The sequence below is a fragment of the Ceratotherium simum genome, chromosome 18 (genome assembly GCF_057802395.1).
Source record: "Ceratotherium simum simum isolate JZ-2026a chromosome 18, ASM5780239v1, whole genome shotgun sequence".
Lineage (NCBI taxonomy): Eukaryota > Metazoa > Chordata > Mammalia > Perissodactyla > Rhinocerotidae > Ceratotherium > Ceratotherium simum.
In genome coordinates this window covers 29,011,284-29,299,641 of record NC_141917.1, presented here as the reverse complement: position 1 = coordinate 29,299,641, position 288,358 = coordinate 29,011,284, and the positions used below count along the sequence as shown (strand labels likewise).

At 38.6% G+C, this 288,358-nt stretch overlaps 2 protein-coding genes across 3 annotated transcripts; both read right to left on the bottom strand.

The window, feature by feature from the left end:
• Window positions 1–839: 839 nt before the first annotated feature.
• IL7R (interleukin 7 receptor) lies at window positions 840–28,041 on the bottom strand. Of its 2 annotated transcripts, XM_004422726.3 has the most exons (8): window positions 27,882–28,041; window positions 23,953–24,091; window positions 13,832–13,989; window positions 9,230–9,387; window positions 6,997–7,162; window positions 5,856–5,949; window positions 4,842–4,917; window positions 840–4,427 (listed from the first exon to the last, which is right to left on the bottom strand). In XM_004422726.3, exons 1-8 carry the CDS (start codon window positions 27,961–27,963, stop codon window positions 3,924–3,926), a joined length of 1,377 nt encoding a protein of 458 aa, XP_004422783.1. In that variant the 5' UTR covers window positions 27,964–28,041; the 3' UTR covers window positions 840–3,923. The 2 variants fall into 2 exon arrangements, with proteins under 2 accessions (XP_004422783.1, XP_087299305.1); XM_087443179.1 differs by lacking the exons at window positions 840–4,427; window positions 5,856–5,949 and having other exon boundaries at window positions 4,838–4,917.
• Window positions 28,042–63,294: 35,253 nt separating this feature from the next.
• On the bottom strand, window positions 63,295–245,045 carry SPEF2 (sperm flagellar and cilia associated 2). The gene is made up of 37 exons (XM_004422725.3): window positions 244,923–245,045; window positions 234,023–234,125; window positions 218,096–218,348; window positions 214,810–214,980; window positions 212,714–212,854; window positions 211,143–211,207; window positions 206,232–206,418; window positions 193,492–193,680; window positions 187,022–187,209; window positions 182,186–182,354; window positions 166,412–166,631; window positions 164,730–164,884; window positions 163,030–163,105; window positions 161,362–161,423; window positions 159,276–159,379; window positions 156,399–156,655; window positions 148,546–148,654; window positions 147,339–147,496; window positions 144,171–144,338; window positions 140,683–140,757; window positions 132,391–132,539; window positions 127,968–128,095; window positions 127,746–127,884; window positions 124,308–124,445; window positions 119,446–119,597; window positions 115,175–115,355; window positions 107,831–107,978; window positions 106,763–106,891; window positions 104,564–104,702; window positions 101,690–101,919; window positions 89,270–89,376; window positions 88,383–88,565; window positions 82,757–82,849; window positions 76,691–76,870; window positions 69,805–70,032; window positions 69,484–69,606; window positions 63,295–63,560 (listed from the first exon to the last, which is right to left on the bottom strand). The coding sequence occupies exons 1-37, from the start codon at window positions 244,978–244,980 to the stop codon at window positions 63,477–63,479; spliced, it is 5,439 nt and encodes a 1,812-aa protein (XP_004422782.1). The 5' UTR covers window positions 244,981–245,045; the 3' UTR covers window positions 63,295–63,476.
• Between the last annotated feature and the right edge of the window lie 43,313 nt (window positions 245,046–288,358).

Below are 288,358 nucleotides of genomic sequence, written 5' to 3'. Positions count from 1 at the left end.
CTGCCACATCAAGTGTGACTTCCTTCACGCTACCCCTTCTTGGTGCTTCTTCCCTAAGGCATCCTTGTTGTTCTTTTTTTTCACGCAGCAGCAGAACCTCCTTCCTCCTTGGGGAAAGGCCCACTCTATGAGCCAGAGCCTGCCTCTCCCTAAGATGAAAACAACAGCTATTCTCCTCTCTGCTTCCCATTGCTGGGGCCTAGGCACATGGGCTAGGGATAGTTGCTATCAACTACAGGCTCCAGCTCTGCCTTTAAACCAGCAGCTGGTGATGTGAAACTGCTAGACGCTGCTGCCGAGTCTGCTCTGGGGCTGGTGGTGGCAGTGGAGGCAGCTGTTTTCAGATTCTGGAGGTACCAGTGGTAGAGACAGGAGGTGGCTCTGTGGCCTCCAAGTTTGGTTCTTGGACCCTCCCAGATATTCTGTGAGCCCTTTAATAGCCTTGAATAAATTCCTTTTCTGCTCATATTAGTCAAAACTGGTTTCTATTGCTTAAAGCTAAGAATTGTGACTGACGTTTTGACTTAAAGTAATGGCATGACATCGTAACCGTTCCTCCGTGTCTTTGTCCCGACGTGATTGTGAGCTGGGAACATCCCATCTCATCTCTGTAACCCCAGTGCCCAGCACAGTGCAAAGTCATGCAAAGCAGATCCTCAACAAATCACTATTAATTTGCAAATTAATTAATTAATTGATGAAAAAAGTTTCCTCTGAAAATCCAAGCCCATAAAAGGACAGCAAATGACCCCAGAATGTTTCCAGTGACTGAGGAGAACTTTGGCCCATTCTGAGAATCCTTCTATCCATATTTCTCACAGAAGACAAGTACAGTCACAGAGAGTTCCATAGCATTTAATTAAATACAAGATGTTTAACACACATTGAATACTTGTATACTTAGCAGCTCCGCAAAATGTTTGTAATGCAGGTGAAGAGTACACAGTTCAATCAGAGACTATCAGTGTAGTGATGGATATTTTTAAGAATAACCCCAAAGAAAATCCACTGAGCTGGCAGAAACGTCACCTGATCTGCATCGTTCCAGCTGTCCAACCGCGTATTCTCATCCTCTCCCTGGTCAGTTCCAAGCCTTGCAGCCCCGCCATAAATGCTTTCAAAACACAATTCTGCACTCTGAAACAGCCCATGCTTGGCTTTTCTGAAGCAAATTTCCATGGAAATCAGAATTAAGGGAGAGGCGAAGTCTGGTAGAAAATCAATCAAATAAGCCAGGTTCCCCTAGATCCAGACACGGTTAATTGACCAAATTAGCCACCTATTTATCAGTTTTCCTTTCTTTTCGTGCTATATAGAACTATCCATTTACATCTCTGATTTATGCATTGTCTCTGACCAGGAGTTTTTCTTTCTTAGTGAAATACAAAAGGGGGTTGATGAGAACAAATTTGTAATCTTACATTATACATTGTCTCTGAGTATATAATCAAGCATTAGCAGCAGTTATGATTATGACAGTATGGTACACTAATTTTAAATGCCTCCAGTAACAGACAGACGTTCACACACTAAATTCACATGATAACCCGTGCCGAACAACATTGGAACAGAGGATTTTAGAGCTGGAGAGACCTTGATCTTCCTCTAGACTTATTTCCTCATTTCTTCAAGAGGTTATCTATTTATATCAGGGATACAAATTTATGGCTTCCAGTCCTGACCTAATATGTAAGGTTGAGTAACTGACCCATCTTCTCCATGTCCCAATTTTCCCATAAGCCAAAAATACTAATAATAAATACTTCATAGGACATCTGTGAATAAGGTACTAGAGAGCTAGGATGGGCATGAGGTTTCCTGTGATGATCTCCTCTTTGAGACTTGGCTCCCATTTCTAAAAAAGCTAAAGAACATATGCTCACCTGTGTGGAAAATGTCTTCTGCTACTTACACACCAGGCAGATTCTACTTTTCCTCCATGCAGATGTATATCACTTTTGTGGCATTTTTCTCTGACTGTCTCCAACAGGGCACTTCGAACATGCATCCATTATAGTATTTTGTGTTATTACAACCATCTGTTTACAAACCTGCCATTTTCGTTCAATTTTTTGCTTTATGAGGGCAGAGTCCCAACCTTGCTTGTTTTAGATACCCTGTGCCTAACACTGTTGTTGGCACATAGCAGGCTTTCCATAAATACTTGTCAAAGAAATGCAAGGGATAATGCTTATGGAAGTGCTTTGAAAATGACAAAAGCACTAAGAAATCTAAAGGATTATAGGAATATATTCATTACCACTGATTCAGAGGAAAGGACTTGGAAAGTACAACACCCAAAGGAAGAACAAAATGGTGTGATTATTATTAGGCCTCTAAGCCAACAGATAAGATCCATTAGTTCACTATTTAAAACTCGCTCCACAGACATCACAGACCAAAACAAATAAGAAGACTAAAAAATTAAAAACACTTAGCCCTCCCCCTAAACAAATTAAGAACAGAACAAAGAAAAAAATGCAAAATGTAAACAACAATGACAGACTGCAAACAAACCCCTATGTCCTTCATTACTTCCCCGTCCTGCCTCTGCTCTGCCTGGTTCTGGGTACACCAGGGTCTGGGGGTCTGTAGGAGAGGGGTTGGCTACACTCCCCCGAGCTGAGACCACTCAGCTGCCTTGACCTGATTTGAGATAGTCATTAGAAATTCATCTAGACCAAGAAATGCAAGAGGACACATGTCAAATATTCATAATACATTTCTTCTCTGTATCTTCGAGAACATGGCCACAGTCGGTTCACTCACTATATGTGCTTCCGTGTCTTCTTCCTGAAGTTTGTGGCAACATCCATGGCTGTAGAACTACGGACAGTTGTGGATGAATGCAGGGTGGGGCAGTCTTTACACACACAGAAGGGTTATTCCCCGACCATTGCTCAAATGCCAGAGTCAGCTACAGGTACGCCTATCATAGATGGATGTGGCTGAGTGGAGTAGTGGGAGTAGGATCGCGCTCTCAGTAACTAACAATAGAAATTCTGGGCTTCTAGTTTATCCCAGCTTGAACACTTTTTCATAAAAATGAAATTAAATGGGCTTTCTGGCTTTTTCTTGCCCTCTTCTCTTTTTGTAGACATGGCTGGCCATCGTGCCTCACATTTCATGAGACCATTTCTCCCCCACTTTCTTTGTCATAGCCTTCTTAGTTCGGGTAACCATATGTCCCCATTTGTCTGGGACACTCCCAGTTTACGCTTGTTGCCCTGGAGGGATTATTTATAACTTTCCCTTTCACTTTCAAAATTGACCCAGTTTGGACAGTTAAATTACATAGTCACCCTCTTATGAGTGAGGTTTGGCGCTCAAGAATGGGATAGTCCCTAGTTAAGAGGAAGGCACGTGGTTTGGAGGAGGCTGCAGTTAGACTCCTGGGCATCAAATCTGGGTACCACCTCTCGCTGAGTGGGAAACACGGACAAGTTACTTTAAGCCTCCATTTTATCATTGATAACAAAGAGAATAATAAAATAATTGCACCCACCTCCCAGGATTATTGTGAGGATGAGGCGAGACAAGATGTGCAGAGCACTTAGCACAGCACTGGATACAGAGTAAGTCCTAAGAACGGCATCTATTATTCTTGTTCTCCCTTCCTTCTTCATCCTTTGCTCCTTTCCTGCCTTCCTTACTCCTCCATCCTTTCCTCCATCCTTTCTTTCACTGTTTCCTGCTTTTTTTTTCTGAAATAATTCAATCATTTGGGTTGCCTGAAGCAGAATGCTCCTGCCTCATGCCAAACGCCATTGAAGCAGGGAAGAGTGGTCAAAGCGATGTTTCAGAGTCCTGTAGATTGTGTAGAGGGGTTGCCTTAATTTTGTCTTCTTTGTGCTGCGAGGGAGACTAGGAGCTCAGTCACCTTTTGTTGGTCACAATGGTTCTAGTCCTGGGTTTCTTATAATTCACTGGTTTTGGTAGAAGCTGGACATGGTGACGTATGCCTCTTCTTGACTTGATCCCAAGGAAGTGAGGAGGGGCTGTCCCTGGACAGCAGGATTCAACGTCAGGATTCCCGACTGGAAAGGAAATGAAGGGGGCAGCGTGCTGTTTGTAGTTCCAGTGCCAAGCAGCAGGCCCTGGTACACCTGAGGCCCATTCTCGCCACCTTCCCTGCAGTCTGGGGACCTGGAGGAGGCGAGAACAGGGGCGTCGCACACACTGACATTCCCAGCCAGGCATCCGAGGGGTGAATCTCCTCTGAAAGTTTTTGGGGTGATGACTTCATGCTGGGATGGCCAGTTGTGGCCCTGCACACCCCCTCCAAGCCTCTGCTTTTCAGAATCATCTAGTTGTGGAGGAAAGGTGTATTGCAGAAAGCCTTCTGCTTCATCTTTAGCTTGGATGCCATCCACCTTATGAATCTGGCAGTCCAGGAAACTTTCAGGATTGAAACTCACATTCAAATTCTGAACCAAAAAAGAGAGGAGGCATTAAGATTGCACCAGAGAGACACACCACCAAATGTTCTGTTCAGGAAAACATCTAAAGAACTTTCTGATAGGGGTTTACCAGGAAACATTAGAGAATAACCCACATGTTCTAGTTGACTCTTTGCCTCTGGAGGTGATGTGACACATCAGGGCCTGAAGTAACCACTGGCTGTGCCCTCCAGCACTGCGGAAGCCTGGGAAATTCTGAGACTTGTATCTAATTTTAGTTTCCTACCTCTGGGGACCTGCAGCTGAGATCTTAGGAGGGATCCTAATTATGGGATGCACAAAAGACCAAAACTTGAGGTTCAATCATTCTTTATCCTGCAACATCATTCTTGGCTACTGGGATGCCTCCAACATAGTGGCAGAAGCAGTAGAATCACTCACCTTTTTTGGTTTCTTGCACAGTTGTTCCAGAGTCTTCTTATGATCAGGGAGACTGGGCCATACAATAGGCTTAATTCTGAAATAAGAGGGCATTGATAGATGAAACAAATAGCACAGGGAGCAGGCACAACAGAGCTTTCCACATATTCTGAGTCAGGAATCAGAAGAGCAGATTTCTAGTTTTGGCTATGCCACAACTAGGTGAATGACCTTGGACAAATGACTTGCTTTCTCTGAGCCTCAGTGTCCTATCAATCCATGGAGGAGTTCGGCATGAGATCGTTGTCAGTGATCTACTCTGTGAACAAGACACAAGGATACACCTCTGGGAAAGAGCCCTGGAGAAAAGGAACAATGAGGCTTGGCAATGGTCTAGCTATGAAACCAAAATTTGACCTGCTCATCTATTCCCTATATTGGTGTTGTCATCTTATTCTTTCTCTTTATTGGCAGCAACTCCTCTGGTCTAATTTTGATGGAAATGAGAAATATTTTTTAAGTTACCCAGGGAAATTGCTTTAAGGTGGTACTTTGCAAACTCGAGTATCCAGGGGATATGTGGCCCTTTGCTGATGGCATCTTCCTGGTACATTAATAACTTGACTAGTATGTGTCTAAAACATCATTTTATGATGAGACAAACATGGACATATCATGGGATAGAAAGCAAAATTCCCATGAATTTGTGTGCTGAAAGTCAAGACTTCAAGTACATTCTGCATTTTCCATGGGTGCCTCAGCTGCATTCTGGAGGCAAGGCTCCTACTCATTTAGGAGACTTTGGAAGAAAGGTTTGGGGGGAGGGTTTGCCCTATGTCTAGTTCATGTATTTTCACCTCTCATGAAATTAACTATGGAAATTCACCAGTGCCTGAAGATAAGGAAGGATATTGGGCACCATAACTCCTGAAATGCCTTATTCCCCTTTGTAGTTTTCTTGTCAACAAATAGGGTTAGAGCTCTGACTGTCTGGAATCCCACATAACCACTATCTGATTATTTAAAGAAATTCACCTTTTTTTCCATAACACGCAGGCCAAAATGACCATCAGAGCCACAGAGAAGAAACTCACAATGCTGATAATTAGTAAAACAGGATCCATCTCCCCTGGAATGCAAGGATAGATCTTGGTTAGCAATCACTAAACATGCAGTGAGGAAGACTTTCATGACTTTTGAGTGTATTGAGTAACTTGGGCCCGTTTATTCTTTCTTGAAAGCTGTTCTTCAGTGAACAGGATGATGTACTAGCTTTATGGGGGGATTTTGGCTTCAGTAAGTGGCACTAACTTAGGTGACTAGGTCCAGAATATCTGTCACTTGAAATGTTAAAATGACCTAGCATTAAAGATACCAGCATCCCCTTCCCAGCTCCCATTACCAAGAGAAAGAAACTGAGCAGGGGGGAGATGAGACAAATGTTCTACCCTACAGTCTCAGCAATTTCTAGGGCGAGGATGGGAGGCTGGTATGGAGGAACAGTTCCCCTCAACCCCCAAAGGGAAGGTATATGTGGGATGCTTAGGGTCCACAGGGGCCTGCCTGAGCCATGTTCTTTGGCTCTTCTGGCCATTCTTACTTCCTAGACCCCCAGGATATCTTTATTATTCTGGAAAAGGGGGTACGGGAGAGCCACATCTGTCTGCCCATCTGCCATCAACAAAGGTCTTCTCCAGAGGGACCTTAGATACCAGCCATTGGGATCCCAGTCTAAATTGGTAAACTGGAGGTAGTCGGTGGGGATTTTGTTTAGAATTATTATCAGCTCCCAGGAGCACCCAAGGCAGTAGAGTCTAGATGGCTTACATCATTGATCAGCGACTAAGGACTACTCCCACCACTTCCCTGTTCTTCACAAAAGGGGCAAAGATGGCAGGTCCTTCTCCAAAGAAAGTGTAGGAATGCCCGTAGGGGAGTCAGTCATCTCTGTAGCTCTCACTCTCACTCGCACACATTTTTTAAAAATTATTTTACTGAGGTCATATTGGTTTATAACATTGTGTAATTTCAGGTGTATATTATTATATATCAGTTTCTGTATAGACTGCACCGTGTCTATGGCCATACCACCCTGAATGCATCCCATCCCATCACTCACACACTTTAACATGCAAATCACAATGAGGGGAGGGAAGACTCTATAATCACTTCTCACCGATGGTGGTCTCCGGAGTCCTGAAGTGGAAACTTGGACTCCATTCACTCCAGATGCCTTCAAAGTAGTTGGTGTTAGGGATGGATCGGACTTTAATCTCATACATCGCATCAGGTTGTAGCTTTCTCTGTAGGAGTGTCAGCTTTGTACTGGATAAATTCACATGCTAAAGAGCAAAAAGTGCCAGTACATTTTTAGGATGGAAAAAGAGGTGGTGCCCAGACCTCCCAAGTCATTTCAAGTTGAGTATTTTTAGTCATATGTGCTTCCTATCAAAGCCCTCTCACATTTGTTACAAGAAGGAGCTCTGACGTGGAGGGGTCAGTAGCAGAATTTGAGGCAAGGTCTGTAAGTTCATAAATGATACCACAAATGGTCAAGGGGGGCAGTGGTACAATGGGTCCTTATTCAGGTGACTTGGGATCTCTCACTGTGGAAGGATATTAATCATTCCCAGGATCCCACCTTCTTTTCCACACTTCCCTCTCTTCATTTTCTTTCTCTTCCCTTTAGTATCCCAAGGGAAGATGACAGAGGTTGATCAGGTTAGTGAGCAAAAATCACTTCCCTCCAGAAAGATACCATTGTACATTGTGAATAGCAAAATAGAGATGACATTCTCTCTAGTACTGTGTCTTCTCCTTAAGAAAAGAAGCAATCTATCAATTTGATAGGTAAAACTGTTATTTTACTGTTATTTGCTTTTATATTTATTTGATTTCTAGTTAGTTTTCATATATTTATTGAATTTACATATTTTTTATTTTGTGAAACATTCTCAAATTTCTTGCTAATTTTTCTATTGTTATATTTGTCTTTTTCTTAGTGATTTATAAGACCTCTTTATATATTAAGGATATTAAACATCTGTCAGTTGTATGCATGGCAACTTAATCCTAATTTTTAATGTGATTTACAATTTTGATTATTGTGTGCGCTGACATTTATAAGGCTTTCTTTTTATGCAGTCACATGTATCAATCTTTTGCTTTCTTTTATAGCTTTTACGCTTAGAATGTTCTTCATCTCAAGATTATAGAAACATTTACCTATATTTTTTCTAGCTTTTCTAGAGTTTCTCATTTACATAATTTCCTTAAATCATCTTTTATTTTATTGTTCTATGGAAGGACTTAGGCATTTAACTTATTTTATTTCCAAACAGTTAACCAATTGTCCTGGCACCATTTGTTCAAAATCTCTCCTTTCTCCACTGTAGTTGCTTTTCCATCAATGCAATTTTCAAATGAAGACTGGAAGAGGACGGAATCAAGGTCACCCACTTTGTGTGTATGTGGGGGGCGGGGCGAGGATAGAAGGGGGAGAAGGTGGTTTGGGGCAGGCATTGCACTTATGTAAGTAGCACGTGGCAGCATAGTGCAAACAAACAAGTCTGATCCTGGCCAGAGGAACAAGAATAGTATGGATAAGTAGGGACGTTTTTGTCTTGAGAAAGAAAAGCCACCATCTGTTTTCTGTCCATGTCGTACAAAAAGGATGAAAGTGAAGCCAGTGGGATCAGAGGAAGCTGAGAACCTGGGACCTTCTACTTTTCTCCCACTTCCTCGCCGGAACAGATTGCAGAGACAGCCAGACCACTCCAACTGCAGGGTAAATCATGAAGAGTCTAAATAACCCTTCAGAATATGAAGGTGAAACTTGAGTTTTTACTGCAAGAATTAGGAACTCAGGCTTAAAAAAAAAAAAAAAGAAAAATATTTTACCTCCTCTCCTCTTTTACTTCATGCTGCTCCCACAACTCCCATAAACCAAATTGTGGCTGTGCCTTGGTGATGTTTTCTGCCTGATTTGCTGTGAAAGTTGTGCTAAATGTGATACTTTTTGTAACCCCCAAATAAATAGGATTGATTTAGTCTCCGTCTATATTGGTAGTTCAACAGCCTAATTTAGAAACATTATAAAGACAAAAAACAGAGCAAGAAAAGAAAATCAGAGCTAGAACAGGAACGGGCCAAGGAAGATCCAGGTTTCATGGGGCCTGAAGCTTTTACACTTTGGGGAGCTTCTTTCAGTAAAAGGTACATTTTGAACCCAAAATTGCTAGGGGCCCTTGCTGGGTAAATGTACCTCTAGAACAATAAAATATGTAGCATTAAGAAATTTTTTTTTATAGTTTTACATATGATATATTTTTAACTTATATATGATTTATTTATTAATTATATATATCTTTATACATTTCATAATGTATAAATGTAATTGATCTACATACCATCCAATCATTTTCATTTTTTTCCTGGCGGTAGGCTACCTCATGCATTAAATCTTTCACATACTTCTTTTGCAAGTGCGATGTATTAAATGTCACCACAAAGTCATTTGCTTCCTCACGATAGATAACTCTTATGTCAAAAGGAGCCTCAGGTTTAACTGGAAAGGTAAAAGAAATGGGGTCAGTCTATAGAGCAGTCAAGGAGATAATTATAATCTTTACATTTCATCTACTCTGAAAATCACATTTCTTTTCTGTATCAGTAACTGGCTAACAGTCTAGAAAATCATTTCTTCTTCTTCCTGGTTCAAAGCCAGACTACATTTCCCAGCCTCCCTTGCATTTTGGTGTGGCCTTGCGAGCAATGTGGGTCGAAGTGATGTGCTCCGCTGCCCATTCTGGCCCAGAAACCCTGCATATGTTACTCCATGCTTATTGCCCCTTCCACCACCTGGAGTCGTATATTGAAGATAGTGAACCCACGGGATGAAGAACCCCCGGATCTTGCTTGGAGGAGCACCAGCCACAGGTTAGAAAAACCTATTTTCGCTCTTATGTGAGCAAGAAATAAACTTCTGTTGTTTGAGATATATATATTTTTAGGGCTTATTTCTTATAGCAGCTAGTGCTAATTATATACCAAAACTCATTCTCTTTGCCTTTCGATTCCTGGAGAACTTGTTACTAATTAGCCCCAAAGCAGGAATATTTAAACTTTGAGTCTTCATTATTCCAATACAGTCAGGTTATAAGCTGGGAGCTTTGCACCTCATCTCAGCTATATAGAAACTGAGGATCTGCATGCTGGCGCTGGCTCATAACTTGCAGCGTGACCTCATGCTGCTCCCTCCTTCAGTCTCGTTTGCATTAGCTGGAAACTCCTCTCTGGCCTCTTCCTTCTGCTTGCCTGTCTCTCAAAGTTGCTGTAGGATCACAGGCACCATATATGAAATGCTGTTGGAGGGAGATTATTATCGTTGGAGAGGTATTATTTCGGGCAGAACTAACCCTGAGAAAAATATCAAATTCCTAAAAAGTCATGTATGTCAGGCTGCCTCCCCACCATTAACTGGGGGCTTCCCTGTCTTGGCCTCTTACCTGCTCTTTCATCGGAGACTGGGAAGTTAGTTGTCTAGGGATGGGGCAGCCACTTTTTTGCATGGCTGATCTCAGACAGAGGTGGGGGATCATGTAGTTCAAAATCTAAACTAAACCTATTATTAACGAGAGAGTGTGTGTTCATCAAACTTTCACTCAGTAGACCGAGCTGGATTCTAGGCTAGAGCTGGGCTTTAAGACTGACTTGCCAACCCAGGAAAATCAACTTGTGTGGTGGAGTTTGACCCACTTACTGTAATCACGCTTATAGTGGTGACTGCCTAAGTTTCTCTGGCGTTGCCCCAGAGGTACTGAAAAAGAGGAAGCTCATTATCCTTGGATGTCTTGTAAAAGGGGAAGTTTATCCTTTCTTACTCTTAGCTGCACTGTGAAAAGGGAAGATGCCCTAAAGGGAAGCAGGAGAAAAAGGAGTGGGTGTAGAGCAACAGACCAACAGAGGTTATTGTCAACCCTCTTACACCTGCCAAGCCAGTTCTTACCCTTCATTCAAGGAAATAATTAAGATTTACATTCTCAACAAGACCTCTGACACGGAATCCCTGGCCCGTCCCCGTCTCCCAAGAACACTTAATAATGGGACAATTAAGGAAAGAACAGACTAACATTGATTATACACCTACTAAACGCCAAGTGCTTTACTTACACTTCTTCCATCAACGATCACTTATCACCACTATACTGATGAGGGAATGGGTCTCAGAGAGGCTGATTAACTTAAGTTCAGGCCCCTGTAGAATCTTTAACAGCATTTAAATCCAGTTCTGGCTGATTCTGACCCTTGATTTAACTTTTGTTTCTCTACTCCGTTATCCCACGCTGGCTTGTCCAAGCTCTCTCCAAGCAGGTCTGCCTCCAGCCCACATGGTGTCTTTGAGCACATTAGAAAAAGGTGCTCATGCCACAAGCAACATGTTAAAAAGTTAATTTATTCTTGCACGACCTGAATAATTATATAGATTTACCCTGCCAAGAAAAGTGGGAAGGCAGGAAGCTGCCCTGCCTGCCTTATTGGGGGGCCCACTCCTAATGGGAAGTGAGTGAGGGGGAAGGTGGTTGCAGGTGAGCTCTAGCTCTGGGGTTCAATCAGGAGCATCCAGTTTAAATTCAATTGAATGATAGCTCTATTGGGGAAATGTCACCTTAGGAACAAGAATAAGATGCTCCCGTGAGACACGCCTCTACCACTTCATCCTGCTTGGCCAGGGGTGCTTTCTAAATCTCCAAGGGACTCACTCCTCCCCTATCAGAGGGGCCCAGGCTACCAGCAATGTGCACGTCCTGACTCTCCCCCTTGCCCCTCAGATGAGGCATCTCAGGTTTGCAGTCTGCTGGGTGGTACAGAACGTGGGCCTGTAAGAGCACTGCGCATGTGCGATCTGGGGATTCAGGTGGGGCAGGGTGCCACGTGGAGCCTATGGTTATGCCATGAGCGTTCACATGCTCATTCTCTAAAATGCATTCAGGCCTCTGTGCTGGTATGGGTTTCTGTAAGAAGAGGCTCTCCCCTGATGCTCCAGGACTCTGTCAGAGGACTGAGAATCTCTGCCCTCTCTGCCTGCTCTCAGAGAGTGAATATATACTTGCAATATACATGGTGAACATTTAGATCTAGTGCCCTTGTGCACAAACTGAACATCCATCCATAACAGCCTAGTCTCCAAATGACCTGCTTGTGTCCCATACATAGAAATACCCTGCTGTCTCCATCCCTGCTCTAGACAGCACTCACACTGGCTGTGTCTAATGTCTCTTTTCCACTACCTCTGCTTTTTTAGAAGATAATTGCTGACGTATGGAACTTCTGTTTTACTATTTATTTTATCATCTTAGCGAAACAAAGCTAAGATTAGATTCCAAGTTCTCTATGTTGTCTCTAATGAGTATTACTTTCTTACCTTTAATTTCTTTCTGGAGGGTGAAGAGTGGGGGGGGGGCGGTGAGAATAAGGAGAGACAGAGCCATAGTATGTAAAACCAGCAAACGAATGTATTTCTTCAATCACTTTGAACAGTTTTTCCTCTATATATATTGTTTCACTTGTAAATCTCCATAGGTAGAATAAATACAAAGTATTATTTGTATATATATATGTTATATATATATATACTGTATTTATATGTATTATAATTATATAGTAGTATAGTTATTATTCCTTTGCACTGATATATCATAATTGGCTTAGACATTCTCCTACATCAGAGTATCTCTGAGGTTTTGAAAAAGAACTTTTTTCATCTCAAGGTCATAAATCTGAAGCAATGGAAAAAATCTTTTGTGTCTATATTCCCAATCTTTCTGATTGCTTTGATTTACTTGCTTGGTAACCAAATGGTGAATTGGTAATTAATATTGACTTAAAGCCAGATAATTGAGTGGATTCACTGATTCATGTTATTATATGTATGTATAATATATAGAGCTAAAGAAAACATGCAGATGAGTTTAGCAATTCAAATTATAATTTTATTTGAAATATAATTATTATCTTTTTTTTGGCAAAGTTTAATACTATATTCTAGGTCAAATCAGATTAAGCTATGCGTCACTCCTCAATAAGCAGTCTCTCAGGAAAGTGTGATGGTAATTTCATGTGTCAACTTGGCTAGGCTATGGTGCCCAGTTGTTTGGTCAAACACCAGTCTAGAAGTATTTTTTTAAAGATATGGAGAACATTTAAATCAGTAGACATTGAGTGAAACAGATTACCCTCCATAATGTGGTGGGCTTCATCCAATCAGATGAAGGCCTAAAAGCAAAGACTGAGATTCCCTAATGAAGAAGCAATTCTGTCTCAAGAATGCAATACAGAAACACTGCTTGAGTTTCCAGACTGCCTGGCGGAATTTGGATCAAGATTGCAATATCTTCCCCTACCTGAATTTCTAGCCTTCTGTCTTGCCCTACAGATTTCAGACTTGCCAGCCCCCACCATCACGTAAGCCAATACCTTAAAATAAACATCTTTCTCATATAAATATATATATAGGATATATATCTATCTCCTATTGGTTCTGTTTCTTCTGGAGAACTCTGACTAATACAGAAGGCCTATTTACTTTTTAAAATAACTTGATAATTTAGCTAAACACACTGAGATTATGGTAAGTATATGGGGAGAAGACTACAAGGAATTCAGGAGAAGGTAAGGAAGGAAGAAAATGACATATATGGTGGATGTCAGGAGGCCCAGCTCCAGTTAGATGCTTTCTCTAGATTAACTCTTCCTGAAATCTCTAGGTGCCAGTCACCCTCTTTCATAGCTGAGTTTGAAAACTCTCAGAATTCTCTCACAGTAGGAATTAATAGCATAAGCTTCAAAACTTTCATTTCTTTTAAAAAATTTGTATTAGAGAATTTGCTGTTCTCTATTGCAAATAGTTTTTATGATTTGTCTACTTTTAACGTACAGGAAGTCCAGACACAATCAGTGTCTTCAGATATCCAAAAAAAATGGCAACCATAGCCCCATATCCAACTTCTTACCTCTCTTGACTATGTTCATTTTTCTGCAAGTTATGTGCTTTCCTCCAAGCTTCACACAGATTTTGCTGTCTCCAATCAGTAAGAATTTCTTTGTCTTGACAAAGTACGTCTCTTGCAGTTTACTAAAATTCAGGCAGTTTACCTCCAAAAGGGCCCCACTGTAGAAGCAAAAAGAGAATCTGTCTTAATTCATGTAGGACTTTCCATGCATAGGGAATGGCATCATGTGTATGTTTCAGTGGTGCGACTCCAACTCTGTCCATAGGTATGTGAGCGAGTAGTTGTATGTTCGAGAGAAAAAATTAAAATAACATAGCTTTTGCTGCCATTACAATCAGTGATGATTTACTCAGACATTAGATGCAATTGAACCAGAAATAATCAAAGCATGTTCACGAAAATAATGGAAAATTTCTATTTTTTAAATAATTGATCCTTGAAAAACAAATATTTCACTTTTTATTTGATATCCTGCAGGAATGAACTGAAGAAACAAAGTCTGTAAGGAAACATTGACCAAAAAAGGGTTAAAGGAAATGATAAAATAGTCTAAAGAATTATATACAAAAAACCATATATATTTAATGGGTAATTTAGGAGTTTTCCATAGGTAATTTTGACTGTGCTTCCACTTTTAACTCACCAACAGACTTTAAAATCAACCATTCTCTCCATGCTCACTAGCTTAACATGCAATAGCAATGCTCTAGGAATTGAATTCTGTCACTTCCCAATTATTGTAAGGCTTTCAGGAAACTGAGGAAGAGAGAATCGTGCCTACTATGCAACTAACATCAAAAGCTTCAAACCGTACTCTTTTAAAAAATTCCTATTTAAAAAAAAAGTATAAGTTTTGGTTCCAGTAATGGCAGAGTAGCTTATATCACATTAACCCTCTAATATATAACTACTATAAACTTTGGACAAGGTATTTTTGAAAATCCTATTTAAAAACATTGGGTTACATCACAACATGAAAACATGATGTAATCCATGCAGAAATAGAAGTATAATGATGTACACCTGAAATTTATACAATGTTGTAAACCAATGTTACTGCAATAAACAAAATATTTAAAAAATAAATAAATAAATAAAATTTAAAAAATAAATAAATAAATACTCAGTAAAAAAAAAAAAAAAAAAAGCATTGGAGAGTAACCAAAAGCAGGCAGAAACTAGAGGGAATCTCATAGTTTAAAAAAGGGTGGATGAGATCCCTGTTTTTATTTTTTGTCTGATGTCACTCCTCAGGTCACACTATGATAGCCATCTAGAATCAAACAGAAAGCCATAGTTTTATTACCTTGAGAAGTTAGAGGACAGAGTTTTGAACTGCCTGAGTGGCTGGATATTTTTAAGGGGAAAAAGCCTAGAAATGAGGAACCTATAGAGAGGGAGACACCAAGTCTGCATATAAACTCTGTTCAAGTTATTATGTATATGTTGCCTTATTGTGTAGGTATGGAGGAGACTCCAAGGAAACCGTGGGATAACGGTAGCTAGAAGGTTCTAGAAAGAACTAAGCAGAGATTTTAGATGCTGCCTAAAAATAAAAGAGAATTTGGAGATTAGTCCAGCCAAGGCAACTGAGTAACAAGAGCTAAAATTAACACTTGCCAGGGGAAGTTAACAGAATCCCAAAAAAACCCCATTATCAATAGTGTCCTCTCTGTATTCATAAGCTACTACAAATAACCAAAAAAGAAAAATGTGACTCATGGTCAAGACAAAAAGCAGTCAATGGAAATTAACTCTAAGATGACCCAGATGTTGGAACTAACAGAAAAGGACTTTAAAGCAGCTTTTGCAAATATGTTCAAGCGCTAAACAAAAAATATCATAATAATTATTGAACAGATATTTAATCTTAATGGATGAGTGGAAACTATAAAAGAGAATAAAATGAAAATATTATAACTGATAAGTAAAAATCTAAATTCTTTTTTAAATGTACTGAATGTAAGGGATGTGCTTAACAGCAGATTGAAGATGGCAGAAGAAAGGGTCAGTGAACTTGAAGATAGATCAATAGAAATTATTCAATCTAAAATAACAGAAAGTCTTGGTGACCTGTAGGACAACATCAAGGGGATGAATAAATATGTAATTAGAGTTCCAGAACAAGAAGAGAGAAAAAATTAGATTGAAAAAAATATTTTAAAAAATTATGGCTCGAAATTTCCCAAATGTGGAAAAAATATCAACTTTTGGGTTTAAGAAACTCAGCAAATCCAACCAGGATAAACCCAAAGAAAACCATATCATAAAACCTAAACACATCATAGTCAAATGGGTGAAAAAAAAAAGCAAATAGAAAATCTTGAAAGCATCCAGAGAAAAATATCACTTTTCATCAGAAACTATGAGAGCCAGAAGACACTGGAATAGAATCTTTAAGACACTGAAAGAGAAAACAAAAGATATCCACCATGAATTCTCATATGCACAAAATATTCTTCAATAATGAAGGCAGGGTAAAGATATATCCAGATAAAGTAAGAGATCATTTGTTTTAGGAAATTCTTTAGACCAAAGGAAAATGATACCAGATGGAATTTCAGATCTACAGGAAAGAATTAGGGGTACCAGAAAGGGCATACTTTGATGAATATAAAAGACAATATATATTTCTTCTTAAATTCTTTAAAGATAAGTGATACTTCAAGTAAATATTATAATGTTATTGTGGCATTTGTAAGGTATGTAGATGTAAAATATATGATAGCAATAGTGCAAAGGATAAGATATGATAAGATATAAGGAACTATATCATTGCAAGTTTCTTATATTTTACATGAAATATTACAATATTAACTCTAGGTAAACTCTGATAAGATTAAATATTGTAACCCTTAGAACAATCCCTAAAAAGAGATAATGACCAAAAGTGAAAATAACGAAGAAATTGATCTCAATAGTTCTATTTCTTTCAAAGAAATTAAATTTATTATTAATAAACTTCCCTACAAAGAAAACTCTATGCCCAGATGGTTGGTGAACTCTATCAAATATGTAAGAAATAGTGCCAGTCCTACACAAATTCTTCCAGAAAATAGAGGAGAAATGGACCCTTCCCAACTTATTTTATGAATTTAGCTCAACCCTGGTATGAAAAGCTGGCAAAAATATCACAGAAAAGAGATTTACAGATAAATGTCCCTCTAGAACTCATATGCAAAGTTCCTCAAGAAAATATTAACACATTGATGTTAACACATAATGACAAAGTAGAATACATCCCAGGAAATTAAGGTTGGTTCAACAATCAAAGATCAATCAATATAATTCATCATATTAACAGAACAAAAGATAAGCAATCTGATTATCTCAAGTGATGTAGATAAAGCATTTGACAAAATTCAACATCCATTTATGATAAAAAATTCTCAGCAGACAGTTAATAGAAGGACACTTCCTAAGCCTGATAAAGGATATTTACAAAAAATCAGTGGTTAATATCATACTTAATGGTGAAATTGTGAACACATTTCCTCTAAGATAAGGACAAGACAGGGATATTCACTTTCACCATTTCTATTCAGCAGTGTACTAGAGGTTCTAGTCAGCCCCTAAGGCAAGAGAAACAAATAAAAGGCAGCAGACTGGAAAGAAATAAAAAGAGATTTCCTTTATTTGCAGACAACAATTTTGTTTACATAGAAGATTATAAAGATTCTCCAATACAATTACAGGAAATAATAAAGTGAATTTATCAAGGTCAGTGTACAAAAGTCTATTATATATCCACAGGCTAGTATCAAACAGTTGGAAAATTAATTTTAAAAACAACAGCTCCATTAATGATAGTGATAAAAACATAAAATGATTAGAACTAAAATTAATAAAAGATGTTCAAGGCCTTTGCAATGGAAATTACAAAGCATTCCTGAGAGCTATTAAAAGAGATCTAAATAAATAGAGAGCTACATTCATGGATTAGCAAATTCAGTAGGGAAAAGATGAAAATTTCCCCAAATTAGTCTATATAATATTAATCAAAATCTCAGTAGGATTTAAAAGAAATTGACAACCTGATTCTAAAATTTGTGTAGAATATAAAGAACTCAGAATAGCCAAAACAACATTGAAAAAGTAGAACAAATGTCAAGGACTCAGCACTTGATTTCAAACTCACTGTAAAGCTGTGGTAATCAGGACAGTTTAGCATTGGTATAAGGATAGATAAGTTGATCAATAGGGAATGTAAATGAATGCAGACAGTATAGAAAACAGTATGGATTCCTCAAAAAATTAGGAATAGAACTACCACATGATCCAGCTATTCCACTTCTTGGTATTTATCCAAAGAACACAAAAACACGAATTTGAAAAGATATTTGTACCCCTACGTTCATTGCAGCATCATTCACAACAGTGAGACTTGGAAACAACGTAAGTGCCCATCAACGGATGAATGGATAAAGAAGATGTGGTATATATATATATATATATATACGTATATATACACACACACACACACACACACACACACACACACACAATGGAATACTACTCAACCATAAAAAAGATGAGATCTTGCCATTTGCGACAACATGGATGGACCTTGAGTGTATTATGCTAAGCGAAATAAGTCAGATGGATAAAACCAAACACTGCGTGATTTCACTCATAAGTAGAAGATAAAAACAACAACAACAATAACAGACACATAGAGACAGAAAGTAGATTGGTGGTCACCAGAGGGGGAGCAGGAAGGGAGGAGAGTGAAAGGGGTAATAGGGCACACGTGTTCGATGACAGATGGTAATTAGTCTTTGGGTGGTGAACATGATGTAGTCTGCCAAAAAAAATGAAGTGTAAAATTCAATTTTTAAAAAGAGAAATTATAAAGAGTTCAGAAATAGACTCATACATATAAGTTTAATTGACTTTAAATATACGCACCCAATCAGTTCAATGGGAAGTGAAAAATCATTTTAGCAAATTGTCCTGGAACAACTGAGCAAATGTATGAAACATATGAACTTCAATCTCTCAAAAAATTAATTAGATATGGATTATAGACCTAAATATAAAGGCTAAAACTATAAAATATTTAGAAGAAAATATCTTACTAACTTTGGGAGTAATGACACAAAAAGCACTGAGAGATTGAAATAATGGAAAATATCTATTATTATAGATAATGGCAGAAAAAGGTATCTCTAAAATTTGCTTACATGAAAAGAATTCTTCTCATTAACCAGATATTTTTTTAAAAAATCATAAGGAGAATGTTCTAAAAAGGTCCTTTACTACCTACAACCCAGAATGTTTGTTGGTTTTCTTTGTTGAATTGGATGTGCGTACACTCTTCTCTGTATGTGCTCAAGTGAAACCTTTTGAGGGTTGTTCCTGGACTCCAAACAGAGAACATATTGGTGTGTCTTGAGGTGAGGTGGGCATGGGGTTATAATCTGAGAATGCCTCAAATTTAGGTGCAGACTCTCCCACCTTGGGGGTGTTGTGGTCTTTGAGTTACTGGTTAAGCTCCTGCAGTCATGAAAAACTAGAGATTGGCGAAGAAAATTTGTTTATTAATTGGCTAAATATATTTATTATTTGTGGGACATTCCTTAAAATTATTCCCCCAAAATAGCTTTTTCATTAACTGTTATCTTTTGGAGCATGCAATTGTTATGACTTTGAGTGTGTGTGTGTGTGTGTGTGTGTGTGTTGGAGTTTCTAGAGGGTTGTGTCCCTTGTTGAATTAGATGGGTTTTCCCACTTGGGGTAGAGTAAAAATAAAAAGCAAATTTTAAGGTAAGCTAGACGGATACCAGGGAACAAACTTGGGAAGACTGTCAGATGGACAGGTTTGAAGATGGCAACATTGTCATGATTTGTTGAATAAAGATACAAGAGGAGAATTGGGGCATGGTCCCATTTCTAAATTTTAGGTAAACATGTGATGTGGAGAAATTAGATAATGGCTTTTAGTTCAATCACTGAGTTTAGAATATATTTGTAAGTAAAGCATCTGTGGAATATTTGATTATAGATCCTTAATGTGTAGTGAGTTCTTGGTACTACTGGAAGTTTAAGAAGAATCTAAAATGTTATTCTTGGTTCATTCTAACTTTTCAGGGAATGAGATTAATGAGCAGCAAACAATGAAGGATGACCATATGACTGTCTTATGAGCCTGGGCATCCTTTTAAAGATTCTGAACTCCACGAGTTGCCCTATGTGGAGAAGAAGTCATGCCAGGAGACTAAGATAAACCTGTGGCCCAGAATAACCTTGCTTCTGGCCACCAACCCTGGCTTCAGGTGACTGGAGGAAACTTAGTGTCCCCCCGTGAGTAGTTCAACTCAATTCAATCCAATTCATTTCAATTCACTTAATTAAATTAAAACAATTTACTTGGTTGCTAGCTATGTATTGCTAGGGTTAGGAATGTTCTAGAACTACACTGTCCAACACAACAGCCACTACCCCACATGTGGTTATTGCACACTTGAAATATGGCCAGTCCAAATTGAGATGTGATCTCAATGTGAAATATGCGCCAGATTTTGATGATTTAGTATGAGAAAAGGAATGCAAAATATTATTATTTTTGTTTATACTGATTACATGCTGAAATAATATTTTAAATATATTAAGTAAAACATATTATTAAAATTAATTTCGCTTATTTCTTTTTTAAAATGTGACTATTAGAAAATTTTAAATTACATATGTAGCTCACATGTTTGGATCACATTGTATTTCTGTTGGATAGAGCTGTTCTAGGATATTTTGGGCGGAGAGAAAAGAACACTGCAAATATCCAAGTAGTACTATAGGCTAACACATTTGGCCATGTAGGACCTTCCCGGGGGACATCAACTCTAAGCCAATCACACAAATCCCCTTGCGCTGAAAATAGGGTGAGACTGCTGGGGACCATCCCATCTGCTTCTTCTTCCCACCTCCACCTTCCCAAATCTCCGGCAGTCTTCTGTGATAAATGCATTTCTTTCATTGGTGCAAACAGATATTGACATGGAAATATTAAAAACAAACTATAGCTTTTATTTCTCAGTTGGCCCTGAAAGGCAGAATCTAGCTCAAAAATATTGAACAACTTTGAAAGTTGGTATGGTTTACTGAAAAAGGACTAAATTGACACTTGACAGATATTGCTAGTTAAGCCTAGAATATGAGGACAATTTGTCAGGGTGCAGCCTGTGACGACGGTGGTAATTGATGAAAACAAAAAGCGACATATTTGAAGTGGTATCTGTAGGCGGTTCATGGGAGTGACTGTGGTGCCCCCAAGAATGTGGAAATAAAGGAAATATGATTGCCTTCTGACTACGAAAATTATGCAAACACCTAAAAAGCCGGGTCCCAAGTTCAAGTGTCTATGGTGTCTATGCAGGTAATATAAATGAGAGAAGTGAGCCTCCCCTTAGCACAGAAATTTACTGCCTCATCTGTAGAAGCAGTCAGAATTCTGTTCCGGCTACTTTTTGCTGTATGGGCTCCATATTATCAAATCTGAGTTTTTTTAAAGTAATACCCAGATTTTTAAATGATAGCAACTAATTAAAAAAGAAAATTTAACCACTTTGCGACCTGAACCAAATAACTCTAGTCTTAAAAATCAACAGATTTCCTTTGTTGTGCTTCTATATTAACGGAACAAACTTTGATCGCATTTTTAGTGAAAATCGGATTACGCTGAGAGAATTAAGTACCATTTACAAGCACTGACCGTAAGCCAGTCACTAATCCTTGTACCCCAATGCAGGGCAGCTGTTAAGATCAGAGAGCTTAAATAACTCCCCGGGTCACAGAGCTAGCTAAGTGTCGCTATTGGGATTCCAACCTACGCGCCTGTTTCCAGCACCTCTGCTTTGTCGCTCCAGGTACTTGAGAGCTGGTTAGAGTTCTGGTGAATGAAAAATTTTCAAATACACTAGTAAGAATGGATTTATATTGATATGCAACCCACTGGCCCTCGCTGTCTCTTCACACAGACACCAACTCCTGTAGGTCCTGAGCCATGTACGAATATTCGGGCCTCTATGATAGTTGCATCTGTCAATGTGAAGTAGTCATTTGGCATGCTGGTAATCCAACTCTGTGATTTTGGCTAACCCAAGTCCATCCCTGAGAGATGGATCTGCTCATTGAACACTAACTAACTTGGTTTCTAAGCCTGGAAGACTGGCAGCCAGATCAGGCAGGTAGGAAATACATCTAGAAAGATGCCCCCGGTATAGGAGACAGCATCTGGTTTCTATCAATAATCCCACTTGTGTAAGAATTTCAGCAGAATGCACAATTTTCAGTGATTTCCAGTTTCTTCTTTATAAATTTATATTAACAGAAAAAAACTCCAATAAAGCCAGTTTTATTGTAGAAAAGAAACTCAACCTAACCAGCAAATACAGTACTCTATAAAAGTGAGTTTAAATTGAGATACATTGCCTGCTGTGAACCTAAGAGTTCCACCAATCCCCCCTCACGGTACAGATACATTTATGAAAACAGTTGCTCTCCAGAAGCACCTTAACCTACTGAGGAGTTTATATTTGTTGTTCACACTGAAAACATGTTGTAAGACAATCTCTTTGCAATGGAAATATCTGAATCCAATTGAAAAACCCAAGTGGAGGCTCTGGACAAATTAAACTTTGACAGGAAAAAACAAGAGGCTTGTGAAAGGAGGTGGGCAAGTTTGTTCAAGTGGACAAGGAAATGGTCAAATACTGCGTGAGTGAAAGTGTACAGAAAGGTCAGCCTTGGCCTCCCCGAGAGAAACCACGAGGAACTCTGCAGTCCTCCAACCAGCTAGTTGGAGAAACCAAAGGCAAACCTCTGTTTGGGAGGGGGATTTGCCCACAAAAATGAGCACATCCTCTGAATGAGTTGTTTGGCTCTTTTAGCCAAACAGTCTATATGCAGCATAGATTCCAGACATTGTAGGTTCCTGTTCTCTCAACATTTATTCCTGGAAAGTGTGTTATAGAAGTGAACTAACAGAGGCAGACTAAGAACATACTACGCAATTCAAGTCAAAGACCATATTTGTTTATCCAATGACTGCAGCAGGAAGCACTACATGAACAGATGCAGGAAGCTTCTGTAAATTAATGTAAGACATGGAATTCATGGACTGTCTAGATTATATATTGTGGGGGATTGGCTAAGCGTCCATGGAATTTAAGAAGCCCTCTCTTATGTGTGGTGGACCTTGACTCACTTTCCTTACAAAGAAAATAACTAAAACAAGGTCATCTGATATGAATTGGGAGATAGTCCCAAGTCAGAATTTCACGTTTGAGTATTTTTTCAAGTCACTAGGGAGAGTGACCCTCAGCAACAAGAGATGATTTGTGGAGGAGGGAGAAGATAAAGCTCTCTGAGCTCTTTATCAAACTTTAAAACCAGACAGAGACTTTCTCTTTTTCTTTGCCTTTTCTCAGAGGCCTCATGAAACCAAGAGCCAATTTTTTCCTGTGGCTTTTTGGCAAATTGATATTGGGAGCATCATCCAAAGTTAAGTTGTGTCAAGATGGTAGAAGATTGGTCTGTAGACATAGATTTTTTATTTAATGCCTCTTTTTCATTACTCATTACACACTGGTTGTTTCTTCTAAGTGCTTTACATGTATTAAACTATTTAAGCATCACAATTTTACTATGAGATAGTATATGTCATTTAAAAGGTGAAGAAATTGAGGCATAGCTAAGTTACATAACTTGCTCTAGGTTAAAGAGCTAGTAAGTGCTAGTATTGGAATTAGAAACCAGGCAATTGTGCTCCAAAGTGCAGCTTAAAGACACTAAGCTGTCTCATGTTGGGCAAAGAGATTTTTTGGCAAGAGCATCCTGGGAGAACCAGCATTTAAATTGTACTATGAAGTCAAGAGAGATGTGGGATCTCCAAGATCTGTACTATCATTTGGCTGAAGCAGCAGGCCTGAAAGATGATCCCATGAGAGTATTTTCCTTGAGTCTGTTGGTGTAGGACAAGGAGTTTCAGGAAGTTTTTGGAATTCATTCGATTTTAATATTTGATAATTAGATTTTACCTTCCTTCCTTTGCAGCCATTGCTGCGTAGCACATGAAAAGAAAGACAGAGGATTTCTAAGCACCCACTGAAGCCATCATTACTCACCATATTTCAAATTCCAGATTGGTGCTGTTGACATCTGGGTCCTCAAAAGCACAGCTTAGCAAGTGCTGGGATCCATCCACTTCCAACTGGCTGTAGCATGAGAATGAGTAGTCATCCAGTTCTGCATCTTCAAAGTCTCCTGAGGAGGAACAAATCTGTTGCTTTTAATGAAGCAAATAAGTGCATCCTTTTGAAATCTGAAGTGACATTAATGAAATGGCAGCCTTTTGTAGCAGACGTGAAGGAGTGATTATAGTTTATCTAAAGAAGGAAAGCCCAAGGGCAAAGACTAGAAACAAGTTTCAAAATAACCAAAACAAAAACCAACAACAGAAAATAAAACCTAATGAGCACAAAGTTTTCTAATAGAAAAAATAATTTCATCACATTCAATAAATAACCTCCAGATATTTCTATTTCTACCATTGGGTTAGTGCATCAGAGATCAAGAATGAGACAATGAACACACTCTTTCCTTTATTTAAATGGGAATTTCTTCTGTTAGTTGGTACATTTCAAATGAGATACTATATCTCCATTACTCATATGTTACCTAATCTGAACTTTGACTTTATCTAATCCTCATTTGTTCCCTCCCAAGTATTTTTTTTTTTAATGAAGGAAGATAATAGCTATCTTACAGTTAGAAGTTCACTTTTTTAAGGGGTAGCTTTCCCTTGCCTAAATAGGGGTCCCAACTAAAAGTGCCATTGATTATCTCCATTGTCTGAATATTTACTTAAGGCAACTTGTCTTAAGCTGCTAACTGAGGCAAAAGTGATTAGAAAACATTAGATCTGACAGAACTAACATCTGGTGGACCTTCCTGCGAATCTTATAGATACTGCTTCTGTTCTTATAGATCCTTCTTCTTTGGATATTATATCTTACAGACACTGGCAAAATTCTAGAAGTTGTAGGGAACCAGAATTTTTTTGCAGCCACTTTTGGAAAGTACAGTCTGTCACAGATAGCATTCAATTTCTTAAGCTGGTTGAGGATCCTAAGATTAAATTGACATTTTGTATTTAATACAGAAAAATCTGTCAGCAAATATCTTCTGTCTGGGACATGAGAAAATCCATGGCAACCAAAGCCCTTCTCAGAGTTGTCAAGTGTGAGCCTATGACTGCTTCCAGGTCCACAGATACTCAAAATTAATCTTCTAGGGCTTTAAATAGTATACAGATGATAAGAAAATCAAACACCATTTGAATGTCCCAAAGGCCATGAGATGTACAAACAGCACCCTCTTTACTTAAATAACCCAGTAGGTCTATGGGAAAGTTAGTAAAGCTGGTTCTGAGTGGACCAACCAGTTGAGTGACAGGTCGGTTCAGTCAAAGCAACGAATCTTGAAAAGCCACATCTAGATAAGAGCTCTGAGCACTGCTCTTTCTGACCATTCCTGGACTCCATCCAGCTTATACAATTCTACTGCCAGCAAAGACTCCTTATGTGATTTCAGCAGGGTATGGCCCTCTTCCTGATGACAGTTTTAAAAAATGAGGGGCAGTCCATCATTTAGGGCTCACATTTCAATGCATGTTCATTCCTAATCTTACAGACTCAGATCTCATCTTCTAGTTGCTGGCACCTTTCTCAATGGAATGGTTCTGGGTGGTTTTAGCCTTTCCTGACATGGCAGTCTTCATGCTGTTTTGATGTTTTCTCTTCTTTGGAACTTCCACCAATCCCATGTAAGAGAACCTACATTACTATTTGAATTCAGACATTCATGGATCAGCTTTGTCTCCAAAATTCTTCAACATACAACGTAAGCCAGAGAGAGCACCGTCTAGCAGATGCTGGTCATCAGTAGGACAAACCACCCCCACTGCCCAAAGCTATCCAGTCTGGCAAAGCGTGTTTGCTGTTTACTCTCGTACAATACGCAAAGCACTGGTCATACAATTAAGGTTGCTATGTTTTGAGAAGCAGCTCACTGGCTCTTTAGCAGATGTTACTGAGTAAAGTTGCTTTGCAACCAAGAAAAATTCCCCTCAACAATTTGCAAAATTGCAAGGCATTTTACAAAGAGAGTGATCTAAGCTGAACAATTCTTAGTTAAGAATAATATACACAGTGGTTAAGACCTCCGGCACCAGAGATGGACAGATGTGGGTTTAAATCCTGGTTATTCTACTTTGTAGCTGTGGTCTTTCATCAGGTTACTCAACCTCGCTAAGCCTCTACGTTCTGATATGTAAATTCATGTTATTATGAGGAATGACTAAACAAATATATACAAAGACTTAGCTTAGAACACAGTAAGAACTCAATAAGGAATAGTTATGACTATTATCATTTTTTTTTGAGAAATAAGTAATGAAAAGCTAAAATAAGAATTCTAATTCTGAGATGATACACGAAATTTTGGGGGCTCATTTGACAAAGAGTTCTATGTCAAAGGTGTTATTATTACTATGGATTTGAAATGACATAGAGCTTTTGGACAGTGAGTTAACCTATTATTCTTTAAATGCCCACTATCTAAGCATATTTTTCGGTAAAAATTTAATTTTTTTATAATATGTATTATAGAAAAGGCAATGTGGTTTAGAAGTCTTCCTACCAAAAGAAATTAGTTGAATAAAAGTATAAATGGTTTGGATTTTTTAAAAGTATCTCTTTCTTCTCTTGATCACCCTTGTGGTCATCAGAGAACTAACTCATCTTTCAACAAACAGCAGCTGAATATTTTACACCCCAACTGGGAAGTATTTTGATCACGTAGATGGGTGGTTAAAAATCTCCAAAAAAAAAAATCTGAAATTTAAAAAGTTAAAGTGAAAACTCAGCTTTCAATTACAATTCTTATTTCTTTTAAAAATAGTATAGCCACCAGGGAGAAATAGAGGGAATATATTATACTCCAAAAAGTAAAATTTATGTGTTACCTACCAAGCATCTATCTGTGCAAACACAAGGCAACATTTACCATGGAATAATGATGATCTGCCACAAAGTGATTCATACATGGTCACACTGTGAAAAATGTCAACCCTCTGACAATTCCCTTAATAAAAATATTCTAGGGATTTCCATCCTTAGTAATTACATGACTTAAAATATCTAAGCTGAGTCATTCAGCTGCTGCGTTTGATAGGAAAACGCTTTTTAACTCTTAAAGTGAAAGAGTTTAATTTCCAGGAACAAATTGATGATCCAAGTTTCCAGTGGCTCCTGCTGCTGCTTCACATATGTGTCCGGTTTTGTCGTAGTTACAATATAGTTACTAAGTAGGCAGCATCTGCTTCTAGCTACTACGTACTTCAGTGAACCCAAAGAGAATTATTACATGATAGTAAATTTGTTGGAGGCAAACATTTCAATGAGACAACTCCAATCTTTCTCTATTCAGTCAGTAAGAATCTCACATGAGTCTATCAAAACTAACATATTTTGAAGAAATTTTCAAATATTTGTTGAATGTCTACTATGTTCTATATACTCTTTTAGGTGTTAGGGATATAGCAACAGTAAGCGCAAGCAAAGCTATTGTTTCTAGACATTATTTTATCAAGAAAGTTATGCTTTTGGAAACTCCTAAAAAGCTAAACAAAACAAATCTAGCTTGACTTCTTAACAAGGTAAAATTACCTTGGAGATTCTCCAACAGCACACTCGTTGCATCTATAAAGGTGTTCTTTTTGTAAGAGCAGAGGCATTGACCAATGTTAAGACCCACATTTGGAGAGTCAAATGCATTCCTTCTTAACAACTCTAAGATTTTATAAACCACCTACAGTATTGCCCCCAAGCTCCTTGTTCTTGTGGTTAGAACGTACAAAATGACTGAATACATAGTAATTTCTCAAACTGCATTCCAACCCAGTGCCCAGCTCAGGTCTGTTAAGGATCTGAGCAACATGAAGCATATGCTAGAGATAATATGAAATCCTAAAGAAAAGTTAGAAATGACTCACCATTCTGTGCATAGCCACTTTCTCCAGAAACGACTTGAAGTAAATAGAAAACCGTACCAAAAGCTATACTTAGAATTGTCATTCTGAGAGAGAAAGAGAGAAGAGAGCAGGCGTGTGAGCCTATGGTAGGAATGAATGAGAGAGAGAGAGAGAGTGAGAGCAAGAGCCAGAAAGACTTAAATCTATAGCTTTAGGGCTTTATACTTACTTAACCACAGACAGGGGGAAGTATAAACACAGCAAAAAAGAAGACTAGTGGCAGAAACAGGAAGTCTGAGTAAAAGTATTGCTGCTGTAAGCAGAGGTGGAGGAAATGAAAGGGTAGAGCATTTTAAATTAGTGTACCTCCCTAGTACTCCTGGTAGACCCTAGACTCACTGTGCTTATTTCCAAGTGTGGTGGTCAATTCAAGTGTAGGCTCAAGCTATCTCAGGCTAGAGTGCAAATGGGGTCCACTCGAAAAGAATCACAAGACAAAAATCTAAACTTACAAAGCCAATCAGTTAATTATCTGGGGTGAGCTTTGCTTTAAAAAAAGATTCTGTACCTTATGAAGTAATTTCTTGTAGGTTTGTTTTAAAGAGTTCACTTCCTATCTTTGAACATACACACTAGAGACTTTCACAAGAACAGCGGTTTTTCTGTTTAGTTCTCTATGTATCCCTAGTACTTACTTCTACCTCACCATCATAGTAGGCATTCAAGAATTATTTAATTTGGGAGTTGGCTAATTATAGCCAAGGGGCTAAGCTTGGCCTACCATCTGTTTGTGTAAATAACGTTTTATTAAAACATGGCTGCTTTGGTGCTACAACAGCAGAGTGGAATAGCTGAGACAGAAACCGTATGGCACACAAAGTGTAAAATATTTACTATCTGGTCCTTTATAGAAAAAGTCTGCTGAGCCTTTGTTTAATGGATAAAATAGTTACTTTCTCAGTGTATTTAAGACAGGATGCTATTTGTGAAAAGCTGATTGCCGCACAACTTTTTGGGAACGTATGGTACAAGCAAACCACACTGGTGCCTACATACAGAGGGCAGAAGCCTGAGACAATGACAGAGATAATTCACTCTCCCTAAACTTGCCTGTCAATCAAAATTGTTCCCAGTACGGCCTCGTGATTAAGCCTGGCTGGCTTCTTGGTAGTTTTTGGATTTTTTTACTTAAGCCATTATCAGTGTTTGAAGGCACAGGTTGACAGCAGTCCTGTCATCAACAGACAGGCAATGCCTCCCGAAGAACATACTTCTACTCAGGTTTTCTACTGAATTATCTAACCTGGATTCAGGCCATGAAACACCACTCCCCTGATTCATAGTGGCTCTCTTTTGGAAAAAAGTCACAAAACTACAATTATAAGGTGATCAGTACAGAGGTGCTGGGTAGACAGTGAGTTATGAACTTCTGTTTGATTCACTGTTATTGAGTAGAATTGGTCCTATGGGCTTGCAAAAATGGCTAGACTAACAAAGATGAACAACATCCTGGAGTGTGCAAAACAGAGAATCTTAGAAAGCTGCGTGAGCTTCTCTCATCATTACACTTATTGTGACTATCTCATAAAATGAGAAAAGAGGAGGTGGAGCATTTGTACCAGAATCTGGAAGCAGGGTTGAGGCAGGTGCAATGACAGAGATGAGGTGCCCTGGTTATATTGTCACCCTCCAGACTACAAGCTCAAGGGATATTTCAGAGCAAGAAGCCAACTGAACGGGATGTAATCTGTCTCCTCCATCTTCTGAGACCTTCTTTTGTTATTTTCAAACATCTTCCAAACAATATAAAGAGTGACAATTTTGTTCATCAGATAATAATTTGTGCCCTTGTTTCTAATCTAGTTTTGAACGCTTGGTTAGAAAATCATAAGCCTGACTCACAAAAATTGGTACGTTTTGAACACCGAGTTGAATATCCTTTCAAGAAAACTATAATTGTAAATTCCCATGAACTAAATAAGCGTTCAAGGAGAAATCACAGATTGTATCTATCCACCAACACAGATCTCATAAACTGCTCACATACTGTCACTCCATAGGTGAGTAATTGGGTCATGTCTCTTTAAATTCTCTTGTTTATCATTTAAGTGGACTATCATTTTGATTGTATCTCTTTCCTTTAGTTGTGAAGATGTAAAAGAACAAAGCCAAGACACAATATTTTGGTACAGCATGTGCTAGTTTGCTCAGGGGATTTCCACTAGTGTACTTATTCTCTTTGGGTGGGGCAGGAGATGCCGAAGGACCTCAGAGAGAAACCTAGATAAAGTGTGGGGAGCTCAAAGAAATGAGAAGTCTCACTAGTCCTTCTAGAGATTATGGGGAAACAATGGTACCTTCTCTACTTTCTTCACTTAGGTCTCGTTAGTCCTTTAGAAACTTAGAAAAGCTGAGGAAGAACCACCTTGCTCTGCCTATCCCCCAATAAGAGACATTTACCGTGTCGCTTTGTCATTATTATCTATGAGAGAAGGGGAGAGGTGAGAAAAGCAGATGAGGAAAGACGCTCAGGGCACCTGAGCCTCCAAGAGCGAAATCAGGAACCGAGCGTTGGACTGTGGGCAAAACAAATCCTCTGACGTGGCAGCTTGATTGGAGCAGACATCTTCTTCTCTTCTCTCATCACTTCCTTTTATCACTACCTTTTCTCTTCCCTCTTTTATATGTTGTCTTCCTTTAGTTTCATGAGTTCCTATGATGTGGTGAATCGTAGAAAAAGAAAGACACTGTATTGTTTCTCTTATGCAAGCAGACCTCAGAAGACTCCGGTACCAGTTGATCACTTCTTTCTTTTCTTCCTTTTTTTGTGATTGTTCAGACCATTTATGAAACAGATAAAGTACATAAAGAAGATTTTCTTTTGTTTTCATCCTGTAATAAGTTACGTGCCCTTCACCTGTAACTTGTAGCATCCTAAAGAGCTCAGAGAGCCGGCCTTTCAGCTGGATTTGAGATTCCAGAATGTTGGTGTTGGAGGAGTGTGTGCCTCTTTATTTGCTTGTTGTTCATTTACTGGGTAAAAGTCATCTTAGGAAGGCTCATGTTTTCTCTCTTGTTCCCAATCAGTAAGGACAAAGATTTTCCTGGGCAAATTCAGGCTGAGCATCTTAACTTATTACTAATCTTCACCATCTGGACTCATCTCTGAGGAATAGAAATTTCATCTCCATCCTTGACAGAAGTTATAAATTTATTGGAACAGATAGCAATGCATTGTCTCATTCAGCACCCTTGGGAAACAAACTGTTTCAAGCACAACAGTATTTCTCTGAGTCTGTTTTTAGATGAAACTTATAAAATAGCCCTTAAGCACTTAATAATTTGTCCTAAACAAGAGAGATTGAAATGTCACTCACCTTGAGATTGAATATTGAAGGACAATAAAGTGAAACAACCACAATAGCACTAGTAATAATAGGCAGTGTATGTTGCTATAGGAATATCCCAGGCAAAATCTGATGTTTGAAAAATACACAAAAAGTTCCAAAGCACATTCTATGAAGTCTATATTAACTGCCCCCCTCCTAGGGTCACTTACCTTCTTTAGTTAACAGATTTTATTCCTAAGGTGGAAAACAATCTTGGGCTCCTGCCTTCTGCTGGAAAAAACAAATCCAGGCCAGCTCAGTGGAATGACTGGGGACCCCCAAGAGCTATGGGAAAAGAGAAATAAAAACACCCAAGGGTGTCCAGTAACTGATAATGGTTGTAGGGAAACCCAACCTTGCTCTAGTCCTAAATGAACGGTCTTGAGCGTTTTATCAATGTGTGCTGAGTCAGTCCCTAGGGCTTTACGGGGGAGTCCCAGTATCATGAAGTTTCATTTCCAGGAGCACAATATTTTCCTTGTTGTGGCTCCTCTTTCATTTCCCTTTCCTTCTCACCCCGCATCTTCAACCCCACGTCTTGCTGTCATTTGGGTTTTTCTGGGCAGAGTTTGAAATGTCATAGCTGTTTTGCCTTGATAAGATTTTAGTCTCTCTTTGGATGCAACAAAAACAGAATCTTTGAGTGCCAACTGTCCACTCTTTGCTGAAGATGTTTCTCCCAGAAAGCAAGTATTCAGATGTCAGGACATGCCCAGATTTTGATAAAATCGTGAGCAAGAGTTTGATCCTTGGGGAATGTGGTATGCCTTCTGGCAGCGGCTGCAGATCCCTGTGCTTCTGCACGCAGCTGGAGGAGGTGTCAGTCTATCTGCAGCTCATAGTCTGCCTCTCAAGCCTTTCCCAGCAAAGAGTTCACCGCAGGCACCTGCTCACAACTCTCGTCTCAGGCACATCGCACCACAGTATTTTAGTTTTTTGTTTTTTTTTTGATTGGCCCTAGGCTAACATCTATTGCCAGTCTTCCTCTTATTGCTTGAGGGAGATTGTTCCTGAGCTAACATCCCTGCCAATCTTCTCCTATTTTGTATGTGGGGTGCTGCCACAGCATGGCTTGATGAACAGTGTGTAGGTCTGCGCTCGGGATTGAGCCTACAAATCCCGGGCCGCCAAAGCAGAGCATGTGAACTTAACCACTATGCCACCAGGCTGGCCCCTGCTCCTCAGTGTTTTTGAGAAAAGTCTGGATTAAGTGACACCATCCTGGGCCCTGGCCTATGATTGCACAGATTCCCTTGCCTCGGGGTGAGCTCCTATCCTCCTGCAGAAGACTCTCTGAGGGTCTGCAGTGCTGACTGCCACACCTGTATCCAAACCCAGACAACTGAGAAAGTTGGCAAGAGCCCTCAGTTCTACTTCATATGCGTCTCCTTAGAACCCAGAACCTCTGTGAATATTGAGTCCCCAAGAACAGCATTGGTATCCTATAATTTCCCAAACTGAATATGCAAAGTCAATACTAAAAGTGACCCTGAATGACACTCTTCACGGAATTGCCACAGAGAAGCAGCACGTGTTCCTAAAAAAAGAAGGAGCAAACTGTCTGTCTATTGCTAGACTACATGACCCTGGGCTAAGTTTTTAAGACATAATTGTTATTTCCAGAAACTTTCCAAGAAAATTGGAAAGTGCTGTCTGCTTTTGCTTACCCATGTGTAAACCTTTTTGCTTTTATTTATCAGTCTCAAGAAACTTTGGAATTTAATATAGGATTATTTAGTTGTTTTTGTTTGTATTCATTGGACAATGCTGCTGACACAAGGAGACCCAGAAATATAGTGGCTCTAACAAAGATGCACATTCATTGCTCTCTCGTAGTAGATGAGCCACGGCAGGTAGGCAGCTCCATGAGTTCCTCCACTTAGGAACCCAGCCTACTGTTTCATTTCCCAGGATGTTGCTCTTGTCTACATATTCGAGGTTAGCTTACCAGCACCAATAATCCCATTCTAGCCTTTGGGAAGTAGATACAATAAGAAAGTGAAGAGAAATCAGCTTCGTTTTTAAGGACACGGTCTCAAAGTTGCGTGTATCACTGCTACTCTTATCCTACTGTCCAGAAGGTAGTCACCATGGCCACTTTAGCTGCAAAGGAGACAGGAAAATGTAGTCTGAAAAGGGGTAACTGTGTCCCCAACTAAACTGGAGGTTTTGTTAGTAAAAGGACAAGAGGAGAATGAACATTGGAGAGAACAAATAGCTTCCACAAGAGTTGTTTGCAGGGTAATTATGCAAAAGTATGTAGTATGAAGAACGTAGGCAGTAGTAGCTATCTCCACCTACAGGAGGAGAGAGTAGGCATTTGATCTTGAGGTTAAAGGATGTAAAATGACCTATCAGGTGAGTGGGTCTAGATCTGGGCAGGGTAGAGCTTGCGCTTGGCCATTGGGAAAGTAAGACTTTTAATATTTATACTAGGGCCATATTGTCTAATCTCAGATCTCTGATCCCAAGAGGCTTTAAAGAGAATCAAAACTATAAAGCTAGCATTCCAAATCTGAGTACTCCACGAATCTCCTGAGACTGTAAGCAATATATAGGGGTACAGGTCTTTTTCTTTTATTAGACTCTCAAAAGGGACTGTGACCCAAAATTTTAAATTCCAATATGTTGACCCGGGGTAGACATTATGCCGAAGCAGTTGAGTTGTCATCACAGGGACCATGGACTATGAGAGACCCAGGCAGCTGTGTCTAAGACTCTTGATTTGAATTTCTGTGCTTTTTGAGATAATGCAGGATCCTGGCCAGCTCTCTCACCTCAGTCTTGGCAAGTGAGGGGAGGTATGTCCACCAGTGCAACTCGAGCATCGAGTACTTGTGCTGGTCTCTATCTTCCCTAATCAAGAGCAGATGGGAGCAGGCTGTCTGTTCTTAGTCTATTCCCAGTGACTGGAGGGAGGTTGGCCTTGCTCCTGAGAAGGCTTCTCACCATTTTTTTCTTTCCAAGCACTGTCTGTGCTTTTTCCAAAGCAACTCTCTTCCTTTCCACAAACAGAATGGTCTATTCCATAACTCTGTTCAAGTTGTGTGCTTTCTTAGCTAAACTCTCTTCCACTGCCGGAAGCAGAAAGGAGGGGATTTATTTCTGCTAACTGCAGAATTATAAGGGTGGCAGGGGCAGGCAGGGAACTTTAAACTTGTACCTGTGCACATCCTATACTTGTTTTTTTCATGAAAGGGCTCCGAGTTTCTCCAGTTCATTATGGGAAGCTGAATTTTGCCTGCACTGGTCATATTACAATGTGTTCCACAAAGGCAAAATCCTATTTTAAGTAAAATCTCAGGTCATTCTGGGCAGTGTTTTTTGCCTAAGTTTTCAGAGGGTCCTTCATAAAGACCTTAGGGGCCATCAAAGGATGTAGGAGGGAAGACAAGGAGGCTGAGCCAGCCTGGCGATGTTTTGGAAATATTATTCACTGCCCACCTCCTGCCCCTACTCAAGGGTTTTCCTTCCTTTTTTTGCTCTTCTCATCTCCCACTCCTCGTATAAGAGTCAGGCATTCTGAATTCTTGACTCAGGGAAGAAAGGTGCCAGTTGAAAACACTGAAGAAAAGAGTCTGAACCTTAGATGTAGTCAAAGAGAAGAGTGGCATAAATAGAAGATTCTCAGCTCCTCTGCCCCCTAAAATACCACTTCCATCATCTCTTAGGCTAGAAAAGGATTCATATTGGGGGAGATGAGAATTGAGGGGAGGGATGGGAAAAGAGGCCATGTTCTCAGGCCAGGAGGAACAACAGGGAGAGCTCAGGTGGGAATGGATGGAGCCCGTAGCTGCAAACCATGTGCCAACACGTAGGGCCTCCTTGCAAGGTGATCCAGAGCCCCATCTCTGCTCTGGGGGACCCCACACACCATCATAACTCAGAGCTCTGCCAGCTGTCCTTCCCATGGGGCCAGGGAGGATTTCACTTCACCATAGCAATCAATTTCTACTCTGTCTGCCCAACAGGGACAATGCTCTAATATGGTCTGACTTTTCTCCCAACAAAGTTTCAGGTAATTTCTAAGTCCCAAGAAGAAAAGTACAGCCTTGGACGTTCAGATGGGGCTGGAAATAGGCAAAAGAAAAGCCCTCTTCTCCTTAATCCCACCATGGACCTGTAATGAGGGGCTGAAGGAAAGAATGTGAGAGTACTCTGAGCCGGGAAAATGGTAAACTTCCTCCTGCTTATAATCTATTTTATAGTGTAGTTTTCTGTGTAGGATTTTGTTTGGAAAATAAATGAATTCTACTGCTTAAAATTTAAAAATCTCTGAATTCTAGTGAATAAGGCGTGGACTGGGAATCACACTTGAGTTCCGATTCTATCCTTGGCAGTGCCTCTCACCTGCACTTTCCTAATCTGCAAAATGGGGAAATAATATTTATTTCTGAGGGTCTCTCTGTGGTTGATGTACACGGTTCAGTGCCTGTCACATACGTATTTAGTGCATGAAACTTTTCTCTACCATCTGCTTTCATGAATGGGGTAACAAATGTGGCAAATGATATTGTAAAATGTTAACCCATGTATCTCCCCTCCCATTAACTTTTACCGCATAACCCTCTCCCAACAGGTCTCCATTATCCCTGGTGAAAATTGTGATACTAGAAAACAGAGACTTCAAATTCCTGGCTTTCCATTTCAAAAGCCACACTCCATAAGGGAGGAAAGATTTGGAACAGTTGTTTATCAGGCAAGACTCAGTCTTCATTCCCTACTTCATCCTAAGCCAATCCAGTACACACACTCTCTCTCTCTCTCACTCATAACTAGATAAAGACTTCTAACTGGGGAAGAGGAGGGGGCAAAAAAGAGTCAGAATGGAAAACAGATAGTTGAGTGCTGATGGGCACTTATGAGAAGGAGCCCAGCATCCTAACCCCTCCCCGCACTGGGATATACATCCAAGGAGAGGGAGAAGGTCCTTAGATAGGCTTGAGGGATGCAAGAGTTGAGGGGACCTGTGCTTCACTTCTTACTTGCGTGCTGGGAGGTGGCCATCCCCACAAGTTTCCCTGAACCACCAGAGCACTGGAGAACAGAATAGAGATGGCTACCAAGGGTGCCTAAGCAGAAAGGCTTGAGCTGGTCTCACAGAGTCCCTGTGTGCCCCAAAGCCCCAGGGAGAAACCTGATGTTTTTCTCAGCATTCCTGACAGTTGTGTGGATATGACACTGAGATGCTCTGGAGTAGGGGCTGCTGTCAACAGATTCCACATGCAGGCGGTGTTGGGGGCCAGGTGGGCCCTCGGATGCCTCAGCAGATGCCACTGTGGAGAGATAACATGAGCGAAGTCTAGATGAAATAGCACATTCCAGAAAATCCCGGAGAGGGATAAAACACTTTTGGAGGACCATGGGCTCAAGGGCCACACTAATCCCCTGATGATATGACTGCACAAAACCGTCACTCACGTCAAACCCCACACAAAACTAAAAGTCGACCATGGAAGAAGGGCAGGGAAAGGAGAAAATCCCAAATGAATTAATGTAGCTGAATTGTAGAATTTTAAAACTGGAAGTGGGGGGCAGTGTGCTTAGGAGATTGTTTATTTTGATCCCTTCTTACTAGAGAGAATTAAAGCAATCCCTGGAGAAGTTTAGCTGCTTTGCCCAAAGAATTTATTTCAGAAATCATGGGGCAATTTTAGAGGCGGAGCTCTCTTAACTGCTGCGGGTAGATGAACTAGGATGTTACCTAAAATTAGTTTGGCTCTGTGAAATCTTCTGTAAAATAAGAGACTCCTGATGAGCTCAGCGAGCCCTCCATGTCCAATTTACTCTATAGCAATTTGTCTCTGTCCCGGTCCGTGTAGAGATTGTGCTATTTTTTCAGCCACAGAGAACACTCAGATGTGCAAGAAACGTGATCCTTTATTTCTGTAACTCAATTTTGTTTTTGCCTTGAGTCCCTATTCTACCAGCAGCGAAAAGCTTGACCTTGCCAATTCAGAATAAAATGTACATATTTAAGTGACAGTTGGGTCACAAGCTTAACTATGGTCTGAGTTTCAGGAGATGGTGTGTCTAAAGAAAAGTAAATGTGGTGGAAGACACCAGATTCTTTTAAAGTGTGAAGAAGATCTGCAGCTTTCCCCAAATTCCCAAGAGGTCTGTGGCCTCAAAGATGTTAAGAACAACTGCCTGTCTGGCTTGAAGGAGGGAGGGGAGGACACAAAGAGGTCAGGCCAAGGGCTCAGCCTCCACAGTAGCTCCTGACTCCCTGACTCTAGAATCCTTTTCCAGTGATTCTCAATCCTGGCTAAGCATTGCACTTGCCTGTGGATCATGTAAGACTTGGGCTGCCCAGTCTTACCTTAGACCTACTGCCTCAGCATCTGCCAGGGTGGGGCTGAGGAGTCTGTGGGAGATTCTGGATGCAGGAATGATGGAGAAGCACTGCCTTTCTCTCTCTGCCACAGCCCCACCATCTTCTTCCACCAGGCCGAGCTGTGGTTGCACCTTTTACCACGGACCCTGAATGCTAGTGCTTCTGGCCCCTCCCTATCCACAACAACATGCTGCAAATCCCCTTGGTCTTTTGGTTTAGTGGAATTGGACTTTTTCAAAGGGATCTTAAATGGGAGATATTTTTTAAAAAGTAGTTAGGTAGTGTAGTTTTCTCTTCCTTATTTAGATTTCCTAATGAAGTCTAATGAGCAATTGACTAACAGCCACTCAACTCAAATTGCTTTCCCTTGCCTCCCTCAGATCTGACTGGCAGACACCACCCCCATACCCCATCTTCTTTGAAGGTCATTCCTACCTGTTTTCATTCCTCTGGTAATGGCCAAACCTCTCCGCACTCCCCCCATTTCCAAAACAAACTCCATCTGAAGAGGAATTGGAGAAACTATGTCTGTTCAGTGTTCCCAGAGAGCCTGAGCCCCCTGGACCAGCAGTGCAGGGCTGGTCCATCACCGTCCTGGCTGCTGTGTTGTCCTGCTCTTTCCTCCATCCTGTGTCACATGCATCATTGCTGTCACGTGTAACATTGTTACAGGCAATACAGTCACTCTCCCCAACAAGGAGAGAAGGCCCTTTCTGAATCAGGACTTCCAACTAAATTAGCCTACCTAACTTGATACTTTCTCTAGGCAGTTATGGAAACCCCTCCACAGCTTTGTTGGACAATAACTAAGTGTTCCTCACTACTGATAATCATCTGTATACTCTCTCTCCCTTTGCTCCATGCATGGTTAGGCACCTTCTCCATCCTTGTCCATCACCTTTTCACCACTGCTACCCTCACTCCAGGCCAGGCTGGTGACAGCCTTTGGCTCTTTTACTGGAAAATCTTGTCGCTGGAGACTCAGAGGATACCAACAGTCCTGAAGTTCTCCTCACCATTTCTCTAGGGAGAATCATACCATATACAAAATAAAAAAGAACTTCGTTCTTTTGCACGTGTGTATACAGTCATAAAGTCATTGGAAAGGCTACTTTTTGAAAAGACTTTCTCTTTTCATTTGCCTTCACACTCGTGTCTGAAATCAATTAGCCGTAAATGCAAGGTTACTCTTTAGGCTCTCAATTCTATTCCATTCTATATATCTATCCTTGAGTCAGTACTACACTGTCTTTATTACTACAGCTTTGTAATAAGTTTTGAAATCAGAAAGTGTGAGTCCTCCAACTTTGTTCTTTTTTTCAATTGTTTTGGCTATTTTGGGTCCTTTGCATTTCCATATGAATTTTAGGATCAGCTTGCCAATTTCTGCAAATAAGGAGACTGGAATCTGATAGGATTACAGTGAATCTGAAGATAAATTTGGGGAGTACTGAAGTCTTAACAATATTAAGTCTGCCAATACATTAATACAGGTTGTTTTTCCATTTTAAGGTTTTCAGTAATTTCTTTCAACAATGTTTTGTAGTTTTTAGTGTACAAACTTACACTTTTTTTTTTATTAGATTTATTCCTAAGTATTTTAATCTCTTTGATGGTCTTGTAAATGAACTTATCTTCTTAATTTCCTTTTCATATTGTTAATTGCTTATGTATAAAAATACAATTGCCTTTAGAATATTGATCTTATATCCCGCAATCTTTTTGAACTCATTTATTAGTTCTACTAGGTTTTTTTTTCTTGTGGATTTCTTAGGATTTTTTAATGTACAAAATCATGTCATTTGTGAATAGAGATAGTTTTACTTTTTTCTTTCTAATCTGGAACACATTTATTTCTTTTACCTGACTAATTGCCTTGATTAGAATCTCCAGCACAATGCTGAATAGAACTAGTGAGAGTGGCATCCTTGTCTTGTTCCTGATAGTAAAGGAAAGCATTCAGTCTTTCATCATTAAACATGATGTTAGCTGTGGGTTTTTCTTAGATGCCCATTATCAGGTCGAGGAAATTCTTTCCTATCCCTGCTGGGTTGAGTATTTTAATCATGAAACTGTGTTGTATTTTGTCAAATGCTTTTTCTGCATCTATTCAGATGGTTTTGTGTGTTTTGTCCTTTCTTTTACTAATATATTACTTCTATTAATTTTCAGATGTTAAACTAACCTTCCATTCCTTCGTCATGGCCTTATTATGTTGCTGGATTCAAGTTTGCTAGTAGTTTGTTGAGGATTTTTGCGTCCATATTCACACAGAACATTGAGCTGTAGTTTTCTTATGATGTCTTTGGTTTTGGTATAGGGTAATACTGTCATCATAAAATAAATTGGAAAGTCTTTCATATTCTATTATTTTTTTGGAAGAATTTGTGAAGGATTAACATTAAATCTTTAAATGTTTGGTAAAATTTATCAGTGAAGCCATCTAGGCCTGGGCTTTTCATTGTGGGCAGGTTTAAAATTACTAATTCAACCTCTTTCCATGTTTAGGGTTATTCAGATTTTCTATTTCTTCTTGAGTCAATTTTGATAGTTTGTGTCTTTCTAGGAATTTTTCCATCAGCTAGGTTATCTCATTTATTGACGTTCAGTTGTTTATAGTATTCCCTTATAATCCTTTTTATTATTGTGAGATCAACAGTGATATCTCTTCTTTCATTCTTTTTTATTTTTTTCTTGTGAGGGGGACTAGCCCTGAGCTAACATCCGATGCCAATCCTCCTCTTTTTGGTTAGGAAGATTGGCCCTGGGTAACATCCGTGCCCATCTTCCTCTACTGTATATGGGATGCCACCACAGTATGGCGTGACAAGGAGTGCATCGGTGCGCGCCCGGATCCGAACCTGTGAACCCTGGGCCGCCGAAGCGGAGCGTGCGCACTTAACCACTGTGCCACTGGGCCGGCCCCCCTTCTTTCATTCTTGATTTTATCAATTTGAATCTTCTTTCTTTTTTCTTGGTCAGTCTAGTTAAAGGTTTGTGTAAATTTTGTTGATCTCTTCAAATGTCTTGCTAATTTACCACAGGTATATATTTTTAAGAAAGTCATAGAGAAGAGAGAAGAGGGGAGGGCAGTACCTTGGTGAGAATATGCCTTATAGTAAAGCACCATTCTGATATCTGAGTGGGGAAAGTATTACTAACACAAGAGTCATACTTTAGTATTCTAGTATGATTAGTAGAATCACAGCTCAAATACAGGAAGAGATGAATCATAGTTCAGATGATGTGATTTGAAGAATTACATGTTGTTGATGGGACTCCAGTGAGATTGATCAAAAATCTCTCATTTCTCTTTCAGTGACAAGCTCACAGATGTACACAGGAGACGGTGATCTCTCTTCTCTGAAACTGCGTTTTATTTCATGGTAGCTACAAGTGTGGTGGAAAACATATTCAACTAATAGGACACTGAGGTGCTCTCTTCGGGTCTGAGAAGACCCAAATTGGACAAGATTAGTGTGTGGCTGAACAAATTGTAGCTGGCTGTCCAAGGGCATGGTTAGAGGCACGGGTGGTCACATGTGGCTAAAACCCAGGGTTTAATATTGGTGGACAGTTGACTTGCTTTGTTTTATTTAAGAAAAGAAATGGCGGATGTGTGTATGTAGGGGAAAATATGGGCATGGATGCAGAGAGCTTGAGTAGCTGAGAAGAGAAGGGGGTGAGGAACAAAAGGGAGAGAGACACTGAACTGATTGGCAACTACCATATGGTGTAGATCTTTGGGTAAATTGAGAGTCTTAGGCTATGTTATGGTGTGTTGTACCATAGGATAGCTCTGCTCCAAATTCCCAAGAAATCTGCAGTACAGTTTATATTAGTTATCAGTGCCTTTACTGTGTGTGTGTATGTATGTGTGTGTGTTTAATGTGACTAGTTTTAGACTGGCTGTATGGCAGGAACAAGGTCATGAAAGGTATTTGAAGGTTTTCACAGAGCTCTAGGCCTCTGTAGAGGTCCTCAGGGGACACTGGGAGAGGGTGGCAATGGTACCACCTGCTTCCTCGATAATTAGTACAGGTCCCTTGCTAATTTTTTAATATATTGAAACTCCTTTTAAAAGTTCACTTTGAAGAGAAAATTTCACTCTTAAGAGCTTTTGACTGAAATATGTGGAACTAAGTGGTCTTTCTTTAAAGTCATTTCTGCAGTTACAGAATAGGTGTAAATATATCAAAGAAATCAGAAGATACATCTGGCCTTTTGAATTTTCTAGCAGTTTTGTTGTTAGCAGTAGGTAAAGGAGAAACAGATGGGGGCAGTGAAAACTCAAGTGACAATTTAAAGTCTTAAAGAGGCAAAGTTTATTTCTGCAACTTCTTAATCCTATCCCTCAATTCTTTGGACTTTCTTCTTCATCTAACAGAAGCTGTGGCAGTGCCTTTATCTTCCTTTGCATTTTCTCATGTTATTCAAAGTGAAACACGGCAGTATCAGTAACCTATTAAACTGTTCCAAGAAGATAAAACTCAGCTGTCCTCTCTTCTCCTGACTATGGTGTTTAATGTATTCTGTCCTAAGCTGTGTGCTAAGAGAGAACAGACAATAATAACAACCTTCTATAACAGAAGCTTCCCATAACTGACCCTTCAGATTAGCCAATGGTCTCTGTTTCCTCTGTAAACATGCTGACTGATACGGATGGCGTGCTGACCACTCAAGGCACACTGCTCTGACGTGTGGAGTTGTTTATTTACCGAAGGTAAATTGTATTTGTCCCCAAGCTTGTTTATGTCAGATGTACTTGTTATCATAGTTACACAGGTTAGTTACATACTACATGAACTGATGAACTATTAATATAATAGAAAAATCATTTCTATGAAGACATATTTGCATTATTTGAAAAAAAGTCAATTCATTCATTGCATTAAAATATTGCAATAAAATTTGGTGTGAGACAATTGTTAATGATTAGTAAGAAAAAATAATAAACATCTGAACGCATTCTTCACTCAATTTCACAGATATCATTAATTTTTTAGTCAATTTAAAAGAAATAGAAACTGGAAATTATTGGATGAGGCCTTGTGAGTTACATGGAAAACAACATCAAGGGGCCCGGCCCGGCGGTGTAGTAGTTAAGTTCGTGCACTCCGATTCGGCAGCCCCGGGTTTGTGGGTTTCCATCCTGTGCATGGACCTATACGCTGCTCATCAAGCCATGCTGTGGTGGCATCCCACATTCAAAGTAGAGGAAGATTGGCACAGATGTTAGCTCAGAGACAATTTTCCTCAAGGGAAAAAAAAAGGAAGATTGGCAACAGATGTTAGCTCAAGGCCACTCTTCCTTACCAAAAAATACATCAAACTCCAATAATAGGACCTTAGTCTTGTATCAAAAATAAGCCCTTAGTCTTATATCAAGATGTTAGTAAGTGAATACACATTAATTTAAGTAAAAAATATTTAGGTTATGATTTTTTAATGATTTTACTCTTTATTCTATTATTTGCTGTTAACTGACCATTTCCCACTCCTGACAGGATAGGAGAGCTTCTGCAGTAATAGTTTTTGCTGTTGGTTACTTTGTGCAGGCATTTATTGTTTTATTTATGACTCACTACAACTCTTTCCAATGGTAGTATTATTTCCATGTTACAGATGAAGTATCTAAAACTTAGAAGGTTAAAAGATCTACTCAAAATTATACGGCTAGCATATTCATAGCAAGAAATAAATTGGAAAAAAACTCTTTTCTAGACAAAATTCTTGAATTGTAATATTCATTCATTCGTTCATTCATTTTCTTTAAATTTCATTGAGCAACAATTAGAGACCAGGTCTCAAGAATATGCATATTTAAAAAATACATGTGCTCTCAACATGGAAGGATAAACCAATGAAAACATAACCAAAATGCAACATGGAAAAGGCTAAGTGCCATTAGAGAGATCCTGATCAGATCAGAGAGAAGTTATAGGGTGGTGGAGAGAAACTGGCTGTGCAAGCCACTCCTCTGAGTCTCAGTTTTCTAATTTAAAAAATGCATATAATAATGCCTTTGCAAAGATATGAGCTTAAAGCATTTAGCAGGAACCTGGCATATTACATGTGTTTAGGAAATGGTGGCTATTATTGCTGGCTGGACCCTCAGATCTTTCTTTGTTGTTTTCTGCCCCAAAGGTTTGTTCTGCTATTTGGTTCACTTTGTTGGATTCCATTCAAACTTGGGCTCTTTCTACTCAGTCTCCAAAGTCGGGCAATTCAAATAAAAGCAGGCAAATTAATCTTTGGAGGTCAATCACACAATGCACTGAGCCTTTCCTCTTTCAGCCCCCTGTTCTGGTGCTATGTAGAGGCAGCCCTTGAGTGTTGTCTCCCAGTTAACCTGGTCCTAGGAGGTTGGAGGAGATGGGCAGCTGGGGAAGAAGAAACAAAGCTGCTGGCTCTCTGGAATGATTTAAAAAACTCATCTTGCTGTTGGAAGGAGGGATTAAAGTAAGCCATCTTCACCTCAGTCTGCATTTATTTCACGCTTTATGATAGACAAATATCCCCTATATTTATCTTTCTTTCTTACTTTATGTGAGTTTTTATTTGCCCCTCACTTGGGAGAAAAAAAGAAAAAAAGATGTTTATCATTGTCAGTTTTCCTGTCATAGTTGTAGGGTTTTTTTTTTCCTTTGTGTTCCCATCGATTTTGGTTTACTCTTGCTCAGAACGTTTTCTCCTTTTTGATCATCAAGATAATAATCCATCACATCAAACTGTGCTTCACATTCACAAATGAACTGAGAAATGGGATCCAAAAGTATATTTTGCTATGTTTAAAGTTATAGTTGTTTGGAAATTTAAAATTTCATCACTTGGAAAATTAAATTTAAAAATTTAGTCAAGCTAATAAAAAAGAACGTTGGAAGTGTATACTTAAGGCTAATCACTGACTCCAGACAAAGACTTCGCCAACTTGAATAGTCTCATTTCTTCAAAAGTTTAGTCATAAAGCATCACTTTCAGTCTTTCTCTGATTAACACTGAAAAAAGAAACCAGTGCCACTACACCTTTCCCTCAACTTTCTAGGTAGATGTTTTGCAATTACAAGAAATGTTTGTTTACGAAACAATTGAGGGAATGACTATGATGCAAACTAAGACTCCATTATGAATGCCAGCAGGTAATTAGGAATTGCTTGACCATAATTGAGGTGGGGGTGGGAGGTGGGGTTGTAAATCATGAGTACTTTTATCAAAAGAAAAGTCTGAAAGTTCTGAATGGTGAAAGGAAAGAACCCCAGGCGGGAGAGAGAAATACAGCTCCTAGTAGGAAAGCTACCAGTGAAAAAGCAATCCATCCAAGGGCTGCATTGCAGTTGAGGGAAGGGCAACTCTTAATAGACTTAAAGTTGGCAATAGCTCCTAAAAGAGCCAAGTAAGTAGATGCATATGAAGAGGCTCACTATCCTTCGTCATCATCATCACCATCACCATCATCATCATCATCCTCACTAATGTGTGTTGAACACCTTGTTTTATCTCATTTAATTATAACAACAACCTTACTCAGTAGGAAACTAAGACTTTGAAATGTTATATAACCTCCCCAGAGCCACATTGCTATTTTAGGGAGGATGCAGGTCTGTATGATTCCAAACCCATCTTCTTTGCTGCTATCCTAATCTGCCCCAAAGAACACAATTTAGACATACACACCTTGCAAGGAGCCAAGCTCTATAAGTTAGTTTAGACCTAGAAAAGTCTCTCTCAAAACCATCTCAGTAAGAGAAAACTCCTCAATCCTATCTCGGAAAAAGAGACTCCATAAGCTACTTTTACTTCAACGATGTATAGTTCTCCTGTGCTGAACAGGTACAAACTTTTTTTGTCCCTCTGCTGCATTCCAATAGCCTCCTGGGTGCTCATGGTAACGCGGAGTAATGATCTGTTTATTACTCAATGACCTTCACTAAGTGGGGAGTTCCTGAAAGGAAGCTTGATGTTTTGTCCATTTCCATATCACCATCCTAGTACAGAGCTGGTACTCAGTAAGTATTGAGAAAATGAATGCATGGGTGAATATTTGAGGTATTGATTATGAAGCAGGAGTCACAGAATCATAACCATACGGAGCTTCATTAGAGCTTTTTTAGTTTAATTCCTCACAACAGTTTGCTGAATGAAGAAAGCTTCAAAGTTAAGCTAAAGTGGTGTAGGCTCATCTTCTTTTGTTGAGGTCAGTAAACATCAAGAATTCCTACTCTTGGGTTGTCAGAGGAGCCCTCACATACATGGAGAACATTACTAAATTATAGGTAAATCTCATATCTTTTGTTTTTTTGCTACATCGTCTGCCAGCCTTTTAGCTGTCTGAATGGTTCTTCGAAGTCTCTCCAAGTTCTTCTGCTCCTGTTTAGTTTAAGACCACAGAATGGGATTTGGAATGCCAGCAAAAGTCTGTCAGCATTGACTCTCTTGAGAGCCCTACCATATTTTCTATAATCTGAAAAATGCTCCTGCCCCTTCCATGAGGGCAAATGCATATGTCGATGCTATTTCAGCGAAACAAACAAGAAAAGAACAGTCTATCAAGTTTTTTTGGACAAGGTAGCTTCTTATTTAAAATTTTCAAATATGAAAATGGGTTGACTTCAAGTTTAAAGAGAAGGTAGAATTAGTTAATCAAGCTGGCCTAATATGCCCTTGCATTCTTGTTTCAATTCACCGTGAAAGCAAGCCATAGTCTTAAACACGTTTATGTCCATCTTTCTTCCTCATTGGTCCCTTCCCTTTTTTTGTTGCAGATAACTCATAATTGGTTCGGTTCTTATTGGCTACAACTATTCCTGTCTTTGTTATCCTGTGGTGAGTTACTACGTCAAAGAAGCAATATCTTAATCATTGCAGGCAACATCTTGATATCTCCTGATGATTTACCATCAGGCTCTGCTGAACAACAAAAAAAGATGTTTAGGTAGGAAACTTGAAAGAGATTAGGTTTTCCTGTTTGTATAGTTTAGACAACAGTTCTGTCTTGACATGCCGGCTTTTATTTTTGTGATGCACCAGAAGTTGATTTTGTTTTGGACACTTTGAAGTAGTGGTGCGCTACGAGACTGAGTTCAAATGAGTAGGATTTGATCTTGTTTTCCAGGCAATAAAAGTATAGAAAAAATCTTGAGCCAATTTTGAATTGAAACTAAAGCATTCCCCACGCTCCTCTTCTGCTTGGTTTCTGAAGTCCAGTTCGTTCTAAGCCCTTAGTTTCTACAGACCTGTTACCTTTTGAGCTGTTAGCCAATATATGGTCTAAGTCAGCACTTTGGGCTAGTACCTTGTTGGTATCAATTTTTGCTTACTGATACAAATTGTTCGTGAACAAATTGTGGGAACAAAGAGCTTCGTTTAATCTGACACTCTGCTTGTGGTTTATAGGTGTTAAAAACATTTTCCCCAATAAGGGAACACCCAAAATACAAGTAATTAGCACTTTGGCAATTGTATAATAAAAATGAATGGGTGGATGATTTATCTGGGTAACTCTAGCACTTACAAATACTAGATCTCTGAAAGCTTAATCTAGTGCCATTTTGAGTTGTATTTCCATGTGTCCTAAATAAAGAATATTTTATGAGCAGCAGTGTTCACTATCAAAACATGATATCCAGGTAATGTCTTACATGATACTCCAAAAGCCTGCCAGATAATTTTGATCAAGTCCTGCAAACAACTTTTTAATTCAGAGATTTAAAAAAAATCATTCAGATATGAGTCATCATTCTAGTAAGATGAATTAAACTGGTCACTAAAGAGGAGGTAAGAGTTGACTTAAGGAGCAGTTTGGTTCTTAATGAATCATTAAGAACATTCCAGGAGAAAAAAGAGGAACAGGAAAAAAGATGTTGTTATCTGAACAGCAGAGTAGAATAAGATTTTGTAGTAGCATTTTCTGTCATTTTGCTCCTGTCTGATTGAAGAGGCAGTTCTATAATAATTTTAATTCATGTTGTTTCTCAATAAGTGTTTCAGAGAAGCTTATATAATTGGAAATAGGTCAGCCAGTGTTGGTAAGTGAATTGCAATTGTGCAATACATTCTCATCAAAGTAGGTCGGGTCAGTGTCCTGCGAAACATAATTCTACTTGTGTAAGAATGAGTCCAGCTCTCACAATAAAAATCTATGTTTGAAAACAAGGAGGAAAAATGTTAGGGTCACATTGCCCTCCTTCCAAAGTGATGAAATATGAGTTGCAATCCATTCAATGGGTAGAATGACAAGACCAGCCAGTCAGGCTTCAAGCCAGGATAGAAATAGACAGACAACAACAGTAACAATAAAAATTGCCTTTAAAGCAAACTATGATTGTTGTGGCACCAAATACTTCAGAATTCCGGTAAATTAGGTAAACTGAGGGATGTTTAATTAGGTACTAGCAATAAATAAAATACTTCCTAGGTCAAAACGTGGTTAAAAAAACAAACACAAAACTTAAGAGGGTATGATCGAGAACAACTTCTTTTACAAGTACTTACAATTGCTTTAGAACCGACTACATTGATATGTGAATTTGATATTGTTCTTATTTCCCACAACTCATCAACTCTAGATGACATTAATAGTAAGGTTCATTCCAATTTCAGAGATGTTAACTTGTGGAGGAAATAAAAGTCCATCTTATGAAAAATGTCCTTCGACCAAGAAGCACTTATGTCACTCTAGTTCCTGTAAATGCATGTCTTTGATATTTATAAACAATAGAATTATACTGCTTGGATAATATTATATTGCTTATTCTTGTCCTTAATTTAGAAGTATTCCCTATTAAATCATACAAATTCATATGTACCATGCTATGAAGTTATGAGACGGGGGCACTCAAGTTGCAAAGCACGTGACTTTGTGCCAAGTCTTATGTCTCATCATGCGGGTCCCTCCCAATCCATGGATTACCCTATATCCCTCAGCAATACCTTTTGGTTGCATTTCCAGGAACCAGCAATGGATGTAGAACCCTGAGTTTCCAACTGACTTGAACACTCTTAAGGTGCTGGGGAGGAGGCAGAGTGGGACTTTATCTGCCTGGTGCCTTCTTAACGCATAGAGGCAAATGCTTTATTGGGGAGCAGTGGGCCTGGACACTTACTGCCCTGTGGCAGTTCAATATTTGGCTGGAAGGGGAAGTTATGATGGATCAGGGGCTATGGTTCTCCCAAATGCCTTGGTCATGGCCCCCACCATTTTATTCATATAGGCTTGGGGACTCCTTGTCTACCTGGTGGATGACATTTGGTTCCCACAGATGGGGGTGAGAGGGACACAAAGTTATTTTCCAAGGAAGACTAAATGTTTACATCTGGTTGGCATCTGAAGCCCTTATAATACCAACTTTTGTAAACAGTACACCACCCATCAACACTTTTGTGAGAAAAGTTAATGCAGGTGACAAGAAAAATGAGACAAGGAAGACTGTCTTTGTCCTAACCCATGGCTAGAACTTTCCTTTGGGAAGGAACCTTCTCAGAAAAGAAGGACGCAGACAGCAGATGCCTGAATGTCTGGATGTCTCAGTGCTTTTCAATTTTCCTAAAAAATAAACACTTTGGGAGATGGTAACTGAACGTATTAGGTTACATATTTGTTTAGGTCTAATTACTTTGCCACTGAAGTCAAATTAAAATCTTTTCAGTATTTTACAAGGAGAAAGCTACTATACTTTGTCTTTATACTATATATCTATAGTATATAGTATACTTTATACCATATACCTATACTCTCTTCCATTTCTGAAATGGTTAAAGCCTTGCCCTGGACTATGAAACCAGGACTGTGGCTTGGAAACAATCTTTGATATTATCTGAAAATCTTCAAAACGAAATGCAAGTGTGGCCGTACTTTTTTCTAGCTGATGTGCCGTACACGTATCTTAGGTGTCTGTCTGATTGCGCTCAGATGTGGGTAAGCGGTGGGGAGGAAAAAATAATGTTTCTTAACTCTGTGGATAAAAAGACTTCAAATTGTATGCATCTCACATACTTTGGTAATCTGCCCCACATTCTGCACCGTGATGTGGGATAGATACTGCTAATTTGGTGTTTATTTCTTCCGGGAAAACAAGCTTTGAAGAGAATGCTGTTACAAATAGGTGGCAATTTCTGAGCTGTATGAAGATAAATTGTTGATACCTCTCAATGAAGACATCAAGGGGATTTAATCACAGTTACGATGCCTCCTCTTATGAGCAAGTGATTTTGGGAATCCCAAACCATCTCCTCCCTGGCCATTATTGAGATATCCATCTTCACTACCTTTTTTTTTTTTTTATTTTTCTGCTGAAAGCAACAAAACTAGGAGGTACCATGTGGACACCAAGGAGCTAAGCAGGGATTCTCAAACATTCATCCCAAAGAATTTTAAGGAAGTTAAGAGAGGAAGACCATGTTCTGAGAACACTGAAGTCTTATATTTTATCTTAAAATATATGTATAGATTATTCTTGACGCCATAAATAGGTGTTTGTTTAATATAAAAATAAAGTTTTTCCAATTTCTTCATGCATAAACATACTTACACACATGTACTTTTACATGAATATGATAATATCATACATACTATTTTAAACACAATTTTCCTCTTTTATTTTGTTTGCTCTTTTCACTCACAATCACCCCTTACCCCTTAAATCCTCATTAATCATTTGGTGTGTATCTTCTCATATTTTTCTATATACTCATAGAATCATATATAGCATACATAGATATATATATATATATACACTACACATACACACATAAGTACACTCATACATATGCATTTAGTTTTTTGCCTTTTATTTTGCAAAAATAGGATCATATAATACACACTTCACTGAATCTGGCTTTACTCATTCAACAATACCTTGTGGAAATTTCTCTAAATCAACTAGTTTCCTCTGAAGTCTTTCTTTCTCTCTCTCTCTCCTTTTTTTTAAATGACTGCACTGTATCCTGTGGTATGGATATATCACAATTAATTCAATCATTCCCTATATGTGGACATTTTTGCCTCATGTATTTCCACTGCAATAAACATAGGGGTCAAGGGGCACATATGTACAGTGACAGATGGCAACTAGCTATTGGTGGTGAACACAGTGCAGTCTATACAGAAGCCAAAATATAATGATGTACACTTGAAATTTACACGTTATAAACCAGTGACCTCAATAAAATAATAAAAAAACAAAAAAACACATATGTATGCATATCATTATTTGTATATCATTATATATTTGATGATGCTTTCCCCTGGGCTAGATCCTCAAGAAAGAGATTGCTAGGTTGAAGACTCCAGATGTTTTTAATTTGAATAAACATTGTAAGATTGCTTTTCAAAAAGCATGTATTCATTCACATTTCTACTAGGATGTATTAGAGTAAATATAATGTTCTAAATACTTGCTATTCAACGTGTAATACATGAACCAGCAGCCTTGGCATCACCTGGGAGCTTGTTAGAAAGGCAGAATCTTAGCCCTACTCAAGACTTACTGAATAAGAATCTGCATTTTAATAAGATTCCTGGGTGATTCAAACATACTTTATTATTTGAAAAATCACTGTTTTAAATCACTTGCAATCTGTGTTGGATTGGGAGGAGGTATATTTATCAAATATCTTCTCTGGAAGGAGAATTAAGAAATTAGCCATAGTAGTTGACTCTGGGGTTTAGAATTGTGGGCCTGGCAGACAGGACTGAGATGAAAACTTGCTTTACACCATATATTCGTGTAACCTTTGAACTTTTCCTTGCGTGTATATTATCTATTTAAAAAACTTTTAAGAGCAACTTCCTGCTGCAAATATAAAGATTACTTTCCACCCTCAAATCTCCAGGGAGATGGCAGCCTTGTGGTTCCACGTGTAATCTTCACACACCACTGCCAACTTCGTCATGTTAGTGTACTCCAGTTTAAAAAGTGTGGTTGGAAAGGAAAATTCTCCAAGCCACACAGCTTGTTTTTTGAGGATATGAAAATGTAATAATGTCAATGGGGGTTTATCTGACAAGGGAACATTTGACAGGGCAGACAGAGTGAGTCAGTGTCATAGGGAACCTTCGAAATTTTTCTGCAGCATCCCCATGGTTTGAACTGTGATCGTCATTCCAGTATTAAATTTGTAATACAATTTCCCAACACCAGAAAAATTGCATTAAAAATGTCACGATCGATTCAACTTCTTGAAATACGGGAGTTCTCAGGTTTCTTGTGAATCAGCGAGCTGGCAAACAGGTTTGGAACATCTCTGTTTCAGAGTCCACGCTAGATCTGCTGCCAGATGAGGGGAGGTCTGAAGGGTAGATAGCTCCGCCTCTTAAGGTTAGAAACGGATCATCCTCACCATCCTGTTGGTTCCTGGAAATTTTCCTAAGACAAGAATCCCCATCTACCCCGATGATCCATTATATATACAACTTATTCTTAGGAAACATTTCACACAGGCTAAATTGAAAATTTATGGAAGTTCTAAACAGACTCTGAAGTTTGAATTTTATGAATCTCTTAAATCTAGTTTCTCCAGGTGTTTCCAGCTTCCGGGTCTAAATAGCTCTAGACAATAGACAATTAGAGCAATAATTCAAACTTCTCTTGCCCTTGAACATGCCCACTCTCTCAGGACCACTAGCTTCTGAAACATGTTGCCCAAATATTTTGGGGAAACTTTGGGAGGATGGGGGTCATTCTCATATATATTCACGAATAAATAAGGTTGACCACCGAAGAATCTGCTATTTCTAACTTTTCACCGACTTTGACCCCTTCCTCTGGGCACCACCACTCTTGCCAAGAATTTTTTTCTTCTGCAGAGTCTCTTCTTTCTCCTAGTGGACATCTGTCTCCAGCTGCATCTGGGACACTGGAGTCCTAGTGTGTGTAGGGGGTGGAGGGGATTGGAGCTGCATGACATCCTTCTGGACGGGAGGAAAGAACCTAATTTGTCTTTGGTGTTATCCTCTTTAGAGGTACTGTGTCCCAGGGTTTTAGTGAAACAGCCCTTTAGCATTTTCTTACAGTCCCGTCTCTCCTGAGGCCATGGGCATGAGACGGCTTTGCCAGAAGACAAATCCAAGTAACAGAAAACACACTGTGGCCAGGATATTGTTGCTGAATCTAGCTGCTATAGCTCATTCTATGCTCAAGGTACATTTTGTCTCAGGATCTGCATATGGGCTTCTGAGTCCCAGATTAGGTTTATGTAGGGGGTCCTGCCACACCCCCAGCAGAAACTCTAGGTTCGTGAGAAATAATGGTTTACTGCCTGGCCTTCTTTGGGCCCTAGTACCTAAATAAGAGGGCTTCATGGCTAAGGAGATACCATCTACTCAACTCTTGAGGAGCTTCCAGCGACACAGGCCAACCAGCTGTTCAGTCATTGGCTCCATGGAAAGGCCAGCCCTACCAAGTCTTCAGCCACTTCTTCTTGCTCTCTCTAGCATGCAAATGGAGATCAGTTCCATCCTGTGAGAGAAAGAGCAGCACTCACTGCCTCACAGGAAAGTTGAGGGAGAGGAGATTGTTCTCTACACTCGGGTCCCATGATGCCTCAGAGCCGCTGCCCATGTGCAGCTCAGCTATGAGGATGTTTGGTATTGGTGGGTGGGTGCTGGGACAGAGGCGGGGGACGAGAGTATGGGAGGAGAACAAGGGTACTTGCTTCACCTAGAGGGCCCCTAGAATCAGTAACAAGGTTTTCAAAGGATACATCTTCTTTTCATCAAGTATTACAGTCATGTACTGCATAACGATGTTTTTATCAATGTCGTACTACATATGTGATGGTGGTCCCATAAGATTAGTACCATACAGGTGTGTAGTAGGCTCTACCATCCAGGTTTCTGTACACTATGATGTTGGCACAATGAGAAAATCACCACAATGCGTTTCTCAGAAGGTGTCCACGTTGCTAAGTAATGCATGACTGTATTTTATTTCCCCAAAGAGTAAAGGGGATGTGAAAGGAGACAGGGTGACAGGGTGGGCGTGGGGAATACATCTTCTGACCATGCTCTCCTATCTCTGGGAATTTCTGCGAGAGGAAGGGAGTGCCTTATGAAGTGAATTTGCAGCCAATTTGGAAATAGATCCACCAACTGCGATTTCCGGAGCAACAGCTTGATCACAATGGATATGCGTGTTGTTAGTAATCACCATCCCAGTGGCCTTGCCCTGTTCCTAGTCAGGGGGAGAGGTGGCTACAGGAAGCTGCGTTGGCTCTTCCATTTCGATTTAGCCTTGTAGGTAAAATTGAGAGTTAGGTAAAAAGTGCATTGCGAAACAACCTTCTAATGCAAAGGAACGTGTGGGCAAATGCATCAACAGACGGTGCAAGGTGTCTGTGCGCTTAGTCTCCGACCCGTCCTACTTTACCACTTCCAGGTTTCTTCAAGGCTCAGCCGCGTCCCACGCATATGTGCAAGAGCTCTCTTCTAGCCTTCTGTGTCTAGCATGGATGGGAGGTGCAGGCAATGAGAAACTCGGCTGGAGAGAGGGTGGTACCTCTGATTTTGGTCTAACTATGCACCCCTAGCCTCCTGAGGGGTCAAATGTCTGGCAGCCCGGGATTGCAGAGCAACAGCTGGAGAACCTTGGCTGCTGATTCTCTTCCTTCTTTGAATTATTTTATTTTTTCATCCACATGATTTGAGTGTTCAGATATGCTGGGTGAGGCCACATCAAGGTTGCTATACATGGTTGGGCAGTTTGTGCACTGCAAAAACGCAACCAGTTGAGAAGAGAATGGGGGCTGAACTCTATTAGTGGATCTGTTGTGCTCTGCCATGGTGCTGTGTCAGTCTGTCTGGAGGAAGGGACGTCTCCCAGAGGGGGCCTTGTGGAGAGTCACACAAAGGTGCTGTACAAGTTAGTGGTGGCCCAGGGCTCCTGGTTTTAAACTGGGAAGCCTTGGGTTTGGCAGCCTCTACTTTTGCTGCCATGATCAGCCTTTTTGACTTGCTTGGAGTGACCCCTTTGGGAAACCTGACAGTGGAAAGCTCACAGGCCATGGGCCACACACAAGGCCCACGAGTATAATTGTTTGGCTTGCATAGAGTTGGCCCACAAAACATTTCAAAATATTTGAATTAGTTGTCAATATTTACAATTTAAGAGACTTTGCATAAGGTTTGGAATTTCTGGCTTCCCACAGTACTGCCGGGTAACATTTGGTAGCAGCCAATGAGCATGCCACAGTCTTCACCAAGCCCTGCGGCCTCTCTAGCTCTGAGTACGAAGGTTAATTGAAGTTTGTCATAGAGCTTGTGCTCTGTTTTCTTCTTGTAGATTTGAGAGAAAAGTAAAATCTATCCTGTGCTCTCTTTTAAAAATGGGAAAATTAAAGATAGTCTGAAAAGCCATTTTTAAAAAAATCTGACATGCTATGTATTTTTTAATTGCCTGCCAAGTCCCTCTAGCATTTGCATTTGCAGCCTGTGTTCTCATGTCAAGTTGTCTCATCATCATGTAGCCGAAAAAACTGGAGAAATTCAGTTAAAGTGCGTGCTCCTTCATTTGGCCATTTAATTAAGCTACTAGGCTGACAGAAGAACCTGGATTTATCACGCCCCCTTCTGTAGTAGAGGACTTGGCTTGGGAAGTGTCTTCTGGGGGCTCATCTGTCCCACCGTCCTCATCTAAAGCGTTTGTCAGGACGAAGAGTTTAGACCCTTCCTGCTGAGCTGGGAGGCTTGAGGGTGAGTGGACCACATGCGGTCAGGTCAAGGGTCAAACAGAGGGATATTGTGATCAGACATATGGAGACCTAAATGGGGGGAGAAAGGACAGAGAGATTTGGAACACAGGTGAGACAAGCCAGTTGGCCCAAAAAAGTCAGGTACATAGGTCAATGAGGTCAGAGTTCACAAACCAAGGCCCCTGATGGCCAAGTTCTGTCAGTAAGGAGGCAAAGCTCACAGGGGAGAGGGTTGAAGAACCAATCCTTAGCTGATAGGAGCTAATGGGGATTTTACACACGTGGTTATACCTTGCGAGGCCTCTACCTGACCCACAGGTGATAGAGAGGCAGCCTAGTTGAAGGGCTAAGGGCAAACACTCTAGAGACAGAGTCCTTCCCTCCTAAGTAGGAATCCTGGCCTCTGACTAGCTGTGCAAGTTAGGTGAGCCCCTTGACCCCTTCACACCTTAGCACCTTTCGCTGTATAATGAGGATAGCAACATACATACCTTATAAGGTTGCCTATAGATGAGTTATTTATTTTTTTAATTTTCATAACACCCTATTTGAAGTAGGTAATTTTATTTTTTTTGAGGAAGATTGGCCCTGAGCTAACATCTATTGCCAATCCTCCTCCTTTTTTCATTTTTTCTCCCCAAAGCCCCAGCAGATAGCTGTATGTCATACATAGTTGTACATCCTTCTAGTTGCTCTATGTGGGACGCCACCTCAACATGGCTTGATGAGCAGCGAGTATGTCTGCGCCCAGGATCCGAACCGGCGAACCCTGGGCCGCAGAAGCGGAGTGCACGAACCCAACTGCTACGCCACCGGATGGCCCCTAGATGAGTATTAAGTGAGCTAATTCTTAGAAAGTGCTTAAAATAGTGGCTGGCACATGTCAGATACCCAGGAAGTATTTATTACTACCTGCTTGCTACCTCTCCCTCCTCCCTTAGGAAAATGCAATATTTAGAAACGTGGCTATCAGCTTGGAGGAAGTTGCCCTCTGAAAGAGATAGCAGCAGCATATTTTTACAAGCAGCACCTTAGCATTTTAAAAGAATTTTCTAAACAATCCCAGTGGCACAATGGTAAACTTTATGGAGGGTAGCTAACTTCAGAAAGAAATTGTGAAAATCTCCTGCAGCACGAGAAAGATACGCGATGCCTTCCAATCCAGGGCACTCTTCCTTTAGACACTTTTGCAAGGAGCATGGTGGCCAAGTCTCTCCTTGATTGACAAGGACTTTACCATGAAATGGGTTCAGAATGGTGGGAGAAGAAGAGTAAGCCCTCACCCTTCGGAGTACATGGTGAAGTCTGCCGTATGCAAGGAGGATGTTGTGGTTTCAGCCTGGTTTGTGGGGGCACAGCAAGGTGAGGCTGTTTCAGACAGTGCTCAGTGTCGCTGTCTCCCTGTGGTTAGCGTGAAGGGAGCAAAGACACAACAGCGTTTGCTTGGAGCTCAAGTGCTCAAGGTGCTGCTTGGAGCCCAGGGCGGCCCTTTGGGGGCTTTGAACTGCAGCCACAAGACTCTAGTGGCGTCTCTTTCCAGATTTGTTTTGACACAGGCTTGAAAACAAAATTTCACTCTGTCCTTGTGCTAAGAATCTGAGAGTGAATATGCGTGTAGATCTGTTTATCCTTAGCTCAACAGAATCTTCCGTGATGCCTCTGATAACAGAGGCTGCCCTGCTAAGTCTATGTCAGAGAATGTGGCAGAAAAACTATTGGAGGCAGAAGGAGCTATTCCAACAGCAACATAAATTTATTATTAAGTCATATATGCCAGAAAAATATGAGAGGAGACAGAATAAGTTGCAAAAGGTGTTGGGGGCGGAGTTGGGGCACACTTTGTTTGGATAAGAATTGGGTAGGCAGTGGGAGAGGGGCCTAGAGGGGGCCCAGATGGTGGGGGCTGCTGGGCTGACCTGCTAAGGCTACACCAGGCTCCAGGTCCTAAAAGGAGTTGATTATAATAGAATTCTTGGTTCTCATTAGCTTCCATGAATCAGTCAGCCTTCAGCAGATGTACCCTGATATTGCTCAGCCTCCGTTCTCCAGAGCTAGAGGGGGCCATTTGGGGAGGGGGAAAGTGACCCTCCTTCTACCTCCACACACACACTCACACACACACAAATAATCCTAAGAAGGTTAAATCAGTTCTCTCTACAGATCTAGCATAAAGGACATATAAGATTAGGAATACCTTTACTCTAAAAAGTTAGTCTCCACCTCCTAGAATTTCTGTTAAAAGGAGACATCCCTCTTTATTCATGAACCCATTCCATATTTATTGATTATCTACTAAGTACCAGAGGCTATGTTGAGTGAAGTTGTGTGAGGTGGAGTGTGAGAAAGAGATGACAAGCATAGAAAGATAGAGTCAGATTCTAAATAACATTCTAAGAGATGTGGAATTTATTTGATAGCAAGACGTCAGAGGGAAGGTTCTTAAGCAAAAATGTGACAGGCTTAAGTAGAGTTTCCAGAAGATGATTTTGGGAGTATATAGAGGCTGAGTTGGGGTAGCAAATGGAGGATTTGGAAGAAGATACCGAAAGTAGGGGGTTGTCAATTGAGGGCTAGTGCAACAGTCTAGAAGAAAGATTTTGAGGGCTTTTGGAATAGGGTGAGGATTGTAGGAACTGAAGGGAGAATACAGATGTGAGAGACATTTAAAAGGAGTAATCAGTAAGACTTGGGTGTGAAGGGGGAGAGAGAATGAGGAGGCAAGGACTCAGCCAACGTTTAGAGTATGGCAGACCAAGAGAACCACAGGTGCTGCCATTAATACAGAATGGGAAGATAGGAGGAGACGCTCTTCCCAGAGAACCTCAGAGATGGATGGGGCCATAAAGTCATCCAGCCAAATGTCCCACCCAATGTCTGTATTCCCTCAGCTCCCATTGCAATCCTCCCTTAGGGAACCACAGGCTGGCCTGGACGGGGTAATAACTAAGCGGCTGGAATATGGTATTGGACTCCATGAGTAGGAATTCTAGTGCAAGAAAATATGGGGTGCTCAAGCAGTGGGATAAGCCTAGTCAAAGTGCTCTAAAGAAAGGGGAGACCTGCATCTGATGAAGACCAAGCTGAAAGGGCCCCTTTGGGAAATGGGAGTGGGGGTAGCTGAGCTGAGAAGCTGATTGGGTAGAGATAGGAGCAGGAGGAGCAGGACAAGGGGGTAAAGTTCTAGGCTCCTGTCACAGCTGCCAACTTCCCTGCTTCATGGTACCCTGCCTCCGTCAGAATATTCTGGGAACAGGGAGTTTGTAGTTTCTCATGGTCAGCTGAAATCTGTCATGTGGCAACATTCACCACCAGTGTTGGTTCATCCCTGGGGACCACAGAAAAGATAGTTCATCTGGACAGCTTTTCAAAGAGTTGGAGATGGCTCTTTGGCCCTTAAGTTGGAAGCTTCTCTACTCAAGGGTAAGGTTAATGGGTTTTGAGTTTCCTCACTTCTGAATATATATATCAGTTCCTGTGCATATATTACAGTGTGTGGCCGTGAATGCACACAGAATTGCAGTTGAGGTCTGGCAACTGCAGATCAGAGGAAAATCAGCATCTCCCTTACTACCACTAATGCTCTGAGGACACTGGATTCTTTAGGAGCCACATCACATAGCAAATCAAGTTCAATTTTCTTTAAGCAAAATTTTTTGTTTTTATTTTTAAACACTGCTAAGCCATACTTCCTCCATCCTGTGCTTGTGCAATTGGTTATTTGTACCCAAGTTGAGCGAACTGGGTAAGAGAATGGCTTTGGGGGTTAATATTGGGTTCCTAGTCTGTGTCTATTATTTACCAGCTGTGTGACTCTTGGCAAGTTACATAATCTCTCTACATGTTGTTTTCCTTATATGTAAATGGCAATCTTAGGAGTATCTACCTCACAGGGTTGTGAGAACAAAATGAAATAATGCTTGTTGAGCTCTCAGCACAGTGCCTGACTCATAGTAAACTCTCAATGATATTAGCTATTATTATCTATTGTTACCTATTATTAATATCTTAACCTTGTTATTGAGTCAAATCTCTCCTGACATTGTGTCAACCATGATTATAGTTCGCATGGATTCTATATCTCTCTTTGTATTTCTTTGTTGATGTTTTGTATCACAGAGGTGAATAAGACAGACACGGTCAGTATCTCCTACAGCTAACAGTCCATTGAGGAAGAGAGAGAATCAAGAATTCATGTGATGAATCTTCTGAGTTTGCTAACATCACTCCACCAGTTACAAATTTACTTCTTTTTGCATTCAGTTCATATTTGTTTCCCTTGTTACCAAGGATATCATGAAGATATTATGACTAATCTTGTAAAATGCCACCTTGATATCCAGAGGGGAGCAACCAAGAGGAGAGACTTTAGGTCCATCTCACAAAACCAATAGCTGGAGGACAGATAATATTTAGTGTGGAAAATAGAGACAGTGCAGATGGTGGAAGATGCTGAAGAGGGTGACAATTTGGTGGGTGATTTTGATGAGGATGGAGAGAAGGTAGCCATAGATGGCATAAACTTCCAATGAGGCCAAAGTTATGTTGGCAGGAAATGATCTGGAAGTAGCTATTTCAAGCAATTCATGCTGACACCTTCTTAATCTATGATTTAGAAGAAATGGTGGCTCCCTTGCAGGTTTTTTCCAGGAATTAATCCAAAACATCAGTCTTTACGAAAGAGGAAGAAATGGATCTTTGAAATAAGTGGGCATTAAGAGTCAGATGTGAAGGAGGAAGAGACTATTCCAGGAAAGAAAGAAAAGAGAAAGAGAAATTCATGGGTAAAATAGTGAACGTCATCACCTTCGCCTCTCTTAGAGTGTGCGGGAAACAATGGAAGTAATAAGGGAGGCGTTTTTTGCACATACCATACATTAATGAATATTCTGCTTTCCTTTACCATCTTTTACCCAGGTAATACTTTTACTGAGACATCATCAGTGCTATATTTATTTTAATAGAAAATAGCATCAGCTTCTCTTTCTTTTCATAGGAAATACTATGTTATTTTTTTGACAGTTTTAAAAAGAGTTCTGGGTGATCCCCAAATTTTGTAATCTAAGATACACTAAAACTGCAATAGTACATCAGAACCATTGCCTGGTGGAGTGGTTGGCTCAGCTGTTTATCATATGACATGATGGTTTCTTTAGCGTGGGCTTTTCAACACTGGCATTTGGGTTGAATGTACAGAGTCCTGAAATGTACAGCCTTCTTTGGGAGATTTAAAATCTGATTAACTCTTTAGTTTTAAATTAGACAATGACTTGCAGGAGAGCAAAGGTGCTTCCACAGGAAAGAGCAGACAGCTGGAGGCTCCGGGGGTCCCCCAGGAGAGAGAGTATGATGCCTTCCTTCCCAGGGCCCTAGGACCAGGCCAGGTATGCTACCATGTAAGCAGACTATACACATGTGCTGGATGATGGAATCAGGTTTTTAACACCATGACAGAAAAAAATATGAGGATATATTTGGAGGATGAATTTTAATAGGGTTATATGTAAAAATCTGTACTTTTTTTTTTTTTTAAAAAGTGGTCACTGTTAAGATAGGTGAAATGTGGTTTAACTAAAGCACACGAAACAAAAGCTTAGAGGTTTTAGTTACTTGTAAGTTTGATGTAAGTCATCAGTTTCTTTTGGTAACCACGGACTTCTCAAAACCTGCACTGTGTATGTGTGTACGTGTGTGCACTCGAGCATGGGCGCACACGCACATGCACGCCCAATGGCTTTGACATCCTGGGCTGCATTAAGAGAGGTATCTTGACAGCGTATCCAGAGAAGAGCAACCAGAACAAGAGATTTCAGATCCATCTCACAAAAGCAATAGTGGGAGGACACGGTATTATTTAGTGCAAAATCATTATCAGAATGATTCAAAGGTGGTTGAGCATTCACTAGAATTATAAGACTTTAAAGTCCTTCAGGAAAATGAGCTTCTAGTACATTCTCTGGGAAATCCCATGCAACCTCTCACTTCAGTGTGAAGTTCCACTGCTTGCCTGCTCCAGAGTCTGCAGTGGGAAAGCTCCTCTTACAACTCCGGGTCATGTCCCATCACAAGATCTGCTCAATCCTGATGACGATTAAGCCTGTGACGTGGTGGCTAGTACCCATCAGGGAGACATTTCGTGTATGCTTTCCTACTGTTTAGATGAGTTAATGGGCCTCAGGAGGGAGATTCTGCAATTTAATTATTTAAAAACATTGTGCAAGAACATTATTACAGCAAGGAATGCTGTTTGTTCTGCTTTTATTTTTTTCCCAGTGCAATGTAAAGTTGCCTTGTTTTGCTCAATCCTTAATGACATGTGGATGAGTTTACTGCCTGTACCCTTATCATGATACTTTATTTCTTTGAAGTCTATTTTCAGGTATTTCTCTGCTTCCTTTTCCAGAATAACTAGCATTTTACGTGAATCAGCTAAGCTGAAATTTTGAAATCTCTGGCAAGAGTTCCTTCTCCATCTCCCAAGTATGATTCTGAGTCACCATCCTCCATCATCTTGAAGACAAGGTTCTGGGAATGGAGCCAACAAGAAGAAAATTTAGGAAATGTATCACTTTCTAGAAATAGAATATAATTCCCACTAACAATAGAAATTACCTTTGGATTGCTCATTGTTAGTGATCAACCTAAATGTGATATTTCCACACATTTTACACAAATGTATCAATACAACTTAAAGCTGGCTATGGTTTTAGTCTTAGGTTCTGAAGCATAGCAATAAAGAAAATACACAAAATCCTTGACTTCTTGGAACGTACAACCTAGTGGAATGACCAACAAACAAAAGAGTAAACACATAGTATGTCAGATGTGAAGTGCAATGGAAAAAAAATTAAAGTGGGGGTCAAGTGTGTGGAGGTGGTAGGTTATTTCTATTTTGTATTGTGTGTTGAGGGAAGGCCTTACTGACCACGTGTCATTTGAACAGAGACCTGCAGGAAGTCAAGCTATGCAGATATTTGGGGAAAATCATTCCAGGCAGAGAGAAAAGCAAGTGCAAAGGCCTTGAGGCAGGAGTGGGCCTGGTGTGTTCCAGGATCAAGGCAAATTTGTCACTTAGGCAGAGTGGGCAGGGGAGAATAGCAGGAGATGACATCAGAGAGGTAGCAAGGGGGTAAGATCAAGGTGAGGACTTGGACTAGACTCTGCATGAGACAGGATGCCAACAGAGGGAGCAGAGGGGTGACATGACCTGACTTGCATTATAAAAGGCTCCCTCTGTTGGCTGTGGACATGTTGACTTTGCAATGACCATGAGCCATCCATGTGGCAGTCAAGTGGACAGTAAGAGAGATGTTTGGATTTCAGGAGAAGATGGGACTACAAATTTCAGCATTAGCCTTTATCATACCCATAAAGTCATGGAAATGGATGAATCATCCAGGGATTGACTGTGGATAGAGAAGGCTGAGTGCTGAAACCCTCCAACTTTTAGAGGTTGAATATAAGAGGAGGAGCAGGGAAGAGATTCTCAGAAGGAGCAGCCAGTGAAGACATGGGGCAGGGGGTGGTTTCACAGAAGCCCAGCCACCAAGAATATATTATCACTCACTTAGAAAACACACACACACACACACACACACACACAACACTTTCTTGAGATAAGTATCATTGAATTTGAGTCGCTAATTTATACAAGTAAAAAGGTACAATTGTACAAGTACATCTATCTGTACAGGAAACATTCTATTCTATTAGGAAAGAATCATGAATAGATGATGGGACCCTGACTGTACTAGAAGTCGACAATGCAGTCTTCTCCTTGGCTAGTGGGATGAACCTTGGAATTTTACTGCACACAGAGCAAGAACTACAAAACGTACACAGCAGTACCGCCCGGATGTGGAGCTTTGGGGGAATTTTCACTGTATCTGCCTAAAGTAGGTACTTCCCATAGGGATCGTTCATGACTTACCTGTGTGTTTATTTTTGAACATATCATTCTAGTGCCTTCTATTTTCAGAATCACTTCAGAATGCACTCATTCTTACTTTGGATTTTTGCTCTGAAATTTAAAGTTTATTACAGAATATTCTCTGAGGTAAGGAAGGCTCCCAAAATTTTCAGTGCCCCTCATAACCTGGTAGGGGTCATTTCTACAATTACAATGATAACATATATGACAAACACCATGTTTACATTTGACATTTGGAAGACTCATTGTCAAGTTATAAAAATCACACTCTTTTGTCTTCATTTCTTTTCCTCTGTAAGTCTTGAAAGAGATCGCTCTCCATCACTTCCTTGTACACTCTCACTCCTTAAAAAATTAATATCCTAAGAGAGGAGATTTAAAGAAAAGTTACAAATATTAATAAATGACTTAGGATTAATGCTCATCTAATATATGGTATTGATTAAACAGTAAGTTATTTTTATTTTGATTTTTTTTCTTTGAGAAAATTGTTCTCGATTTAGTTTGAATTCTGCCCTGCAACTTACTAGTTGTACCCTTGGAAAGATAGCAAAGAACTTGGAGCCTCTATTTCCTCATCAAATGGAGTTGTCATATTAGATTAAATGGAGTTGTCATATTAGATTAAATAACATTTGTAAAAGCAGTTACACAGAGTCTGGCACATAATGGGCAAGCCAAAAGGTTATTTCCCTATCAATGCCAAATTAATCATGTACACAGATTCATAGAATTTCAGAACAACAGATTATTTGTGGGGGCAGGGAGAAATTGTCTCATTTCTCCATGTTTTTTTCATATCAGGGTTAGAATATCTGTTTTTCATCCACTTCAAATACCCAGCTATCTTACATTTTAAATCACAGATATTTTTAAAACAAATTTAAAATTTATTACAATATAGAAGGGGTACAAACACATGTGAAAATGTAGAATTTATGCAGTTTCTAGGGTTTTTTCCACAAATTTAGGAGAGTGCTTTAAGAATATAAGTTTCTTTTCTTCAGAGCTGAGTTCCAAAGGTTTCAACTTGACTTTTTCCTGTCATTTTCCTCACAGAGGCGTGAGTTAGTTCACTATCTGAGCTGACCCCTGCCAAGTGATACGCACATTGCTTATATCAGTCACTGCCAGGAAACATAGTGAATCATTTTCTTGAGGCACTTTGTTCTTTGAAAATATAGATCTATAGCCAAAGGTCAATCTTGAGTGAACTAAGCAAAAAAGAACAGTTGCTCACTATTGACCTTTCTGGTTGCACCCAACACACTTCTTAATAGCATGTCATCTTTGAGTAGTATGCATATATATAGTAACTAACGCTGACTATTACATGTTAACTTGGGGATTAAGCAACGAGCTGACCTGTGATTATCTGACACTCTATAGCGTGGGGAAAATTATAAGCTCCAGATACTTAAACCATCCTTGGCTAAGTTTATAGCTGAAATCAGCGGCCATAATTTTCAGTAGCAGTTAATGGAGAAAAGCCTGAGAGTCCAGAAATGTTTGACATGGGTGCACTGAAGCAGCCATCATATTTGTTATAAAGATAAAAGAGAAGTTTGGAGCATATTTTAAAGTCAGAGACCTTGAAGACAAAATGGGAGGAAAGTCCCTTATATTTATATTTACAGGTAGTGTGTCCTCGTGTAATTGGGTCCTGTCTCATTCGTTTATAAGAAATTCTTCTGTGACATTCTGATTTTAATACTAAAAGACTTATTGTTTTCTCCTATTGAATGGAAACCTTCATTTTAAGGATATATGCTTGATTTACAGGTTTGCTAAAAGAACTTTACATTTATTCAGCATGTATTCATTATAAGAAACTACATTTGTTAGGTTGGTATGGAAAATAGTGTGTTCAGTTACATTTGTCAATATATTTGTCCTACGAAATTAATTGATTTTACTAACAACCTAGTTACAGTATCCTCATTGATCTTGTTACATTTAACCTGAGCATTTTCTTAATAAAATTTAGGAACATTACCGGAAAATAACCTCTTTGTATAAGATCTATGAAAGCAGAAGTTAAATAAGTGACTTTACTCAAATAACTATAAAATTCAACACAAAATCTGGATCTTCCATGTAGATATTGACCACGTGGGGCTTCCTGGAACTTCAGTTTGAACCTCTGTCATCATGGCATTGCACCCATGAAAGCCTTCTTTCTTTCCAAAGAGCAGAAACTGAAGTCAGGAGATGAAATGCCAGTGTATTAGTCCATCTACATATAATTTCACACAGCTCAGAAATATTTCCTCTGCACTGCAACTACCAATAGTCCAGTAATAACAATAATAACGTCTAACATTTATGGAGTGCTTTCTATCTGCCAAGCACTGAGCGGAGCACTTTATGTGTATGAAGTCATTTAATCCATATAAGAAATGAGATGTGTATGATCATTAACCCTATTTTACAGATGGGGAAACCAAGGCACCATGAGGTCTCTTGCCCAAGGTCACACAGTTTGTGGGTGTGAACCAATCAGTGTGGCTCTTAAGCCCTCTCTCCTAACCACAAAGCCAGGCCACCTCCCATAGGAGCAAAAATAAAACATATCAAAATAATTACACATACTTGGTTTTTTCAAACACGTATTTTAAAATGTTGCTGCTTCCAAACATGAACTTTGTAAACACCAAGTGTTAGGCAACAACCTTCACTCCCACTGTTTGTAACAGCAAACAGCATTTTAACCTGAAAAACCACACTCTAGCTTTTGCTCTACTTATCTTGAAAGATCTTCAAATAACAGCACTGTGGTTAAAGTTCATTTTAAAATGTGGTCTATTTTCTTGTACATGGATATTTGGAGCAAAAAATGATGACAGGACGAGTGTGATGGTAACTGAGTCTTCAGAGATTTTTTTTTTTCTTTTCCTTTCTTTCTTTCTTTTCTTTTTTGCTTAGTGAAAATGAGAATAGAGTCCCTTACTGGAAAGGGAACCTCTTTCATTTTAGAACATCAGAATTTAAGCATTTCAGGTCATAGGCTCAACTCTCCTTGATTCACAATCATCTGGACAAGCCCCGATTATGGTGGTCCACCGTCCTTTCATTAGATTTCTCGGGGAAGTGACAGGGAGGAGATGTGAAGGATGAGGGAAGCGAGAGTTGAAGAAGCTCACTAAATAGAAACATTCTAGCAATGAAGGAACGGACAAATGGATGGACTGACTGACTGACTGACTGACAGACAGACTAACTCTCTTTCTGCTATTAGAGTGTCAGGTACTGTGACTGGTTCATTGGAGGTCAGACACCCTCCAGCTGGGTGGCTCTCAGTCAGAGGGGTCCTGCGCACCAGGGAAGATTGGAAGAATGTGCAGAGGCAGTTTTGGTGGCCAATATGTCAAGGTGCTCCTGAAATATAGTGGGTAGCGGTCCAGAATGTTAAGCATCCTGCCACACTAGAGATAGTCTTGTGCAAAGAGGAACCATGCTGTCCAAAATCCCCATAGTATTTCAGGTGAGGGGCACTGCAAGTTGATAAAACTCGTCCCAAAATGACAGAAATACAAAAATTAAAAAGAGCTCCGTCAACTCCAGTTTTCCCTGGGAGCCAGAACACCTCTTCAGGGGACTGACTCTCAAAGGTGGCCATCTGTTGGCTGTTCTCTTTTCTCAGGAAAATGCCAGATAGAATCTTCTCTGCAAGTTAATCACGTTCAGTCATTCTGGCCAGAGTAAGGATGTCCCCAAACCGTCCTGACTTTGTGACGGGAGCTTTTCTCTCATTATGGGAAGAAGGAATTGTGGCATCATTTCATGCTCCGACTTGTTCTTGGTAGTATAAGATAAATCCCATTAGGCATAATTCGGAGGGAATTTGAAAACTATTTTGTTGGTTCAAAATAAGAGGGCTGTTCCCTGAACCATGGAACAGAACGTGTAGTGTAAAATGCAGTCTAAAGCAACGGGCCTCTGGAACCCACCTTATGCGATGACATTTGGTGAGAGGAAAGCAGTGGAGGGGAAGATCCCGCAGCTGGTGACTCTCCCGGACCCTGCATGTGACACTGACACACCCACCTCTCTCCACCCCTTTGTCTCATTCTGACGTGCTCTGTCCTCACTAATTCTAGGGTCACGCTGCCTTATACCCTCCTAATCCTAAATGGGGAAGAAATCTGGTCTTCATTAACCAAGGCATGAAATACAAGATGCTGAAAACGGACATGTCACATATCAGTTTCAATGCGAACAGTAAATGCTGTGGAATGTATGAGTGCAACCACTTGGAATAATTACCAACCGTGTTTCCAAATATTTGGGGCCTATTTAAATAGAGACACAAAAAATTTTTAAAAGAGCCCTGTTGAATGTAGAGACCTAATGATATGATATGGTTAAGAGACAAAGACACGCTTAGGGATGAAGAAATTAATATCACATCATGCTCCTGCTCAGAAGCCTATCCATTCTCCATCGCTTTTCAAATAGAATCCAAGTTTCTCCATGTGACATCTGGGTTCTTTGCAGTCTGGCCTGATCTGACTAAGTTGATGGGACCACGCTAAGCCCTTCACTGACTGCTCTTCGACCCGTGCGTTCCCGCTCCTCCCCTGCAGTTCTGCTTCCACACCTGTGCCCAGGCCTCTCCTTTCACCTAGGATGCTGCCCTCCCCACCCTAACAGGAAAACCCATGTAGTCCTCTTCTCTCCCTGCGCTGTCCAAAACCCTGGCCATCTTAGAAGACTCAGCTTCTAGAACAAAAAAGTCCTATGTTTTGAATTTCTGTAATTTTGTGCTTGAGTGGTTTACTTTATATCATTCTCTTCTAATTCCTGTATGTCAAAATTCCCTTGCAAAGAGAAGCCGATTGCTCAAGAGCAGCAACCGAGTTTGGTACTCATTTTTCTGTCTCCCATGGAACCTGACATTATCAGCCTCAGGAGTAACTGCTCAGTATTGAATAGGAATCATAACAGCGATCATTTCTGCCGTACTTGCTGTGTGTCAGATACCGCGCCAAGTGCTTATGAGCACAATCTCTGTTAATCCTCACCGCAACCCTTTGAATAGGAATGGCTGTTATCCTCATTCAACAGACGAGACAGCCAGGATCAAGAGAGAGTTAGTCAGGTGTCTAGTGAGTGGTAGACCTGAGATCTAGTCCCATGACTTTCTGATTTCAGAGCTTGTGTTCTTAAATGCTATACTCATACCACACTAGTGGATGAGCTTAGTGTCTGCTAGCTTGTTAGAAATCAATTTCAATTATTACCAACATAGGTAATACAATTTATATTTTTTTAAAAGGTTAAGCAATTTAGAACAAATAAATTTAGATACAAAGATATTTAAGTCCGGATAGTCTCATTTCTGGGCACAAGTGGTTATCACTGAGCAGTAAGGAGAAATGCATCTTCGACCACCTTCATTTTATCAAAGTGAAAGTGCTTTTATCTTAAACTCAGCAAACTCTTTATACTTCAATAAACAATGAGCAGGAGCCAAATAGCGAGACTTCATGCTCTTGAACTGGTATGTGCGAGGGTTGTAGCAACTTGTCATGCTCTGAAGCAGGTCGGCCTCTGCCTTCCCTAGCCCTTGCTGTTAGAGACCTGGGACTTGCCACAGAGGATGCACGTTTGGCACATGTGGTTGAGACTTGCTTGGTTACTGTGTGAGCTCTGAGGTGCAGCTCTTTCGTTCTTCTGCTAGGTCGGTCCAGTCTCTATAGGTTTTGTCCTCAGTTTCCCCATTTTGCACACTGTTTCCCTGATGGAACTGGCATCCAATCTTTTGTATGCACTGTCATTGTATGCACTACATAGACAATGTGTACCATGATTAGAGCACAACGAATATGTCAGCACTTGGCTGGAGATCATGGTCTCCTTAGTTCTCTCTGGCAAAGGAGGATTCTATTCTCTACACTCTTCAATCATAGGCTAGAGTCATTAGATGGCTGGAATGATCCACAACACTAATACTGCCACTCATCCAGCTTTAACTATCACCTACCTCCCTCCAGCCTTCTGTTGTAGACCCAAGGTAGCCCCATAGTCCTGATGAAGCAGCGCCACAGTACTGACAGTACTATTCACAATACTGATAGCTACCTCTACTGTGCCTGCCCTGGCCACGCTTTGGCTATTGTGGGCTGGTCTTTCTGCCTGAGGCTGTTACCAGCTTATCTTCCTCTGACCCTGTTCCGGCCAAGTTCAGCTTCTTCCCCCTCTCTGCTAGTCCACATTAGAGATGCCCCATCGTGCCCTAAACCTGAGCTCAACTGAATTAGGACACCTTTGGGTAATACTCACAGGAATTTTATAGTCTGAATAACTTGAAATCAGGTCTTGAATAAAGGGATGCTTCAAAAGAACAGCAACTTCAATTGGCTCCAGATTCTTGGCACCTAGGTCCTGAAATACTTTTATGAAGTTCTTTAAAGAAGAAAAAAAATGAAGTTAATTAACTTTACAATCCAGCAGATGTTAAAAAATGGTTTTACTTAATAAAGTAATTTGCCATAATTTCTATACAATGATACATTTTGAGAGAAATTCCATGAAAACATGTTAAAAATTGAGGGCAACTTTTCTTATGTACAGGTTTCTCCTTTATGAGATAATCTAACCAACCTCTGAATAAATGTTTTCTATCTTTAGGTGGCCGGCAAATCTGTTAGCGTCCTGTGCTTCGCTCCCTCCTCGGAACACTTTGAGTAGTGTTTCCATGGAAATCTTTTCAGTGTTTGCATTCTCAAGGATTTCTTCTTCCTTTTCCTCCTTTTCCTCTCTTTCCTCACTTATAACATTTTCCTCAGGTTCGGGAGATTCCTCAATTGGACTCATAACAGTAGAGGAGGTCTATACCATTAAATGAAGAGAATATGAAGTCAGACTGAAGTCTTTCCAGTAGTGGAGACATCTAGAAAACACTAATTTTGTCACACACTTTTTATGCAGTGGAGTGATAATGCCTACCACAAACTAGCTAAACAAAGTGTAGAAGAGAATATGCTAGCTGCACTGGAACTCGTGTCAAAATCCTAGACCGTTTCTGCTGGTAGTTTACCAGTATGGGGTGTGTCTTATTCATCTCCATGCCAGGTGGATCGTATTCCTCAGTAAACGGACACTGGAATGAATTAGTGTAACTCGTGTCAGCCTTATACACATGAGTGTAGATTTTTAACAGAATTTTCCTTCAGAATTGACTTCAGTCGAGAGGTTATGGCAAGTTAATTTCTCAAGCTTGATAGATTCTAACTGCTTTGGGAACATTTGTTTGGCTTCTGGAGGTTAAACCTGACTAAACATTCAGAAGGTAAAATAGAAAACCACATGAATATAGAAAGTCAGCTTGGGATCTTATTGCTGCTCTTTGAAACTTGGCCAAGAGCCATGCACTCAGGCGCTGGCATTTTGAGCATGGTAAAGAGTACATTGTTTTTGAAGTCATTTCTTATGTATCAAAAGTCTGAAAAATAATCCTACCTTTTGACCCAGTAATTATAGATCTAAAAATTGATTCTAAAGAAATATACATATGCACAGAGGCTTTTGTATATGGATGTCCATTCAGGGTTACTTACAGCAAAAATAGAAAACCTATTATTCCAAAACTGGGGGACTGGTGACATAAATTACAGGATGGTTCTGTGATGGAATACTATACTGCTGTGAAAAATATGGTTCAGAAGAATACCTAGTGACACGAGAAAACACTCACATAATAAGTGCAAAAAGAAAATAGAACACAAAAACTATATTAAGATCCTCATTTTCTGAAGTATGTATACTTATTCGTGAAAAAAAGAAACAGATATTTTAAACAGTTACCAGTGGTTTCCTCTGGTTAGTGGAACAGTGATTTCTTTTTCACTTTGTTTTGTACTTTCCAAATTCTCTCCAGTACATTGGTATTTCTTGTTTTTACTGTAATAAATGTGTATATGTGTATGCATAGGTGTGTGTGTGTGTGTTTCTGCTGATGAGGTAATTGATATTTGATATTTTGCCATAGAAAAATGGGTGTTCTCAGAATGTTGACTGGCCCAATTTCAAAGAATGTCTGAATGTTGATTCTCTTTTATCCCAAGGAAGGAAAAATGCTAAGCTAGGCTTAAAATAAGAAGAGAGTGCCAATGTCTATAAATATTCAATTCAGTAGAAGCATTTAGTGCATAGACCATGAAAATTCTTTCCAAATAGTCATGTAAGTCCCATGTATAAAAATATTATGGCACAGTACAAAATTAAGCCTGTGGTAGTCGTAAGTCCCTGTAAAGGATTCATAGGGACTGTGGGTGATGTAATGAAGAAAGGTTGTATTTGCTCTAGCTCTATGTGGTCACCTCACTTTAGTTGGGTTTCTCTCATTTGGGAAATTGGGAGTTTAATCTAATCTTGGAGATAAAGAGAGAATGAGAGAGAGAAAGGCTCTACAGGTAAAGGTTTTGGAATTAAGTATATCTATCTATCTGTCTGTCTGTCTGTCTGTCTGTCTGTCTATCTGTCTATCATCTGTCTATCTATCAGTCAATCATCTATCTATCAATCATCTATTTATCTATCTATCTATCTACCTATCTACCTACCTACCTACCTACCTATCTATTCAGCCTCATCTCCATTTTAAGCAATTGAAATACTACAGCAGAAATGTAAAACTGGCCTTTTTGTCTCCACCTAGGAAGCTTGGGGATCATCACACTGGCTACCCATCAATAATTTCCCAGGGAAACAGAACGTTCAGTATAGTAAAAGGAACATAGTCGAGACATAAAACATCTTGCTGAGTGAGTGAAGGATGAATGAATTTCTATTCAGAGTGCAGCATAGACACTGCATGGACAAGAGAAAGACAGAACCAGGGGTGAGAAAATGACTAGTCAGGTTGGATGAGCAGGCGATACCAAAATTAAACAGAGAAGGAACCTGGTCTCTGCACTATTTCCATAACTAGAGAGGGACTAACTTCTCAAAGACCTGATATAATCATCATGGGATAAATGAATTTTTAATTTTAGCCAAAAGGTAACAACTTAAACATTTGAAATTTTAGAGTGAAGTATCCCTAACTTAATAATGACAGAGGAAGCTTTTAAATTTTTTGCTAATTTTGTTCTCTAAGGGGTTGGGAGAGAATAGACTTGGTGGGAGGGGGGGAAGAGGGGAGAGGCTGAGATGGGGAACAAAGGAGCAGCTCGGCATCCCGGTGGGACTGGCGGCTGTTCAACGGAAGGGGGCTCTCTCCAACAGACGCCTCTGAAAGACCACGATTTTGAACGTGGGTGTATGAACAAAACTAGGGACGCCAGTTTGGAGAAAAGCCAGTGCTTCTGAATGAGCAATTATTAGTGGCATCAAAACTCTGTGTGAGTCACATTATCACCTAAGCAGTGGGACAGATGGTGGCGCTAGCAAACACTATGTCACACTCCACTAACTCTCAAAGGCAGCCCTCAAGGACTCCCAACAAATGTGTCCCTGGAGTGGTGCCTGACTATGAATTTCTATCATTCAGTCAGTTCAGTCCTGCATCTCAGAGGCACAACAGAAGGTCAAACCTTGGGACTAATGCGAGCAAAGCGCCAAGAGTAGAATGGAATAAAAATTTATGTGTTTAAAATACCGGGGCTTCAAACACTCTGCCAAGATGTAACAACACTTTCAAAATGTGGGAGATCACAATTTACTGAATTCCAACATCATAACCCCACCCCACACAGGCCAGAATGAACCATTTACCCAAATGTATTTAAAGCTTCACTAGTCCTAGTGAATTACTCATGAATGCTTTGCTCTTGAGTTTCTTTTAAATTAACCAGGAAGCCATGGATTTAAACAGAAGGTCTGAACCACACTGAATAACACAATATGAGTTGCAGAAAAAGAGTAAGGAAGAATAAAACATCAGGGAGATTTCCAGTTGTTTATGCAGAAAGCAAAAGCAGGGATCTGATTAAATGTCTTGGGAGTGAATACAGATCTGTTGGAGGTGTTATTTCTGAGCAGGCTCATTATGGCTTCCTGGGATGAGGTTGCCCAGGAAACTAGAAAACAGTTGGAAAGGGCACAGAAATGGAGTGGCATAATTGGAGGCAGGATGGTGAGGTCAAGGCGTAGGCAAGAATGAGGGAGGTGGGTGGATCCTGTATTTCAAAAGCTCTTAGGGTTCACCCCAAGCCAGGAACAGGCTAGAATGTTAGACATGCACTCCATCTCCTGCCGTCTACCTCCGTTTCATCTCTGTTGTGCAGTGCTTGTGGGTCAATTCCTGCGCAGTGTCCTTGGACTTTAAAAGAGCTCTTGAGAGAAGCACTCCAGGGGAGCTGCTTCCTGGGTGGAGGCACTAGCTTATGGCAAATGAGTGGTTCAGGGACAAAAGGGATGCAGTGCCTTCCTGTGCCAGCTGGCCTGGCTGCTACCCACCCAGGCAGCTGTTTGTTGCTATGGTAACAGTTCTAGCACATGCTTCCTTTTTCCTGGTCCTTCCAACTCACTGCAGCCTCCTGGATTCTGCTATTACCCCTGCCTGGAACGTATGCTCTCCTCCTCTCTACCTCAGATACTGGATTCCTTTCCTCCCTCTCTCTCTTCCTCTCTTCTTTCCTGGCCATGTTCACAAACACTAATTGAGCACTTGCTATATGGCAGCTACTTTGGGGGGCATAAAGATGGGTAACATATGTTCCCAACTCAAGATAGAAATAACGTAGGGGCAGGATTCAACAGATAAACAAACCTCCCCGAATTACTAGCTCTCCTTACTTTCCTCCTTTGTGGGCCTAGAGTCTGTTCTCAACACAGCAGCCGAAGAGATCCTCATACACTGAAGTCAGATGGCCATGCTTCAATGACTTCTCATCTCAACTCTTGGCAGAGTCAGAGCTAAGGCCTGACAGTGGCCCTCAGGGCCCTCTGCCCCTCACTTTCCTTTCCTCCTACTCTCCTCCAGCTCGCTCCTCTAAACTACAATGGCTGACTTGCTGTTCCTTGCAATTCATCAGGCATGGCCTTACTTTTGGCATTCTCTGCTGCCTTTGCTTAAAATGCTCTTTCCCCCAGAATCTGCAAGGCTCTCTCCTTCACCTTCTCCAGGCCCCTGCTTGTATGTCTCTCCACAGAGAGACCTTCTGTGATCACTCTATTTAACACAGCAATTCCCACCCAAAATCCTGTATTTTTCCCCTATGGTCTTTTTTTCCTGTAGTATTTATTGCCATTTGATGTAGTCTATATTTTACTTATTTTACCCCCAGGTCAAGAATGGTTCCCAGCACACAGAGGTGCTGGATAAATATTTGTGAATAAATGCATGTGTGCATGCGATGGCGCTCAGCTCTGCTGGAGAGGATCTGAATGTAAAGGGGTCCCGGTGGAGAGAATGCTCAGTGCTGCTCTCGGGTGTCAGGGGAAGCTTCATGAGTGATCTGGCAGTTGAAATAGGCCCTAGATACTGGGGAGGCCTCAGACCCTTCAAGACGAGATGAAGGCACTCCAGGTGGAGGCAATAGCAGGAGCAAAGAGAGAGAGGTAGGAGAGAAGAAGGCACAATCCTCTCTTCTGATCAGTAAGGCCTCTGTTAATCTGTCCTTTATTCTATGTTCCCTCTATGCTTAGCACATCATGCTCTCATTCCTTTCTGCATGGATAGGGTCAGTTAGATAGACTCCTTTCAAGGGAACAAATTTGGCTTCTTCTATATCTCCTGCAGGTCCTAGGGCTATGCAGAGGGTATGATTAACCAACCTAATTAACTAATGAATTGGTTTATCCACTCAATGAAATATCTACTGAGCTCTGTGCCAGTAATTCAGGCTCAGGGATGCAAGTGCAGGGTCGCAGAATAAAACAGATGGCCCCTCCCTGCCCACAGAGTGCTTAGAGTCCAGAAGGGAAGCTGACCTTGAAGTAGCTACCCGTGAGGACTATTGTGAAGCACGCAGCACAGCATGCTATGAGAACATATCTCAGGGGGGCCTGATGTCATTCCAGGCCAGGGAAGGTCTCCCGGAGGACAGACATTTAACTGAGACCTCACAGCAGGCTATGATTCATGCCAGAGTTGGGTTAAGGAGGCCCAGTCTACAGAGGGATGCACAAACATCCCTGGAAAGTGGCAAATGCAGTCCAGGGAAGGCAAATACCTCACTTCTTATTTATCTGGGAAAATTTAATTTTGCCTTCTATTGCCTAAGAAGACAGTGTTCTTGAGTGAAAATAAACACTCCTTGCTGAATTTTCTGTCACTGTGTAAGTGTTGAAGCAGGATCTACAGCACCTCGGGTTGAAGCGCCCCGAGCTGTCGGCTTTCTAGGCATCTGTCTAGCTTGGCTCTGGCCCTGATGGAAGGGAAAGCACATCCTCCTGTCCATCTGCTCAGGGCCAAAATGTAGGATTATGTCTGAGAGAGTCTATTTTTTCCCAGAATGAAAGCTGTCACGGGAAATTCCCATTTTTTTTTTCAGATTTCCCAGAATAATCTATTTTGACAGATGTTTGTGAAGGAAAAAGAAGTGTGGCTAGGACATCTGAGGAGTTTGGACTGGGCAGCATCCCTCTCCCCTCTGTGTCCACAAAAGAAGAACAGAAAAAAGCGTTCCGTCATGAGGGCCACAAGTCCATCCCCAAAAGGTCAGGGGAAGACTAAAAAGGCATGCTGATGGGCGCCTAAGAGTACAGTAGTTAGTACGCTGTTCTGAGCTTTTCCATCTGAAAGAGCCAGGGAATGCCAACCCCTTGGAAGGCTCAGGGAGAAAGCGAGGTTTTATTAGATATTAAGCTTCTTTCCCCTTGGATGCAGGAGATACAAAGTGCCTGTAGATTTCAGCTGGCTGGCTTTGTCCTGAAACACGATCAAGTGTCACGTACATGTGGGATGTGTCTGAGGCCTGAACTTATTTTATGCAGAATTTCCACAGAGTATGACAAATAGATTCAGTGGATACTCAGCTCTTTTTCACTTATCAGGATCAGCACTTCATGCAAAAGAATGGCTGTCCTTTACAGAGCAAACTTTGATTCTACCAAGAAACTCTGAGGAAATTTTGGTTTTACTATAAAAGCATTTTTTGGATAGTGAGTTCTCAGTTCTTAAACCAATTGATTGAGGCCTTACTGAAGACCTAGAATGTGTAAAGCATTGTGTTCGGTACATGGGAAAATATGGCAATTAATAAAAACAGAGCCTCGCCAGCCCGGTGGCGTAGCAGTTGGGTGCGCACACTCCACTGTGTTGGCCCGGGGTTCGGATCCCAGGCACGCACTGACGCACCACTTGTCAAGCCATGCTGTGGCGGTGTCCCATATAGAGTAGAGGAAGATGGGCACAGATGTTAGCCCAGGGCCAATCTTCCTCAGCAAAAAGAGGAGGATCGGCATCAGATGTCAGCTCAGGGCTGATCTTCTTCACCAAAAAAAAAAAAAAAAAACCAGAATCTCTGTTGTTAGAAGTTTAGGATCTTCTGGCATCCCCCCTGCAGACCCCAATGCTAGTCCATTTCTGGAACACAATTACCTTTTCCTCAATAAGATTAGGAGTTTCAATTGGTTGGAAGACACGAGTCCCATTGGCCACACTGAGAGCCCTGTAGACCCCTTCCACAGGGTCTGGATGGCAAGCAAAATAAAGTAGCATCTGTGTGTAGTCAAGCTGGGGTGGCTTCTTCTCATAGTCAGCAAATAGCCTAAAGAAAAACTGTCACACAAAAAGAACTTCAACAAAAGACAAAATGCATATACTCTGGTGGTTAGTAGATGGACAGGCAATGAAGAATCCCTCTAGGAGCTTTGGAATAAGGTCACTTTCTAAGGACTGAATTCTTAAAACTAACATATAATGAATGGTAATAACTGAAGAGTATGCTAAGTAAAACAAACAAACAAAAAACAGGGCTCAAAATTCTAACATTAAAGACAATTGTATGCTAATCAATATCAATGGTATTTAGGAAAGAATGCGCTAATTAAAGGTGGCAGGGACTATGAGTTAAGTCCAAAAAGGGAGCCACAGGAGCGACAACACATCTGTCTGTCTTCAGCACCATTCCAACAAACTGGGCCCTGACTCCTAAATATGAAGCTTCTGGTACATCCTTCTCTGTGGGGAGTGGGAAGAGGGGAAGGGAACGATGCCCAAAGCCAGTGGGACTCTAGCCATTAAAACCTTTTAACTGGCCCACATTGCTCTGGACTTCATACTTAATCTACCGACTGTAATGTGACTTGTCCCAGTGTGGATTCACACCCAGAGAGAGAGTATGCCAACCACTAGATATCGGTTTGTTCAGCAAGTGTCTCTCATTCTGAATGGCTGAGCTGATGGCTCCATATGCAGTGTGTTGTGCATTTGGCAGCATAAGTAGTTAGTGCTTGGGAACCTGATATCCTCCTGGGCCCTACAAAGAGGAGGCCCAAACCGCGGGACACACAGGCCACATCTAAGCATCTATGCACCTATGTGACCCTGTCTGGGGAGGTGACTGGCTTCGTTGACCAGCTCTTCTCAAATATGTGCATTCAATGACCTGGAGAATCTTTTCAAAATGTAGATTCTGATTAAGCAGATGGTTCTGTGATGATCTAAGGTTCTGCATGTTTAGGCAGCTCCTAGGTGATTCCAGTGCTGCTGGGCCTGGCCTACACCTTGAGAAGCAAGTGCCTGGATCCAGAGATACCACGTTATTCTCTATTACTAACAATCCTTACGACTATGAACAAATTTAACTCAACGTACATGAAAATAACAGTTGGAAAAATAAATTTCTGATGTTTGACAAATCAAATAAAAATTTAAATAAAAATAACTTTGATAGGAAAATGCATAAAGTCTGTTATGCTACAAAGCAGAAAAGAATCATAGGGGTCAATGGGATCTGCAAGTTCATTCATTCAGTCGCCCTTTTATCAAACGTTTACTGAGTGCTATAAGCCAGGCACAGAGCTAGGCTGAGACGCTTAAAAACACTCTGACAGTAAGGCCTCCCGTGATTTTTCAGGAGTCATGATCCAGCTGGCGGGTTCCTTCAGGACCTCGTATTTTCTTCATCTTTCCACCTGCCTTTGAGGTACTCCAGGGATTTCCAGCAGGACTAGGAATAGAAGGGAGACTGATACTAACAGCTCACCATGGCATCTGCCTTGGGTGTTTATCTTCCATTTCTTTCACATAGAGAGTTGATCTTTAGTATTATTCCCATTGAACTGCTCTTATAAATGTTATGCAGGTGCAACACATCATTATTTCCATTAACAAAGAAGCTGAATATTATATATTGAAGGAAGATGTGCAAAAATAAAATCAGTTCATATGTGGATGCTTTCTGTAATTACACAGGCTTGAATTTAAATCAACGGATTGGACATTCAAAAAAGGTCAGGCTTGGTATGTTCTTAAGATTATTTAAAATACTGTGGTAGGTAGAATTCTAGAAAAGCTTCAGAGGCTCCCACCCTGGTTGTACATGTCTTGCATAATCCCATCCCCATGAATGTGGGTGGGCCTTATGAATGTGATGGGAAAGTCATTCCCATGAGTAGGTTACCTTATATAGCAGACATAAAGGGATTTTGCAAATATAAGTAAGGTCCTTAATCAGTTGATTTTGAGTTAATCGAAAGGGAGCCTGACTCCATCAGGTGAGCCCTTTAAAAAAGGACTCAGGCCTTAGGGGAGAGATTTGAAGCCAGAGAGATGCTCTCTTGCTGGCCATGAAGCAATGAACTGCCAATTGTGGAGAGGGTCATGTGACAGGAAACAACAGTTAGCCTCTCAGACCTGAAGGCCTCAATCCTACAACTGCACAGGTCCAAATTCTGCCAACTACCCATCTTGGAAGCCAAGCCTGGAGTTGGCCTCAGATGAGATTGCAATCCCAGATGACCCCTTGATTTCAAACTTTGAGACCCAGAGCAGAAGACCCTTCTGAGCCATGCCTGGACCTCTGACTTACAGAACTATGAGATAATACCTGGGTACTGACAAGTACTTATTGAGCACCTATGATGTGCTACGCATGGACTGTTCTAGGTGCTTAAAATGCATTCACCAGGAAAGAGATAAAAATGCCTGCCTTTGAGGAGCTTACTTTCTGGAAGGTGAAGACAGACAATAGTGAAGAAATAAATTAAATTAAGTAAATTAGATAGTGATTATGGAAACACAGAATAAAAAAGTAGGTCAAGGAAAGGGAATTGGAAGTGAAGAGTGGGGAGGGGGCCGATTGTAGAATCGAGAAGGTGAAATTTGAACAAAGATTTGGAAGAGGGCAGGGAGCTGGGCAGGTAGGCCATCCGGATGAGAGCATTACAGGTAGAGGGAACTGCTGAGGCCAGTGTCCTCAGGTGGGAGCCCACCTCGCACATTTTATCAACAGGAAGCAGGACCCTGTGGCTGAGGGAGGGAGGGCCAGGGGCAGAATAGCAGGAGACGAGGTGAGAGAGGGGAAAGTGTCAGAAGATGCAAGGCCAGGCTGGCTGCTTCAGGACTTCGGCTTTTCCTCTGAGTGAAACACAGAGCCATGGAGGGTGCGAGTGGAGGCTGCCATGATCTGCCTGTAAGCTGAGCCAGACAAGGGAGAAGCAGGGAGGCCTATTGTGAGGCTGTTCCAGTCATTCAGGTGAAGTTGACTGTGGCTTGTTCCAGAACAGCAATGGGGTTTGGAAGAGTTGGTCTGATCCTGGATATATTTTGAAGGTAGAACTACCAAGATTTCCTGAGGGATTGGATGTGGGGTTTGAAAAAAACAGAAGAACTGGGGATGACTCCTAGGGTATTGGCCTGAGCAACTGGAAGGACAGAGTTGCCACTGACTGAGATGGAGAGGGCTTTAGGTGAAGATGGGAGCAGTGGGGTGGCGGGGATGGGAGATCAGGTACCGGGTTTTGGACATGGTGAGTTTGAGATTCTACTAGAATATTCAAGTGGAGATGTCAAATGGGCAGTTGCATCTAGGAGTCTAACGTTGAGAAGAGAAGTTTGGGGTGGAAATTAGACATCTGGGGTTCATTAGCAAATAGCTAGTATTTCAAAGCATGAGCCTGGCTTCAACAAATATTAACAGCCCAAAGTAACGGAAGGATTTTGCATGGACAGAAGCTGTGGAGAAGAGATTAAGACAACACCTATGAATTTGAATACAGTAAGATTCAGTTGGCTTTTCTCAGGAAATTCCTCAAGATGTTTAAAATACTGCAATAGTTGCTCTTGGTGTTGAGTGTGTGGAAAGCTGGGGAGCCAGGAGGCGGCCTGCTGAACCTCTGTCATAAGCAAGTGCGTTGTCACTGTCAGGGGACAATGACTGATTGCAACACAGACATGTCTCAGGGTTCCTTTTTGGATGCAGCTGGACCTTTCACCCAGTGCCTGGGACTCTGAGGTCATTAAGCCCATGGACAGACATAATGGCCTGTTGCCAGGAGACCCTGCAGGTGTAGCTCAAAGGCAGGCCCTGGATCAGGGAGAGCACAGATGACAAAGCAGGGGAGCTGGGTGGGATCCTAGACTGTAGCCCCAGGCTTCCTCTTAAGAGGATACGGAGACCCCAGGAGGTGGAGGGGCCCGCTCAAGGTCCTACAGTGAGCCATGCCAGAACCGGCAGATAGCCCCGGGCTCCTGACCCTCAGAATTCCCTCTTCAGGGGGCGTTTTGTTTCTTGATTTGGTCTTTCCTATTCTAATTACAGCCTAAGAAATAAACTTGCTTTGTTGTTTTATGTTTTCTCTTTGCACACCTTTCTTTAGCACGCTAACCATTAACCATTGTTTGACCATGCAGCGTTAGCACGGTTAGCTTCTGTTTAGCTAACACTTACATAGGGTCACTGTTCTAAGAGTACTGCACATATGAAATCACTCCACAAAACAACCCCACCTGAGAGGGATTAAAATACACCACAGCACAGAGAAGTTAGCTAGCTTCATGAAGACCTCACAGCTTGTAAGCAGTGGAATCTGTGCTTTTCATCCCAGTTTAAGAGCACTGAGGTTTATGTAATGCTGAGCATCCAGTCCCTGAGGCAGTGAGGGATGGAAGACACCACTTCCTTCTGTCCTCTGGACATCACACACACCACACACACACATATACATACACACACACACACGCATGCACGCATCCTTGCTTGCTCACACAAATACACACACACACACCTGTCAGCCACCCTTTCCCCCATAAGAGCACCTCTTCCTCAGGCTTCCTTGTCCTGCCTCTGCCCCCATCTTAGTTTCTTTCCTCCATGTCATTTTCCATCAGTTTGGGTAGCGGCAGGTGGGAGCCATACTTTCCTCTGCACCCAAAGGCCCTGTCCTGGTTCACAGCCTCGAAGTCTTCAGGCTTTCCTCCATGTCATTTTCCATCAGTTTGGGTAGCGGCAGGTGGGAGCCATACTTTCCTCTGCACCCAAAGGCCCTGTCCTGGTTCACAGCCTCGAAGTCTTCAGGCTGACCAGCACAGTAAACCTTCTGGCTTTAGCTGCTGGGGAGCAGCTAAAAGCCTCTGCCCTAGACTGACATTTCTAAAAACTTCAGGCTGAAAAGGAAAGTGCTTTTTACTTGGCATCATATTCAGACTGCCAGTTTCTTCCAAAGTGAGAAGAACATGGTTATGTTGTTGGCAGATTCGCTCACAAAATCACATAGAGAACGCCTTCCAAAAGCTCTATTGATCTCAGTCCTCCAGTTTCACATTTAAAAAACCCCAAGAACAACCAAAACAAAAAACTGCCCCCATAACTGCCAACTTCATATCTTGGACCCTTTTGGTAACTCCCTGACCCCTTTCTCTTACCTGCATCCCTGCTAGCGTCTAGCAGAAGTACTCAAAAAATGTGTGTCCAATTGAAGGGAATTGCTCACTTTATGGGTATAAGCGGAGTCATGTTCAATTCTGTACTGCAATTGAACTAATGGCTGGCTGGAAATTGAACAATCCATATACCGAGTTTGCAGTGATGTCTAGATCTATCATTCACCTTTTCTCATATCTTATTGAATTTGGCTGTGTTAGGTATATTTTTATATTTTAAGCATTTACACTGAAGTCAGAGTGGTTTTCAGATTTTAAGCTCTTACTTTCTATTGTGGCCTCAGGGATTAATGCTAATAATAATATTGATAATAATATTTTTAAAATAATAATAATAATCTGATGAGTCATGGGCAATATTATATGCAAACCCTTGGTATGTTGCACAAGTTAGTCAAAATCAAAGAGAAATGAACAAAACATATTGGTAAAATGACAGTTCTTATCCTAAACTTTTAAAATTGGAAAGACATTTACAGATAAATGTGTTGAGTAGCATCTTAGCTTATTTGACAGATAAAAGCAGAGAAACCCAGAGAAGCTATGGAAATTGCCCGAAATCACACAGAGTTAACTGTGGACTTCTGTCTAAGGTTTTGGCCCTGCCTCCTCCCCCAGAGCTCCTTTATGCTGCTGCCTTAGGCCTTAGAAGTTACAGACTGTGCTCTGGGGAAACAGCAAAGGAACTGGGGGGTGAGGTGGAGTCTAAAAGAAATTACACAAATGGAAGAAATTGATCAGTGTTATGGTACTAAATTTTTAAAAGATCTCAGTAATTACCTCTATAAGATGCTCCTGCCTATTGAATGGCAGGGGTTCAAGAGGATTTTCTGGAATTTTTACATCTTCATCTCCCATAAACCACAGACCAGCCTATACAAAAATATAAAAATGAAAATCACTAATGTATTATGCTGAGATGTAATTGTTCTTCTAAAAGCCACAGAGATCGAACCCATTGTTCTTCTAAAAGCCACAGAGATCGAACCCATCTTGTTCAGGTCTCTAAAGCAGTAGTCTCCAAAGTAAGGGGCAGAAACCAGGGGGATGCAAGAAAAAATACTAGAACTTCCATTTACATGTATTTTGATCTCATTCTTTCGTAACTTTTATTTTTAAAAATTTTATAATATATACAATGTATTAGTGCGGTAGTATACATGTATAATTTAGAAATGAAAATCCACATATTGGGGGTGCTAGCTATATTTTAACTGTTGGAGAATGTGATGAATTTTGGAGTTCACTGCCCTAGATTTTGCTTGCATAGCAATATTTTGGAGCAGTCTGCACCCATAACACGAGCTCACCTTCCAAATGTCCTGTTTGTGTTGCTCTCTGTTCTCAGAGCCTACTGTGGCGCCAGAGCAGCCTGTTGGTGTTGGCAAATCTTTGTTCAGTGACTGACTGACTGACAGACTCAAGAGCTCAATGGCCTACTTTTTAATGACATCCCTCTTTCTCAGCCCATATCTGACACCAATTACCAAATCCCCTGATTCCCATTCAGCATGCCCCTCCCATTTCTCCCTCCCTTCATTCCCACTGCTGCCTTGCTGGTGCAGAACTTCATTATCTCCGTCACAGGCCACTCCAGTAATGTTGGAGCTGCTTTTGTTTCCAATCTCTCTCTTATTTGTTCCAGCTGTACCATGCAACCATATCAATTTTCTCAAAACTTGAATCTCGTCATATCATTCTCTGCTCAGAACCATTTCCTACTCTTGCTGTTTTGCTCACATCATCCCTCCTACCTGAGGTGACTTCCTGTCCATTCATGTAAACCTAAATCCAGCTCAGATCACACCTCATCAGGGAGGCCCTCCTTGATCTCTCCTCTGAACTCCAATTTGGCTTGTTTTACCACATATTTGGCATTCAGTCCATTCTTTTGGGTGTTGCCATCCATATCTGCTGTTGAACATCAGTAACAAATTCTTTGGGTTCAAAGAATGTGTCTTGCCAAGCTTAATTTTTATACATAGTAAGCACTTCATATACATAAGCATTTTGTTCCCAGGTCTTGCTCCCTCACTATCTTCCAGAGTGACAACCTACTCAGCACTGCCTACTGCCAAGAGCCATTGGCTTGCCTAACTTGACTCTGGAGTATGCTCTATGCCTTCTTTCCTTCTAAGAATCACCTGTGCTTTGAGAGAAAGCTGGAATGGCATTGGGTAGCTTATAAGGGGACACAGCCCATAGAGGTGAGGACTGGGTTTCCTCTTCATTTGGAACAAAGGAATGCTGGGTGGGAGATGCTAGCCTGTGAGGGAGAAGCCAATGTCCAGCTTTGGGCTGAGGCTTTGAACGTAAGTGCTTTTGCACTGGCCAGGAGGAGACCCTTGCCCAGCGGCTCATCTGTGGAGGGTAAGTGCCATGCTATGGGAGAGTAGAGAGATGAGGAACATAGGGAGGATTTATGCTTCGGGACACGATGGAGCAACAAAGTTCAGAATTACCCTCCTCTCTTAAACAACAAGACAAATGGACAACATATACGAAACACGATTTTTCAGACTTGAGACAACAGGGAAAAAGGACAGTAATTGCTGAAATAAGGAAAGCAAACGAGGAGTCCTACTATTATTCCAGCATGGAGGGAGTTTCCAGGCTGCAGTGCCAGAAAAGGTGCCTGAATAGAGCCTGGTGGTCTTGTTGAGTTGAGAAGACGGATATGGAGTTGAGGGAGGCCAAAATAGCTGAAATCTTCAGGGCAGAATACTCGAGATGCACTGAGAGAAAAAGTGAGCCCTAGAGATCTGCAGAGGAATCTCATCAAGTCTTGACTGAGAGCCAATCTGTGGATGTTTGTGTGTGTGGAAAATACACACACAAAGTGGAGAAAGAACCACAGAAAAGGAGTAAGCTGAACAATTCCTGAGACTCACACAGGGCTGAGAATAGTTCCTGTTACCACCAGGCAGAGTGGAAGGACCTCCTAATACACAAGGCACTGGGTAGAGCCCCCAGGAAACTCTTGCCTTAGTAGTGGGGCCAGACTAGCCCTACACTAAAGACTGCTCTGTACCCACCCTTCCAAATCTGCATGTGACCTTGAAAGGATAAAACTGATTCCTAGTTACATCACTGCATGCCCAACAATATTTAAAGTTATACAGAATTGGGCACCCAACAATGCAAACGTCACAATATCTGGCATCCAATATAAAGCGACTGAGCATGCAAAAATGCCGTAATATATGGCCCATAGTCAGAAGAAACACCAATCAATAGGAAAACACACAAAACTGACACAGATGATAGAATGAACAGACAAGGACATTCATTTAGGTACTCCAAACGTATTTCACTTGTTCAAGGAGATAGAGAAAAACATGCACATAATGAAGAGAGAAATGAAAGATATAAAAAAGACCCAAATTCTAGAGATAAAAAAATATAATATCCGAAATGAAAAATACACTGGATGGTATTAATAGCAGATTTGACTGTGCAAAGGAAATGATCAGTGAACTTGAAGACATAGAAGTAGAAATGAATACAAAATAAAGCACAGAGAGACAAAAGTCTGGAGAAAATGAACTAAGTGTCAGTGACCATCAGTGGGACAAACACATGACTGAATTTTGAGATGGGTTGGGGGTGTAGAAAAAATATTTGGAAAAAAATCCTGAAAATTTTCCAAATTGGCAAAAACTACAAACGCACAGCTTCAGGAAACTCAATGAACCCCAAGCAGAAGAAACATGAAGAAAACTACACCAAGGAACACAATAATCAAATTGTTGAAAACCAGTGATAAAGAGGAAATAGTAAAAGAAGCTGGAGGGGGAAAAAAAAAAAGAGATAGGCTTCCTCCCCCCATTTCTCAACCAACTCTCAGTTCCATATCCAACTGTTTCAATGCACAGGATTTTCCCGATTCTTAAAGCCAAAGATTCATTTGTATTAATTTTCTAAAAATATATGATATTTCATAGCTTAGGAAACTGTTTCAAAGTGCTTCATAGACAGCAGGGCCACCCTAAAAAGAAAAAAATAACCTAACTGGAAAACGACTTACGATTTTTAAAAAGTCATCCATGAAAATTTTAGCAATGTGAAATGTTAAATGTGAACCTGTATGGTAGGGTTTAAATTGCTAAAGCAAGGTTCAGTCGATCATATCCTGCCTCACTGAATTATTAGCTGATTTCTCCTTAAAAGGTGTAAATGTCCTTTGTACTCTCTTGCTAAAATATGGCAAAAGAATTTGGAGTTTTTTACTCTTCCTTAGAGAATAAGTGCTGTGTGCTGTTTGGATCCTAGAACATCTGACTCATTAAGCCTATAATAACATGCATTCTCACAGACAGAAGATGAGTCGAGAGCCGAACATCAAAGAATTCTCCATGAGTGTGACTAAACATCCACACATGACAGAAGCAAGCCTATGATAGCTGCAGCAGGGCTGGGAGCAAAGGGCAAAGGGGCTTTTATGCTCACATCACTTAGCCGAGTTACACAGCCTGACTGACTTCACAAATGCTGTATCTTATTCCCTTTCAGAAGCTGGGGAAATCAGCACACTCTCAAGATGCTGTTGTGGTGAACTTGCAATTAGTCAAAAGAAAAGAAAAAAGACAGACAAAATAAAAAGCAGAGGGCCTTATTTTCCCAGAGAACTCCATTCCAGCAATGCATTTATACTACTTTACTGTTCTAATGTGGCTTTTCAACAAATCTTACAAAATTTTGCCCAGAAGCTATTTTATGTTTATTGCCTATAAAATAACTTTTTTTGAGTGTATGTGAGCTGACAAGCAGTGGAAATCTGTAAAGGTTATGGGCCTCTCCAAATGGCCTCCTTGTCCTGGAGCTCCTGAAGAGTGGGAATTGGTTGGGCAAGGGGAGAGGGCAGAGCTCAGAAATCAACTGCTCCCAAAACACAGGTGCTGTTCAAACACGTATTTCTGAGTTTCTATTAAATGCAGCAGCCAACTTTCTCTAAGAAATTCACACCTTTGGTGAAGGAGCTTTCTGGTTTTGGCTCAGCACTTGGGTAAAAATCACCAACACCCTTTGTTCGTCTCATGTTTGTGCAAAAGGATGTTTAAATTGATATCCTGTGTTAATTGGCACATACTGTAAATAGTGAAGGTTGGTAATATCACAAGTGCTCACTTTTTAAAATCTTAGGCCAACGATGAACATAGAGTAAGTTTTGGGCTGCTCTTTTTGTTTTTTAACAAAATCATCTCTACAAGTTTAAGTCCAGAACAGTGATAAAATTCATAAATTGCTCTATTTAGGAAGTAAATCAGAGCCCAATCAGCCAAGCACCTTTCTAGATAGTCTTGAAGGAACCTCCTCAGTATGTAAGTACTATTTCCTCTGGCTCAACTGTATGAGCGTGGGAACCTCAGCGTGCCGTCCATTAATTAAGAAAGAAAAGAGAAGCAGGAAGGGATGTGATCTTTCAATGGTGAAAAACGTATGAGATACAGGCACCGAGAGAATATCACTCTGTTTCAAAATTAGCACCTCATAAGTGTTTCCATCTTATGTATCTACCAGCAATGTGAAATGGTGAGCCATAGAATGAATTCAATTAGTAGACACAAAATAAGTAATTCAGGTCCTTCTTGGTTATGGAATTTCATTCTCACTCCTTCCTTACTCAAACTTCTCAAAAATGAATTGACTTTTCATAGCTTCACTTCCTAAAGACCTATTCATTTCATTAATCCCCTGCAATCTGGATTCTGCAGTCCACCAAAATTGCTCTGGTAGAGGTCACCAGTCACATCCTAGCTGCCAACTCCAATGGCCAGGTATCATGTTACTGCATTATCCATCACTTTACACAATTCCCTTGGGTGATTTCATCCATTCATAAATTCAACAACTGCTGACATGATAGTGACTTGCAGTCCCTTCTGTATCTGTCACATCAGATTGGACATTTCTGTCTGCATTTCCCATAGACATTTCAAATTCAACTTGTCAAAAACCATCTCATCATTCACCATGCTCACAACCAAAAGAAAAAAAAAACCTGCCCCTTTCCCTGTGTTCATTTTAACCATTGTTGCTACTCCCAGAGTATTGGGTATTGGTCACTGGGCTTATTAAAAGCTCTACAGGTGATTCTAAAGGACAGCCAAGGTTAAGAACTCCTTGGTAGGAGCTCAGAAGAAGGACAATGAAGTTTATGTGACTTCTCTCAGAACCCTTAGTTCTCCGAGAAGTTCTGACTTTTTCAGACACTTTTTCTGGGGATGGAAGCCAGACTTCTGCCTGGGACTTTAACAGAGCCTGTGCTGCCTCTGGGTGCCTAGATATGGGCAGTCCATGGGCAGAACATTGGCCTGAGACCTGGCATTATGACATCAGTGAGTAATACACTTCTTAGGTCAAAAGTACTCTGGTATTATTAGTGTCACCAGGTGCTGGTAGCAACCTGCATATACTGCTCGAAAGTGACGATGCCCAACTGCTTCTCATCCACAGCCTTGAACCTCTGCAGGGTCTCCAGGAGCTCCTCATCCAGGGGGATGGGCCAAGGCAGTGAGGTTACCAACAAGAATTTCCGCCAGTCCACCAACTCCGAGTTTACTACTAATAAAGATGTTAACTCCTGCAACTAGAAGAAAACAGGAAATGCCATTGGAATATTTGTGTGACTCTATCATGAAGCTCTACCTGCTCATGTGTCTTAGTAAGAAATTCAGAGGAAGGAAGTAGAATTTTAGATTGGTGAGTAGAGCCAGTTCTAAATTTTGTTCCTTTAGGTTCTACCAACCAATCCACACCAGGCAGTATCTAGAAAGTGTTTTGCTTTTTGCTTCCTTAACATTTGTTTTTTGCTTACTGTTACGCAACAAATTTACACACATGACTCCAGCTGACTTTGTACCTTTTCAACAGAAGAGGGAGAAAGACTACAGCCATGGCTGTGCAAGGGCTCTGCAGCCCGCAGGGAAATACTCTTTAACCACTTTGTTTTCTGATACATTCTGAGGGAACAGAATATGAGGAAAAGCAAGAACCGTCGGAATCACCTACTATTGCTAGTTAGGATCATTCCATCTGGTAGCAATAGATACAAACGGGCTGAGCCTCATGGTCTCCATAATGTTTCATTGACTTAGCATCATCACTCATTCTTCAAATCCTGAGCACGTACATAGTATGTGTCTTCAGTTGAAGTTCATTCATTCAAGTTTTATTGATTGCCTACTAAATGTCAGATACTGTGCAAGTACTGATTATTTAAAAGCTACTGAATTCTGAATCAAATAAGAATAATTCTCAAAGCTTTGAAACACAAACAAATTTAAAACTTACATCAAATTGAGTGAGTTGCATCCACCTACTAGGCAAGTTGTTTGTCCCGAGGTTCAGGGTTATCAAATCAAGCAGAATGTCAGTAAATGCTTTATTTCCTATTATGCCTGCAATACAATGAAAAACATTTTCAGTTATAGCATGGGACAGGGATTTACTTCTTTTGCTAAAATAGAATAAATAATGGGCACTTGTATAATCACTTTATTTATATTATTTAAAACTAATTTTTAGAGAAACAGAGGACATTTTGAAAACATGGAAATAATCAATCTCCTGATGCTCTCCCATTATTGTTTCTCAGCTAAGTCAAAATGTCTTTTTAGGCCAAGTAATAAATCATTTCAGACTGGGCAAAATACTGAGACTTTATATTTTACTTTGGAATCTTCTTTGATCTTTTACTCAGAATGGAATGAATCATAAAAAATAAGGTTTCCCATTGTACAGTAGGGCACAATATTGGTAAATATGGGATAAAAGTGTTTCAAATGCAGGCAAATGACCACTGTGATCAAGGTAACACATTTATCCTCATTTTCTCTTTAGGTCAGAATATATTTGTTTTTACAAATGTAGGGAGATTTGAATTGCTAAATTTGAATTGTTAAATGCAGTTAAATTCCAACTGGATTGGAAGTGCTAATTTAATCATCTAATTGGCACCGTATTCTGAAGTATTTTATAGATCACTAACTATTTAAATACTTTGTGCTTACACACTAATCTACTTTACCTTGTCCAAAAGACATGTCTGTTTAGTATGTTTCTCGTTTCAAATTGCATGCACATGCATTAAAAAAGAAATAGGGAAGCAAAATAAATGAATCTGTTTAAAAAATATCTGTCTAACTCCCATAGCAGCGGTACCTTCCAGAGCCAAGAGAGACTCCTACATGTATTCACGTATCTTTCAGGTCCAGAGTGTATAGGTATTCTTCTTTGCTTAGGAATAGAAAGAGTCACACATAGACGTAGCATCCAAATTTTTCTTTTTTACATCTAAATTTCTAGCATTTCTAAAAGTCCAACATGACCTTTATCATTTCCTCTGAACTTTAGGCAAATGCAATAATCCATTCAAAATTTCACTGGTTCAAACCAAACATACAATTCTGGCATTTGGAAGGTAATTTTCAGGATAGCAAGAACAGACTCTTTCTTTTTTTGATATGACTGGCCATCCAGCAGGATGTTCAGAAACAAATTCTCTATCCTTTTTGATCAACCCTGAGTATCCAATTCTATAGAGATGAGAACATTTTCCCAGGTAGTAGTATTTTCAGTAAAATGATCTTTTTATAATACCACTTTGGTTTTCAGATGTTAGAAATAAGTCATTTATGTTCCTCAAGATGAAACCATAAATAAACTCTATTGAAACCATGAAGAGGCTCAAAGTATTTAAAAATTCTGGTAGATGTGTAAAATATTTCCACTGTCTCTATAGCTATGGTGCAAGCAAAGTGTTGTAAGACAATACTTTAAGTTTACACAGGAGTTGCTTATCTGAGGACCTTAGTGTGAAATGTGAAAACTATTTTAATATTTGACCTTGTTTCTTAAATGACCAACACATGTAGTGATATGATCTTCACATATAATGTAGTAGCAGAAACAGATAAACTTACAAATTTTGTTCATGGATCAAAAAGAAACTTTCAATTTGGCCTTAAGTTAGTTATCTAATGCAACCATCATTTAGAATTATCCAGGAAAAATAATTATATGCCAGGCCTAAAGGAACTCAGACCATAATCATAGTTTGGTAACACTTAGCAATAACTCTCAGAAAGATGACATTAAAATAACACCGTTGCTTAGAATTACACACTTCCACCCAAAGAATGTGAAAGAATGTATGAATATAGAAGTAGAATTAGAAAGTTACAGGAAAACCAATCTTCGGATTTTTACTTTGTATGTCCGGAAGATGCCAAATGCCTTTTGTGTTTGATGTAAAAACTGGTGACTGTTTTATTTTTAAATTTCAGTTTTTTAAAAATAATTTTTTGTTTTTGCTCTGATCAATAACAAAGTCAACATTTGTCACATTACTAATCACTTTCATAACGGCTATCTGAGTTTGATGAGCAATCCGAATTAGGTCTTGTGTCACCAGTTGAAGATGGTGTTCTTGTATTCCATAAATGGATAGCTTTCCTAGGGTCAAAGTTATTAATGTCTGGAGAATTCAGCTGAATTATCAGGAGATCTGTCATGCTATCAGCCTTGATCTTGGCATGCATTTGTGACTTAGTGCGTTTCATCTGACTAAAGCCACGTTCTGCCTCAGCTGAACTTGCAGGGAGTGTCAGCACTAGGTCGACTAGTGTCAAGATATTTGGATACTTGGGTAAGTAAACAGAATTCACAAAATCCCAGGTCAATTTGCGGATGTTCTGAAATCTAGGAGGGAAAATGAAAAATGTAAAAGATTGAGACAAGATCTTAGGTTTTACCCAAATATTTATAAATATCAACTAGTTTACTTATACTTACCTAGCATAAATCTCTAATTTCAACATGCTCCATTCAGTGTCCACTTCATCAATTTTCACATTGGCAGCTTCCAATACTGGTTCATAATGTGTAGTCAGGATGGATACCTCTTTTTCTCCAAATTCTGCAATCAATATAAAAGAGGAAAAGTCACATACATAAAAGGCACTCACACAGACAATCAACGAACAATAGATTTAAAGTCGGGACATATAGGTTACCTTGATTTATCTTTGTGGGCCACAGCTTAAAGCTTCCAATCATGGTTGCCTTCACCACATCTTGGCTGGTATCTCTGAAACAGCCTCGCAGCCTCTTGATAAGATGAGTTAAAATCGTGTTTCTCACGTCAGAAATGTTTCCCTTTCCTCTGAGGCAGTTACCATGAAAGTGTGTGACTGAATCTACCCTACGTTCTTTTGGCCCTGGTCTGGGGAGAAAAAAAATCCCCCAAATAAACAATTAAATGAAAAAGCACCTGGCAAATGGTTTCCCAAGTCGAACTGTCTAGTTTGCCAGACCCTGAGGTCATCCCCGACTCCTCACCTTGTTTGATACATTCTGAGCATTTCTAGTGTTGACTCTAAGGTGGCAAATATATCAGCAATCGAAGAATTTCTGTTCTGATTGACTCGGGACAGAATGCTAAGGACATTAATGACATCCACCAAGAAATGGATGAATTTAACAATGTCTGCTTGGAGAAGGAACTCTAGAAGTTCTTTCACTTTCTGATGAATGGTGTCACTTCTACTTTCATCTCTCTGTAACACAGGTTGAGAATAAAATTCTCAAAGTTATTATTTCAAATTGCTTATAAAAGTATTTTCTCTTATTCTTAAAAACTAAAATGGTATGGTATTTCAGAATTACTTACTGAATTCAGTTGCTGGAGAATTGCAGGATATCCCTTGAGAAAGTTCTCGAGGGCTGCCTGTAATCCCTGAAGCCACCTCCTGCCTCCTACCTGAGAAGGCATCACAGGTCGAAGGTGAAGGCCTTTGAAGGCAGTTATCAGAGAACTCTTATGAAGAGGAGAATTGTGATAGAAGTGATAAATGCTGCGAAGAAGGTCTCTGACATTGTTGTACAGGGGAATGCTCTGGAACACTGCCTTGTAAGATAGTTCAAGACGATGTGCAAAGCAATATACAGTCAGCACACATGGCTGGATTTCTCTTAAAAGCAGGGCCACTTCATTGTTTTCTCTTTCTGAGCCAGGGGCACCACCACTTCCAAAACCAACCAGTTTCTTTGCCCAGTCTTGGTTCGACAGCCTAAGGTGAAGATTTCTCTCTAGAGTTTTCTCAATGGCATTTTTCATTGCCAGAGGATCCTTCTTCTCTGCTGTCTCTACCCCAACAATCTGGCAATGCACTTTTCCTGCATGTGCAAACTGCACGTAGACAAGCTCAGCCTCCTCAGTTGAACTGTCTGTGATTCCATCACTGATGACAGAGAAAAATTTACTTTTTTCTAGTTTCTCTCTTAGATTTTTCCGTTCCACTTCAGCAATAAAATATGTAAATGTTCTTGCTGATTTGTTAGTTCTGAATACCGGGCCAATATCAACACCCTTCATGTCATCCAATTTGCACATCCAGATAAAATCTTTGAGGGGACGTCCAGTCTTGGCGATAGCGTGGCAGGATCTGAATAAGTTCTCTACTCTCCCCAGGGTTACTTTGCTCATGGTCCTCACCATCAGCTCCGTGGTGGCTCTGTTCACTGGAGAACCACTTGTTGCTTCCATTAATGAAGCCTTGGCATGAACCTCACTGAGATGATGTGCATTGAGAAATTCAGTCCTAAAGTTGTCAGTGCCATAAAAAAAACTCACTTGATTTCCCCTTGACTTCACTCCATGCTTACGACACAGGTTACAGAACATAAGATTTAGTATTTCATCATATACAAGCCAAGGGTATTTTTTTAGCCAAATTTTCAAAAATTGATTGTTCCTCTTTAGAAGGTAGTGGTCAAGCTTCCGTGGCCTTTTCCACTTTTTGGTGACTCGATTCACGTCGTCTGGAGGTTCCCTGCCTTTAAAATAACTCCACATTGTTACTTTAAGTAATCACCAATGTCTACTCTCAGTTTTGCTTAATCTCTGCCCCCTACATTTGCTCATTATTCCTGGAAAAAATTACAATGAGTGCTTATTACTTATCAGGCATTCTGGTTAGTGCTTTAAGCGGGTTATATCATTTAATCCTCATCATCCATTAACGCTATTTTACAGTTAAGAAAATGGACAAACGACTATCAACACCATTTTATGGATAAAAACCTAGGGCACAGAGAAGTTAATTAATTTGTCCAAGGTCACAGCGCTCGTTAAGTGGCAGAGTTGGGGATCACTGCCAGGCTGTCCTACTCCACAGCCCCCCACGTTTACACACTTCACTATTATGGGTTTCCCATAAGGGCAAAGGGTGCTATGGTCTTCTTCACTCTAGAATCCATTTCTCCATGCATAAGAGGGACACTGGTTTTTGCTGTCATTCCCTTCCCTTGGTGAGAAAAAAGAATAAGAAGACGCCCACGGCAGTGTGGCAACAGGATTTGCCTTGGACACCTCTTCCCTAGCGCCTCAGCCCCGCCTTCTCTGGCAGTGGTAGAGCCAACTTGTTACAAAAAGGGTGTCATGCTTTGGGACCCATTCCAGGGATTTTGTAAAGGAACCGTGCCTCATGCCTCATCTTTTTCTTTTCCTCAAAGGTCTAATTTCTGATACACATTGATTATTTGTCAGAGAGGGGAATATATATTTATGTGGATGAAAGGACAAAAAAATAAAAATGACACAAAACAAAGTCCTCAAATACCAGCTTTTCCCTGAAGGCAGAGAACCTAGACCACATATCTGTCTCTCTCCTACAACTTCTGCGACACTACTGATCATTAGATTGTATTGTCCTCTTTTATAGTATCACGAAAAACTGCAAAATGTGTTTGTGTGACTTACATTAAAGTACCTCATGTTGACATATACGCCCAGTGTTTCCTTTCGTTTCATGCTTTACAGTCCTAGGCTGACTCCTCAACTGGATTTTGAACTCTTCTGACAGAACCACACATTTTTTTTGTGCTCCATAATGTCAGGATGAGTACTAAGCACTTGGTAGATGTTTAAGAAAATAAATCTCCTTTCCTAGTTGAGTGTCGTGATCTCATATCTCTTAACATCTTTTAATTGAAAATCTTTGATATTAGTCAATCTGCCTGTCTTTCCTATCCTATTTGCATATAACTTCTATTTTGCCTTTTAATCAGTCTTTTTGCAGTGGTTAAAACAGAGCCCCCCCCTTTTCTTTCAAGTCCTAAGTATTACTATTTTCATTTAAAATGAGTCTCCTTGTAGCTGATACCTACTGCCTTCATTTTCTCACCTACACATTGGGTTACTCAGTCTCCCACACTAGGCCTTCAGTGTCATGCTGGTGCCTACTCTACACACATAAATCTTGGTGAATACATGAATGAATGCATGAAAAAAGAAGTCTCTTGTTGCTAAAGGAAGGGACTTTAACTTTCACTACTGATTTAGCTAGCTTTTACGTTTTTAGTTTTATGGACAGATTTTCCAGAAGGTGTTCTCTTGAATTCAGAGCACATACTTTCATTTGCCTAATGTAAATTCTCTGGCTTCATGAAAATATGTTCCCTCCTGAAGAAACACCTGAAACTCTGCCCACAGACAGTTTTATCAGGTCCAAAGGCTTCTAGATCTGCTACTGCATTTCCGTGATCTGAATCTGATCTAGTGGAAGGAGTTCACCCACTGAGAGAATCAGAAGCCATATGGGGGCTGCACTCCTTTTTGCCGTAATCCCTAGATTTCGCCACCTGGTGAGATATTCCTGCTAAGTATATCAGTCCTTCTCTATCACACCTTCTCTAAGAAATCTTTGTGTATTTCTTCATTTGTGTAAATATCAGACTAATTTAATCACTTCTCAGATCAAAATATGGGGCTTACTTACTTGCAAATATATAGTATCATATTTGTATAATTTTTCCAGAGACCTCAAGCCTGGAAAGACCCACAGAACCTTCTAGCTACTCCTCTCGGGCAACAACCCAGGGGCCCTACCACTGCCTCTTGGTTAGTTGAGGCTTTGTAGAGAGACAGAGTAGCATCCACTGCTCTCTCAGACAGAGTCTCATCCCCCCTCTAATCTATTCTCCAGGTCCCTTGGCTCTAAATGCCTTTGATAATCCTCTCCTGCATGTCCTTTGAGAGCCATTTGAGACCACAACTTGACCACAAGCTCTTTGGGGTCCTCACCTCCTGCCTCTCGTCCCAGTGGGTCTGTTTGCTGTTCCCTAAATACGTCATGCAACCTCAAAATTTTGATGTCTACTCTATTTTCCGCTGTGCGTGGAATACCCTTCACCTGCTTCTCTTCCCGGAAAATTCCGTCCAAAAGTCTCCTCTGCGCTAACCCCTATGGCGAGCCACACAGGCAGCAATAATTACTTCCTCCTTTGAATTCCTGTAAAAACCATTTAGCTGAATGATCAAGATAGCCACTACAGCCTAGAGTTCTGAACTTATGCTCTGTCTCTGAGACCCATCACTAAATTTAAGGGTCCCTAAGAGGGTAAGAGGGGCCCTTGTCAATTTTTAGAACAGTGTTCTAGGCCTTGAACAACTAAATGCTGCCTCTCTTGAAGAAGATGTGAGGGTACAGAATTTATTGGACTGTGTTCTCTCCAGACAGCCTCTCAGCAGAAGCCAAAATAGTTATGAACTGAATCTCTACAGGCATTACATGGAGTACTGGTGGGCTTACAAGGAAAAGGAGCTCTTATGGTTTAAATGGGGACGGAGGAATACTGCTAAAGTGTTCTAGTTTCAACAGACTCCAAATTGCTTCCACTGGAGAAAGGATGGCACTTGATCCATTGGCACTTGATGTCTGCAGACAAGATGTACCTACCCAGAGGTTCCTGTGGTACACAAAATGAGTGTCCTTGTCTTGGATGCTTACAGTCCTCAGGAGCCACACACATCATGGTTTAATTCTGCCAGGTGTTGTAATATTTTTCTGGCAGTGTTTTAAGGTAACGCTACAGTGCCTATTAGAGTATGTGCACCTTCAGGATACTGAGCTAACATTCTGGCTAATAACAAGAATAGTTGGTATCATTATTGTATACTGTTATACATTATATAATAATATGATATTACTGTAATTATATAATTAAATGATAATGGCTTATATTACACTTAAATTTGCACATTCTATGTGCCACTTTCTAAGTACTTTACATATATTAATTACTTTAATGCTCATAACAACCCCATGAAATATCCCATTTTACAGGTGAGGAAAGTGAGACAGAGAGGTTAAATAACTTGCCCAAGATCATACTATAGTCATTTGACAAGAGGTGGATTTGAAAAGAGCTGTCAGCCTCTTCCTACCCAGGGATGGGTCTTCTTCCCCATCCAGCCATGGGTAAGAAATGAATTAGCATGGAAATCCTAACATGAGGCCTGACACCATGCCAATATTGGCTATTGTTATAATTCAGAAAATACTCACTGAATCCCCTCTGGGCTGGGAGTATGCTCCTGTGAATGTTTCCTGGGACAATCAATGAAAAGAAGGTCTTGCTGATTCCTTGGCTGTCTCTTACTTAAGCTGCTTCTAAGATTCTAGAGTATGATCTTTGCTGGGTGGCAAGAAAAATGCTGGCATGATAAGTTGTTTCATTGCATTTTGCATGATCTTGTATGATTATCATGCACAAGGTCATTTTTTTCCCAGTATATTTGTGACAATCATATCAACAAATGGTATTTTATGTCTAATTACTACCTTCACCAAAGGAGATTTATAATCATTACAGGTGGCAGAATTTGACCAGAAAAGGAGTGTTGAATATAAGCATTACAGTACATGATGCATTTTCAATTTTACATTATCTTCAATACGGACTATTTTAATGAAGACTTTTAATTTTCAAGTGGTTAACCAATACTCAACAGAAAACTCCTTAAGTTTTAGTTCTTTCCTTTTATATCCTAATACTAGCTACTCACAATTATTTAAAGTATTCAGTCACTTGTTTTGATCAAAGATTATCCATTTCCCTCAATTTTATTTAAGTAGGTAATTAAAAGTTATAAAGTGTAACTTAATGACATCAACCCTCCTTGTAAATTTGCTACAAAATCTTACTCTGGGCCTAGTAACATAATGACTGTTATGTGCAAATATGTATGTTTTTGTCCTAGAAAAAAATCCATGTGTTCATTATATTTTAATATATTTTAGTGAGCTTGAAAGTTGCGTCTTAGATATCATAGGTTGCATGGGCATGTATGAAATAATACAGGAAATGCTATTTCTTGGCTTAGAAAATTTTCAAGCAATTTCAAATTTAGAAAGGAAGTTCTGTATGATCACACATTTAGAATTGTGCCACTTTCAGCCAGTGGTTCCAGACTTTCAAAACTGTTATCACCTCAACTAAGATCACCTTTTGAAATTGTAGAGTTCTAGGGTAAATACAATGGAAGATATCATAAAATATTCTTTTCCGGTTCTTGGAGGGAATATGACAAAAGACTTCATTTAAAAGATGGATGGGCATGTATCAGTTAAAGCAGTGATCAACAATCGCAGAACTGAGGAAGAAAGACTAAAGTCAGAGGATGCTTTTTGGGGCCAGATGAGAAAAGTGGTAATTATCGGACTTCCTCAGGGAGGGGCAATGTCAACATTTGCAGTCTGACTTCGAAGATGTCATCAGAGAACCTCTAATTCTGTGACTCTGAGATGCAGACAATAGAATGATTATTACTTTTTCCTTCCCGTTATAACATTAGCAAAAATAATAACAATGAATATTACTTCTATTGCAAAATCTGACAGTGTGCTAAGTATTTTACATATACTTAAAAAGCAACATATGCAATAGATATTTTTTATATGGTATAATTGAGCTAATAAAGAAAAGGGTTTAAACCGTTTGCTCATAGACCATCATTCATTTTGAACCATCAAGATTCCCAAATCCCATAGTATTACACAGCTTTGTAAATTCTGCAGTAATTACAATCATTATTCTTTTTTTTTTTTTTAATTTTTTGTTTATTGCAGTAACATTGGTTTATAACATTGTAAAAATTTCAGGTGTACATCATTGTACTTCTATTTCTGCACAGATTACATCATGTTCACCACCAAAAAACTAATTACAACCCGTCACCACACAATCACACAACCACACAATCATTATTCTTAACCCTGGGTTCATTCACCAGCTTGGGTAGGTGGAGGTGGTTCCCCAGGCAGTAAAGCCCTCCCCATCTGTTTGCCTGCGGTTCATGCAGTTGGGGAAGGAGAAGCAGAGCTGTCTCCTGACCTTTCCCCGAACATCCATCCTCACGCCTCATAGCTGTACATTTTCTAGTGGCAGTCCCCCCAACTTTAAATATCCTCTGTATCCTTGCCGTCCAATCACTCTTTACTTCCTTCAAGTCCTCCCTCCAAGATATCATGTATAGAATTTTCCGTGACCAACCTCATGGCACACTTTCTCTCTTTTGCTTTGCATTCTCAAGTACGTTTATAAAGTTCATGTTCTGTTCCAGAAAGAACCTAAATAGAAGTTTATATTTTCTTCCTCTTTCCTTGCCTTTTCAAATTACACTCTAATTCCCTAGGGCAAATGGTTTTCCTTTTACATCTATATAGTTTTTTTTTTACTATAACTGTCTTCCCTCTTCTCTCTCTGCCTTCCTCCCTTTCTTTCTTCTCCCTTCCTTCCTCTTTTTAACATACTCTGAAAATTGATCAATGTATCAGTTGACATCTTTTAGTCCCAAGGGTTTCTAGAGTTAATCTTCTAAGACATACACCTGTCAAGCTATAGCTGCTCTTTGTTATTTATTTTTGAACTTTTAGTTGAAATGCAAACTCTGGTTTTAAGATTGGATCCAAAAATGCATTATGGTTATTATCATGAACACTAAGGTCCCTTCTGAAAGGGATTATGAATGATTGATCATTTTCAAAATCCACTTCCACCTACTTATATGCCCCAAAACACTTTCAGTTTTGACCTGCTAATTGGGTGATTTCCTTTCAGTCACCCTAGTATAGGATTAAGGCAAATTATATTTCATATTTAGAATCTTTTTACACGTATCTTTTATCTTATATGAAAAAAATAGCGTGGCTAAAATGAAGAGCAAAAGCAACTTTGAAGACGGAAGTATGTAGTAAACAGGCATCGGGAAGCCACATAGTGGGGAAGGGAACAGAATCTGCCTGACTGCAGGATTGAAGGGATTTCATGGGCTGGCTTTAGGAAATTGGGAATTGTTTGTCCTTGCTGATGGCCACAGTTCCTTCCTGACCAACCTGAGTCGGTGTCCATCCACAGCTGTAGTGTGTGCCTTCTCACCGTGGAGGTGTAAACCCACTCAAGCTGACTAGATGAGCTGGCACATGCCAGGGTAGGTTCACCCAGGAACACATGGTTACACCTACTTCATCCATTGGGCTTAGCAAGGAAGTCTCCGGACTTAAAGTAATGCTCTTTTGACTAATGAGCTTTCATGTGGGTCTCTGGAAATACTGGAATTTGAAAAACAAATAAGAGCCAGCCCTCATGGCCTAGTGGTTAAAGTTCAGCATGCTCCGATTTGGTGGTCTGGGTTCGGTTCCTGGGTGCGGAAACACACCACTCGTCTGTCAGTAGCAATGCTGTGGCAGTGGCTCACATAGATGAACTAGAAGGACTTACATCTAGAATATACAACTATGTACTGGAGCTTTGGGGAGGAAAAAGGAAAAAGAGAGGAAGATTGGCGATGTTAAGATGTTAGCTCGGGGCGAATCTTTCCCAGCAATAAATAAATAAACAAAATATAACCACTATATATATGGTTTTATATATATATATATATAAAATATAACCATTATATATATAATAATCAATATATTATATATTGCACTTTCAGAGTGGAATTGTGTTAGTACTAGACTGAAGTCAGTTGACTATTCTCTAGAGAAAAATAATGATTTTGCACTAAGTAGGAGATGTTGGAAGGTAAAATAAACTTGTTTATGAGAGGCAATTTAGTTCACTGAGAAGGGGCAAGAGCTCTGAATACCAAGAGTCCTGAATGATACACGACCACAGGCAAATTCTTAACTGCTCTGTGACTCAGTATCCCACTATAAAATGGAGATGATAATCCTACATGATCTGTCTGATTACTTGTTCTGTCAATTGATGGAATTCATTGAAAAATATCTAGAAACAGAAGGAGATTGAACCAAAAAAACAAAAAAGCCTGTGTAGATGCTATAGAGTCATAATGATAAAATGTAAAAGAAACAAAGAATTTGTGTGCAGAAAATAACATGTATATATACATGTAAACAGATTAATCAATTAAGCAAATATTTGTTAATGGCTTATTTGGTTCTCCTCTTGGTCTAGGGAAATATTGAGGTAAAAGGCACATATGCAGGGAAATTCTGTACTCCCTGCTCTCCCTTCACAGACTAGTAGGGGAGACAGAAACATGAACTCATAATCCCAGTATAAAACTTAAAACAGAAGCATGCGCAAAGGCTGTCTCTCAATTGCCAAATGGAGTGATACTCAAATTCACCAACTTGCCAGCCAGGGGCAGGGGAGGACAGGAGAGAACGACCAGGACTGAGGATCACCACACTGCCAAAGTATTAGCCACCGTTTTTCTCCTGTTTGTTTGATTCAGATCTGTGTTGTATGAAGCAAACAAGAGAGAAACCAGAGCAAAGCCAGGGCTTGTTTTCACGCCACGCAATCTGAGAGGGCTAGTTTTACTTGTGGGCAACTGATTGGCATCCTGGTTAATCTTAATCTTTTTTGTACTCTTTTTGTAATCATTATTTTTCCTACCTTTAGGTGCTATATCTAAGAACTGATCTCGAAGATTGTCAAGCTGTTCAATGGTCAGGGTGCCATTTTCTTCCTTTTCTACAGGTGGAGGACGCATAGGAGGAGGGGGATCTGGAAAGACTTTTACATCGCCATTAATGAAGAAGTCTTCTTGGTTTAAATAAAGCTCGTTCTGAATTTTTGTAGATGTTTCAATGTGATAGCGAGCTACCTCGGTTAATTTTTCCACACTGAAAGTGGAAAAATAAATAGAGTTATCCCCAGTAAAGATACTATTAGAACAATAGGGTTTGCTTATTAGAAAAACACACAAAATTAACACTTTATATAGATAAGTTAAACAATACAATCTTTATGTTTAAAAATTCTAATTTCTCCTTAAATCCATTTGGTAAAAAGGCAGCGTATAAATAAATAAATGTAAATTGGAAACAAAGTATATGCTCGTTACAGAGCTAATAGTCACAAATTTTATATAAAGCTGAACAAAAAGAGACTCCTTAAATATGGTTTTATTAGTATAGAATATATTTTACTACGCAAGCAAGATTATGTCAAGTGATATATTTCATTCTAAGTATGAACCAGAATAAAGTTATATGGCAGAAAAACCTTTAAAACATGACTGTTAGAATAACACATTTATTTGGAATTAGGATAAATTATAAAGTGAATCAAATTGGTTAAGGGATTTCTAGAAGAGTGTCTTTTCTCTAACTTTGATATCAAGGAGTTTGACATTATACTAGAGTTGACAGAATGGCCTCTGATGATATAACCCATTGACAGTGCTTTGCTATCTTCATGAAGAATAACCATTCCTGGCTAAATCTGTAATATCAGCAGCAACAGTTAGGAGCCCCTGTGGTGCAGTGGAAAGAAAGGGCACTGGAAGCTGAGATCTCACTTCAGGGCACCGTCTGGCCATGGGTCCTTGGGTAAGTTACTTAAGCTCCCTGAGCTTCCTTATCTTTGCAATGGAGCCAATAACACATAATTCCATACCTTTTGGTTATTAATGCACAATCACATAGGGCATGGATTTAAGCTGTACTGGGGATTATAGTTATGACCCTAATTAAAGGTCATTTTCAAGGCCAAGGAAGTTTTGTTCATGAGTAAGTACAATATCACCGTATTACAGAGAGGATCTTGTTTATATCTCGCAATGAAGATTGAACACGACAGAAAAATGCATATTTAATATGCTCAACTGAGGAACACCAAAATATTCGTATACTGAAAAATTTTAAAAATAGTTGCTTTCTTTAAAAAGACACCCTTGAATTCAACTCTAGCATGCTGTATTTGTGAGTGTCCATATAGTATGGATTATTTAATTAGTTTATGCTTGATGGTGTTTGTGTGCTGCTGGGCAGAGAAGAAGGACACTGGATAGCTACTGAATTTGCAATTACAATGGACTCCAAATGCAGAGTGGGACCCAGCCATAACCAGGATATCAAAATAAGTGCGCCATCTAGTGGAAGGTTACCAAGTGTAATTTTCTCAAGAACGGGGGAAAAACATGCCAGGAAAATGAAAAGCGGGATTTGAAGTTCATCAAAGGGATCTGATAGATCTTTTTTTTTTTTTTTAATCACTGGAGAATTTTTGCAAAACAGAAAGCATAGCTGAACAGTCCTAGGTTTTAACTTCTTGTGGCCACATTCAGAGGTCAGAGATATATTTATATGTATATACACACAATATAAATCTGAGAAATATGAGTACATCTGATAAAAACAAGAAGCACTTACACTTGATGCCCACATGGATGGGAGCTGTGAATCCCAATGAAGAAGATGTTTTCATTCTTGTAAGTGGCAGGCAGAGAACAGAACTGACGGTCACTGCTCTATGATCCTGAAGAATAACTGACTTGGCTATCCAGTAGTAAAATTGTTTTAAGTACTACCGCAGTAAGGTTATCAGGCTGACAGTGTGTGTTTTGTGTGTGTGTGTGTTGTGTGTTTTACTATAGAGCAACAGATACAAACAACTAGGCTGAAGATTTTACAACAGAACTTTCATTATGAGACAAGGATTAGAGTGAACAACCCATAACAACCGCCTTTTAGATGGCAGTGGTCGCTTCTAAGAATACTTGCCATTTGTATTCTATGTACACAGAAACTTCTAAATTTTCAGTCAGTGTTTCTTGCAAACTGTAGTGTATCACAGAATCTAAATCTAGTAGAAACCTCTGAAATAGCCTGGTTGGCGTGTTTCCTTTACAGATGAAGCCCATGGGGCCCAAAGTGACTGGGCCTGCTGCTAATTTGTGGACGATGAGGGAGTCCCTATCTCCTGACTCTCAGGTGAGGGCTTTTTCTGCTCTGTTGAGCTGCGTTTTTCCACCTTTTAGGGGAAAATTAAGAGGATGAGATTCACCACCCCTCACTAGCAATGAGAGTCTGGAAAGCCTTTGGAACACAACAGAAAAGAAGTGGATATTACCCTCACAAGGGAATCAGCCTAACTGGTCATACATTCCAGTAAATGACTTCTCCATCTCCTGTTAATTGGCCCTGACTAATAATAAGTCTGGCATTAGAAAGATATGAAACATTATCTTACTTCTGAAAAATATTTAAAATTGCCTATAATCTTACCTTGCAAACTAAGTTCCTCATTGAGCAGTGTGAAAACCAAACTCATAAATAATGTGCACAACTGGATATTGCAATAGAACCCTTTGATACATGATTTATTGTTTGAAAAGAGTCAATACAAATGTATATGTGATTTCCTAAAAGGTCAAAATTTCTATTTGGAAATGTAATTTACATTTGTAGACACCTTAAAAATCTGTTAATTTTGGTCTTCAGGAATTAACAAAGTGTATTTTTAAAAAGTCGTGCAGTACTTTACCTGGCCATCTCTCTCAAATACCTCTCCCCAAGCCACTTTTCCATGAGTTTATATACATCAACGGCCTTTATTACTAAATCTTCAAGGAAAGCCAACGCTTTTGTCTTTATCAGTTCAAGTCGGAACTGTGTGGCCACCTCTATTTAAAAAGAGAAATGAGGATTTTTTAATGTATTATATGTACATGCGTTTTCTGATGAACTGAGTTCAACTTTAAACCAATTACGCTTCAATTTAGGCACACCTTTAATAACCAATATAGATACGTAATATCTATCTCATTGAGAAGAAAAAAGGTCATGTGTGGTAGAATCATTTGACAGTTTATTTAAACAAAAAATGTAATTGAGCTTTACATTTCTTGCACTTCATAGCAATATACTCTTTGATAAATTGGAATGGGAAAACACAAATAGATAATTTCTAAATTTCCAAAAGGGAGAGGCACAAAGTCTCTTGATGATCTTCCTTCTTGAGAACCTTGGGATGGCAATGCCATTGTTTCCCCAGCACTGGGAGAAGTATGGTGAAGCCTACGTGTCCCAGGCTTATTGCTGTCCCTGGCACACACTAAGGTCTGTGGATTTTACCTCTAAACACTCTTTCCACTCTTCCTTCTTTCGTTTTTCCACTGCTACTGGCCTAGTTTGGGCACTGATTATCTCTCACCTAAACTACTGCAATCGCCTCATTCCTGCTTTCTCTAAGTTCCTTGGCCCACCTCAAATCCAAATCCACCTCCACACTCCCCAGAGTAATCTGCCTCACCTGCACATGCGATCACAGTCTCTCTTCTGCACAGAATTCTTCACTAGCTCCCAGTTGCCATAAGAGAAAAGGTAATTTTCTTGGCAGGGCCTGTATAACCCTCCATGATGTGGCCTCCCCATCTCCCTAGTCACTCCTTCCCAGAATATGCCTCAGACTCCCAACTACTCACCACAGGTTACCTAGTTATCCTCTCCCATTCCCACCTTGATGTGTCCCCTGGGCGAATTTCTCCACATTCTTCCAGTTATTAATTCATCCACTAGGAAGTCTTTCTTGACTCCCCCCAGGCCCCCTGTGTCCCATATGCCCATTCCAATATCACAACGTATTATAAGAGACTGTCTGCATTTCTCTTACCCTAGATTGAGTTTTATGTTTGTTTGTGTTGTGTTTGTGTATATATGCGTGTGTTTCCCACAACTACTACAGGACCTGGCACATAGTGGAAACTCAGTAAGTGTTTATTGTATGAATGAGTGAATTCAGCCACACTAGGGATCCTGTATTGAATGAACTGAAAGATGAAATATACTGGAAACTACTGGAAACAGATGTGGGGACAGGCACTGGCAGAGAAGCATGTGTCCTGACTTTCCTGATGCCATAGATCTTCCTGTGTTAAACTTCCCTCAGATTTTACTCTTGGGATTACGGAAGCAGGTGGTAGTAGGATGGGGGGAGGGGAGAAGGGGAGAGAAGCAAAGGACGGAAAGCATCCTTAACAGCTAATGGTCATTGAGTAGTTAATGTGTCCCAGCTTAACCAATGCTGCATTTTTATGGTTTTGTCATCTAGTATATTGACCATGATTTCTTTCCAGTTAGGATGCTTTTGCTCTGTTTCCTAACCTTTTCAAATTCCATTTTGAATTGCATTAAAAGACAAGAGCTTTTAGGAAGAGCTAGAAGGAGAACATGTCTTGTAGAGTCATTACTATCTACAGAGAAGGAGGACCTGGAACATTATTGATCCACGACTGGTTCTTCTATGGCCTCTGCTCCCAAGAACTCACTTTCAGGGACTGTAACCCTTTAGTCAGGGTTTATTTGCCTAAGGAGAAGACTAAATTATTCTTATTATAATATAAAACCACTTACATAGGTAGCCCCAAGCCTTCTTTCAACCTATAAAATCACACCAACTCTAAAATATTCTTTTTGTTTCTGTTCTTTGAGATTTTAATTACTGCTCGCACTTTCCCAACACTTCCCAAATTCTCCTTGTCTCTTTTTGAGATCCCAGTAGACAATTATACAACAGTCAAATACGGTCTTCATACGGTCACATGAAAACAACCAACTGAATGCTGTACTTTTCAATCAGTTTACTTTGTGTTCTCACAGACACAGTTTGAGCCATTTGTGGGCTGTTTTCCTACTGGTTTATTATCTACTGAGAAGTATCACCTTAGTTCTTTTCAATTTCTACCTTCCAATTGCAGGGCAGCAAGATGTTCTTCCTTTATTTTGAGCCTCAGTTTGTTTCTCTTTTCCATTTCGGCCATCTCCTCTGCTGTTACTATTACAGGAGACGCTTCTGCTATAGGTGGTGATTTTCCTGAAAGGGCAATGAAACATCCTGAGTAAACTGTCAACATACAAGTATATATACACGAGGCTTGGGCAAAATGAGTACAAAGTGAAACGTGTGGAGCTGTAACCACCCCTCATTCTCAGTGCTTTGTCTTAACTCTACTCGTGGCTGCTTCAATGTACTCCATCTGGAAAGTGTCTCCCTATCCTCTCACATGGAGTGAGGTGACCTTGCTCTCAAGGGACTTGGATCTCCCCTACCAAAGAACGATGGTTGGTCAAGTGACTGTCTCTGCTGCTAGACTACAGTTCTGTTAGGGTAGGGACCATGAGTTTGCTTTTTTCAAATTCACCATTGTGTCCTCAGCACTCATCACAATGAATTTCACATAGCAGGTGCCTAACAAACACTATGAGCAATTGATTAGCGGAGTGACTTTTGCTCACGTGCTTTCATCCCTTCCTCTCCTGCCTCAAGTGACTTCAAAAATGTACAAGTGGAAACATTCAGGGGGAGGGTCATGTGTGTGCCAGAGCTCATTCCTTAGGTTAACTGGAGGTCTCTTCTGAGCTGAGATTTCTTTCCTCTACTTTCTGTCATGCCTCTGAGGCAGAGATTTAGGGAAGAGGCCTCCAGGACAGGACTTGCTTGAATTAAATCTGAAAATTGAATTAAACCTGAAACTTACATACATATAATTAGCATTTAACTTTCTCCTGGTAACGGCAGCAAGTGTCAGCCCCGTGGCACACACTTTTCGGATTACACAGTGTCATCTTGGAGTTATTTTAACATGTTAAAAACTGTCTTTGGGGTTTATTTTACCCTGGATACACTCGGCTATTTGGATAAACAAGTTAGGGGGGTTTGGTTGCAGTATGATTTGCTAGCTAACACTTCAGCTCCCAGAAACTTGGATCTCTAAGTTAAAGAGAGGGTTCTGGATGCTAAAACCATGAATACCTTTTGCTTTTTTGTCCTCCTTTGTTTTCTTGGGTGGCTCATTTTTTACTTTTTTATTTGCAGTCGTCTGAGGAGATTTTTCTTTTGTGTCTGCTGGCTGGTTTTCTTTTTCTTCTTCCATGAGCCTCTGATGAATTTCGGCAGCCACCTGGTTGCATAAGAGCACTATTTCAGTTAATACATTTATGAAATATGATAATCATTTGGCTTGAGTCATCATCCATTTCCAGTGAAACCTCCTTCCACTGCAAACAACCATGCCACGTACTCAGTCTTCACAGAACACGCAATTGGCTGTTTTCCTGAAATGGAAACCTGGCCCTGTCCCAAGATGTGGCTTCCCTGCTGTCATCTGTGTGAAGGCTGCACACTTTCTTAAGCCCTGCCTGTAGTGCATCCTTATATTTCTACATTGCCACCTCCAGACTGTGATAAATCCATGGTTATGCAAAAATTCCTTTCTTTTAAATCTCAAACTCTGTGGACTTATCATCTACCTTTCTTCCAAGTTCCTGCTATCTCTTGGCCCCTGATCTGGGGCATTCCCCTATATCAGTGTTTCTCAATTTTTTTTATTTTATTTACTCCTTACAGAGATTTTAAGACAGTTTCTTCTAATTACACCCCCCGCATGAAATTTTAATGCTGCAGAAGTGTATTTGTCTTTGTATTTTATGTATGTCTATACTTTACACATAAAATGAGTAAGAATTTTTCATGTCCCTAGACAATTTTTGGGAATGCATGCCCTAGATTAATGGGGTTCATGGACACTTGAGCCCTGGGCTTCCATTCTACTTTAAGACTAGATATCATGCCAAGAAAGTGCAGTGCTCATGCGGATGACCTGTCCCACAGGCTAACCCCGTCATTGGTTCTTGGCTTCCTCTACTCGAGAGACTCGCAGCTTCTCTCCATCTCAGCAACCCCCTCCTTTCACTCCCACAACTGCCTCGGGTTGAGAGATTAGTTGTGTGGTCACCCATAATGGCTGATGAATGGGGAGGGGTGGGGCGCTGCAGGGACCCCTCCTTGTCTCCTCTGAGGCTGGCTCTGTGCTTCGGGTAGCAGAACAGCCTTGTCTTGGGGCTTGTGCAGCTGGGTGGTGCCTGCAGTTAGAAAGACTGGACCTTCTGAAATAAGTCCAACTGCCCTTGGAGAAGTGAAGGGCATTTGTGAGTACAACCCTGAGAAACGAGAGCTGAGAAAAGACTCCCAAAAGGAAGAAAGAAAACCTGCACACACCGTGGAGGCAGTAGCAACATATGGTTGAAAACTTTAAAATCTCAATAGGGCAACTGGTGAGGAACTGGGGTTCCATGGGAGTCTATTAATTAAAGTGCTTACTGTGTCCAAGCCTGATGTTTATTTCTGGGGAGAAGTGGGTGAGCGGCTAGGAGTAGGAAGAGGAATTTTGATGGAGGTAAATAGAAAGATGAATAAGGCACAGTCTCTGCCCTCAAAGAAGCTTAGTCTCGTGGGAGAGATAGACCAGCCAATTCCTGCCCTCTCCAAATTCCTGCTACACTTCATACCCAGTGGCTCAGCATGAAACTGTCCCCAACTGTTCTATGAGTGGTAAGGCTTGTCCCACCCTCCAAATGGCTTTAATGCTCCTGAGATCTGGGCCAGTCCTCCTTCTTGGTATTCTCCAGAGCTTTTAGTGCCTGTGCTACACACATAGGAGATGCCCAGGAAATGCCTATTAATTGATGGAATTTCCTTTAAAATAATCATATGCTATAGAATACATCCACAGCTTCTTCAATACTAGCAGAACCTTATAGAGATACAGACAAGTTTCAGAAAGCAAGCCGGTTCTTTTCTAATCAGATGCTCTTTTGATAAAAATGGATTTCGTGATATATACAGTACTTTGAAACTCTTGGTAAAGCTGAAAGCAGACTTGTTAACATTCTCCCCTAAATTGCAAGCAATTCAGTTTTTAATCTGTTCTTGCAAAGCACGGTAAGTTAGCAATTTCCTTTAAAATTGGATTTTTCTCTTTTGTAAACAACCTTGTGATGATGATGGTGGTGATGATGATGATGATGATAATTATCATCATCTCCATTTTTCTGTTTCACTTCCCTCAAAGGCCTCTGGCTCTCTTTCAAAAATTAACATAATTTACAATACATTTAGCAATCTAGCTTGTGAGGCTGAAGAAACTGTAGAAATAATGCCTTGACATTGTGGGCATGAAATATGACTTGTTTCTTTGAAATCATTGCATACCTGCTAATTAGAAGAAAGTTTTGCTAAAAAATTAACATAGCATACTAAATAGTTGCTCTTGGTAAAACTGCTATGTAGAATAAAGCCTGTGTTCAAGTGCTCTCATTTTAATTGCACTTATCTCAGCTGGTACTGTTTTCCCTGCAACAATTTACTGAATCACGCTTGTCTCATTTGGAACACAAAGTTGCCTCAAGGTCATGTGATGTCAAGGTCATAAAAGTCTGTTAGAAACATAAAAGCAGGATTCAAATACAATTATTGTAATATTAATTACTAAACGATCCTTCCTCTTATGCTTTCTATGTGGTTTTTAAAGTCCACAAGGAAAATAGTACCATTTTTAGTAAGTTTCTTAACATAACAATTTATTATATTCACAATTTCTAAAACATTTTCATATACATTATTTCATTGGATCTTTTCAACCATTCAATCAAGGAAAGATAGGTAGAATGTCTCCCATGTTACAGATCAGGAATTGAAGACTGAGAGAGGTTAAGTGACTTTCCTAAAATCATACAGCTTAATCAAGAGGAGAAGCCAGTGCTGTTTTTTAAAATGTTATTTTCCCCAGGTAATTTTAATGGGATTCATAAGACTTGTAAATTATGTTTATGTAGCTCAATTAACAATAACAATAATAATTCATATAGTTTTCTAGAACTCCTAGATCTGGCTTCCCACTCTCTGATGCTTGGTAGCTGTGGTCTTTGTGATGATCATCATCATTGCCATCATCATTAATATTAACATCAACATCATCAGTATAGCAGCAGCATCATTTCAAGACTGTATTTACGGCTTAATATTACATTAGATGTGGGCATTATGCTAGGTGGAGGGTATATAAAAAGTTTTAGAATCTAGTTAAGTATTCAGGAAAACAACTAACAAGATAGAAATTACATAACCTAGATCCTAAGAGCCAAATGAGTGGGAGCAACAAACCTGCTACAAGGATTGAAAGAGCATATATTCACAGAAGGCTAGGTCTTCAGGAAACAGGCAACCAAATGATCAGGAATCAAGGCAGGAACTAGTGCTGAAGACTTAAAGAAACTGTAGGATTTAAGCAAACAGAAGGAAAGGGGAGCATATTTTAGGAGAGAAACATGGCATTAGCCAAGGTGTTGGAATTTTTAATGCTCATGGAATATGTAAGGAGCAATATCTAGTCAGTTTATGAGAGGGTTTGGTGAGTTGGTACCAGCCAAAATACGGGGCTCTGAGCCTCTAGGTCAAGGGTTTAAGATTCTCTGGTGGCTCCTGGAGGTGAGTCATTACACTACCCCGTTCTCCTCTTGGGTCAATAATGTAAGATCATTTCTGTATTCTTATAAGCATCATATGCTTTAAAAAAACAACAACAACAATCTATTAATCCTTTTTCTTTATCTGTATCACTTTTCCCTTTTTAATTTAGTGTAGTTGTAGAAATATTTGGGGTATAAATATATTATATATCTCTTAGTGGGTAACCGCTAATAGAATAGTAATAGAATGCATTACTTCCAAACCTACAGATGGGGAAAAAAGCAAGACAGGAAAGATACAGAAAGAATAAAAATAAAAGGATGAAAAACATATAAAGATGTAAACAATATCTAAAAGTATAATTTCCCAAAAAAGCATTATTGGTATAGAAGATGACCTCACAATAAGAAAGAGTTCAATTCAGGAGGAAGATTTAACAATTTAAAATTTGTGTATACCCAATTTCATGGCCTCAAATATACATAAAACAAAAATCGAAGAAATTATAGAGAGAAATGAATAAATTCACTCTCATAGTGAGTAATTTTATTCTATCTCTCTTGACAATTCAAAGAAGGAGAAAACAAATTTAATGAAGATAAGGAAGAATTAAGCAACGATATATGTATATTTATTTATATATATTTTAAAATATAATAAATATATATAAATAAAACAATTATATATAAAACAATGGAATCTATATATTTCAAGGATACACAGAATATTTCCAAAATTTAACACAAAGCAAATTTCAAAAAGTTTCAATGAGAATGTGATCTCTGATTAAAATGTAATTAAGCTAGAAATCAACATACTATTTAGAAAATTAAAAATATACTTCTAAGATGCTTTGAACTGAGTGACAATGAAAATAACATCATATCAAAACTTTTGAGATCCAGTTAAAGCAAGCCACAGAGGGAACTTTATAGTAACAAACGCATATATTAGAAAAAAAGAGAGACTGAAAATTCATAAACTGTGATCCATTTCAAAGCCCTAGCAAAGAATGGCAAAATAAATCCAAAGAAAATAATGAGGAAAAAAATAAAATTAAGAAAAAAGCAGAGTAAAGTAAATCAATGAAGTTAAAAGTTAGTTCTTTGAGAAGATTGATGTAATTGACCAACTTCAGGCTGAGCTCATCAAGGGAGGGGAAAAGCGCCAGAAATCAGCCTCAGCACTTGCAAAGAGCCATCAGATAGATACTGCAAATATTCACACAAACATAAGAGGATATTTTAAATATCTTCAGGCCAATAAAACCGAAAATTTAGAAATGGAAAAATTCCTAGCAAAATAAAATTTACCAAAACCAACACAAGCTTCTTTCAAGAATAAACAAAAGATAGAAAGTATCCTAGACCTATTAAAGAAAATGAATCCTTGGAGGGAGGGGGCAACAAAAACTCTTCCTATAAACTTCCCACAAAACGATAGGCCTTGATGATGGCAAATACTCCTAAGTATACACTCAACAGTCAAAGTGTGCATATGTATAAGACATGTTCATAGCAGCAGTATCCATAATGGCATCAAATGGGAAGCCCAAACGTGAACAGTAGCACACTGGTTAAACAAACTATGATATATTCGTGTAACGGAATGCTATGCAGCAACAAAAATGAACAGAATATAGCTACACTCAACAGCATGGAATGCATCCCACAAATAATGTTGAGCAAAAGAAGATGCAGATAAAAGTTATGAGTTCATTAAAGCTCAAAAGCAAGCAAAGCTTGGGGCCGGCCCAGTGGTGCAACCAGTTAAGTGTGTGCACTCCGCTGCGGCGGCCCAGGGTTCGCCGGTTCAGATCCCGGCTGCACACCGATGCACCACTTGGCAGGCCATGCTGTGGCGGTGTCCCATATAAAGTGGAGGAAGATGGGCATGCATGTTAGCCCAGGGCCAGTCTTCCTCAGCAAAGGAAAAAAAAAAAAGAGGAGGATTGGCAGATGTTAGCTCAGGGCCAATCTTCCTCACCAACAACAAAAAAAAAAAGCAAGCAAAGCTAAACTATACTGTTTCAAGATTTAGACGTGGGTAATAAAACTCTTAAGAAAAATCAAAGACATGATTATTAAAAAGTCAAGATAGAAGTTCCCCTATTTGGAGATGAAGGGAGTTAGGACTGAGAAGGGACACAAGAAGGACTTGGGAGGCTCAGACTTTTTCCGTTTCTCCCCTGTGTGGTGGTTCCACGAGCATTTACTTTAGGTGGGTTCATTAAGCCATGCAATTACATTTTATGCTTTTTTCTTATGTGTGTCAAAATCCACACTACAATCTTTTATAAAAGAAGCAAGACGATGAGAGAAGCTTACAATCCCTTTTGAGAGGGAGAAAAGAAAGAAGAAAGGAGGAAGAGAAGGGCAACAGAAAGGAGGCACTGATGCTGCTGTAGGACGAGGCCAGAGAAAAGGGCCCTAGAGGCAGAGTGGCCAGGAAGGGGCTTGGAAGATGCCTGACCAGAAGTGTTGGTTGCTCGTTGTGAGATTGTGATGCAAGCTCATCCTCTACCTCTTCTACAAAACCTTTTGGAAAGCTGACATTGCTCTTTGTTCAAATGAGATATTTCGGGGAAACTCAGAGAAGGCTTGGCAAAGAACAAAAACGGAAACTGCATTGGTGGACCCAGGACCTGGAGGATGGGGGAACAGTGGTCATCGAGTTAAACTGTGTGCGCCTTCTGTAAGGGGTGAAGTCTAGGCTAAGATTAAAATTATCTGTATGCGTTCCCTTTCCCTTTTGACTTGGTACAGGCTCCTTGCAGGCAGTGACTGTCATTTCTTTACCTCCCAGGGAAAGTGGAAAGGACAAGAACTTTGAAGTCATGTAGACCTAGGTTCAAATCTCATCTCTGACACTTCTCTGCCGAGTGACCTTGAGTAAGTTTCTTAATCTTTCTGGATCTTAGTTTTCCACTGTAAAGAGGATAATAAGACTTATCCCATAGGTGACTTATGTAAAATACCTAGCAGAGGCTGTAAACTAGAGGCCTATAGGGCAGATGTATATTTTGCTTGGCTCTTTAAATTTTTTAAAATCTGACTTCATTTCTAACATGTTAAAATCAGTAGGTTTCACATAAAAATTTGAATTTCTGGCTTTTCTTGTAAAATTGGAAAATCTGGCCAAACTGGGCCTCATTCTTAAATGGCAAAGTTGTCTAGGGCAGAGTAGCACGTGTCTCTTTAGACAGGGATGTGATTTCGACTTGGCCATAGTCCCACCTCACCCTATTGCCTTATACTAGACCCACCTCATTGACATTTCCTTATTGGCCCTTTATGCCCCTGCACTTGGAACCCTGGTGTAGCATAGAAAATAAACGAATGTTGGTTCATCCCTTTCTTGGTCTCATATATTTGCTGATTGAATTGTTTCACCTCCTATTTCTTTTTATTTATTTATTAATTATGATGATGATGATGATGATGATGATGATGATGATTTGTGAGGAAGATCAGCCCTGTACTAACATCTGCCAATCCTCCTCTTTTTTTGCTGAGGAAGACTGGCCCTGGCCTAACCCCCATGCCCATCTTCCTCCACTTTATATGGGATGCCGCCACAGCATGGCTTGCCAAGCGGTGTGTCACTGCGCACCCGGGATCTGAACTGGCAAACCTGGGGCCGCCACAGGTGAGCGCGTGCACTTAACCACTTGCACCACCGGGCCAGCCCCTCACCTCCTATTTCTTTCAGAAAAAAACTTCTTGGAGGTATAAATTTATATAATGCTTGCAAACATTGTATAAATTTTCTATTCGTGGCATATTACCAACATTGGTATTTAATGAATGAGTATTACTGAAAGGAAATGTAAAAACAAGCACTGCTTACCATGTGAGATATTGCTAAAGAAGCCTGCTGCCAGGTGTCCATTACCAACTTCTCATCTGCCTCCAAGTTTAACTCTACATTTTCTAGCATGTAATCGATCTTGCCCTTCAATATAACTTTTGATTTTGATTTGGACATAGTTGAATCCGGAGAAATGGATATTCGAGGAACTAGAGGAATTCTTTGGAAAACAAACAAACAAACAAAATATAAAGATTTTATTTAAAAGAATTCTATTTTCATGACCATGTTACTTTGTGAAGTTTGTTTTCTTGCTTTAATCTCAATTTTCAAAGTTGTCCTGGAAATTCTTTAAATGGAGAAATGACTATGAAGGACTGTATTCAAATTTTTATGGTCTAGGAAGTCTTATTAGCAAGAGGGAACTAGAAACAAACAACAGCAGAACATAAATTTCAGGTTTAATTCTCAGTAATTATGAGGAGGCGGATTAAACAATGGCAATTATGAAGAAATGGAATTTTGAAATTTATCCAGGGCATAAAGGTATATGGGACAAGAAATAAATCAGTCATGAAAAAGCAAACCAAATGGAACTGTGCATCACTTCTTTAAGATGACTTGTATCATGTGGCTTCCTGAAGTGGACAGCTAGGAAGCAGGATGTGACAGATGTGAGGTCTACAGAGGGTATCCCACAGAGGCAACAACGTTTTGGTGGCAGGTGGGGAAGAGCTCCAGGGGCCCTCCATGCTCTTGAATATGGATGATGAAGGTTTTCTCTTCGTTTTGTAAAGTGCTGTGGGAACACAGAGTTGAGCTCTCCCTCCCCCTTCTCTTAACCATATTGCTGCCCCTATGTAGAAATTTTAGAGCTGCCCATGGGAACATTCTATCCCAGAAGGATTCCAGGATCTCAAAGGCTAATGGAGGCAGGGAGAGATGCACAGGGCAGAATGCTTCTTGTGACTGGGATCCACCTTGGTGATAGATAGAAAGTGTGAAGAGCTTCAGGCTTGGGCAAGGAATAGGCAGAGAGGAGCCTCAAGGATGGCTTTGCTGAAACTTGAGGAGGAGAGCCGGGAGGAATAATAGGAACAAGCATTTGGTTTGGCAGATTCAAGTTGCTGGGGAACAGAGCCTCGATTCAGAAAGCTGATTGTGCACTCCAGCAAACAATTAGCTTGGCCTTGTTTTGAAGCATCAGACGAGGCTTCCTGAACTTGGCTCTTTGATTCTTATAGTGCTTGCAATTCTGACAGTGTACCGTGCCTATAGAGGCAACGTGTTGAGGATCTACTATTCAGTATACGTCTACCCGCAAGGACAGTTTACATTTTAATAATCCACTAACAATAAATCTCAGTCCCTGAGACACATGAGATTCAAGTGGCTAACAAGATAAGGTTGTATGATCATCTCTAGATGTTTAAGCAGTACAATGTGCATTTCCTAACACCTTGCTTTGGAGGACAGCAGTGGTGGCATATCGTTTAGAAAAAGAATTTGGGTTTAGAATTCATTTACTGGAAAAAGCTCTAGTTTAGCCAGCTCTGCCAGTATCAGCAGATATGAACTGGGGCGTGTCATTTGACTTTCCAAGGCTCCATTCCTCCTGAAAGAATGCAAATATAATAATAATAACATGACTATTATCATTACTAAGTGCTAAAAATTAGTAATTACTAATTATTAGTTATTTAATTATTAGTTACCATTATTATTATTACATTGTTGGAGGAATAGAATAGATAAACTATGTGAAAATGCTTAACACTGCTTGTTTCCCTTATATATGTCAAAGAGACTGTGGTTGGTTGGTTGGTTGGTTGATACACTGATTGAGAGTTCCAGTAGTTACTCATAGCAGTGATTTGAGGACGAGATTGGTACAGAGTCGTTCTGCAGAAAATAAGATCTGGCTGTTCTTTTGCCTGCTTCATTCTACTAACCAACATTAATAGCTTCCCCATTATGCCTGGCTTGCTATTTTGTGCTAAGAACAGAATGCACTGCTACTGTAGACGGTGAAACTTGGCCTCTTTTGATGGCTCTGATGCTTCATATTGCCTTTGAAATTTTTTATTGTTTCTGATTTCAAAGTTCTCTCTCAGCAGCTTGCTGACAAACATTTCTCTAGTATTTGCATCAAGAAGAGAGTACAAAATTTCCTTCTTGTTTTTTCTTGCTTACACGTGGGCCTGAAAGGGATATGATGGAACTGGATGGAAGAGGTCTTGAGAGAGAAGAAACAGGCCTCAGATCACTGTATAACCCTATTGTGTTCAGGCCATTTCGAATGGTTTTTGGAATAAGAGAGGGTAAAACAAGCAAAGCGAGAACAAGCAATACTCACAATTAAAAGAGTGTATGTAAGTAAGAATAGTTCATTGCCATATTACGCAATAACAATAATAGTCACCACTTATTAAGAGTTATTGAGAAATGTCTGTTCAGGTCTTTTGCCCATTTTTTAATTGGGTTGGTAGTTTTTTTGTTGTTGAGATGCATGAGTTCTTTATATATTTTGGAGATTAAGCCCTTATCAGATGTATGGTTGGCAAATATCTTCTCCCAATTGTTAGGCTGTCTTTTCGTTTTGTTGATGGTTTCCTTTGCTGTGCAGAAGCTTTTCACAAAGTGAAATAAGTCAGAGGGAGAAGGTCAAATATCATATGATTTCCTTCATTAAGTAGTAGATAATAACAACAATAAACAAACACATAGAGACAAAGATTGGATTGGTGGTGACCAGAGGGGAAGGGGGGAGGGAGGAGGGCAAAAGGGATAATTCAACACATGTGTGTGGTGATGGGTTGTAATTAGTATTTGGGTGGTGAACATGATATAATCTATGCAGAAATAGAAGTATAATGATGTACACCTGAAATTTATACAATGTTACTGCAATAAACAAAAAATTAAAAAAAAAAAAGAGTTATTGAGACTAGATCTCAAGTTTTCTGATTCCCAGATATGGTACTGAATGCTTTGAGGATTTCATTTTCTGTAATCTTCACAACCACCCTACTTTACAGATAAAGAAAGCAAGGCTTAAGAGAGTTGGAGTGACTTTCCCAAACAAATAAATTATCTTAATTTACTTACATATAGATAGTAAATAACAGACCCAGGATCGAAACTGGACCTATCTGACTTCAAAACATATTCACTAGCCCATATTTAGTTTGTGCAACTCCTGTGACCTGCATTGACTGAGCAAGCTTGTAAGATAAAGCACATATACTTCCATCAATCTACAATACATAGCCCATCTCCTTGGAGATTTAAATCTAATGTTCAGTGCCTGTATATTATTTTTTAAATCTAACTTCTGTCTTTTTCCCCTCTTCGAATCTATACTTTCATATTTTCTCATGACCTGCTTACTGGTGAAGAGAAAATATTGCTTTAATTCTTAATTCTATTTCATTAAGTTATTTTTTTTTAATTTTTAAGGAGTCTGAGTTTTATTTTTTATTATTTTAACTTATTTTAATTCTTTTTTTTTTGCTCTTTTTTAATGTTTTATAGTTGGGAACTATGTCACAGGAATTATCCCTACTCCCAACCTCCATTTCTTAAAGACATTTTTCTATCTGTTCATAAATTTTCAGGGTTTGGGATCTTGCCCTTCCTCTGCACCCACCCATTGGGTCTATAAAAGCGATCATACACAAACTTTTATATTGCACAGGAATGTTTGGCTGAAAGTATAATTTTTCTTCCACTCTTACCACCAAGTTTATTTTCTTGTTGGCAGGAATCTGATGTTAGACTATTAATAAGTCTTTCAGTCTCATGAAGTCATAATCACATAGGACTGAGTCTTTCTTGTTTCTCAATTTCCTTACCTATAAAAGAAGACTCATAACCCCTTTTCATTTTACTTACATAGTGTCACACACACACATGCACACACACACAGAACTGCTTGGGACCTTTCATAAAAGTGGTAGAGGTTCACAATCTCTTACCATAAACACTTAAGGCCAAAAGTTCTTCAGAATTCAAAATTTATATATACTACATATTCCCTAATATCCCCAGCAGAGTCTGTTGGAAGCACTCCTTAATAAAACACACTATACCTCTGCAGCAAAAACGAGTAAATATTCACTATAAGTGGGATAAATAATGCATAGCAATAGTCTTAAATTGAAGGTAGAAAAAAAATTTCAGTTTTTAGAGCTATTTTGGATTTTGGATTTGCGGATACAGGAGTGTGGTTTTTATTAGTGGTATTCAATTTAAAATCACAAAGCTTTATGTTCAGACCAATTACAGTGAGACAGGATAGACTGCCTTACCTGAGCTGGCTTTCCAATATGTCTTTATTATCCACTTGGACCAACGGGACTCGGGTAAATCTCTTATTGTCGTCTGTCGGGATTTTGCTTTCCATTCCCCTGTAATAATCTTGAAGTAGTCTCTTTGTATCTTGGAAACGACTCAATTCTGCCTTTAATAGAAAATATGAATCTTAATACCCAAGAAAGAACAAGCTGATCTGTATATATTTCCCATACAAGATCTATAAGCACCATTTTAAAACATTTAGGTTGAAATTAATTTTCTGGAAATTAAGAAAGAAGTGGCTACAAGCGTATATCTAAAATTTTGTAAAAATTAAAGATAGTGACTTTGTGTTCTGTGTATTTATTGAGTATAATTCCGCTTAACAAGATGGCGTTTCTATGCTTCTTGATATTGTGACAAAAGATTACAGTATGTGTTATGTCCGGTGTATATTATTCATTATTTTGACATTAAGAATTCCTCCTGTGTCCAGTATTCAATCAACCAATATATTAACAAATTTTTGAATGCCTTCTGTCATAGGTAACATGTTAGTTGATTTGGGAGATACCAAAAACATTATACATACAATTATAAAATACAAATACAGATACGGATACAAATACAAAATACTGAAGTACAAAATAAGATGAGGTTTTGGTCATCTAGAACCTTTTAACCTAGTTGTGGAGAAATGACAGATGGGAAGATAGAGTGATAACGAATAGTTCCCTTTTCACAGTTTCTGTTCTTGCTCAATATGTTCAGTAGGGAGATCACTGCCCCACGCTCATGGCAAAACCCCTCTGCTGGCTTTGCCAGTAGGTGGCTGGAGGGAAATGGAGAAGCGCATAGGAGTTGGTGGCAAGGCGAGCATCTGTTATTCACAAGTGACTCCCTGCCAGCCAGCTCATTTCCCTTTGCAGTAATGATGGAATGCATGCACAGCAAAACCCTGTGCAGGGCCGAATACACCAATGTAGAACTTGAGTTTTCCAACTCGTTCTCTCATTAGGTGACAGACCAGTTGGCATATCTGTGCTTCTCTTTGGTCGTGTAAACATGACCTCCAGACTTTGTCTTGGTTAGTGGGGCTACTTAAACCGGTGCTTGAGAGCCTAAAGATTAAGCTCTTATGCAGATGTATTCCATGATATCTAGTTAATTACAGAAAGCATCTTTTCTAAAAAGAACAAAACTGACCTAGTGTTCAAAACCCTTAGCTGAACCTAACCCAAGGATATTTACAAAGGGATCCCTATATTTATCAAGCAATTAATGTTGCCATTTATTTCACGAAACTTCAAGAAATAGTCTTGTACTGCCATATTCACAGTTTAGAACAAGTAAATGTCCGCTTCTGCATTGTAGTCTGCAACAAAAGACAAGGAAAGTTTCAATAAGGTTATTTTTCGTATAGAAAAGGGTAAGCCAAATTGCTCCTGAAAAGCTGGTCTCTGCATCATTAAACTTTTCTAGTTAAATGACTGAAACAGGAAGAAATTCACTTAGTTAATCTGAATCTATGTTAAAAATAAAATTACCATTCATACATTGGTTTAAATTATATAACATGTTTTAAATTGGATTTTAAACATAAATATATATTTAAGTAACTTTTCAAACTGACATTTTGAAATGATTAGGAAAACTAAACATTTTTCTCTTTCCTTGTAGCAAAACCAAATTGACTTTTAAAATATTCATGCAAGGACTAATCTCACAGTTTGACAGTAAGTGACTGCACTTGTCATGCTTAGATTTGGTGAAACAGTAGAGAGAAAATGAGTGTTGTAAATTACGCTCATGAAATTTTACTGCATAATACCACATTTACAATGAACAGCATACAAATCTAAACACAATTTGTAACAAATTGGATATTGACAAATAACTTTGGGGAATTAAAGTGTTGTGAGATTATAAAAAATTATTAGTCATTAAACCATAGCATTACATTATTTGACATATAATTTATAAATCAGGAAATTATTTCCTCCTTAACCAAAAAACTGAATTCTTTAATAATGATTAAGTTTAGTAGAGCCTATTTCATAGAATTTGTGTTTGAGACAGTGCTGGTAACTGTGTCTTAGGCTAACCTTGTTATAGTGATTATTTTATACAAAATATTTATTTAAGGGGCATAATTTGATTCACTATATAGCTAACTATGAATAAGATGCCATTCTATATCCAAGATTCTCATATAAGCAGAATTGATCAAGATTCCTCTCATATTTACGATAACTAGTAAATAATGCTTTATTGTTTTTCTCATTACAGAATCTTAGTTTTGAAAGGAATCTTAGAAATCATCTAGCATAGCATTTTCTAAAACTTATTGTGTAAAAAACTTGTCTTATAGGCTGTTAACGAGTACCTGGTTGGGGATAAAACAAACAAAAATTTTGCAATGTCAAACAATTTCAGAAATTCTAGGTTAACATACCAAAAGGATTTCTTTATTGCAGGGTATCTTGATGTCTTAATATGTCATTATGCTCGTCAATCTCCCAGGAAGAGGAAAAAGTACAGTGTGTAGCACTTCCCAAAGTGATTTGATCACTCAATCCTTGTTTTGTGAAACATCTTGTAGGACTAGTGTTCCATGGAACCCTCTTTGGGAAACAGCTGTCTGTTACCCAATACCACAGGCCCTTCAAGACATTGATGAGGATTCTCTTTTCCCTAGCCCTCCACAAACATGTGCAAGCTTCTGCTTATGAGCTTCCTGGACAAGCAGCTCACTTGTCTCACAAGTCTGTTATTTGATAGACAGTTCTAATCAGTAGGCTCTTTCTTCATTTATGGAACTGAAATCTAGTCTCCTATAATTTCTATCTTTGGTTTTTATAGGATCCTATTGATCAGTGCAGAATTAGGCTCTTTGCTGTTCTATGTGGCAGGCCTTCAACTGTTTGAACAACACTGATGATAAGGCAGTGGCTAGGAGTACCAGTGCTGGAGTTAGGCTTCCTCCGTCCAAATCCCAGCTCTCCCACTTATTGGTTGTGTAGCATTGGGCAATCATTTCACCTATTTTTGCCACAGTTTCCTTATCTGTGAAATGAGGATTATAATAGACTTTACCACATAGGGTTGTCACGAAGGTTTAATGTACCCTACATGAAAGTCCTTAGAACAGTGCCTGGCACGTATGGAGTAAGAACTGAATAAACATTAGCCTTTATTTGCTGCCCTTTCCTTTGTCTTCTTTTCTTCTAGTTATTTTTAGATGTGGATTCAGTTTCTCAGGGTGAGAGCCTAGATTTAAGGCTCTCAAGTGGTATAAGAGTTATACCATTTCCGAAAGAGGCATGTATTGCTCAGACTGATGAGAATGATTCACAAAAATTCTCTATTCCCTTTGCCTTCACTATTGGATTTCAGTTATACCTGCCATAAGATTTTGACACATCTGTTCCAACATTCAACCTCTGCTTGCCCAAACTAGTGTCCTAGACATGCCACACAGACTAGCTTAGGCTGCTTGAGTGTCTTGCTTTAATCCTTTACACAACCCATGCCTTGTAGCTCCCACCTGGATCCTGGAGCTAGCAATCGGTAAGGTTGCTCCTGTCTCTCAGGTTTCTGCTGACTTTTCAGGCCTCCTGTGGTCCAACCTGCCCCTGCACCAGAGACTTGTCCCTTTGAGCTCTGGAAGTGCTGGCATTCATTGGTCACTAGCTGAACAAGCATTTATTGAACACCTACTGTGCATTAGCTCTGATGATTGTCAGCTAACTAGTCTCATTTCCTGCAGTATCTCCTCAGGTAAGTAATCAGTTGAAGACTAGACATGTGCCTTTTCCATTCTCTATCCTCACTGGTATTCTTTGAGAAAAAAATACTTATCTAGGCATGGCTTCCCCAAGACAGTCTTCATATTCTTCTGGGCTTGAGTAAATTTCAGACAGGCTTCTTCCTAACCCTAGGCTCCTGACTGAAGTATTTACTCTAGAAAACTTTGTCATTATAAATCCTTTCTCTGTCTCTTTGAGATGTAAATCTTTTTAAAAGCTTCTTGCCAGTTTTAGAACCCAGAACTGTCTTTCTCTAGGACCTGGGAAACATCTCTTTGAAATGTAAGCATCAAGGAAGAGAGAGCCCCTATGTCCCAGTTCCTCTGGGAGGGGAGGATCCTCACTTAGGAGGGTGCCTTGCTCTGAGGGGTAAAACAACCTCCTGTTGTGAAGCTAGGAGAAAGTTTACTTTTCCTTTAGTCAAGGCCAATTAGCAAACACAGTTGGTCTATGACCCTCTACCCCACCCCAGCTCTTAAAATCTTTCCAGTCCTTATACTTGGCAGAGCTGGGTATCCAGACTTGGTCTATGCTCTCTGCTCTTGTTGACAATGTCTCGGAATAAAATCCGTGTCTATCTTCTTATCTTTCTAGTGCAGTTTTTTATTTAACGGACTACAAATATAAGTTAATCGGGTTGTTCTGATGAATAGTCTGGTTTTCCAATCCAGATATAAACTTTTCTCTGGAATCAAAGGCCTGCCGAGTCTGATCTAGCTCATGCTTTATGGCTAGGCTACTTTCCTAGGCTTTGGCTGGCCACTTTGGGTGTCTGCTGTGAGAGGCTGATGAGGTAACCACCAGTATAGACACCTTCTCTGCTGTCCCCTCCACAGCTCTGGGCCACCTGGAAGCAAAGCCAGTAAGTAGTTGCTTGGCATGCGCTCAGTTCTGCTGCTTGTTTGGAGGGGGCCAAAATGATTTATTCCAGCTAACTTCCTCGGCAAGTAGGAGCTCAGGCCAGGCAAAACGCTATGAGTAAAATGAGCCCTGAAAAGACCCCTCACACTCTTAAAGGGACGTGGCTATGGAGGGAAGAGTCTGTCATCATGACCAGCTGCTGCTACCTGCATTAGTGAGAAGAAATGGTTCATCGTTATTCCAATGGAGTCCTGCAACCAGCTCTCATTTATGATATCCAGACGCTCCTGCTCTGCCTCTTCCTTCTGGGCATCACAAATGTCCCACAGGCGGTCTCGTAAATCCTGAACAGAGAGAAACATCGCTGTTATGCTTCAGAAGCGTGGCTCGAATTACCCCAGTGTAATAAAACTAAAATCCTTTGCCTGTCTTAAAAATGTGTCTAAAGAAAATTTAGACCTAATGCACTCATTATTTTATTCCTTCATTCAACAAATATTTACTTGCTTCTACTCTATGTCAGGCCCTCACTTTCTAAGACCAGCTCACCACATCACATGCCCGTGTCTACCACAAATCCACTGCAGTTCACTTTATCCATGGGTGGCTCTGTTTGATGTATCCCAATCACGCCTCAAAAAATTTGTTTGGTTGACAAAGTCCTTTCCGGGAATTTCTGAGGAAATGGTGTATTGCGGGTGGAAGACAGACACAGCTGTATTTAATCCAAGGTCATAGGCTTGTTAATTAATCATGAGTGGAACATATCGTTCACTAAGAAATGCTATCTGAGCTTAATGGGATTGTCCAAAAATAAGTTTGTACTAAAGAACTAGCAATAAAAAAATCTTTTAAGGATCCTAGCTCTGCCATGTACCAGATCTTGAGCAATAATAGTGATAATAATTTTACATATATAAAATAAAAATAACAATAGTTACTATGTACTAAGGCCTTTATATACGTGTCAGAATATAAGTCACCATACTTATATTGACTCATTTAACGCCTCACAACAATCTTAGGTACTATTTTTATCTTCACGGTCTTGGCTACTTATCTCAAGAATGGAGATAATATTACTTACGTTTTGGATGTGTTATATAGAATAAATTAGCTTACGTATATAAAGCATTTAGCATAGTATTTAGCACACAATAATTCCTCAATTAGTGAAAACTATTATTATAATCTTATAGTGATAAAATATTTATTGTTTAATAAAATATCTCATTAATGAAATATATACAGTCCAATAAAATCTGACATTTTCCACAATAATAATAATGTGTTGAACATTTACAATGTGTTGGGCATTGTCTTAAGTACTTTACATTGGTTACCTCACTAATCCTCACAATAACCAAGAAGCAAGTTACTGATGAGAAAATTGATGCCCAGAGAGGTTAAGTCACTTGCTTAGGTGTCAGTGTGGTGGAGCCAGGAATTTGAACATAAGCAGTTTGATTCTGGTGCCTACAGTGGATTTTATTTCTGTGATGCTGTGTTTGTAGAACACTTAGCATTTTGGTTTGTTACCTGGTGGGGGTTGAACATGAAATGAAAACATCACAGCCATTTTTTTTGCCCAAGGAAATAATTAAGGATGTGGTAAATATTTAGCTGGATAAAATTTTTCTGTATAATTCTCTATAATAAAAAATTGGCACTCAACAAATATTTGTTAATGAAATGGTGACTAATCATAGAAATTTGTTAAATAAATTGTGATACAGTTCATTAGTGGAATATCTTTCAGACATAAAGATGATGAATTTTTATTGAGAAAGAAAACATGTTCTATTGGTGAAAAAGAATATTATAAAACAATATATACATTTCAGTCACATTTTTTGCAAAAATAATTGCCCAAGGTAGTAAGAATGGTTAACTATTGGCAATGGGATTACGGATTTGTCATTTTAAATTTTGCTTCTTTTTATTATATATTTAACTACAATAAACATATGGTACATTTGGAATTTAAAAAAAAATCCCACATAAGATATTTTTCATTTAAAAACCTTCTCCTTCTACCAACAATCACCTGACTGATATGGGGAAGAAGTACACAGGGGGGCTGGCATTGTAAATAAGTGGGAGAGAGATAGAAAAGGCAGACATGCTTTAGGATTTACATAGCTATTAACTACTATTAGAGGAACGTCTAAGAACAGGTAAAATACTTCAGTTTTCCTAGGACATTTGTTAATTCAACACCTCTTGGGTTAAATCCTCCAGCACCCCGCTCATCCCAAGTCACCATAATGCCTTCACTTAATTTCAATAGTTTCCCAATTAGTTTCCCAACTGGTCTCCCTGCTGCTTTTACTCCACCATAGACTCTTTTAAAACTTTTAGCCAAGGCTTCAACTCTCATTCAGATCAACGCCAATATCCTAATAATGACCTCCAAGGCCTCAGCTAATCTGGTCCCCATGATCTCTCTGACCTCATCACCAGGCTCACTCTGCTCCAGCCACCCAGGCCTCCTTGGTGTCTTTCAAACAGACCAAGCTTCCTTCCCTTTCAGTACCTTCACCTTTCCTTTTCCCTGTGCCTGATACACTCTTCCTCCAAATAGCTCCATGGTTTACTCAATCACTTCTGTCCTGAGTTGGCTCAAATGTCACCTTTTCACTTTTCAGTAGGCCTTTCCACAACCACCATATGCAAAATGGTACATCAGTGTTCCTTTTCCCCTTGCCCTGCTTTTTTATTCTCCACGTAGCTCTCATTACCAATGACATATCACTATATGTTTACTTGTTTATTGCTTATTCTCTGTCTTCTGGCCACCAGAACATAAATATCATGGGGTCACAGACTTCTTGTTCACCGTTGAGTCCTTAGCCCCTTAAACAGTGCGGAGACCATGAAAAATGCTCAATACATATTTATAGAGCAGATGAACGGGTCATGGGGTAGAGACTGGCATTATTTGTTGTACAAATAAATATTGAGATTATAATCATATTTGACTATTAGTAGGCTATACTTAAGGTAGCAACAAGGGAAAGAATTTCTCTGACAGGACGAAGGGCTCTATAAATTTACACAGAAAAGATAAAGGGTAAGAGATTGAAATCAGTCTTCTTCATCAGAGGCCTTTTTCTAAAGCATCAGGGTAATATATTCCATTTACGAATTTATGAAAATCTGCCTGACTACCAAGTGCTAGGCATTGTGCTTGCTGGAGATACAAAGATGTATAAGATTTGGTACCTTCCCTCAAAGGATCTATCCAATAAAGGAACCTTTTAGGTTTTCCATGTAGTTCCTTCCTTCCTCTTCTCCCTGACATTACCAACTATATAACTGCATTCAAGATAGTCATGTACTTAATACCAGTCATGGACACAGTTACATGGCTCAAGAAAAAGGAGTCTGCAAAACAGACGCTAAAAATGCTCTTGCACTGCCAGACTTGGCTCCTCTTTCTGGAAGCATTGGCCACCACATTCTCATTCCGAACTCAAAGTCCAAAAGAACTTTTGCTCTTAAAAATTAGCAGGTAAGTGTCCAAACCATTTCCCTCCTCATCCTCACACCTCATGAAAGCAAGAAGGGAATAAATTAGGGTTTTGCAGTACAAGACTTGAGAGCATGGAGGCCCTGGCCCAGCAGGTCACAGGTTCCCTTACATTCAATCTTTGGTGTAGTTCAGCCTTTGTTTCCTCATCATCCCAAAGGTCATCAGGAAGAGAGTTGAAATCAGCCTGCCACTGAGACACAAAATCTTGCTTGTGATCTGGACGCCTTAGAAACTGCTGGAAACTTGTTCTGTAAGACATTAAGAGAATGAGATGGAGCTTACATGTCATAACCATAAACTACAAGATTCTAACTCTGGAAACTTTACTTACCTAATTTCATATAAGTAAGCAAGCATAGTATGCTGGTCTTCTCTTAGATGTCTGAGCACTGTTTTGATGGAGTTTATATAGGAATTTTCTATTAATTCCCAGTAAGGTACTAAAAATGAAGGTAACTCCTGTTAAATGGTAAAGCATAAAAATTATTTCAAAGTGAAAATTTTTCTGAATAATTGAGTCAAAAGAGCAATACCAAGCAAGAAGATCATGATGTAACTGCAACTACATAAAGCATTCTCTGTGAAACTTCCTACTCCTCCTTTCTCCTCTTCCCTCAGCTAATTCCTATTCCAAATACTTCTTCATGTTTCAGCTCAGACATAATTTCTTCCAGAAATCCTTCCCTGACCAACAAGTCTATAAGGTCATCCTCTGAGTTTCTGAAGTTCTACCTTAGCACCCTGTACTTCTCCCATTATAGTATCAATGACATTAATTGTAACTGCTTATTTGTCTATACTCACCTTGAGAATGTCAGTATCATAAAGCCAGGAACAATGATTGTCTTGTTCACCACTATACAGTTTTTCCTATAATTGCCCCAGTGTCTGCACATAGTAGGTGCTCAAGAAATATTTATTGAATGAATGAATTGAATTGTCAGATGTCACCTTTGTCTAAGTCAGGAGACTCTCTAGTATGGAGAACACCTAGTGTTCATGTCAGGGTGATAATGAGTTATTTCTCTGAATTTGCCCAAGAGTTTTCTCTTTGCTGTGCACACCAAGAAAATCAGAAAGTTTCTTTTGTTACCCTCAATGATGTAAATAAACAATAAAAAACAAGAAATAATCAAAATGAAATAAAATTGAAGATACACATTATATTCAATATAAACTTGCTGTACCAACTATTCTCCTATTGGCTGTGGATTTATTTGCTCAGGGAATCACACCTGGGGACCTTAGAGGTCATCTGGGCTAATTTCCTCTCCAATTGAGAAACACCAAATACTAGAGATAGATTACCCAGTCTCTCCACGGACCTCACCAATGGATTAAGGACAATGTTTCAAGGCAGCCCCCTCCAGTGTCACACAACTCAAATTCTTTCTATGTTGGGCAGAAATTTGCCTTCCTGTAGTTTCCACTTATCAGTCCTAGCTGTGCCCTTTGGAGGAGGACAGACTACATTCATACAGTCTTCCCTGTGACAGCCTGTCAAGTATTTGAAGGCATTAGTGAGGAGAAGTAGGCTTGGATTCAGGATGAAACTTGCTTGTTTTTGTATTCCCAGCATCTAGTACAGCATTTGCACATAATAGGTTCTCAGTAATTGTTAATAAGGATGTAAGTAGACTCACCTGAACCCAATTTTCTCATCAGTCAAATTTTTAGGAGACTGGATGGCTCCATCTAGTTCTAAAAGCCTACAATTCCATGTCCAACCATACTTCAAGTATTCATTTATCTAAATTAAACATTTACAGTTCCTTTAATGCTCCTCTGACATTATTTTAACATCTTTTTCATACCTAGTTCCCCCTTTATTTTCTAGTTTTTCACGGTCTCTCTTAAAGGATATGGTATCCAGAATGATGCTAAAGACCATTTTAAATAAACCCACTACTAAACTTCCCTCCTGGTTGACTTCAATCCATGAATTAACACTGTGCATGGAGAGTTACCACCTATGAATGGGCCTAATTAAACTAATCCTGCTCACAGTTCTCCTACAAGAACTTCATGAGAAATTGTCAAATACTATTTTGAACCCAAGGTATACTGTGTTTATGGTTCTTCCCTGACCCACCTATCCAACCTTGCTATCAAGGAAAAGGAATGGGCCAGTTCAGCAAGACTTAGTGTTAGTGAACCTGTGTGGGCTCTGGGTGATTATTTTTGTATTTCATAGGGGCTCGGAAGTCATGCATTTAATAATTTTCTCAGGGATTAATGTATAGATTATTGGTCTGTATATTTCTAAATCCCATCTGCCTTTTATTAAATATTTAGGCATATGCCTACATCTGGTCTTTTGGAATCTCCTGTATCCTCTGTGATTTCTATAAGTTATCAATAATGTCATATCTGTAGGCTCTTCCAGGCTCTGGGATATAATTTTTCTGGGTCTGGGGACTTGAACTTACATGATGTGGCTGGACATTCAGATCTATCCTTTCCAATTAAATAGTCTTCTCTTCATTGGAGAAGACTGAGAATAATATGAAATTGGTGGCCAAAGTAAATATTCTCCAAAGCTTCAGCAGCTGGAAAGCAAAGATCTCTCACTCCGATTGCTCCTTTGGTTCTCTCTGCACCTCCCCTTGTGGCTGGCAAAGGGAGACGGACCCAGGCTCTCCTCAAACTTGGCTGCTGTCTCCACCTGAGAGAGTCAGGTATGGAAGCAATCTCTCTCTCTCCTTCTACATGTCTATTGAGGTAAGGTAGATCTGGGTCCTTGGAAGGCCTGGAACTAGTATTACCAGATAAAGATAGGATGCCCAATTAAATTCGTTGATTATCTGAAACTCAAATTTAACTAGGCATCCGTCTTTGTTTTTCCTTGGCAGGTAAGCTCTGCAACTCTGTGTGGGAAGCTTAGAGTGGGAAAAGGACTACAATGGATCACGTGGCTTGCTTTCTTTCCAGGCCCAAGGCTACTTCTACTTGTAGCAAAATGTGTTTTCTACATGGTTTTGCCTAGCTAACTAGAGGTCTGTGCTGCCTATCTTCCCATTGTCCCTCCAGACCAATTTCCTATCCTTCATTCTCCACCCTGCTCAGTGCTCTGGAAGACTAACTTACGAGAGGGACTTCAGGAAACTCCTTTGCCCTCCACCTCCTGGGCAAGAGATGAGAGCAAGAGCATCATGAGGTCTGGTTATGTATTTCCTTGCTCCTCTCTGCTGGGTCACTGTGGGTGGCTGCATCCCTCTGCTGAAGGCCACAGCTCCTGTAAGATGGCCCTCTTTATGCAGAGGTCCTCTTGAGGTCCAAGCATCTGCCCCCTTTTCTCACCTTCTCAGGCCTAGGGGCCATAATAGCTCCCAGCAATCCTTCATTTTTGGGGTAATAATCTAATCCTTGTAGGTTTCATATATATACAGTCCTTTATTCAACTCTCCTCAAATTATCACCTGTTTTCTGCCAGAATCCTGACTGCTAGAATATCTACACAGGAGCTGGTACCATATCTCAGTGTTAATGTTTATTTTTTTACTCCTATTCTGTTCTTCTGTCTTGTCTACTATGAATTTATTTCTCTCAAGGGCTTCAAGGTTTGGAGTTAAGAATTGGATTTTAATATTTATGCCATATTTTGCCCCTGCCAAATAATATCATTTTAATTTTATGTCCTTCCCAACAACTACTTCTATATCCTGCTTCTATGACAGTTTTTGAATATGTCTATTCTTAAAAGTAGCTTTTGTTTGGCTGAGTCATATCAATTACACACATTCATAATTATATCATTTAATGTTCTTATCTTCAAATATTTTCTCAATGCTAATTAATGAATTCATTAGAGCCCTATCAAGAATCTATTACATACTCTGCATTGTGTTTGATTCTGTATCGAATACAATGAATTATTACACATGTTCTTACCCTCTCCCAAAGAGTTCATAATCTAACTGGGGAGATAAGACATTTCCCTAGGAAAGCCCAATAATAACAGCAACACCACAATCACTGCAATTTGTGATTAGGTCTCAAATGCTGGGCACAGACGGTCAGTGCCAAGAGTTCATAAGACTGAGAAACCACTGAGGACCACAAGGAAGAAGACGGGGACTGAATCTTTTAAAAAGCTCTTTGTTGTCTAATAAGTTTTAAAGGAAAGACCATTCTGGTGATTTTCCTAAGATGATTTTCTATTAAAGCAGCCAGATCTGCCTAGGCGGCAAATGCACTTCGCAGTTGTCAGAGAACAAAGAACTGAATGGAGCTTCAGGGGCTTACCTGGACATCTCCTGCCTTGCACCAGCGTACCCATTTAAAGTTCTCAGGCCAGATAGCTATCTGTCCTTTCATTAGTTTAGTTGGCTTCAAAAAATTTCTTCTATTTCAAAAAAGTCAGAGGTTAAACTTCATTTGAAAGCATTATGATGAGGGCATGAGAAAATGGATAGAGGGCTATAATTCACTGGATATGTGTTCTCGGGAAGTCATTCTTCCAGGAAACTGCATCTCTGCTCGTCCTTGGGGAGAAAATTGGTCCTCACAGAACCATTTGTTCCCCTCATTTCAGCACTCCACAGCAGCTCAAAGCATGACTCAGAAACTCGAGTGAGTAAAGAATGGGTGAGATGTGGTTCAAAGAGTAGTCTCAAAAAATCATCTCGGCTTTTTGATGAGTATATTCATTACCAGCTATGAAAAGCCTTCTGGTTGGTGCAAAAAACGGTGTGATTGTTACTACAAACAGGAGAAAGAAGAGATTCTACTAGCTTGAATCTAAACTGCCGTACCTCAGGAATTGGTTCATCCACATACACCCATTCTTCCGACCCGGGCTTAGGAGGTGGTGGCGCTACTGGAGTAGGTGACATGTCTGTAGACTCAGCAGGTGATTTCTTTACTGTTACTTTCCCTCCTGGAGATTTTCCTCTAGGAGACCCTTAAACATGATATTAAATCATTCCATTATAAGCAGATGAAAGGGACCAGATTCTGGTGGACAAATAAATCTATGATAGCCATGGACTTCAGGCAATTCATTAACTACTTTTTAAGTAACTTTGTGCAGCCTCATCAAGTCAAAAATTAAAAACTTTATTCTCTACATCCCCCCCAAATTAACCAATAATGCCAATAAGTGTTTTTTTTTTAAAGCAATCCAACTTCTCTCATCAAATTGGCTATGAAAAGCAACTTGATATTTTATTATTATCTCTGCTCCTGCTTCCACAATGAACATGTAGTTCTATAAAGTTTAGACTCTAGAACAAAGTGTATTTCATTTACTATTGCAAAAAGTGGCAAATTAAACTCCACCCTGGATGAGAAACAAGTTGGCTACAACATGAGCAGTACTCTTGGTTTTCCTTGAAGCCCAGGGGCAGAGCAGGGAGGAAGGAGGTTATTGTAAGAGTCTGCCAGAGTCAATGAGGGATGCCAAGGAGGATGAGATGGGGTATTCTAGCTCCTGAATATTCTCACATTTCTTGCATGAGACACAGGGTTTCTGAGTGGGAAACTGTATTTCTTGCTACCATTAGGGAATATGGATGAAGGTAATCACTATGTCATAAGCCTGGCTGAATTAAGACATAAGAGAGAGAGAGAAAGGATGAGCAGAAGAAGGGAGAGGAGCGAAGGGAAAGAGAGAGGAAGGAGGAGGAGAATGAAGAAGAAGAGGAGGTTAAGGAGAAAGAGGCCTAATTTTCAGTTCAAAATCCAGAAAGGGCGTACACTTGACTTTCCAAGATAGCATCAAGAGGGGGAATCTAGACAAGCGTCACTTGGACTGAAAGATCTTGTGACAGATCAAAGTATCTTAACTCAGAAGGCACAAATACTTTCTTAAAAGATCAAGGTTATTATAGTTTAGAAATTCATTCAGTTTAAATTCCACTTACCTTCAGATTAATTATTGAGATTTTTAGATGCAGTTTATAGAAGGCTACAGAACTGGGAGCACTTTCTTTCCTAAAAATGTATTTCTTTAATGAATATTCTTTAATGATAAAGCTGTTCAGAAAAGTATTATGTCTTCCACTTTTATACTAGTTAAAAATATATGGATTATACATAGAGGAGAAATTGTCAATTATGTCTTGTGGGCAGTTTAGGTGACTTCTACTTATACATTTAAAAACAGTATCTGTTATCCACAGGTCTGAAGTTGTATCTATTTAAAAAATTTAGAATGATTTAAGAAAATCTTTGTTCAGGCAATAACCGAAAAATGTTCGTAACTTGATATATTTTTCTATATGATGATTTTTCGTTCTTTGACCTGAATCTCTAGTGAAATAAAAGTGATAACACTATGACTACTTTAAGATGAATTTCTCTAAGAAGAATTCCCAAGAAGAAGAACTTTGTAATTACAAATGTGAGACTGGAATGAGTTTATTTTTCTTCTTTTCTTTAATATCACGATCATTCAGTGAAAACTAAGAGAGTCAGGGAATATTTTTGGACCACTGTGCTTTGATTCCATTTAACTTTTATCTAATTTTTAACAATGAAAGTGCTGAAAGGCAAAATATTTGAATGAATAAAAATGTATCTATGTCAGGGCCGGCCCAGTGGCGCAAGTGTTGGGTTCGCACATTCCAGTTTGGCGGCCTGGGGTTTGCCAGTTCGGATCCTGGGCGCGGACTTACTCACCGCTCATCAGGCCATGCTGAGGCGGCGTCCCACATAGAAGACCTACAACTCTACAACTACGATACACAACTGCGTACTGGGGCTTTGAGGAGAAAAAATAAAAAGAGGAAGATTGGCAACAGATGTTAGCTCAAGGTCAATCTTCCTCAAATAAATAAAATAAAATAAATTATATAAAAAAGTATGTACCCATGTCACAGTGAATGAAAATAGATGTCACTTTTGAACAAAATTTATCAACATCATAAATGTAACAGAAGGCTTTCCTTTTTAAGTACCTCCCATCCAACCATGCAAAAGGTTGTTTCTAATAAGATATTTGCTTTCATTTGAAAGTTGGATCACTGAGTCCTCAGTGTAGCCATTGTTCACGCATAAAAGGTTTAGAGAGTAATCCATGCTTAGTATATAGTAAAGGTAGATTTTAGCTTTTTTTTTTTCAGTTATAAGAACCTAATCATAACACACAGAAGCCCATGGAGTGAGAATAAGTACAAATAAAAATAAAATAAGGCAAAAAGAAAAATCCAATTTTAGGACACAGGATTTATTTAATCATGTTACCTATAAATGGTCAAAGTTGAAATGATAGCGTAACAGGTTTGAGCAAAGAAAATAACATAGTAGGAGCTCGGTAAAGGTAAGAGTAAGCTTCATCAATTGCTGAGAGGACATTAAGAAAACTAGAACACTTTCAAATTAAATTGACACAATTCAGGGAGATGAGAGGATTGCAGCAAGGAGGAAAAGATAAGGAAAGTCTGATTTATTGTTTGTTTTTAAAGAAAGGCATTATTATTAACTTTCAGTTCCAAAATATTTCCTAGTAGGATCTGATTTAATTAACAGCTTCACTAGGTAGAAGCCAAAAGACTGGTTAACAGTGATGCCTTTCTTATTGTCTTGGAGTTGGCCATGTTCAGCAAAAAACAACTCTGTTGTTAATAGATAGTGCTGATGGCTGCCTGGGCTGCAAAAAGTGGCAACCAAAATAGGGACACAGGATGTCTTGGATGAGATGGAAATTTTGGCTCTGAAGTAACATGGCCAGGAAGAGAAGGGCGTCAGTGTTAGGTAAGGAGCCAGAGATGAAACATGAAACAGTTTATTCTCTAAATCGCTATTGAGAAGCTATTTTGGAAAAGCTTGTGGAGGGAAAGTGTTCTCTCCTCAGTGTCCTAGAATTCATGTTGTTACTCTGTGTGGAGTTGGAGATATGGAATGCGTACGACTATAAAGTGATGAGGACTGGTTATCCGGGATCGCTTATGAGTCCTAATTTAATATAATTATACATATAATCAGTAATAAGTGATGGGAACTCCCTAGGTCAACTCTGGAAAGTATTCTCCTGTCTGCTCATGGTCTTTAATAACTTGGTCTGGTGCCAATAATAATAATATCCCATATTTATTTAGTTTCATTTACTCTGAGTCAGACTTTGTTCTATCTACTTTTTTTTGTATATTTACTTATTCCTTACAATAGCCACACGAGAAGTTACTTTTATTACACCTTACAGATGAGGGAACTGAGGCATACTAAGGGAAGGTTACCCGCCTTAGGTCATTCATATGGTAAATGGCAGAGCCAGGATTTCAGCCTAGGCAGGCTGGCTTCAGAGTCCCTGCTTTTGCCTATCACACTTCATTGCCTTTTAGCATGAATTGATGTAGTTCATATTCAAAAGTGTTCATTAGAATGATGTTTAGAAACTTGCAAGCTTTAGAGCAGCTCTTATAATACCATTTACTTGACTCATAAATTTTTAAGATTGTTTTCTATTTACATTGAATGCCCATTTAATGTTTCCACTTCTGGTAAAATTTTTTTAAAACTACGGGCTGAGATATAGATTCATTATAAGACCTATGCTTAAGAGTATAAACAATATTATTTAATGTACTTAAACTATGGTGACAATATTAAGGCAAAATCCAGGGAAGCTATGAACAATTTAGTGCTGTGAGTTAATATGGGAGTGTAGATTACATTTGCCAAAGAGTGAAGAGGCTCTAACTTTGCCTTCTCACAGGTTAACAATTTCTAACACAATGATACTTTATTTATTTTGACTCTCAATTTCCTCATCTTTGAAGTGCAAAATGATCATTTCTACTTCAAAAGAGGTTGTGAGGATTTAGTGATATTATATACATACATACATAAATTATCTTGTGTAGTGCCTGGGACATGGCAGGCACTCCATAGAGGTAGTTTATTGTTATGATTATTAATTATATTATAAAAGGAGATTGTTGTTGAATTTTGCTATCTGGACCATGATCATAAATTAACATAAGCTTTCAGATGTGTGGCATCGACCTTTAGATGAAACCCAATGTATTCTGCATTTGCTATAAAATCTATTAAGGGCTTGTACATGGTACCACACACCGTCCTTTGTTTAAGGTGATAAAAATCTATTTTGGAAATTAATCCTAGAAAAGTTTAGTTTTTTTTTTCTTGTAGAGTTGGTATATCTCCTTTGTCTGGAAATGTGAATGAAGTAACCCATCATGCTTCCTCCTTTGCCTTGTTTGTCAGGTTCTTCTGAGTTGAGTGAGTCACCGCAATAAGCATGGTGTCCTTGAGCTCGGCATACTGCTTCCTTCATTTCAGGGCTTGGCTTTTTAGTTCTAGTTCAACAGCATTGTTATATACAGTTTTTTTTTTTTTTTTGAGGAAGATCAGCCCTGAGCTACCACCTGCCAATCCTCCTCTTTTTGCTGAGGAAGACTGGCCCTGGGCTAACCTCCGTGCTCATCTTCCTCCACTTTATATGGGACGCCGCCACAGTATGGCTTGCCAAGCGGCGCGTGCCCAGGATCCAAACCGGCAAACCCCTGGCCGCCAAAGCGGAGCGCACGCACTTAACCGCTTGCGCCACCGGGCTGGCCCCTACAGTTTTTTTTTTTAATTGTAATCCAATTTAAATATTTTGGAGAAGGGAGTATATTATAAATAATATATTAGAAATAATTGAATGTTCTGATCTTCCAATGGCTACAATAGAACAATAAGCCTTGGGCTCTAGTATAGTAGTTTTCCAACTTTAGTGATCATCAGAATTCCCTAGAGGGGGCCGGCCCTGTGGCTTAGCAGTTAAGTGTGCGTGCTCCGCTACTGGCGTCCCGGGTTTGGATCCCGGGCAAGCACCAATGTACGGCTTCTCCCGCCATGCTGAGGCCGCGACCCACATATAGCAACTAGAAGGATGCGCAACTGTGATGTACAACTATCTACTGGGGCTTTGGGGGAAAAAAAAAAAGGAGGAGGATTGGCAATGGATGTTAGCTCAGAGCCGGTCTTCCTCAGCAAAAAGAGGAGGATTAGCACGGATGTTAGCTCAGGGCTGATCTTCCTCACAAAAACAAAGAAAAAAGTAACCGCTAAAAAAAAAAAAAAAAGGAATTCCCTAGAGGGCTTATTAAAACACAAATTGCTGGGCCCCTCCAGGAGTTTCAGATTCAGTAGGTCTGCGGTGGGGCCAAGTATTTGTATTTCTAATAACTTCTCAGGTGATGTGGATGCTGCTGCTCTGGGGACCACACTTTAAGAGCCACTGCTCTAGAGGCTAGATGCATCTAGGTATTTCAATTTCACTTCACTTTTATCTTTTTTCTTGTTCTCCCATGTCCTTTAAATTAAATGTCATTGATGTTTATAACATTGACGTTACATATATTGCTAAGTAGTCTGGTAGTACCTACAACTATAAGTCAAATCAGAAAGCAAGCACTGGAACAGTACTAATACTAACATATGGCAGGCCAGAGGAACTAAAGATGTCATTATTTTCAAAGGTTTGTTCTACAGAACTCTAGTCCCAATGGATATTCCTCCAAGAGAGAAGAAATCTACAGCCAAAATATTTTGAGTTATTACATATTGTATCTCCCACTCCCTTAGAGACACACATTAATATAGTAAAAATTATGTAATTAAAAACATTTTAATTTGGAATCCCTCAGCATCTTCTGAACTTACTTGATTATGGAAAACTGTCTTCCCTTAGTCCCTAATTAACACCTCCTAGGTAAGGCCAAAGGGTTGAAAAGCAATTGTTATATGAAGGAATGAAATGGGACAATGATAAACGGGTTGAAGAAAATAGGAAATGCTTTAAAAACAACATAAGTACAATTGCAAATGGCATTTCAGTGTTAAGATTTGGTAGGGAGATGGGTAGGGATTGATCTAATAGAAGAATAGCAGTGGATCAAAGATGCCAACAGCAGGAAATATAAGTTTGAAGAAAAGATGAAGGAGATGGTTCCTCAAACCATAAGAGATGCTTTAAATATAATTGATATAGGTGGCCGGCCCTGCGGCTTAGCGGTTAAGTGCGCGTGCTCCGCTACTGGAGGCCCGGGTTCGGATCCTGGGCGCACACCGACGCACCGCTTGTCCAGCCATGCTGAGGTGGCGTCCCACATACAGTGACTAGAAGCATGTGCATCTATGACATACAACTATTTACTGGGGCTTTGGGGAGAAAAAGGGGAAAAAAAAAGGAGGAGGATTGGCAATAGATGTTAGCTCAGGGCTGGTCTTCCTCAGCAAAAAGAGGAGCATTGGCATGGATGTTAGCTCAGGGCTGATCTTCCTCACAAAAAAATAAAAAATAAAATAAATAAATATAATTGATATAAAATGGCCTGTGAGACAAATACATGATCAAACAATAGTGTTCATCCCCAATGCTGTTAATTTCAAACATTAAGAATTAGAATCACATAACTTCCTCTTAATGAAAGAAATCATGTTATAAATGCCAAAACAACAGCATTTCTGTGTAACAGAAAGATTGTTAAATGTTGATTGAGAGTTCACCTATTTAAAATATTATTAAACACAGTAGAATATCAGTAAAATAAAAGCAAAAAAGGTTTGAAACTCCTTGGAGTTACTTAAACTAAGCTAACTGCATGACTCTAGTGTATGCATTTTACTGGTTGAACTTGTATTTGCTTATGGTTTGAAGTCTGTATGCTTTTAATTAAGGATGCTCTTAGAGCATGTGCATTATTATGTCTAACTTGATGATTTGGTATCTAATATATATAGGTGTATTTAATTCCTATTTTTGATGATTCTATAATGATCCTTCATTTGCTTTTGTTGATCACAATGAGAAAGCAAGGGACAAATAATGTAAATGTGAAAATTATTCTTTTATTAGTAAACAGAGGAAAGCTGAGCATAAATTATATGTTAACTTACCAAATGGCTGTAACTATATAAGCCTATCACATCATATAACTAGAGAAGGGTGAGATTTTCTTTGAGAATCATGGTTATGTATCTTTAAATGTCAAAATATATATCTCTTTTAGCACATCATTTTGTGAACATTACACACTCTTGAGTTTCAACTGCATTGGTAATTTGCAGTTGAATGATTACATTAATGAAAACTTAAACAAAAGTACACACTTCATGACAGCCCCATCTGAATGTACCCTGGAAAAGTCAACTGTGTGTATACATAACTTCATTTCAATCTTTAATTAATTGGTTGCTATAGCAGCTTCAACATAAATCTAACCAATATGCTTTTCAGAGCCTGGGATTTTCTTCTACTGACTATCAATTACTTTAAAAATTATACCTTCCTTATTTAAATAGTTAAAATAAAATAGAAGAAATAGTTAAAATAAAATAGAAGAAAACCCATAAATGAAATTAGGGTCAGGAAAAACACAACTTGAAGAAGAAGGTCAAAACCAGGAGAGGAATTAGAAGGCAGATATTGAGATCTAGGTCCTTGCACAGATTCTAAATCTGAGTCACCAGTTTGGATCTGAACTTCCAGACAGCCAAAATCGAAAAGGAAATGCTATCATTTAGAGGTGTTAACTATCTAAGTACTCAGAGGAAGAAAGATTTCCACGTTCCTTGATTCTGAATGAAATTTCTCACTTAGGATTTCATATAGGGGCCATTGAATGATGTAGTGGGCATACTATCCCTTCAGAAAATATAATACCATGTTATTATTGGTATAATGAATGCTTCACCTCCAGTGCTACGTTATACTATGGAGGAGGTTAAGGACTTTATAACGAAGCGCTTATTGCTAGAAAGCAATTCCATGGGGGGCCCAAGAAAATATGGCTTGGTGTGTAGCTCTCTGATGGCATAGCACTCAAGGATAATACCTATATCTATGATGAATGGTTATTCTACATATTAGACATTCTCTAAATTATTCCCCACAAGCATCACTTTTCTCAGCAGGACCTTTGCTAAGAGCCGGGCTGCAGAAAGATTAAGGTTATATTCTTTGGCAAGGGTCTATAGTTTACAAATGCCTGAGAGAAGTATTCAATGTACACTACTACACAAAGCTAGCTATTTTCACGGAGATAGTTAGAAAATACAGAATTATATTTAATCATTTCTATCTTTATCTGCTGTACCTTTTCTTTTGAGTGACGTTTCATCTTTCTTCCCTTTTCTTTCCTGAAGGGAGTCTCGCTTACCATGCGGGGGTTCTGGACAAAATTCAATGCATAAATATTATTGATGATTTTCTTCAATAGCCTGGGCTATATGATTTGTCAGCAATCAAATGTTATTTCTCACAGATAAACAGTTACATTTGTAAAGTGCATAAAATGGCTCCGGTCTTTACTGTGAGTTAAAATTCATCTGAAGACAGACTATGGATTGAAACTTCTCAAATGACAGCCCTGATGGTGCTATTCTATTTTGTCACACTAAGAAGTTTAGTCCTAAGTTTAACATCAACATTTGGTAGTGGATTAGGTTGTAAGCTCTTTAATGCAACATAGCTGCAGAGTTTTAAAAGTTAGTCACAAGTCCCTTTGAAGTATATGAAAATTTGGATGTTATTTCAACTGAATGATCCTTAAGCACTAAGAAACTGGATCTGTAATAAGAATGATACCAAAACACCTTGAAGAAGAGTTAAATAACCACGTTGTTTTGATATGGTGCATCCTTGAACTTCCCTTGACCCCACACTTTGTTGCCTTGAGACTTTTACATTTCCATTTTAAATGGACTGTAACTTGTAATGCAGAGGATGGTTTGGGTATATTTATTATGGATTCCCTGGAATGGAATGATTCCCCCAATCTTCAAATTGGAAGGGGGAAAATGGGAAACTGATTATCTAGAGGTCAATAAGATGACCCAAATAATAAATTAGTCCCTTGAAAAAATTCACTACATTCCACATTATTCACCAAACGAATTCCATCATTTTCTTCCCTTTTTCCTGTGTTATAGATTTTTTCTTCCTTGGAAGGATGGATATATAGGGCAATTTAAATGCCTGTGATGGAGAGACCCTGTTTGACCTATTCTTTGTATTTAAAGTGATAGTTACAAGAATGTGTGAATACATAGCACATATCACTTACATTTAAACATCTCAGATCCAAAAACCAAGGTTCCATAGAAATAAGACAAGTGAAAGACAAAGGATTAACCTTTCAACTTTGTTAACCTCTATAAAAGGACTTTTAAACATCCAAATTCTTGACCATTAAACTAATAAATAAATAGATAAGATAGAAACATTTGAATTAGTTGCTTTTTTAGAAATAACTTACTAAAAAAATAATCTAGATAGGCTCCTAGTTTCTTTAATAACAATACTCTGGGTAACCAACTACTTAACTAGCTCTAACCTAAGCATAAGGCAACAGAGAAAAGAAGGTAAAAATAGAGACACTTAAGATATTGAATTTATAAAGTATTGTAGGCAAGTCTAATTTCTGATGGGGGCAGCATGCATCCTGTCCATTTTTTTTCAATCAGTTCCAAAATATATCCTGAAATCTCAAAAAATATTCTTAAATAGCAGCATGGATAGTACTATTGTATTTTGTCACACTAAGAAATTTAGTTTTAAATTAAATTCTGACATTTGGTAGTGGATTTGATAATAAATCCTCTAGCAGAACATAACTGTGAAGTTTTTAAAATTTAATCCCAAGTGCATTTGAAGCAGATATAAAACGCAGAATCACATACAATGTAGAACTATATTTGGACAAAATGACTGTTAGTACTCAGTGTACTATGAGTACTATGAGTACTATGCCTCCTTCTTTACCCAATTTCCAGCTTGACTTTTTTTTTTTTTTTTGTAAATAATTCCTCTTTTCTTTTCGTCTCACTTCTAAAGAAGATTGTAACTGGGTGTTTGAGTTGGGCATTTTCAGAAGCCTCAGGCTTTCAGTTCTGAAAATGTTCTCTTGAAAAAATTTGTAAAGTATTAATGTAAAAATAAATAAACTTGCTGGAAACTTCCTTCCCTAAATTGCTTAACCACGCTTCCTTGAGCTGAGGGCAGCCTGCTGCTCTATTGTCCCATCAATGCCCACGAACACTGGGATCTCCTTCCAATAGTGCACTGTCGTTGGAAGGCAGTAATTGGGCCTCTGGAGATAAACCCTTCTATACATTTTTAAAGATCAGGCACTAGCCCTGCCCTTGGTGGAAAAAAAAAGACAGATACAACCATTCTTTGAAGCAACAATAGCTTTATTATTCCTCCAATGCACAGTATTCAGGAATACAATTTTGAATTTGCAAGCAAACTTCAGAACTGTGTTATAACCAGAAACACTAAAGATTGGTTTCAGGGAATGGGTCAAATAGATAGATACTCCTGATTGTGAGCAGGCAGAGGGGAAAGGAGAGGAGGGGAGAGCCAAGGCCAGAGGTTAAAGGCCTCTATTGGATAATTCCAGGCTCACTTGAGCCACTGTAAAAACTGTCTCCCCACGTTCTAAAAAGTATTTTAAAGATTTCCATTTTCCTCCAGATCTCTGAATAGGTTTTTTAAATTCCTAATGAGGTAGAGGGAAAAGGGTGTATATTTCATTCATGGCTTTGTGCTTTATTGTTCATATGATAGAAAACATTTTCTTAGAATTTGTATATTTAGTCTTTAGTTAAGCCCCACTTTATTGGAAGACAATGGTCTTTAACAGATCATAATATATGTTACTAAAGTCTTCAAATTTATTTGTTTAATATAAATAAATTTAATTTAAAAAATTCAGACCCATCTCAAATCTCCAGGAAGCAAAAAGGTTATGGAGTTTAGAAACGCAACCATGACACAATATTAAGAATACCTAGGTAGACATGTGTACTGCACAGCCAGCCACAAAGCTAAAACCAGAAACTAGAGTCACATTTGTTTCATATACACAATCCCAAACTGATACTGACATTCTACCAATATCATGCATTTCAACAATTGAACACTTTTGTTATTACATTCATTGTCTACCACTTAATGGTCCTTAGTGGTTAAGATTCTAGAAAGAACTTAAGCTAAAAAGTATTCTCCACACAAACTTTTTATCCATCTATATTACATATTATAAAATATGTTTACTGAGATGTCAGGTGCTTGTTTCTGTCCTTTTATAATCACATAGCACTGAAGACGAACAGTTGCATATAAATTCTAGTCTCTAATGAATGCTGTTGACTTGCTCCCTTATTCTTGTGGACAATTGGCTATGCTAATTCTCATTTTCTTAAGATGTTCTCACTCGTTATGTAACCCTAACTCGACAGCTCAGCAAACAGACATCTGTCCTCTTGATCTGCCCTGAGTTCCTTCTGCTTATTCTCCATGCCTTTCCTCTTCTCATCTGTCATTTTATTCTAATCAGTAGATTGGGTGTGAGGACTCCGTTTCCCTCCTACACAGTGAAGTACCTGGGCTTGGTGACAATCATGCTCTTAGCTGCTCAGAGCTTTTCCACTTCAATCTGAGCATATAGCTTTGTTTCGTATGATTAAAGTGGCTCAGAATCTGAATCTAGGTAAATGGACTGGTACTATAATTTATAAATCTTTTCTAAGTGAAAATAAAAAACTGGCAAACAGGATTATAAATCACTCTGTCAATCACCTGATGGTGGTTTTCCTTTTGCAGGAGTTTTTGAACGCTCATGTTGAGGGTGGATTTCCTTCTCTTTTTCTGGTTCAGGAGGAGGAGGGGGAGGAGTAGGAGGTGAAGGCTCAGCCAGGGAAACTTCTTCTTTTTTCTCAGCTTCTTTTTCTTCTAACTTCTTTTTAACTTCAAAAGGATAAGAATGGACTTTTATTAGGGACTCCAGACACCTACTGTTTCACTGAAACTAAGATAAACCTACATGATATAAATTGCCCTTACTGATTTAAGGCTAAATTCACATTTTAGGGCTCTCCCTTAAGTCATCCAGTCCTTAAAGCTAATATTTTAATTTAAGCCTTTCTGCTTGGTTAGAAATACCGTTTTCCTTGCCTCTGATGGTGGTGTTGATGGCGATGGCGATGCTGATGGGAATGAGATGAGCGTGCGTGTATATGTATGTGTGTGTGTGTAGCAAGTAGAAAGGGTTGTTGAGGGGGTGCCAAATGTAAGAGTAACAATCTAGAAGTAGCTGGTGTAGTGGAATAGAAAAATAAAAGGTTATTTCAAAATTTCAAGTGGAAAAAGAAGGTGCAAAAAGCTCATAGAGAAGGTGAAGAGCAATGGGACAGAAGAGGTGGGGTGGAGAGGAAATGGAAGGGGAAGGAAATGTACAGCACCAGCTTCTGTGAGTAAATACATATGAAGCACTTATAATAGTGCATAGTCCCCAGGTAAGTCTTATCAATGCATTCATTCCTGCAACAACTATTTATTGCACCTGAATTGTGTCTTGAGGGAAAGGAAGGGCCATAACAGTAAGATAAAACTACTACCACTAATACTGATAATATTACAAACAACACTAGGCACAGTTCTGGTTGCCAGAGACACAACAGTAAAAGAAAAAAATCCCTGGCCTTGTGAAGCTTGAGTTCTAGGGGTGGGAGGCAAACCATAAGCATGATGAATAAGTTAATTTACATAAGAGGTTGGAAGGGGATAAGTGCTATGGAGAAAGTAAATGGAACACAGTAAAGGGGAACAGGAGTGCCATGGGCGGCATTTTAAATTTTAAATAGAGTGCTGAGCAGGGTAGGTCCACTGAGAAGGCGACATTTCAGCAAAGACTTGAAGAGAGTCCGGGAGTGAGCCCAGTGGCTAGCTGATGGAAGAGTGTTCCAGGCAGAGGAGACAGTGAGTTCAGAGCCTGGAGGGACGCAGCATGGCTGGTTCATGTTTTTCTAGGCTCCTATTACTGTTACAGTCCTTTGCCCCTCATGATTCAGGCTCACCTTCCTAGCACACCTTCCTGCCCTCCCTGGCCGTCCCAGCCATCCATGCTGGAAACGGCTGCTGGTCACTGACTGACTGTACCACTGGCAAAGAGTATCTGCCCTCAGGTACTCATGGTATGGCTATTTCTTTTTATACATAGTCTCTTTGCCCTTAGATTATTCTTTTCAATTCAACAAGCAAGGAAGTTTCATTCTATTATATATTTTTTCAAAGTAGAAATTAAGGTGTTTTTTTTTTCTGATTATAAAAGTAATATACAATTATTGTTTTAAAAAAGTCCCAAAATTTAGACAAATGAGTAGAAAGGGAAATTGCCTGTTAAGTCTCTTTGACCTTCTCCTTCTCCCACCATCAAGTATTGTATAAACTGCCAGACTCTTTTCTCTACATATATATTTAATACATAGATATACTTTTAAAAACGAAAACGAGACTATGTATAAGCTGATTTTTCCTACATACTGTATATTGTGATCATTTTTTCACATTAGAATATATATAGAAGGACCACCTCCTTATAATTTTTAAACTTAATCAGGATGTTTAATACAGAGTGCTAGGCTAGGTAAATGTTTATTGTTTTAATCATAAAATATTTGTTAAAGTAATTAACTGATTGGAATGTAAATCTTAAATAAGGGGCAGTTGAGTCTGTTAATGTAATCAGTGATTAGAATGTAAAATCTTTAGGAAAATGGGGAAGTGAGTCTGACAGCTGGCGAAAACAAACTGATTCCAACCCATTGATGTTTGAAGCCACAGCTTAGAATCAGTATGGTTTTGCCTCCCAACCAAGACTCGCTAAGATTGCTGTGCGAGTTTTCCTCCTTCCTCTCAGCCTAATTTGTCAAATAACATGTTAGACCTCTTAAATAATCTATGGATTGGTTTTGGTTTTGTCTGAAAGCTTCACATGGGTGTTCTTGAGGAGTAGACATTTAGATGTGGGAGCTTGTCTTTCTGAGTGTGAGCTCCTAGATCCCCATGGAGATTGTGGCTTATACATATGTGCTATTTTGGTGGCAGTTAACTGATACATTATGGTAGTTAGGTCATAAATCTAGTGATGAGAGATAGCGTGCTACAAGGCAATTTTAGAATCCCTGTGATATTCTTAACTTTGACCATTTTTGAAAATTAATTAATTAATTTGCAATGGAAATGTAAATAAAACAAAGTGAAACTCAGCCTTGACCATTTTTTACTATATCAAGAAACTACAGTTGCCAATATAATTAAGGGCAATTGGTAAACGAAAGGGAAAGATTTATTTCTCAAATCACTTCTCAAAGGTAAAAGCTCAATTGAAGTGTGGCATTGGCAGTGTATGAGCTTAAGATCCCTTTTAATAATAAATTCCAAAAATTCTTGAGAAGTTAATGGGCATTTATTATTGGGTAGATGAAGGAGGTCAGAACGGTTCAATGGGGGTGAGATATACCCCAGAAGTAGGTTTATAAATGAATAGTTAATAATCAGTAAATTAATACCAACACAGGAAGATTTTGGGAAAATAAACTGCTTACTGTTTCCAACCTAAAGGAAGAATTCACTCACTGTTTCCTTATAATGCTGACGTTAACAGATTGAAATCTTTACCCTTCTCTATAACATCTTTAATTTTAACTCTGTTATTTTTTTTACATGAAACACTGCTTTCAGCGAGATGACCTCTTTTGATTAAATTAAATTAAAACAAAGAGAGAAAAATCTTTTATTTAGAAACATTTGCAGCAGAAAGCTAAAATCAGAGGTAGAAGACACTTGTAGACAGTATAATCCAAATAGAAGAGAGAACTTTGCAACCAGACTTTCGTTTCCTCTTAAACTCATTAAAACCACACATTTTAGTTACATAAACTCAAAATGATAAAGAAATGTAATTACCTTTATTCTCTTTTTTCACTATTTCCGTCATAAACATTTCTTTTACTTTTTGGCATAAAGACTCTTTATCTACTTCAGCATTGATTTTTATCAAAATATTTTCTGGTTCTATATACCATTGCTCCAAGAAAGGCCAGTTGTCCAAGAAGCCTACAATTCTGCAAAATCAACATATTAGATGAATAGCACATACTCATGGAGATATTTGAGCAACATTAAGCATGATTTATCTGATCTGCATAATGAAAAAATAGGCTGCCAATATGGTTAAATTTGAAAAAGCAACTTAAAGAAATCTACAGGCAATGGGATATTATTCACTTTAAAGAAGAAATTATTTAACACCATCAAGACATATTTTTTGAGATATATTGAAAGAGCAAAGGGAAATTTGAAAATGCCACCATTTCAGGAAACCTTTAGTGCAAGTTCAGTTCTTTAAGTGAAAATCTAAGGAAACATCACCTGCGCCCATAGCAGAACAACTCTGAGCACGCTTCTGATGGTAGCTACAGCCTGAGCCACCTGGGTGGTCTTCTTTTTTTCTTAGAAATAGAAATTGAAGAGATCTTTGAGTCAGTGCAGATGGTTCAGACTTATTTAGTTTACTTATATATATTCTTGGAATGATTCTTGAAACCTTCTTGTCTTCCTTGAGAGTAGACAGGCTTAACGTAGCTCAAATTACTCCTTCCTGGCTCACTTCATATTTTTAGACTTCTCAGAGTTTCACAAAATTACCTAAATTTTCTTTACCGATGAGCAAATTGCACACAACCAAATGAATGAGTTTTTTCTTTTTTAAGCATAACTTCATTTTAGCAAAACAGAAGTACCTTTAGAACTATATTCTGTAGTCTGATGCCTAGCTCTTTTTGAAATTCCACGATCTTCACTGGCATTTGCTGAATGAGGGCTGAATTAGGATTCCCTATAATGAACTTGTAAATTCATGGAACCCTAAAGGGAAGTGTTGCCTGATTTAATTCCTTTCTCCCCACATTATGATGATTTGTGCTCTGAATATGAAAGGCAGCATATAAATATTTCAGTCAACATCAAAGCTACTTAGTTTTGTTTTACACGTGAAAGATTGAATGCTAGGAAATATGTCTTTTTTTCTAGCTCTCATGATTACAAAGCGACTAATCATCAGTTTGTTCAAATGGCAAGAAACAAGAAGCAGGACATTGAGTTTTAAACTAACCTATGCTGTATTTGGTCTCTTAAATTCTGGTCCTCATCCGTATCTTGGTTTTTAGCAGCTACACGTTGATTGATATCTTCATGAGGAGTCTTACTTGAAAATGCTTCAGCTGTGATATCAAAATTACTTCATTAGATAACTTACAAACCACTCAAAGTTGCAGTAACACTGATAAAATGTACTGATGCAAGACAGCCAAATAGATATGGTCCTGTCTTTGGTCCAGTATTACTTAAAATGTTTAACAAGATGTTGAAAGAGTTTAGTTTTGGGATCAGAATTCAAATTTTCCTTGGAAATTGGGGAAAATGAGGTAAAATATATTAAAGAGGAGCTGTAGTTTCAATGTAGAGGATCAGGATAAATAACATCATCATAAATAACAAACTAGGAAAGAATTAGAGAATCAACACTACGATGTAAAAATTAAGAATGAAATAAGAGGGCGGCCATAAAGTCAGCTATGCATAAAAATTATTTGTTAATATTATATTACAATACAATAAAGTAATTTATCTTTCTTTATAGACTTTATGATATCCCTATAGAATAGACATAAAAAAATAGACCACAAGAGACCGAAAACAAAAACAAAAACAATCTCAACAGCTCTGATTGAGTCCTATTGGGATTAATGGTACAAAGGCCGGAATACTAATGAACTTAGAATATAGGGAAAATCATAAAGAGGAAAGAAAGTCTTGAACTAGATTAAAAGCAATTAGAATTGCTCAGTCAATGCAAGAGAACACTGAAGAGTGAATTAATAGCGTTCAAGAAAATGAAGGACCCTCACAGGATATAGCAATCAATTGTGCTGCATCTACATCCATGATAGAAAAAGAGGAAGTAGATTTAGAATGCAGAATAATGCTTTTAGGCTATTTATAAAACCCAAAGATTACTGACATCAGTAATGGGTGATTGAAGAAGATTGCAGGAGCTCTTGGGAGATGCTATCATGTACCATGTCATAGTCGCTATCTCGTATTTGTCAAGAACTTCAGCACATGGATCGGCATTCCGATCTCCCCAAACCCCACCCAGGCATTGGCTCCTGCCCCTTCTGGCATTCACTACCATGGCCACATCCTGGATTGTGTGATCACCCTGAATGGCTCCATCTCTGCAATCTTAATGACCTAAACTCCTACTACAAACTCTTATCCTCCCAGCACTCTCATATAGCTAAATCTCTCCAACATCATCCAGTCCCTAAATTCCTACATCCTTTTCCCCAAATTTACCAGCATTATCCTGACTTCACTCCATTTTTTAGCAAAGCTGAGTTGCATGGCTGAAAACTTCAAATTCTCTACCTCAACTAACAACTTCAATTCTGTCTTTCTGCTACATCAGCCTTAGTTGATATTCACCTGTCTTTCCAAGACTACACTTATACTGGTAGACATCTTTAAAGAAAAATGCACAGCGTTGTGACTTGTAACCTCACTAATTCCCTGGCTAATAGGTGAGCTCCCTTTCCTAAAATAAACAAAGAGAGAGAGAAGAAAAGAATACTAAAAAAATAATAAGAAATATCCTGTTGCCATGGCTCTTTCTTTTTTTTCAGAGGTAAGCTTCATGAGAGTCATCTCCACTCACACTCTGCATCTCCTCACCTCCCATTCATGTCTCAACCCTCTGCGATCTTTCCTTCCCCCTGCCCCATTCCATTGAAACACCTCTCATTCCAGTCACCGAAAACATGAAGGTCAATGGACATGTTTCGGTCTTTATCTTACTCTATTTCTCTGTCACATTTATAGGCAAAGTTTAGCACAAAATTCTTAAATGTTTTTACATAGATGTTATTTTATATTCACAAAAAGACTTGTGAAGTAGGATTATGTTTCTATAATTGGCCCCAAATTGCACAGTTCATAAATGGCAGAGAAGGGATTTGATTCCAGTCAATCTGACTCCAGGCTCTGGACTTCTTTTTAATTTTTAAATCGTTTATTGAATTATACCTGCCGAAAAGAATGCATACATCAATATACAGTAATCCTCCTTTAAGGTTCCCCTTGCCACAGTTTCAGTTACCCACAGTCAACCAGGGTCCGGAAGCAGATGATCCTCCTTCTGATGTATTAATAGAAGGTCAATATTAGCCTGATACTAAGTCACAATGCCTGCATTATTCACCGCACTTCATCTCATCATGTAGGCATTTTGACATCTCACATCATCACAAGAAGAAGAAGGGTGAGTACAGTACAATAAGATATTTTGAAAGAGAGAGACCACATTCACATAACTTTTGTTACAGTATATTGTTATAATTGTTCTATTTTATTACTAGTTATTGTTGTTAATCTCGTACTGAGCCTAATTTGTAAATTAAACTCTATCATAGGTAAAAACATAGTATACAGGAAAAAACATAGTATATAGAGGGGTTTGGTGCTATCTGCGGGTTCAGGCATCCACTGGGGGTCTTGGAATGTATCCCCCGTGGATAAGGAAGACTACTTACAGCCCAATGACCTCACAAACTGAAAATAGCACCAGATCAAGAAACAAACATTATCAGCTCCAGAAGCCCCCTTATGTTTCTTTTCAATCAATACTAGTCACAGATGTTAACCACGCAGAGCCTACACTCAAAACTTCTCTGTATCTTTCCCCATGTTATGAACCCTGTTGCTCCCTCTCAGGCCGGCAGATGGCCCGAGGCACTAGCTAAAAGCCCAGGTAGCCACCTGATCTTCCATTCTGACACAGTCTTATGCTCCCATATTGGCTGTTCCCTCACCTTAAGTCTCCCTGGTCTTCTGCTTGTTGGCTTTGAGTCTGGTCCATTCCTCTCTGCCCAGCCCTGGCTGGACTGATGTTCAACCTTTGAGCCCACTGGCTTTGGATGTAGGCTGCTTCCCTGGGATGCTGTTCTTCAGGCTCTACCATGGATCCCGAGCACTGCAGGACAGTACGCTGCACCCGACCCTAGTGACAGGGCTCCCACACCCCAGCCCAGGCCCTGGCACTCCAGGTCCCCACTGGTCTGGGAGGGGGATAGTACAACACCTTTATTCTGAAAATCTGCTCTCCCTTGGTTTATGAGATACTGCTTTCCCTGGCTTTCTTTCTCTCTACCTAGCTGCTGCTTCTAAACACTTCTTCCTTTGCTCTCTCCATTAAATTCTCATGTTTCCTTGGTGTCATCCTGGGTCTTTTTCAAAACATATTTTTCTTCCTAGATGATTTCTCTCTCTGTGAAATCCTTAACTCTAGTACACACTTCCCTCCTGACATCTAGACCCATTTATAGAACTGCTCTCTGAACATCTTAGCTTAAAAGTCCCACAGGCACTTCAATCTCGATATGTCCCTAAAGAAACTCTATATATTTCTTTCCATATTCTGTAAACGAATGACATCATCTTTCTGAAAGTTGTGCAAGTCAGAAACTTGAAGTCATCCTGTTGTCCTGGTGCCATATCCCCCATCCCAGCCATCACTGAGTTGCGTAGTTTACCTCTCAAATTCCTCTTGAAGCTGACTCTTCCTACTTTGCCTTTTACAATTGTCTTGACACCTTTGTTGTTTTTCAGATGGTAATCATTTTCTAACTCATTTAATTGCTTCCAATCTCACTCCCCTTCCAATGTATTCTCCACACTGCAGCCAGAATGACCATAATAAAAAGCATATCTAATTGCATTAAATCTCAGCTTTAATATCCTTCAGTGACTTCACATGGCTTCAGGATAAAGTTCACACATGTTAGCTTGGTGCAAGATTCTTCAGCTGGCCCCTGCCTACTCCAGGCTCATTTCTACCACTCCTTTATAGCTTGCTGCCTCTCAGCCCTACTGAGGTACTTGCTGTTCTCTAGATGGATCATGCTTACCTGCCAAGTCTTGCAAATGCATTTCCACCTACCTTCCTCCCTATGTTGGCCTGGTTAACCTCTTCCCATGCTGGGCTCACCCATTATAGCACATAACGGACTAAATTGTAATAATCAGTTTACTTTTGTTTCTTCTCACACTACATTGTCAACTACTTGAGGATAGAGACTTGCCCTTCATTTCTGTATTATCAGTTCCTGGCACATTATAAACACTGGATAAATATTTACTAGTGGCACCATTTTAGCTCCCATCACCCTATACCAGTGCTATCCAATAGAACTTTCTGAGATGATGGAAATATTCTACGTCAGTGCTATTCAGCCACTAGCCATATGTGTACATGAAATGTGGCCAGTGTGATTGAGGAACTGAATTTTTAATTTATTAATTTTAATTAATTTAAATAGCCATCCTGTGGCTAGTGGTTGCCATGTTGGACATACAACTCTATACTGTAACTCCTTGGCTCTTTATCTACAATTTCCACTAGACTCTTTGAAGGCAGGATTCATTTCTTCTTTATTACTCTATCACTAGCCTAGCACAGTGCCTGGCACTCAGCAAGCATGCAATAAGTAGGAAATGAATATGCGAGTGAGCAAGATGTTTTGGAAGAATAGAGTTTCATCTGTCTAAAATACTTTAGGGGGGTCTTGCTTAAGACGAGAGTAAATTGGCAAAATGATCCTTCAAAGGCCATTCAGATTTCATGTTCTAAAACAGAAAAATCTTAGGATATGAAAAAATAACATTTATTCTTAACTTAAAATACTTGAATATGAAAACTACAGATTGATGTTCAAAGTTGTGGACATATTTAGCATACTCAATTCTAACCAAAACAAGTAAGAACTATTAAGTCAGTGATTTCATACTAGTTTTCATGGTTTAGGTGGCCCTAATCTATTAGTTGACTCATTTCATGTCAGACCTAGAAATATATAATATTAGAAATATATGATAAAAAGAAAAAAATCACATTGTGCTCTAATAGTAATTTCTGAGAGCAAATAAATAAGATTATGTGTATATGTGTATAAAATTTGACGAAGAAGAAAGTCTCCCTGGAGTAGTGGAGAAAGGGCATTTTTAAGCCTAGTGACAAGTCAAGGGCCTAGAATTAAGAAATTAAACTATTTAGATGTTAATATCAGCTTTGAAAAATTTGCCAGAATCATTCATCATGTAATTTTGATAGGGAATTGAAAGAACTGAAACTAGATTGAATTGGATTTCTTAAAAAATTCTTGCTAATTGATTTTCTTCTATTTTTGAAACACACAACAATATGCTTCCTATGAAGCCCCAGGAGGGTAGACAGACTTTCTGAGGGCCTTGCAGGGTTATAATCAGCTCTCAGGGACCCTCTCACCCACAGGCCTGTGTCTGCACTTTATAACAATATCTGCTTTCAAGTCAGATTGATCTTGAGTTCAGGGCCCTGTTCTGCCACTAGATAGCTACAGATTGGCAGTGTTCTCAGCCAATCCTCAGCTATCCCTGAACACGAAAGGGAAGTTGGCTGAATAAGCAGAATTATCACTACCATCAGCATAGCTCCTACTCCCTTGTATGGAGAGAATTCTCCTTTTTGAGATTTGATGGACAGTGTCCTTTAAACTACTTGGCTCAACAGCTGAAGTAACATCTAACATTTTTGTCATTTCTTTAAGTAAACAATGAAAGGAAGATCTCAAAATTACACAACTCAAAATAAGGATGAGTGTGACCTTGGACAAGTCAAGTGCTCATGTCTTAAATTCGCATCTATAAAGGCATTGGAATAGACGATCCTGTAGATCTCTCCTAGCTCTGAATGTAACCATATTAGTAGTAACAGCAGTAATAAAAGAATGATAAATGTTACCATTTGTTAAAGGGCAGTTTTTTAAAAAGGTAAAGTCAAGACTCAAATGTAAAATGACATCACTTAATTCTTCAATTAATGAGGGAATCAGTAACATGTTACAACCAGTCCAAATGAGAATCTGAATAACAGACACATTTACAGGCAATCAGGAATGGTGAAATAGATGTTACTAGATGAAAAGTTGGTTCCTATGCATAGAGTAGTGTAATATTTGGAATCATCTTTTCAAAAGCATAGAAATTAATTGTATCTTGATTGAATAAAATTCATTTGCATGTCTGTGAACAAAACTCATTGGAATTACTATCAGTTTCCTACAATTTATAGAGTTATAGAAGAGCCAACTCAAAGCTAATGAAAGGCACAACCTCTATGGAACCAGATACTTCAAAGGATCCAGTAGACAATATTCAGGCTTTTGTTGAAAGGATATCCAACAATCTTTTGTTCATTTTAAAGTCTTCCACAATTTTTCCTGATGTAATTAGCACATGCTTATTGTCATGTGCCAGATTCTATCCCAAGTGTTTAACACATATCATTTAATACCTGTAATATTGTGATATAATAAGAAATATATATTTAGTCTTTGTCCCTGGCTCCTGACACAGAGCTCCAAAACACTTGTAATTTCTTAAGTGATAGGGGTGAGAGGAGCATATTTTGTTATTCATAATAAGCCCCTTTTAACCTTACCTGAGTTTATACTAATGAGGTGACTCTTGGAGGGTGGAGCATGGTTGCCAGAGGAACCAACCTAGTGATTAGAGAGCTGGAACTTTCAGCCCCACCCCCTGATCTCTAGGGAGGAGACAGGAGCTGAGGGCTGAGTTAATCACCAACTGCCAGTGATTTAATCAATCATGGCTATGTAATGGAACCTCCATAAAAATTCAAAAGAAAGGGTTCCAGGAGCTTCTGGGTTGGTGAACACATCCACAAATCAGGAGAGTGACACACCCCAAACACCAAGGGGACAGTAACTCCTGAGCTTGAGACTCTTCCAGACCTTGCCCTATGTAGCTCTTCATTTGGCTGTTCATTTGTATCCTTTATGATATCCTTTATAATAAGCCAGGAATAGTAAGCAAAGTGTTTCCCTGAGTTCTGTGAGCCGTTATAGCAAACTATTGAACCGTGGGTGGGGTCATGGAAACTCCCAATTTTGTAGTCAAGTCAGACAGAAGTGTGTGTAACCTGGGGATCCACTACTTGAGATTGGTATCTGAAGTGGGGGGCAGTCCTGTGAAACTAAGCCCTTAACCTGTGGAAATCTGTGCTAACTCCAGTTACTGTTAGAATTGAATTAAATTGTAAGACGCCCAGTTGGTATCTTCCAAGAATTGGAGAATTGGATAGCACGGAAAACCCACACATTTGGTGTCAGAAGTGTTGTGAGTAAAGAAACAGTTTTCCTTTGATATCCATAACAATACTATGAGGCATTCTATTATATAGGTTGTGTAACTAAGGCTTAGAATAACAAGTACCTGTTCCAAGGCCAAATACCTCATAACTTGGAAAGCCAGGGCTCAAGAATATATGCTTTTACCCATAAGTATTTAATTTGTGGAATAAAGTAATATTTTCTTTTCAGTGATGAAAAGTAGTTAAATAAACCATGAATTTTGGCAAGACTATTCAACCGCACCATGTGAGGACTTCAGCCAACTGATACCTGCTCCTCTGAGTTCCCACACAATCCAAGGGAAGGATATTACCAGATCCTTGCTTGCAGCATAGATGTGGTTTATGACCTTCACTAGGGTGACCCACCAAGATGTACTAGAGAGCCACAAGAAGATCCTCCATGCATGAATGTCTCAAAAAGGGCACCTCTGTGCCAGGGGAGCTGCTCAGTTGCTGGAGGGGTTCAGTGAGATGCTTGCGGTTGGCATGGAATTCTCTGCTAGTTCCAGGCTTGGCCTGCAGTGCTGAACACTGACAGTCAAAGCAGGAGGCACCTGTGCTCTGCTCGATAATTCTTGGGAAGGCTGAAATGGATTCTTTATTACCCACTTATAATTGTACATGGGAATATTCACTGATTTGGTCAAAGAACAAATAAAGAACTTTGAATTGTAAACAAGAATATCAGGGAAAAAAGAGAGAGGTATCCAGCTTACCCATGATGTCATTCATGCGATTCAGTGAGGAATTATCTGAAATATCTAATAACATGACAAAATCAAATGCAGAAGGGGGAAGAGACACTTCTTTGGAAGTTGTAGGATCAATAGCCAATGTCGATATTTGTGCTTTCTTTCTCTCCAGTTCTATGAGGTTTCTGTTGCAGCCCGTGAGAGCTTCCTCCAGAAGCTTCGCTTGGTTTAATGTCATTGGAAAACCATCAAGGACCCAGCCTTGACCCACAGGTATCTCACTAAATTGGAAAAGGACAAACCATTAACGTTTCGATATACACAAGTACTTTGGAAATAATAATACAATGAATCTTGCCTTTCTCTTTCTTTCAATCCACAGTAACCTCCTTCTGCATGAATTTTATTGCTTTACAGGTAAAATTAGGTTTACTAATGCTCCACAATCAATGCCTTGCTTAAAATCCTTCTATGAGTCCCTGCTTCCCTCCAAATCTAGCCCAGAGGACTTAACATGGTATTTAAAACTAACCAGCCCAACTTACTTCCCTATAACTTCTTCTCTCATGATTTGAAAGATTTACTTCCAACAAACTAAGCTCCTCACTGTTATGTGAGTACAAACTGCATTTTCTAGCTTGTGTTCCTAGGCTGTTCCTCCTTGGAACCTGTTTCCTCATCTGTATAGTGAGATAACAAAACATACCTCACAAGACGTATGCTTCTGAGGATGGACTGAAATGATGCATTTTAAGAACCCAGCAGAGAGCTTAGCACATAGTGGATTCTCACATGGCCAACCTGGAGAATTCTTATTACCCAACCCAATCCAGCATGGAGTCATAACAGCCCGATCTGAATGCCTTTGTCTCTCATTCACTTCACAATACGATTGGGAATTACTATATTTCTCAACCTCTTCATCTCAATTAGATTGTAAGTTGCTAAAGGATAAGGACCATTTCTTGGGTTTTTGCCCTCAGTGCAGCATCCTCCATAGAGAATGGGTGCTCTAAGAATTATTATTTTTAGTCCCTTAAATTGAAAAATGCAAAAAGCACATTAAACTTAAACTTTGCTCTCTGTGCAAAATTGAGATTTTGGTTTTTGGATTAAAAGTTACGATTTCATTTCTTTCTCTGTTAGAACTCATTTTAAACTATAGAACCCCCTTTCCAAAGGTTAAAAGTCTGCTTTGGTGATTGCATATGATCCTTCTGACAGTCTCACAAGGAAGGAGGGGAAAAACTGAAGTTCAGAGAGGTTTCATTACTTGTTCAAAGTCAGAAAACTGCAAATGACCCCAAATTCAGTGATCCTTCCACACTGTCAAGCTGTCTCAGGTCACTGCCTCTATTTAGATTGTGAAGAGCAGGAAAAGACTGCATTTTGCTTCTACAACTTGTCCAGAGCTTGGTAAAGCATTCTGCATAGAATGGGTTTGTTGGTTGGCCTAAGATGGAGACATTTCTTGAGCACTTCACCAGGTCTGGGTGACCTCTTCTCCCACCCACAGTCTCAGGAGCTACTTCAGAGGGAGGAGGACGTCAGGGTCACAATCACTCAGCTGTAGTGTGAGGACACCAGGTGACAGGGAGTGAGGAGACCTGGGCTTTGGCTCTGGCGACACCACTAACCAGATACGTGACTGGATTGCCTTACTGAACTGCCATGTGCCTTTCTCTTTCCTCACTGTAAAAGGATTGCTTTGGACTAGAGGAAAGGATTTCAAACTGATGACAGTCCTCTGAAGGTGCCTCAGGGGCAATGGGGATGGTGGCAGAAGGGTAGTGAAGTTCTGAGGGTGGGGTGTAGACACTCCAACTCCACCAAAACCAAAGCTAAGATCTGTTTTATAGCTGAGGCTTTTCATATACAATTTTCTTTGAACAAGGAGTCCCATGGCTAACACATGTTTTATGCCAATTCTGAGAAATGTTGCAACTAATAGAATGAGATCCCTTCCAGCTCTGAAGGTAGCGTGCCTGTGGCCTGATTTCTTCAGCGTTGTATTCAAAGGGTAATTGGTCCAAGATACATCACAACTGAGAGGCAACTTAAATCTTAAATGAGGTCTCTTAAGAAAATACTAAAGAAGGAGTCCCTTCCAGACAAATAGTAAAACTTCTCTAAAACCCCCTTTCCTCACCTCTCTCAGTCTTAACGTTTGCCACACAGCGCAGCTAGCCCCCAATTGTATTTCCTCACCCACTCTAAGCTCTCCAAAACTCTGTCATAGTAGGCTTTTTGATTCTTTTTTCCATCCTGCTTAGCCTCATCTCTTTATTATATGAATCAAATGAGCCTCTAAGGTTTCTTTTAATTTCTCCTTTTTCTGTATTACAAAGGAGGACTGAGGAGAATCCTTCGTCCTTAGAAAGGAGGAAGGGAAGGATTACAAAATTTTAGTCTATTTTGAGTTTTTCTTTACCCCTATCACATATCATCTCTGTCCTATGCATATATGTTCTTCCTTGCCTGTGCAGCCTCTACTTTCTCATTCTCTTCCTACCCAGCACTGCCCAACCTTCAGATCCCTGGGTTCACTTCCTCCTCCTGAAACACAAAACAAGGAAGCACACTGGCCTGTGACCATACAGTCAGGATCTCTTCCCTCCATCATCTGTCCCTTGGCTTTTCCAAGTATCTGATTTCTCTTTGAATTCCGCACACAGAATAGAACCCGACCTGAATACGCATCTGGGTGAATGAAGTCATGGTAAAGGGGTGAAGTGAAATAGAAGTGTGCAAATCACAAAGTATATCATTATCTTGCTGAATGTTTTCTTATGTAGAGGAGTAGTATTCATTAGGCATTAAAAATAAAATTTCTATATTATTCTTTATATACCTCTATCTGATAAAGAATATATTGAATAGATAACAAAAAATAATACATACTTAATAGCATTTACCATGATGCTAACTAGCAACATGTCAGAAATGCTCTTTCCTTTCTTCAGCAACTGTTCTGATTTTGCACCAAGCTGAGCACGCACAGTGAACTGTGAAAATAAACAATGAATGGGAGAGTACAGCTAATTTATAAGTCAGATTCCAAATATTTGGAAGGAAAAAAATAAAATGGTCATGCTCTCTGGTGAAGACACTGATCATGTGGCACAAGTCTGGAGTCAGCCAAGCACTTAAGGAAAATGTGTACGCAGATTTTGAGGCCCCTCCTCTGGCTCCCTCCCTTCCAAGATCTTCCTTTTTAATTTCCAGCTGCTCTGGCATCCCCAAATTTCATCCTCTAATACCTTAAATCAAAGAGACTGAGGCTTTCTCCTTGAGTTCTAACCACTCCTGTCATGCAGATGGGCATGTCCCTGGGGTAACCCATATAAGCATGGGTCTTGCCCGCTGAAGTTCTCTTCTGTCAATGGTCAAACCCCATGCATTTTCCACCTGGTTTTTGCTGCTTGCTTGTTTGCTGCTTTGTTTTTTTGCTGCCTGCTTTTCGCCCTCAGATAATTAGCTTTTCTATTTTGTCCAGCATTTATGTTATCCGCAGGAGGGCTAGCCCAATGAAGCTACTCCATATCAACAGAACATGCCTAGTGCCTATTCTTTACTCAGCCACCAGAGTGAGCATTTTATAAGTCAAACGATATTATATCTCTACTCAAAACCCCACTAAGACTACTCCTTTTACTCCAAAAGTCCTAATCATTGCCTATAAGGCCCTGGCTGACCTGATTCTTCTCTCTTTCTACTCATCTCGCTAACCTCGTCTCTTACTACTGTTCCACCCCACCGGCCAGGCACCTCTCTGCCTCATGGCTGTTGTTCAGCTATTCTCACTGCCTGAAATGCTTCCCCAGATCCAGTGGCTGATTTTCTCAATCTTCTTTCAATCTGCTTAATTCTCACTTTCTCAAGGAGGCCTACCTCACTTCACATGACAACCTTCCCTCCCTCCCCTGCTCTTGATTCTCCTTGCTCTGCCCCAAGCCACTTTTTCTTTGCTCACGGCATCATCGCCATCTAACTGATCATATAATTCATTTATTTATGTGTTTGTGGTTCATTATCTGTCTCCCTCTATTAGAATGTAAACTCCACAAGGCCCAGGAACCTGTCTTTTTTGTTCAGTGATATATCCCAAACCCTTACAACAGTGTACAGAACAAAGTATGCCCTTTGAATTGAATTAAATATGGAATGTGGGGGATTTGTAACTCAATAAATATAAGTATAAAAATATATTTAGCCTTTCTGCTAATTTAAATTTCAAATATAGAAAGTGAAAGTTATAAGTCCCCCTTTATCATTTTCTCTAAACCCATTTCCCTCTCTGCTGGTTGTCATGTTTACAGTTTGGTGTATATCCTTCCAAAACTCTTTCTATCTTTAAGCAGTTTTGAAGCCTAAAAAACTATAAAATTGTTTTCCATGATGAAATGCATAATAAAAGTAATCAAATATAATAAAAACAAAGTAAATGAAATCCCACTTGATTAATCTGGCCATTCTACTTGATGACAAAAAAATGTTTCCATATAGAGTAAAGCAATACTATATATGGAAATATTAGTTTCCATTAGAAGCAATAGTGAATAAATTGTTGTGAACATTTTTTTCAGAGATTAATAAAATAATCTGTAGAGTCACCAATAAGTCTAAGGATAAGTTTAGGAAAATTTCCTTAAAGGTAAGGAGAATATGAAAGGAAATGAAAGTCATAAATTAAGTGCTAAAGAAAAACACACAAATATAAACTAGGCATAAGTTTAAAAAAAAAGCATGTGTTTACTTTCTTACCTTGCAAAACTGAATAGCAATTTCCACCTCTATAGATAAAAAGAATATTAAAAATACAAAGAAATTAAGTAAACTCAGATTTAGCTAATATTTTACCATCAGATTTACTTTAAACCAAAGAGGAACACATTGCTATTTCATTCCACTTGAAGACACACTAAAAGGCTAGGAATCATGACACATTTCAATATACTAGTAGCCAAAATTAGATTATAGTACTTACTTCAGAGAAACTATCACTTGATTTGACTTCTTCAGATTTTGGTGTTTTATTAGTATCAGTATCTAGCAACAAGAAAAGTGGTAAGAACAAACTCCAGTATTTACAACTAACAATGATGTTAGTATTTGACTGTCTATGGTTTGGACAGACGGGTTATTGAATCCAGCTATGTCTGAGATACTCAGCGGAAGGAAGTAACAGAATCACCACAGCATGGCTTTTACCTTCATTTCACATCATGAAGATCCCGGCCACTGCGTGGCTTGGTGTTTTCTACTTCCTTCCTTCAGTATGGCTTGCTCAGAACAATATCATTAGAAATATTTTAATACAGTTTGGGTTTTCTTTTCCGAAAACAAGACAAGTTTCTCAAGAAAAGTTGTTAAAATGCTAATACTTTTATTTTCTTGGATTATCAAGTAAACAGGTAAGAGATAATAAACATTTCTAAAAGTAGAAAACTCTAGAAGTCAGAGGAGTTGTTAGTTAAATTCTATACAAAAAATAATTTTTCAGAATCCGTTTAAAATTAACTGGATTTTTGTAAGAAAATATATCATAAAATACTTGTAACAGTTTAAAAAATCAATTAAAATTATCTTATAAGAAACAAATAACTGAAATAAAGGACAGATGATATCCTTTGATTTATTATTTTCTTTGGTGAGGAAGACTGGCCCTGAGCTAATATCTGTTGCCAATCTTCCTCTTTTTTGCTTGAGGAAGATCGTTGCTGACCTAATATCTGTGCCAATCTTCCTCTATTTTGTATGTGGGACACCACTACAGCATGGCTTGATGAGCAGTATGTAGGTCCACGGTGGGGATCCAAACCCACAAATCACAGTCCGCTGAAGCACAGGGTGCAAACTTAACCACTACGCCACCACGCCAGCCCCAGATGATGTCCTTTTAAAAGACGGAAAACTCGACTGCTCTAGGAGAGTGGCATGCTCAAAATAAATCTATACATTGTCCAATGTTGACGGCAATAATGATGACGGCACAAGGGGATCTGAATTTTATGCTAGAACATTAGGAAACTATTGAATACAGCCAAGCCTTCACTAGCACAAGTAGAAAAGATATTTAAGACTTAAAATTGTTTTCCTTCAATGGTTCTACAAAGAATCTGAAGGACGAAAGCCCAGATCCCCCAGGAGATAACTTGTTGTTAAGTTAGGGAAGCTGGGTTCTGTTTGCCTTGCCCAAGGTTGTGAATAGACTTAACTTTATCTAAGGAACGTTCGCTCTTCAGGTTGATGGAAGAGACAAGACCCTGCAGCCTCCCTCAACAAAGCAGTAGCATGCAGAGAGAACCCTAACAGTACTCACCCAGACCTGCAAAGGTGAGAAGAAACAATAAAATCTCCCTGCAAAGCCAGGAAGAGTGAGGATGATTTATCCTGACAGTTTTCATAACCACAACAAAACTGAGCAACTACTTGAAGGAGAATGAAAAGATTCCTTTCTAATTTTCATCTCTTACCCCCAGTTGTAGACAAAGGTTAGGGACTTCTGTGTTTATCTTGCTCTCTCTGTCAAATGACAGGTAGACAACTATGCAAAATTCCCCTTGTATCTCTTTTCTTTCCCTGAAAGCTCACATACATGACCTCTTACTATTTGTCTATCTGTCTCTTTAATTTGTTTTGCTATCTTACTTACTAAGTATAGTTTTATCTTCTGTTTCTGTTAATGCTTCATCTGAAACTGGATAAGCAGGAAATACATTCTGCAGAACCTTTGGGGAGAAAACACACACACACGCACATAAAGAGATTTTAACATTATCATATTTTAATAACATTCCTAATTTTATTTCTATAAGTAAAGATTGAGAAAAAAATACCCTATTTTATCTATAACATTAATGATATTAAGAAGGACTGAATGATTTTTGGAAACAAAGAAAATTTGATCATAATTGTACTTATAGAAACACACAGTAACCTGCAGTGTAATCTGTCTTTCAACTGGCCTTCAATTGCTCTGTACAATACAGCTACTACCATTTTGAAAATATAGTGGAAGCTGAGAACGAGGTGAAATTTATGGAAAGCCATCTCAGAACAATCCTAGAGGTGTCAGTCATAGCCATAAGGGAAAGAAAGAAAAAACATGTACATGATCTATCACCCTATTGATTAGAATATATAATATACCACATATTAAATATTATATGTTATATTCTCTCTATATACATACTGTCTATATATTATATATAGAGGATACAATATATATTATATATTAATGGGACCATAACATGGAAGAAGAGGCAGCCTGCAAAGAAGAAAACGTCTCCCAGTTACTTTCAGAATTCATGGTTAAATGGTATTTATTTTGCAGGCTATGCAAATGATCTGGATTGGATTCTCTGCTAATTTATTGAATTGCAGAGACAGCATAAGATAGGGGAAAGAGTCCTGGATTTAGAATCTGGGATCCCAATCACTGCCTAGCCATCAACAAGCTTTCTGATCCCAAGCAAACCAATTCACGCTTAGGGCCTCTAGAGTCTCCCCTTTAAAATGAGGGGGCAAACCACATCATGATTCTCAAGGTGGGGCCAGAGTCTCCTGCCCTAGACTCTTCATGCAATAATGTAGCAAGATGCTATACTGATGGGAACGTGATGCGGGTAAACCATAAAGAGGACCACCCCCACCCTATCCCCACCTCTCCCCCACCAAAAAAAAATATTGAAATCTGCTAGTCTAGATTAGAAGTCTGCAAACTATGGCCCTTGTATCAAATTCAGCTGGCCGACTGTTTTTTATATGGTCCTTGGACATCACTCCACAGCAGAACATTGTGACCCTGGGGACCAAGCCGGGTGTTCCCCTCCACTAGAGCTCTGCTCTAGCACGCGCCTCAGCTGATGCCCAGCGCTAGCGTTGGTCTCCAAATACGAGTTGAAGACTCTGCTGTTGGCCACTGCCAGGCTCTCAGGAGCGGAATTTCACTCCGGGAGTTGGTGACTTGGTGAACTCCCCCAGAATACTCATACTCCACCCCCCTCAAATGCCTGTAATTGAGCCCCTTCATCCCCTTACCAGCTGCTGGCTCTTTCCTCAGGAAAATATCTCTGGCTGATGGCAAGTGGATACACCACCCTGGATGGCTCACTCAAGCAAAGCAGGGTGTGCGGGGAGCATGTGAGGGGGTTGGAATTTTCTCTCTTGTTATATAAATACCCACATAATAGCCTCGGTTTTGCCTCTTGGCCTACAAAACCTAAAATATTTATTCTCTGGATCTTTACAGACAAGTTTGCCAACCTCTGGTCTAGAAGACCTCTTAGATTCCATCCAGCTTCAAATCTCTAATATACAAGGTGCAGAAAAGAAAACTGAAATCACACTTGCCTGACTTTCCTCAGCATTCTCTTGCAGAACTGGTAGAGCCTTTTCCTGAGCTTCTTTCTGAGTTGGTAGGGCCTCCCTGATTTTTTCATTGTCATGAAATGCTTGGATAGCTTCTTGGACAAGAGTGTCAATAGAAAGTATCTGAATAGGAAAGTCTAACGTGCAAAAGATAATTTTATTAATAGCTGTTCGCTTAGGAAATTGACATCATTTTCCTCCGTGCTGGCTTCACCCGATAACACTGTCTTTAGGGCCCCCTAGAACTGTCTTTTGGATCAAGTTGCCGTTTTTATTATTGTGCTAAAATTCACATAACGTAAATGTAATCATTTTAATGATTTTACAAGATATAATTCTGTGGTATTTAGGTCATTCACAATGTTGCCCAATCATCATCAGTATCTTGTTCCAGAAAATTTTCATCATCCCAAAAGGAAAATCTGTATCCATTAAGCAGTCATTCCCTAGCTCCTGCCCCCTGCCCCCAGCAACAGCTAATTTGCTTTCTGTCTCTATAGCTTTGCCTATTCTGAATATTTCATGTCAATGGAATCATACAATATGTGGCCTTTTGTATCTGACTTTTTTCACCTAGTCTCATATTTTCAAGGTTCATCCATGTTGTAGCATGTATCAGTACTTCACTCTTTTTTATGGATGAATAATATTCCACTATATGGATATACCACATTTTGCTATCCATTCATCAGGTGATGGACATTTGAATTGCTTCCACCTTTTGGCTATTATTAATAGTGCTGCTATAAATATTCCTGTATAAGGTGTTTTTTTGAACAGCTGTTTTCAATCTTTTTGTGCATATACCAGTAGCAGAATGCTGGAGTCATATGGTAATTCTTTAACTTATTGAGGAACCACTAAACTGCTTTCTCTAGTGGCTCTACCATTTTACAATCGCACCAGCAATGTTTGAGGATTCCAATTTCTCTACATCCTCAGCAACACTGGTTATTTTCTATTTTTTTGATTATACCCATCCTAGCGGCTGTGGAGTGGCATCTGATTGTGTTTTTGTCAAGCTGCTTTTTAAGGAGACCCTTTTAACATCTCAATAATGACCTACCCTTCTCTGCCTTGGAATGGTACAAGATGGACTGTCCTCAGTGCAAATTTTGAGTTTTCCAGTGAAAACATTAATAGGTAAGTATTATTGAATAAAAACTATTTAAACACATGGAAACCTGTGATTTTGCTTCTAACTGAAAGAGCTTTTACAGAAAAAGCCCAAGGCTCATTAAAGAGAGAGTGAGAACTCAACAGATGTGAAGAATTAAAACATTTACAATCTTAAGTGGATTTCTTTTGTATTTGTCACAAATTATTAATTTCCCACTTTGTCTATCATAAAAGTAAATAAAATCTATGAGGAAAAGTTTAAGACCTGTTATTTCCCTTTATACTATGCATCATCATTATATAGCATGCCCGTATATCCAAGTTTGCCTGGGACAGTCCCAGTTTATGATTCTAACTCCTAAAAGTGTCAGCCTTGGACAATTAATTATATGATCACTCTATTATAAAGTTTTTGATGACAGAGTTTCCCAATATATCAGTAGATCGTCATGTATGTTTTCTACAGACATAGCTATTTGCAGCTACAGTCAATGTAAATAGAATCCAATAAATGAAAAAGAAAGAAAGAAAGAAAGAAATTCTACCTTTTTGTAGAGACTTTAGAGCAGTAGTTTTTCCACTAAATGTTTTCCCCAATAAGCATCCTTTAATAGCAAATGAAGGTAATTCAGGTACTGTTGATTGAACTTGAGGAGGAAGAAATTTTTCAACCAGTCTATGAATCACATGGCCCAATAAGCAATTGTTGGAGGGTAGTACATTATCAACCATTTCTTCTGGTAAGGCCCATTCTCCAACCATGTTCTGCAAAAATAACAATGAAACAAACAAAACGAAATATTCTTATAAGTGGAATTTAGGCATATAAGAAATTTGAATATTGAAAATAAATCCAACTTATAGCAAATAAAAGCTAATCAATATTTTAAATAAGTTTGTTATATAAATGAGTAATAACAAGAATAATACTTCCATTTTAGAGAGCAGAAAAATGAGCTTCCTACATAAAAGTAAAAAAAACAACTCTAAAATCCTTAACAGTTTGTGAAAGTAAGAACATCAAGTCGAGACAATTTGTAATCAACATTGAGCAGTAAGTCACTTAAATTGACACTATCATCACTAAACAGATAACAGAAAGTAACAGTGTATCTGCTATCTTATGCAAGTACTAAGCTTATTTTAAAATATTTTAAAGTAAGAAAGATAAAAGAGAACTTTCATGCCCAATATGGCGTCCTTTAAGTCTACTATGTTTGACTCCCAGTTTCTTCAGATTTCTTGCTGAAATGATCAAATGATTAGAGGGAAAGAAAAAAAAAAAATGTATAGACCACATTCACTGACTTTCACGTAATAAACTAGAAATTGATTTTTGACGGATATGAAAAATATAAGTACTTAAAAACTGAAAGCATTCTTTCTGAATAATTCTTGGATTAAAGAGGAAATTTAAACTATAAATGTCTGAAAAGGACATAAAAACAATAGATTTATTAAAAATATGGGATGGAATCAAACAGTACTCAGAGGAAAATTTATAGTCCCTTAGCTTAAAATGTCTTAATCTAAAATTAAAAAAGAAGGTAAATAAACTAAGTATTAAAATAGGAAAAAATAATTTTAAAATAATTAAAAGAAACAAGGAGGAAGGAATTTATACAAATGGAAATTGATGAATTAGCAAAACTATTCAGATACTTTATATTGATATATTTTTAGAACTTATCTATACTAGTCATGATAATGAAATTGCTACTAGTTCTGAGCAAAGGTAAAGAGTAGCAAGTATCAATTTTGTAATATAATCGAAAGAAGGTAATATCAGATTTTAAGGAGACTTAAAAATCTTTAAGAAAATATGATGACAACTCTACTATAATAAATTTGAATTTATTACTGTATAGTGAAAGTGATATTTTAAGAAAGTACAAATGATTAAAATTAATTTAAATGAAACATTTGAAAAGATGAAAGCCGAGAAAGAAATGGAAAAGTTGCCAAAGAATTCTCCCTGGGAAAACTGAAGATCCTGAACGTTTACAGAAAAATTTTCATTCCTTAATTACACAGAAATTTTAATGTTGTTTAAAGTCTTCTTGAGTATAGAAGAAGAGAGAAAGCTTTCCAGTTCACTTGGCAAAACTAACAAAACCCTGATACCAAAAACATATCAAAGAATTGACAAAAACAGCATCCAAAAAGAGAGCTACAAGCTAATTTCACTTGGAAATATTTTGCAAGATTCATGCATACAATATTCATAAAATCATCCTTACACTAAGAGACAATAAAGTTACTAATCGACATCTACTACACACTCTGCATGTGCCATATACTGTTGTTTCCATGAATTATCTCAAATGATTCCCACACAACTCTTACATAAGTATATCTTCCTGATTTTGTAGAAGAAAAACCCGAGAATTACAGAGGCTAAGTTACTTGTCCATGGTCACAATAAATAGCCATGTCAAAGCCTAGACTGGAACCCAGGCAGGCAGATTCCAGAACATGTGCTCATAAACTCTATACTACACTGAAGTTGTCTCAGCACGACTGAATAAGAGTTATTTCATGAATACAAGGAAGGTTAAATATTAGAAAGCCTATTACTATATCATCTTAACAGGTTAAAATAAAAAAAAATAAAAGCATATGATCATTTTGACCAAGAAGCATCTGATAAAATTCAAAATTCACTTCTGATGAGAAAAAAAATACAAATAAAATTAAAACAAAACAAACAAATCTCTTAATATACTATGAGTTGGAGATGACTTCCCTAACACTCTCTGGACCAATATGTAATGGTGAACCAAACCGAGCAATACATTTCTCCATTAAAGGCAGGAATAAGAAAAAGATGCTCATCATTAACATTAACAGTTGCATTATTCTGGAAGTTCTAGCCAGTGCAAATAAGAAAAAGAAAGAAGTAGCAGCATTCCTAGAAGTAATGGAGGCTGCTGTAGAGGTGACTTCCTAGTGTAGAAGTGGCTGCTGTGACCTGAACTGCTAGCACTTTGTGGTGGCGGCAGCGGTGACAGTTTTCTCGTCAGACCTTGCTGTGATGGTTCTGATCATTTTCCTTGGAAGTTTAATCTTGAGCCTGGTTCCTGAACTCACCTGATTCACTGAACTGCCGAACATAATAATTTTTTTCTGCTTACTCAGCAAGAGTCAACTTTTTTGCTTGCAATTAAAAACTGACAAAATCATTGGAATTGACAAGAAATATATAGAGAGCTTATATATATAAAAAGCCTCAAAATTCTACTGAAGAGTATAAGATTTTTTACTTGAATAAAGGGTAAATTAAAAAGGTTCAAAATTAAAACCATTTAATTCTTCCCCGAATTAATCTGATTTAATGTAATAACAACAAAAGCGCTAGTGTCATTTTTTTTCCCCTGTAGGGTGATATGACAAATGATTCTAAAACTAAAGTAGAAGAAGAAATACAATGGATACAAATATTCATTTTAAAAAGTTAAAAAAGGGGGTCCGGCCCGGTGGCTCAGTGGTTAAGTGCATGTGCTCCGTTTGGGCAGCCTGGGGTTCGCAGGTTAGGATCCCAGGCACACACTGACACACCGCTTGCCAAGCCATGCTGTGGCAGCGTCCCATATAAAGTAGAGGAAGAAGGGCATGGGTGTTAGCCCGGGGCCAATATTTCTCAGCAAAAAGAGGAGGCTCGGCATCGGATGTTAGCTCAGGGCTGATCTTCCTCACAAAAAAAAAAAAACAACTTAAAAAGGAAAGTAATAAGGGAGTGTTGCCTTACCAGATATTACAGCACTTGTTAAGAATACAGTAATGAAAAGAATAAGTTTTAGAAACAGAATATTCAGTCATGAAAATATAAATTCTAGAAGCAGATCTAAGTATATGTAAGAATTTAGTACCTAGTAAAGTTTATATTTTACATTAGCAGAGAAAGAATAGATTATTTTACACTGGTATTGGAATAACTGGCCACATATTTGAAAAAAGTAAAGTTAAATATCCTTATACTTTTCATGAAAATAGATTTTCCAGAAAAATGAAAGATGTAACCAAGAAATCAAATCCTGAATGTACCAAAATCTGAATGAACATTTATATGTTCTAGGATGGTCTTTTTAAGCATGAAAACCACAAAGAAAAAGGCTGATAAATCTGATTATATAAAAATAAAATACTTTGCCCATCTCCCAAAACACACACAATTTAAAAATAAAGAATAAGGGGAAAGTGTTTGCTATATATATTTTTGACAAAGGGTTAAGGGTCTTAATATGTAAAAACTTGTAAGTAATAATATGAAAAAGGGAAATATTCTAACAGAAAAAAGAAGGCATGAAAGATATGAACAAGCAACTCTCAAAATAGGATAAAATGGCCCATGAGTTTTTAAGAAATGTTCAGATTCACAGTAATAAAGATATACAAATAAAACAATGATGCATCATATTTTGCCCAACAGAGAGAAATACTGGTCATACTTCTCATTTGATACTTTGGGGAGAGTAAATTAATACATTGCTTTATCATATTTTCAAAAGTGTCTAAAGTTGCTATAATATCACTGTCTTAATAATAAAAATAATTAAGGCACAAAACAGATAGGAATTAGGATTTAATTTATACAAATCGCTGATTGAAAAATTAGGTAAGATGGTATTTTTCTGAAGTCACTTGAAGATTTTCAAAAGTTATCCTCAGTGCATAAAAAACAAATTTAATAACATAATTAGGTGGCAATTTCATTGTACAGATAGTTCATCCACAATATCTATCTCATGGGATTGTTGTAAAGATTAAATGAAACGCTTGTGTGAGTTGCCTATGTGACCGCTGACCTTAAATGCTTAACTAAGAAGTTCTCTGGCTGCTGCTGGAGGGACATAATAGTGCCACAGAGGAGGGCAACAGCATCCACATTTTTCTGCCCAACGGGAGAAACCACCTTCAGCTCGCACCCGTATCAGAAAGGCATGCCTCCTCACAAAGGGGTTAGAACAAAGCCCTCTTCCATCACTGAATTAGTTGTAGAATGTGGCTAAACACAATGAGATAGAATGTTGACCGTGAAGAGAATTGAGTTCTTAGGTTAGGAAAAGAACTGACGCTTGACCTGGAGATAAGCAGATCAAGGATTTGGTGGAATACATTTTGTAGGATCACTCTAAAATTCCTAAGTAAAGACCAAGGATAAAGGGTAAGTCAAGCTAAACATCCCAGACAGGTTGGAACAAGAATATAATGAGTGAAAAGGAGGTCAGAGGAACTAGAAGAAGAGGGAAATTCAGACCACAATGAAGATTACTAGTTTAACTACAATGAGCTCAAGAGATTTTACTAGTTCACTGGCGAAGAAGAACCAGAAATTTTTACCAGATCCCTATTTTATGTGGTTTGTTATATATAATTATATAAATTATATAAAAAACTATATGATAAAATATGTAATTCTTACTCCTTCAGGTATTGTTACAAATAGACATCTGACTATTAGTTTCAAGACTCTGATGCTCAGAGTGGGCAACATTGGGTAAGTATCACCTGGTATAAACTATTGCTTTAACAAGACATCTTTTCTGTGTGGATGTGCTCAATTATACTAGCACTTAATGTAAACTGTCATGCATATATAACAAATAATTATTAATATGTCTTTATTTTAATATTAAAATTTTTATTGTGCTTGCATAAATACCATCAGTATGCATTCTTGAGAAGGTACAAGTGCAAGACTCAAGATCCACCAACACCTGGGAGTCCATCTCTCCCTATGAATTCTTGTCTACCTACACACAGAGATCATTAAATTACAGCAGAGTAAACAGCCTCTGCTCTTGGTCAAACTCACAACCTGTTCACCGGTACTGTTTTTATTAATTGATCTACAATGACCTTTCCAGAAACTGAATTCTGAATCCCTGTGACCATAGTATCTACCTATTCTTCCTATCTTCACAGATTACATAGACCTAACATTCTGCTTTCCAGCCTGGGTCCAATACACGCACATGGTTCTCTATATTGCGTTGTAGGTACCTCATGGTTTCTTAGACTTCTGATTCTGGTTACTTCCAGTCTGTCATAACCTTTTTGTTTCCTATGGTCCGATGTGTCAGTATCGTTGGTCCTCTTGTTATTAAACACGGCTAAAAGCATCACGAGCATTTACAGACAGCATCTGCTTGGGAACAACATCCTGGCAAGCCCAGGATCTTCCATGTGTTCAGTTCACTAGATTCCGGCCTTGAATGTAACACTGCCCAAGTGGCTGGACGATGCTGCTAGTAGAGTGGCATGGTTTTCTCAACAAATTCTGTTTACTTCTCTGCACACGATTACCCTTGGACCAAAGCAAATGTTCCTCATTCTCACTGATGGCCACTTCTAAAGAACCAAAGTGGAAATAGAGGTTCCTCATCTACCCTTCTAAAGAGGTGGGAGACATGGTTCATTTTGATCAACTTGAATAAACAGGACACTGGGCCTTGGGAGATATTCATCAGTCCTTAAAATCTGAGTGGCACTAGCATAACATTCAATAAACAAACAACATTGGGTTATGCCAATGATATTTAGCAGCGACGTTCAAATGTGGCTTTTGTAGAGCGGTGGTAGTAGTCTGAAAGTACACACAGTCCAGTGTTTGTCCTCATAGATCGCTAGAGCTTACCAACATCTGCATGGCCTGAAATGCTTTAGATATTCCCAGTTTGGTAGGCTCTAAGTGTCACAATTCAATTACTGATGCCTTCAGAAAGATAAAACAAATGCCTTTTCCCTTAAGAGAGAGAAAGAACTTCCTAGGGGTACAACAGTTACACTGTTTTTGACACCTGCTAGTCTCCTTGGGTTTTCCTGAAATGCAATCTTTTCACCTATAACCTATATACGATAAGACCAACAACAGACAGATCATCTTGGTATGGCAGCCAAAGGACATAGGGTGGAAGCTTCTAATAAATTGACTTCGAGAAGCACCACAAGTAGTAACTCCACAAAATAAGGTTTATGCCCCTTCTAGAGTACAGCTGATGCACCACAACTCCACCTTACCAAGACATTCAAGCTGCCTTAATTCTGTATCTACTAAGGCTGGCTTTCTCTTGGCCCATGACTCTGAAGGAAGTGAGCAAGAAATGATAGTCTGCGATACCTGGAACACAATCAAGGCCTGTAGTAGCAGCCTCAGGGGTTACTGTAGCCATTACCAATCCTCAAATTCCAGGGGGCATTATATTTATGTTCATCATGACTGACTATTCTTTAGCTATTCAAGGCTTCCAGGTCAACCACTTCACCAAATTTCTGCATTCTTTATCGGTCAGAACCCCTGTGAGCACTCCTTGACCTGCCCAGCTTCTCTTGGGGCACAAATACCACTGGTATTGCATCTTTGAAGACAGTAGTTTTCAAACATTTTTGACCATGACCCTCCATCAGAAATACATTCTACATTGTTACCTGGTATTTGCGTACAGGTATATATAAAACAGAAAATACAAAGATAGGGAGACTATAAGTATAAGCTCACAGTTCATGGGGTCAGGTCAGTTTTGAGTTAATATCTTTAAACCAGCTGTCATCTACTCATACTTCACAACTTAGCAGAAACTCCTCCCTTCCAACGTGCCCCCGTAACCTCCCATGCTTATCCACACTTATCACGCTCAGGAATGGCTTTCTCTCATCCCCACTAAACTGTGAGCACCGGGAGGGAAGGAACTTTATCTTAATCAACTTCATATCCTCAATACCTAGAACAGTGCTGGCACATAGTAGGCACTCAATATTTATTGATTGAATTAATGAATCAATCAGCAGTATAGGCTCAATATAGGTGAACTGAATACATGAGTGAATACATGGATATTAAGTTTTAGTAATTTTGATTAAATACAAAGATGACTTAGATCCCCAAATAAGACAGACAGATATAATCCAATTCAAAATCTAGGAACAAGATCAAAAAGGGTCATTCTCACAGACAGAATCCACACACTGTGTAGGAAACTGGCTAATTCCGGAAGCATCTCTAGAAGTAACGACCTATAGTACGATTTTGAGAGGGCTTCTCCATTGAATCAAGGCATCCTTTTTACGGCAGCAAAAGCACCTCAGTTAAAATGTAATAAATTATAAACAATGTATAAATTTGGGACCTTGTAAGAAGCTCTGCCAGAGATCTGACCGGGTCCTGGAGCGGCCAAGAGCAGCCTGCGTGAATGGGTAGGTAAGATCCGCTCCACGGCAAGCTGTTTGTGACCTGGTTAATTTCATATTCCTAACTGGATGTTTGCCTTAGGTCTCCTAAACCATGTGCCACATAAAAATAAGCTGCAGACGTGCCAGCTCTGTGTGTGGCAACTACCTAGGGCCTCCTCACGTCGCTTCCAAGCCTTTAATCTGAGTCCTGTTCTGCTCCAGTTCTGCCTAGCTTCCAACCTGCTGGCTTTGTTTTGATTTTCTAGTCTGGTTCTCACTCAGTCTCAGCTTTGATCACTGGCCTACTCAAAGGACTTGGCTTGAGCCCACCTCTGCCTCTTTCTGTTTCTGGCCACTTCGGGTAAATTATCTTGACCATCTTAGTTCCAGCTTTGAGAACTCAAAATCCTGGCATCAGCTCTCCTGGCTGACCTTCTGTTTGGATCTGTCTTGTTTCCTACCAGAGGGAATCAGATATTATAGAAGCACATCTATTACTACGGTAACATGGAAAGTCCAGTGGCTATATTCCAGTTTCTGTGCTTGGGAAGTTGGCACAAAGAAAGAAAGCCATATTCCATAAGGAAGTACTAAGGTAAAATTTTATAGCTTTCAGAGCCTCTGTTCTTTGCCTTCCCTTCCCAGACTTTCTCTCCTCCAACCACCCAAAAACCCTGAGGGAATCTGGAGGAACTGTCTAAACTTGTAATTCAGATTTAAAAATTCCTGACAAACACCTAGGATTCTCAGGAGAAGCAGAAAGAGTGGTTGGATTTCCTACTTGATGGGGAGTTCAGCTCATGTAACCTGGCAGCCCTATAGGGTTTCTTGACCAGTGTATGGGACCTGTTTGATAGCCAGGTTCCAATGGAAAGCCTGACACTGACACGTACTGCCTTTGACAAGGAGGAAGAGAGGAGAGGGCAGGTAGCTGATGTGCAACTGAATTCTGACTTCTCATCCAGCAGCTGTCATGGAATGGGCTCTGTGTCAGGGCCCAGTTTCAAGAAGGTCTCAGAACAACTTGAAAAGATGAAGCTGTCCTGCTGAGTGAGCTTGGCAGACTAAGTCACTTCACCTCTGGTCAGTTTGGAATATGGTTAGCTACCTGGCCATACCTTCCTGCAAGACAGCCTGGCCTTCAGATTCCAGAGAAGCCAGGGGCATGGGGATGTACAGCTCTCTCTGACACTGGCAGGGAAGGGGCACCACCAGAGAGACGGTATGCCTCCACGCCCCTCTGTGCTAGAGTGCTCAGTCTGGGCCACACCATATCTACTGCCAGGAAATGCAAATGTAGCCCATGGCAACAAGGCTAAGGCAGAGGTTAGCTCTACTTTACCTGCCATGCTGAGCTGAAAACTGTTCTAGCTAGAAGCAGATTTGTGAGTAGCCAAAGCCTGCCTATCTGTCCGTCTCACTGTTAATTCTGGCTTGTCAGAAAATATGAAGAACTGACCCTAATCCAATAATGGCTTTCATTCAGAAATCTGATCACTTTTGTCCCAGCAGTGGCCTTCCCCAATCTGCCCTGATCTAATATCAAGGAAACAGACATGTTTAATTCTAGCCTTTCACAAAAGAAGACCCAGGGCAACAGACCCCATCTACCTCGGGCTTATGTTTGGAGGGAAATTCACATTGGCCATGGTCAATTACCCAGCATGTGATGAAGCTCCCTGTCAAAGCCCGGAGGCCCACGCTTTAGGGATCCTGGCACCTCACTGTGCAGTCCAGTCACCCCTTGTAACAAGTCCAGAAGCTCAAAAAGCTCAGCACCAGCGAGCAGTGGCAGGCTTCTCCCCCCAAACTTTGAGCTACCGATCGATTCCTTATGTATCAGGCAGCCAGAATCACCGGACTGAAACTCTGTCTTGCAGGTTTGATGACCAGAGGTAACTGAGGCTCAGCCACTCTGAGAGAGCCTCTGTCCTGAAAACTTACATTTCAGTGCTACTGAAATTCAGTGACAAATCAGACGCAAACAATGAGCAGAGGCTTCTGCTTAGTACTCTAATTCCAGACATGCTCAAAGTGACTCACTGAGGACATCAGTGGAGGAGTAGCTTATTCACCCCAAAATGACAGCATGCTATTCCTGGTTCTAGTCTCTGCCCTGGTAAGCCACCATGGCCCTTCCAAGGCATTGAACATGGCGCCCTGGGAATTACAGCAGCTGTTTGGCTAGCCCAATGCTTTTCAAAGCTCAATTGCCTAAGCCTAAAACAAATTAATACTCTAAGGCTGCTGCATTTCTCCTGACTCCAGAATCCTCTTGGGACAGCATCACACTGAACTTTATATCAGATTTCTCCCTGTGCCAGGGCCACCACACAATTCTGGTGGTGGTAGCCGTCCTTATAAAATCAGTAAACTTCATTCCTTAGTTGCTCAAACTATGCTTTGTTCACCAGGGAAGTGGTGGTCTCCTTCAAGATGACTTCTATACTAATTTCTATGATTTTGCTGCTCAAAGGACTTTTCCAGAGCCTTCTACATCCAAATTCACCTATCTGCTGCCATTGCTCAGCCAGGGACAGTCAGATAGACAGACTTGGTTGGAATTTCTCTGACGTCACAAAGTATGTAGACACTATGACTTGGTCTACCTATCTTGTCACTGCAAAATTCACACAGAATTTTTCCACACAGAATACCCTCTCTCATAGTAATGACCACTGCCATTCTCTCTATTTTGTTTGTTTCACTGCTAGGGTTGATTCCTCAAAGACGTATAGATTACCCATAAAAAGCTTAGGAGTGGAACTGACCAATGTATGAAAGACTACTATAGGTCCAGTATACCAAAGAATATGGCTGACAGGCACTGGAAAGGAGAGGTGGGGTTGGGGGGGTCTTTCAGGTGGTAGAGTTTCTAGTTCTTAGCCTAACATATCTGCCCATACCAAAATCCAGATTTTCTTGGATCCGTTCAAGTTTCTTGAAATTATCAACCCCATTGTGTTCTTGTTATATTTATCTGCCAAGATGTAGCTTTAGAGTTCAAACCTTCATAGCCTGCTCTAAAATACTAGGTGGGATGTCTGAGCAAGTGACTGAAGATAATCTGGACTTGAGGCATAGAAACTGGCTCCTGTAGTTGTGAAAGTTAGTAGAGGATGAATCAGTGGTAGGAAGAAAATCAGTTGTAAGAAGCCCAGGGAAGCCTTGACTATCTTCTGTCTTGCCTTGCCCCAGAAGGGAGGGAGCCTGGAAGAAGAGGGGCTTCTCCCTAATCTATGTGATCAAGAACAAATAAAAATGAGTGGTGGACATTCACCTGAGTCTTATTCATGTCATCCAGGACTTTTCTCTTTGGCTATATCCTTCTCACCTCTCATTCCATTCTACTTCTATCTGGGTGCCAATTCTTTGGCTTTGTAAATTGTTTCTCAATTCTGGTCTAATACCTTGAACTTGATGCCTTAATTCATCTATTCCTACCATGGTTCTCTAAATAACCCAGCTTGTCTCCGATTCTATTAATTTGAAGCCAAATACCTTTTGAATTATCATGACATAAGCACCCCTTTCATTTCCTCTACTCCATAGACACAAGTCCCAGACTTCTGCCAAACCCACTCCAGCCCTCTGAAATCCTTGGCCCACAACAGTTAGAAGATAGCCTAGTTTCTTGGCAACCACAGGCTCAGGGTAACCATTGCTCCCTTTGAAAACTAATACATTGATATTCTTATAAGTTACCATCACTATGCTTGATGATCATGAACCAGTATTCTAGGGCACACTAGTGACCTCACCATGACACAGCCACACAATGAAGGCTAGCCTTAAAAAGCCAGCCAGATAGCCTCACTATTATAGGAGGAATTTAGGGAGGTGGAGGCAAAACTCTAAGCAAATGGGGAGAAACTGCAGCTATGAAACGCATAACATAAAAACTAAACTAGAAGGCTAGTGGGAATATTCCTTTCAGTACTAAACTTTCTTAGCTCCTATTTTGAAGGCTGATCATGATTCTTGTTACCTATGTTGGGAAATGTTTGTATTTTAGCAGATGCCCCTGATGTCTTAATCCAAACAAGTGATAAAGTGGGGCAACAGGTACAATGGCAGGCAGAATTTTTAAAGAATGGCCCAACAGAATATCTCAACTCCCAACACATAAGCAACTGCTTACAAAAGTCAGCTATATTCTTGCACATCTGAATATAAAAGATAAAAACATCATATCTTCAAAATTAAAAGATAAGGCATTAAGTGAAGACTTCTTTCTCAGCAGGGGATAAAAGAAGACAAGAAACAAGCAATTTCATTTGAAATTAAAGGTTCTTACACTTGACCAGTAAGTTTGCACTTTGAGACATTTCATGTATCCTGAATAAACATGTATGATAGGGACTGAATTGTGTCCCTCTAAAATTCATATGTTGAGGCCCTAACCCCCACTGTGATGGTATTTGGAGCTGGGGCCTTTGGGAAGTAATTAGGTTTAGATGAGATTTTAAGGGTGGGGCCCCCCATGATGAGATTAATGTCCTTTTAGGAGGAAGGAAGACCAGAGTTCTCTCTCTCTCTCTCTCTGTCTCTTCTATGTGAGGACACGGCAAGAAGGTGGCTGTCTGCAAGTCAGGAAGAGAGTCCTCACCAGGGAACTGAATTGGCCAGCACCTTGATCTTGGACTTCCCAAAACTGTGAGAAATAAATTCCTATTTTTTAAGCCACCCATTCTACAGTGTTTTCTTATGTTGGCCTGAGCTGACTAATAGAACATATATCTTTTAAATTAAACAAAACAAAAGAAAAACAAAAACAAAAACAATGATCTATTCACATGCCCTTAACACTCATCTACTAAAATATATCACTGTGCTAGGGTCAGTTATCCAGTGACATCACTTGAGTGATACAGCCTTCAAGTTGATATTCCGCCCATAAGAAATCTGACTAAACAATAAACTACAAAGATTGGGTCATTCACTGGGAAGCCAGGGAGCAAGGCAAGGGCTAAGCTGGAGAGTCCACTGTCAGAAGTCAGGTCTAGAAAGCTACTGGATCAACACCAAAGGCTGGACTTGAAGAGTTAGAACAAGAGTCTGGAGCCTTTGGGTCAAACAAGTCAGAAGAGACTTACATTGGAAGACAACCCCTTCTGACTTGTTGATAAAAACGTGCCTTATAACACACACTGTAGGGTTAAACCAACAACCACAGCAAACTCAATTGATCATAAACTTAAACAGTAATTTTTCATTAAAATCAAAAATAGCAGCAATTAAAAACTATGACCAGCTTAAGACAACATGGATGATGTGCTGGACACAAAACATCCTTCCTTCAAATTGTAGGAATTCCAACTACAACTTGTTTGTGGGCATGCACAGTAGAGCTCTGCAAATCACCAAGTGCTTTGTGGCAGAGACTTCTTAGAAAAATCTGCATCTGCAGGAAACCATGGCCATGAGCTAATTTTAGTTAATGAATACCAAATTTTAGTAGCTCTTAAACTCACTCAGTAGGTAACTGCTAATAAGCCGCTAGTACAAAAATGAAATTCTGTGGAATTGCCAGTCATTTGCCAATAAGAACCACGGAAAGGACTTGCATTTGGGGGAGTCTGGGGTTTATCAGGATGAGTCCACTGCATAATGAGAACCCTGGCTGCTGGGTGGGGGCTGTGCTGTCAGTTGAGCTAGATTAGCTGGGCTCCTGGCTTAGCCTGCTGCCCACAGTCCATAGGGTGTTTGGGGCTCCTCTCCACTCTCTACTAAATAACTCATTATTCTCCTGTGGCGGTTGCCTAGGAATCCCAGTGAGGTCTGGCTGCTCCGTGGCGCTGCTCCTGCCTCCTTCATAGGACAGATAGATGATATTTTAGGCCACACCATTCCTGGACTACCGCTCTCTCACACGCAGCCATTCTGTAAAGAGTATGATGATTTAGGAAACAATGTTAAGAAATGAGAATCAAATTTGGGGCAGCTATATATGACATAAACATGAGAAAAAATTTGTTTTTATGCCAATTTCTAGGTGTAATATTTAAAAATTTTAAACATGATAGCTTACTCTAACAGAGCTTTAAAAGTACAGACTCAAAACCGAGAGGTATCAGTTCTTTAAGGATGGGGGGTACGGGCATTAATAAAGTATGCTAAGAATGTAAACTTTTTTAATATTAATTTCTAAGTTATGCATTTACTTGAAGGATTAAAAATCCTGAGCAAATTTGTCAACGATAAATGTGGACAACCATTCCCTTTAGCTAAGCCAGGATGTATGGATCCTCTGTCTCTTGGGAAAGCCTATTTTAGCCAGATAATATATTTCACAAGTTGAAACATTTCTTACTTGCATGCAGGAACATTTAACAAGTACCTGAAGAGATAAAAGCTCTAATAATAGGAGATGATAATAGGATACTTTACAGTATATCCTAACACCTGTATATGGTATATTTTCCATCATGTAGTCAAAAGGAACAGAGCATATAAACACATCAGAAATCCTAAGGTAATTTTCATTTCTAGGAAAACAGCAAAGGCTATAAACAAAATGAACTGCATTGCCAGACCTTCACATACTCCTAACAAAAGTCTACAATTTCCTGCAAAAGAAACATACCAGCTGCTTCAGGATGTGGGTAAGACAGACATGTTCCTGTGGTAATTATTTCTCAAACAAGAAAAAAAGTTATAAAGACAAATCTTTGTTAAGCTGTAGACTACCAGGTCTCCTGATTTATGAAAGCAACAAGAATAGATAGAACTGTTTAAGAAATAACTTAGAAATAAATATTCCATGAATCAGCAAAATCTGTCAAATAAAATGACTTTCAATTTACAATGGAAAGAAATACTTTGACATATTTTGATACTGTCGAGTATTTTATTAAGTAACATTATACTTTAGGTGGACATACTAGATCTGGTACATTCTACATCCATACAAAATAAATATGCATATCCCATAAGGTTCTAGTCAATCATTAATAAATAATAATTCTTTTAGTGATGCAAATACCGATTCATCTAATTAAAATACGGTATACATTTACTTTTTCATAATCTCATTTTCTTTCCTTATCTTTTTATCGTAAGCTTATCTTCTTTCACTATTTACATATTGGTGCTCTTTTACACTGTGCCCTGCTGTCATTCAGCCATTTTGTTCATGCATCCTTTCAACAAACATTTATTGAGTATTTGCTATATATCAGCAAATGATTGGATCCAATCATCTTTTCTCCTTTTTTTTTTTTTTTTTTAACCTACTAGCTTTCTGGAACTCATTCAATAATATTTCTAACAACTAAAAGCCTCATTCTTCATTCCATTGTTGTTGGTCTACCCAGAACTTCTATCCAATACCTATTAATTTTCCATCTTTCCTCCTAAAGGTGAGATAAAGTAGAGAAGGGAAGGACAAGGTGGTGAGGGAAGAAAGTAACATGTATTATTTGCGTCCAACATGCAGTGCACTTGGCTAAGTGCTTAACACATACTATCTTAATAAATTTCACAATTATAAAATAAAGTAGTTGTCTTATTATCCCCACTTCATGTGCTGGGAAACCGAGTCTCTTAGCACTTAAGGGGCTGGCTGCCTAAGGTCCCACAGCTGGTGGGTGGCAGTGCCAATAATGGGATTTTGGTCTGTTTACCCCAAGGGCTTTGAAACTCAGCAGCTCTTCTAAGAAGCATAATTTATATCCAATGCTTTTTTTTAATCTTTGAATAAAATTTTGAATCCATGCTACTCATAAAACTCAGAACTCCTCCTCTTCCATTTGCCTCCAAAAACAATACACTATTTAGATAAATTACTAGAGAAATACTTTATAACACGGGCTTTTGAAGCAAAGGAAGACAGCTCTTGTAAAGAAAATTGCTAATGAATAAATTCAAACATTTTTAAAATTCTGAAATCTATCTGCCCAATGTATTATGCTTGATTTTTTTTCAGACCCCTCTTCTAATATTACTGGGAGTAACAGATAATAGATTATGAATAGGTTAGGTGTTTAAAAGTTAGTGCTATAAATGCAAATTAAGCCAAGGGGAAACGCAAACATATAATGCCCATTTTTATTAATAGGAATGAAGAAAAATAATATCACAAGATTAATGTTAAAGATACACCATTTATTATGTTGCATTCTCTCTAATTATCCCACAGCTGTATATACCTTATATTCTTCATAATCACTGCTATCTAGCAAGTCCCTTTTCTCCAGTTCTATAAGTTGTTCTGCAGAGGGCTTAGCTGATAGATGCTTAATAGAGGCTTGCTCGTATATGGGCTTTCCATTAAAAAACAGTTCCTTCCAATCATGCATCAATTTATATGGAATCAGACTACAGCAAAAAAGAAAAGAAAAAGGTAGAGATGAATCAATGGTTAATCAAATATACACCTTAAACCTTAGTCTTTCTATTATCATACTCACTCCTCAGGTCTGCTGTTAGAGGCCAGGGATTCCACTCACTATTGTAGTACTCCTGATGGTTAGTAAAATGTCTGGAACTTAGTAGGTCTGAATGAATGAATGTTACTTAAAGCCACTGGTTCTTCAAACTTTCTTACTGACTGTGCACTAACAGAACAATATATCTAAAAATAATGAGCACTATCATAAAACTTAGGTTCTTTGATTTCCAGCTGTGACATTAAAGTAAATCTTAGGAAATCGTTTATGCCCTAGTATCAGTGTCCTCTTATGCAAAATGAACAGACTGAAAACCAAGGCCCCTTTAAGGTGATAGTTGATTTACATATTTGCAAATAATTCGTAATAAAAAAATCTAATGTATGGTGGTTTTATTGTCATTGCACATTTGGTAACCTTTAGAATTATTTTTCAGTATTTTTTCTGATTTATCATCAGTATTTAAGTCTGATAATGACCAGCAGGCAATCAGCACAGAGTAAGGGGAAAATAGTTCCAAGAGGAACAAAATGTGCAAAGGAAGGAAAGAGCCTGACACGATTCAGGTGCATTTCTCTAAAAATAGTTGGACTAGAGCTTGAAATTACAACTTAAAAAGCAGTATCTCATTTATTTTATTCTGATACATGCTACAACATGGATGAAACCTGAAGACACTTTACTAAATGAAATAAGCCAGACACAAAAGGAAAAATATTATATGATTCCACTTATATGAGGTACCTAGAATAGACAAATTCATAGAGGTAGAAAGTAGGATAGAGGTTACCAGTGGCTGGGAGGAAGGGGAATGAAGAGTTATTATTTAATGGGTACAGCGTTTCAGTTTGGGATGACAAAAAAGTTCTGGAAATGGATGGTGAATGGACAACAATGTGAATGTACTTAAAGCCACTGAACTGTACACTTAAAAATGTTAAAATGGTAAATTTTACATACGTTTCTCCACAATAAAAAAGTAGTATTTCAATTAAACGTACAGCTTCAAATATAATCATATTATATTTTCCATTAATAAAATATTTATATTGCTAAAGGTTATTTTACAGAGTTATGGAAGTTTAAGCTCAGGCATAGAAATATTTTAACATCAGAATTATTGAAAAGGCATTGGCTTCTATGATAAAGTAAATGGTTAACAACTTACATATTATCCAAAACTTAATCTTGCAGTTACTGGATTAATATTTTATTATCTGACTGTTAAGAATTTTGTTAAGATGCAGTGTTAAGAAAAGTCAGTTCTTGTAAGTAGACTGATACCAAAAATATCCCTGTGCTTCAGAAAAAAATATACTGATAATATCTTGTTTAGTGAAGTACGTAGAGAGACTAACATGAGTTTATCTTGACTGACAGTGGTGAAGATTAATAACATCTTAACATATATATATATATGTAATTATTGTATTCAGTTGCAGTTAAAAGACACTTAAAATTTTAAAGTAAAAGCCCCTTAAAAATTATATATCAATATTTCTGGAACTTTAAAATTTTATGTATTTTTTCATTAAAATAAAAATGGTTTCATATAATCAATACATTCTCTATATAAATTTTCATGAAGCAGGATTTACAGAGTAATAAAAGGCAGATAAGTATATGCCTGTGAGAAATATGACAATCATCAAACTAACTACATATAGGAAGTCCTCAACTTACTAATAAGTTGTGCTCTGTAGGTTGATTTTTAAGTCACCTGCTCAAGATAGAAATAATACTTATATGGGCTGAAAGGAAGGCTCTAAATTGCCTTGAAGACAGGGGTCCCCACCCAGTTTCATCCATGCTGGTGCCCAGCCAATGCTATTGAGACTGTCTCCACAGCCTTTCCCAACAAAAGCATTCACAGAACTGGAATTTGAGGAATCCTTTTCCCACAGTCTTCCTTCTAGGCTCTTCTAGGAAAGTGTCACGGGATCTTTGGTGTTCCTTGACTTGCAGCTGCCTAAGTCTGCCTTTGTTGTCACATGATGGTCTCCCTGTGTGTCTCGTCTCCATTTCTTATGAGGACACCAGTCATATTTAAATAAAGGTCCCACCCTACCCGAGCATGACCCCATCTTAACTAATCATATCTGCAATGACTATTTCCAAATAAGGTTATATTCTGAGGTGCTGGAGCTTAGGACCTCAACATACCTTTTTTGGACACAATTCAACTCATATATAGGCATCTGTATGTTGCCTTATTTCCATTTAGTTTTTACATTCAGTTTGAGCTTTTCCTGGTTCTTGGTGTGATGAGTGATTTTTTATTCAAATATACACATTTTTGTATTATGTTGCAAGACTCTAAATCTTATATAAAGCTTCTGTTTTGGCTGGTTTTTCTCATAGTGCTCTGGCAAGGGAAAAAGAAGGTGCCATGGTGTAACTGACAGTTATGGACAGAAGTCCCACCTGACGGGAGGCGATCCTTGTTACTGCTGGGGCGAGGTGGCAATTTTGGCTTCCCAGATGTCTCCACTGCAGTGGGAGTGGCCTTGTGACCTGTGGGTGATGGTGAAAGTCCTAACACTCCACCAGGTCTCCTGTGACACTACTCCAGTGGGGACGGGAGGAGTTCCCATTACTGCCAGGTGGGGTGGAAGTCCACGCGTCCTACTTGGTCTTCCAGACGCCACCCTGGTGGGTATGTTGGGGTCTCTTGTTACAGCCTCATGAGGGTAGGAGACAGGCTCCCTACTTGGCCTTTGCTGGCACGGGTGGGAGTGGGACTGCATTGTTTTCTGTGGTATTTAGATGGAGTAGAGTGGTTATTGTCTAAAAGTTTTCCATCTTGCTAGGCTGCTCCTTTACTGGTCCTTTGGCTCGACAGAGCAGGATTTTGTTGGGGCTATTTTTTTCTGCACCATTGGCGTTTCCATGTTGCCAGAATATTCAGCCCCAATCTGGGATATGTGAGGCAAAAAGAAAACCCAAGAAGCTCACCACTGTGCCATTCCTCAGGGCCTGAGGCCACTGGCCTGGCTTATTTCTCTCCACCTTTCAGAGTCTTCCCATGTTAGTCTCATATATAATGTCCAGGGCTCGTAGTTGTACTTAGTGGGAGGAATAGGGAAAAGCGTATCTCTACTCTGTCTTCCCAGAGCAGAACGAGATTTGTATTATGTCTTAATTTTAAATTATGGGGTTTTATTTGTTTAGACAAATCACTCTGCTTTATCCTATACTTTTTCCCCTTTGAATTATCTTATTTTATGTTTTTATATTTAAATCTCCTACTTTTTGTAATTTAATCTATTTTTTTACCGTTATATTACTTTGTATCACCTTTCCTTTTTAACTCTTTTATAGTTTAGCTACATATAATTCTGTTCTTATAATTTCTGAACTTTTGAATTTACATTAATCTGAAAAGTATTTTTAAATATTTACTCCGTAATTCCTTTCAATTTTCAGTGTTATTTATTTTCTTTTTCTCAATCTTGTACCTTATTAGTTTTATCTTCAAAATGTCCTCACCACTACGTTCTGTAATTTAGTAGGTTTTTATACGGCTGTGGGTCAGAAACATGGCTGTAGGGCCAAGAGCTGTGGAGAAAGCCCTTATCATGTACAAGGTGATGGGATGCTCTCCCCCTCTTCTGTCTGACCTGGCAGGTCATCTGGCCTTCATTCTTTTCACTGTGGGTTCTCAAGAAGATCTCAGTCTAGGTAACTTGAGAGGTACACAAATTTAACTGGATTGCCTTATCCTTGTCCTTGTGAATTACTTTCACTGAGATCCACTATGGTGTCATTCTCCTACAGCTTTCACCAAAGGACATCATGAAAAATAGGTCTGTGAAGCCAGATGCTCCATTTGCTTAAAAGACGCTGCTGAGGATATTCTCCACTAGATCCACTACACCTCTCAGTGTACCTTAGGTGAGGCTACATGAGAAAATTATTATTCTAAACTGAGTGCTAAGAAAAGTTTGTATTTTGTAAAGAACTAAAATGGAAAATGGAAATCATGTGGTAGATTGTGTTTCCCTTTTTGCTTTGGCCACTGGGAAGCTCAGATAAAAATCTGTAGCTCAGTTGCAGCAACTGGCAAATTTGCTGCCTGTATAACTGTGTTTCAATTTATCCCTTGTTCTTAACTTTCTACTTTAATTTGGATGTTCCTTTGTTCTTCTTTTGGTATATTCTTCATATTTTTGTGTTGTTGAATGTTTCCTAACAAACACGATGATTTCTTTTAGAAACAAGGTGCAATGAAAATAAATAGATTTAATGATTAGTAAAACAATCTTTAAATAATCTCATTCTACTAGGAAGTTCCAAGTTAAATTATCAAACAAATAGTAAAGTTTCAAATAAACTATCATAGTTGTCTTTGTAAATTATAAAGCATTCGGACAGAAAGTTTAAATGTTAAAACACATATAAATACATCTTAAATAAAGGCTAGTCAGTGGGTGAATTAAGTCAGTGATCATAGTATCCTGGCCCCCACTTCTCATCCTCCTTTTCATGAAACATTTTTGTCTCTCTTTACTTATCAACCTAGTGTCTACTTTATAGTCTTATCCTTTCTCTTGCTCTGCGGTGTCTCTACGCCATTAATTATAAAACAATACTTACTTATTTGTCAGCATTCGGTAGTCTGCCACTTTAGTGGACAAATCAAGTATTTGATCCAAAATTTCGGCACATATGGCATAATGCTTTTTGTAACGAGCTTGAGCTCTTTCCACAGCAATCTGTTCATGAAGCTCCTTCTCTCTGAGTGCTTGTTCTTCAAAATCAATCTTGGCTTGTTTTGCCAAAGCCTAAGAAGGCAAAGACATATTTTTAAGTCACCATAATTGTGCAATGATTCAAATGACAAAAATGTCATTTCAATAGCCAAAAACATCTCTAAATATAATGAAATCTCTTTTTATATCAGGAAAAAAATTAATCATGAAAGAGTACTTTCTCCTTAATACATTAAGTACCGAGTATGACGGCCAAGACGATATCGCAACTATTCTACCCTTAGCTTATCGGTGAAACACAGTACAGAGAAAAGTGGCCTAACCAGGGAAAGCCCAATGTAGATTAATGATAAATTAGATCTCAAGTGTTTAAAAAGAAGTCTTGATTTCTTGAGTTGCAAATATTCAGTCGAGGATCACAGAGAAACAGGCAAGTCTGTGCCGGACTCCAAGCAGGGCTGGCCCCTTCATACCCAACTCAGGAGCCTTAACCTGACACATCTGCTGGGGCCAATGCCCTCTGTCTTTTCATGGGAGAGTTCTAGGATAGAGATTTATACTTAGAAAATACTTTGGAAATTCCCTAATTATAGTGGCTTGAGAATATCACACTTCTGCCTACCGATGTTAAATGTGTCTAGACAACAACAAAACCATTTGCTGTTACAGCCTTAATAAATTGATAAAATTCATTCATAGAAACATCTGTTTCTGCAGAAAGTAATGAAATATTTCAACAGTTTGTCCCCACTCTTTGCTTGGTTTGCCCTGTTATTTTGTTTAGGGAACCCTCTCTTCACACAAAATGCAAAGGTCATACTTAGCCCAGCCAAGTTGAGGTAACACGATACTCGATTAGTGAAATTCAAAGGATCAAATGTTGTTTTTCAAATAGCTGTACCTGCTCGGCGAGAAATTCTATTGCATGCTAACCTGCTCCAGAAGCAAGACTCGCCTCCCGTCCCTGAAACCAGGGCGTGGAAAATGGAGGTAAACATGGGCCCTGGAGGAGCTGTGGGCAAATTCAAGCCCCGGCTCGTGTACAGAGGTCAAGCACCAGCCGCGAGACCTCGGGCGAGTCGGAGCCTCCCTCCGCCTCCATTTCCTCAACGTGAAGCAGGGATATTAATAACACATGGCATTCACAGAAAAATTAACCAAATCATCTTGTCAGAGCAAGTATTTCTTGTCACGATTCTGTTCACAAATGGCTAAATGCATGACAATGGACCACTATTACCCACTGAACCAAATGGAAGGTTCATTTGTTTTACTATTATTGTTTTATTTTGTTTATTTTTGTTGGGAAAGGGTTGGGCTGGGTGACCTCTAAGGTCATTTCTGTACAATCGGCAGGTTCAGGAGTTACACTAGAATTTGTTATTGTTGTATTGTCTTGTAGGCACTGTTCTCAGGGAGAAAGCACATAAATTAAGTGCAAAGTTCTATGGCATGCTTCCTGAAGTGTAAAGAGTTCAGAGGAAAGAGGAATCTGAGAGAGTCAGAGTATTTAGATGAGAATTTATGGAGAGAGTGACACTAAAACGGGTGGTGAGGATGGTTTACCACAGGGGGCCTGTAAAACATGTGGAAACATTTAGGATATGATGGACACAAAACCTGGAAGGGAACAACGGAAGGTCCCTAGCAACTTTCAACCTTGGGGCTGCTCTTGCCTCTCTCACCCTTCCTCCCTCCTTCCAGGCCTTTCTTCCTTCTTTCTAGCTATCTAGTCATCTACCTCTACCACCCCGCCCTGTGCTGAACCCACCACAATTTCCTGTCCCATTACAGCAAAGCGAGTTATAGCCCTAAAAAAAGAAAGAAGGAAAAGGAAAAGAGATAGGAAGGCTCAGTGGTTATGAGCCTGGACTCTGGAGGCTGTTAGAGCCGGCTGTGGCCCTGCCACACCACTGACGAGCCGTGTGACTCGGAGCCGTCTAGGCTGCATCTTCCTTATGTGTAACGTGTAGGTAAGGATAGTGCCCACTTCAAATGTCTGTTGGGAGAATTATATACGCATGTAATGAACATAGCTCAATGCTTGACTCAAAGGAAATGCTCAGAAAATGTTAAATATTATTGTAATTAATTAGTATTATTATTAATAATAGCAGGTGGCACAGAAATTTGAAATCAGGAATAGTCTTAGTATGGAATAGCTATCCAGTTTCCTTAAAGGAAGAGATTAGCAGATTTAATCTAAAAATAAACAAACAAAACTCCCGATGGTGAAAAACATGGAGCTCTTTCTCTCTCTTTTGCTCCTTCCCTTCTCCTTTTCTCTCTCTCTCTCTTTCCTTCTTTAAATGTGCCAGATATTGGGCTAAGCCCTGGGGAAACAGTAGTGAGCAGAAGCAAACATGGTTCCCGTCCTCATGGACCTTATATCCAGTGGAAGAGGCAGTCAAAAAGCCATATAAATAAATGTATAATTACACACTCTTATAAGCGTCACGAGGGAAAGACTGTGGGCTGTGGGGGTACATAACAGGGGGTCTGACCTAGACAAGAGGTGGCATGTGCACGGAGCTCTGAAAGATGAGTATTAACCGGGGAAAGGCATTTGGGAAGAGGGGAAACGGTAGAAGAAACAATTTGTTCCAGCATCTGAGAGCAGACCAGTGTGGCCAGAGTCCAGGAGATGAAGGGGAACAAGTTGTGAGCAGGGGTCTGGTTGGTGGAAAGTCAAGGATGAGTTTTTGAGTATGAGGGCAGTGGTCAAATCTGAGAGTCAAGAAGATTCCTCTGGCTGCAGAACGGACAATGGTTTGACATGTCACAACCATGTGCCGCTGACGGCCATGTGTGGGCTGGGGTAGCTGAGGTCTCAGCGGCAACAGACTGGGCTCGTGCCTGATGACTGCAGTGTTTTCCTGATGACTTGGCCCTGCGACCTGGGGCCCCGTGCATCTCTGTGGGCAGAGGCGGGCTGTTGGACTTCAGCTTAGGTTGTTTCGAAGAACATAAGGAACGTTATGCTCTTACATACTCCAGTTGTGGTTGCCAATTGACAGCCACTAAAAACGAAGATCATTGCAGTAGTAATCATAGGGACGGGGCGGTAGTGTCGACATGGAGAAAAATGGACAAATTGAAGAGATATTTAGTACATGGAGTCAGTAGCACATCATATCTCACACCACTTATATCCCATATCATATAAGTGTATGGAGGAGTGAGGGTGACGCAGGCTTCAAGTGGAGCCTCAGTTGAACTTTTACAACTGAATAAACAGTAATGCCGTTTGTTGAGAAATGGAACCTTGAAAAGGACCAGTTTAGTGATAAAGGCTGTAAATTTGGCTTTAGTTGAGTTTGAGGTGTCTCTGAGATATACGAGTCAAGACGTCAAGAAAGCAACGGAACACAGTGTCTCCACCTCAGAGGACAGAGGCTTCCGTTCATGAGTCATCCGTCTACTGCAGCATTACAGCCCCTGTTTGTGGAAGAGACTGTCTGAGGAAATAACACAGACGAGGGAAGAAGGAGGCCCAAGTTTTGAGGAACCCCGACATTAAATGTTTTGGTATTAGAGGAGAATGAGCCTACAAAGAAGGCTGAGGAGGAGCAGTCAAAGAAGTAGGAGGAGAACCAGAGAATGTTTTCCACAGCAGCACTCAGTAGAAAATGACGACGTAACAGCAAATTAACAACTAATATTAATAACATGAAGTAGTACTAATAACCTGTGAGGACCATTAACGAACTTCAAAAATCTTAATAAATTTAAGAGTACTTCTAGAATTCTCCCACCACAAACAATAATAAAAACTACAAGCACAATAACAATTGAAGAATAACAACGATTTTAAAAACTTCTCCCTTCTTTTTCACAAAAAGGAAGCAGCAGAATGATAATGCTCTGGGGAATAAAATGTATTTTGTTTATTTAGTGAATAATAGTGAAAGAAAAGGTGATGGTGTTCATCTGACAAATTCAATTCAACATTTATTTATTTGGCTCATACTTATGCACCAGCCACTGTTGATGGAGGAGGTGATAAAGTCAACATTGTAGAGGAAAACTGTGAAAATAAGTAATCTCTAAGGGAGGGTGCCAGGGAAGCAGATTTCTCAGCTTTAGGAAAAGGTAATCATGTGAGAGGAAGGGATGTAAATTTTTTCAGGTGCCTCAGAACCTCACGGTTCTGGTCTCTGAGGCTCCAGCAGGCCTGCATGTCCCAATGCTCTGAAGTCAGCCAAAGTCCAGTCAAAGAAAGAACAGGTAATGCTTCTCATCACAGTGAGTCCAGTCTTGCTATAAATGCTTTGCTATTCTGCACTTAATTAACTGGGTTTGTAAAATATGTTTCAAATAGGCACTTAGAAAGGTTAGCTAAACACATCATTTCTAATGTAAGCAAATGCCACTCAGCCCATTCACGTTTACTCTTATCAAAAAAGAGAGATGGGGGGCCGGCCCGGTGGCGCAAGCGGTTAAGTGCGCGCGCTGCACTGTGGCGGCCCGGGGTTCACCAGTTCGGATCCTGGGCGTGCACCAACACACGCTTGGCAAGCCATGCTGTGGCGGCGTCCCATATAAAGTGGAGGAAGATGGGCCGGGAGGTTAGCCCAGGGCCAGTCTTCCTCGGCCAAAAACGAGGAGGATTGGCAGATGTTAGCACAGGGCTGATCTTCCTCATACAAAAAAAAAGAGGGATGAAACAATTATTCAGATATTTCAGCTCTTGAAGAAGACACTTGAGATCAGTGTGCATGCAGCTCAAATTCATGGGGTATGGCTCCTCACCCCTACCCCTAACATTCCGGCTACGTCTGTTCTACAAAGGCAAAAGCACCATTTTCCTGACTCTGGAGAATACAGTACTTTCTAAATGGTATTTCTAAAAATTTGCATAATTTTGGCAAAAGCTGTATTTCATTTTCACGGGATACCACAGTGGAAACCATTAATCTGATAAATAAAGCATTGCCTTCCTATTTTCTAAAAGGTTTTCTCTTCTGTTCAATTTGGTTTTATGAATATTTTATGACAGTAAAGACAGGCTATCTAAAATGCCATTCACATGAGTTTTGTATTTCTTCAATCAAATCTGGACTAATGGATTGAATAAATTTGAAATGTCCCCAGCAGGAAATAGACAAGAAGTGATCCATATAACCCATTAATAAAATAAATCTATTTTGGTTATTAGAATCCATAGATATAAAGATAAGGAAAAATATTAATATATTAAATAATTAAAAGATTGGATATTTTGATTTTCAGAGCTATAAAAGGACATAGACACAATGATGTAATAGTAGGCAAGAGCATACCTAGCTCCCAGGTCTTGGTGTCTATACCATTCTCAAACACAATGAACCCGAGTACCCTAGATAAATGGCTTATTGCAGCTCTGAAGAAGGAATAGGACAATATGGGCCTGGGAAATCTTATATTATCAGAAAGTAAGGAATTGTTTATTAAAGACTAATGGTGTCTTATTAAAAGGAGGCATCTTAAAAGTGCTCTCACTGGCTGAGAATATTCATCTAGCATAACCAACACAAATACTATTCTAGTAAACTTAGTAGACTTTAAAGAAAAAGAAAGTCCTTTATACATCTGGAGAAAAAGAGTAACAACTCAAGAAAATGAAAGTTAGATTATCATTAATCTTTTTTTGTGTGTGTAAGGAAGATTAGCCCTGAGCTAACATCTGCTGCCAATTCTCTTTTTTGCAGAGGAAGATTGGCCCTAGGCTAACATCCGTGCCCATCTTCCTCTACTTTATATGTAGGATGCCTGTCACAGCACGGCTTGATAAACAGTGCATAGATCTGCTCCCGGTATCGGAACCTGCGGACCCCGGGTGGCTGAAGTGGAGCGCCGGGACTTAAGCACGATGCCACTGGGCCAGCCCCAACATTAATCTTTTTGATAGCAGCACTTTATACCTGAAGAAAATGGAATAATGTATTTAAAATTTTCAAGGAAAGAAAATGTGAACTAAGAATTTTATATACAGCAAAACTGACCATCAAGTACAAAAGGCACATACTGTTATCAATATGCAAGAACTCAGGGAATATTGTTCCCAGCCCTTCTTGAGGAATCTATTTGAGTTTCAGATAACAAAAATGACCAGAGAGACGTGGACATAAGGACTAGTGGTGAGTGTTAAATACTTGGAGAATCAAGACTAAAGGGAGAGAGTGTGGTATGTAGATGCTATATGCGCTGTCAACGTTGTTATACAAGAACAAAAACGGGAGATAGTAGAGAGATCATATAAAAAATTAACTCTTATTAAGTGATTGACAAACTAAATGCAGCTTCGTTTACCCTGACTTGGTTGAAAGGATCAAAAGTAACCTTAGACAGATTTTTAAGGGAGATGTTGTTTACCGCTTCTCGATCAAGAGCATCCTGGAAGTCTTTAAGTCGTCTTTCCTCATATTGTTTTTCTCTGAAGATTCTGTTTTGCCATAAGACTTCCTTTTCATGCCGAGCGTGCATGAGCTGCACAGCGACCCTGCGCTCCTGCTGGGACTGCCGCATCAGCCGGTTAATCAGCTGCTCCTCCCGATAAGCCTCCTGAAACGCCATTGGAAGAGCCGATTATCTGTCGAGGCGATGCCCAAATCTCCCCCTGGGCTAAGAAGCCTATACATAAATAATGTGTGAGAGGCATAGTATTCATCTACATCAATTTCTGCCATTTGATTTAAATTTGAACATGGCAAACAATCAGGTTATAAAAATGAAAATTTCCACCAAAGATTGCATAATTTTGGTACCTAGAAGCATCATGATCTTGCAACTCACAATTATTTTAAATAAATTATTAGTTGTTTTAAAATCCAATAAAAAAATAAATTAGGTGATTGTTTTCAAGGTTTTATAAACAAGGGATACAATTCTCAACTTATAAGCATGTTTTCAGAAATTTGGAATTGTGCTACATGTACTTTTAACATAAATACTAGTTGTAAAAACAAATGCAGACATTGTCTGGCTGAAGACGGCAGATCTGATTAGTTCCCAGTGGGGACATCTCAATACCTGTGTGAGGAAAAGCTAAAATCCACTAGAATGGGAAGACTGGAGAAAAGGCTAAGGGGAAATGACCTATTGCTTATCTTAGAATATCTGAGTGGTTGTTACCTGAAAGAGAAACTAGATGCAGTCTCTTGGATCTCTTGGTTATTTTAAGAGAATAGATGGGGAACCAGCAAGTGAACAGTGGATAACTGGGAATCAGAGGTCATGGCCCTTGCCGCCTCAGTTGTACCATTAATTGGCTGTGTGGCCTTGGGCAAGTAACTGGAATTTACAGGGCCTATTTCTTGACAGGTAAAATGAGGGCTTTACGTGGAAGATGATCTCCAAAGCGCCTTCAAGCTCTCTCACTCTGTCTAAACAGAGACATCATGTGGAAGCTAAGGGTAATTAAAGTTCTCAAGGGGGAAGACATAGAAGACTACTGAAATGTTGGAGTTGTCTATTTAACACTCAATAATCCAATTATTTAGGAAGAAAATAAGGCATCATTGATGACACTGTTTCAAATCATCTTTCCCACTTTGAGATTACGGGAGAAATGCTACACATATTTTCCGAATGAAGATACAAATAACAATAACACTCTGTGGTAAACACCAAAATCTGAACCTGGAAATTATATTAAAATGTAGGCTAAATACATGTTCAACTGAAAATAAATATGAATTTTTTTTCTGTCAGTAACATATATCAGATAAAAAATAAATTCATGAACAACTTTGGAACATATGTCTCACCTACTTATAAAATTCTAGAAGCTTTAGTGTTAATCATTTGTTTCCTTTTGAGATTCAATAATGGAAGTGAAGCAGAATGGCCACAAGTTCTTGTTTTCTTCATCCACAGCCCTGCAATGTTACCCTGCAGGTGTTTCCATCAAAAAGTAGAATCTATTTTTCCACTCCTTAAATATGGGGTACGGGGTGACCATTGACTTGAATTGACCAATGGGACATTAGGAAAAAAAAAACACCCAAAAAATAAAAACACTTGGGGTCTGATTTTCTTAATTCTCTTATGACTCCTGCCACTGTCACCACATTTTTTCGTCTGCTAGAAAATGAGGCAGCATATAGAGAGAGGCACCAGTCTTCCCAGCTGGACCTGATGATGCTCTCATAAGTCAGCCAGCTCCAGCCAACCCACCAGCTGACCAAAGGTGTCTGAGTGAGGCCTGCTGAGACCAGCAAAATGACAGCTCAGCTGAGCCCAGCCCAAACTACTACCACATTTTGGGGTGGTTTGGGAGACATAAGGCACCATCACAACCATATTTTTAAAAAATATAACCTTGATTTATTATTCCAAATGAATTCTATACTTAATATAGAATATGTTCTATATTTGGCTGTGTTTACAAGGCAAGGCAATTTAGTTGTTGAGATAAGATCTGATCATTCCAAAGGGGCAGAGAATCTATATCAAGAAATAATAGATGAAAACTTCCCTAACCTAAGGAAGGAAACAGACATCCAGGTACAGGAAGCACAGAGATCCCCAAAAAAGATAAACCTAAAGAGGCCCACACCAAGACACGTCATAATCAAAATGTCCAGAATTAAAGATAAAGAGAGAATCCTAAAAGCCGCAAGAGAAAGACAAGTTACATACAAAGGAAACCCCAAAAGACTATCAGCTGACTTCTCAGCAGAAACCTTACAGGCTAGAAGAGAGTGGCACAATATATTTAGAGTGCTAAAAGGAAAAAACTTACAGCCAAGAACACTCTACCCAGCAAGGTTATCATTCAAAATGGAAGGAGAGATCAAAAATTTCCCAGACAAGCAAAAATTAAAGGAGTTTGTCACCAAGAAACCAGTGTTACAAGAAAGGTTAAAGGGACTGATTTAAGGGGAAAAGAGAAGACCACAAATAGGAAAAATTATCTATTTCCATGATAAGAGGGTAATGGATACAAATGCACAAAAAAGAGGTTAGATATGATATCAAAAATGTAAAAGGAGGGAGGAGGGGAGTTAAAGAGTAGAGCTTTCAGACAGAGGTCAAACTAAAGAGACCATCAATTCTGTATAGAAGGAGAAAGGAACAGAGAAGGACTACTAAAACACTGAGGAAAAAAAAACGTTAAAAAATGGGAGTAAGTACAAACATATCAACAGTTACTTTAAATGTCAATGGACTAAATGCTCCAATTAAAAGGCATAGGGTGGCTGACTGGATAGAACAACAAGACCCATATATATGCTGCATACAAGAGACACACTTCAGACCTAAAGACACTCACAAACTGAAAGTGAAGGGATGGAAAAAGATACTCCACGCAAATGGCAATGAAAAGAAAGCTAGGGTAGCAGTACTCATATCAGACAAAATAGACTTTAAAACAAAAACTGTAAAAAGAGACAAAGAAGGGCATTACATAGTGATCAAGGGAAGAATCCAACAAGAGGATATAACACTTGTAAATATCTATGCACCCAATGTACGTGCACCTAAATATATAAAGCAATTATTAACAGACATAAAAACAGAAATAGACAGTAACACAATAATAGTAGGGGACTTTAACACTCCACTTACACCAACAGATAGATCATCCAAACAGAAGATCAATAAGGAAACATTGGCCTTAAATGACACACTAGAACAGATGGACTTAGTAGATATATACAGAGCATTCCATCCAACAACCAAACAATACACATTCTTTTCAAATGCACATGGAACATTCTTCAGGATTGATCACATATTAGGCCACAAAACAAGTCTTCATGAATTTAAGAAGATTGAGATAATACCAAGCACCTTTTCTGACCACAACAGTGTGAAACTAGAAATCAACTATAGGAAGAAAATCAGAAAAGCCACAAATACGTGGGGATTAAACAAAATGCTACTGAACAACGACTGGGTCAATGAAGAAATCAAAGAAGAAATCAAAAAATACCTGGAGACAAATGAAAATGAAAATACAACATGCCAGAATTTATGGGATACAGCAAAAGCGGTTCTAAGAGGGAAGTTTATAGCAATACAGGCCTATCTCAACAAACAAGAAAAATCTCAAATAAACAATCTAACAATGCACCTAAAGGAACTGGAAAAAGAAGAACAAACAAAGCCCAAAATCAGTAGAAGAAGGGAAATAATAAAAATCAGAGCAGAAATAAATGAAATAGAGACCAAAAAAAAATAGAAAAAAATTAATAAAACCAAGAGCTGGTTCTTTGAAAAGATCAACAAAATTGACAAACCTTTAGCTAGACTCACCAAGAAAAAAAAGAGAGAAGGCACAAATAAGTAAAATCAGAAATGAAAGAGGAGAAATTACAACAGACACCTCAGAAATACAAAAGATTATAAGAGGATACTATGAAAAGCTATATGCCAACCAATTCGACAATATGGAAGAAATGGATAAATTCTTAGAATCATACAACCTTCCAAAACTGGATCAAGAAGAAGTAGAGAATTTGAATAGACCAATCACTAGTAAGGAGATCAAAACAGTAATCACAAACCTCCCCAAAAATAAAAGTCCAGGACCAGATGGCTTCCCTGGTGAATTCTACCAAACATTCAAAGAAGACTTAATACCTATCCTTCTCAAACTCTTCCAAAAAATTGAGGAGGAGGGGAAGCTCCCTAACTCATTCTACGAAGCCGACATTACCCTGATACCAAAACCAGACAAGGACAGCACAAAAAAAGAAAACAACAGGCCAATATCACTGATGAACATCGATGCAAAAATCCTCAACAAAATACTAGCAAATCGCATACAACAATACGTTAAAAAGATTATACACCATGATCAAGTGGCACTTATTCCAGGTGTGCAGGGATGGTTGAACATTCGCAAATCAATCAACATAATACACCACATTAATAAAATGAAGAATAAAAATCACATGATCATCTCAACAGATGCAGAGAAAGCATTTGACAAGATACAGCATCCATTTATGATAAAAACTCAAATAAAATGGGGATAGAAGGAAAGTACCTCGACATAATAAAGGCCATATATGACAAACCCACAGCTAATATCATCATCAATGGTGAAAAACTGAAAGCTATCCCTCTAAGAACAGGAACCAGACAAGGATGCCCACTCTCACCACTCCTATTTAACATAGTACTGGAAGTCCTAGCCAGAGCAATCAGGCGAGAAAAAGAAATAAAAGGGATCGAAATTGGAAAGGAAGAAGTGAAACTGTCACTATTTGCAGATGACATGATTTTATATATAGAAAACCCTAAAGAATCCACCAGAAAACTTTTAGAAGTAATAAACGAATACGGTTAAGTTGCATGATACAAAATCAACATACAAAAATCAGTTGCATTTCTATACACTAACAACGAAGTAGCAGAAAGAGAAATTAAGAATACAATCCCATTTACAATTGCAACAAAAAGAATAAAATACCGAGGAATAAACTTAACCAGAGGTGAAAGACCTATACACCTAAAACTATAAAACACTGCCAAAAGAAACTGAAGAAGACACAAAGAAATGGAAAGATATTCCGTGCTCTTGGATTGGAAGAATTAACATAGTTAAGATGTCCATACTTCCTAAAGCCATCTATAGATTCAATGCAATTCCTATCAAAGTTCCAACAACATTTCTCACAGAAATACAACAAATAATCCTAAAATTTATATTGAACAACAGAAGACCCCAAATAGCTAAAGGAATCCTGAGAAAAAAGAACAAAGCTGGAGGTACCACACTCCTTGATTTCAAAATATACTACAAAGCTATAGCAACCAAAACAGCATGGTACTGGCACAAAAACAGACACACAGATCAATGGAATAGAATTGAAAGCCAAGAAATAAACCCACACATCTATGGACAGCTAATCTTTGACAAAGGAATCAAGAACATACAATGGAGAAAAGAAAGTCTCTTCAACAAATGGTGTTGAGAAAACTGGACAGCTACATGCAAAAAAATGAAAGTAGACCCTTACCTTACACCATACACAAAAATTAACTCCAAATGGATTAAAGACTTGAATGTAAGACCTGAAACTATGAAAGTTCTAGAAGAAAACATAGGCAGTACGCTCTTCAACATAGGTCTTAGCAACATATTTTCAAGCACATGTCTGATCGGGCAAGAGAAACAATAGAAAAAATAAACAAATGGGACTACATCAAACTAAAAATCTTCTGCACAGCAAAGGAAACCATCAACAAAACAAAAAGATAACCTAACAATTGGGAAGATATTTGCGAACCATACATCTGATAATCGGTTAATCTCCAAAATATATAAAGAACTCATGCATCTCAACAACAAAAAAACTAACAACCCAATTAAAAAATGGGCAAGAGACCTGAACAGACATTTCTCCAAAGAAGATATACAGATGGCCAACAGACACATGAAAAGATGTTCAAAATCATTAACTATCAGGGAAATGCAAATCAAAACTACAATGAGATATCACCTCACGCCCGTCAGAATGGCTATAATTAACAAGACAGGAAACAACGTGTGTTGGAGAGGATGTGGAGAGAAGGGAACACTCATACATTGCTGGTGGGAGTGCAAACTGGTCAGCCACTATGGAAAACAGTATGGAGATCCCTCAAAAAATCAAGGATAGAACTACCGTATGATCCAGCTATTCCACTGCTGGGTATTTATCCAAAGAACTTGAAAACACCAATGCGTAAAGATACATGCACCTCTGTGTCCATTGCAGCGTTATTCACAATAGCCAAGACTTGGAAGCAACCTAAGTGCCCATCAAGGGACGAATGGATAAAGAAGATGTGGTATATATACACAATGGAATACTACTCAGCCATAAGAAACAATGAAATCCAGCCATTTGTGACAACATGGATGGACATTGAGGGTATAATGCAAAGTGAAATAAGTCAGAGGGAGAAGGTCAAATACCGCATGATTTCCTTCATTAAGTAGTAGATAATAACAACAATAAACAAACACATAGAGACAGAAGGAAAAAAAATGATCTGGTCATTCTGACTCTTACGAAGAACAAACTGGACTGGTCAGATACATTTTAATTATTGCTTGGATGACAACACATTATGATTAAAAGGGGAAAAAGAAAAGGAAATTGTTGAATTGCTGAGTCAATGCTATGTAAATGAAGCTTCAGTATGAAGAACCATCAAGTGTATGAAGACCTGCACTGAAAAGTTGAGTGGAAAAGATGATTTATTTTTTTGTTCTGTTGTACAAGTAGTTCATGTTTTAGAAACAGACTTTTTCCCAAAATTTCACTGGAATGTGGGATATATTTTCTCATAGAAAGAAAGATATAAGTTATGGGTAGGTGCGTAGGGCAGCCTACAGATGTCTATTTAACCCATAACGCAAATGAAATATTCTATATCTGCAATGACTAAAATAAAAAATAAAATAGAAGTCACATTTCTCTTTTAATTATATTTAAACATATTTGGGGAAGGTTTAGACAGATATACAACCCAAAACACCCTCAATTTGATGGCCAGGCCCTCTGCCTCTCCCGTAAGTTGGAGCTAAGAGCTTACTCTGGTCCATATCATTGCTTAATTTTCCCAAGATGCCCAAGTAGCTCTCATGGAGGAATGGAACACTGCAGGAAAGACCTGGAAGTTAAGTATTCCAGGGTTTTTCAGTTAAAAAGTGGGAGAAGGATCTGGTGTTCAAATGCCAGTTCAAAGGAAATAATACAGGAAATGTTCTGGGGATGTAGAGATGATTGAGTTGGTGTGAATCCCAAGAACCAGCCAAGACACTAGCCAAATGGCTATAGAACTAGCTGGGACCCTAATTAAAGTCACAGTCTGAATATGTATCTCTACTTATACGCCTATGAAGTACTTTAAACTCAACAAGTCCTAAACTAGGCTCACTAACTCCCCTTCACACCAGGTCCTCCTCCAGTATTTCCCCATCTCAAGTGATGACCCTGTAAATCTATGACTCTGTGACTTAAAATTTTAGGGCCATTCTAAGTTCATTCCTCTCTTATCACTCCTAATATGCAATTCTGGAAGAAGTAGTCTATTTTACCTCCTATATATGTTGTTAAATCTCCCTACTCTATTCTATGCTTATTGACACTGCCCTAACCTTGGACAACAGCGGCCCTCCTTACCATGACTTCCCCTTAACCCTTCTCCAAGACCTATCCTCCAAAAAAGTCAAAGTGCTCTTTCTAACCCTAAATCTCATCATTTCATTCACATAATTACATTTCTTTATGAATCACTAGGCAGGGTATCAACTTGAGTACAGGTCTGTAGCTGTCTCTTCACAAGCGCAACTAAAACAAGGGTATATAAACTCCAGGGGAAACTGCAACAACTTGGAAGCTAGAGAAGCATTTCCAATAGATGGCACTTCTGAGCGATGCAGTGCAAGTGGAGCCAGAGGAAAAGCATCCAAGGCTGACATGAGATTCATGCCACACTCCCAAAAAGCAGCGGATAGTTGAGGGAAGCAGAGGAAATCCTAGCCCCAACAAACACCATTTTCTCTTTGGAGCAGAGAAGGATGGATGGGAAAACTGGTCATGTTGCACATGGGAATTTTCCATTCCACCACTGTGGAGCAGTGGCACTGTGTCAGCTGCACAGGGAGGCTGGGGACAGTACACTTAATGAAAAGGAGGCAGTGGAAATGGAGGCCCCTTGCTGCATGCCCCAGGCTGGTTATAGGAATAGCACAAAGAAGAAACAGCACAGAGATGGAGTTCCCTTGATGGAAATATCCAGAGCACCAACTCCCTTTAATGTCCCTTAGGTTGCTGGATCCCTGAACAGATCTCCAGCTAGAGCCTTGAAAAATTGATGCTAATAGCATCCTGGTGGAAAGTGAGGAAAGCCAGAAAGACTTAATTCATCCCATTTTCCAGGTAAATATCAGGCCTAGATTATAAGCAGAAAGAAATCTAGCAGCCAATGCACAAATGTTTTGTAACAAACGGAAGTGTGTTCAAAATTCCATTGCTAGTTCGTGAAACTTGAAATAGGTAGTCATTTTAAAATCTACTTTTTCATCATCTAATTTTCGTAATTTCTAATTCTTCTAATTAAAAGAGAGACTATCAAGCTGACTGAGTAAAGACATGTGAATCTGAAGAAATAACCTTTTAGCACAAAGAGAGGGCAGAGCTACTCTTGGAATTTTTCACTAAGAAAAGAGTGAATCCATGGATACTTGCACTTCTTTGTGCTTATACAAAGCTTGTCTTTCCCTTCATTTAACAGAATCACTGAGCAGACCAGATGTTGATTAGGTGAATAAAAGAAGTATCTTCACATGGTCTTTCATATTTTAGACATGCAGATTTGTCCTATTTAAGTTCACAACTCAAATCACCTTCCACCCCCAAGCTGTTCCTCTTATCATCTTCTATATCACAGCCAATGACACTTCCATCCACTCAGCTGCCTAAGCTAGACATATGGCCTCTCAGCCCACTTTTTCACTCCCCTGTGTCTGATAAATCATTAAGTCTTATTGATTTTACTTCTAAAATAGCTCTTGAAGCATCTTCTCTCCAACCCCATTGCCACTAGCCTAAATTTAAACCAGGATAACGACGTACTCGAATTAAAGCAACAGCCATAACTTGTTTTGCCTTCCTGTAATCTATTTTCAAAACTAAAGCTAGAGTGATTTTTCTGAAGGCAAATCTGATCTTGTCACTCTTGTGGCCCTTTGCACTCAGGATAAAATCTCCTATTTCCCTCTATATAGCTTATAAGGTTTATTATGATTTGGCCTCTGGTGACTCCTGCCAGATGACACACTAGTTCACTAAAAGCACTGAGCCTTTCCATATGATATTCTCTCTGGAAATACACTTGATCTTCTACCACTTTGGCCTCTGCTAGAAACTGACCCCCAACCCCACCCCACCACAATCACCCCTACCTTCAATTAGCTAACTCCTGACTCTTCCTCGTGCTTCTGTGTTATCATCCTCTGGAAACCTTCTCTGAACCAAGCCAAGGCTGGATTTCTCTCCCATATGTCACCTGTCCCTCCAATCACCTTCACTGCACCTTCACACTAGTTGCTTGTTTATAGATCCTCCCCCAAACAGCAAGCTCTGTGAGAGCTAGTTTCTCATTATTCTTGTTCACTGTTGTAGCCTGGGCCTAGGACAAGAACCCAGAGCATATAAGAGGTTCAGTGAGTATGTGCTCAATGTAAGAGTTCATCAGTGATTCTCAAACTATAGCTGCATCGAATCACCTAGAGGGCCTGTTGACACAGATGACTGGGCCCCACCCCAGAGCTGTTATTTGAGTTTCTGATTCAGTAGGTCTGAGGTGGGGCCCAATTATTCACATTCCTAAAAGTTTCTAGGTGATGCTGATGCTCTTGGTCCAGGAACCACACTTTGAGAACCAGTGGAATAGACCAATGAACAAACTGAGAGGACTAACAACTTTTCCATGTTGTTCTCATTAAGGAGGTCCCTGTTTTATAATCTCACTAGATGCAGGAAAAACATCTGAAAAAATTCAGTATCCTTTCATGTTAAAAATTCTCAACAAATTAGGTATAGAAGGAATGCAACTCAGCATAATAAGGGCCGTGCACGACAAGCCCACAGCGAACATCATACTCAACGGCATGATGCTAAGAGCTTTCATCTTTTCACCACTCCTCTAAGACCAGGAATAAGAGAAGGATGCCCACTCTTCTCCTATTCAACATAGTACTGGACGTCCCAGACAGAGCGACGGGCAAGAAAAAGGAAGGAAAGGCATTCAAATCAGAAAGGAAGAAGTAAAATTCTCTCTGCAGATGACATGATCTTATACACAGAAAACTCTAAAGACTCCATCAAGAAAACCTATTAGAACTGAAAAAGAGACTCAGTAAAGTTGAAGGACACAAAATCAACACATAAACTCAATTGTGTCCCTATACACTTAACAATGAACTATCTGAAAAAAAATTAAGAAAATGATTCCATTTACAATACATCAAAAATAATAACATATTTAGGAATAAATTCAACCAAGGAAGTAAAAGATCTGTACACTGAAAACTATAAAACATTGATGAAAGGAATTGAAGAAGACATAAATAAATGGAAAGATACTCCATGTTCATGGATTGGAAAAATTAAAGTGTTAAAATGTCCATAATACCTAAAGTGATCTACATTTTCAATGTAATCCCTAACAAAATTCCAATGGCATTTTTCACAGAAATAGAAAAACAATCCTAAAATTCAAATAGAACACAAAAGACTTCGAAAGCAATCTTGAGCAAGAAGAACAGAACCATAGGCATCACACTTTCTGTTTCAAAACATATTACAAAGCCAAAATATTCAAAACAGTATAGTACTGGCATAAAAACAGACCTATAGACAAATGGAACAGAATAGAGAGCCCAGAAATAAATCCACACATATACAGTCAACTGATCTTCAACAAGAGTGCACGGCTACACTATGAGGAAAGGACAGTCTCTTGAAGAAATGGTGCTGGGAAAAATGGATATCCACATGCAGGAGAATGAAAATGTACCCTTATCTCACACCACATATAAAAATCAACTCAAAATGGATTAAAGACTAAGACATAAGACCTGAAACTATAAAAATACTAGAAGAAAATATAGGTAAAAAGCTTCTCGACATTGGTCTAGGCAATGATTTTTTGGATGTAACTTCAAAAGCACACAAAACAAAAACAAAAAGAGACAAGTGGGATTGCATCTAACTACAAAGCTTCTGCACAGCAAAGGAGACAATGAACAGAGTGAAGAGACAACCTACAGAATGGGAGAAAATATTTGCAAACCATACATTTTTGTTAATATCCAAAATATATAAGGAACTCAAATAATTCAATAGCAAAATTCAAATAACCCAATTAGAAAATGGGCAACGGACCTGAAAAGATGTTTCTTAAAAGATAAACAAATGGCCAACGGGTATATGAAAAGGCACTCAACATCACTAATCATCAGGGAAATGCAAATCAAAACCATAATAAGATATCACCTCACACCTGTTAGAATGGCTATTATCAAACACACACACACAAAGAGATAACAAGTGCTGGCATGGATATGGAGAAAAGAGAACCCTTGTAATGGAGAAAAGAGAACCCTTGTATACTGTTGATGGGAGTGTAAATTGGTACGGCTACCATGGAAAACAGTATGGTGGTTCCTCAAAAAATTAAAAATTGAAGTACCATATGACCCAGCAATCCCACTCCTAGGTATATAGCAAAAAGAAATGAAATCAGTATCTCAAAGAGATATCTGCACCCCCAAGTTCATTGCAGCACTAGTCACAATAGTCAAGATAAGGAAACAACCTAAGTGTCTGTCAATGTATGAATGGATAAATAAAATGTGTTATATACACATAATGGAATATTATTCAGCCTTAAAAAAGGAGGAAATCTTGTCATTTGTGACAACAGGGATGAACCTGGAGGACATTATGCTAAGTGAAATAAGCCAGACACAGAAAGACAAATACTGTATGATCACGCTTATATGTAGAATATAAAAATGTTGAACATATAAAAGTAGATCTTAAGTGTTCTCACCAAACATAAAAAATACGGCAACTATGTAAGGTGATGGATGTGTTAATTAGTTTGATTACGGTAATCACTTCACAATGTATACATATATCAAAACATCATGTTGTACACCTTAAATATATACAATTTTTATTTGTCAATTATGCCTCAATAAACCTTGGAAAAAAGTGCCCTTTTACCTCTAAAAGTAATAACAGATACAGATGGTTGACACAGATTTTAGATTCCTTTTTTGTCAGTACTTTTTTTATTGTAGTAAAATATACATGACACAAAATTTACCATTTCAACCATTTTTAAATGTACAATTCAATGGTACTAAGTACATTCACAATATTGTACAACCATCATAGATTTTAGATTCTTTAATAAATGTTTTATGTAGGTTTTTTTCCCGAGTGCATTTGCTGTTATGTTGTGAGGATGTGCCACTGACATTTGATTCAGAGTGGCAGATAATACATACATAACGATATATATATGTGTGTATAAAAGACTACATTTTGTAAAATTTCCAGCACTATTATTTAACCAACATCTAAATGTATTACCTCTTGTGCTTCGTGGGCTATTAACTGGTCCATTAACAGTCTCCGCCGTCTTTTTTCCCTTTGCTCTCGTGCAAAAGCATCTTCTTCGAGGCGCTTTTGGATTTTTTTAATGTAGTCATCATCCGAATAAGTGTTTAACAAATCGGTAGTTGTCTGGCCTGCTGTATCTAAAGAAGTCTTGGATGCACTAAGGACAATAATTTTTATTTAGATTTAAAAAAATAACGCAATCACATGTACTACTTGTGACTATGGAGAAAGACCTTATGAAAAGGCTCCCTTGAGTGCTCTGTTAATAATACAAACATTAAAGCAAATATTAGAACTTCGGTGTGACACTCATAGCTTATCAGTAGATTCCACTTGCCTCACCTCATTTCTGGACTTTATCTCTGTGAGGTCCTTAGCATACTCTTCTTTCTCGGCCTATTGCCTACTTGTTCTTTCACTTCTTATGATCTTCACTGTACCCAGAGATTCTGGATTTCTCTCCTTCTTCTTCCTGCTGGCCCTAGGCCTCTTGCCTCTGCTGTTTTGAGTCAACAGTAGGCACAATACTGATAACCCAAGTGTCAGGGAAGGCATACCTCTATGAGAGTTGGGCACATATACTAATATCAGGACACTGAGAGTACTTCTACGGACAGTTCCATCCACTACAATTCCCCTCTCACCTATGCAAAGGCAAGTTGCTCTATGAACTCCCAGTAACTTTCTGACTGCTCAGGGCAGTGGCCCAGCTCCTACTGGAAGCTCAGCTGTTGCAAGTTGACTTGCTCATCATGCCACACTTGCAAGCACAGGTCTGACCTCGCCTCTCACTCAAGTCCTGGAGATCCAAGTGAGAAGACCTACCTCGGGGCTCTTGTCCTACCTCATGTCCAAAATTAAAGGATCACGAAGAGTCTGGTGTCTCACCAACAGAAAGCAAACACTCAATTTAGTGAGACAAATGTTGGCTTAGTACAGAATTTATAGATTCATTCAAAAGTGATCTTCAAAAGTAGAAGATATATTTTTATGTATAAGAAACAAATAATTAGTTCTCATCTGCATACCTCTTTAAAAAAGAAACAGAATACAACAGTACAGTGATACAAGATATATCAAGTAGCTTGCCAAGAAATAATGAATTTTAATATTTTGAATAAATATTTTGTAATGTTATGTTATTAATGTATTTGGTTTGAAATATAACTTATAATCTTATTCAAAAGACAAAAACACAATGTTATGGTGTGTAGGGACTAAATAGTCATCAATTCTCATAGAGACGGAAGTACTCTTATAAAAGCATAGTTAATTCATGTTTAATGAAGTAATAGTCGCCTGTTTACAGTGCAGATCATATTGTATCATAGTTCAGTATTTGTAGATTTGCTGCTTCCAGCTGAATTCTGAGCTCATAATTTTACTTCCCTTTGCATCTTTGCCTCGTAGTTCTGACACGTAGTTGATGTCTGCTAAGTTTCAAACGATATGCTAAGAAGCACTATACAAGTGTTATGTAATTTTAAAAATCACACACTGAAATTTTGGTTATTTTCTCTGCAGGGGCTCAACCTTTCAACTGAATTCTGTCACTGAGAGTCGCTGAGTAGAAACTGTGTAGCTCCCAAAGCCTCAGTGAGATCAAAGACAAAGCTGAACCCTACTTATTTATTAAGATTTAGTACAATTAAGTATTTATGAAAGTTGTGTGGCATAACTTTTTTGGATCATTCATCAAAATTCTCATATTTTTACTTAAATGTGTTGTTTAAAAGCATTTGCCTTGGATTGAGCATAGGTTAACAGCTTTCTCAACACTGCATATAAGCTGCCAACAATATACTTAACGTCTTGCTTCTCCTTTATTTATCAACCAATCTGCCCTTCCATCCATTCATCCATTTACTGTCTTATTCCAATTAAGGTCTGAAGAAAGCTACATGATATTTACTTGAATAAATACTCATTTTACTAGATGTGGGTTTCTTGAGGGCAAAAATCATGTTTTCTTTATATCTGTTTGCTTGCCAGTCCTCCACAGAATTCATAATTGTATGTGTATGAATTATTAGTAATATAAACCTTGGCCAAATTTGTATATATAAAAAACCTGTTGGTAGGAAGAGCCTATGGTAAATCTGTGAATTCAGACGTCAAATTACAGCAGCTAACAACCTTAGCTAAAAGAACAAATGGCAGACAGCATTTATTATTTGTCTTAAAAAATAAAGAAATTGTACATGTGGGGAAAGAGCAGCCCGGTGAGCTCTTGCATTGCTCCCATTGAGACATCATTTCATTCCTCCACGAAAGAAAAAAGATAGACTTTGAAATGACATCCCCAAGGAATTGCTTCAGGAGCAGGCTGTGAAGGAGGCAGCTGCAGAAATTGCTCCTTAGAGTCAACCTAGGAGAAGATTTTAGTGGTTTCCGACCTCAAGTAGTGTGAAGTTTCTGAAAGAGCGCAGAACATGCTTGATTCTAAGCTAAGAATTCAGAATGAACTAAAAAAAGTAGTGACTAACAAAGGGGCTAAAGAAAGGCTATATTGTACCATAGCTTTCATTTTCTTTAGGAGTTTGCTCTAGACCAGTGCTTCCCAATATTTTTTATTTTGGGGGCATCAGAGAAAATGCTCTTTGCGCAGCACCGTAGAAGGGATCTGGAGCCTGAGATGGGGCTGCTCACAGCCAGAGGTGACTGGTCCAGGGACGCTGGCTGCCCCAGGCCCTATCCTGCTGCTCTGAGAAGTGAGGATGTCTCTATCTCATGGCCCCGAAGTGGCAAATCTCGGGCAAGACCAGGAGGAGTCTTGTGCAGAGAAAGAACCTGTGACAGACACTGCTATTTCACGCATTTTTTCCTCAAAACAGATCCCCAATTTTATTCAGAAAAACAACGCACCCAACTAGAGACTATATTTCCCAGCCTCCCATTCTGCTAGGTATGGCCATGTGACTGAATTCTGGCCAGCAGGATGTAAGCAGAAATGTTATATGGGACTTCTAGGAGGGCTCTTAAAAGGAGCTATTTTAGATTGGAGATAAACATTTTTTGCCTATCCTCCTTCCTGATATCGGGAACATGAGCCAAATGGCCAGAGCCCCAGCAGCCATCTTGTATTGTAAATGTGCCTTTGAGGACAAAAACCACACAACAGGACAGTGGAACTAAAGGAAAGTCTCAGATCTTGATGACACAAAAGAGAAGTAAACTTCTATCTAATTTTAACTCACTCTTGTTTTGGGGTTTCTAAAGCTAACTGATGGAGAGGCCTAGGTTCAGGTTGGGGTGGCAAAGGCAACAGGAAGCAGGGTGAATGTTTGCAGCTGTATTGTACAGGGATGATCTTTAAAATATTTAATAAATGACATGGCAATGACACTAATCAATCAAAATGGATGCTGCTGCAGGGATTGGAAGATGCTGCTGTGTTTGCTATTAATTCTGGCTGCTAAGTTATGTAGAAATTACGGGGCCCAGGAAAGGAGCCAGCCATGGAGCTACAGAGAATACTATTCACTAACAAGTAACAAAATATTTCAATATTTAAGATGGTCATTCTGGTGGACACCATCTATTTACCCCTCCAGAGAATGTGGCCAGTGAGATGAGTGAAAGAGTTGGAAGAAATGGAGTGGTTTCACGGGCCAAGGACAGGGTGGGTGTGGTGGGTTCAAGTGGCAACTGCGTGGGTGAGTAGACTTCGATTGTGTTTTTTTAGGAGTTGGGGCAGCACTGATAAATGGGGGTGGGGTCAGAATAGGGCATCAGGAGTTTCTGAAGAAGGTATAAGGGAAGTAATGTATATATTTTCCATTTTGCTTCATTTTCCTTCCACACCTGACTGCATCACCATTTCTTCTTCTAGCTTTTTCTTATTCCTCCTCATTTGACTCTATTTCCTTCCCTCAGAAATATTAATATGGACCTAAAGTATATAATTTATGTCTGTTTTTCTTCTTTAACAGAAATTTATTTCATATTCCATAAAACATAAATGAGTAGTTTGGATAGTTTCCATTTAAAAATGCAGAAGAATTCAAGTTGCTCATACATATGTAGTCCCTAATAGATTATATTCTGTGAGTCAGACTCGTAATAGGAAACAAAAAGGGAAGGGACCTTTATCTTTAGGCAAACGAAGCCCAGTAACCAGGCACTTTGTGCAAGGAACTCACCAAACTGTCTGTCTTAGTGACATTTAGTCAACAAATTCATCTAACAACTCTATTGCTATTCCCTGTGCTAAATGCTGAGGATGCAACATGAGAGAAACCAACTGGAGTCTAATAAAGGCTTTACTGCAACAAATTTAAATTAATGGTAACTTAAAACAATTTTATTCACTGTTCAAAAAAGTGTGTGAAGGGGCCACCCGGTGGCGCAAGCGGTTAAGTGCACGCGCTCCGCTGCAGAGGCCCAGGGTTCGCCAGTTCGGATTCAGGGCGCAAACCGACGCACAGTTTAGCAAGCCATGTTGTGGTGGCGTCCCATATAAAGTGGAGGAAGATGGGCACAGATGTTAGCCCAGGGCCAGTCTTCCTCAGCAAAAAAAAAAAAAAAAAAAGAGGAGGATTGGCAGGAGGATTGGCAGATGTTAGCATAGGGCTGATCTCCTCCCAAAAAAAAAAAAAAAAGAGTGTGTGAACTTAGAAGAGTAAGCATAGCACAGAAAAGTAAATTAACTTCACATCTCACAACAGCCACTTTCCTTCTTGATCTTTACAAAAGTTGTTAATGAACAAGTAATCTGAATTTAAGCTCATTTAACTTCCTTCATACACTCTCTTAATGAAGAGTCTACAAAGTGAAAAGATCTTTTGAACAGCTATTTCAGGTAAACTGTTTCTAAATATTCAAAAGTTATAGGTAGAACAGACTGTAGTTATGCGATTATTAAAATAGTTCACATCCCACCTTTCTTTTGCCTGGAGATCCTTTTTTATTAATGCTTCAAACTTCTTAATTTCATTGGCCACATCCTTTAAAGAAAATTCATTATTAGTTTTCTACCTCTAAAAACCATTGAAAATCTTCATTTACCATATTCATTCAAGTTTATAAGGTGATATGCACTACTAATTCAAGCTAATTAGGCGGCAAGATGTGAAAAGCTGCAGTCTAGAATACTTTAATTCTGATTTGTCACTTTTAGAGGAGGCTAAATACACCTAAAGGAATGTGAAAATTGCCTAACCTGAATCATTCAGTGCACAGTTCTAGCTCTGACAGTGCATCAGAGGGCATTTAATGAGAATGAAGATTATGAGTGAGGACATGCATTATTAATTGTAATTCTTTTAAAGGAAAATAAGCATTTTATGGATATAAATATTTCAAAATCGTCTTGAGTATTTTAAACATTTCCTGTGCAACCTCATTTAATACACTACTAATTTTCTCTCTGAAAATTAATTTTAGTTCATCCTCTGTCTACTACAAATTCTTATCAATAAACTTTAATCAACTCAGGGAAATATAAGAATTAAATACTTTACTAAAATGGGGTCAGAAAAAAAGCCTCTGTTGGTGGTGTTTTTTAGAATCCAAGTACAGGATTTTTTTAAATATAAAAAATAAGAAATGTGGATTAATATAAAATGCAACAGATTTAGAAATTAGAGAGACCTGTTAATCTCTGCTTTACCAGCATTGTGAACTTGAGTAAAACAGGTCAGCTTTCTGAGTCTCAGTTTCCTTATCTACAAAATGGGGGAAATAATACCCTACTTAGAGAGTTATTTATAAATTAAAGATAATGTGAAATGCTCAACCCACAGCCTGACATATAGCAGATGCTCAATAAATGGTAGCTATTAGTCTTTTTCTTAGGTCATGGGAGAGAATATCATTAACAAGCATTGTAGCAGTATGCAGTGTAGATTGTAAGAATTAGTACCAAAATGTAGTAATATTACTCCCCTGTGAAATATAATCAGATTGTATCCCATTGGAATAATTGAAGTTGGGATGGTCTAGCAAAATATCACTAGTGTAGGTATCATAAATTTAAATATACTGATTGCAAGCAAATCACTTAACATTTCTAGGATTCATAGAAAAACAGTGCAACACGGTAAGGAGGAATTGAGTAAAAACATATAGTAGGAATGGCACATACATAGTATGTGCACCTCACCTGGCCTCTGTTGTATTCATAGGAGTCATGACGCATTACAAGAGCACCCATTCTGGTCTGATTTGTTAGTGATCACAGAAGGTTCAACATAGGAGTCCAGAAAGGTACTGTCATTTAATAGGAGTCTGCCATCTCTGGCCTAAAGCTACATTCTCTGTTTCTGAACAAATAACAGTATAAAATGGATTGAAGACGCATACAGTAGAGGAGTTTTAAATGAGAAGGAACAATGCCAGAGATAATTTGAAAAGAAAGTAAGAAGTTTTGGGAAGTCTCTTATACATTTTAAGGAAAAGATCATTCCTTCATTAAGATAAACACAACACAATATTAAAGGATTATCACTTACCTCTGCCTCTTTTTTCTTTTTCATCATTTTTTGGGCGTCAAGTGCTTTAAGAGTTCGATTTGGTGCAGGCTTAGGAATCTGTATGATAGCTGCTTGGATTTTGGCCATTATTTCATTTTGTCGACTTCTGTTCAAGCGTTGCTGAATATTCCATATACATTAGTTTAGTTATTCAGTTTGTCGGAATAATAGGCAATGTTATACACTCACAGGTACACATAAATATAATTTTTCCATTGAAATTTTCAAAATTCAGCAATTAACCAATGGACTAGGTATCACAATTGTATAATGTTAGGAAGCAGGTGTCAATATGACTTATTTTGAAAAGTATGATATTAAAGCACAATTTTGGAATCCCCAACTTATGCTTATCAAACACATGTATTTTCATTCTGGGTGATGATAGTAAAAGGATAATAAAGGTACCTAAATACAAACAAGAGCATAATTCTTTCCCAGTTCCACCTTCATGACCTGCCCAAAAATGGGAAGAGAAAGTTCTGTCTCTGAAGATGGTCTGAAGAGAAAATTCAGTCTAGAAGATGGTCTCTAGGAGTGCTCCTGGGGAACCCAATAGAAATGACAAGCATCCCCCAAACTCAGTCATGCTTAAACAATGAGTTCAGAGACTCCCTACAATATTGAATTAACACTACATTATGTGATATCATTATTAGATCATCTCTTCTCCATATAGGCAGTAATTATTTTAAGAAGAATATAAGCAGGAGGGCATAATTGAAAGAAAAAATAGTACAAATCAGATAAAATATTTTAAAATAATAGATTTAAGAGGCAGCATGTGAAACTAATCATGACTTTACTACTAAAGCATTATATTAAAACCAAGATCATTAGTTCCTACATCCAAAGATAAGAAACTTTAATTCACCATTAAAAGTCAGAAACTGTAAATCATTCTAAAATTTTCTTCAATTCACTTCCCAAAATGTGAATTTTTATTAACTGCAATATGTTTAACCTTTTTTTCTTATGAAAACAAAGGCTCTCTCTTTTGTCCTATTTGCTTCCTATAATTTTTAACATAATTTACTTCAGAATATTTAATGGTGTCATATTTTGTTTTTCCAAACATTCTTTGGAGACTTTCTGCATTAGATGTGGCACATCAAAGTTGGACAGGCTGGTTCCATATAAACTAGAGTCCCAGCACTCAGTCTCAACTTAAACACAACTATAAGAGTGCCTTCTTTCCTTACCATGCAATGCCAAGGGCAAGCCCAATGCGTTATCCATTCTCTGGCAAGTAATGGGATCATAAGATCTTCCAGAGTTTGTCTCTCATCTTTCCCTCCCTCCTCACAGGGAACTGACTACATTCAGGATATGTTAATTTCTTATCATTCTAAATATATGAATTTAAAAAATGATTAACAGTGCAATGAAAAGAACTATAATTCTTATGCCTGTAGTTTACACATTCCATATACCCAGCCACCAGAAATTCTCTTAAAAGTCTTTAACGATTCCTCGTACCTTTGTCTGCTCATGTCCTTAAAGGCACAGGATATCATTACAGATTTTCAAGAAATATGAGAAGCAGCAGGGAGCGATCAAAGCAAGAAGGGCTAGCAAGATGTTAAGAGATGTTTAAGGCGGTGGGAAAGGGAAGCACACAGAGAACCACCCCACATTGTCAGAAGAGAGAAGTGGGGCAGGGTAGAAAGACCAAGAGGCTACAAAAGAGGGAAAAGAGAGGGGAAAGTGTCTGCTCTGCATCTCTTAGTGATGACAGTGGTCATAAGCCTTCGCTGGAGTAGCTAGCAGCAACCCCCCATCACCAAAGCCTCTGAAGCACTAATTTCTGTCAGGCAAATTAAAGAGATCTGCCACTCCAGAGAATAGCAGTTCTTGTTCTGAGCCACAAGTAGAGGTGACAATCAGCAAGACTGGGGATGGAGAGAAGGGGAAAAGTGAGGGAGAGAAAGGTGAGAGCAGGGCAGAGCATTAGTCACGCATCAGGAACATGCAACTTGTGCTACATTAATGCTTATGCAATGTGTACTATAGGTATAAACCGCAAACAGTATACTATGCACTAATTAGTTTCTGGAAAAACTGTTCTATAAAACCTTTTCGATATTAAAACATCTTTGTTCTTCCTTGACTTTTTGGAAATTTTCAAGTTTCTCAAAATGCATGTGGACAAGATCTTCTTCCATGTGTTTATATTTTTCTTGAAACCTGTGTGTAACCCGCATCAGATTGAAATCAGTTTGACGTGGTATCAGGTTTCTAAGTCTCTAAATAAAGAAAGCATTTCAAAAGATTCCATTATTAGAGAATAAAGAGCATATTGTCACTATAAGCACACATGAAATTTGTCTTCAAAATAAAATTTCTATGAATTACTACTGTTGATAGTTAAAAAAAATTCAAGACCCATGCTATTCACTCATATCCCTAACTAATGTAAGGACAATAAAAAAACATGATTTGAATTCCTTCTAACAAAATAGTCTCACATCTACTTTTATAGTTAAGTTTTTTGCCCTGAGTTTGATTTTCAATGAATGATATTTGAATTCTTGGAAATACATTTTCATAAAAATAATTTTATAAAACCAATTTCAACACATAAGATAAGATAAGAAGCCGGATTCTTTTCGTTACTTAAGCCACTTCCTAGTAACAAGCGAAGAAACATTAAAAATTCCAGGCCACTGGAAATGAGAGTGCAACAGTGTAAGAAAATGAACTCTCAAAGATGGTTGTAAAGTGGGACACAGAGCAAAGTGGCTAATGTATTTAACTAAAACTGTTATATCCAAAAGTATTCTTAGAAGCTAAAGACTTACTAAAAACAAAAAGAAATGGTACCATTGCTCAAACCAGTGTTGGTCCCCACTTTTGGTCCTTCTCTTCTAACACGGCCTCAGTAGATACTGGCTCTACTGGAAGAATATTTAAGGACCTTTGCACGGACTTTAAACCCTTACACACTTCCTGCTCTCTTCACTGTTAAAAACGGCCTGGCCTCCATCTTCACAGTAGCAATGAAAATGTAAGGGCCTTGAACATCCCACCTCTCCACTTCAACACATATCATCTATACCTTCCACTTAATTCTTATTTTTCCCTCGGACCCAAGAAACACACATTGAGATATCATATAGCCCACTGGTAAGTGTGCAGCTACTAGAGTCAGACTGCCTAGGTTTGAGTTTCAGCTCTAACACCTACATGAAGTTGGGCAAGTTACCTAAGCTCTCTGTGCCTCAGTTTCATCATCTGCAAAATGGGAATAATAAAAGTACCTGTCTCATAGGACTGTTGTAAAGATCAAGCAAGATAGTATATATAAAGCACCAGGAACAGGGCTTGGCACCTCACTATGTATGTTCAACAAATTTTAGTCATTATTAACATTACTATGTAATAGACACTTGCATCTTCTTCCATGTGGAATCAAAGAAAAAGGCATGTTAATTCTTTCCTAAGATAGCTCCTCCTTCATCTGACCTGTTGATTCATTCTTCCTCTTTTCTTCCCCAGAGGATCTCCTTCCACTTGGTCCTCACACCAGTCATCTCCTGCCACTGATTCTCTTTCTCAGCTGGCAAGCTGTCCCAGTCTTTATGTCCATAAAACAAACAAATGATCTCATACTTCATTTGAGCTTCTCTCCTGCAGCTACTGTTCTTATTTTCTCTTCTCCTTTACCTTCCAATTTCTTGAAAGAATAGTCTATGCTCCCCTCTTCCTCATCTTCAATTTACTCCTCAACTCACTACAATCTATAGCACTCTACTGAAATATTTTTCTCTCCCTAAAACGTAAGCTCTACAAGGGTTGGGGTTTTTCCTGTGTTGTTCATTGTGCAAGCACCTGACGTAAAGTAGGATCCCCACAAATATTTGTCCAATGAATGAATGATAGACTCTGGAGGGTCACCCATTGCCAACATTAAATCCCATGCCCTCTTGTGTGGCCTCCTCTACACAGCTTTTATAGCACTTGTTGCTGTTGACTGTTTTATACTCAACAAAGAATTGTCTTGTATATTGTCTTCTTGAAGCTACAAAAAACCCTAACTCTGAGGCAGGTAGAGACAATCATCCTTGTTTTTACAGCTGGGAAAATTGAGACTGAGACTGTTCCAGAGACTGGCCCAAAGTTAATCAGCCTGCAAGTGAAGGAAGCCAGATGCAACACTAAGTTATTGGGCTTTAAGCTGAATCTAATTTCTAGCTCTCCATGGGTGCTGAGTTCATTATGCCACCAGGTTCATCATGATGTACGCCAAGAATATACAAACCTGAAAGTGGATATGGCCTCATATCTATTATGTCATTGTTGCTTCCTAAATTAAATTTAAAATTTTAATTATTTCCATTTATATTCAGTGTATTGCATCAGTGCAGCACTCCCCGCCATTCGAGTGGCCTGGAAAAGTTAATGCGCTTCACTTACCATAAGGAAATAGCACAAGAACTAGAGAGAATGGTCTAAACAGTTGTATCAATTAATCAAAATATATTTAATGAGTATTTGCAATGTTCAAAGCACTGTATTAGGCATATTAGTTGAATCTGAGTAATAAAAACTCTTGTGAGGCCATATGACAAATAAATAACGAAAGTTGGCCAACAATACCAGCAGCAGGATGTTAATACCAGAGAGTGAGAACTCTCTGTGCCCTAGGAGCTCCACAGGAAGAATCCACGTGTACTGGAAAGGTTGCAGAGAAGTAGACAGAGAAAAGTTTGGGGGAAGAGGAGAAGTGAGAAGGGTGAGCTTGGGTGTGAGCGAGGGAAGAACAGGAATATACAAGTTCTATTCAAGGACAGGCTGCCAACCAATGTAGAAGAAAGAAAGACTTTATGCTGAGGACTATGAAGAAATAAAGTTAGAAAGACAGGCTGAGATCATTTAGTGAAAGATCTTGAACGTCAGTCTATATTGGAGACAGGATATAGGTAAAATAGAAGGTTTCTGAGCAGAAGAACCCAATGAACATGGAATTTGGAGAAGATTCATCTAGCAGTTGATTAACCTCCAGCAGAAAGCCTGAACATCGAGGCACATGTTAGTAGGTTGCTGCAATAGTTCATAAGGAGATCTGAGTGGATATGATAGGGGTAGAAATGGAAAGAGAGGAGCAGTCATAAACAGCACTGGGAATTAGGAACAAACAGAATTCGAGAAGCTACTGGAAACGTGGATAGGATGGAGAGAGACATCAAAAGTGGTTAAATCAATTGAAAATATTAATATAAAATAAAACCCAACTATGACCAATAACATACATAAGGGACATATATACCCAATAGGGCACCTTTGAGAAGGCAACATCACTGTCTTTTCTCTTTATCAAGTTTTACTTTGTGATATGCTTGTGTTTCTTTATGTACTTACATCTCGAAAAGCCTCACTTTTCATGTTTTGAAGTCTTATATTTGTCAGGGGTTGCATGGTTTGCATTTCCACTCCAGTCAGTCCACTTTTCTTCTTTTTCTGAAGAACAGTGTATAATTGATACAAAAGTTTCGTCGCTGCCCCAGGCTTTTCAGTGATGATGTTGTGGGCCACGTTCTGATCAAACTGCACACCCAGAAGGCGAAGTGTTGGCTCCAAGCGAGAAAAATTATTAAGTTTGGCACTTGAAACCCTAGGCATTAAAATATTTTACATAGTTAGATCTTGGCATCAAATTAAAAACAAACAACAAATATCAGCGGTATTATCATGATCTAATATAATGAATTATCCCATGTCCTCTTAAATATTTCATTGCTCTCTAAAACTACTCAATCATGTAAATATATCGAGCTTTTCTATTGCCCTGAACTCCATGCATTTATTTCTCTTGAATGGCTAAACTAAAACCCATTAATTTTATACACTTTTCCACTTAAATAGACACTAGAATTTCTACAAGAAGTCAATACAAAACCAGATAACTAGATGCTTTCTTCTAAATGGAAAAACTTAGCTATGGTTTTGAAAAATACTTTACTCAGAACGCAAAATTGAAATTTAAATGTCCATTACTTTAAATGATACTATTACTAAAATCTTAAAATAGCCCTAAATGTTGCATTGACAACTCTAACAATGATCCTCTTGGGCATCGTCAGAAATATTTAATTAAAGAATATTAGTTATTCGATCAAATTATTAGTCTTGAATTTACAGTTTCTTTACTACTTTAAGAATCAGTAAAGACTTTCTAATTGTAAGTTACATTTATTTTTGAATCACATTATCAAATTAGGCTCACAATTTAGAAGAAATTCATCTATTCATTCATTTATTAATATACTCTCTCTACTACAAACATTTTTTAAATACTCATTTTATACCAAGGATTTATTTATTAAATTACAAAGATAAATAAGACATAGTCCTTGCTCTTAAGGAGTCCATAGTTGGAAAAAATAGATGAGTAAACAAATAATGATAAATTGAGGTAAGTGTTTTAATAGAGGTCTAGAATGATCCAAGGCTGTTAATCAGCCTATGAATCCAGCTGACAGAAAGAAGACAAAGATAGTGGATGCATTTCCAACTATTGTGCCTCTCTGATCAAACCGGATGCAAACATCAATTTTAACCAACGGCCTATTTTCTCATTACTTTAACTTCCGAACAGTCAATGACATTACGTAATAGAAAAAATATACTGAATATACTTGAATATAAGTCAAAGTCCTAACCTCCGCCCACCAAAAAATGACACTTAGAACAGAAGGAGTTGCCATACATTTGGCAGAATTTCTAATATTACGGGGTTACTCACTCAATAACCTCATTTTGTTCTATAAAATTGAAGATACAATGAACTTCAAGGACCCCAATTAAATTTTTAGAAGCTTATAGAGATCACTTAACACAAACTTTATATATTGTTCCTAGTATTCTATTTCTGAAGAGATTGCTCTCAAGTAGTGGTTTTAAACCTTTTTTTTGTGTGTGTGAGGAAGATCAGCCCTGTGCTAACATCTGCCAATCCTCCTCTTTTTCTGCTGAGGAAGACTGGCTCTGGGCTAACATCCATGCCCATCTTCCTCCACTTTATATGGGACGCCGCCACAGCATGGCTTGCCAAGCGGTGAGTCAGTGCGTGCCCAGGATCCGAACCGGTGAACCCCGGGCCTCCGCAGCGGAGCGCACGCACTTAACTGCTTGCGCCACTGGGCCAGCCCCCTTTTTTTTTTTTAAATACAGATACCATTGAAAATCTCATGAGAGTTATGGAAGTTTTTACACAGGAAAGAAAACACACATCCATGCATATACACAAAATGCGTATATCATTTTCCGGGTGTGAACCTCCTAACATCTAGCCTAAAAGTGTCCATTAACTGTAAGTTAAAAACCCATGCTCTAAAAGGAAGTGAGTCTAGGGAAATATATGAATGATTTCTACACATGAATAAGGAGCCAGTATCATGGGAAGGCCAATGACAAAAGCAGTGATGCAGTATGTTGAATTCCTTTTCCACTTAAGTGGTGTAACTTACTATCCTATTTCCTCTATTTGTTATTACTCTTTTAACAGAAATATTTGGTAAAGTATATCTAATATATCATACTACATCAACCAAACTTTGAATAAAATATTTTAAATTAATAAAAGAGAAACAGATCTTAGAGGGGAAGAAAGACAATGAACGTTACAAAGAAATCTTATCAACAATAAGAGTAAACTGTTTTTAAGTCCTCTCATGTCCAGTTTTATAATTTGCTCCCCCAAAATGACTTTAAAGTTTGAGATAACAAACATTTGCCTAAAGTGACTAGGGTAAAGCAGACCATGTTTTGAAGAGCATAATTGTGAAAGAGGATAGTCAGATCAATGGCTTGTGCTTACATTACTTGGACACGCACCTGACACCCCCTTTTGCTTATTTTTTATTGCAGTAACATTGGTTTATAACATTACATAAATTTCAGGTGTACATCATTGTATTTTGATTTTTGTATAGAATACATCATGTTCACCACCCAAAGACTAATTACCATCCACCACCATACACATGTGTCTAATCATCCTTTTTGCCCTCCTCCCTCCCCTCTTCCCTCTGGTAACCACCAATCCAATCTCTGTCTCTATGTGTTTGTTTGTTGTTTTTATCTTCTATTTATGAGTGAGATCCTACAGTATTTGAATTTCTCCCTCTGACTTATTTTGCTTAGCATAATACCCTCAAGGTCCATCCATGTTATCGCAAATGGCAAGATTTCATCTTTTTTATGGCTGAGTAGTATTCCATTGTGTATATAAATCACATTTTCTTTATCCATTCGTCCCTTGATGGGCACCTGGGTTGCTTCCAAATCTTGGCTATTGTGACACCCCCTTTTGGTCTTCCATCATGGTTATCCTTTCATGCCCTTCCTATCCTAGGAGTCCCGTATGTCTAGTGCACTACACATATTTGGAAAAATATGGCCTGAGAGTCACTTGTCAGAGCTTTGGCCTGGCTCATAACCTTGGGCTACAGAGGTTAGGGGCAACATCATTCAGGAGGGAGAATCCAAAAGCAAACACTACCTATTTCCAAATTTTAACCAACCTTAGCCCTGCACCCAATAAAAGTGAAGAACATTTCCCCTCCTCTTACTTGTATTACCTAGCCCCCAGAATGCAGTGTTAAGTCTGCTAATATTATGGTTCAGTTAATACATTAGGCTTTAAGATGGCTTTTATGGACTGGTTGAAGTATCCAGGTATAACAGTACTTCTCTCTGGAAGTTTTTAATGTATATTTCAAATTTCCAACCAATCAAAAGTTTGGGAATATAACTGGTGTATAAATTGGTAGAAGTCCGCTCTTCTTATAGCTCAATGCTCATGTGTTCAATCAGTGTAACGTGATAATCAATAGTTGTTTTTGAACACAGAGAAACCACTGGGACATCTTTGCTCTGGAGACAGAGCATATGATGTAAATGTCAATTCCCTCTAGGGAATAAAGAACGTATTCTGGGAAAAGTCTTTCCCTCTCTACTTGCAGTTCTTATTTGCCAAGGGATTATCTATCTCCTCTCCTCCTTGCCACCTAGTGAGGGAATACATCTTACAAGATCAGTAGAAGCTGCCCTCCCATGGATATCCATGCTCCTTTATTTTTTATTCTTTTAATTAATCTGCTCGTTTTTCATATGGACTAAAGATATTCTAAAGCAAAGAATTCTTTCAGAGTTAGGTGAGTTATTCTTAGGATTAAGTAATTTCCAAGGCAAACAACTTCAAGTTATTAGCAACATATATTTAGTTTACTGTGTACATTTTAGACTAATAAAACTAAAAATATTAGACAAAACTCCCAAATCATGCGCTCTGGCATGTGCTCTATGGCCCTGCTAACAAGAGCCAATTCAGTATACCTGAAATACTGCATGTGTGATCTCGTCAGGATGGTCCTTTAAGCTTTCTATGGCTAAACAGATGCACTTTCTGACATTATTCATTTACTCAATAGAGAAACACTACTGTGTGTCTGCTATAGGCCAAGGACAATGCTTGGAGCACAAAAAACAAACACACTCTGCAACTTTGAGCAATTATGCAAGTTAGTTGAGGAGTAAGTAAACATTCATATATTCATTCATCATCCATTGTTTGGGTTCCTTCCTGTTGCAGGCACTCTGATAAGAACTGACATACAAATAAATAAATAATTATAACTTAATGTGATAAGGAAAGGATGTCCAAAGTGCTATTAGAACAAAGAGAAAAAGGGAACTAAATCTGCTAGGGGAATCAAAGAAGAGTTTAGAGAAGGGGTGGATTTTTAGCTGGATCTTAACAATGAAAAAGAGTTTCTCATGGCGGAAGCGAAGGAAGAATATTAATACGCAAAGGTGGAGGGGCCGGCCCTGTGGCTTAGCGGTTAAGCGTGCACGCTCCGCTACTGGCGGCCCAAGTTCGGATCCGGGCGCGCACCCATGCACCGCTTCTCCTGCCATGCTGAGGTGGCGTCCCACATACAGCAACTGGAAGGATGTGCAGCTATGACATACAACTATCTACCGGGGCTTTGGGGGGAAAAAGGAGGAGGATTGGCAATAGATGTTAGCTCAGAGCCGGTCTTCCTCAGCAAAAAGAGGAGGATTGGCATGGATGTTAGCTCAGGGCTGATCTTCCTCACTAAATAAACAAACAAACAAATAAATAAATAAATATGCAAAGGTGGAAGGCATAACAAAAACACATGATGTGTTTGTGGACCACAGCAGCTTAGGTTAGGGCTCCAGGTTGGCAGAAAATGCAGCTGGAAAGTTGGATAAAGGTAACACTGGGAAGCTCCTTGTAGGACATGTCTTGAGAAAGACAGAGAAACTGGAATATCTAAAGTTTCTTAAGCTAATGGGGATACTACACCTAAAGATGTGGGTGTAGAGTTTTACCTTCCGATTGAGAAATTTAAATAAGGTCTCTATATGTAGGATTTACCAGGATATGTAGCCATTCATTAACTCAACAAACATTTACTGAAACCTAAATATGCACCAGGCCTGTGATAGCCTTAGAGATGCAAAGAAAAATGTCTCAATACTCCTAATTTCAAGGTGCTTGAATGTGCAATATGAAATGTAAAAGGACTCAAACAAAGAAACTGACATCAAAGTGATCAGCGTTATTAATAAGTAAATGTGTAAGATAAGTTCATAACTTTCATAAAGGAATAATCAGCAAAAACAACAAAGGACTGGAAATCTGGTCACAAACAGGTCATCACAAATCAACCCATGCATATGAGAAGCACAGCAAGAAAGGAGAAAAGGAGGGCAGGGACACTGATCTACCTATTCTAGAAATCTTATACCTTAGAGGCTGATCCTAGCTTCTATTGGAGGAAGGGCAGTGAAGGTAAGAACAGAGGTGGCACAGGGCTGGGAGCTCAGGCAGAGGAAGCAGTTGAGGCTAAGCTGTGAAGGCTCTTGTATGCATTGCCTTTAAGGAAGAGATGTGAGACATGGGTGTAGGGTATGAATTAGAATGTTACCCAGTACCCTAGAAGCTTAAGAAATTGTCTGGGATTAGCAAAAGAGGGGTTATTTGGTATGAAAATATATTTCCAATCCATGACTTCTCTTGGCATACAATTATTACCTGTACAACTAGCAAAATCTGGATTGTAAAAGAATTTCTCACCTCTAGCATGGAAGTATCAGATTCTTTTGCCCAGAAGTCTTATAATATAGGTGCTGCTCAGTGGAGGCCTACCATTCCAGGCAACCAAAAACTAAGGAATGCTTGAATTGGAAATATTCAGATTAAAACATTATAGATTTGGAATGGGACTTCAGGGAGGACAGACTAAGGACTTCCAAAAGTCCATTCCTTCATAAAGGCAGTAAGAAAACTGATAAAAATTGTAAAAACCAACTTTTTCATAACTCTAGAAATTAGCCAATGACTTGTAACAATCCAAGGAGCATTTATTTAAGAAACAACTTAATCTCAGTAACAACAGAGAGCTTTTAGTCATTTTAACTTGCCTTATTTCCATTCCCTTCTCCCAGCTCCACAGTAACCTTAAAACCCAGCAGCTTTGCAACAGTCGAAGCTGTAAAAACCAGCAGCTAGCAGCCATCTGAGAAGACAGACAGCTTTAAAGCTCCTCAAAACGCCCTGTCTTCGGAACATTGTCATTATTTGACCTGTCTGGCAGCTCAGTGGAAAATCCTCAACCACAGGCCTTGTCATTAATTTGACCTTAGAGCTCAATCACTGGAAAAAGCCCTATTCCCAAGTGTTAGTAAAAAGCAATCGGTGGCAATTAAGACCACAGCTACTTGAGGCAGTGATGCTAGCTGGAGTGAAAAAGAGCCTGCCCAAAAACTTAAAAGGAAGATCTTAGAATGAAATGTCCACTGGGGGTTTTGAAAAGCTCTGACATATTCCTGGGGATCTAGAAGGGAATATGCATGTATAGGAATGTGTGGATGCCCAGGAAAAATACAAGGAGGCCCAAATGTCACTGTAGAAAACCTCTGGCTGACCTTGAGGTCCTGTATAAGCAGGAAGTAAAGGCTAAGGCAGAGTTATAAACTACAAAGCATTGAAGACATACCCCTCGACAGACTCAGTCTCTCAGCAAAGAAAGATTTTTCAGTTCAAGACATTTAAAAACATCTCTGCTCATTTGCTGACAACCAAGCTAACCAAGCAGAGACTTCAGTTGCTGCACACAACAGGGAATACAGACTTTCCAGAATCAGTCCAGGAAAGTCATTAAACAAACAAAAAGCACTAGCAGCAAGAACAACAAATAGCAATAACAACAAACCCTGGGGAGATGGGATAATCTGAGTTGCCTCATTATATTATTCTAAACGTCCATTTTCAACAATTATGAAACACACAGAGAAACAAGGAGGGATGGTCCATTCATAGGAGAAAAAAAGTCAATAGAAACTCTCTGAGGAAGCCCTTATGTTGGATTTATTAGATAAAGATCTTAAGTCAGCTATTATAAGTATATTCAAAAAAACTAAAAAAATCAATTTTTTAAAAAGTAAAAGAAAGTATGAAAAGAATATCTCAACAAAAAGAGAATATCAATAAAGAAATAAAAATTATAAAAATAAAAATTAAATGGAATTCTGGAGTTGAAAAGTACTACTGAAATTTAAAAATTCACTAGAATAGCTCAATAGCAGATTTGAGTTGGCAGAAGAAAGAATCAGCAAACTCAAAGATAGGTCGATTAAAATTATTCAGAGGAGGAACAGAAAGAAAAAAGAATGAAGAAGGATGAATAGATTCTCAAAACATATAAACCCATTCTAGTCATCAGAAAAACATCAGACAAATCTCTACCGAGAGATAATCTGGAAAATACCTGATCAGTTTTTAATTCTTTACAACTATAAAGATCATCAAAAACAAGGGAAGTCTGAAAAATTATCACAGGCAAGAAGAGCCTAAGGAGAAATGACTATTAAATGTAACATGGTTTCCTGAATGGGATACAGAAACAAAAAAGACATTAGGTAAAAGATGTAGCAAATGTACCATACCAACATAAGATGTTAACAGTAGGGGGAACTGGATGTGGACAATACGGAAAATGTCTGTATTATCTTCGTAATTTTTGTGTAATTCTAAAACTGTTCTAAAAAGTTTATTTTAAAAAATCAACAAAGCCTCAGAGACCTACGGTACACCATCAAGCATACCAACATACACAAAATGGGAGTCACAGAAAGAGAGGGTAGACAGAAAGGAGCAGAAAGAATATTTGGAGAAATGATGGCCAAAAACTTCACAAATTCGATAAAACACATGAATATACACATCCAGGAAGCTCACTATACTTCTAGTAGGTTAGAAATCCACATCCAGTAATATTACAGTCACATGGTGGAAAACCAAAGACAAAGGAAAAATCATAAAAGAAGCAAGAGAAAAATAAATCATCAGGTACAAGGGACTCTCATTAAAATAAGCAAGCAGATTTCTTATCAGAAACTATGGAAGCCAGAAGCTGTGGGATGACATTTTTAAAGTGCTGAAAGAAAAAGACTGCCAACCAAGAATTCTATATCTAGCAAAACTACCCATCGAAATTGAAGGAGAAATTAAGATATTTCCTGATAAACAAAAACTAAGAGAATTTGTTGTCAGAATACCTATCCTACAAGAAATACTAAAGGAAGTCTTTAAGGCTGAAACAAAAAGACACTAAACAGTAACTTAAATCCACATGAAGAAATAAAGATACAGGAAAATATAAAAGACAGTAAAAATATATTTTTGCTTGTAACTCTTTATTCTCCTATCTAATTTAAAAGGCAATTGCTTGAAGCAATAATTGTAAAACTAAACTAAACTAAAAGTACAGATCAATATTCCTTATGAATATTTTTGAGGAAAAATCTTCAACAAAATAGTTGAAAGCAAAATTCAGCAACAAGTAAAAAGGATTATATACCATGACCAAGTGTGATATAGCTCAGGAATGCAAGGTTAGTTTAACAACTGAAAACCAATCAATGTAACACATCATATTAATAGAATAAAGGATAGAAACTATATGATCATATTAATTGAAGCAGAAAAAACATTTGAAAAAAATCTAACACCGTTTCATGATAAAAACACTCAAACCATGAATAGAAGAAACTTCCTCACATGATAAAGGGCATATGCAAAAACTCAGGGCTACATGGTGAAAAGACTAAATGTTTTTCCCATAAGATCAGGAATAAGACAAGAACGTTTGCTCTTGCCACTTTTTTTCAACATTGTTCTGGAAGTTCTAGCCTGGACAACTGGGAAAGTAAAGAAATAAAAGGTTCAGATTGAAAAGTAAATTCAAATCCTTTGACTGTTTTTAAATTGAGTGATTTGTCTTTTTATTGTTGGGTTGTGTCACTTATATACTCTGGGGAAATGTCCCTTATCAGATAAACAATTTGCAAGTATTCTTCCCATTATGTCGTTTGTCTTTTTACTTTCTTAATGGTGTCCTTTGAAGTACAAAAGTTTTAATTTTGATTATTTCCAATTTCTCTATTTTCTATAGAGAAATAAAACTCTCTCTACTCACAGATGACATGATCTATATACAGAAAATCCTAAAGAATTCTCAAAAAAACTCTTAAACCTAGAAAAAAAAGTTTAGCAAGATGGCAGAATACAAAGTAATACACAAAAATTAATAGTATTTTATACATTAGAAACAAAAAAATTAAAAATGAAATAAAGAAAATAATTTACAATACTTTCAAAAATATAAAATATTTAGGAATAAATTTAACAAAAGAACAGAAAGACTTACACACACAGTACTATAAAACATTATTGAACAACATTAAAGAAGATCAAAGAAAGTGAAAGGCATCCCATGTTCATGGATTAGAAGATGTAATATCAGCAAGATGGCAATATTCCCCAAATTGTTCTGCAAATTCAATGCAATCCCTATCAAAATCGCAGCTGCACCTTTTGCAGCAATGATCAGCTGATCCTAAAATTCAATGGCAATGCAAAAGGACCCAGGATACCAAATATAAATTTGAAAAAGAACAAAGATAAAGGACTTACGCTTCCCAATTTTTACACTTACTCCTAAACTATAGTAACCAATATAGTATGGTGCTGGCATAATGATAGACATATAAATCAATGGAACAGAATTGAGAATCTAGAAATTAATCCTTAAATGTATGGTCAATTGATTTTTGACAAGGGTGCCAAGATCACTCAATGGGGAAAGAGTAGGCTTTACAACAAATGGCACTAATAAAACTAATATCCACATGAAAATATTAATGTTGGACTCCTACCTCACAAATAGAAAATTTTAAAACAAAATGGGTCACAGATCTAAATGTAAGAGCTAAAACTATAAAACTTTTAGGGAAAACAAATAGGAGTAAATCTTTCTGACCCTGAAGTGGGCAGTGTTTTCTTATACCCCCAAATGCAAGCATACCTCATTTTATTGCGCTTTGCTTTATTGTGCCTCGCAGATACTGTGTTTTTTATAAGACCTTCCACCAGCAAAAGATTATGCCTCGCTGAAGGCTCAGACGATGGTTAGCATTCTTTAGCAATAAAGTGTTTTTTAAAGTATGTACATTGTTTTTCTAGACATAATGTTATTGCACACTTAACAGACTACAGTATAGTGTAAACATAACTTTTATATGCACTGGTAAATCAAAAAATTCGTATGACTTGCTTTATTGTGATATTTGACTTTATTGTGGTTCTCTGGAACCAAACCCACAATATCTCCGAGGTACGCCTGTAACATTAAAAGCACAAGGGACAAAAGAAAAATACATTCAAGTCTTTAACCCATTTTGAGTTAATTTTTGTGTATAGTATGAGATAATGGTCTATTTTCATTCTTTTGCTGTGGCTGTCCAGTTTTCCCAACACCGTTTATTGAAGAGACTTTCCTTTCTCCATTGTATGTTCTTGGTGCCTTTGTCAAAATTCAGCTCTCCATAGACATGTGGGTTTATTTCTAGGCTCTCAATTCTGTTCCATTGATCTGTGTGTGTTTTTCTGCCAGTACCATGCTGTTTTGATTACTATAGATTTTTACTATATTTTGAATTCAGGGAGTGTGATACCTCCATCTTTGCTCCTTTTTCTCAGGATTGCTTTGGCTATACAAGGTCTTTTGTCATTCTCTATAAATTTTAGGATTCTTTGTTCTATTTTCATGAAAAATGACATTAGGATTCTGATTGGGATTGTATTGAATCTGTAAATTGTTTTAGATACTATGGACAGTTTAACCATGTTTATTTTTCTGATCCATGAGCACGGAATATCTTTCCATTTCTTTATGTCTTCTTCAATTTATTTCAATAATTTCTTATAGTTTTCAGTGTATAGGTCTTTCACCACTGTGGTTAAATTTATTCCTAGGTATTTTATTCTTTTTGTTTTGATTTTAAATAGGATTGTATGCTTGATTTCTCTTTCTGCTAGTTCATTGTTAGTACATAGAAATGCAACTGATTTTTGTATGTTGATTTTGCACCCTGCAATTTTACTGTATTTGTTAATTATCTCTCATAGTTGTTTTTTGTTTTTTTGTGTTTTTTTTGTGAGGAAGATCAACCCTGAGCTAACATCCATGCTAATCCTCCTCTTTTTGCTGAGGAAGACTGGCTCTGAGCTAACATCTATTGCTAATCCTCCTCCTTTTTTTTTTTACCCCCAAAGCCCCAGTAGATAGTTGTATGTCATAGTTGCACATCCTTCTAGTTGCTGTATGTGGGACGCGGCCAGCATGGCTGGAGAAGTGGTGCATTGGTGCGCACCCGGGATCCGTACCTGGGCCGCCAGTAGCGGAGCGTGTGCACTTAACCGCTAAGCCATGGGGCCGGCCCTCTAATAGTTTTTTGATGTATTCTTCAGGGTTTTCTAGGTATAGAATCATGTCATCTTCAAATAGTGAAAGTTTTACTTCTTCCTTTCAAATTTGGATTCCTTTTATTTCTTTTTCTTGCCTAAATTAACTCAAAATGGATTAAAGACTTGAATGTAAGACTTGAAACCATAAAAATCCTAGAAAAAAACATATGCAGTGCACTCTTTGATATCAGTCTTAGCAGTATCTTTTTGAATACCATGTCTCCTCAGGTAAGGGAAACAAAACAAAAAATTAAAAAATGGGACTACGTCAAACTAAAAATCTTCTACAAGGCAAAGGAAACCATCAACAAAATGAAAAGACAGTCCACCAACTGGCAGAAAGTATTTACAAATCATATATCCAATAAGGGGTTAATTTCCAAAATATATAAAGAACTCATACAACTTAACAACAAAAAAACTAATAACTCGATCAAAAAATGGGCAGAGGATATGAATAGACATTTTTCCAAAGAAGACATACAGATGGCCAACAGGCACATGACAAGATGTTCGACATCATTAATTATTAGAGGAATGAAAATCAAAACTACAATGAGATATCACCTCACACCCATCAGAATGGCTATTATTAAAAAGACAAGAAATAACAAGTGCTAGAGAGGATGTGGAGAAAAGGGAACCCTCATACACTGCTGGTGGGAATGCAAACTGGTGCAGCCACTATGGAAAACCACATGGAGATTTCTCAAAAAATTAAAAATAGAAATACCATATGATCCAACTATTCTACTTCTGGGTATTTATCTAAAGAACATGAAAACACTAATTCAAAACGATATATGCACTCTTATGTTCATTGCAGCGTTATTCACAATAGCCAAGACTTAGAGGCAACACAAGTGCCCATCAATGGATGAATGGATAAAGAAGATGTGGTACATATATACAATGGAGTGCTATTCAGCCATGAAAAAGATGAAACCGTGCCATTTGTAACAACACGGATGGACCTTGAGGGTATTTTGCTAATTGAAATTATTCAGATGGAGAAAGACAAATACCATGTGATTTCACTCATATGTGGAAGATAAACAGATACATAGATAAGGAGAACAGATTGGTGGTTTGTCTTGACATGAGTACAGCCATGTTTGGCCGCTCCATTGACCTACAGCCACCAGCACAAAAAAGAAATACAAAGCTGCTTTCTGTGTGGTGGGAACTGGCCTTTTCCCGGGAACTGGCCTTTCTCCCACGGAGAGAGTTGCAAGTTGTAACATTTCAAGGCTCTTGGAGCGTCGTGACCCGGAATGGACTGGCCATCTGTGCCGGGCTAAGACGATAACCAAAGAGAACAATGCACGTACGCAACTACTGGGCTGGGACGTTAGCCAGGGGGCTCAGTGCACGTACGTAACTGATAACAATTTTATGCATGGGAACACTAAATGCTTGCTCTGCAAACTCTGTAATTGCTTACTCTGAAAATTACTGATGGTATAAAAACTGCTGGAAACTGAGCCTAGAGAGAGTTCCACCTAGAGAGAGTTCCACCTGTGGAAGGGACACCTTGCCCAGGACGTGTGATCCTTGCCCAGCCGCGTCGATTGACAGAGCTCTCCCGGCAGTGGGGCGTGGATGTTGTGAGTAACTGATTTGATGTGAAGTAATTGATTTGATATGAAGTAATTGATTTGATGTGTTCTCTTTTCGGTTAACCTGGTGTTTCTCTTTCTGGTTGATTTGTGTCATTTCTCTTCAGCCGATGTGGGTATTTTCCCTTTCCAGTCGGGCTGATGTTTTTTCCCTCTTAATATTTGACCTATTTGGATCTGTTTGCAGACTGTCACCTTTACTATCCTCTATATAATAAAATATACCTTCAGTCCATTTGTTTGGAGTGGAAAGTGTCTTTTACGTCTCCGATCGAATTCCCGAACCTCTCATAACATGGTTACCAGAAGGGAAGGAGATGTGAGGAGGGCAAAAGGGATAAAAGGGCACACATGTATGGTGATGGATGGAAACTAGACTTTTTGTGGTGAACACGATGCAGTCTATAGAGAAGCTGAAATATAATGGTATACACCTGAAATTTACACAGTTATAAACAAATGTGACCTCAATAATTTAATTTAAAAAATATAAACAAAAAATAAATAATAAAAATAGATTGGAACTCATCAAAATGAAAAATTTGTGCCTCAAAGGACATCATTGAGGAAGTAAAAAGACAACCCATAAAATGAGAAAAAATATTTGCAAATTATTTATCTGATAAGGGATTTTTCTCCAGAATATATAAATAATATAACTCAACAATAAAAAGACAAATAACCCAATTTTAAAATAGGCAAAGAACCTTAAAATCCAGCAATAGTGCTCCTTGGTACTTATCCAAAGGAGTTGAAAACATGTCCACACAAAAACCTGCACGTGGATGTTTACAGCAGCTTTATTCATGATCGTCAAAACTTGAAAGCAGCCAACATGTCCTTCATAGGTGAATGGATAAACTGTGGCACACCCAGCCAATAGAATATTACTCACTACTATGAAGCAATGAGCTATCAAGCCATGAAAAGACATGGAGGAAACGTAAATACATATCACTAAGTGAAAGAAGCCAATCTCAAAAGGCTACATACTGTATGGTTCCAACTATACGACATTCTAGAAAAGGCAAAACTATGGAGACAGTAAAAAGATCAGCGGTTGCCAAGGGTTGGAGTGAAGGAAGGATGAACAGGTGGAGCACAGATGATTTGGGAGCAGTGAAAATACTGTGTATGATACTATAACGGTGAATACATATCATTTATACATTTGTCCAAACCCATAGAATGTACAACACCAAGAGTGAACTCTAATGTAAACTATTCACTTGAGTGATGATGATGTGTCCTTATAGGTTCATCATTCATAAGAAATGTACCACGCTGGTGGGGGATATTGATAATGGAGGAGTCTCTGAATGTGTGGGGGTAGGAAGTTAATGGGAAATCTCTGTACCTTCCTCTCAGTTTTGCTGTGACTCTAAAACTGCTTTAAAAAATAATATTTAAAAGAAAATAGATAAAGGATTTGAATAACATTTCATCAATGAAGCTATACAAATGACAGAAAAAGATGCACATCATTAGTCATTAGGGAAATGTAAATCCAAATCACATGAGATACTACTTCATACTCACTAGGATGGCTATAATCAAAAAGACAGGGGGCTGGCCCGGTGGCATAGTGGTTGAGTTCACATGCTCTGCTTCAGTGGCCAAGGGTTCACAGGTTCAGATCCGGGCACAGACCTATGCACCGCTTACCAAGCCATGCTGTGGCAGGCATCCCACATATAAAGTAGAGGAAGAGGGTCACAGATGTTAGCCCAGGGCCATTCTTCCTCAGCAAAAAGAAGAGGATTGGCAATGGATGTTAGCTCAGGGCTAATCTTCCTCATCAAAAGGAAAAAAAAAAAGACAACCAATAGCAAGTGTTGACAAAAGGACGTGGAAAAACTGAAACCTTCATGCATTACTAGTGTGACTGTAAATGATGCAGGCACTTTGAAAAACAGTTTGGATGTTCCTCAAAATGTAAACATAGATCATATAACCCAGCAATTCCACTCCTAGGTATTTACACAAGAAGAATGAAAACATATCCATGTAAAAACACACAAACACAGAAGTGGAAACAACTAATACCCATCAATTTATAAATTCATAAACAAAATGTGGTATATCCAGTTGATATTATCTAATATAAAAATAGGAATGAAGAAGTACTAATACACGCTATAATATAGATGAACAGTATCCTAAGTAGAAGAAGCCAGTCACAAAATGTCACATATTGTATGATTCCATTGACACGAAATGTGTAGAAGCGCAAATCCGTAGAGATAGAAAATAGATTAGTTGGTACTAGGGGCTGGGTGTTTAGATAATGGTGATGGTTGTGAATATGCTAAATATGTAAATATACTTAAAACCAATGAATTTTAAGCTTTAAAATGGTGAATTATGGTATGTGAATTATATCTCAATATAGCTGCTAAAAAATACTATGGATTTTTTTTTTACTATTAGTTAAGTTCTATTTTATACTTTTAAAACACAAAGAAAAATATTAATTGGCCAGGACACTGTATGCTGTTTCACTTCTTCACTTAAAAGAAAGCAGAACCAATTAACAAAATAGGAAGTAATCTGGCCTAAGATTGCAGGAATATAGAAGATATTCAGTGGGTCCCACTTAGAAACGAGGTCTTGCTGCAACTATAACTTTCTCTCTCTATACTCCTTGGACAATGAAGCATGTATATGTGAGGAAGCAACAATTTCCATATCAATGATGTGCCTGGTTGGTTTAGGTTTGGAAGAGATCTTGAGATTCGTGATTCTTTAAAGTTAACTTTGGAGGCTAAAACCACACAAATGTCAAAAGAATTGACCTTTTTTAAAGTAAGGAATAATTTCACCAACCTGCTGTCTGAAAATTCTGAAAAATCATCCTGAAGTTCAAACTTGTGCAGAACTTCTCCAATTAGATAGCCACTGGAAAATGCCTTTGCAAATGACTTGGGACCTAAGTTTTAAAACATAGAGATTAGTAAGTATATTAAGATTAAAAGTACATAATGTTGCATATAGAGCTTATATATTTTCATTATGTATACATAGAGTAAAACTCCCTAATTTAACTGGAACTCAATATGCCATGAAAATACTTCTAGAAAATATTTTATTAGCCAAATAAAAAGATTGAAGTTTAATACCAGATGTCTTATAAAGATCCCTGAATAAATATAAATTGATATTTGATGACATTTGAAATTTTGAAAGAAAAGACAACTTCTGATGAAATTAAAACACAACCAATAAAATATATAAACTTAGATCTAAAAACAAACCTTCAATATATTTTCTAAAACTATACTCTAATACCTTAGTTATCAATACAATCTATGGATGATGATAGCATATTCTGGCCAAGTGATGTGCAATTTAACTTCTTTAAACATTAAGACTTAATTTTAATCCTTTTATGATGGAAATTTTACAAAAATCATCTGCACTTTCTTAAATAAAGCCTACTGAACATAATCAAGCTTTTCCTTGGTGGTTCAGGGGGGTTGCTCTGGTCTAGTTTTCTGTGCAATGATGGAGATAGCCCAGAGGAAAACAGGCTTAGGAGCCAGAGACATGTGTGCTGAAATCTTGACCCTGCTCCTTACTAGTCGTGTACTTTCTGAGCTTTTTATCTCTAGAGCAGAGATAACCATATCTATATCTTGGAGAGCTATTTTAAAGATTAGAGGTAATATATGAGAATCACCTGCCACATAGTAAGCACATAATGATAAGTAGAGAAAAAAAATTTGTGTTAAATAGAATTTGCTTTATTTAAAAATGTCTTTAGTTTTGGGTTACTTGTATTTTTCTTATGAAGTGAAAAATATACAGTTACATGGTACTCAAGGATGATATACAAAATTGATACAGAAAATAAATTATATATATTAAATTATATTATAAGAAAAAGCCATCATGTCTCAAATGATTTCAAAATCCTCCAGAAATCTGTAATATGTTTCTATCAAGGTTCTTTAGGCAATAGCAGTCAAAATACTATATATCATTGCAGTATCACAAACTCATTCATACCAGATTGTTCTCTTTTCTCTATTTGACTAAGAATAAGGTGCCTAATTGAGTATGAAGAAATGTTGGATTTATAGAACTGATGCTTGATGTGTGGTTGCAGTGGGGTGAGGCGAGTCGCTCCATAAAGGCCAGGCCTTACTCAGAAGACAAATATTACCATAAGAATAAGACTCTTGCACATCTGACACAGCCCACAATTTTGCCCAAAGCTTTCCTAATACTTGTTCTCAAAATATTTTATACTCTTAAAATACCCCAATTCTTAAGTTGAATCAATATAATAATAAAAGTAGTTTAAAAAGATGTCGACTATTCCCATTGATTCCATTTACTCAGGTTGAGTTTTGCAACTATCTAGCATTAGAATCTATTGACTCTGTCTTCCAGAATTGAAACCAAGAACGAAGAAGTTAAAAAATCTTCCCTAGAGCAAAAATCTTTAAGATAAGTTTTGCTAATTGAGAGCTGTGCATACTCAACATAATCAACCATGGTTTAAAACTGTCCCTCCTTAGTATATGAGTGAGCTATCTCTCCCAGGAATTCAAGGTCCTGACGTCAAGATTCAGCCTCAGAAGGCCACACGCAGGCTGGTGGGAAGGCACCAACCAACAAAGCCACATGCTCCCCCTCCCCTACCTAAAACCCCAAATGAAAAAACTCCTACCTTTTTCCCTTCGAGGAGGTGGATCTGAGTTTTAACTCCCATCTCCTCGTCTGCCTGCCATTCAATAATAAAATCTCCTTTCCTTGCCACAAGCCCGGCATTTGTTTTGGGGGTTTTTTTGGCCCCTCTTGCATGGTGGGTAAACGAACTTGAGTTTGTGTTCAGTAACAGCATCATACAGTAGTTGTCTTTGAAGCAACTGAAATCCAAATGGCTCCTTCTGCCTCCAAAGGGCAGAGGTGTCCTTCTCCTCCCGAGTCACTGCAGCTTTCTCCTTTCATCAGAGACCCACCACTGCTGGCCACCAATGCTGTTCCCTGGTCTTTGCTGCTACTGCTGTCTTCACTGTGCCATCTGGGCTGCTCTGGTTGTGCCTTGCACCTCTTCTGTCTGTTGCTTCCTTCTTTCTGTTTTTCCCCTTCTCTCTTCTCTAGCCCATCCCTATTCTCTTCTTAGTTTTCTGAAGAGGCGTTGGACATATAGCCATTGTCAGACTATGGATTTCTATTAATAGTCTAAAGACTACTGCTTTGCGTTCAGGAGCTATTGCTATGTCACCTTCAGGTGGTCTCATTCCCTGTCTCCCTCCCTCTGGATTTTGCACTATGCCTATTGTTCACGTTAAGTGAATGCCTGAAGTCTAGCCTGGGAATAACTGGGGAATAATTGTATCCTATTCCATCATGCTCAATGTAGCAAGCAAACAATCTGTAGCAAACTGTTTGCTATGAAAAGATCACTAAAAAAAGAAAAAATCATAATCCACTTCCTTTGAAATGGCATAACATATTAATAAGGCAATTCTGAAATGGATAAAAAGAGGCATTTATGGATATAAAGGTCAAAGAAGAACAGTAAACACATTATTTCTATGTCAAGTAGTTTAGTACAAATAACCAAGTACAAGAACATCTGTTTGCAGTTTTGTACATACAGGACCCTTCAGATTTACTATGCGCTACAAGAACAGAAAAGAGAATCATGACTGAAGAACTATAGCAAATGACAAAAGCAACAAAGGAAAAAGATGTAGAAAAAATAAAAGAGAATAAAAAGAAGAATACATGCAAGAAATTAGATAAGAAAAGAAAAAGATGAAGAAAAAGTATATAAGCTAGGAAAATATGGTTTAAAAAGTATGAGAAGACAGATAAGAAGCCAGAGAGAGAGAGAAAGAGGAAGGGAGAGGGGCATGGGAGAGAAACAATAATAAGAAAAGAAAAAGAAAAGGAAAGCTTATTGTTTTCCCTTTGCTTTACCATATTTTTTTCCCACTAAATGTTTCTGAATACCATGACTAATTTCACAACAACCACCTCTATAAGTTAATTTGCACTAACAATTGGAATTCCCTGTGGGAAAGAAGAGGACGGGTTTTCCAGGACAAGGAACAATGAAGACTTTGAGAAATAAATGAACCATTGGAGCCCATTGATGATCTTCATCCTGAGCCCTAAGATGATCTACATCTGGGATAAGGTTGTTCAGCAACAGCTCAACCATGCCTCCAATCTTCCAAGCCACATGTCTGATCCCCATCATTTAAGTTTCTTTTGCTAAAATCTTTGATGGGGGACTTTGTGAAAGGTCTATATGGGGCTGGGTCAGTGGATGAAATGGTCCATGTGCTTCCCCACCAAAATGGCCCTGAGCTAGCTGGAGAAAGCACATAAAGGAGATAAGCCTTCTACGTTCCAAAATGGTAGTGAGGAGAGCACAGGCTCTGGAGAAAGATTCCCTGGGTTTGACTCCTTGACCATTTATAAGCCACTGGACTTTCAGCAATTATATAGTCTGAGTTTTTCGTCCTTAAAAGAGGGAGAGTGACGGGATCTAACTCATAAGAGTTGGCTTGAGAATTAAATGAGATATTGCACGTAAAGTGCTTAGCACAATTCCTGGCATATAGTTAAGTGCTCAGTGACAATTTTTATTGTTATTATTACTGCCTCCTAATTTAAGACAACAGGTCATGTTAATTACACAATTCAAAAGCTTAATAATAGATCCTCAATGACTATAGTACAAACATCCTTATTTAAAAAGTAATTCAATAGTCAGCAAATATTTGACATTGCCCTTAATTTAAATAGAGGTCCACTCTTTGGGCCAGATAAGCTATAACACTCTCATCAGAAGCACATGTAATCAAACACAGTGGATTTCTACAGCAAAATATTTCAGTGGGAGAAATAAAGACTAAACATAGCATCACAGCATTTCTGGTCAATTTTGCCACCAATTGAGTAGAGGTATTTGGATTTTGGAATTGTACATAAGGGTCTGTAGACCTACACATTCTATGCTCAGTGGCTTTCGCTCCTCCTTTACTAGAAGAGCAAAGATCTAGCCTGCTTTATGAACCACATTTAAAAACCAAGCAAATTTACTTCCATGTGAGAGAGAGAAGAGCAGCTGCTGATGGCTAGGAACTGGCCTGGCCACCTTGGGCCTTGGTGTTCCTAGAGGCCGGCCTGGCGCACACAGCTAGGCCTTGGCATTCTCCTGCTGAACATAATCAATTTCACAGCACACTAACATCAGACAAGGCCACTCTGTGACCCTGATAGATCAAGACAAAAACAAAATCCCTGTGTAATCATGCACGTACTCAGACAAAAACAATATTGTCCAAAACACAAAAATGACCAAACATCCCCCCGTTCTGGCCAATATGAGTAGTTGCTACTTTTTTACCAATCATGGCTTTGCCTTGCTTTATTCTCCTCTACTTCCTGGATAAGATTTATTAAGATACCCAATCATAGATTTGCCTATACTCTTGACAGGATTGAATTCAGAGCAAAGCACCGCTTCCTTGAACCCTCCTCAAAAAACAGCTAACATAAGCCCAAATGCTATAAGTCCTTTCTAACACCCTCTTACTGAGATGCCCCACAGTTCCCCGTATGTTGCAACAAGTCAATAAACCCAACTTTATTCAACTACAGGTGTTCCTGTGGTCTTTGACTGGAGGACATCAACAATTTCTTTCCCTCCAGTATAAGAATAGGATGATCAGCCTTCACAATTTTCTCCTTTGAAGACTTTATCATAATTCTCAATATTTACTATCTGAAATAAAATATCTATCTTATTATTATAAACTTCTTTAACGATTAAAATACTGAGTGGCATTCTTTTCTTGGGACTTCATATCTTAAAATTTGACATTGATTTACACAGCAGCCTTCTGCCATTAGATGTGCTATCTCAATTTCTAGTCAACAGAATTCAAGTTTTAATTTAGGAAAATGCTGCTGAGCTAGCCAGGAAATATCAAAATCTGTTGCATTACATGAGAAGCAATATATTTCCTAAGGACACTGGGGACTGAAGTATGAGAATACGTGTGATTTAATGACACCAGGTTAAAATAGGAATGAACTAAAAGTCAACAGACGCACAATGTACTGCTAACTTGCCACTACTTAACTGTATAACTCTAAACAAATCTCCAAACATATCTGATTTAATTGCCTCATATGCCAAAGAAGAATTAAATGATGTCTAAGACTTTTTTTTCATATCTCAAGTTATATGACTCTATGATATGGTAAGGTCACAGGCTAATAAAAAGTCACCAGAATACATTATAAAATGTATATAATAAATATTCAATAGAATATTTTGAGATCTCTATTCTTTTCTTAAAATAAAATTTGATACTTCTGTAAAGGTCTGAACATAAGACCTAATCAACAAAGTATACTTAGTGCACAAGGGGACCCAAATAAAGAACGCCCCTAAAATTTGGGACAAATAGTAGAAAATATCACTCTCTAAAACAAAATACTAAGATTTAATATAAAAGGACAAAATTAGCCACCTATGAAAACCCACTTATAAAAAAAAAATTAACAAGGAACATAGACTGTCTCTTGAAACTCACAATTTATCTATTTAAGTTTTTATACACATCATGCAACCTATAATCTTGGGATGTATTAATTAACCTTACTCAGAATAGAGATTTGCTGCAATAAAAGAATACACACATATTGTAATTTCAGAAGCTTTTGTAGTAGTAAAATTACTGGAAAATATCACTGAACAGTATGGTTTACCCATACACTAGGGGAGGAGGAAATCTGACTCTAATCTAATCTAACCTGTCACTACTATTTAGATAAAATATCTCTGGAGCAGATAAGTAAAACACATCAAATATTAGCTTGATTTGAGGGTTCTGTTGATAATATCTAATTTCTGATTGTCAATAAGCAATCTGATCTATAAATTTGTCTTCTCCTGAGTGTACCAGCCCAACAAAACGGTACATCATGTTCAATAGCCAGTAGAGGTTATTCTGCTATCCTTTTCCTCATGATAAATTGGTACCCTGGCTTACGAAGTCAGCAAAATGTAATTTCAGTTAGAATGAAACGATTCCTAAGAGTTTACTTAAAGTAATAAAACAGAGCTTCTGAAATCACCAAGCTGAGGATCAAAGTACCCAGAGTGACCTTCTCAAGATGAACAAATCCATAAGGCTCAGCCTAAAACATATACTCTCACGTAATAAATAATTATTTACTAAGTGCCAATTATGTGATAGGCATTATACTATGCATTATTCTAAAGTGAGAGACAGAAAAAAAGTTGAAATAATATTGAGTATCTAGATCTAGTATAGATGTTAGCACTGTGGTAGATGCTTTCCATTTGCAATCTCATTTGATCCTCCCAAATATAGAGCAATTATTTTTATTACTTCTCAGGGCATAAAATTGGGACCTGGGGATTATCATTTCTACTTTGGATAGTACACAATTGATACTTAGAGATATTTAACTTTCTCAAACCCAGTTTTCTGTTTATTGCACCTCTGTAACTATGTTTAAGACTACTGAAACAATTAGAATATGCATAAAAATGTATTTACAATTTTCAATATAGCCATACCAAGAATCCAAAAGAACATGGACTATCTTGTACATCCATCTTTAGAAATTATCTGATCTGTACAATACATAAAATTCAAAAGCTTCTAGACATTTATGGGGAACGTTTAGTTATGATATTCTGCTACTAGTTTCCTCTTACGGTGAGTTCATAAGAGTTTTGTAAAACAGAGGCAATGTTTATTCTTAAAAATAACTGAGAATTCTTAAATAATTTTACAGCAAATCTTTTAGTAAAATTACTCTACATTGCTCATTTTTCATTAAAAAATAATTGCTTGAATTTCAGATGTAATTTTGTGTTGAGCAATTTTTTGTATTCTAAGACATTTCATTAACATATACGTCCAAGTACTATTTTACAGGAGAAATGGTCTAGTTAATTCTAACTCACTGAACATCCTTAGCTTTGGTAACATAGATTTAATCTTCATATGTTGAGACTAATCAAGTCTCTGGTGACTCCCAGGAGCCTCATTAAATGGAGGGAGACTATTCTCAGTTGAGGATCATTGGAATTCATTTTCTTTACTGCTGATTTCAGGGCAGTCCAGGCAACACAAAACTCAATATAATATGCTTTATCCAAATTGATGTCTGCCTTTCAGAGTAATCCAGAAATCAGTTGGTTTTAGCTGCCTCTCCAATGAATGAATCATTTTTCAGCCTCATCAAGGCAGCAAATGCACTCACTTGGCGTTCTCTCCTGTCTTCTTTGTCCCAGCAAGCAACAAATGGACTGAACCACTTCTAAACAAACACTAATAAATCCACTTTTGCCACTTAACCATCTAGTAACTGGGTTATGCCCTGTGAAATCACAACATGCGTGGGTGGTTGAGTTTCTGCACTTCTTGTGACTTCAAATTGAACAATAATCCTTAAAAAAGGAGCATATAAAATGAATACATTTCAGAGAGTTGAGTTTTTAAAAAATATAGTCCCTAAGTACAAACTCTAATATACAATATAGTGCCTAAGAGCACAAGTCAAAGATCTAGCTTCAAATTCTAGCTCTAGGACCTACTAGCTGTGTGACCCTGAACAAATTACCAAGCTCTCTCAGCCTCTTTTACTCATCTATCCATCTGAGACAACGTCTTTTAGGGTTCTTTTTTTAGGATTAAATAAGAAAACCTGTGTAAAAGGCTTAGCACAGGGTCTGGTGTAAGTGCCTATGTGCTCAATAAGGGATAAATTTTATTATTATTATCCTTTCATTTATAAACTTCATTTGAGAAAATAACTTTTATGTAACCCCTCACAATATTTTATTATGCAATGCTTATTATATTTCAACTAAACTGTTAAACCTCTTTTTCTCCTATTTTGTCATGTGAAGTTTGATCTTCTTTTTTAATTTTTTTATTTGTTATGCTATATTGAATTTTCCAAATTATGAAGGCAATACAAGCAACAAACCAAATAACACAGATGTATAAAGAAAAGCCAGCAATCTTTTCCTTCCCCGGGGTAACCAATACCAATACACTGGTTTATAGCCTTTCATGGTTTTCTCTGTGCTTTCACAAACCACAATATGAAGATTCATGCATTTGTAAACAGTCCAGTATATGTCTCTCCACACATTTCTCTACGCTCATATAAACAAATATACATATTCGTATACGTGTATCTTTGTGTGTCTGTGTGTACTTTCTAGTTGGTACAAAAATGGAATTATACTAGTCAAAATAAGCTAAACTTATAAGCTATAAGATGTTTTTCACTTGACAAAAATACATGAATATCCTTAGGTCAAAAGTTATAGCAACTAATTCATTCCTTCTAATAACTGCATAACAATCCATAGCATGGATACAGCATCATTTATCTAAGTATTCCACTTTGAAGAAAATTCAGATTGTTTCCAATTTTTTCTTTTTGACCCTACAATCCACGTAGCAATAAACATCCTTGTTCAAATATCCTTACGTATTGGTGATTTCATTTTTGTATGATAGTTTCCAAAAAGTGAAATTTAGCATTTACTATGTCACAAGTACTAGTCTAAATGCTTACATTTATTATCTCATCTAACCTTGACACAATTCGATGAAGTATTATTATTGCTCCTACTTTGAGTATGATGAAATTTAGGTAAATAACTTGCCCAAGGTCACTAGATAGTAAGTGGTGGATAAGTGATTTCAACCCAGGCAGTCTGGCCTCCAAGTCCTTGCTCTTAATACGACCCTTATCCAGAAACTGACAAATTACTTTCCCAGGGGTTCCATGATAGTTTCTATAAACCATTCAAAGCCTTCCACTGTACACCACAGAAAGAATGGCTTATTTAATGATGGGAATCAACAACTGGCAGTGTGCTTCCTTGGGTGTACAGATCCTATCTTGCTTATTTCCAAATGCAGTTGAGTGTTTCCTATAGTCTGAAAAGCCTTTTACAATATGGAATTTGGTTACCTCAGGGACTGTCTCTCTCTTTAGACTCTTCTTAGCAGTTGAGATCAAGAAATGAACATGTATTACTAGTGAATGAGATGCAGAATACTGCAGCTGTCTCTTCTAACAGCTTCCAGATTTACACTTCAGGGAAGCAGACATAGGGAATTTTCCATTCATAGTTTACGTTGTTAAAATTCTTACTTAAAAAGTCTCCAGTCTTTTCATTTTCACAGAATGAAGTAATTTTTCTTCCTCCTCTCAAAACCAAAATTCCAAAAACTGATTAAAATTATAATGGCATACTACTGTTTTTATGTTTCTTATTAATTTTATTTACATTTCTCAAAGGGGTTTCAATATACAATAGAGTCCTGAGGACTTAAGCAAAGGGTGTGATTTACTAATCAAGTAAAGGAACCAAATTAAACTCAGCAATCTGTAACTGCTTTTCTTTGGAAGAGTATGACTTAAGAGTGTGATACTGCATTTCGGCTCATAAGGTGAGAGAGGGATAAGAAAAGAAAACTGCTAAACGTTGTCCTGAGATCGGCATCATATTTTAGGTGAGAAAGGGTCAGAGACACAATGGGATGATCATAGAATCCTGGGAAAGAATTTATTGTAGTTCCCAGGGAGTGTGTGGTTGGTGGTTTGGCAAAGAAGGAGTCCAGGGTTTATGCCTCAAGAAATGCAACTAGAGGGGCTCCAATGTTAAAGATCCTAATGCTGATAATAAATGCTTCACACTGCAGAAACACTACTAGTCTAGGAAGGTCTGTGGATGACCTAAGGTTGAGTTAGCACTATTACCCCTCGGGCGGCAAGTTGTCATTACACAAGGGTGCTTCTGGGAAAACAGACTGAAATGATTTGGACTGAAAACCTCTTGCCTTGAGCAAAAACCATACCAGCTGGGAAATGAACTTCTATTGAAGAAACAATGGAAAGAAGTTGAGAGAGAGTATAATGCTGTGGTGGAATTACTGGGCTGTCATAGAAGTTCCCAGCATGTAAAACTGCCTCTCTGGTTGTGGGATTTAGAAACTTTGGGTGGCAAGTTCATGGCTGGAATAAAATTAGGTCAGTGAATAAGGTCAGCTGTGGGCAAGAGTCAACAGTGGTCAGAAATAGCTAATGTCTGTAAATTTTGAGCTAAAATTGTCAAAATTTGTAAATGTTAACTTCTTCATTAACTCATTTCACACACACCCTCTCCTGCTATGCAGTTAGGTATGGAAAGTATGTTTGGATCTACTTTATATTGGAGGAAATACTCAGAGAAGGTATTGTAACTTGTCCAGAGGCACACATCTAGCAGTATGGTAGCTGACTTGACGATTTCCTATTTCATTGGCTTGTCAGCACACCATGTTTCTGAGGATGTGAAGGGGGCAATGTGAGGGCCAGGCTACGGAGTCCAGCAAATTCCTCACTCTATAGGAGCAAGGAACTCTCCCTAAACCCTGATTGCTTAGAACCACACGGTAGTTCAGAAACTGCGGGGGTGGGCCCACCGCGATAAAGGGTAACTTCGGAGCTGCAGAGTGGGGATGGGAGGAGCCCTGTGACGGCTGGGGTGAGCTGCAGCGGGGCGCAGGACGTTGGCTGGGCGCTGCCAGGCCCCGCAGGCGCCCCATCTGCGCCGCTCCCGCCTTCCCTGCCACGTTGCATCAGCGCGCCGCATTCAGGGCGCCGCGCCCTGCTCGCCCCTCGCCCGCTCGGCCCCGGCCTTGTCACTCACTCACGGTCTGGGACACCTTCAACTCCTGGTTGAGCCACTGGCACAGGATCTCCGACATGGTTCGGCCTGTGCCTCCTACCGCTAGCAGGTGCGAGGAATGCGCGGGAAACCAAGCCCGCCGGCCCGCGTCTTCTTGTTGCCAAGGGCAACCCGTTGCTAAGGAAGCGTAACCAGGCCGGAGCTAGATGAAAGGCTCGGAAAAGAGGGGTGCCAGAGCCCAGCAGCGGAGGACAGAAAATCGTGGCCTGCCCCCTGCTGGCAGGTAAGACCGGAATGTGCGCAGGCGCAGTGGGCTCGGAAGGACCAGAGGTGACAGTGGGACCCTGTTAATAAAACTGAAAAGTTCGCGAGAAGTGGGTGTGCGGGGGTAGCGAGGCAGGGAAAGCTAGAGACTGAGCAAGGGGTCTTAGAGAAGCAGAAAGAGAAAGAAAGAGTGTTGATTGAAAGGGAATTTTTTTGTTGTTCCTGTTTGTCTTTTAAAGAAACCTATGGAAGCTCTTGCTCTATAATGGCAGCATTTTTGTCATTGATTTACAAATTTCCAGTTTTAGTTGCTATGTTGTATAGGCTACCATGGCACGGACAGAATGTGTCTTATTCATCTTTCAGTCCCATACCTGGTATAGGGCCTAACGCACCATAAGCATTCAATCATTTTTGGTGGCAGAACTAACAATTAGGATGATACATTATGTCTATATTGTTTTGAGAGAGAAATATTTAAAGAACTTCTTTTCTGGTCAGTTTTTCCTTCCAGATAATTATTTTAAATTCAATTTTGACCAAGACTCTCTCCTTGAGCAAACCTGAGTCAGGCTCCTCTGAGCTCTCTTCTTCCAGAGGCCCCACCATGAGGTCCATCGTAGGCCCCCTTAGTCCAGTTCTAGCAAGAATCCTGCTGGGTCCATTTAGGGAAAATCCCCCACCCTCTATATCTGATCAAATTCCTCATCCCCCAGCCTTAATAACTGATCACCTTGGCCTCCCTGCAGCAAGAATCCTGTCATTTAGCCAGAATCCCCTTACCCCTGATGTTTCCTTTTAGTAATTTTCCATCCAATGACTCCGCCCTGCTCCTTGGCTATAAATCTCCACTTTTCCTTGTTGTATTCTGAGTTGAGCCAGATTTCTCTCCCCTACAGCAAGACCCCATGGCAGTAGTACTTTCAGTCCCTTGAAGGTAAATATTCTCTACCTTCTTTAACAAGTATCAGAAAAATTTTTCTTTAATAATTTCTAAAAGTTTAGCTGAAATAATAGGAAAAATAATACACATACATATAATGTATACATAATCTTATATGTATAATAATGTATATAATAGTACATCTATGAATATCACAAATATAATGAATTTGCCCCCAAAAGGCCTGGATACACCAAATTATGATTATTTTAAACTGTAGGAACAACATCAGTAATGTCCTACTAGAGCAAATGGTCTCTTAAGATTGATCTGAAATAGATCTGTGTGCCTTGACTGGATAAAAGTTTAGTACCATTTCACTGTTGACTTTACTTATCTTTAAAATCTCCTACTCCATGAGTTTCCTCACACCCACCCAGCAGGCATGACTATGAGGAGAATTTTAAGGGAGATTTCTTGCCCACAGAATTGGGGCTTGATATGTTTGATATGTCTCACCTTAGAGTTATTCAAATTCGAAAGAGTATAAGATTCTTTTTAGACTCTTATAAGATTCTATAGTTTGGGGAATATATCTCATGCAGCTGTAACCATTGGAAACACATGATCCCTGAAAATGCTTCTAAGAGATGGCCTCCAAGGCACTTCTGCTTCCTGCCATCCCAGTAGTATATTTAAATTGATGACTAGTGCTACATTTACTAAGAGGTTCCAAGCTTTAATTTCAGTCTGTAGAAATTGAGGAACAGAAATCAATATTTCCCAGATTGCTGAGAAAATTGCTTTTGGGGAAGGATGTAGATGATGGTGCATCAAACTCCACAGCTGCACCAGAAGAGAGTGCCTGAGCTCATAAACTCCCTAGACATATGGGCTGTTATTCCCATGCCAAAGCAAAATATTTCTGTGCCTATTTGTGGGAACTGTTTGGTGGTGGTTTGTTTCAAGGGGTTATTTGTAGTGTTTGTCTTTGGAACCCAGCTCCAAACAACATAATCTGCCCATGTGTTATTTTGGAAAAAAAGTTTATATACAGGATTTAGATAAATGAAGATACAGACGCTTTACAAAATCTAAAAGGCAAAATCCTTCATTTCACAAAATGAGCGTGTTATTTTTTTCAGCTCCTAAATCATCCAACTTGAAAATGATCTGACATTAAAATATTAATGAAAATTTTGAGCTATTACTGAAACACATGCATTTTACCATGTGTATTTTCTTGAAATTGCTAATTTAGTTATTATTCCAAGTTTAACATTAAATCTAGTGCCTTCCCTTGGAAATCCCAGCTCTGGCTAAGGTTTCTAGCACTGCTCATGTTGGTATTTTGCATTAATATAATATATGACTTGTTTGTTTCCCCATGTGGAATCAGTTGGGAGAAGGGATGATTAAAGAAATAGATAGTTTCACAGCTCTTCTTGAGATGGCTTTTTTATTGTTTTTTAATTAAAATTTTTAGAATGTTTGGCTCCTGCATCCAATCGTAATTGTCACAGCAATTTTAAAACTAAATTTAAAAATTATTTCTAAAGCATTACCTGTCATTTAATTATAAATCTCTATTTCTCCTCTTTAAATACTCAAGGGTGGATTACGACGAGTTATTTTGAGACCGTAAACTGGTTTGAAGTTATGCTGTGTACTGAAATAGAATACACGTTATTATTTTAAAAATTAATTGTAACTTTTTTTATAATTGGAATTTTGACCTGTCAATAAAGCCCAAACTTTGGAACCAGACACACGTCTGTCCAAATATCAGCTTTTGATCTGACTACTTCTTCAACTTTGGAAAAGCTATTAGCCCCTCTGAGCCTCAGTTTCCTCATCTGTAGAATCAGGACATCAATATTTGTTAGACAGAGCAGTGAGGATTAAATGAGAAACTGCACATATTAATTCCTGGCTCATAGTAGGCATTAAACAAATGTATCTTTCCTTTTCTCCTAAGGCTATTTGAATTTTTCCATTGCATTACTGGTTGGCTTTTGAGTAGCTTAGATTTGCTTACACTATTTCAAAAAATGTTTGAGGCACTTATTTCATATAGCTGCTTTAATTTTGTTTATGACTAATTCAATATTTGTACATACATAAATACGTAGATGAGTTTTTTTTAAATCTTATTTGGTCCTCCATATATGTCTTGCATACGTTTCTTCATTTCCCCTCTCGTCATTTTAGATCATTCTCTCATTCCCTCTCCTCAGCATGTTTTGAATGACCTTGCTCACTCTACGTTCATTAATTCAACAAATGTTCCCCTGGTGTCCACAATAACCACCCAAGCTGGGTTTCCCTGTCTCTTCCCCTCTACTCATCCTGTGCAACCAGTCCAGTTCTATTCCTAAGCCCTTCTCCATTCCTCAGCTCAGACACTTACATGAATTTCGCTAGAGCAGTATTTACCAACATGGTTCTTGGTCTCTTAGGAGAATATGTAATTCCTTTCGTGGGTCATGCCAGAATTCTTTATACTTGAAACAGTGAAGAATTAAATGGAATAGAAAATATCAGAGAACTTTTCGTGTAGGGAGAGTAAATGTGTGGGGTTTTTTGGGGAGAAACATTTTTGGAGCCACTGTCTTGAAGGATAAAGACCCCACTGAAGGTCTTGTACAATCTAGCCTCAATCCAACCTTAACTGTAAACCACAAATTCCCTTAACGCAACTTGCTGAGATTTTTTTACCAGGTCCCAATTTTCCCGCCTTTACACCTGTCTTCCATCTTCCCTCTGCAAAAAAGGCAACTTCCTCTCCCGGCCTATCCTGCCTATCCTTCAGCGCCCAATTCATCAGTCACCACCTTCACAAAACCTCCTACTCCCTCCATCTCCCCAATCCCTCTCCCTTCTGAAAGCTCAGAATAAGTACTTTCCTTTTAACTCTCATCCCAGACACCTAACTCTTACCAACTACCCACAGCTTGGCCAGCAACTCAGTTTTGCAATCTTTTAATGTCTTTTTCAACACATTTTCAAAAGAATGTTGATTTAGTGTCTCAGAAATGGAGACAACTTCAGCTCTTATTACTTATGGCAACTAACAATAATATTGTGAAAGTTTAATTCTATTTCAAAATTTTTGAAGTCTTTTGTATTGAAGCAAATATCACTCTTTCTTTTATGTGTCTTATTTTCCAGGTCTACGTGATTTCTTATGTATGAATTGTGTCTTTCTCAGGGTAACATTTAAATTTCCGATCTTAGGGAGCAATCGGATTCGAAACAAAATCAAGTTAAAAAACAAAACGAAATAAAACAAAAAACTTGGTACCATATGAAAAAAGTGAGTCATATGTTCTATAACTGAGACAGATAAGCCAAAGTTCACTTATCAGAATTCTTGCTCTGATTTCATATTTTTCCGTACTGAAGTTTTCAGAGAAGCCAAACCACACTTGAGTGTCTTAAATTTATAGCCCTAAATTCATGTCTTACTTTTTCCTTCCCCAGCAAAAAGTTAAACAGTACCAATGAACCCTCTCAGTTTTGCTGACTGTAATCAAATTATTTTTATAGCAGCATTGCACTTACACAGATAGGCCCACATTCTTATCCATCTCACAGATTATGCTTTACAGCAAACTGGGTCTCCATGTGTGCTAAGTTTTGCAACTAACTCCACTGTAGTTTCTCTCTGAAAAAAAAAAATATTTTCCAGAGAATCAGGGTTTTGATGAATTGAGTAGCTCCTAAAAGTCATTATCCTCTATACTTCTACTCTTGATGGGATCTTTATTATGTTTCCAATGTTCCATGTGTAGACAATGATCCATCCTATATTTGTGAATACTCTGGCAGACTGGTATTCCTTCATGCTATTCCTCATACCTTATAAACTGCAGTGGTTCCTCATTTCCTATTAAGAGTATATGCCAGAATTTCCAGATACTCCATAATCTGGTCCTATTCTACTTAGTGAATCTCTAATTCCACGTATTCCATTATGAATAACAATCTACCATGCCAATTCCTTACTCTCTTCTTTCTGTCCAGTTTCACTAAAGCTTACTCTTTAATTCAAGTCAAATTTCTTTCCTAAAATTATCGTTGACAAACCCTAATCAACAGCCTTTTCCTCTCAACTCCAGTGGGCTAAGATGCACCAGTAGAATCTTCGATATCTGAATACGTGAATTGCTTTTCATTTTCACAAATCCAGAACCCAGAACAAATTTTCACGTACCCAAACCTAGAACTGTCAAAATGCTCACTCCGTAAATGCTGTGGCATGAATCTGTGGATACCAGCAGGATTTTTAACATGTGCCACACATTTTAGTACCTGTGTATTACATTGTATAATTTGTTGTTCTTTTGTATCATAGGCTGGGTCCCATTTCTTTGTACTTAGGACAATGGTGATCACAGAGGGACATGTGAACGTGAGAACTACTTCTTCCCACGTTCTGCTTCCAGTTATGGTCATGATGGAATAAGGGATATCATCCTTCCCATCTACTGTAATCAATTATAAAACTGGAAAAATAAGTAAAGCAACTTTTCAAGTAGTGGACATATAGTGCACATTCACCTCAGATTTTTTCTTGGGAGAATTTTCCTGGCTGTGGCTTAAAGAAGTAAATACCAAACAAATGGCAAATGTCTCACTAGATGGAGGAAACAGTGATTGGAATTTGGGGATGAAGAGGCAGCTAGAATTTGTGGGGTATAATAATGGAGAAGAAGAAGCTATACAGAGAAGGAGCTCTAGAAATTAGAGGCCAAATACAAGCCTTCCCATGCACAGGGGAAGTGGAAGCTGCTCGGATATTCTGGAAGTTGCACATTTCTAGGAGTGATTGGAGTTCCAACCAGCCAGACTGGAGAAGCCTCACCAAAGACTCAGAGCATTCAGGTGAGAGCTCAGAAAGAAAAGAGTCTTTTATTGTAGGACTACCTTAACTACAGCATAAGGGCCAATAAAGCTAAAAAGAAACTCTAGTAAGATAAAACTGATTGTCCAATAAATTAACTGTCTACTAGAAAAAAACTTAATCTTTAAAGGAAGACAACAAATTTTAGAGTCTCAACAGTGTAGCACTCATTTGGTCAAACACAATCAAGAATCAGGAAAATATGACCCATAACAAGGAAAAAAAAAAACAGCTGAAAGAGAAAGACTTAAAGATGACACAGATGTAGAAATTATCAGACAAAGACAATAAACAGCTATACAAAAATATTATAAATATTTTAAGGATGTAAATGAAAATATGGATGTAATGTGTGGACTGATGTGGAAGGCCAGCAGTGCAATGGAAGCTGTTTTTAAATAAATAGATGAAAGATTTACATCTGAAAACTCTTTCATCTGAAAAGTAAAATTCATTGAATGGACTTAACAGTAGATTGGAGATTGCAGAAGAAAAGATAAATGAACTTGAAGTAGAACACTAGAAATTATCCAAACTAAGCACAAAGAGTATAAAGACTGAAAAAAAATAAACAGAGTTCCAGTGACCTGTGGAACAATACCAAATGGCCTAACGTGTAATTAAAGATCCAAAAAAAGAGAAAAGTCATATTGGAGCAAAAAAAAGTCTTTGAACACATAACAGCCAAATATTTTCTGAATTTGATGAAAAAATATATATTTAGATATATATTTTTGTTGTTGTTGAATTTAAAAAACCCAAACAGGAAAAACTGTACATAGACTCATCGTCAAATTGTCAAATGTGAAATTGTTCTGTTGTCAAATTGCACAAAAATGAAGATTAGGAGAAAACTCTAAAAGTACACAGAGAAAAAACACATATTACATATAGGAGAGGAGAGTAATGAGAATAATGACAACTGATGGTATAAGAAACAATGCAAACCAGAGACAATAGAATATTTTTAGAGTATTGAAGAAAAAAAACTTCAACCCCTAATTCCATATCCAGCAAAAATAATCCCTCAATAATGAAGGCAAAATAAAGACATTTTCAAATAACAAAAGCTGAGGAAACTTGATACCAGCAGACCTGCATTGTAAGGATGTTAAACTCAACTCTTCAGGCTTAAGGAAAATGATACCAGATGGAAACTGATAACCACATAAATGAAAAAAGAATACTGGACATGGGGAATATATGAGTTAATATGAAAAACATTTCTCTTGTCTCCTACTTTTTTTAAAGGCAATCAATGAATGCATATGTAATAACAATGTATTTTGGTGTTCATAACATATGTGGAATTAAAATATATGTCAACAATAGCACAGTGAACAAGAGGGGATTAAGTAGAATTATATTGTGTAAGTTCTTACAATAACAATGTAGTATATAATATTAATTCAAAGTATATATTAATAAGTTCTGGTTACATATTTAATCCCTAAAGCAACCCACTAAAAACTTTTTTAAACAATATAGCTAAAAAGCTGGTAGAAGAAATTTTGGAAAACTAAGCAAATACTCAAGCCAACAGAATGCAGGAAAGGAGGAAAAAAGGAACTAGAAAAAATGAGACAATTATGAAATAAGCAGCAATGTGATAGACTTAAACCCAACTGCATCAATAATTCCATTGTATATCAATTAACTAAACACTTCAATTAAAATGCGTAGATTATCAAATAGGATTTTTAAAAAAGCAAGACCCAATTATATACTGTTTAAAAGAAATACACTATAGGGGCCGGACCGGTGGCGCAAGCGGTTGGGTGCGCGCGCTCCGCTGTGGCGGCCCGGGGTTCGCTGGTTCGGATCCCGGGCGCGCACCGACGCACTGCTTTGGCAAGCCATGCTGTGGCGGCGTCCCATATAAAGTGGAGGAGGATGGGCACGGATGTTAGCCCAGGGCCATCTTCCTCGGCAAAAACAGAGGAGGATTGGCGGATGTTAGCACAGGGCTGATCTCCTCACAAAAAAAAAAAAAAAAAAGAAATACACTTTAAACATAAAGACACAGATAAGTTAAAAATAAAATTATAGAAAAACACATATCATGTAAAGATCATTCATAAGAAAGCTAAAGTAGCCATATTAATTTCCGACAAAGTAGACTTCAAGACAGGAGTATTACTAAAGTTAAAAAGAGAGACACTTCATAAAATTAAAAAAGTTAATTGATCAAGAATATATATAACAATCCTGTTTGTCATACACCTAAATAACAGAGGCAAAGACTGGCAGAACTAAAGCAAAATTAAAATTATGTAACATTAAAATTAAAAGTATATAAAATTATAGTTGGAGATTTTAACACTTTGCTCTCAATAATTAGTAAAGTATATAAAATGTTCATTAAGGATATAGAAAACTTGAAAAACACCAAATAACCAAATTAACATAATTAATATTTATAAAGCAATATACCCAATAATATACATTCACTGCTCACTTTGAAAGGAAGCAGCTGTTGAAAGATGTTGTTTAACTACTCCGTAGTACAACTAGAGCTAGAGATAGTATAAAAGGTCGGGTTGACTCCTTGGTGATTTCAAAAATCATATGGAGGAAGTTACTTTTTGTTTTTCTTTCTACTATGAATCTGTATCGTCATCATGATGCATTAGGTTCTATTCAGTTGAGCACTCACTGATTTTTTTGAACTTTGTTCACATTTTTCACTTTTTATTGGGCCTTTTCAAATGTTGTCACAATTACCATTTCATAATCGTTTCTCTGGATGACTGAAAAGAAGTTTATTGAATTATGTATGTGATATTTTTATTTCAAGGAAAATCACAATACTAATTTTATAGGGAATATAAGATCAGAGGTAAAGAAATATGATATCTTGGTAGCATTTCAGCCATATATGTACTCCATGAAATAAAATATAACTATACTCTAGTTACATTCCCCCTTGATTATTTTTTAGCTTGTTTTTTGTTTGTTTTGTTTTGTTTTTTGGCGGATGAGGTGAAGGGAGCTTCTCTGAATGGCCAGAGCAATAACATAAAACTAAATTTCTGGGGCCGCCCCCGTGGCTTAGCAGTTAAGTGCGCGCGCTCCGCTATTGGCGGCCCGGGGTTGGGATCCTGGGCGCGCACCGACGCAGCGCTTCTCCGGCCATGCTGAGGCCGCATCCCACATACAGCAGCTAGAAGGATTTGCAACTATGACATACAACTATCTACTGGGGCTTTGGGGTGAAAAAAAAAAAAAGAGGAGGATTGGCAATAGATGCTGGCTCAGAACTGGTCTTCCTCAGCAAAAAGAGGAGGATTAGCATGGATGTTAGCTCAGGGCTGATCTTCCTCACAAAATAAATAAATAAAATAAATAAATAACTGTTTTTTAAAAAAAAAAAACTAAATTTCTATGGAGTACTTTGTAAAACCAAAATGATAATTCCCTTTCATTCAGCAAGAATGAAGGGAGTGTGTGTACTTCATGCTAGGTAGTGATTTCCAGACTCTTGGATTTTACCAGCTGCTAATATTCCAAAAGCAAATTTGAAAGCCAATGTAAGGTTGTCAATTTTCTTTTTTATTTTTTCAAGTAAGAGCATAAAAACAAACACTACATTTTCTCTGCTCATCATTTCACATAAGAAAGAACATTTTACATCAAAAGAAGTGGGAAGAAGAAATTTGAGAATGAAGAATAGTACTTTAAACTGAAGAATAGACTTTATGAAAAGCCCCCAGTATGTCATAATAGTCTTGTGAATATCTTTATAGATTGGACCTGTCGTTGTCAAAATCTGGCCCAGAACCTGATACCTAGGCAGTACCACCTGGATATGGATCCCCAGTCTCCTGGTGTTTGCAACCCTTCTACATTGGAATGTTGGAGAGTTGAAAGAGGTGTGTGTGTGTGTGTGCGTGTGTACATGCTGAGGCCAAAGTAGCTGTGGGTGCCTTTTTTCAGCCTAAGCCAATTTCTTCCTTTAGGGTACCATCTATCTTGCTACACCCTCTGAAAGAATAAATATAAATATTGGGGGAAATAGTTTTAAGACCTCCATGGAGATGACAAATTTTAATATAATTTGAAGGTCTTCTTCTATGGAATCCACACGCACAAATTTCACCTGAGTGTTGCACAGTATAGGAGAGAATTGCCCTTAATAAGTCAAATCCCCAAGAAGGAAAAAGTTTTCCTTCAGATTATATGACCTCTGGAAGACTGGTGAATTCTTGTAGTACTAACCTGTGTGCTTTAAATCTTGCTATTTTGAATTGTATCAGGAACTCAAATCCAAAGTAAAGCCTATATTTGCTCTGGCTACCAGCAATTTCCATACCATGTTCTTACATATCTGATCTGATCATATGATTAAATTATCAAATCCTCTAAGAATTTGAGAAGATTGGACCAAGCTGTACCAAAAAGATATACAAACACTTAAATTAAGCATGAAATTAACTTCAGTTTCCTTACTTAGTTATCATCTACTGTAGTTTATCAAGTTAACAACAGGACTTCGAAAATTTTGTTATTCTAAAGCATTCGGGTGTGATAAAGGCAACCTGTGATGAATTTATAATAAAAATTGCATCTATCTTTGTTAATAAACTTGATTTTTTTATGCCTAATTAGTTTTTGGAAAGTGGAACCCAATGTTCAAGTACTATTAATTTGATATATCTACAAGATGGATCTCTTTTTATATTAAATTCCTGCTAGTCTCATGAAATAATTCCTATTAAGGATACTTAGGGCATCTCCAAAGACAAGGCAGGGTTTTAACAGCTACCAGGAAATTAATGATTGTAATATATGCTAAAATAGCGATGATGTGATGACCAATAATTATATTAAATTCTATTACTTTGAAAGTACCTGTGTTTCATTAGTCAAAGTGGAATTTTTATTCTGGCAAAAGATTCATGAGGACAAGTCTACTGGATATGAATTTAAATAATTTGTCAGTCAAATAATGGAAATATTCTGTCATATCCAAATGACAGATATGACAGACAGATATGATAGAAAGTCATATCCAAAGAAAGGTTTATGTTTTCCTTTCCTTACTAGCTACTTTCAATTTCCATACCATATTCTTTGATATGTGTATAAGTATACATATACACATATACATATACATACCTTTATATGTGTGTGTATAAAACATTGCATAAAAAGTAGAAGAGTAAATCACTGTGTTTATTTCTAGTACAGGTTGAAAATGCATGACTATTTGGAAGCACAGTTGCTTATAAGCAGAATAAGCCACCATTATATAAGAAACCTCTTAAAATATAAACCCAATACCTATCATTTCACTCCAAAATCTGCTTTTCTTTGAGTCTTTAAAGGTTTTGGAAATCAGAGCCCTCTATTAACATGAAGACTGTGGGAGACTTAAGAGATCAGATCTTACCTCTTATTCCACCTACACCATGGTTATCTGATAATGTCTTAAGAGAGATCAGCGGGAATGGGATGCAGGAACCCGTGGATGAGCTGAATAGGGAGAAAGGGATAGCTATCCTGGAAACGTAGAAGGGACTGAGAAAGGGAAGGTGGGAAAGGACAGACAAACTTTTATTCCTTCCAAAATTTACAGATTAAGTCTGACATTTAGGATGAAATCTGGGGCAAGGGGTATTACAGAAGGGAAAAAAATCCAAGTTATGAATAAGATATAAAATTAGGACTCCCAGAATTGATATCTGTTCTGAATTATCATAAATGACTCCATGGGGTGTGGGGTGGGAAGAGACCCAAAAGAACTGTCTGACAGGGAATGTGGCAGAAAACCTCAATGATGAGTGATGTAATACACCTCTTTCTCCATTATAGCCACAAATACAAGAAGGAAAGATGCGGTAAGAGAGGTGAAAGTCCAGAACCAGGTCGAGAGAAAACCATTTGTTTTTTAAAAATTCACCCAATTACAATGTGATGTTGACTTGCTGTTTTTCTTGGATGCATTACTCATATTACGGAAATAGATAATGAAGGAAAAGACCAAAGATGGAAAATTTGATATGAGGGATTTCTTTTTGGTAAAAACATCAGTCATGTAGTCATCATCAACAATAGATAAGGCCAAATGACTAAATTTCATTATACAATATGAATCCTTCCAATTTCTCACTATTTCTTAGTGAATACACCATCTGCCCAAACCTCCTCCTCCAAACCTCCCAGAGTAAATCCTCAGGCTGTTTACACTCAGAGATGACTGATCTGGTTTCCTTTCTGGGTTTAACTAAATTTAAACTTCTAAGTCTCAAAAGGAGAAGAGGAGGTGGAGGAGAAGGAGGAGGAGGAAGAGGAGGAAGGAAAGAGAGAAAGAGAACAAGAAATGAAGAAGAAAGGGGAAGGAAGATCTCTATGATCCATAGCATCTAGGCTTACATGACCTTGAAGCTTAGCATAAGAGTTAACGTGTTACTGTTGACAGTCCTAGATGCAGGATATTTCTAAAAGGAAGCTAACGTGCTAACACGGACGAATAGTTGTCTTGACATGAGTACAGCCATGTTTGGCCACTCCATTGACCTACAGCCACCAGCACAAAAAGAAATATAAAAGCTGCTTTCTGCATGGTGGGAACTGGCCCTTCTCCCATGGAGATAGTTGCAGTGTGTAAAAATTTCAAGGCCCTTTGGGTGCCACAGCCTGGGACAGACTGGCCATCAGTGGAGGCCTGGAATGATAAGCAGGGTAAACAATGCAGTACACAACTACTGGGCTGGGACGACAGCGGGGGCGGGGGGGGGGGGAGGGCGGGGCATGGCGCTCAGGGCACGTCCACCACTGATAACCATTTGTGCATGAGAACACTAAATGCTTGCTCTGCAAAATCTGTAATTGCTTACTCTGAAAATTACTGATGGTATAAAAACTGCTGGAAACTGAGACCCGGTGAGGGTTCCACCTGTGGAAGGGACGCCTTGCCCGGGACGTGTGATTCCCGCCCAGTCGTGTGGATTGACAAGACTCTCCCGGCAGTGGGGCGTGGATGTTGTGAGTAACTGATTTATTGTGAAGTAATTGATCTGATGTGTTCTCTATTCGGTCAACCTGGTGTTTCTCTTTCCTGTTGATTTGTGTCATTTCCCTTCAGTCGATCTGGCGTTTCCCTTTCCGATCGATCTGGTGTTTTTCCCTCTTATTATATGACCTATTCGAATCTGCTGCTATCTCAGCCGATGTGGATGTTTTCCCTTTCCAGTGGAGCTGGTGTTTTTTCCCTCTTATTATTTGACCTATTTGGATCTGTTTGCAGACTATCGCCTTTACTATCCTCTATATAGTAAAATACACCTTCAGTCCATTTGTTTGGAGTGGAAAGTTTCTTTTACATCTCCAATCGAATCCTCGAACCTCTCATAACAATAGTAAAGAAAACTTTGGATTTTTTTCCATTTGGATCTTGCACATAAAATGTAGTTATAATAGAAATGACATTTCTATAAAATACTCCAATATGACACTTTTGTTGATTTAACTGTGACTTAATACCTTTATAGACATTGCAGTATATATTTTTTTCTAATTAACTTGAATTTCAGGAGAGCACTAAAGAAAATATTTTAATTTGATACTTGATTTACCAACAATTTGAAGCACTAATACTGACAAGGCTTTAGCTTTAAAGGTTTGTAAATTGAGCTTTAATATATGCAGGATATTTAGGATAAAACTGCAGACAGAACAAAACCTATAGGAAGGTACAGCAGAATTACTTGCTTGGCTGTCAAAAATTCATTAGAAATTGTTATTGTGTGAGTTAAAAAGACTTAGATCTGAGTTGCAAATAGGAACTGTTGGAACCAGAAGATGCATTAGAGTTAGATGATATCTCTTGTAAATATAAATGCTTCAGCATATTTCTGTAGTAATATACTACCTCCGAAGAATGAGCACTTTAAGATATTAGTTATACTAAGAAAGATGTGGGTAGTTACATTTCCCTCTGCAACAAATATTTTCTTTGGAATAAAACATCAGTCATGAGAAAGGGTTTTGTGAACCTCAACCAATAGTCCTGGGTTGTAGTGGGTTGGTGTTCAAGTTTGTATTGATGACTTTCTATGAAGTACCTAAACTATATAGGTAAATGAATTGTCTAGCTCACGTAACAAGAAATGAAATTTGCCCTTTACTTGACTGTTTCCAAAAATTATGATTTGATGTGACTGGTAAGTACCTAGATTTATGGCTGAGGGTTATTTGATAATGAGTGTTCAGAATATAGGGATGTTGTGGAAAAATAGAAAAATGAAAATGCTTTTGAGCACAAGAGGAATAGGAAAACAGAAATAACATGCTTCCTAGATATGTTGGAGTTTTCAGTACAATCTGGATTGAGAGCTGAGGCGTTTAAAAACTAGGTGAACAGACATCCTAGGAAATCAGATCCTGAGGGGAGACAGGTTAAATGTGATGGTGCTGATCACTGGATTAACAAATATAAAAAACCCCAAAGAATTCAAGTACTGCATAAAAATAGAGTTGGTATTCAACCCAGGAGTTTATATTCATTCATCTGAGCACTGGCCCTCAGAATGTTACCATCCTCATTTCTGCTCACCTGTCCTCTCTAGACCTCGGTTCTATGTTGTATGAGTTGGACTGGATGACTTCTAAGCTCTTTTCCAACTCTGTTCCTTTATGAATTCCTTAGTTTTTGTTGAATTCAAGATCCCGTTGAGAATGTTTTGGTTTCATGAGGATTGTTATCAGGGAGATATTGGAGGTGAGCAGAGCGCTGGTAGTCGTAACAACAGCAACACAAATACCCCATGACCTCAAGAAGAGCCAGAAAGGATGAAACTGCACCTCCTCCCATAGCACAGGTGAGGAGGGTCATGGAGGACAATGTCGTGCTTGAGAGTAGAAAAATAAGAAAGCATATAAATGGGAATTTGTGTTTCAGTACCTCATAGAGACTTGAGAGCTCTTTGAAGAGGAACCCAAATCTCTAGCGTGATCCTGGTGATTGTATTGTTGCCCGTTACATCACCTGAGTCAAAATGAACTGTTTTTGAGGAAAACTATGTGGGGGAGGAAAATTCTCCTCTACCCTCTTGGGTTCTCCAGGTAAGTCTGTGAAATAAACTGACAACAGACAGATTAACAGGAGAAAAGGCAAACAAATTTATTTGATGTTAAAAGTTTTACATGGCATGGGAGAGCTTCATAGAGAGAAGAGAAAACCCCCAAAGAAACTGCCAGGCTTGGAGGCTTTTATACCATTTGGACAAAGGAGGATAAATTTTAAGAGAAGTGACAAGACAAAGGGAACTAATGGTAAATAAGGGCTAGTTAGTAAGGCTTGTTGTGCAGGTTCTTGCTCGGTGCCATCTCATCTCTGGTGATAAGGTTGTTTTTCCCTTCCTGGTATGGGAAGGGGGCAAGGAGAACACCTTCACAAGGCGAATTTATGATCTGTTTTCTGGCAGCTACCAGGATGGCAGAAAGCTCATCCTGTTCTTGTTCTTTTTACTATTGCCTTCAGCTCACAATAATCCTTGTGTCAGAATGTCATACTTTGGGATGGCCTATGCTGATCTCCTACAACCACTAGATTAAAGAATCACTTTAAGTAGATTTGAAATACTCCTAGTGAACTGACCCATAATCACTTAATTCCTAGAACTTTGAAAAAAAAGTTAGGGGCAGTGACCTTTATATGACATGCAGTAATCATTCCTTAGAGCAATATTTCCTAATGTTTTCTAAAGTGGGTGCAAGCACTCTGTGGAATACCCATAAGAGTGTAGAAAACTTATATTTCTACCTTTTCATTTGATACTTTAAATTTTTCTGTATTTTTAGGTATTTTCAAATATCCATTTTATTTATTTAGTAAATATAAATGGTGTAGAAGTTTATATCTATCTTGTATAAATAAATAAATAAATAGGGGATCTCTGATTTTTTTTCAAGTGATGAGGTACATGAATCAGAAAAACAAAAAACTCGGTAACTGCTGATATAGGGGATTCTCTTTTATTCATTCATTCAACAAATATTTATTGAGCATCCCTTCTATGCAAGGCATGATGGTAGGCACCTGGGATACAGTGATGGGACACTGACAGATTCTTTTAAGTTGAGGAACATTTGTTGGTTAATAGGTGAAAAAGATTTCCTCCCATAGAATTATGGTGGGCAGTGGAAACTTTTTGGAGGAAAAAATGTCTTGGGTTACAGCAAGAAACTTGAGCAACATCTTCATAAACTGGAGAGGCCTGGAGTCACAATGAGAAGTCTGTCTAAACAATGAAAAAAAAAGTAGACAATATAAACATGATTAATATCAATTAAATAAAAATTGCCTCCAGAAGAATCCTAAATTTAGAATGCCTGTGCATTTTGAAAATCTGCCTAGTTTTATTGTCTAGATCTGAAGGACTTGTTAGTGCAATGTTAAATAAAACTTGTTTTAGTAGGCTCTTGCTCTAGGAAGTTAGCTCAAGAATTTTAGTTTTAAAAGCCTCCTGCAAAAGTCTTCTGTTGCTGAGATCCTTGTTCTGCCAAAAGCAGTTTGATGTCTTTCACTGTAGCGATGGGGATACTCTGTGCTGAATGACAACTACATGGGGATTTTGCAGAATCAATTCCTAAAGCGGTTGTAACTTCCTTTTGAATGTAAGAGAAAAACAGAAACTAAAGTATAGAGATTTCTTACCTGAACAAATCTTGCCTTAATTTAAAAGTGTTAATAATGATGATGACTAAAAGAAATAGGAAATTTCTAAACTCTTTAATGAAACTTGGTCTTGCTCATATCTGTTCCACTGCATAGAATGGAGTTAAAAAATATTATTAAGTAAAAAATATTATTGAATGAATAAAAAGCATCTAATACAAAACTCAAAGCCTAATAGACTCTGAATTACAATGAATGAATAAAATCAGTAATATATAAAATCAAAACAGAATCAGAATCATTCACAAACTAAATAATTTTCAGAAAACAAGATAGTTAAATGGTCATGGTTAATAATTTCCTTATGATACATGGAAGACAGGAAATAACAGTAGATGGACTTCTTTTCCATATCCAACATCTTTTCCTGATTTCCCTGTCTCTGTTACTGGCCACCCTATCCTCCCAATCAATCAAGGATGAAACTGTAGATTTATGCTTTGACTCCTTCTTCTCATTGCTCTCATTCAGGCAATTGCCAAATGCTGTTGATTCTTCTCCCCCAATGACCTGTAAAACCAACACTTCCTCTACTGATACTGCCCACATTCAAACCCTTGGCACCGTTTTCTTAATTGCTGCAACAATCTCCAAAATGATCTCCCAGCTTCTAAACTCAAACCCTCTAATCCATCCTCAAGAGTGCTCCTAGAGTGAATTTTTTTCAACATTTTAAATATTTCGCTTCACTCTCTTCTTGCTTGTATGATTTCTGATGAGAAGTCCACTGTAGTTCTTACCCTTGTTCCTCTATAGATAAGATGTTTTTCCCTCTAGCTTCTTTCAAGATTTTCTCTTTGTCTTTGGTTTTCTGCAGTTCGAATATGATATGCCTAGGTGTCGATTATTTTCATATCTATCCTGTTTAATGTTCTCTGAGCTTCCTGAATCTATGGTTTAGTGTCTGTCATCAATTTTGGAAAATTGATGGCTGTTATTACTTCAAATATTTCTTCTGCTCTGTTCTTTCTTTCTTCCCCTTCTGGTCTTCCAATTATGTATATGTTAGACCTTTTGAAATTGTCCCACCATTCTTGAATGTTCTGTCCTGTTTTTACAAACCTATCTTCAAGCTCACTAATTCTTTCCTTGGCCATGTTCAGTCTACTGATGAGCCCATCAAAAGCATTCTCCATTTCTATTATAGTACTTTTGATTTCTAGCATTTCATTTTAATTCTTAGAGTTTCCACTTCTGTTTACATTACTCATCTATTCTTCTATGTTGTCCACTTTTTCCATTAGAATCCTTAACACATTAATTGATTTTATTTTTAAATTCCCTCTCTGATAATTCCAACATCTCTTTCATATCTGAGTCTTGTTCTTTGCTTACTTTGTCTCTTCAGCCTGTTTTTTTCTTGCCTATTAGCATTCCTTGTAAGTTTTTGTTGAAAACTAGACATGATGTATTGAGTAATAGAAACTAAAGTAAAAGGCCTTTAATGTAAAGTTTTATGTTAATCTGGCAAAGAGTTGAGGTATGTTTAATGTTTACTCTAGCTACAGGTGCTGGAGGTTTCCAGTTCCTCTAGTGTCCTTGTTTTTGTGTCCTACTTAAAAAGAGTCTTGCAGCTCTTTTGGCTGTAATCCACTGTTATTATACTGGAACTCGGCTGATGTGGTGATGGGATATGGGGTAGGGGAAGCATTCTATAATTTAAGATTAAATCTCATTCTTTTTTTTTTTTGTCAGGAAGATCAGCCCTATCTGATCAGAGCTAACATCTATCGCCAATCCTCCTCTTTTTTTTTTTTCCCTTTTTCTCCCCAAGGCCCCAGCAGATAGTTGTATGTCATAGTTGCGCATCCTTCTAGTTGCTGTATGTGGGATGCCGCCTCAGCATGGCCAGACAAGCAGTGCGTTGGTGTGTGCCAGGGATCTGAACCCGGGCTGCCAGTAGTGGAGCGTGCGCACTTAACCGCTAAGTCATGGGGCCGGCCCTTAAATCTCATTCTTTTGGTGGACCTGTGTCCCTGGTCTATGACTTACACAAATATTTCTTAGCTTTTTTATTTTCCCTTAGGTAAGACAGGAAGGCTAGAAGAGACTGAAATCAGGTAAATACCGTTCCCTGTGGGTGAGGTAAAGCTCTGTTAAAGTCCTTTCCCTGAAGAGTAGGCCTTTGTTAAGAAGAATGCTTTGCCAGAACCATGAGAGAATCTTTGAAAGCTCTTCGCAGTGAGAACTTGGTGAGGTTCCTGGGGATAAAACCAACAGTGAGCACTTCTGCCGCCCTTCCCTCCAATACTGCAGCCCCAGCAGTTTTCCACCCTCAACTAGTTCACACTCAGCCTCCAGCAATTCATCCAAGTTACCATTTAAATATTCCTACCAGTTTATGGCTCCAGCAGCTTCTGCTCCAGGTAAGCTGATCTTGGCTGTGATTGTCTATATTTGCCTGTCTCTCCAGATATAGGAGTATTAGTTTGCCCTGTGACCTCAATTCTCTGATGGGTCCAAGAAAAGTCATTGATTTTCAGTTTGTTCAGATTTTTTTCTTGTAAGAGTGGGAGTGATGATTTCCAAGCTTTTTACATGTCAGAGGTAAAACTAAAAGTCCCAGAATGAACTTCTTAAAAAAGAGATCTGATCATGTCACTTACTTGCTTAAGCCTGGGACCTTTGTTTTTCTACCAACAACATAATAGAAATCAAATTTTTTAAATATAGCATCAAGACCTCACAAATATACTGAACCCAAATCTACCATTCATCTATGTCTACCACTACAATATTGTCCCTCACATGTTCTGCCTTTATGTCCGTCATCTAGAATGCTTTTCTCTACTTCCCTAATGAGCTTTGATATTGACATCTTGGTTATTTTTCAATGTCCACATCAAATGTCAGCTTTCCTATAAACATTTCTCCTGTATCTCTCTTCTCTGCTCAAATTTAATCTTACTGTCTTGCACTTATATAGCATTTTATTTATATATCCATATCAGCTTTTTACTTTTCTTTCTCAGAAAAGGGTTTTGAATCTCCTCACGCATTCACACAGTGCTTAGTTGAGGCCCCTAGAGTACAGTGCCTTATCAAATGGAAAAGTTTTCCAATAACTTTTGATTCACTGTATCACCTATAAATAAACTTTCTAATTTGTATCCATGTAATTTATAGAATATACTAAAGGCAGAGTTACCCAGACATCTAGAAGACACCTACCAAGGTGGCATTCAAGAGGATCAGGGTGTAGGGACCTTTCAGCAGTATGGACCAAATGGTTTTATTTCATGGTTGGCCAGGGAAGCTATGCCTGCTGGCCATGTGTCTTTCAGCTGTGGACCCCCTCTGTACCATGAGGCCATTATCCAGTAGGAAAGAACTCATCTTATTCACAGCAAATTCTTACCTTCTCAGCTTCTAATCCTTTTACCCATTCCTTGTTTACCACCTTTTCCTAATCCAGCATTTTCCAAAGCCTTTGCTCCTTAATTTATCTCTTTCACAGTAATCTTGCAAATCTCCTATCAATTTTACATATTTTTTTCACTTAAAAAAGTGGTTTTAATGAAGAATTTTTTTATTATAGATTACCATATTATTAAGAATTATATTATACAATCCATGTATACAAATACATTAATACATAAGATTATTTTCTGCTGTATCTTTTTTAACAAGTGTTTGCTTACTTTCAATTAATATGTAATTAAAGGCAGGATTTATCAATAATATACTTCTTATTTTGCTGACTAAAAGATACCAAAGTATAAATTGAATGGTTATGATATAAAAATATATAAAAACTGTTTCTATGACCTCATGTATGAAATTCTTTATTTTTTTTTGTGAGGAAGATCAGCCCTGCGCTAACATCCATGCCAATCCTCCTCTTTTTGCTGAGGAAGACCGGCCCTGAGCTAACATCTATTGCCAATCCTCCTCCTTTTTTTTTTTCCCCTTTTTCTCCCCAAAGCCCTAGTAGATAGTTGTATGTCATAGTTGCACATCCTTCTAGTCGCTGTATGTGGGATGCCACCTCAGCATGGCCAGACAAGTGGTGCGTCAGTGTACACCCGGGATCCGAACCCAGGATGCCAGTAGCGGAGCGTGCGCACCTAACCGCTAAGACACAGCCGGCCCCTGGAATTCTTATATTGTATATTTGAAACAATCAACCAATTACTTTGCTTGTTACAACTTTTTCTTTTATTTCAGAAGTGAATGAGAAAAAGGGGAAAGTTTCAGCCTGCTATTTTCAAATATTCTTCTCAGGTTACATATTGCAGTTATGGAAAGTCTTTATTCCCAATAAATAAAAGCTGTATTAAATGTTATCATCACTATATTCTCACCTTCTAACATTGGTGTTTGAAATATTCAAGAAATCACCAGATGTTATATAAGAATTTTAACCAGAAATTTTCATATCTGCTATAAAAATCTTAATGCAACTTAAGGGATTAAATTTTATCATCTTTATTAGCATGTCATATTTCAATATCAGTGTTTCTTACGGTTCTTCTCTTTCAGTATTGGTGCATTATGTGTATACTTGAGAGAATATTTATTTGGTAGCATGGCCGACTGGGCTAATTAACCCCTCCCACTATAAAAACATAAAATGCTAGAGAAAATATAACCATTTTAAAAAGATAATAAATAAGCGCAAAGAAATAAAGGGAAGTCTCTTATATGCCATATGTTAACATAAAAGAAGAACAGTTAAAATTAAAGACAGCTAAGACAGAGTAATAAAAGTGAGTTAATATTTCAGTGGTCCAACGGGGGTCATTCAGATTAGACATAGGCCCTCATAGCTGGTGAACAGGGTTCTGAAGATTCTATAGAGTGGAAGAACTGGTATTGAGCCCCTGGCATAAAGCCAGTAACCTCAAAGTGCTCCCTCAGGGGCTAAAAGACTCCACCCACCATCCCAGAGAAATACTGAGAAAATTTACATGCTTTTAATCTTTTGGAGAACTTGAGGTATGGGCAAAGTCATGCAAAAAAAACAAAGAAAGAAACCTCAAACTTTAAGACAATACTATGTGTCAGATATGAATTTACACAACCTGTGTAGCGCTAGAACTGAAACAAAGAAATTAACATAAAAACAAGTGAAGGGCACCAAAACACTATGTGATGGAAGTATATCACATTCTGGAAAAGGCAAAACTATAGAGACAGTAAAAATATCAGTGATTGTCAGGGCCAAGAAGGAGGGAAGGAGAAATATACAGAGCAGAGAGGATTTTAGGGGGCAGTGAAACTACTCTGTATGATACTATAATGGAGGATACATGACGTTATGCATTTGTCGAAACCCATAGAATGTACAACAATAAGAGTGAATCCTAATGTATACTATGGACTTGGGGTGATAAAAAATAAATAAACAAACAAAAACACAAACAAAACAAACCCTTTCCCCTACAAAACACAAACTTGAAAATTAACCAGAGGCACGCATGTGCATACAGGCACACGCACACACACACACACACACACACACACACACACTTCTATATAATCAGTGCATCAGAGACAAAATCACAAAAGAAATTACAAAGTATTTGGAACTGAGAAACAATTAAAGGACTGCATATAAAACTTTGTAGGAATGTAACTAAAACAATATTTATGAGAAAATTTATTGCCTTAAATGAATGTATTAGCAAATAAAATATTTGAAAATCAATGTTCTTTCTCAAGAAATCAGAAATAAGTAGCAGAGTTAAAGAAAATAAGGTGTTAGAATTAAAATTAATTATTTTTTAAAATAGAGCTGATCAAATTCAAAGAGTGCATGGCATCTAGTAAGGTCTCTGTGACTGTGAGCTATTATTATAGTTATTTAAGGGTAGGGAGGTAATGAAAATATATTTTATTTACTTAGGGTCTAGAAATTTGTCTTCTAGTTCTTTTTCTTTAAATAACTAGATATGGTGTCACTTGTGGCAAGTCACTTCGTCCTTCCAGACCTAGATTACTTAATACATAAAATGAGGAGTCTAAAAGAAAAGTCACACCCTATCTTTCTGGGCTTCTACTTTTCCAGGGCCCTGGTGGAGGCAACAATTTGCCTGATATAGAATTCAACCTGTATACTGCTGTTATCATATGGACCACTAGTGCCTGCTGGGGAACCTGGAAACCATGAAACGTGCTGAGCCACATCTACACAGTACAGAAACTTATGATGATGATAATCACTAGCAGTCATAGTAGTCGTGTGAAATGTATAGTAAAGTTGACTCTCTTACTACTATTATTTCCTTTTAGTGTGGTCACAGTTCATGACTCCATTCCCAGCACTAAAAGCAAAAACTTCTCCTCTCTCTACAATACTTCTTCTCGGAAAATTTTGTACCTCTCTTCAAAAGCATGTTATAGAAGTTGCAAGTTGCTGCTAAGTGTTCCTAGGGCAAATTGACTTATAACCAGCTTGTTAAATCAATAGCATGTTCACTTACTCAAGGAGATTCTGGCTGAAAGAAAAATAAGGCTGGGTCTTTAATTTCTCTTATAAGTAGAATAAAATAGAAAATCCCTTTCTTTTTTCAAAGTTAAAGAAAAAAAAGTCAAAGTCCACTTTTGCTCATCACATGGTAAAGTCTTTCTTAGCCTTTTCTTGATCTTTCCCTTCTACCACATTGTAAAGAGGATGAATGACAGCTGGGAACACGATACTGGCGGAACCACTTTTTCTCCCTTCTCTCCTGTCTGCTTTCTCTAAACCAGTGGTTCTCAAAGTATTGTCAGAAAGCCTTCCAGGGGGACTGAAAGTCAATTTTCCTGACAATACTAAGACATTATTTGCCTTTTCCACTCGCATTCTCCCTTGAGTGTACAATGGAGTTTTCCAGAAGCTACATGATGTGATATCACAACAAATTGAATATGGAAGCAGATGTGAGAATCTAGCTGTCTTCTACTAAGCCAAAGGTTAAAGGCATTTGCAAAAATGGAAAACAAGGCCACTCTTCCTACCAAATGTTTTTGGCTTATAACACATATTTTTCATAAAGGCATGTTATTTATGTTGATATGTCATGGATTTATTACTATTATTTTTAAGTGAATTAGTAAGTGAATACTTTTTAAGTTCTCCATTTTAATTTCAAATGTGATAAATATTGATAGATACTAATCCACATAAACAAAAGCTCCTTATAATGTGTAAGAGCGTAAAGAGATCCTGAGACCAAAAATTTGAGAACCACTGCTTTAAGTAGTTCCGTCTGTAGCTAAGAGGAAAAACTAGGAAATAGATGCACCTAAAATCCAGAGGAAAGGACCAGAGGCACTTAAATGCTGAGCTAACCAAAAGAAGAGGATAAAGCACGTGGAAAATCTCTCCTGTAGAGATTTAGAGCAGAGATTCTGGAATCAGGCTGCCTGGGTTTGAATCCCAGTTTTTCAAGTTACTGAATTTCTTCATTATAAAATGGGATTGATAACAAGAGCAACTCTCCCCTGAGGGGGGCTGTGAAGATAGAATGTGTTAATATTTGTTATTACTTGATAAGAACTTATCACAGTCCCTAGCCCATAGTGTGTGTCATATACATGTTTAGTTAATAAGTAAAACCATAGTTGCCTGAGTTAGATGCCATGAAAAAACAAGAAGCTGGACTGTGAGGTAAACACAATATTGGGAGCAGATCAGAGTGATTTACTACATAGAAAAAACGGAAACCAGACTTTGGCATTAGAATGAGTCTATCGACAGATCCCACATCTAGTCATCAAAGCTCAGTGGGCCTAAGAGGCTTTAAATTGAGAGGAGAATGGGATGATCCAAATAGACTCTCATGAGAAATGCTTCACAGAGATTGAGCTTTTTTGAAAGGTCGGAAGGAGCCTTTGCCCTACTAGCCAACTTACTCACCTGGAAAGGCACAACCCTTTGAACCCAGTATCGATTCCTCCAGCTATAAAAAATCACCGCCACCGCTTGATGGCAGTACATTCAATAGCACATAACATGTAACCATTTTATGTTGCTAGATCATCTACAAATGCTGTCCTCACGCACTTAAAAAATGTATTTGAGGGGCCGGCCTAGTGGTGCAAGCGGCTAAGTCCGTGCGCTCTGCTGTGGCGGCCCAGGGTTCGCCGGTTCGGATCCTGGGCGCGCACCGACGCACGCTTGGCAAGCCATGCTGTGGCGGCATCCCATATAAAGTGGAGGAAGATGGGCACAGATACTAGCCCACGGCCAGTCTTCCTCAGCAAAACAAGGAGGATTGGCAGATGTTAGCTCGGGGCTGATCTGCCTCACAAAAGAAAAAAAAAAAAAAAAGGTATTTGAAATATTTTGAGATAAAAAGAAGGCAACTAATTTTTTTTGAAAAGGTCATACCACATTTTTTTCCAGGGGAAATTTAATTAAATTTGAAAAAAGGAACTTTTATTTACTCTGGCATTTATATTAATCTATATTAATCTCATTGGGTAATCCAAATGCTTTTGAAATTACCCTTGTTAAATGCTTTATAATAGCTAAATTTTAATTAAATGTACTATTTATTTACTAATCTTATTCAAAAATAGGGCCTTGCTAACGTCCTAAATCTATAATTCACAGTTTGGCATACATGATTGTATTTTATTTTTTAAACAACAAAGACTTTTAACGCTTGTGAATTCTGAAGCAAATAATGGGTTTAATATTTTAAAGTCAGACACAATTTAATTTCCCTTAATTAAGTATGTCACAATAGCTAAAGTTCAGAGTTGCAAAGGAAGTTCCTTTGTTTCTATGAAGCTTTAGATAGTTGAAGTAGGAGGAATTATTCTCTGAATGCAATGTGCCATATTGCCTTTTCCACCCAAATACAAGATCAAATTCCCATCCTGAAGCTTATTGTATAACTCCGGAATTTCAAGAGTAAACTTTTGGAGACGGATTAAGTTTCTAGTACTTGCATTTCACATAAGTAGGAATCCAATAAATGTACAGATAATGATTATAATGGGCATTCTTCTCCTAGAAGCAGAGTAGAGGAGCCCAGCCCTTCAAAAGTTCAAAATTCCTTCTCCATGGTATTATATAAGGGAACCTTGATACTAGGTACTAGAGAGTCGCTTTTCTTCCTCCTGTTCCTCTTAAGAACATTGGGAAAAACTTAAATAGATATATCTGTTTTTGTTAACTTGGATTGAATACTTGTACCTTTAAAGTGACATCTCTGTTGAGAGGTTGTGAAGTATTTGGTCTATATCAATTTTTAGGCATGAATGAAACAAGAAATACAAGGATTATAAAGGTTAAGGGCATGTCCCTCGATTCTTCCAAAAGAAAACTTTTATAGAGAGCCAATAACGGATATGTAAAACCTGAGGAGAAAGTTAATTTTTTTTAAAGTTAATTTTTTTAAGTTAATTTTTTTAACTTTTAAAGACTTTGAAAAAAGGAGATTTCTGAGGAGAACATAGTAAGTCTCCAGCTTTCCGTGTCCATCAGCCCATTTCAAACGGTTAACAGGCAAAAGCCAAGGCAGGGCTGAGCAGCCGGGTGATCACAGCTGAGTTAGAACAGAAGCCAGATTACAGATATGAAACATTTTGCACAGTGCTTAGCACACAGTGAGCCCTCATTAGCAACCACAATAATCTATGATTAATTATTATTTTAGAAGGTCAAGTTTGAGAGAGTGACTGAGCTTCTTTCCCATGTCCTCCTAGTCCTTGGTTGCGCTTTCACCTACTCCTGGCCTAAGGGAGTGTTCATGCATTTATTCAACTAGTGTTTATTGGGTGCCTATCCTATGGCAGGCACCGTTTTAGGCACTGGCTGACAATGTTACACTTTACCCGGGCCTGGAAAACAGACTCCTCCTGGAAAGCAGTGAGGGTTAAGAAATCACCCCAGGCTTTTGTGTTCCAGGAAACAGCTTACTGCAAAGAACCACCCTTCCCCACATGGCTTAGATAAGACTCAATGATGACCCCCTTGTTTTACTGCTACAAGGTCAGACACAGACCTTCAAAATTCCCATTCTTTGTCTCCTAAATGATTAGCTGAGCTGTTTGTCCTCACTGACCAATCTGGACAAAACGGTCCCTCACCTGAGTTGACCAAACTCTAGTCGGGCTTCTCTGCTTCCCCCAGGAAGGAAGGAACCGAATTTTGGTGCAACCTTGAACATTGGATTGTGGAATAACCTCTCCTTCCTTCCTTAATGGCAAGAACTGGCTAACTTTAGGGAAAATATTCTCTGATCAACTGTCTGTCACTCCACATGCTCATCTCGCTTCCCATCCTTGGTTCTTTCTAGCCTCACTTAGTCCTCCCTATAAAAGAAAGCTCTTTTCTGTCTGCCCTTCTAGATGCTTGCAGATCTCATGGTTGAAGTGTTCTCCCTGTTGCAATAGTTCCATGTCCAATTGCCATAATCCCCTTTCCCGTATTGGAAAAATTGTTTTGAATAAAGTTTCTCTTCACTAGGTTCCAAATTTGTTTTACATTTTACAGGCAGTTCAGCAGTAAACAAAACACACAAAAATCCCTGCCCTTTTGGAGCTTACATCCATGGGAGAGACAGACAGACAATAAGAAAAACAGTATTTGTACTCTTGTGATAATTGCTTAGGAGAAAAATTAAAAATTGCAAGGAAAGGAGTTATTCAATATGGACAGGTGGTTGAAATTTTACATAGGGTTGCCTGGGAAGGCTTCATGGAGAAGACTTTTAAGAAAAGCCCAAAGAAGTGAGAGAACAGATATCTGAGGGAAGAACATTATAGGCCTTGACTTGGAAGCATGCTTAGAGTATGCAAGGAGCAGCCAAGGAGTTGATGTGCCGAAAGCAGGAAGATTTCTGGGACTCTCACTGACCTCCTTTTGATGGAGGCATGGAGTCCTGCAGCGAGGTAGGTCTTAGTTGGAGGGAAAGGGCACTTTTTTGAGCCCCGGTAATGGTGGTTGGCAGAGAGGTAGTTTTACAATAAACTTTCTCTTGACTTCTGAAGAGGAGACTTCATTGAAAAGAAGATCCTTGTACAAGCAGTGAGACTTAAAGAGTCTTGCCTTCAGGCACAGTAGTAGTTCAAAACCAAGTCTTTTGATTTGCAATGGCCTGATACATATAACTTGGCCACGAAGGGTAGATTGGAAAGAGAACAGATGACATGTCAGATGGTCTTGCCACCACAGACTAGGTAAAGGTCTTACTAGCTTGGGGACATATGAGGGAAGAATAAGGGAACACCAACAGGAAAGTTCCTGTATCCTGGCCCTCTTTCTGTTGCCTGGGGCTGAATCCTTGTGCACAAACAAAGGATAGGTTTGCATAGGTTTGGGGACCTGAGGTCAGAGAGTACCTCACTTTCTTTGTGAAGCCCAGAGAGATTACAAACTTCTCAGAGTAGCCTCCTTCTGCGCCTCCCTGTTCCTTCACATCCAAGCATACTGAAGCAGCCATAGAGGAGAAATGGTAGCATAATATGTTCAGTCAGAGAAGGCTGAGGCTTTCTCCCTACAACTCCATCCCACCCACAACACACACAGTCCAGAAAAGTGCAAAAGAATGAGCAAAACTTCTCTCCAGCCCCTGTGAGTTGGGAGGAAGTGGCTTAGAGTGGAACCAGCCCTGGAATGGCCTCCTGTCAGGTTGAGGAGGATACACACCTTCACAGGCCAGTACCTGGAGAACAGAGAGACTCAGTGGAGGAAACCAGCAGGGACAGATGCCAATGACCATGCACTAGAAACCTCTCTTCCAATGATGGTAGAACAATGTATGAGCTAGAATTTAGACATCTTCCAGGGAGAAGAGGGGCAGAGGGATTAAAGGAAAGCCTGATTTCACTGAGTTCATATGAGAAACAACTGAGACAAAATTCATTTACCCTGAATTGATCAGACTGGGTTTTCTACTATCGGGTGAAATGTTATCTTAAATGGAGATTAAGGTTTCACTCCCTGAGCATGTAGTCTGAAATATCAAACTAGTTCCATTATTTTACAGTGTTAATTTAGTATCAATAAGTAGTGAAGCCATCCTACAGTGTAGCTCTATTTCTCTGATTCTATATTTTGTTTCTCAGTATCTGGCAGAATACCTCTGGTACTAACGTTCAGCTCGTTAATTTTAGGCCGTCAGTAAACATTCTCTTGTTTGACTGTAGTCTTCTTGTGTCTTCCTCATGAAAATTCCCTTTGGGCATCCCCTCACATTAGCCAGAAAGAGACATGTGCTCTCTAGTCAAGGAGAATGAAAAATTCAATAACCTCACCAGTGCCATCTCACCGCACAACTCCAGGGGGCGACACTTACATTGCATTCTATGTAAATGGTGCTTCCTTGAGTTGTGCAATGTGAAATTTCACCGCTCACAAGCAGCCACTCTTTAATGATCTGGGTATATTTCCTTCCACTCGGTATTTTTGTATACATACTTTATAACATTATTTTAATCTTTGCCTAATAATTTTAATACATATGCCATAATTTACATAATAATTTGTTTTTTTAGACAAATAGTATGTTTACAAGATTTTACTATTGAAAATCTAAATGGATAAATGTTCTCATGTACAATTATTTCTTCACATTTTGAGTTGTTACTTAGGCTAAATTCTCAGAAACAGGTCAAAGGGTACGGACATTCTCAAGGCTCTTAATACTCAGCTAAAAATTGTTTTCCGGGAATACTGTTCTGATTTACTCTCCCATCAACTGTGTATGAGAGTGGTTTTTTCACAGCAACTTTGCCAGCATTGAGAAGTCTCATTTATCAAATGGCAAATTGGCAGAGATTAAGATAATAAGTGAGCTGGAGGGAGTAAAATTTCGAACATTTCAGGGGGACAATTTGTCACTGTCTTTCTGAAATGACATTGACGTATGCAAGGGCATTGGAAACATGCACACCATTTGAACTAGTAACGTCAGTTACAAAAGTTTTTCATAAGAAAAAATGGAGAGCATGTGCAAAAATGGGCATTTAAAAATGTTTATTACAGTGCTGTAAAATAGTGAAAAATAGAAGCAACTTAATAGAGATAAATAGAGATTATTGAATAAATTATGAAATATCTGCGTAATAGAGCATTATAAAGCTATTAAAAATGTAGAAAAATATTTAACATGGAAATAAGATATTATTGATTTTAAAAAACCAAGTAACATATTAGTAAAAACAATTTTTGAATTTTTTTTAAACTATGTGTTGATTTTTTTAAAAAGTATGGAAAAAGATACCAAAATGTTAACAGAGGCTTTTTGGGCATTTTTGTTTGTTTTTCTCATTATGCTTTATTTTATAATATCTGATCTGTGTAAAATACATATTTTAAAGGAAGGACAGATAAAATCCTTATTTCTATGTCTATAAAACTATGATCATTGGTCCAGAAATTTGGCAAAATCCATTAAAATCAATATTAGCAATTTAAATCATGTATTTTTCAATATCAATAAAAGCCGTTTGTCATAATTAGCTTTGTTTTTATTCTCAGGAAAATGAATTTTCTTCCTCAGCTATAGTAATGTGTTGTTTTTTTTCATGCATTTAACTGCAATTATGAGCAAAGGCAATGCTTTTATATTTCCCATAATTTGTTTCATTAAAACTCATAAAACCTGACTATTTCCATATGTGAATATTTCCATATATTTTACCATGAAAAAAATTAACTGGCTTTTTAAAAATCAAAAAGTTTAAGAAGAATTTTAAATACATGAAAATATATTACACTTGGAAGTCCATTTAACAGATAGCAAGTCTCTCTGCCAGCTCTTTCCCAAGGTATCCCCTCCCAGTTAAATCTAATTATTGCTAAGTTAATGTACCCCTTTGTGACTCAAAATGTGGTCGGTTAACCAGTGGCATCCACACCTCCTGAGAGCTTTTGAAAATGCAAAATCTCCAGCCCCATTCAAGACCTCCTGAATGAGAATAGACAAGTGAAGCTGTCCATAAGATTTGCAGGTACTTTAACGTTTGAGCACTGGGCCAGGAGTGATAAGAACAAACCCTTCCAATTTTCTTCCACATTTGTTGTCTTTGATTTGTTGAACCCTATTTAAACCTGACCTTGAAGGTAAAAACAACTATTGTAGTACTTTCTGCCCAGCTTGAAACAATTTTTTTTCTTTGACTATCTGGTGGCAAATGCCCCTGTGTGATTTCAAACCAAACAAATCAAGATCAAGTTGAAGTTTTCCTGGAAAATTCAAAGATGGAAAAACAAATCTCCAACAGACAATTGCTTAAGCATGCCTGTCAAAACTAGATATATTGTTAAACTAATAAGATTCCTTCTTTTTATCCACTGACCATATCAAACAAAAACACAGATTCCTTTACACAAGCAATTACTACATCATAGTTTATGGATGACATTTTCTGCTGCCAGGACTTCTGTTTGAGGAAGATGGGTTCTTTCAAAACTACACCTTAAAAAATATGAGTATTTGAACTAGAACAATTCAGAAAAATGACATGACATTTTTTGACCACTTATACTGACCATATCTGGTAGAAAATAATATCCCTGGTTTAAAAGAGCAGATGGAAAATTTTCTCCTGGAAATCAATGTTAATAAAACAATCTCTTCAGTCTTTGCAAGAATTTACAGGTGTACACCTGTAAACAGAGTAAAAGAAAAAAAAAAAAAGATTATTTTTTTCCTATGAGCCCAATGGAAATAATCACTCTACTCATTTAACCTCTGTGGTAGGTATAAATCTCTAAAACAAACTCTTCCGCTGATTGTTCTCTCTTTTCTGAGAAGCTGGATTTTAGGTAGCTAATCAACCAACTTTTGGCAGATTAAGATTGTCATAAATTCTTTGACATTCCTCCTCTCAAGAGGTGGAGTCTAAGGCCCCTCTCTTTGCAGCTGGAGTGGACTTACAACCAACAGAATGCAGGAAAAGTGACACAAGTGATTTCCAGGGCTAGATGAGAAGAAAGCAGGCAGTTCCACCTTCCCTCTTGCACCCCGGGCTGTCTGGATGCTTCCCAATGGGACTCCCTGCACAGGACCCAGCAGCATGTTGCGAGAATCCCAGGTCATACAAGAGGCCATGTGCAGTTGCTCTGGGTGACAGCCACAGCCGAGAACCCTGTGAGTGAGTCATTTTGATGTCCCTTGCTGTGGTGTCCTCAGATAAGCTGAGCCCCGGCCAACACCTGACCGCCATGTCATGTGAAGCCACAAGTGAGAGTCCCCAGATGAACTCTTCTTGAACTCCTGACCACAAAATTACAGGCAGAATAAAATGGTTGTTTTAAGGTGCTAAATTTGGAGGTAATGTCTTTCACAGCAATAGACAAAACACCAACAAATGCCACAATCGCTGCTGTAGAAACTGTGTTTTCCTTTCCCTTGCTCTGTATTTCCCATAGCGTTGACTATTTCTTCAGCACTAATATTAACCATAGTGTTGTCTGGTCATAAATAACTTGATGATCCCAGATTGCTAAAATGTCATTTGCCTAATTTCATTTTGTTTTTCAAAGCTTAATAACCTGATTGAATTGAATGATAGCAAAAAAGAATTTAGAGAGGATTGTTCTGTTGCTAGGGTTGGATTCATAGACTGAAGACAATAGATTTGGGTACTTGAGCTCATGAAAAAGCTAGATACAGGCTAACAAGATGATTATCTAAGAGGTAAGCAAAAACTGATCAATGAGAGAATAAAAATACTGTTGGCTACTTTTGCGGAAAGCTTTTCTAAGGATGACATTGTCCCACAATTTGTTCCAGAGCAAAAGTGTTTTCCCAAGATTTTTAATAAAAATTCATTTCTGTGAAAACAGGCCAACTATTTTCAACTACTAAATTGTGTTGTTCTCTAATACATGGATAAAGGAATTTCTAATTTGAAATTAAAGTTTGTTGCTTAAGTGGCAGGTTAGTTTCAAGCTACAGCTGGGAATTCTCGATTTAAACCATAACTGAATGAAATGTCAGAAGTACAGATCTCTATCATTCTATGCCATGTTTAGCTAGAGTCCATATTTATCTTTCCTGCCCCTGCAGGAAAGCAGCCCCTTTATCTATCTACTCCACTATCGAAATATAGGGTATACGAAAGGCTTACAATCTAAAACTGTTTCTTCTTTTAGTACTAACCTAGGCCATGTTTGGCATATTCAAATACGGCATAGGAATCCCAGATATCAGCAATAGGCTTGTGTCTGTTTTAGAGCTGCAGGGCGACAGGGTGTCAGGATGTTACAATGGCCAGAAGATCCACAAGTAGTTGATTTCTACTATGTGGTCTGATGCCCTCTTCTTTCTGTGAGGGTTCTGTGGGATTTATACACTCAATGGGACAATGAAAAATGGGAAATCAAATCATCACTCTACTCTTAGCTGGACCACCGCCTGATACCATAATATAAAAATCTCCCATAAAGTTGAAATATGCAATTTAGGCTTACGGCTCAAGCAGGCTTCTCTTTTCCTCCCATGTCTACTACCAATCTTAAAGTAATGCAAGCTCCCTAGGGCCCAAGTGATGTTTAAAAAGAAGAAAGAGGAAGGGTGGTGACAAGACCCTTGGGTTAACTTACCCATCCTACTGCATATAAGCAAGAAAGTAGAGGGAAGCAGAGTGAGAGCAAGATTTAAGTTCATGCCAACCGATGTTGCATGTAGAAACTGGAAGTCAAAGGCCATGAGCTACCTCCATGTTCACTCACGGTGGCCATGCCAACTGGTAAAAGTGGCTCAATTGTGCTAACAACTCCAGTCATGTTATCACCTGCACCCCCCTGCAAGATCTCAGCCGAGTAACAGGAAGAAAATGGAGAAAGAGAAGCTTTCTCAGCTTTACTTATGTTAGGAAAGTTTTTCTTCCTCCTAAATTTGAGAAGCAAGAACCAGTAAATTGATCCTCCTCCTCATCTGACAAACGAAGCTAATAAAATCTATACAGCATGGTTGTGAAAATTCGCTTTGTTAGAGGAGTTAATGTCTGTGACAACTTAAACTTCAGAGATCCTTCTATTAAAATATTGATCCAATGGTGAAAATCAAATCAAATTTTTTAAAAGCACGTATTTAAGGAAGTAATTTTTATCGTAGATGATTATTATACTGTTCATATCGATATTAGATGGTTGGTGTTCCTAATAGGATATGATGTTCCACTGTCCCATGATCCGTCTCTCTTCACTTGTTCCTTAACACTTCTGACAGTTTTTTCACTTTGGTTATTCCATTACTTTTTTCTTGATTAACTTTCATACTAGCATATAAAATCACATAGGATAGGGATCAAAGAGGGTTTAGTCTCTTATCACTTTGATAGATGTCTTGGATTTTGTTTCAAAATTCTTTTTCCTGCTTTCTATGTTACAAAGCCAGGGCAAGCTTCCTGGCCATCCACCGTCTGTGTCTCTCTTCATCAAAATGAGGAGTAAAAAGTTTATCACTCCAAAATATTTTTTTAAGAAGTATTTTAATATTTTATGTAGACCCTCTGAGGCAGGTCCAGTGTCAGAATGCTGAAAAGATGGCTAAATTTGTCTTTGATTCCATGTTGCTAGTAAAGATCTATAAACAGGACTATGCTGCTCTCAAAATTCCACTCAGGGAAATTTAATGGAATGCAGAATTTCTTCCCTATTACATATTTTAATACACATCTTCTTATGGTAAAGAATAGCTGTAATATTTTATAAATAGTATGCATTTATTTTCTTTACCTACTTACCCATTCTCTATCTGAAAAGAATTTAAAGTTGTTTAAAATAAAAATAAACATACAACCGGAGAATTAAAAATAAAACCAGAAAGAATAGAATCTGTACCAGGGTAAAGGACTTCGGGTTTAGTTAAAAGTTGAAGAAATCACACGCACGCTGGGTGAAACTGAATTGTTGTTAGATAGAATCAACAAACCTTGATCCAGATATTTATAATTTGGTCCATATTGTAATAGCAGATGACCTTGCTTTTTCATCTCACTGAGCAAACAGAAACATCAGAAGACAACTTTCCTGTCTTCCCACACTGTTCATTATATCTGAACCCACGCTGTCTGCTTTCCTTTGTGTCACGATGGGTGGTCAGTCCCTGCTCTCATCTAAGGGCAATCACTCCACTTGTGCACTGGATCCCATGCACTCCTTCCATCTAGTGAAAGACTTTGTTCGTGCGATTATCATCTCTCCCCTGCATCTTCTATCATTTGTCCCTTACCACGGGATCATCTTATTTCCTACAAACACACTGTAATAGCTCCTTCCACTGCCATATTGCTTTGCTACCTCTATAGCAAAAGTTATTGAGAATGTTGTCTAGAATCTCTATTGGGATTTATGACTAGTAAATAATATCTTTCCTGCTCCAGTTGAGATCCAATTGAAAGAAAAACAGAGGACTTAGGGAAATAGAGTTATCTGACAAAAAGAATATGGGAGAACATAGCGTAGGTCTTCTAGCCCATAAGTTGGCTAATATTACTCTATCTAATTAGACAGTCTGGCACCCTCGGTCACTGGCACAACTGGATTAATGTAAGCTTCTCCTGCAGGGACAGGCCCCATTTGCCTCAAGACAGCAGAGAAGAATGAGCGTGCTCTGAAAGTAGAAACATCCAGATAGGGAGGACAGGAATGTGCCACACCACCTCAGTTCTCTCTCTCCAATTCAGCATCATATCAGTTCCTCCTCAATTCTTGGGGACGAGTGATGAGGAGGCAGAGAGGGGCCAGGAATATGATTCTAGTGGAGATCTGCTCAGGGAGACATGAGGCAAGGGGAAACAGGCTCCTCCCAAAACCCCTTGTGTCTGCTTCCTCCAATCTCTCGAGTCTAATCCAATCAGGCTTTCACCGTGCTTGTCCACCAATGCTCCTCTTATCGAGGTCCCAATGAAAGCCAGATTTCCAAACTCAGGGTCCAATAGAAGCCTTGTGCCGATGTGGGAGAGCTGCAGTAGAGTAATAGTGATATGTAATGTTTAAGCATGGGGTGGACCTGAGGCAACTCGCAACCTGGTTTCCCTTAGCTCCTGTGAGGTGTGGAACAGATCCAGAAAATCCCTCTGTGGAAGCTTTGTGGGGCAGGAAGAAAGAGGTAAGGGAAGATGTAGAAAGTCACTCAGAATTAAGAGTCAGCATGGTTGGAATGGTGCAAGGGAGGGAACCTTAGAATAAAGCTTTCGAGTCGACAGGCCAAGGTCTAGTGCAGCTGAGTCTCTGAGGTTCAAGGCGGGTAGGAGGGCAGCTCAGGCAGTAGAGGGAGATGACGGTGTTCCCCAGAGGCAATCACCATACATCCTTACCTGTGCTGAGAGAGCAGAGCATGAGCCAAAGATACTTGAGGAACATCTCTAGCAGGGACAAAGGTCATTGCCCAAAGGCCAGCAAGAGACAGCAGAGAAGAGAAACCTTTTCTGGAGCAGACAGAGAGTATACGTTTCTCTCTATACCCAGAAACCATCTTGTGAAAAAGGCAGGGTGGTAACTTCTTGAGACAGGCAAAAACAGTCTTCGCAAGGAGTTTGACCTTTGAATAGACTAAATATTTAACTAAAAAATATGACTTTACACTAGAAGACATTGAATTATCTCAGATTATCATATTCAAGTTTATTCAATTATTGGAGAATAATAGGTGTTCAAGAGCAAATCAGCTCATTTATCTGAAATAAAGTTACTCTTCTGTATATTTTGTAGAAATATATTCTAAGCCCTCTGTAACTGTATACACATCCTAAGTGTAGGGCAAGCTGAAATTAGGCTTCTATATGTGAAGTTTTCTTTCAGTAAATAATACCATCATTTCCTAATCCCAATGCTTCATTTCTGTACCCAATATGGACAGCTGAGAAGTCGTAGCATCTCTAACATAAACACAGGTTTAATTAATGATGAAAAGTCCAGGAAATATAACTTGCAGCAGAAAATGACTTACACGTGAAAGTGTGGTAGCCCTGAAATTGTTCTATAAACGACGTTTTTAGTCTCATGGCGCCAGCTCTTTCTTTAGGAATCTGACAAGAGAACAGGGGATTTTCGATAGGAATTTAGACAGGTTCTCATTATGCTTCAGAGAATCAGACATCTCCTATTAAGGGGGAGAGCCTTACTTCTGAACTTCTTCTTCTGCATTGACAGGTATTCTTGATTTCTACTGCATGGGAACAACTAATGAGTGCTCACTTCATCTCTGCTCTTTCGGGAGGACTGTTGATTTTCTCATAAAAGATGCCTGTTGCCTAGGAAACTCCTGCCACTGCATCCCCAGGAGTGGGCCTGGGACTAATTGGACTGTATCCTCCAGGGGAAGGGTTAAAAGCAAAGGTATGGCCCTGAAGGGAATAGAACTAGGTAGAAGGCAAAGGACTCTCAGAATCACAAATTAAAGCAACGTCCTATAATCACTAATTACTAGGAAATTGCAGCCCTTTTGAAAAAAAAGAAAAAGGCTTTACTCAATTAAGATGCCATCTTCATATCAGTGAGTCAGAGCTAGAGTTGCAAAGAGTGAACCCAAAATATTAGTGACAGGAATACTGAACGTGTGAAAAAACCTTTCCATTTACAATTACCTTAAGTTCAGAGGCTAACTCACTTGTTTTTGAATATGATTACCCACAAACAAAAATGAAAAGAAATGCAAGAAGCAATATAATAGAATACTGAAACAATTCAATTATCTAAATCTGTTTAGATTTCTTGATATTCACAATATAAATAATAATCTCTAAATGTTATATTTTGTGTTGTCTACATATCTCCAACTTAGACTTCTTTGACATTTGATGAAGTAGTGGCATCATGTTAAATGCTACAAATGGCCAAGGTAGTTGATAACTTGCACTTTACCGAACCAAAATAATGCATTTTCCTTCCACTTTTAGGGAAATAAATATATTTGCCCCATCTTTGATTACTTGCAGGCCGGCTTATGCTTATAGGATTAAATTGTTCATTTAATCTTGTCAACTTCTCTACCTATTCCTTGTAAACACTCTCTTTTGTGCTTTTGTTTTCCAATGCTTACTCATTGAACCTCTCTCTTCTTCAATATGTCTATGACTTGATCCTCCCTTTAGCATGTTCAAAGAATAAATATCTTTACCTGAAACAGAGGAGGATCTGTCTTCAACAATCACATCACTCACGTTTGTCAGCATGGCTGCCTCTCGCGTTAGTGAGGTTGTGAAGTGTTATCTTGATTCACAGAAGGTGTGCTGTGGGGAGTGATTTAAACACATCTCCTGGCTTCCTACCACAAATTAAAGGTGGTGGCATCATGTCTATTGAAGTTTGCTGGACACCCAACCACAGAAAGACTGAGGGGAAGGGAAGTATGGGCAATAACTTTGTCCGTTCTTTCCAGTGCAAAGCTGGGGGTTGAGGTGGGAGAAGGCCAAGAGTCTAAGAAGATAAGACAAACATAATTCAGTTCATCTGCATTTCTGGTTTGTAGGGCTTTGCAAAATGTACCTTGAAAATTATTTAGACTTTCTGTAAAATTTCTTATTTGGGGACAAGATACAACAGGATGCAGGGAAAGATTTCAGAAAACATTAGAATGTGTGTTGTCAGACAGACCCAGGTTTAAGTCTTGGCTGTGCCATTCAACAGCTCTGACTTTGGGCAAAGCACTTGTGTTTTTGGCCCTTTGTTTGCTCATGTTTCAGAATGCTCACCCATCAACCATCCCACCACTCCTAATTTCGTTCAACTATTTTCAAGCTATATTCTTTAGGAGTGGCTGAGTCTCTTCTTTGCCCTAAAGACCAATCAGACTTGGTCTAAAAAGATCATGGTAATTACATGCCTCTTACTGGAGATTGTTTTGAAGATGAACATGTTTTTTCTGGCCAATAAGACATAAAGGTAAGCCTGGGAGGATTACGAGGACATTTTCCTTGCTCTTGAACAGATCCATAGGGAGAAACAGCCCCTCTTGCCAGTGCTCATGACTGTAGAAGGATGAGATTTTTAGAACTGTGGCAGCCATCTTGTGGGCAGAAGGGTCAAGCTAGAACAACCAAAGTCCCTATTCCAAGAACAGCAGACGAAAGTGGTGCCAATACCATGGCCCCTGGGGACACCCTTGAGTTAATGCATTAACAGAGCCTGAGACTTCTTATTATGGGAAATAATCAGTTCTTCTTATTGTATAAGTCCGTTGGATTAAGTTTCCTGCGGGACCTGACACCAAAAGTGTCTTAACATATATACCAATTCTATAAAATGGAAATTCGAATACCTATACAGAGGATTTTGAGAATAAAATGAGACATATACATAAGAATTTCACACAATGCTTGTCATTTTACATGTGGTTAGTAATGATACTATTGTAATCATTAATAGCATTATTATTATTTTTTTTATATCCTAATGTTTCAAAGTAAGAAAGTTCAAACTAGAGAGGTTAAGGGATTTGCCCAACATTACACAGCGAACAAGTAGTAAGGCAGGAAACAGACGCAAATTTCTAGTCTCCCACAAGATGATATGCCTTTCCCACCATTGGTAGGCCTCCTATGTTAGAAAAGTATCACTAGTGAATTCCCATCACCTTCACAGGGTCTAAATTTTATACAGTTTCTTTTCCACTTTCTAAAATAATGGAACACAAGACAGTACTTTGATTGAATTGCTTCCTCCCTCTAAGAAATTTGTTTTACTTTTCAAATACTTACATTCATCTTCATGTTTTCCCCTGAGGAAGTGGTAAAACAAAACAAAACCCAAATAACTCCATTTTAAGAGATGGAAAATTGAAAGGAAAAAAGAGTAAAGGCTATATATTTTGTTTTCTCATGTCATAAATTCTATGTTTTCCTGGCTGTCAACTCACTTCTTTCTTCATTTCATTGTGTTTTCTTACAAAGAGAAGAGAGCCAGGGAGTATGGAGCTTCATCCCAAGGGTAGAGCTTGGAATATGGGAAAGGGTAAGTCAAAGAATGTTAGACAAGAAACTACCCCATGTTGTCACCCCATTTGCTCCAACTTCCTAACTTTTCCACAAATTGAAGCAGCAGATAATTTTCATTGTTCCTGGTGATGTTGTCAATGTCTGGAAACATTTATTTCACATGATTTTTGTTTGTAATAGACTGAGCCGCTTTGATTTTTATCTTTTGTCCTGACCGTATGGTTTCTGGACAAGACTGGTTGTTAAATCTCACAGCATTTCCTAGCGGATTTGTGCTCTGCAAAGAAATGAAGCTGTCTTTGTCAACTTAACTATGTGTCATGGTGCAGTGGAAATCATGAAATGTGGTATTAGTCTTTTGTACAGTCATCTCCCAAAGAAGTAATATTCTCCCATTAAAATTTTAAAAATTACTTTAGAGACTTAGGGCATTGGAATTGCCTAAGAATTAGACAAGTTGGAAAAATACTGTTTCTCTAAGTTTACCAAGAACTTATTCAGTTAAATAAGTTAATGTATCCTCACCACTGTTCCCTGCAATTTCAGATTCAGGGTGGTGGAATCAACACAGAAATTGACTTACCAGTGATCCATGCCAAGTAAACCGTGGGAAGAATAAAATCCTCCTACAGTGCTGATCACATCCTTTAATATTTGCAATGATTTGAAGGATTGATTCCTCCAAATCATTTCATCTCAGATACACAGTCTAAGGTAATATTGGTAATGCCATCTGCCTGACCAGTGGGTGGTGCAGACATGGATATGTGATGCAGTTGAAGTAAATGAAGCAGGAGGAGAAGTCCGGTAGAGTGAGGGAGGGGGGAATTCTGGGATGAATGAAATACTATAGAGATTGTATCTCAGGCTGAGTTCTCTGAAGAAGACCCTGAGATATGGATTCTCATAAAAGGTATTTACTGAGAGTGCACTCTCCAGAGAACAGGGATGAGGGAAACAGAAGAGTGTATAGGAAAAAAGCTAAGCAAGAATGTGTTCTCAGCTGGTGAATGGCTTCAGCGTGGTTCTATGGGAAAACTAGGAGAAAAATTGGATTTGTTTCCATCTTAAGGCAAAAAGCTGACCTTTTGTTCTCCCATGTCATGTCACCTCCTCTTAAATCCATTCTTCTATCTGCAACAGAGGATTTATTTAATAGCTTTATCTGACCCGTTTAAAACCTTTAATGGTTTCCCACTAACTACGGGATAACAACCAAGCTCTCTGGCTTGGCACTCAAAGCCATCCATGATCTGACCCCTGTCTACCTCTCCAAGATCATCTCCCTTCTCCCTTTGCCTTCGAGGGGAGGTGACCAGAGTCAGGCAGACACAGTTAGAAGACATTTTATTGCCCAGGTGTGAACTGATGAGAAATTGAATTAGGACCTGGCATGAAGAGTAAAGAGAGAGAGAGATCTGAGAAACAGTTAAGAAAACATGGTGATTGATGAAAGCAGGATTAAGTAAAAAAGAGGAATCAAGTAACATCTGAAAGTTTCTAGCCTAGTGACTGCTGTTGACACTGATGAGCCAATGGCCAATAATAGATGGAAGTGACAAACAGAGTTGAAAAATTCAATTTGGGACACCCCAAGTTTATGATATCTGTGGGACATTTAAGAAGAAAAACACGAGAAACATTTTGTTATAGAAGTCTGAAGATCCATAAGGATAAACTTAGGCTAAGGATGCTTATGCAATTGTCATCAGGGTATTTATTGTAGGAGGTTCCCAGAAGGAGTTGTATGACTGTGGTAGACAAATAATGACCCCCACCAAAGACGCTTATGTCATAATCCCTAGAACTTGTGAATATGTTACCTTACATAGCAAAAGAGACTTTGCAGAGATGATTAGGTTAAGGATCTTGAGATGGGGAGATTATTCTGGATTATCCAGGTGATCCCAGTGTAATCACAAAGGTCCTTATAAGAGGAAGGTGGGAAGGTCAGAGTCAGGGAAGGATATGTGATGACAGAGGTCAGAGACAGAGAGAGAAATTGGAAAATGCTACACTGCTGGCTTTGATGATGGAATAAGGGGAAACTGGCCAAGGCAAACAGGTGGTCACCAGAAGCTGAACAAAGCAAGGAAACAAATTCTCCTCTCAGATCTTCCAAATGGAATCAAGCCCAACACTTTAACTTGAGTCCAGTGGGACTGATGTTGGACTCTGACCTCTAGTACTGTAAGACAATAAATTTGTTTTGATTTAAGCCACTATGCTTGTGGTAATTTATTACAGCAGCACTAGGAGACTAATACAGTGACCTTGAGTGAGTCACTTGACCTCTACAGACTCCAGTTAATTCTATCCTTCCAAAAATATGTACTGAATAGCTACTCTGTGCTGATACCTAACCTTTAGAACCCAACAGACCAGTGGAAGAGAGAGAGAAAAAAGAAATAATTGTAAATACAGTGTGAGAGGGGCTGAAATAAATAGAGCTTTGTAAGGGAACCCTGGGGTCAGAAAAGGTAGAGGGGTCAATTGTCTCAAGGATAAGGGATAGGGAAGGCTTCACCAAGGTGCGGAGGCTTAGCTGAGTCCCAAGGTTACCTGCAAAAATTACTAGATGATCTCTGAGACTCCTCAAAAAGGCAAAACTCTGAGATCACTGAACTCTTTTCAAATGGAGGCACTAATTTCAAGACACCTTGGGGAATAGGCAGCCATTCTGGATTGAAGTAGTTGATTTCTTCAGTTACTCTTTCTGAACTTCTCTGATTAGCATGATTCACATTTCTCTCCTCCAGATGATCCCGTTGGATGGTGACATTTGATATAGCCTGTCATTCTTAACAACCCAATGATTAGAATTAATTATACTTCTATCTTTAGTTGTTTGTTTTTCTTTATTTACTAATAGATTAGTTTCTTACAAAAAAAACTGGGTAGCTCAAAATAATAGAAATTTATTGTCTCACAGTTCTGGAGGCCAGAAGTCCAAAATCAAGGTGTTGGCAGGGTCGTGGTCCCTCTGAAGGCTCTGGGGAAGAATCCTTCCTTGCTTCCTCTAGCTTCTGGTGCTTACTAGCAATCTTTCGTATTCCTTGGCTTGTAGATGCACCATTTCAGTCACATGGCCAACTTTTCCCTGTGTGTCTTTATATCATCATCCCTCTGTGTGTCTGTCTCTGTGTCCAAATTTCTCCATTTTATAAGGACACCAGTCATATTGGACTAGAGCCCACCCGAATGACCTCCTTTTAACTTGATTACCCTTATAAAGATCCTATCTCCAAATAAGGTCACATTCTGAGAGTCTAGGGATTAGAACTCCAACATATTTTGGGGGGAAGGGACATAATTCTACCTATTGCAATTGATGGGCCTCAATTCATTTATACTTATGAATGGATTAGAAAGTGATGGAATATTACAAAGCTAATTTGTCTTTTCTTATGCAGTACAGAAAACTTACAATAGAAATTGACAATAAATAGGATAAAAGCAAGAACAAGAAGACAAAGTTCACAAAAAACAATATGCAAGTAGTGACAAAACAAGTTTACTCTGTTTTTAAACTCATATTAAATTTTCTATTTAAGTATTTTTAAAAATTTTTCAAACTCTTTTAGAAAAATAGTTTCTTATATCACCTGAGATTTTTATTAATGCAAGTTATTTCATAAGGTAATTTGAATGTGACTAAATCAGACTAAAAGAAATAACTAATGGATGCAGAATTGTTTTCACATAAAGAAGTAAAATTTGTTCATGAGGTTGGGAGGTTAGAAGAAAAAAAAGCAAGAGACTATCAGTAACATGGGGATATCTTGTTGCTTTTCTTCCCCTAGGCTCTCCCACGTGAAAGGGGAAGAAGGGATCAAGAATTCAGAAGAGCAGGAAGCTAAACTTTTAGGGATGTATTTTTTTCAGCAGGAAGT

Bases quoted from the DNA above. Each gene is read 5' to 3' on its own strand.
- SPEF2 (XM_004422725.3), bottom strand. From the start codon at position 244,980: ATGTCGGAGATCCTGTGCCAGTGGCTCAACCAGGAGTTGAAGGTGTCC. The intron at 182,355-187,021 runs GTAAGTATTGTT...TTTTTGCTGTAG, and splicing joins TACCGAATGCTGACAAATAA to TCTGATTCCATATAAATTGA. The intron at 163,106-164,729 runs GCAAGTGTGATT...TTCTCCCCAAAG, and splicing joins AGAATGCTGAGGAAAGTCAG to GTTCTGCAGAATGTATTTCC.
- IL7R (XM_004422726.3), bottom strand. From the start codon at position 27,963: ATGACAATTCTAAGTATAGCTTTTGGTACGGTTTTCTATTTACTTCAA. The intron at 13,990-23,952 runs GTGAGTAATGAT...TTGCTTCTACAG, and splicing joins AATCTGGAATTTGAAATATG to TGGGGCCCTTTTGGAGGTAA. The intron at 4,428-4,841 runs GTGAGTGATTCT...TTTTTGGTTCAG, and splicing joins TGTGCAAGAAACCAAAAAAG to AATTTGAATGTGAGTTTCAA.